The 284,875-nt window shown below is 45.3% G+C and overlaps 14 protein-coding genes, 1 non-coding gene and 4 pseudogenes across 16 annotated transcripts in view; 12 read left to right on the top strand and 7 right to left on the bottom strand.

Moving 5' to 3' along the window:
* Positions 1-884, bottom strand: part of LOC129395020 (PRAME family member 1-like) — a 2,780-nt gene extending 1,896 nt beyond the window's left edge. Inside the window, exons 1-2 of the mRNA XM_055105507.2 lie at positions 598-884; positions 1-186 (exon numbers count right to left, since the gene is read on the bottom strand). The exon at positions 1-186 is cut by the window's left edge and continues 393 nt beyond it. Coding sequence (XP_054961482.2) covers positions 1-186; positions 598-884 — 473 coding nt within the window. The remainder of the gene's footprint in view (positions 187-597) is intronic.
* Positions 885-13,919: 13,035 nt separating this feature from the next.
* LOC134728959 (endogenous retrovirus group K member 104 Rec protein-like) lies at positions 13,920-16,741 on the top strand (annotated as a pseudogene).
* A 7,724-nt stretch (positions 16,742-24,465) lies between these two features.
* LOC134728384 (PRAME family member 18-like) lies at positions 24,466-30,016 on the bottom strand. Its single transcript, XM_063596201.1, has 3 exons — positions 27,093-30,016; positions 26,128-26,706; positions 24,466-25,000 (listed from the first exon to the last, which is right to left on the bottom strand). The coding sequence occupies exons 1-3, from the start codon at positions 27,377-27,379 to the stop codon at positions 24,466-24,468; spliced, it is 1,401 nt and encodes a 466-aa protein (XP_063452271.1). The 5' UTR covers positions 27,380-30,016.
* A 6,838-nt stretch (positions 30,017-36,854) lies between these two features.
* LOC134728957 (PRAME family member 17-like) lies at positions 36,855-40,488 on the top strand. The gene is given in 3 exon segments (XM_063596200.1): positions 36,855-37,141; positions 37,538-38,113; positions 39,137-40,488. Coding segments are annotated over 3 exon segments (1,422 nt in total). The 3' UTR covers positions 39,696-40,488.
* Positions 40,489-50,325: 9,837 nt separating this feature from the next.
* LOC117976417 (PRAME family member 15-like) lies at positions 50,326-54,339 on the top strand. The gene is made up of 3 exons (XM_034941385.3): positions 50,326-50,633; positions 51,298-51,879; positions 53,627-54,339. The coding sequence occupies exons 1-3, from the start codon at positions 50,341-50,343 to the stop codon at positions 54,186-54,188; spliced, it is 1,437 nt and encodes a 478-aa protein (XP_034797276.3). The 5' UTR covers positions 50,326-50,340; the 3' UTR covers positions 54,189-54,339.
* A 6,016-nt stretch (positions 54,340-60,355) lies between these two features.
* Positions 60,356-60,462, bottom strand: LOC134730058 (U6 spliceosomal RNA). Its single transcript, XR_010111686.1, has one exon. It is a non-coding gene; the product is annotated as a U6 spliceosomal RNA (small nuclear RNA).
* Positions 60,463-85,459: 24,997 nt separating this feature from the next.
* On the top strand, positions 85,460-93,561 carry LOC134729809 (PRAME family member 10-like). Its single transcript, XM_063601810.1, has 3 exons — positions 85,460-85,746; positions 86,143-86,721; positions 87,833-93,561. Exons 1-3 carry the CDS (start codon positions 85,460-85,462, stop codon positions 88,416-88,418), a joined length of 1,452 nt encoding a protein of 483 aa, XP_063457880.1. The 3' UTR covers positions 88,419-93,561.
* A 2,747-nt stretch (positions 93,562-96,308) lies between these two features.
* On the top strand, positions 96,309-98,371 carry LOC134728383 (heterogeneous nuclear ribonucleoprotein C-like 1). Its single transcript, XM_063601820.1, has one exon. It carries the CDS (start codon positions 96,824-96,826, stop codon positions 97,703-97,705), a length of 882 nt encoding a protein of 293 aa, XP_063457890.1. The 5' UTR covers positions 96,309-96,823; the 3' UTR covers positions 97,706-98,371.
* A 5,801-nt stretch (positions 98,372-104,172) lies between these two features.
* Positions 104,173-135,907, top strand: LOC129395010 (heterogeneous nuclear ribonucleoprotein C-like 2). The gene is made up of 2 exons (XM_055105470.2): positions 104,173-104,234; positions 134,814-135,907. Exon 2 carries the CDS (start codon positions 134,995-134,997, stop codon positions 135,874-135,876), a length of 882 nt encoding a protein of 293 aa, XP_054961445.2. The 5' UTR covers positions 104,173-104,234; positions 134,814-134,994; the 3' UTR covers positions 135,877-135,907.
* On the top strand, positions 109,153-113,019 carry LOC134729810 (PRAME family member 15-like). Its single transcript, XM_063601815.1, has 3 exons — positions 109,153-109,460; positions 110,128-110,709; positions 112,458-113,019. Exons 1-3 carry the CDS (start codon positions 109,168-109,170, stop codon positions 113,017-113,019), a joined length of 1,437 nt encoding a protein of 478 aa, XP_063457885.1. The 5' UTR covers positions 109,153-109,167.
* On the bottom strand, positions 130,320-133,378 carry LOC129393892 (PRAME family member 2-like; annotated as a pseudogene).
* A 9,223-nt stretch (positions 135,908-145,130) lies between the features above and the next one.
* LOC129395002 (PRAME family member 10-like) lies at positions 145,131-149,534 on the top strand (annotated as a pseudogene).
* A 12,603-nt stretch (positions 149,535-162,137) lies between these two features.
* On the top strand, positions 162,138-166,047 carry LOC134729822 (PRAME family member 15-like). The gene is made up of 3 exons (XM_063601884.1): positions 162,138-162,489; positions 163,154-163,735; positions 165,486-166,047. Exons 1-3 carry the CDS (start codon positions 162,197-162,199, stop codon positions 166,045-166,047), a joined length of 1,437 nt encoding a protein of 478 aa, XP_063457954.1. The 5' UTR covers positions 162,138-162,196.
* A 9,072-nt stretch (positions 166,048-175,119) lies between these two features.
* On the bottom strand, positions 175,120-177,897 carry LOC134729821 (NADH-ubiquinone oxidoreductase chain 5-like; annotated as a pseudogene).
* Positions 177,898-186,645: 8,748 nt separating this feature from the next.
* Positions 186,646-189,367, bottom strand: LOC100983450 (PRAME family member 8). Its single transcript, XM_034951310.3, has 3 exons — positions 189,081-189,367; positions 188,123-188,698; positions 186,646-187,207 (listed from the first exon to the last, which is right to left on the bottom strand). The coding sequence occupies exons 1-3, from the start codon at positions 189,365-189,367 to the stop codon at positions 186,646-186,648; spliced, it is 1,425 nt and encodes a 474-aa protein (XP_034807201.3).
* A 22,219-nt stretch (positions 189,368-211,586) lies between these two features.
* On the top strand, positions 211,587-215,672 carry LOC134728953 (PRAME family member 10-like). The gene is made up of 3 exons (XM_063596194.1): positions 211,587-211,873; positions 212,270-212,848; positions 213,960-215,672. The coding sequence occupies exons 1-3, from the start codon at positions 211,587-211,589 to the stop codon at positions 214,516-214,518; spliced, it is 1,425 nt and encodes a 474-aa protein (XP_063452264.1). The 3' UTR covers positions 214,519-215,672.
* A 7,234-nt stretch (positions 215,673-222,906) lies between these two features.
* LOC129393902 (heterogeneous nuclear ribonucleoprotein C-like 3) lies at positions 222,907-223,864 on the top strand. Its single transcript, XM_063596190.1, has one exon. The coding sequence runs from the start codon at positions 222,922-222,924 to the stop codon at positions 223,801-223,803; it is 882 nt and encodes a 293-aa protein (XP_063452260.1). The 5' UTR covers positions 222,907-222,921; the 3' UTR covers positions 223,804-223,864.
* A 15,942-nt stretch (positions 223,865-239,806) lies between these two features.
* On the top strand, positions 239,807-243,807 carry LOC129398150 (PRAME family member 11-like). Its single transcript, XM_063596193.1, has 3 exons — positions 239,807-240,114; positions 240,893-241,474; positions 243,222-243,807. Exons 1-3 carry the CDS (start codon positions 239,822-239,824, stop codon positions 243,781-243,783), a joined length of 1,437 nt encoding a protein of 478 aa, XP_063452263.1. The 5' UTR covers positions 239,807-239,821; the 3' UTR covers positions 243,784-243,807.
* Positions 243,808-272,130: 28,323 nt separating this feature from the next.
* Positions 272,131-275,144, bottom strand: LOC100972854 (PRAME family member 1). Of its 2 annotated transcripts, XM_034950935.4 has the most exons (3): positions 274,858-275,144; positions 273,868-274,446; positions 272,131-272,923 (listed from the first exon to the last, which is right to left on the bottom strand). In XM_034950935.4, the coding sequence occupies exons 1-3, from the start codon at positions 275,142-275,144 to the stop codon at positions 272,365-272,367; spliced, it is 1,425 nt and encodes a 474-aa protein (XP_034806826.3). In that variant the 3' UTR covers positions 272,131-272,364. The 2 variants fall into 2 exon arrangements, with proteins under 2 accessions (XP_034806826.3, XP_034806827.2); XM_034950936.4 differs by lacking the exons at positions 273,868-274,446; positions 274,858-275,144 and adding an exon at positions 273,392-273,522.
* Between the last annotated feature and the right edge of the window lie 9,731 nt (positions 275,145-284,875).

The raw sequence follows: 284,875 nt of genomic DNA, 5'->3' as shown, positions 1-284,875 counted from the left end.
ATTTCCTTGAGGCAGATGTCTATGAACACCTTTAAGGGCTGGTGCTCTCCCATCCTTGGACAGTCCTCTGCTGTCTGCCTCTTACTCATGGTCTCTGGGGAGGAGGACAGGGCCCAGGCTCCAGGCCATATGGCCCAGAAATTCTCATCAACATCCCGCAAATCCAGCACTTGAAGTTTCCACCTCCTGTGGGTAAAATAAGGGAGAGGCTCAGAATTTAGAAGGACTCATCCCTGACCTTTGCTTTCATTCTCATCCCATAAATCAGCTGCTCCTGTCCTCAGTGCTCCCTGTTCTCTTTGTCTTTTCTCAATCCCTGTTCCCTTTTGATTCCCTTTTGATTCTGACTTTTGATTCCCCACTTCTATTCCCTTTACCTTCCACTGAGTAAAGGCAGGTTTCTGTTCCCACAGTGGACCCTGTATGGTGAGCAGTCCTTTTTCTGAGGATCTGGACAATGGCCAAAGCCTCCCTGAGCTTCCTCGCCAACACCATCAGAAGACTCTGGGCCACACTTGGGCTACTTCTCTGCCTGACCCTGCTGTTCTTTCCCTGGACACCTGAGCCCTATCTACCAGCCCTCCTGGGTCACCTCACCTGGGGCGATCCTTCTGTGTAAGCAGCATATGAAGCCCTTCCAGCAATGCTTTGAAGGTCTCCAAATGAAGCGTCTTCATCAGTGATCCCAGAGGGAGGCAGGTGAAGGGCCAGGCCTGCACCATCACCGTCAGAGTCTGGAAGTGTCTCCTGCTGAAGGCCTCCATGAAGAGTGGGAGATAGAGCACCCTGGGCAGCTCCTCCATGGCAGAGATGGACAAGGCCTGGTCTCTCAGCAGGCTCTGCCCTGCCAGCTCCAGGAGTCTGGGTGGGGCCTGGATGCTCATCCTGATAGATCTGCAAGGAAAATCTCTTGAAGACAAATCCAGGGAAAATGTATCACTCTCGTGGCAAACACAATCATCTGCTTCTACTGGTACCAGGAAGAATGTCTTCCAAACACCAAGGAGGGAGGGGTCATGGAGACCACTGACTTATTAATTTTCATCCATTGCTCCACTGAATCCCAGAACCACCGGACAGTGCCACTGAGGATCCTGAAAGCCAAGCTCTACCTCTTTGAGGAAAAATTTCTTGTCACTTACCACCCTAAAGCAATGAGAATGAGAGTGTCCTGTGGGCCCAGACAGCCTTCATTCTCAGTTCACACCATGAACATGCTGGGGGAACACTAAAGGGACTCCCTAAAATCGATGCCATTACTTTTTATTTTGAAAATTTTCTACCAGAAATGGACCAGTTGCTGTGGCTCATGTCTGTAATCCCAACACTGCTGGACACCAAGGCAGGCAGATCACTTGAGGTCCGGAATTCGAGAATAGCCTGGGCCTACATAATGAAACCATGTCTCTACTAAATACAAAAAAATTAAGAATCATTTGACTCCAGAAGGCAGAGGTTGCAGTGAGCCGAGATCACACCACTGCTCTCCAGCCTGGGTGACAGAGTTGGACTCTGACTCAAACAAAAACAAATTGATAAATTAATTAATTTAAATATTAGCCAGGTGTGGTCATGCATGACTGTAATCCTAGCTACTCTGGAGGCAGAGAAAGGAGAATCACTTAAAGCCCAGAGGCAGAGTTTCCAGGGAGCCCAGCTCAGGGCCCTGCACTCCAGTCTGGGTGACACACTCAGAGTACATCGCAGAAAAAAACAAAATTCACTGGAACTGTAAAAGTGGTGTGATGGTATTCCACAGCATTTGGAAGGTATGTATAGAAATGCTAACTGTAGCTGGGCATGCTGGCTCACTCCTGTAATCCCAGCACTTTGGGAGTCTGAGGTGGGCAGATCTCCTGAGGTCAGGAGTTTGAGGCCAGCATGGCCAACATGGCAAAACCCCGTGTCTACTAAAAATACAAAAATTAGCTGGGCATGGTGGTGAGTGCCTGAATCCAAGCTACTCAGGAGGCTGAAGCAGGAGAATCGCATGTAACTAGGAGGCAGAAATTTCAGTGAGCCAAATCACACCATGGCACTGCAGCCTGGGCAACAATAGGGAAACTCCATCTCTAAAAAAAAAAAAAATTAACCAGAAACTGTGAAAGTGCTACCATGCTATTCTAGAGCACTGTAACTCTAAGATGAAGGTTCCTATACACATCACTTCCACATACTCACAATTACTCACTTTTGGACAGATCCTAGGGGCAAAGATAAATCCCACGATCTGAGCAAAACTGCACTCTTGAGATTGCTCTGTGGGATACCTTTAAGGATTTTATGAAAATGAAAGCATACTTGGAGAATCACAATAACACCAAGTCTATGAACTGTAATTGAAGGGCACAAAAAACAAATAACTTCAAATGTCAAGAAATAAAACTTCATCTCACTGTAAATTTTTAATATACTTTTTAAAAACCTGCTTCGATAAGAATTTTAAAATGACAAAAACCAAGCACAAATCACAATTTGATGGATGAAGACAAAACTACATTTAGAGGAAAAATGAAAGCCTAAATCTGTTCATCTCACGAAACAGACAGAAAAATATTGTGTGCCACTTTGGGATGTGTGTCACCGTCCCTGACTGGCTGGCTGCTGATCAGATGGGCATGACCCTAAGCAGGTGGTGACTTACCAGCGCTGGACTCACTTTGCAGAGTTCTGGGACCTCTCAGGGAACCAACCAGTAGCTTCAGGTATGAGTGCTGTGGGTCTCTTCTGGGTATCCTCAGGAGATTTTATAGACCTTTCTAACCCCACCCTTCCCTTCTCAATCACCAGTTTCCAATCAGAATGTGATACCTGATTAGATCCTGTAGTCACACCCAGTTAATCCTGATTGAGTTTTCAGCTTTCTTCTGACTAATTGATTGAATTAGATACACATTTATGGAAGTAAAAGAATAAATAATAGGGTGAAAGTCCAAAACTCATTCATTCATTTATTCCCCAAATACTGATGAAGTTTGGCTAATACACGACTTTCATAGTGATACAGGGAAGGGATTAATCTGTTCCTGATATTAGACCAAAAAAAAAAAAAACCTTAAGGTGTCCTTATTGGAGGATGTTTGGCCACATCAAAATTGTCAAAATGTTTCAGAGCTACAACAGCCTGAAGAAGATAGTGATGTCATTCCCAAGAAAACAGAATAAAAAGCTGTGTATATCGAATGGTCACCTCGGTTTTATGCTATCTAACATAGCAGATCATATGCACATTCAGGTAGAAGAAAGGAACCCCTGAGGGTGTGATCTATCTCAAGACTAAGTCAAGGCTTCACTGAAGGAAATCAGGACAAAGTGACCAAGTGAGGTGGGGACTGAGCGGAGTGAGACTAGTTGTTCTAATGGGAACCTGCAAAGGAAACAAGACAATGTAAAACATGGTGGTTATCTTGTGGGCATCTAGATGTCAGGACTCAAAGTTTTTTGTCAAGATTGAGTTTATTTATTGATTGTTTGATTTTCAGACTGGGCCTACATCTGTCACTCAGGCTGGAGTACAGTGGCACGATTTCAGCTCACTGCAGCCTCAACCTTCTGGGTTCAAGCAATTCTCTCACTTCTGCCTCCCAAGTAGCTGGGAATTACGGGTGCACTCCAACAAGCCCTACTAATTTTTGTATTTTAGTCGAGATGGGGTTTCACCATGTTGGCCCGGCTGGTCTCAAACTCCTGACCTCAAGTGATGTCCTCACCTCGGCCTCCCAAAATGCTGGGATAACATGCATCAGCCATCTCACCCACCCTAGATTGAGTTCAGAAATTAAAAGGAGAATCATCAAAAGAGATAGGGCAGACTTAAACCATAACATTCACTTTGAAAACACAGGGGGCAGGTATAGTCTTGGCCCTACTAGAAGGTAAAGGGTGTTTACCCACAAAAATGATGGGCTCCTCTCAGAAAACCAGTTTGCAAAGATGGAATCTGAGAATGTGAGCTGGAGCAGAGGCCAGAGAGAAGATTGTGGCTAGATCTGGGAAGGGTGGCTCTCCCAAGCTGGAAGCCACCCAGGTAGAAACTGTGGGCTCTACAGGATGTGAGAGAGAAATGAACGAGGGTCCATATGTCCGTCATTGTTCTATCATCTGGATACCTTTCCTTTAGACTCTGGGATCTTCCCACAGTGGAACATTTCCCAGCAACCATTGGCCCCAGTCATTTTCCAGGACCCTTCATCCAAATCTTAATCTCACCCACTCCCTTCCTATTCTAATTTGATAATTCATGTTTCCTCCTTCTTAGAGTCCTTTCCTGTCACTAATATTGAACATAGAGATTCTTATCAGAGCATCACCATTAGGCCTACAAAGAAAGCTCAGACCCAGGCACAGTGGCTCATGCCTGTAACATCAGCACTTTGAGAGGCCAAGGTGGGCTTATCACGAGGTCAGTATATCAATACCATTCTGGCTAATATGGTGAAACTCCGTCTCTACTAAAAATACAAAAAATTAGCCGAGCATAGTGGCAGATGTCTGCACTCCCAGCTACTCAGAAGGCTGAGGCAGGAGAATTGCTTAAACCCAGGATGCGAAGTTGCAGTGAGCTGAGATGGCGCCACTGCCTTCCATCCTGGGTGACGGCATGACACTGTCAAAAAGGAACAAAAGAAAAAGCAAGCAAGCAAGAAGGAAGGAAGGAAGGAAGGAAGGAAGGAAGGAAGGAAGGAAGGAAGGAAGGAAGGAAAGAAAGAAAGAAAGAGAGAAGAAAAGAAAAGAAAAGAAAAGAAAAGAAAAGAAAAGAAAAGAAAAGAAAAGAAAAGAAGGAAGGAAAAGAAAGAAAGACCTCAGGCCTCTAATCCCAGCCCTTTGGGAAGCCAAGAAAGCCAGAGTGCTAGAGCTCAGGAGTTTGTGAGGAATATGGGCAATGTGATGAAACCCTGTCTCTAATACAAATACAAGATATTAGCTGGGGGGAGGCAGTGTGCACCTGTAGGCCAAGCTGCCCAAGAAGTTGAGGTGGGAGGATCACCTGAGCCCAGTGAGGCTTCTACTTCCCATGCCCCACTTTGTAAACCTGAGGCTGAGGGTGAGCTCAGCATCAATAATGGTTGTGAGAATCTGTGTTCACTGAGCATCCACGAGGCACAACAGACGGCTGGTACCGATCATCTCGGACCTCAGCTCTTCTTCATGGAGAATCTAAGGCACGTTGCTATTTTCCCCATTTGTAACCTGATAAACCTGAGATTTGGCCAGAGAAAAACCTGCCCATGTTCTGGCAGCAAATGATTGGCAAACCCCTCAGGTGAGGGGCTCAGTGGAACCCCCAAGGTGTTCAATAAGCTAAATATTGGAAAGAACTGGCTGACTGACTCCCTCTTCCTGCCCATTTCAAGGGGTGCAGTAGCACCCCCAGGACCCCAGTGAGAATCCTGCACTTGGGGTCTTTTCTACCATGTTCTGTCGCCAGTTCTTCTCGAGGTGCTCATCTGCTGCCAAGCTCAGAGCAACCTTCGAAACACATCTCAGGAAATGACCTGACCTATTCTCCACTCCCAGAATCCACACTGGGATTCCAAAGCTCCTGTGAGGCTCTTGCTTAGGCTCTCTAGAATATTCCTGAGCCTCTGTTTTCTCCCCCAGCCTGAGCTGATGGGGCCGGCATCACTTTATGCATCCCAAGGCCATCAGCCCATCTCTCCTGGACTTCGGAACATGGCCACAATGCAGAGAGACCCAGCAGTAATTAAGAAATTTTCCCCAATTTATATTGAGTGATGTTGGTGAACATGGCAAGGCACAAAGCAGGAAACTCCACAGCTGCTGCTCTGGACCTAAAGAGGCACCCTGGACTTCTGGGTGGTGACACTGCCTGGCTTGCAGAGGAAGACCTGACCCCTCTGGTCTTCCAAGGCTGCCAGGATGATGACAGAGCCTTCGACAGGTCCCAGCACAGGGGCCATCCCTTCCCAGGTTCCCCTGGTCCAGCCTTAGAGCTGAAAAGGATGCACCTGGAATGCAGTAAGTATTTTTTTGTCCAAGCCAGGTCTCTTCTTAGCCTTAGGTGAGGCTTTTTTCAGCTGGGTGCTATGGAAGAACCCCAAGCCCAGTGGGCATCACTGCAATGGCCACATGGTAAGTGTGTGTGTGTGTGTGTGTGTGTGTGTGTGTGTGTGCGCGGCCACCGAGAAAGGCACAACTCTACCTGACAGAGATGGTTCCATGGAAGAGAAAAGTATAACATCCCATGTCCCTGGTAGGACAACTTCCTCTGGGAGTCCAGCAAGAAGACGTGGGATCTGCGGACAAGAGATCCCTGGGTAAAAGCCCTCATTTGAGGATAAGAGTAAAGTTGAACCTTAGACCCTGAAGGATCTATGCCCTTCCCACAGGGCTGCAGCAGAGCCAGCCCTGACTCCCAGGCACAATAGCCCAGAGAGATCTTCGGAGGGAAGTAAACCTGCTGGGGCCTCAGGGCTCAGAAAAAGCCCTGGACCTATCTCCCAGTCATGCCTCTCCCACTCCCAAGTGCCTCTGGCCCTGGAACTGTCAGAGACCCCTGTGTCTTTTCCATGTGCTCTTCTTCTCCTTTCACTCAGCCCTGCCTTTGCCAATGCTCCCCGCATTTGCCTCCATGTAGGGCCCCCAACCCCAGGCTCTGGCAGTGGCTGGGGAGCTAGGGGTTTTTGTGCCCACCTGGAGAAAGCCTCACTCAGCATGGGCCCGTGTGGGTTCTGCAATCTTTTCCTACACAGGGTCACCTACAGGTGTTATAGATGCATCTCCCCTAGAAGAGCCAATGGGGATGGGTGAGGAATCTGAAATCACTCAGGCACCCCACATACAAATGAGAGCCAGGGTCCCTGCAGGCACAGGCCCCGGGGTAGGTCCTGGCCCTTGTTGTTGCCTTCTGATCCCAGAGGCCTTGGGTTTGTGGTCACAGGAGCCCTACCTACTTCCCATGCACCCCCAGCCCAAGATAAACAAACTCCTGCAGACTCCCCGGTCCATGTACTTGAGATCTCCAGATAGTGCCACTTCACTCCAACCTGGACGACAGGGCGAGACTCGGGGCCAAAAAAAAAATTAGCTGAGCATGGTGGGAGGCACTTGTAGTCCGAGCTATTTGGGAGGCTGAGGTAGGAGAATCGCTTGAAGCCAGCAGGCTGAGGTTTCAGTGAGCTGAGATAGAGCCAGTACACTGCAGCCTGGGAAATAGAGCAAGACTCCGTCTCAGGAAAAAGAGACAAGAAAAAGAGAAAATCAGAAGCACTGAGCTGTTTTTTTAATGAGGTCCTGCCCCAGGAAATCAGGCATCCAAATGAAATTTCCTCATTTTTATCAATTCCCTCCTGTTCTTTACTTCTCTTTACAAATCTATCACCTCCTTGCTTTGTTCTGTGGCTGATCAGTGGGTTAATACCCACAAGATGCACACACAGGGCCGGGAACATTCTATGTGGGCAAAGAGTGTGAGTCACTCAAGTAAAGCCCTTTCTCAGGGTCCCTCCCTGCTAACCAGATGCTGAGACCCTGTTCAGTCCTAATGGACAGATTGAGAAGAATCCATTTCTGACCATTAGCTGTGCTGGGACAGAGATTCACTGCACAAGGCATGGCCCCTGCTTTGGAAGGGGACATTCACATCATTGATTACCTGGAGCTTCAGGGCATCACCAACCCATACCTGTCGTCATGGTGGGCAGTGCTCCTTCCTTAATTAAACTAGTTGTGTCTTATAAAGATATCAAAATTCCCTTTTAGCAAAATACTACCTATAATATATAAATATGGCCAGGCGTGTTGGCTTATACCTATAATAGTAGCACTTTGAGAGGCTGAGGCAGGAGAATCACAAGATCAAGAGATCGAGACCATCCTAGCCAACATGGTGAAACCCTGTCTCTACTAAAAATACAAAAATTAGCTGGACATGTTGGCACATGCCTGTACTCCCAGCTACTAGAGAGGCTGAGGCAGGAGAATTGCTTGAACCCAGGAGGCGTAGGTTGCTGTGAGCTGAGATTGTGCCACCACACTTCAGCCTCATGACAGAGTGAGACTCCATCTCAAAAACAAAACAAAACGAAACAATATATAAATACTAATAATCATATAGACATAAAACATGGTTTAAATATTTCTTTACCACATTCAAAAACCAAGCATGCTTTTTGGGGGCCAGGTCATATTGATGAGAGATCCTTTCTTAACACCCTTCCCATATCTAGCAGACTAAAGAAGAAGACTAGTGTATGCAGGGAAAAGAAAGAGAGATCAGACGGTTACTGTGTCTATGTAGAAAAGGAAGACATAAGAAACATCATTTTGATCTGTACCCTGACTTTGCCCTGAGATGCTGTTAATCTGTAACTTTAGCCCCAACTTTGAGCTCACAGCAGCATGTGTTGTATAGAATCAAGGTTTAAGGGATCCAGGGCTGTGCAGGATGTGCTTTGCTGGCAAAATGTTTACAGGCAGTATGCTTGATAAAAGTCATCACCATTCTCCATTCTCAAGTAACCAGGGGTGCAATACACTGTGAAAAACCTCAGGGACCCCTGCCCTGGAAAGCCAGGTATTGTCCAAGGTTTCTCCTCATGTGATAGTCTGAAATATGACCTCATTGAATGGGAAAGACCTGACCTTCCACCCAGCTTGACACCCATTAAGGGTCTGTGCTGAGGAGGATTAGTAAAAGAGGAAGGCCTCTTGCAGTTGAGATAAGAGGAAGGCTTCTGTCTCCTGCCTGCCCCTGGGAACTGAATGCCTCAGTATAAAACCTGATTATACATTTGTTCTATTCTGAGATAGGAGAAAAACTGCCTGTGGTGGGAGGCGAGACATGTTGGCAGCAATGCTGCTTTGTTACACTTTACTCCACTGAGATGTTTGGGTGGAGAAAAGCATAAATCTGGCCTATGTGCACATCCAGGCATAGTACCATCCCTTAAACTTATTTGTGACACAGATTCCTCTGCTCACATGTTTTCTTGCTGATTTTCTCCCCACTATCACCCTGCTCTCCTGCCGCTTTCCCCTTACTGAGTTAGTGAAAATAGTAATCAATAAATACTGAGGGAACTCAGAGACCGGTGCCAGTGTGGGTCCTCCGTAAGCTGAGCACCAGTCCCCTGGGCCCATTTTTCTTTCTCTATACTTTGTCTCTGTGTCTTATTTCTTTTCTCAGTCTCTTGTCCTGCCTGATGAGAAATACCCACAGGTGTGGAGTGGCTGACCCCCTTCATCTGGCGCCCAACATGGGCCTTTCTCTAGGGTGAAGGTACGCTAAAAACGTGAGCATTGAAGACAGTCAACGAGAGATTCCCAAGTACTTCCATGGTCAGCCATGCGGTAAGCTTGTGCGCTCAGAGGAACTCAGGGTAACAATGGGACAAACTGAAAGTAAATATGCCTCTTATCTCAGCTTCATTAAAATTCTTCTAAGAAGATGGGGAGTTAGAGCTTCTACAGAAAATCTAATTATGTTATTTCAAACAATAGAACAATTCTGCCCATGGTTTCCAAAACAGGGAACTTTAGATCTAAAAGATTGGGGGAAAATTGGCAAAGAATTAAAACAAGCAAGTAGGGAAGGTAAAATCATCCCACTTACAGTATGGAATGATTGGCCCATTATTAAAGCAACTTTAGAACCGTTTCAGATAGAAAAGGACAGCCTTTCAATTTCTGATGCCCCTGAAAGCTGTGTAGTAGATTGTGAAGAAGAGGCAGAGACAAAATCCCGGAAATTAATGGAAAGTTCACATTGTAAAAATGTAGCAGAGTCTGTAATGGCTCAGTCAATGCAAAATGTTGACTACAATCAGTTACAGGAGGTAGTATATCCTGAATCATCAAAACTGGTGGAAGGAGGTCCAGAATTATTGGGGCTACTAGAGCCTAAACCACCATGGCCATCAACTCCTCCTCCAGTGGTTCAGATGCCTGTAACATTACAACCTCAAATGCAGGTTAGACAAGTGCAAACCCCAAGAGAATATCAAGTAGAAAAGGATAGAGTCTCTATCCCAGCAATGCCAATTCAGATACAGTATCCACAATATCAGCTGGTAGAAAATAAGACCCAACCACCGGTAGTTTATCAATACTGGCCGCCAGCTGAGCTTCAAATTCAGTATGGGCCGTCTCCGGAGGTTCAACACAGACCTCAAGCGGTGTGTCCCATGCCACATAGCACGGCACCTCACCAGCAACCCAGTGGTGTTTAATCCTACATCACCACCTAGTGGACAAGGTAGTACACTGCATGAAATCATTGATAAAGCCAGAAAACAGGGAGATCTTGAGGCATGGCAGTTCCTTGTAATTTTACAACCAATACCAGCTGGGAAAGGGGGCAAGCTGGAGCGTCTGTCCAAACTGAGGCTAGATATGAATCTTTCACCATGAAAATGTTAAAAGATATGAAGGAAGGAGTTAAACAATATGGACCCAACTCCCCTTATATGAGAACTTTATTAGATTCCATTGCTCATGGAAATAGGCTTATTCCCTATGATTGGGAAATGTTGGCTAAATCTTCCCTTTCACCCTCTCAGTTCCTACAATTTAAAACCTGGTGGATTGATGGAGTACAAGAACAGGCATGAAAAAATCAGGCTATTTATCCCGCTGTTAATATAGATGCAGATCAATTGCTAGGAACAGGTCCAAATTGGAGCACAATTGGCCAACAATCAGTAATGCAGAATGAGGGTATTGAACATCTAAGGGCTCTTTGCCTCAGGGACTGGGAAAAAATTCAGGACCCAGGCACCTGGGTGCCCCACGCACCGCTTGCCCAGGCATCGCTTGCCCAGGCACTGCTTGCCCTTCTTCTAGTTCAATTAGACAAGGCTGCAAAGAGCCATATCCAGACTTCGTGGCAAGGTTGCAAGATGCGTCTGAAAAATCTGTTTCGGATGATAATGCCCAAAAAGTTATTGTAGAAATAATGGCTTATCAAAAGTCAAATCCAGAATTTCAACCAGCCATAAAGCCATTAAAAGGAAAAGGTCCAGCAGGAGTTGATGTAATTACAGAATATGTGAAAGCTTGTGATGGGATTGGAGGAGCTATGCGTAAGGCAATGCTAATGGCTCAAGCAATGACCGGAGTCACTTTAGGAGGATAGTTAGAGCATTTGGGGGGAAATGTTATAATTGTGGTCAAATCGGTCATCTAAAAAAGAACTGCCCAGTCTTAAATAAACAGAGTAAAAATAAAGAGCCACCTGGCCTGTGTCCAAGACATGGAAAAGGAAAACATTGGGCTAATCAATGTCGTTCTAAATATGATAAAAATGGGCAACTATTGTCAGAAAAAGGGGTGAGGGGCCAGCCTCAGTCCCAACAACAAACTGGGGCATTCCCGATTCAGCCGTTTGTTCTTCAGGGTTTTCAGGGACAGCAACCCCCACAGCAAATACCACCACTTCAGGGAATCAGCCAATTACAACAATACAACAGCTGTCCCCCGCCACAGCAGGCAGCACAGCAGTAGATTTATGTTCCACTCAAAAGGTTTCTTTACTCCCTGGAGAGACCCCGCAAAAGATTCCTACAGGGGTATATGGCCCACTGCCAGGAGGGACAGTAGGCCTCATTTTAGGGAGATGAAGTCTAAATTTGAAGGGAGTCCAAATTCATACTGGGGTAATTGATTCAGATTATAAAGGGGAAATTCAGTTAGTGATCAGCTCCACTGTTCCCTGGAGTGCCAATCCAGGTAATAGAATTGCTCAATTATTGCTTTTGCCTTATATTAAAATTGGGAAAACAAAACGGAAAGGACAGGAGGGTTTGGAAGTACCAACTCTGCCAGAAAAGCCACTCAATGGGCTCGTCAGGTCTCAGAGAATAAAACTGTGTGTACAGTCACTATTCAGGGAAAGCAGTTTATAGGATTATTGGATACCGATGCTGATGTTTCCCTTATCGCCTTAAATCAATGGCCAAAAAATTGGCCTAAACAAAAGCCTGTTACAGGACTTGTCGGTGTGGGCAGCGCCTCAAAAGTGTATCAAAGCACCATGATTTTACGTTGTCTAGGACCTGATAATCAAGAAAGTACAGTTCAACCTATGATTACTTCTATTCCAATTAATTTTTTGGGCCGAGACTTGTTACAACAATGGCATGCAGAGATTACTATCCCAGCCTCCTTATACAGCCCCACCAGTCAAAAAATCATGACTAAAATGGGATGTCTCCCTGGCAAAGGACTAGGGAAAAATGGAGATGGCATTAAAATCCCAACTGAGGCTGAGGGAAATCAAGAAAGAAAAGGAATAGGATATCCTTTTTAGGAGTGGCCACTGTAGAGCCTCCAAAACCCATTCCATTAACTTGGAAAACAGAAAAACCTGTACGGGTAAATCAGTGGCTGCTACCAAAACAAAAGCTGGAGGCTTTACACTTATGGGCAAAAGAGCAATTAGCAAAGGGACATATTGAGCCTTCATTTTTGCCTTGAATTCTCCTGTGTTTATAACTCAGAAAAAATCCGGCAGATGGCGCATGTTAACCAACTTAAGAGCCGTCAATGCTGTAATTCAACCTATGGGGGCTCTCCAACCTGGGTTGCCCTCTCTGGCCATGATCCCCAAAGACTGGCCTTTAATTATAATTGAGCTGAAGGATTGCTTTTTTACCATTCCTCTAGCAAAACAGGATTTTGAAAAATTTGCTTTTACTATACCAGCCATAAATAATAAAGAACCAGCCACCAGGTTTCAGTGGAAAGTGTTGCCTCAGGGAATGCTTAATAGTCCAACTATTTGTCAGATTTTTGTAGCTGAAGCTCTTCAACCAGTTAGAGACAAGTTTTCACACTGTTATGTCTTTCATTATGTTGATGATCTTTTGTGTGCTGCAGAAACGAGAGACAGATTAATTGACTGTTACACATTTCTGCAGACAGAGGTTGCAAACGCAGGACTGACAATAGCATCTGATAAGATTCAAACCTCTATTCCTGTCCATTACTTGGGAATGCAGGTAGAGGAAAGAAAAATTAAACCACAAAAAATAGAAATAAGAAAAGACACATTAAAAACATTAAATGACTTTCAAAAATTGCTAGGAGATATTAATTGGATTCGGCCAACTCTAGGCATCCTTACTTATGCCATGTCAAATTTGTTCTCTATCTCGAGTGGGGATCCAGAATTGAATAGTAAAAGAACATTAATTCCAGAGACAACTAAAGAAATTGAATTAATTGAAGAAAAAATTTGGTGAGCACAAGTAAATAGAATAGATCACTTCGCCCCACTCCAACTTTTGATTTTTGCTACTGCACATTCTCAACAGGTGTTATTGTTCAAAATACAGATCTTGTGGAGTGATCTTTCCTTCCTCACAGTACGATTAAGACTTTTACATTGTACTTGGATCAAATGGCTACATTAATTGGTCAGGCAAGATTACAAATAATAAAATTGTGTGGAAGTGACCCAGATAAAATCATTGTTCCTTTAAACAAGGAAGAGTTTAGACAATCCTTTATCAATTGTGCTGCATGGCAGATTGGTCTTGCTGATTTTGTGGGAATTACTGATAACCATTACCCAAAAACAAAAATCTCTTCCAGTTTTTAAAATTGACTACTTGAATTTTACCTAAAATTACCAGACATAAACCTTTAGAAAATGCTCTGATGGTGTTTACTGATGGTTCCAGCAATGGAAAAGTGGTTTACACCAGGCCAAAAGAACGAGTCATTGAAAATCAGATTCTGCATATGTAGTACAGGCTACAAAGGATGTTGAGACAGCCCTAACCAAATATAGTATGGATGATCAGTTAAACAAGCCCTTTAATTTGTTACAACAAATTGCAAGAAAAAGAAATTTCCCATTTTATATTACTCATATCTGAGCACGTACTAATTTACCAAGGCCTTTAACTAAAGCAAATGAATAAGCTGACTTGCTAGCATCATCTGCATTCATAGAAGCACAAGAACTTCATGCTTTGACTCATGTAAATGCAACAGGACTAAAAAATAAATTTGATATCACATGGAAAGAGGCAAAAAATATTGTATAACATTGCACCCAGTGTCAAGTCCTACACCTGCCCACTCAGGAGGCAGGAGTTAATCCCAGAGGCCTATGTCCTAATGCAATATGGCAAATGGATGTCACACATGTACCTTCATTTATAAAATTGTCATTTGTCCATGTGACAGTTGATACTTATTTGCATGTTGTATGGGCAACCTGCCAGACAGGAGAAAGTACTTCCCATGTTAAAAGACATTTATTATCTTGTTTTGCTGTCATGGGAGTTCCAAAAAAAAATTAAAACACATAATGGGCCAGGATACTGTAGTAAAACATTTTAAAAATTGTGAAATCAGTGAAAAATTACACATACAACAGGAATCCCCTATAATTCCCAAGGACAGGCCATAATTGAAAGAACTAATAGAACACTCAAAGCTCAATTGGTGAAACAAAAAAAGGAAAAAGACATTAAGGAGTAGAACACTCCCCAGATGCAACTTAATTTAGCACTCTATACTTTAAATTTTTTAAACATTTATAGAAATCAGACCACTACTTCTGCAGAGCAACATTTTACTGGTAAAAAGAACAGCCCACATGAAGGAAAACTGATTTGGTGGAAAGACAACAAAAATAAGACAAGGGAAATAGGAAAAATGATAACATGGGGGAGAGGTTTTGCTTGTGTTTCACCAGGAGAAAATCAGCTTCCTGTTTGGATACCCACTAGACATTTAAAGTTCTACAATGAAACCATCGGAGATGCAAAGAGAAACGCCACCACGGAGATGGAAAACCCGCAATCGAGCATCATCGACTCACCGGGTGAACAAAATGGTGACATCAGAAGAACAGATGAAGTTGCCATCCACCAAGAAAGCAGAGCCGCTGACCTGGGTCCAATTAAAGAAGCTGACACAGTTAGCTGAAAAAAGCCTGAAGAACAAAAAGGGTAACACAAACTCCAGAGAACATGCTGCCTGCAGCTTTGATGATTGTATCAACGGTGGTAAGTCTCCCTGTGACTGCAGTAGCAGCCTCAACTAATCATACTTACCGGGCCTGTGTGCCTTTCCCGCCCTTAATTCAGGCAGTCACATGGATGGATAATCCTATTGAAGTATGTGTTAATAATAGTGCATGGGTACCAGGCCTCACAGATGATCGTTGCCCTGCCCAACCTAAAAAAGAATTGATGATAAATATTTCCACTGGGTATCGTTATCCTCCTATTTGCCTAGGGAAGGTACCAGGATATTTAATGCCTACAACCCCAAATTGGTTGGTAGAAGTACCTACTGTCAGTGCCACCAGTAGATTTACTTATCACTTGGTAAGTGGGATGTCACTCGGGCCACAGATAAATAATTCACAGGACTCTTCTTATCAAAGATCATTAAAATTTAGGCCTAAGGGGAAGCCTTGCCCCAAGAAAATTCCCAAAGAATCAAAAGGCCCAAAAGTTTCAGTTTGGGAAGAATGTGTGCCTGATACTGCGGTGGTATTACAAAACAATGAATTTGGAACTATTATAGACCGGGCCCCTCGAGGCCAATTTTATTATAATTGTATGGGCCAGACTTACTCATGTTCACAGCCCCATCCACCTGGCCCATTAATCTGGCCTATGAGAGTGATTTAACTGAAAGGCTGGATCAGGTTTATAGAAAGTTACAATCACCCTATCCATGGAAATGGGGTGAAAAGCGAATTTCATCACCTCAACCAAAGTTAGTTAGTCCTGTTACTGGTCCTGAACATCCAGCATTATGAAAGCTTACTGTGGCCTCACACCACATTAGAATTTGGTCTGAAAATCAAGCTATAGGAACAAGAGATCATAAGCCATATTATACTATTAACCTAAATTCCAATCCTACAATTCCTTTGCAAAGTTGTGTAAAACCCCCTTATATGCTAGTTGTAGGAAACATAGTTATTAAACCAGATTCCCAAACTATAACCTGTGAAAACTGTAGATTGTTTACTTGCATTGATTCGACTTTTGATTGGCAGCACCGTATTCTGCTGGTGAGGGCAAGAGAGGGCATGTGGATTCCTGTGTCCATGGACTGACAGTGGGAGGCTTCCCCATCTGTCCATATTTTAACAGAAGTATTAAAAGGAGTTCTAACTAGATCCAAAAGATTCATTTTTACTTTGATTGCAGTGATTTTGGGTCTTATTGCAGTCACAGCTACTGCTGTGGCTGCTGGAATTGCTTTACACTTCTCTGTTCAAACTGCAGAATATGTAAATAATTGGCAAAAGAATTCCTCAAAATTGTGGAATTCTCTGACCCAAATAGATCAAAAATTGGCAAACCAAATTAATGATCTTAGACAAACTGTCATTTGGATGGGAGATAGGCTCATGAGCTTGGAATATCTTTTTCAGTTACAGTGTGACTGGAATATGTCAGATTTTTGTATTAAACCCCAAGGCTATAATGAGTCTGAGCATCACTGGGACATGGTTAGATGTCATCTATAAGAAAGAGAAGATAATCTTACTTTAGATATTTCAAAATTAAAAGAACAAATTTTTGAGGCATCAAAAGCCCATTTAAATTTGGTGCCAGAAACTGAGGCAATCGTGAAAGTTGCTGATGGCCTCACAAATCTTAACCCTGTCACTTGGGTTAAAACCATCAGAAGTTCAACTATTGTAATTTCATATTAATCCTGGTATATCTGTTTTGTCTGTTGTTAGTCTACAGGTGTATCCAGCAGCTCCAAAGAGAGAGCGACCAGTGAGAACGGGCCATGATGATGATGGCGGATTTCTCATAAAGAAAAGGGGGATATGTAGGGAAAAGAAAGAGAGATCAGACGGTTGCTGTGTCTATGTAGAAAAGGAAGACATAAGAAATTTCATTTTTATCTGTACCCTGAACAACTCCTTTGCCCTGAGATGCTGTTAATTTGTAACTTTAGCCCCAACCTTGAGCTCACAGAAACATGTGTTGTATGGAATCGAGGTTTAAGGGATCTAGGGCTGTGCAGGATGTGCCTTGTTTACAAAATATTTACAGGCAGTGTGCTTGATAAAAGTCATCGCCATTCTTCATTCTCAAGTAACCAGGGGCACAATGCACTGTGGAAAGCTGCAGGGACCTCTGCCCTGGAAAGCCAGGTATTGTCCAAGGTTTCTCCCCATGTGATAGTCTGAAATATGACCTCATGGGATGGGAAAGACCTGACCGTCCCCAAGCCCGACACCCGTGAAGGGTCTGTGCTGAGGAGGATTAGTAAAAGAGGAAGGCTTCTTGCAGCTGAGATAAGAGGAAGGCCTCTGTCTCCTGCCTGCCCCTGGGAATGGAATGTCTTGGTATAAAACCCGACTGTACATTTGTTCCATTCTGAGATAGGAGAAAAACCGCCTTGTGGCAGGAGGTGGGACATGTTGGGAGCAATGCTGCTTTGTTACTCTTTACTCCATTGAGATGTTTGGGTGGAGAAAAGCATAAATCTGGCCTATGTGCACATCCAGGCATAGAACCTTCCCTTGAACTTATTTGTGACACAGATTCCTTTGCTCACATGTTTTCTTGCTGACCTTCTCCCCACTATCACCCTGTTCTCCTGCCACATTCCCCTTGATGAGATAGTGAAAACAGTAATCAATAAAAGCTGAGAGAACTCAGAGACCAGTGCCAGTGCAGGTCCTCCGTATGCTGAGCGCCGGTCCCCTGGGCCCAATTTCTTTCTCTATACTTTGTCTCTGTGTCTTCTTTCTTTCCTCAGTCTCTCATCCCACCTGATGAGAAGAAACCACAGGTGTGGAGAGGCTGGCCCCACTTCAAGTGTATAGAATTCTGGTGTGACAGGTCCCATCAGGTTACTTAAGGGTGCATGTCCCCTGCCTGAACCCTGAAGGCCAGGTGGGAAGCCAAGTCTCTTGTGCCCAGCCAAGAAGCAGGTGTCCCCGAGAACCCAAACATCCCAGACAGTATCTGAGAACCTACCAAGCAGAAGAGGCTGATTGCTCAAAATCAGTGGACAAAGAGCCAGAAAATTCACTTAAAAGCAGTTTAGAGACAGGAGGTGGCACAGATCTTTGGGGCTGTGCTGCTGCTGCCCTGGAGTGCCCTGCATGTGAATCCTAATCAACTCATTATTTGCCAAGCTGGGCTCATCTGAGTCATCCTTTGATCTCTTGGCTCCTTTCCGGTTTGGCGGGGAAAATGATACGGCCCTGGTTTTTCTCAGAGCAAGTGTGTTTTGGAATCGCACATCCTTAGAGGGCAGATAATAGTCAAGTGCCTGTGGGTGATGAGTGACTTTCCCTATGGTGAGAAACCCTACAAAAAGGGCATCCGAGTGAGGACCCTGCTCAGGACTCAGATGAGAAACCCTACACAAAGGACATCCAAGTGAGGACCCTGCTCAGGACTCAGGTGAGAAACCCTACACAAAGGACATCCGAGTGAGGACCCTGCTGGGGACTCAGGTGAGAAATCCTACACAAAGGGCATCCGAGTGAGGACCCTGCTCAGGACTCAGATGAGAAACCCTACACAAAGGACATCCGAGTGAGGACCCTGCTGAGGACTCAGGTGAGAAACCCTACACAAACGGCATCCAGGTGAGAAGCCTGCTGAGGACTCAGGTAAGAAACCCTACACAAAGAGTATCTGAGTGAGGACCATGCTGAGAACTCAGGGCCTGGTGTTGTTGGGCAGGGACCTTGGGCGAGAGCCTCGGTTTTCCTGAAAAATGAGGATGATGATGTCCACCACTTGTGTGACCCTGGTAGAATCGAATGAGTTGGGGCAACTTAAGGGCTTGGCATAAGGCCTGGCATACAGGAAGAGTGAAATTAATGCATTTTTTCTACTTTTTCCCTCCCAGCAGAAGCCTCCATGATTATTCATCCCTCGTTCTGAAAACTAAAAATAAAATCCTAAGCTCCCCCTATGAACTGAACAGATTCCCTCTCGGCCAAGTGTACCCAGAGAAATCTTTAAAACTGAGTTCCTGGCCATGGCGGGATGGGAGGTTAGACACATCTCATTTTACTTCCTTCCTTTCATGGTTGAGACACAAAAACTGACCAGCATTCATGTTAAAATAGAGATTATAAGGCTGACTGAATTGACTATTTAGGGTAATAAGATACCAAGTTATATACAGGACCTAAGGTCTTACCAGGCAAGGGTTAAGTCAAGGGCCCCTACCCTTAAAGAATGAACTATATACTTTTTTTTTTTTTTTGAGGCAGCGTCTCGCTTTGTAGTCCAGGCTGAAGTGCAGTGGCATGATCTTGGCTCACTGCAACCTCTGCCTCCCAGGCTCAAGCAATTCTCCTGCCTCAGCCTCCCGAGTAGCTGGGATTACAGGTGCATGCCACCACACCCAGCTAATTTTTTGTATTTTTAGTACAGACAGGGTTTCACCATGTTGGCCAGGCTGGTCTTGACCTGCTGACCTTGTTATCCACCCACCTCAGCCTCCCAAAGTGCTGGGATTACAGGCAAGAGCCACCGTGCCCAGCTGAATGAACTATATTCTAACTGCCACAGGGTTTTTCTCTCTCTAGCAGCTGAACAAGCACTGGCCCTAAGATAAGCAATATTGAAATGACTGCAGCTCATCCATCCCAGATTCTGACTAACTGACCCCCTGTTCCACAAGCCATGACTCCAGCTTTGATTGGACAAGAGATTGATTCCAGTAACTTTCTGCTGATGAGAGGCCTCTGAGCATTGACTGCTTCTGGCCACTTGAAAGAGACTTAGCACGCGAGCGTCTTCATGTCCCTGATGCACCATTTGATATGGGGGGTCTAGCTGCAATGCATTGAAACATGAAGTCTCGGCGCAGCACGGTGGCTCACGCCTGTAATCCCAGCACTTTGGAACACTCTGGGAGACCGAGGCAGCAGATCACCTGAGGTCAGGCGTTCCAGACCAGCCTGGCCAACATAGTGAAACCCTATCGCTACTAAAAATAGAAAAAGTGGGCCAGGTGCAGTGGCTCACGCCTGTAATCCCAGCACTTTGGGAGGCCGAGGCGGGCGGATCACAAGGTCAGGAGATCGAGACAATCCTGGTTAACACAGAGAAACCCCGTCTCTACTAAAAATACAAAAATTAGCTGGGCGTGGCAGCGTGTGCCTGTAGTCCCACCTGCTGGGGAGGCTGAGGCAGGAGAATGGCGTGAACCCAGGAAGTGGAGCTTGCAGTGAGCGGAGATTGCACCACTGCACTCCAGCCTGGGCGACAGAGCGAGACTCCATCTCAAAAAAAAAAAAAAAAAGTAGCCGGGTGTGGTGGCATGTACCTGTAGTCTCAGCTACTTGGCTGACACAGGAGAATCGCTTGAACCTGGGAGGTGGAGGATGCAGTGAGCTGATACGGTGCCATTGCAGTCCAGCCTGGGTGACAGAGCAAGACTCTGTCTCAAAAAGAAAAAGAAATGTGAAGTCTCCACCCCAAAGTGAACATGGGACATAAGCCACATGTATGTTTATTCAGTATGCATGTGTTAGGCCCCCTTCAAGAATACTCATAGCCCATTTCATGACCTGTTGAGTGTGTATACTTGGCCAACCCACTCAGCATAAATTCCTGCCTCATCACTTCCTCCCTGGAAATACCAGTGAAGGATCTTTTCTGAAAGCTGCGCTTTCAAGCCTAAGGCATGGCGAGCCTACAGGCCATAAGCTACAGAAATATATCTTTTTTTTCCTTTTTAAGTAGAGACAGGATTTTGCTTTGTTACCCAGGCTAGAACTCCTTGGCTCAAGCAATCCACCCACATTGGCCTCCCAAAGTGCTGGAATTACAGACGTGAGCCACCTTGCTTGGCCTATAGAATTATAGCTTTTTTTTTTTTTTGAGAGGGAGTCTCACTCTTTGCCCAGCCTGCAGTGCAGCAGCACGATCTCGGCTCACTGCAATCTCTGCCTCCCGGGTTCAAGCAATTCTCCTTGACTCAGCCTCCTGACTAGCTGGGATTACAGGCACGTGCCACCATGCCTAGCTAATTTTTGTATTTTTAGTAGAGACGGGGTTTCACCATGTTGGCCAGGATGGTCTCCATCTCTTGAGCTCGTGATCCACCCGCCTTGGCCTCCCAAAGTGCTGGGATTACAGGCGTGAGCCACCACACCCGGCCTAGAAATATATGTTATAATAAAATAGAGCCATGTGTGGTGGCTCATGCCTGTAATCCCAATACTTTGTAAGGCTAAGATTGGAGCCCTGCCTGAGCCTGGCCGTTCTGAACCAGCCCGGGTAATATAGACACTCCAGTAACGTGAGACTCTAGCACATGTTGAGTGGGGGTGGTCACATGTGGATGCTCATCGCAGCACTATTCACAACAGCAAAGACGTGGAATCCACTGGAATGCCCATCAGTGGTGGACTGGATTAACAAAATATGGTACAGATACACCATGGAAACCTGCACAGCCTGAAACAAGAACAAGATAATGCCCTTTCATTAAGTCCTCATCCTCCTTTTGCTGCAACACGGATGGAGCTAGAAGCCGTTATGCTAAGCAAACTAAAGCAGGCACAGAAAACCAAACACCACATGTTCTCACTTATAAATGGGAGCCAAATATTAAGTATACGTGACATAATAATGGGAACAATAGACGCCCGGGACTGCTGGAGAGTGGAGGGTGGAAGGGGAGTGGGTATCAAAAAACTACCGAAACTGGCTGGACATGGTGGCTCACACCTCTAATCCCAGCACTGAGGCAGGTGCATCATTTGAGGTCAGGAGTTCTCCATGTCCAACATGGTGAAACCCTGTCTCTACTAAAAATGCAAAAACTTAGCCTGGCGTGGTAATGCAAGTCTGTAGTCTCAGCTACTTGGGAGGCCGAGGCAGGAGAATTGCTTGACTCTGGGAGGCAGAGGTTGCAGTGAGCTGAGAGCATGCCACTACACTCCAGCCTGGGTGACAGAGTGAGACGCCGCCTCAAAAAACAAACAAACAAAAACTACCAAAATTATTATCTGATAGTTTGTCTATTATCTATAGAACAAACCTGCATCTGTATTTCTGGAACTAAAATACAAGTTTGAAAACCTGCGATTTTCAGTGATTGGTTAGAGACCTGACAAATAGCCATCACATTAGAGTCACCCACTAGATTTCTGCTTTGTCATTTTGGGGAGGTCATGGTTTCCTGTTTGCTCTAGTTTGTTGTAGATATAGATCTGTATTTTTGCACTGAAGGAAGAATGATTTACTCCAGTTTTCTCTGTCTGGCTTGCTTTGGTTTGGACTGAATACATTCCCTTAGTGAATCTTCACCACTAGGTTGCTGCTTCCTTCTTGGCTCCAGGTGGTGGCTTAAGCCCAGGTTTACCTAAGTTTTAGTAAACCACGAGAGTGCTGCCAGTCCCAAATGGGGAAAGTCCCAAAGGGATTCTCATGGCAGTGTAGGAGCGCTAGCTAGGTCAAGCCCAGGTTTTCCTGCTTTTTGATAAGGAGAGAAGGGAGGTGTGATAGGAAGATCTCTCATTGAAATGAGTTAGTTTCCAAAAGGATGTATATTTCCATTAATATGGGCTGGAAATATTTAGAATGTATTATCCACCTAAATGATTTTAGCATTATTCTAAGAGAAATTGGATATCTTTACTGGACACAATCACTTTAATTCAGTAAACCCCACTAGTCACCATGAGGACAGGTCAGTGCCCTGGTTTTCCCGTTTTCTGATAAGGAGAGAAGGGAGGTGTTACAGGAAGATGTCTCATTGAAATGAGTTAGTTTCCAAAAGGATGCATATTGTTGTGGGCTAGAAATATTTAGAAAGTGTTATCTACCTAAATGATTTTAGCATTTTTCTAAGACAAATTGGACATCTTTACTACACACAATTATGTTAATTCAGTAAAACCCACTAGCCACCATGAGGACAGGCAAGGGTTGGTGATGCCATGAGGCTCCTGCTAGTACACACTATGGCCATTCCCTCCCAAGGCAGGGGGCCGCACCTTGTGCAGTGAAGCCCTTTCCTGACATGGCCAATGATGAGGAACAGATTCTCCCAGATCTGCCCATTAGGAGTGAGCAGGGTCTCAGTATCTGGGGAGCAGTGAGGGCCCCTGACAAGAAGAGGGTTGACTCAATGGTTCATCATCACTGCCCACATAGAATGTTCCAGGTCCCCGGCATGCATCTTTTGTGGATGAACCCAGTAAATAACCACAGGAGAAAGTAAGGAAGAGATGACTGGAGAGGTAAAGAATGGGCATAAATTAATCAAAGTTTAGGCTGGGCACGGTGGTTCACGCCTGTAATCCTAGCACTTTGGGAGGCTTCCTTGAGGTCACTTGAGGTTAGGAGTTTGAGACCAGTCAGGCCAACATCGTGAAACCCCGTCTCTACTAAAAACACAAATTCCCTTGAACCTGGGAGTTGGAGGTTGCAGTGAGCCAAGATCACACCACTGCACTCCAGCCTAGGTGACCAAGCAAGACTCCGTCAAATAAACAAAACAAACAAACAAACAAACAAAACAGGTCAGGCTCAGTGGCTCATGCCTGTAATCCTAGCACTTTGTGAGGCCAAGGTGGGCAGATTACCTGAGGTCAGGAGTTCGAGACCAGCGTGATCAACATGGAGAAATGCCGTTTCTAATAAAAATAGAAAATTAGCTGGGCATGGTGGTGCATGCCTGTGATCCCAGCTACTTGGGAGGCTGAGGCAGGAAAATCGCTTGAACCCAGGAGGCGGAGGGTGTGGTGAGCCAAGATCGCGCCATTTCACTCCAGCCTGGGCAACAAGAGCGAATCTCCGTCTAAAACAAAACAAAAAAAGAAAAAAAGAAAAAAAAACCACAACAACAAAATGAAGTTTATTTTGATTCCTTTATTTCCTGCAGATGAACCTAAATCACAGATGAACTAGTACCTCTTTTTTTAATTCATCAGGAACTAAAGCTTTCTGATGTATAAATTGCTGAAACAGGCTAATCAATCATGAAGGACAGCAGAGAGTTTCCATTTAGGTTCCCTCTACTTCCGACGTTTCTTTGTATCCATCCTTGCTGAGATAACTCCCTCACTCTAGAACTTCAGCTTTCTATTTCTGACTGTCTAGGACACAGATCCCTGAGTCTCATTGACTCCATTCAACTTTTTCCCCCAGTGCTGCCCCCTGCTGGGATTTTTTGTTTTTTGTTTTCCACTCACAGAAAGCACATGCCTGAAACAGAGGTTTCTCTGCTCCCTTTATAATGCACCTATAGACCCGGCACAGCTGCTTATGCCTGTAATCCCAGAATCTTGGGAGGCCAAGCAGGGGGCTCCCTTAAGCGTAAGACTTTGAGACCAGCCTGGACAACATAGGGAAACCCTGTCTCAAATTTTTAAATAAAAACTGTAAAATTGTAAAATAAGGAAAAAGAAAAATAAAAGACATCCATGTCCCAGATTTTAGTTTCCAAGTGCCTGGAGAAAAAGCTTTTTATACCTCCACCCCACTAGGCAGGCCTTCCCCACAAGCAAAATTTGAACTCCAGTTACTCAATGGGCGACGTGCCACAGCAAGGGCAGGAGACGGGACCAAAGAAGATCCTTTTGGGCTCCCTTACTTCCCTCAGTATACGCATCAGCTCAGCCTGAAGTGGGGTGAGGAGCTCCGAAATGACACGACCCCTGTTGTCAAGACTCTCCCGAGGGGCAGGATATGTTTCCAGGCTCAAATTGCTCAGCCTGCCTGTATGGCGCAGCAGGTCCTTCAGAGCATCCATGGACGTGTCATTGCCGTGAAAGCAGAAAGTGGTGAGGTTGGAGCAGCGGCTCAGGGCAGGCAGGATGACCCTGAGTTTGGAGTACCCAATCCCACAGTCCACTAAGAAGAGGGTCTGAAGAGTGGCAGCAACTTTCTCTAGCAGAGCTCGGAGGGGCTCAAGACGGATGAAGCGCAGTGCACCATGACTCAGATTCAGCTGCTTCAGTTGACTGAGACTTGGGTACCAGGGCAGCCATTTCAAGTCCTCTTCTTCTAGGAAGCCATAAGTTAATGCCAATGTCTCCAACGGGCTCCTGAGGCACCTGGGGAGAGCAAGAAGTTAGTACTGGGCAATGGCACCAGTTAGAGGACGATGGTAGAAAATAACATCAAGGGAAGAGCCTGTTTTGCCCAAACACAAGTTTGTTCTCATCATCTAATCATGGTCCTCCTGCAAGGTGCTGCCTGATGAGGACTTGGATCATTCAGAGGCAGTCCCATTTTAGGCTCAGTCCTTTCACCGTCACTGGTGTGATTGGTTCAAGGCCATAAAATCTCTAAAGCCTCTTTTCTTCATCTTCCAGCAGAAAGCTTCATCTCGGGGCCACAGGAGCCCAGTGGAAGAGATGCCCGAAGAACTGACCTGAGCAAGGTCTAGGGACATCAGCTAGGGCTACCTGCTTTCAGAGGCTCCCTGACATGGCCACATCTGCAAACTACCTGTCACTTTGTACCACTCTTGTGCCTACTCACTAGAACTGACCTGAGCAAGGTCTAGGGACATCAGCTAGGGCTACCTGCTTTCAGAGGCTCCCTGACATGGCCACATCTGCAAATCACCTGTCACTTTGTACCACTCTCGTGACTACTCCCTCACCTCCATCCCAGAAGCACGCATTTCCCATGTCAATTACCTTTCCTGGAGTTCAAAACAACCTTTTACAGACAGGGAATCAGAGAGAGGATCATTCATGTTCACTAAGCTGTGAGGACAGAGCTTCCTCTGTGAAACGCACAGGTTTGGTGCACTTTCTCTTCTTTTACACCCTCCCCTCTGTTGCCTCTTTTTTATCATATTCACTTTAAACACACTTCCTAACAAGGAATTCACAAAAGCTATTCATATTTATCATATTAACTTTAAACACACTTCCTAACAAGGAATTCCTAAAAGGAATTCACCCTCACTAGAGCTGAACCCTCCACTAACCAGCTCCCTACACGATGTCCCTCTCTGTAGCTTCTATCCCAGGTCATCCCTCTGCCCTTACTGGAGCGATCCTGTGATACCCACTTCAGGATATAGAGCACCAAACAGGACAATGCATTCTAGTGTCCCCTTCCCTAGACATCTCCAGTGGCTGGCACACAGTAGATGCTGATTGGTGTTTATTGTAACAAAAAAAGGCTGTGCTATGGCCCCCAGAGAAAGCTCACCATCCTTCCTCACCTGATCAGCTGGTCCAGGTAGCCTCTGAAGAAGCGGATCCTTCTTATATAAAGCATCTGGAGGTACTCCAGCCTGAGGAGCACAGAGCTGAATTCAGCAACTAACCGTTCTTGGCTGTCAGAGCTTAGCAGGTAACGACAGCCATCGGAGATGAAGAGTTTGCGAAGATTCCTCATCTGGCTCAGGTAACGGCTAAACTCTACTATCATACACGGCCAGCACACGTTCCAAATTTCCAACACTTGGATACTGTCTGGGTATACTGTTTCCAATATGTTTCTGAAATTTAGAATGTTCATTGAATAATTCACCACCTTAGTACAGCACAGGTGTACTGAACCTCTTCTGTGCTGGACCCACCCAGAGAAGAAGCTCAGATCTTCATCCATGAATTTTTCCTTGAGGCAAACATCCATGAACACCTTCAAGGGCTGCTTCTCTCCTGTCCTTGGACAGTCCTCCACTGTCTGCCTCTTACTCATGGCCTCTGGGGAGCAGGACAGGGGCCTGGCTCCAGACCATATGGTCCAAAAATTCTCATCAACATCCCGCAATTCCAGCACTTGAAGTTTCCACCTCCTGTGAGTAACATAGGGGAAAAGCTCAGAACGTAGGCAAGGACCCACCCCTGACCCGGGCTTTCACTCCATATCAAGGACTTCAGCTGCTTTTATACTCAGTGTCCCTCCTTCTGTCTCTTCTCCATCCCTTTCCCCCTTGGATTCTGCCTGGTACCCACTTCTAGTGCCTTTACCTTCCACTGGGAGCAGGCAGGTTCCTGTTTCCCCAGTGGACCCTGTATGGTGAGCAGTCCTTTCCCAGAGGAGCTGGGCAATAGCCAAGAACTTTCCCAGCTTTCTCATTGGCACCATCAGAAGCCCCTGGGCCACCCCGGGTTCCCAATTTGTCTGACCCAGCTGTTTAGTCCCTGGACACCTGGGCCCTCCCCACCTGGGTCACCTCACCTGGGGCGAACCTTTTGGGCAAGCAGGCAATCAATCCCATCCACTACATAATGTAAGATCTCCAGATCAGGCGTCTTCATCAGGGACCCCAGAGGGAGGCAGGGGAAGGGCCAGGCCTGCACCATCACCCTCAGAACATCGCAGCGTCTGCTAGTGAAGGCCTCCACGAACAGTGGGGGGAAGAGCTCCCTGGGCAGCTCATCCAGGACGGAGATGGCCAAGGCCTGGTCCCTCAGCAGGCTCTGCCCTGCCAGCTCCAGGAGTCTGCGTGGGGCCTGTAGGCTCATCCTGATAAATCTGCAAGAAAACAAATCCAGAGAAAAGACAAACTTATCAGGCCAGTCCTCTCACACCCTGACTTCTCCTGGGCCAAAAGTCACTACTCTGGCAGGTGTGAAAGAGTCCTTAGTTTACCCCAATTCGACTCTGCAATAATTGGCCACAGAGACATAGTTCTGCCCTTCTGGTACCAAGAAGAGTGTCTCCCAACCTCCAAGGAATGGGCAAGATCACTCCTACTCCATGAATTTTCATTAATTGCTCCACCCAACTCTATTAGCTCTGGGAAGTGTTACCAAGAATCTTCAAAGCTCAGCTCCTTTTTTGAGAAAAAATGTCTTCTCAATTTAAGGATCTAAAACAATGGTCATGTGGCTGGGCTTGGTGGCTCACAACTGTAGTCCCAGCACTTTGGAGGCCAAGGCGGGCGGCTCACTTGAGGTCAGGAGTTAGAGACCAGCCTGGCCAACAAGGTGAAACCCAGTCTTTACTAAAAATACAAAAAGTAGCCTGGCATGGTGGCAGGTGCCTGTAACTCCAGCTACTCGGGAGGCTGAGGCACAAGAATCACTTGAACCCAGGAGGCGGAGGTTGCAGTGAGCTGAGACAGTGCCACTGCACTCCAGCCTGGGCAATAGAGTGAGACTCAGTCTCAAAAAAAAAAAAAAAAAACAAAATAAAACAATAAAACAATGGTAATGGGAGTCTCCTGTGGCCCCAAACAGCCTACAGTCTCAGTTCCCACAGTGAACTTGGCTGGGAGAGACTAAAGGGGTATTTTTAATTAGACACCATTATGTTCACTTTCAAAAGAGTAATGAGGGGCCACACATGGAGGCTCAGAGCTGTAATTCCAACACTTTGGCAAGCCAAGGCAGAACAATCACTTAAGCCCTGGAGTTGCTGACCAGCCTGGGCTACATAGTGAGATCCTGTCTCTCCAAAAAATTACAAAAAATAGATGGATGTGATGACGCACACCTGTAGTCCCAGCTGCTCTGCAGGCTGAGGTGGAAGGATGGCTTGTGTCTGGGAAGCAGAAGTTACAGTGATCTGAGACTCTGCCACTGTACCCCCAGCCTGGGCAGAACAGCAAGACTCTGTCTTAATAAAATAAATAAATAAATAAAATATTACCCACTTTGGAATGGAGTCTAGAGAAACAAATGGATCCCACATTCAGAACAAAGACTCCATTCTTGAAAGTGTTGTATGAGACCAGTCATGTTGGCTCATGCCTGTAATCCCAAGACTTTAGAAGGCAAAGTGGGAGGTTTGCTTGAATCTAGGTGTCCCAGACCAGCCTAGGTAACAAACCAAGACCCCATCACTATAAAAAATAATAATAATAGGCCTGGCACGGTGGCTCACACCTGTAATCTCAGCACTTTGTGAGACTGAGGCGGGCAGATCGCCTGAGTTTGGGAGTTTAAGACCAGCCTGGCCAACATAGTGAAACCCTATCTCTATTAAAAATACAAAAATTAGCCAGGTGTGGTGGCACACACCCACATTCCCAGCTACTTGGGAGGCTGAAGCAGGAGAATCACTTGAACCCGGGAAGCAGAAGTTGCAGTGAGCCAAGATCATGCCTCTGCACTTGAACCTGGGCAACAGAGTGAGACTCTCTCTCAAAAAAAAAAAAAAAAGAAAAAAACAAAAACAAAAAAATTAGCCGGTTATACTGGTGCATGCCTGAATTCCAGCTATTCAGAAGGCTAGAACTTCTGAGTAGGGAGGATGGCTTGAGCCCAGAAGGCAGAGGTTGCAGTGAGTTGAGATCACAATACTGCATTCCACCAAGAATGACGCAGGAAGACAATGTCTCAAAGAAAAAAAAAAAGACTTCAGTCAATTGCATTATTTTTCAACTGCTTGATTCGGAACTCTGAAGCTGGGCATGGTGGCTCACACCTATAATCCCAGCACTTTGAGAGGCCTAGGTGGGCAGATCACGAGGTCAGGTGTTCGAGACCAGCCTGGCCAACATGGTGAAACCGTCTCTACTAAAAATAGAAAAATTAGCCGGGCATGGTGGTGGGCACCTGTAATCCCAGCTACTCAGGAGGCTGAGGCAGGAGAATTGCTTGAACCTAGGAGGCGGAGGTTGCAGTGAGCCAAGACCTCATCATTGCACTCCAGCCTGGTTGACAGAGCAAGACTCCATCTCAGAAAAAAAAAAAAACATTTGAAATGACATAAACTAAACACAAATAAAATATTCGGAGTGAAGAGATAAAACTGCATTAGAGAAAAAAATCAAAGCCTACATCTGTTCATCTGAAAAACATGCAGGAAAATTCTCTGTGCCACCTTGGCCTTCATGTCGCCATCTCTACTGGCTGACTGTGGGTCATAGGAGTGCCCTTGTGAAGGTCCCTGACTTACCAGATCTGGACTCACTTTGCAGTCTGCTCGGACCTCTTGGAGAATCAAGCAATAACTCCAGGTACCACAGCTTGGGGTCTCTTCTGTGGATGTTCACAAGCTTTCTTGGACCTTTCTGTTTTTTTGAGATGGAGTTTCGCTCTTGTTGCCCAGTTTGGAGTAAAATGGCGTGATCTCGGCTCACCGCAACCTCCACCTCCTGGATTTAAGTGATTCTCCTGTCTCAGCCTCCAAAGTAGCCGGAATTACAGGCATGCGCCACCACACCTAGCTAATTTTGTATTTTTAACAGAGATGGTGTTTCACCATATTGGCCAGGCTGGTCTTGGGAACTCCTGACCTCATGACCCACCCTCCTCCTCAGCCTCCCAAAGCGCTGGGATTACAAGCGTGAGCCACGGCTCCCAGCAACTTTCTTGGACTTTCCTAATCCCACCTCCTTTATCAACTTCCAGATTCCTATCAGAAAGTGATGCCTGATTGGATTTCCGAATTCCACCCAGTTAAGCCTGATTGAAGTTTTGGCTTTCTGCAGAATAATGGATTGAATCAGATATCCAATCATGAAACTGAAAGCACTGTAATTAGGGTGGAAGTCAAGAACTCATTTTGATGATTTTGATGTCACCAAAGAACTCCCAACCATAATATTTTCCGGTTTTGCTTTTCTGTCTAATCTCAGGAATAGGTTGAACCCTTCCCTGTCTTCCACTCAGGACTAGGAAGGTCACATATTACTACCACTCCATCTCTGCTTGTGGAGGGCATTAATGATTGAATTCTTGAATTCCACCCTCACAAACACTGATGGAATTTACCAGTATGTGACCTTCTTTGTCCTGAGTGTGAGACAGGGAACTCTCACTCTGTTCCTGACATTAGAGAGAAAAACAAAACCTAAAAAGATTAATGTTGGGGAAATCTTTGGCCCCATCAAAATTATCAAAATGGGCCAGGTGCGGTAGCTCATGCCTGTAATCCCAGCACTTTGGGAGGCCCAGGCGGGTGGATCACGAAGTCAGGAGATCGAGACCAGCCTGGCCAACATGGTGAAACCCCATCTCTACTAAAAAATATATACATATATATAAATTAGCCAGGTGTGTTGGGGCATGCCTGTAATCCCAGCTGCTAGGGAGGCTGAGGCAGGAGAATTGCTTGAACAAGGGAGGCGGACATTGCAGTGAGCCAAGACTGCACCATTGCACTCCACCCTGGGTGACAGAGTGAGATTCCATCTCAAAAAAAACAAAAACAAAAGCAAAAACCTGCAAATCACAGTTGGCGGGCTTCCAAACCAACCATCTGGGGAAGGACTTAGGATTCATGGCTTACATCCTGTCCCTGAGTAAATCATCTGATCATGAGCTTCTCAAACTCTTCAAGTACTGACAAAGCCTTCACCTTCTGACATTGAGAAGGACGCTGATTTGATTTTGATCATGAAGTTTGACTGTCTTGCACTTCAAGCATTTTGGCCTGTTCATTGTCAACCTTGGTCAATGATTGTAACCTCTGTGTTGTACCCATCATTGAAGAAGGACAACTCAGCTATGAGGAGTCCCACTGCTTTCTACACTCTCTCATGAAAGCATTCCAACTTATAATAGACTTTGGAACACACCCACTTTGTTGCTGTATGTTCCTGGGTCAATTCTCACATTCAGCTTCCAATAAACTTGTATCAAATTATTTCTCCCTCAACAGCCTTAATTTCCATTGACACCAGATTGTGTGATTGTGGTTTAAATTGGGATAGAGGAGCAAGCATGGTGGTTAACACCAGTAATCCCAGCATTTGGAAAGCCAAAGTGGGCAGATTGTTGAGTCCAGGAGTTCAAGACCAGCCTGGGCAATGTGGCAAAACCTCATCTCTACAAAAAATACAAAAATTAGCTGGGCATGGTGGCATGCACCTGTACTCTCAGTGACTTGGGGGGCTGAGGTGGAAGGATCACTTGAGCCCAGGAGGCAGAGGTTGCAGTGAGCTGAGATCTGCCACTGCACTCCAGCCTGGGTGACAGAGTGAGAACCTGTCTTATAAATAAATGAATAAATAAATAAATAAATAAATAAATAAATAAGGCTGGGCACAGTGGCTCACACCTGTAATCCCAGCACTTTGGGAGGTCGAGGTGGGTGGATCACCTGAGGTTGGGAGTTCAAGACCAGCCTGACCAACATGGAGAAACCCCGTCTCTACTAAAAATACAAAATTAGCCGGGCGTGGTGGCACATGCCTGTAATCCCTGCTACTAGGGAGGCTGAGGCAGGAGAATCGCTTGAACCAGGGAGGCAGAGGTCGTGGTGAGCTGAGATCACACCAATGCACTCCAGCCTGGGCAACAAGAGTGAAACTCCATCTCAAAAAAAATAAAATAAAATAAATACATAAATAAATAAATGTAGGAAGAAAAAGTATTTTAATGAATTAGATGAAGTAGCCATTGCATGCTATCTCCATTAAAGGATAAGTAGGTTCCTCTACAAAATGCCCTGATTATTGATGCATCTAATAAACCAAACTATTGGCCGGGTGCAGTGGCTCACGCCTGCAATCCCAACACTTTGGGAGGCCAAGGTGAATGGATCACTAGGGCTCAGGAGTTTCAGACCAGCCTGGCCAACATGGCAAAACCTCGTCTCTACTAAAAATACAAAAAATTAGCCAGGTGTAGTGGAGAGCACCTGTAATCCTAGCTACTTGGAGGCTGAGGCAGGAGGACTGCTTGAACCCCGGAGGCAGAGGTTCCAGTGAGCCAAGATCATGCCATTGCTCTCCAGCCTGGGCAACAGTGTGAGACTCTGTCTCAAAAAAACAAAAACAACACAAACAAGCAAAAGAAGCTATTATTTATTTCATATAGTAGAACTGTAGGGACAATCCCTTTGCCTCTCATGTTTCCATTAAACCAATGTCTAGTTTTTTAGTTTTTTGTTTTTTGGATTTTTTATTGAGACGGAGTCTTGTTATGTTACCCTGGCTGGAGTGCAATGGCACGATCTCAGCTCACTGCAACTTCTGTCTCCCAGGTTCCAGCGATTCTCCTGCCTCAGCCTCCCAAGTAGCTGGAATAACAGGCACTCGCCATAATGCCCAGCTGATTTTTTTGTATTTTTTGTAGAGACGGGGTTTCACCACGTTGGCCAGGCTGGTCTTGAACTCCTGACCTCAGGTGATCTGCCTGCTTTGGCCTCCCAAAATGCTGGGATAACAGATGTGAGCCACTGCGCCCGGCCACCAATGTCTGGTTTTAGTAAGATGTTGATTACGTAGTAGAGGGTAACATGATCATGCTCATGTATTGTTTTGTTTTGTTTTGTTGTTTTGTTTTGTTTTGTTTTGCTTTGATTTAGACAGAGTCTCACTCTGTTGCCCAGGCTGGAGTGTAGTGTTGCCATCTCGGCTCACTGCAACCTCTACCTCCTGGGTTCAAGCGATTTTCCTGGCTCAGCCTCCCAAGTAGCTGGGATTACAGGGGCCTGCCACTACACCCAGCTAATTTTTCTTATACTTTTAGTAGAGATGGGGTTTCACCATGTTGACCAGGCTGGTCTTGAACTCCTGATCTCAAGTGATCTGCCCTCTTCAGCCTCCCGAAGTGCTGGGATTACAGGCATGAACTACAACCTCTGACTGTTGTTTTGTTTGTTGGTTTTTGTTTTGCTTTGTTTTGTTTTGTTTTTTGAGATAAGGCCTTCTTCACTCTGTTGCCCAGGCTAGAGTTCAGTGGCATAATCATAGCTCATAGCAGCCTTGAACTCCTGGACTCAAGTGATCCTTCTGCTGCAGCCTCCTAAGTAGTGGTCATGTTCTAATTTTATATCTATTTCCCTTACACATTGGCTTCCAATCTCCATAATGTGTGTCAAACCAAAGAGTCTGATTACAGAGGGAGTCTGGAACACTGCCTAGATCAACCCAGTTGCACTAAGGTTTTCTATGCACAGAAATAAATTTCCAGGCCCTGCTTGGTGGCTCACACGTGTTATCCCAGAACTTTTGGAGGCCGAGTCAGGCAGATTGCTTAAGCCCAGAGGCCAGGAGTTAGTGACCAGCCAGGGCAGCATGGCGAAACCCTGTCTCTACAAAAAAATAAAAAAACACAAAACCTAGCCAGGTGTGGTGGCACACGCCTGTAATCCTAGCTATTTAGGAGACTGATTTGGAGGATTGGTTGAGACTGGCAGGTCAAGGCTGCAATAAGCCGTGATCGTGCCACTTCACTCCAGCCTGGGTTGCAAAACAAGACCCTGTCTCGAAAAAGAAAAACAAAAACAAAGATCAAAAAAAAATGTTTACATAGCCAGCAATTGATTTGCTTAGTGAAAGCAGCTAAACTTTGAACAGTAGAACTTTGAGAATGTTCAGTTTGAGGCCAGGCACGGTGGCTTACACCTGTAATCCCAGCACTTTGGAAGGCCAAGGTGGGAGGATCACTTGAGGTAAGGAGTTCGAGGCCAGCCTGGCCAACATGGTGAAACCCCGTCTCTACTAAAAATACAAAAATTAGCCCGGCATGGTGGCGTAAACCAGTAGTTACAGCTACTTGGACGGCTGAGGCAGGAGAATCGCTTGAACCCGGGAGGCAGAGGTTGCAGTGAGCAGAGATGGTGCCACTGCACTCCAGCCTGGTGACAGAGGGAGACTTTATCTCTTTTTTTTTTTTTTTTTTTTTTTTTGAGACGGAGTCTCGCTCTGCCGCCCAGGCTGGAGTGCAGTGGCGCGATCTCGGCTCACTGCAAGCTCCGCCTCCCAGGTTCACGCCATTCTCCTGCCTCAGACTCCCGAGTAGCTGGGACTACAGGCGCCCGCCACCACGCCCGGCTAATTTTTTGTATTTTTAGTAGAGGCGGGGTTTCACTGTGTTAGCCAGGATGGTCTCAATCTCCTGACCTCATGATCCACCCGCCTCTGCCTCCCAAAGTGCTGGGATTACAGGCGTGAGCCACCGCGCCCGGCCGGGGGACTCTATCTCAAAAAAAAAAAAAAAAAAAAAATTCAGTAGTAAAACTTTTGGTTAGCCGGGCACACCTGGGTGACCCAGCAAGATTCTGCCTTAAAAAGGAAAAAAAATTTTATTTGTGCTTTGTTTTATGTGATTCCAAAATTCTTAACCAAAGAATTAAAAAAGAATCCAACTGGGCCAGGGACAGTGGCTCATGCCTGTAATCCCAGCACTTTGGGAGACCAAGGTGGGTGCATCACCTGAGGTCAGGAATTTGAGACCAGGCTGACCAACACAGTGAAACGCCTTCTCTACTAAAAATACAAAAATTAACTGGGCATGGTGGCACATGCCTGTAATCCAAGCTACTGAGGAGGCTGAGGCAGGTGAATTGCTTCAGCCCAGGAGGTGGAGGTTGCAGTGAGCCGAGATCACGCCATTGCACTCCAGCCTGGGCAATAGACTCCGTCTCAATTAAAAAAAAAAAAAAGAATCCAATTAATTAATGTCTCATTCCTTGACATTTAAAATTTGTAGATTGTGTGCCCTTAATTTGCAGTTTATAGAGTATGTTATTATGATTTTAATTTCTTGAGACAAAGTCTCATTCTGTCACCCAGCTGTACTGCAGTGGTGTGATAATTGCCTCAGTGCAACCTCTGTCTCCTGTATTCAAGGGATCTTCTCACCTCAGCCTTCCCAGTAGCTGGGACTACAGACCCACACCATGAGGCCTGGCTAATTGTATTTTTAGTAGAGATGGGGTTGTACCATATTGCCCAGGCTGGTCTGGAACCCCTGGACTCCATGTGATCTGCCAGCCCTTAGCCTCCCAAAGTGCTGGGATTACAGGCAAGAGTCACCCCACCCAAGAATGCTATTGTGATTTTGAAAGATAGGCTTTGTTTTTTACTAAAATTATAAAGATATTCCTTCCACCATGCTCTATTAAATTTTTTTATAATGATGGCGTCTGGCTTTGTTAGCCAGGCTGGTCTGGAACACCTGGACTCAAGCAAACCCCCCACCTTGTCTCCTAAAGTCTTGGGATTACAGGCATGAGCCACCATGTCTGGCCCCATACACTATTTTCAAGAGTAGAGTCTTTGTTTTGAATGCAGGATCCATTTCTTCCCCTAGACTCAATCCCAATGTGTGTTGTTATTATTATTATTATTATTATTACTTGAGACAGGGTCTTTCTCTGTTGGCCAGGCTGGAGTGTGGTGGCACAATCTCAGATAACTGAAACCTCTGCTTCCCAGGCTCAAGCCATCCTCCCACCTCTGTCTGCAGAGTAGCTGAGACTATAGGCATGTGCCACAATGCTCAGATAATTATTTAATATTCTAGTAGAGTCTAGTAGACATGGGCTATCACTATGTTGCCCTAGCTGGTCTGGAACTCCTGGGCTCAAGTGATTGTTCTGCCTTGGCTTCCCAAAGTGTTGGGATTACAGCTGTAAGCCGCCATGCTTGGCTTCCCTTTACATTTTTTTTTTTTTTTTTTTTTTGAGACAGAGTCTCACTCTGCCACCCAGGCTGGAGTGCAGTGGCTAGATTTTGGCTCACTGCAAACTCTGGCCCTCGGGTTGAGAGATTCTCCTGCCTCAGCTTCCCAAGTAGCTGGGATTACAGGCAGGGACCACCACACCCGGCTAATATTTTGTATCAGTAGAGATGGTATTTCACCATGTTGGCGGGGCTGGTCTCGAACTCCCGACCTCATGATCCGCCCACTTTGGGCTCCCAAAGTGCTGGGATTACAGGCATGAGCCACCGTGCCTGGCCAAGAAGACATTTTGTTTTCTCAAAAAAGTGGAGATCTGAGCTTCAAAGATCCTTGCTAACACTTCCCAGTGCTATCAGTGTAGTGGTGCAGTGGCTAATAATTCATGGACCCTATAGGAGGGATCTTGCCTGCTCTTTGGAGGTTGGGACACACTCTTCTTGGTACCAGAAGGGCAGAACTATGCCTCTGTGGCCACTTATTGCAGAATGGAATTGGAGTAAACTGAGGGCTCTTTCACACATGCTAGAGAAATGACTTTGGCCCTAGGAGAAGCGGGGGTTGCAGGGGATAGGCCTGAGAAACTTGCCTTTTCACTGGATTGTCCTCTAGAGTTTTTCCTTGCAGATTTGTCAGAATGAGTCTCCAGTCCCCATCCAGACTCCTGGAGCTGGCAGGGCAGAGCCTGCTGAGGAACCAGTTCTTGACCATCTTCACCGTGGACGAGCTGCCCAGGGAGGTCTTCCCTCTGATGTTCATGGAGGCCGTCAGCAGGAGACACTGTGAGGCCCTGAAGCTGATGGTGCAGGCCTGGTCCTTCCTCCACCTCCCTCTGGGATCCCTGATGAAGACACCTGATCTGGAGACCTTGCAAGCTGTGCTGAAGGGACTTGATACACTGCTGGCCCAGAAGGTTTGCCTCAGGTGAAGTGATTCAGGTGGCCTGGTGGGAAGGGTCCAGGCATCCAGGGAAGGGACAACTGGCTCAGGAGGAGTGGTGGGGTTGGGGAGCTAGGGTGGCTCAGAGGCTTCTGATGGTGCCCATGAGAGGCCTTGACCATTGCCCAGATCCTCTGGGAAAGGACTGCTCACCATACAGGGTCCACTGAGGAAACAGGAACCTGCTTTCTCCCAGTGGAATGTAAAGGTTCTAGAAGTGAGAACCAGGCAGAACCCAAGGGGGAGCGGGATGGAGAAGAGACAGAAGGAGGAGCACTGAGGACAGGAGCAGCTGATTGATGTCCTGGATGTGGAGTGAAAGTTCAGGTCAGGGGTGGATCCTTGCCTACATTCCGAGCTTTTCCCCTATGTTACTCACAGGAGGTGGAAACTTCAAGTGCTGGATTTGCGGGATGTTAATGGGAATTTCTGGACCATATGGTCTGGAGCCAGGGCCCTCTCCTGCTCCCCAGAGGCCATGAGTAAAAGGCAGACAGTGGAGGACTGTCCAAGGATGGGAGAGCGCCAGCCCTTGAAGGTGTTCATAGACCTCTGCCTAAAGAAAAGTACACTGGATGAATGCCTGAGCTACCTCTGTGGGTGGATCCACTACAGAAGAGGCCTAGTGCACCTGTGCTGTAATAAGGTGCAGAATTACTCAATGCCCACTTCAAGTTTCAGAAATTTATTGGAAAGGATATACCCAGACAGTATCCAGGAGTTGGAAGTTAGGAGAAAGTGCTCTCTGAATAAAACAGGAAAGTTTGCCCCTTACCTCGGCCAGATGAGCAATCTTCGCAAACTCTTTTTAGCCTTCGGTTATGACGATGAATTATATGTAAGCGGCCAACAACAGTTCGTTCCTGACTTGGACTATCCATTCCTCTGCCTGTCCTACCCTCAGATGCTTTATATAAGAAAGGTCAATAATATCAAAGACCTGGAGCACCTGCTCAGGTAAGAAAGGATGGTGAGCTTTCTCTGCAGACCATACCACAGACTTTTGTTCTTTTTCACAGTAAACGCTAGTGGGCATCTACTGTGTGCCAGCCACTGGTGATGTCACAGGGAATGGGACGCTAGAATGTCAACTCATTATGCTGTTCAGTGCTCTATATCCTGAAGTGGGTATCACAAGCCCGCTCAAATAAGGGCAGAGGGATGGCCCGGGGCAGATGCTACAGAGAGAGACAGGCAGGGAGCTAGTTAGTCAGGGGTTCAGATCTAGGGAGGGTGCATTTGTGAATTCCTTTTTAGGAAGTGCGTTTGAAGTTAATATGATGAAACTTACTCTTCATATAGAGGAGAGTATGAAAGAAGGGAAAGTGCATCAAACCTACGTGTTTCACGGTAGAAGCTCCGTCCTCACAGCTTAGTAAACACCAATGATCCTGTCTCTAATTCTTTGTCTGTAAAAGGTTCTTTTGAACCCCAGGAAAAGTAGTTGACATGAGAAAAGCGTGCTTCTTGGACAGAGGTGAGGGAGTAGGCCGGAGAGTGGTATAAAGTGATAGGTGGTTTGCAGACGCGGGCACATCAGGGAACCTTTGCAGACAGGTGGCCCTAGCTGATGTCCCTAGACCTTGCTCAGTTGAGTTCTTTGTGCACATCTCCCACTGGGCTCCTCTGGCCCAGAGATGAGGTTGTCTGCTGAAAGATGCAGTAAAGAGGCTTTAAAGATTTTGTGGCCTTGAACCAATCACACAAGCAAGGCTGAAAGGACTGAGCCTAAAATGGAGCTGCCCCTGAATGATCTGAATCTTCATCAGGCAGCACCTTGCACACAGACCATCATCTGATGATGGGAACAAACTTGTGTTTGGGTGAAACAGGCTTCCCCATTGCAGTTACTATAACAGCTGTGTGGTAGTAAGGTGCAGAATTACTCAATGCCCACTTCAAGTTTACCATTGAGATGATTTCCCACTCCCCTCCTCTAACTGGCACCATTGCCCATAACTAATTTCTTGCTCTCCCCAGGTGCCTCAAGAACCTCTTGGGGGCCTTTATATTCTGTCATGCTTACCTAGCTGATCGGGACATGGAGTGTCTGTCTTAGTAACCAAGCCTCAGTCAGCTAAAGGAGCTGCATCTGATTCATATCCTAATGGGGACCACCAATCTTGAGCCCCTTGGAGCTCTGCTAGAGAAAGTTGCTGCTACTCTCGAGACCCTCACGTTAAAGGACTGTCAGATCCAGGACTCCCAACTCGGGCTCCTCCTGCCTGCCCTGACGCACTGCTCCCAGCTCACCACCTTCTACTTTCATGGAAATGAGACCTCCATGAATGCTCCGAAAGACCTGCTGCATCACACAGGCGGGCTGAGCAAGTTAGGCCTGGAGTTGTATCCTTCCCGTCTGGAGAGTCTTGACAACAGGGGTCATGCCAAGTGGGAGATCCTTGCCCCAATTCGGGCTGAGCTGATGTGTACACTCAGGGAAGTCAGGCAGCCCAAGAGGATCTTTTTTGGTCCCGTCCCCTGCCCTTCCTGTGGCTCATGGCCATCTGAGAAAGTGGACCTCCATCTTTGCTCTTAGGGAAGGCCTGGTTAGTGGGATGGATACGCTTTCTTCTGGACCCTTGGGCACTAAAATCTAGGACACAGGTGCTTTATTTTTTTTGATGGAGTCTCGCTCTGTCCCGCAGGCTGAAGTGCAGTGGCACAATCTCAGCTCACTGCAACTTCCACCTCCCAGGTTCAAGTGATTCTCCTGCCTCAGCCTCCCTAGTAGCTGGTGTTACTGGCATGCACCACCACACCCAGCTAATTTTGTATTTTTTTTTCTTTTCTTTTTGAGACAGAATCTCGCTCTGTCACCCAGGCTAGAGTGCACTGGCACGATTTCGGCTCACTGCAACCTCCGCCTCCAGGGTTCACGCCATTCTCCTGCGCCAGCCTCCAGAGTAGCTGGGACTACAGGTGCCCACCACCACACCCAGCTAATTTTTGGTATTTTTAGTAGAGTCAGGGTTTCACCAAGTTAGCCAGGATGGTCTCGATCTCCTGACCTCGTGATCCACCCGCCTCGGCCTCCCAAAGTGTAATTTTTGTATTTTTAGTAGAGACAGGGTTTCACCAAGTTAGCCAGGATGGTCTCGATCTCCTGACCTCGTGATCCACCCGCCTCGGCCTCCCAAAGTGTAATTTTTGTATTTTTAGTAGAGACAGGGTTTCACGATGTTGGAGGAGGCTGGCCTCAAACTCCTGACCTCAAGTGATCTGACTACCTTGGCCTTCCACAGTGCTGGGTTTACAGGCATGAGCAGCTGGGCCCGGTCAGGTGCATCTTAAAGGAAGCACACAGCCATGTGTTTCAGGCACATGCTGACTGTGAGTGGAAAAACAAAGGTGACTCAGCTGGGGGCAGGACTGGGTGAAAATGCTGACTTGGCATCAATAAAGCCTTCAGGGACCTGTTTCCTAGACTCAGAAATGGAACCTGAAGTTCTAGAATGATGCAGGAGTTACCCTCGCAAGGATGGTTATTTAAAAATGTCAAAAATAAATGGAACCTGAATGGAAACTTTCTGGTGTCTTCCATGATTGATCAACCAGTTTTAGCCATTTATATATCAGAAATCTCTAGTTACTGATGAGAGGTACTACGTCATCTGTGATTGAGGTTCAGCTGCAGCAAATCAAGGCATCAAAACTGAAATGTGATCATTTTGATTAATTCTCACTCATTTTTTGCTTTCTTTCAGTCATCTGTTTCTTCCTTAATTTCTCCCATGCCTGTTCACTGGGTTCATTCACAAAGGATGCACACTTGGGGCCTGGAACATTCTGTGTGGGCAGTGATGATGAGCCACTGAAACCTACCCTCTTCTCAGGGGCCCTCACTGCTCCCCAGATACTGAGACCCTGCTCATTCCTAATGGACAGATCCAGAGGAATCCGTTCCTGATCTTTGGCCATGCCAGGAAATGGCTTCATTGGACCAGGAGTGAATTCACATGAAATTCACTGAAAGCTTCACATGAAGCTCAGAAAATTCCTGTGTTAGAAGCAGTCCAAATGACATTTGGACCATTTTTAGGAAAGTATGGCTTTTTATTAAGTGACAACATGGGGATGAGATTTGCTTTCTCTGTTAAGGTGATGCGTAAAGCTTTCTTTGGAGGGAGAGAAAACCCTAGAGTTTCCTGACCTTCCTTAACCTGAACTGCTTGGTTCCCTAGAAGCAGAAATTGATCATATTAGAACCCAAACTCATACCAACCTTGACCTTCATGAAGTACTCAAGTGTTTCTGCTCTTCTTCCTCATGTGATGTAGAAAGTATTAAAAGTGATGAGTGTAGGCCGGGCACGGTGGTTCACACCTGTAATCTCAGCACTTTCAGAGGCGGAGGTGGGTACATCACCTGTGGTCAGGAGTTCCAGACCAGCCTGGGCAACATGGTGAAACTCTCTCTCTACTAAAAATACAAAAACTAGCTGTGTGTGGTGGCCTGTGCCTGTAATTCCAGCTAACTGGGAGACTGAGGCAGGAGAATCACTTGAACTGGGAGGCAGAGGTTGCAGTGAGCTGAGATCGCACCATTGCACTCCAGCCTGGAAAACAAGAATGAAACTCCATCTCAAAAAAAAAATTAATAAATAAATACATTATAAATAAATAAATTAATGCTTTAAAGAAAAAAGAAATAAACTTTGCCTACAAGTTTCATATGCAATTGAATACCTCTTAAATTTTCTTGTGAACCGACCGGGCATGGTGGCTGAGGCCTGTAATCCCAGCACTTTGGGAGGCCAAGGCAGGCAGACCACGAAGTCAGGAGATTGAGACCATCCTAGTTAACATGGTGAAACCCCGTCTTTACTAAAAATACAAAAAATTAGCCAGGTGTAGTGGCATGCACCTGTAGTCCCGGCTATTTAGGAGGCTAAGGCAGGAAAATTGCTTGAACCGGGGAGGCAGAGGTTGAAATGAGCTGAGATTGTGACACTGCATTCCAGCCTGGTGACACAGCGAGACTCCATCTCAAAAAATAAATGAATAAAATAAATAAATAAATAAATAAAAATACTGTGACAGGAACCAACATTGCTCAACTTGTACACTAATGTCTTACAAAATCCTTTCCTTGTCACCTTCAAATCTCCATTTCAAATGCTACACTCTGCATAACTCTACCACTTTGTTGCCATTTTCTGATGCTGGAGAAGACCATACATGTGTGTGTGGCATCAGAACTATTGACTCCTCCTATTGATGTTTAAGATATTCCATTACACAAACCTGGGTTCATACTTTTTTGTTGCTAGATCTTATGCCAAAAATGCGGCGAAAAATGCCAAGCAGGAAATGCTATCACTTCTGAAGATGAATTCATAGAGATGGAAATTCTTTCAGAATTTATTTTTCCAGCTTTTTCCTTTGTTTGTTTGCTCATTTGTGTTTGTTTCCTTGTTTGTTTGTTTGTTTTGAGACGGAGTCTCGCTCTGTCACCAAGTTGGAGTGCAGTGGTGAAATCTTGGCTGACTGCAACCTCCTCCTCCTGAGTTCAAGCGACTCTCCTGCCTCAGCCTCTCGAGTAGCTAGGACTATGGGTGGGCGCCACCATGCTCAGCTAATTTTGTATTTTTAGCAGAGACAGGGTTTCACCATGTTGGCTAGGATGGTCTCAATTTTTTGGCATCGTGATCTACCTGCCTTGGCATGAAGTGCTGGGATAACAGGTGTGAGCCACCACCGTGCCCGGCCTTTTTTTTTTTTTTTTTTCTTTTGAGATGGAGTCTCATTCTATTGCCCAGGCTGGGAATGGGACTCCTCCTATCAATTATTTTTTTAAATTTTCTTTTGTTTTATTGACCTGACAAGGCTCAAATAGAGTTGAGTTTTTGTTTTTGTTTTTTCCATTGGAAGGGACAATACAGAGGTTACAATCATTGGCTTTAGATGACAAGATAAAAGAATAAAACATATTACTTGCAAGACAACCAGCAAAACTTCATGATCAGCATCAAATCAGTGCCTTCTCACTGTCAGTGGGTGGAAGCCTTCATCAATACTTGAAGAGTTTGAGGCACTCATGAACTCACGATCAGACTCTTTACTCAGGGACAGGATGTAAGCCAAGCAAAAGACCTTCCACAGGTGGTGAATTTGGAAGCCTGCCCAATGTGACCTGCAAGTTTTCACTGGCAATATGCAGGTGCAGATATGACAAAGAATAACCATGACCTTTACATCACCCCCAGCTGTTGAGGAATGGGATCCTTTTGACCGTTTGTGTCCATAGAGCCAGGTTACTCATCTTCTGTGGCAACAACATATGTGGTCTACTTAACAGAGAAGAAGACTCTGTAAAAAAAAAAGTTTATTATGAAGTAAGCAAAGAAATGGGAATAGATGTGAGATTATTTGGGGAGATAAAGGAAGTTGAAGGTTTTGAAAGGAAAAATAAGGAGGATTATACAAATTGTTTTGAAAGACTCATACTTGGTCATAAGGATTAAAACCAAAAGGGCATCAGTGCAATGTTAGATAGATTCCTCTTACACCAATTCAATAACCCCCAACATGTTCAGCAAGTCTTGGTTCACTCCCAGGTTCCCAATAAAAACCCAGCTCAACCCTGACCAGCTCCACCCTCACTTCCATTTGTAATTTTCACATGACTTTATTACAGGACCATCAGGTTCCTATGCCTGCTGCACAGTAGCTTAGCAATATTCTGAGACAGCAGGGTTTGCAGCAGAGAGTTTACTGATCACAAGGTGGCTGAATGAGAAGCTAGGAGGAGATCCTCAAATTCATCTCCCCAAGGAGTACTGAGGGTTTCCAGTGGATGCTGGATAGCAAGGGGCTGGAAAGTTGGGGTAGCGGTAAGAGGGAAGAAGTCAACAGGATGTAGAAACTGCATTCTTTGGTGAGTTGGTGCATTGCAGGGCCCTTCAGATCAGCTGGCATCAGTAGTTTCACTGACATGCAGAACCTGAAAGAATATCTCAGATGAAAAAGTTAATGTTTTGCAATGCTTAAATCGTTGTCTGCAGGGAAGTTAAGGGGAACTGTAATCTAAGGTCTATATGATTTTGGAACAGTAGGTTGCCAGCAACCATGAGGAACCAGGTCAGAGAGCAAGAAGACCTCCTGATGAATGCTGAATGTGTTGCAAGCTTGGTTTATTTTTGTTTCTCTCCCTCCCTTCTTCACTGATTAAATTTATAAAGTTTATCGATGTGGTTTCAATTTCTTCCAAAGAAGCCTTAACCTAAGCCCTGAGACCACTCACGCCCTCAGTGGCACCTCTCCTCCACCAGAACGAGCATGTAATCTGCTACCTTAGGTTATAAAAAATCCCAAAGACCATTCAATACATTGAGATTTTTATTCTGATTTCCCAGGGACGACTCCTCTGTTTTTATAAAGCTTTTTAAAGTATAAAGCATTTTTATATTTTGATGTGGCCAAGGATCTCCTAACAACACTACTTTCAGATTTTATTTTTCTGTCTAATGTCGTAAACAGATCAAACCCTTCCCTGCCTCACACTCAAGACTATGAAGTTCACATATTAGTAAAATACCATCAGTGTTTGTGGAGTTCATGAATGAATGATTTTTTTATTTTTTGACAGAATGTCCCTCTGTCACCCAGACTGGAGTGCAGTGGCACAATTCTGGCTCACTGCAACCATTGCCGCCTGGGTTCAAGCAATTCTCCTGCCTCAGCCTCCCAAGTAGCTGGGTTTCAGGCACCTGCCATCATGCCCAGCTAATTTTTGTATTTTTGTAGAGACGGGGTTTCACCTTTTTGACCTGGCTGGTCTTGAACCCCTGACATCAGGTGATCTACTCACCTTGTCCTTCCGAAGTGCTGGAATTACAGCTATGAGCCACCTCACCCACCCTTGAATGAATGTATTCTGGACTTCTACCCTATCCCTAACACTGTCAATTTCTTGCTTCACAGACTGAATATAGATATGTGATATGAATGGATATCTGACTCAATCCATTAATCTGGGGAGAGCCAAAAACCCAATCAGGATTAACTGGGTGGAGCTTCACAAATGCAATCAGATATCACTTTTTGATTGGAAGGTAGCAGCAGATACGTGGAGGTGCGTGGGTGGGAGTTGTGATTAGAAAGGTCAATAAAAGCTTCTAAAGACCCACAGGAGAGACCCAAAGTCTTCAAGCCTGGAGTTCCTGCTTGGTTCTTCTTGAGGTCTGAGCACCTTCTAGACTACATCCAGATCTGGTAAGTCACTAATTTCTGTAAGGACACTCCCATCTGACCTACAGTCAGCTGGTCTGGGATGTTGACACTGCAGCCTACGATGACAGAGAAGTGTATCCTGTCTTTCTCTTTTTTTTTATATGAACAGTTTAAAGCTTGAATTTTTTCCTCTAAATGCAGTTCTGTCTTTATTTCAAAAAAGTTGATTGTGCTTTGGTTGATGTCATTTCAAAATTCTTGAAGGGAGCAGTGACTCATGCCTTTAACCCCAACACTTTGGGATGCCAAAGTGGGAAGATCATTTCAGCCCAGGGGTTTGAGACCAACCTGGGCAACATGACAAAAACCCTCCTCTACACAACTTTCTTTTTTTTGAGGGTGGGGATGGAGTCTCACTGTGTTGCCCAGACTGGAGTGCAGTGGCACGATCCCAACTCACTGCAACCTTTAACTCCGGGGTTCAAGCAATTCTCATGCCTCAGTCTCCATCCTCAGAAGCTGGTGTCACAGACATCTGAAACCATGCCTGGCTAATTTTTGTATTTTTAGTAGAGGTGGGGTTTCACCACGCTGGCCAGGTTGGTCTCGAACACCTGACCTCAAGTGATCCACCTGCCTGGCCTCCCAAAGTGCTGGGATTACAGCTGTGAGTCACTGGTGCTTGGCCTCTACTTTTTTTTTTTTTTAATTAGCCAAGCATGGTGACATGCATCTGTAGTCCCAGCTATTTGGGTGGCTGGTGTGGGAGAATCACTTGAGCCCAGAAGATTGAGGCCGCAGTGAGCCATGCTCACACCACTGCTGTACTCTAGCCTGGGCAAAAGAGAGAGACCCTGTCCAAAAAACAAAAACAATATCTTAACCAAAAAGGATCTATGACCTTAATTTTAAACCAATCACGTCCTCACTGTAATTTCTCCACTCGAATGGAGACATGGGTGTGGGGGTGCATGCCTGTAATCCCAGCTACGTGGAAGCCTGAAGCATGAGAATTGCTTGAATCTCAGAGGTGGAGGTTACAGGGAGCTGAGATGGCACCGCTGCACTCCAGCCTGGGCGGCAAAGTGAGACTCACCTTCACCCACTCCAAAAAAAATTAGATTATACCACCCAGGTGATCATTGGATACATGAAGATTTCTATTGTGTGTTCTGGGGGCTGTCAACTCCGTCTTTGAAAACTGTTTTAACTCTGAAATATTTTGATAAATTTGATGTGGCCGAGGATCCCTCAACAAAGATACTTTCAAGTTTTTCTTTCTGTCTAATATCAGGAAGAGATTCAACCCTTCCCTATCTCTCATTCAGGACTATGAAGGACACATATTAGTAAAACTCCATGTTTATGAAGGGAATCAGTGAATGAGTCCAGGTCTTTCACCCTATCCCTAAATCTTTCACTTTGATGGATGAATATCTAATTCCATCAGTAAATCTGGAAGAAAGCCAAAAATCCAATCAGGATTAACTGGGTAGAAGTCGAATCAAATCTAGCTCTCTCTCCCTCCTTTTTCTTTTTCTTTCTTTCTTTTTTTTTTTAATCAAGCCTATTTCCCAGGCTGGAGTTCAGTGGTGTATTGTCAGCTCACTGCAACCTCTACCTCCTGGGTTCAAGTGATCCTCCTGCCTCAGTCTCCCTAGTAGCTTGAACTATAGGCGCAGACAACCGCAACTGGCTAATTTTTGTAATTTTAGTAGAGGTAGGGTTTTACCATGTTGGCCAGGCTTGTCTCAACCTCCTGACCTCAGATAATCCACCTGCCTCTGCGTCCCAGAGTGCTGGGATTACAGGTGTGAGCCACTTCGTCTGGCCTTGAAAGAATGTATTCTTGACTTCTACCCTATCCCTAACACTGTCAATTTCTTGCTTCATGAAGTGAATATAGATATTTCATATGAATGGACATCTGATTCAATCCGGTAATCTGGGGAGAGCCAAAAACGCAATCAGGATTAACTGGGTGGAGCTTCACAAATGCAATCAGATGTCATTTTTTGATTGGAAGGTAGCAGTGGATACGTGGAGGGGCGTGGGTGGGAGTTGTGATTAGAAAGGTCAATAAAAGCTTCTAAAGACCCACAGGAGAGACCCAAAGTCTTCAAGCCTGGAGTTCCTGCTTGGTTCTTCCTGAGGTCTGAGCACCTTCTAGACTACATCCAGATCTGGTAAGTCACTAATTTCTGTAAGGACACTCCCTTCTGACCTACAGTCAGTCGGTCTGGGATGGTGACAGTGCAGCTTACGATGGCACAGAGCTATATGCTGTCCCTTTTTTTTTCATATGAACAATTTGAAGCTTTGAATTTTTTCCTCTAAATGCAGTTCTGTCTTTATTTCAAAAAAGTTGATTGTGCTTTGGTTGATGCCATTTTAAAATTCTTGAAGGGAGCAGTGACTCATGCCTTTAACCCCAACAATTTGGGAGGCCAAAGTGGGAGGATCATTTCAGCCCAGGGGTTTGAGACCAACCTGGGCAACATGACAAAAACCCTCCTCTACACAATGTTTTTTTTTTGAGGGTGGGGATGGAGTCTCACTGTGTTGCTCAGACTGGAGTGCAGTGGCACGATCTCAACTCACTGCAACCTTTACCTCCCGGGTTCAAGCAATTCTCATGCCTCAGTCTCCATCCTCAGAAGCTGGTGTCACAGACATCTGAAACCATGCCTGGCTAATTTTTGTATTTGTAGTAGAGGTGGGGTTTCACCATGCTGGCCAGTTTGGTCTCAACACCTGACCTCAAGTGATCCACCTGCCTGGCATCCCAAACTGCTGGGATTACAGCTGTGAATCACTGGTGCTTGGCCTCTACTTTTTTTTTTTAATTAGCCGAGCATGGTGACATGCATCTGTAGTCCCAGCTATTTGGGTGGCTGGTGTGGGAGAATCACTTGAGCCCAGAAGATTGAGGCTGCAGTGAGCCATGCTCATACCACTGCTGTACTCCAGCTTGGGCAAAAGAGAGAGACCCTGTCCAAAAAACAAAAACAAAATCAATCAAAAAGGATCTTTGACCTTAATTTTAAACCAATCACATCCTCTTCCACCGGAATGGAGACATGGCTGTGGGGGGTGCATGCCTGTAGTCCCAGCTACGTGGAAGGCTGAAGCATGAGAATTGCTTGAAACTTGGAGGCCGAGGTAACAGTGAGCCAAGATGGTGCCACTGCACTCCAGCCTGGGCAACGAAGTGAGACTCAGCTCCCTCAACACCAAAAAAAATTATATGTCCCAGGTGATCATCGGATACATGAAGATTTCTATTGTGTTTTCTTAGGGACTGTCATCTCTGTCTTTGAAAACTGTTTTAACTCTGAAATATTTTGATAAATTTGATGTGGCCCAGGATCCCTCAACAAAGATACTTTCAAGTTTTCTTTCTTTCTGTCTAATATCAGGAAGAGATTCAACCCTTCCCTGTCTCACACTCAGGACTTTGAAGCACACATATTAGTAAAACTCTATGTTTGTGAAGGGAATCAGTGAATGAGTCCTGGACTTTCACCCTATCCCTAAATCTTTCATTTTGATGGATCAATATCTAATTCGATCAGTTAATATTTAAGGAAGGCAAAAATTCAATCAGGATTAACTGGGTAGAGATTAAGAATTCTAATCAAATGTAGCTCTCTCTGTCTCTCTGTTCAATCTAGCCTATTTCCCAGGCTGGAGTGGAGTGGTATAATGTCAGCTCACTGCAACTTCTGCCTCCTGGGTTCAAGCGATCCTCCTCCCTCAGCCTCCCTAGTAGCTTGGACTACAGGCACAGACGACTGCACCTGGCTAATTTTTGCTGTCTTATTAGAGGCAGGGTTTTACCATGTTGGCCAGGCTCGTCTTGAACTCCTGATCTCAGATGATCCACCTGCCTCGGCCTCACAAAATGCTCAGATTACAGGTGTGAGTCACTGCACCCAGCCAAAGTGGTTCAGTTTGAATATGTGTAAGAGGTGTGCATTGGAAACATCTGTCTTGTGAGTGATGCATAACAGTGTCACATAGCTTTCAGAGCTTCTCACTGAAATTTTCAATAATGAGGCTGGGACGGAGGCTCACACCTATAATCCCAGTATGTTGGAAGGCCAAGACGGATAGATTGCTTGAGACTAGGAGTTCAAGACCAGCTTGGACAACATAGCGAAATCCACTGTCTTCACAAAAATTCAAAAAATAAAAGATGAGCTGGGTGTGGTGATGCATAACTGTGGTCCCAGCTACTTGGGAGGCTGAGGAGCAAGAATCCTTTGAGCTGGGATGTCAAGGCTGCACTGAGCTGAGATCCCACCACTACACTCCAGGCTTGGTGACAGAGCAAGACCCTGTCAGGAAGAGAGTGAGAGAGGGAGAGAGAGAAAGAGAGAGAGAATGAGAGAAGGGAGGCAGGGAAAGAAGACAAGAAAGAAATAAGGGAGAGAGAGGGGGAAAGAAAGAAAGAAGGGAGAGAGAGGAGGAAAGAAAGAAAGAAGGGAGGGACAGAGGGAAAGAAGGAAAGAAGAAAGAGAGAGAAAGAGAAAGCAAGCTTAAATAATGAAAAGAAAACAAATAGAACCTGTTCTAGGGATGCCCCATGAATGTTCCCAACAAGCTTATTTGTAGGAACTGAAAATGTGGGCATGTAGGCTTGTGACACTCCCATTCCCATTGTTTTAGAACCTTGAGTAATTAGTAATTTCCCCCAATGATAGGAGGGGTTCGCTTTCAGGTTCCTCCACACTCACTAGTCACTGGATGGAACACTGGATAGAAATGAAGGGCTAGTGGTGGCCCTGCTTCCTCACTGCTTCGGAGACGCTCATGCTGATGCAGCAGAGGCAGAATGCTGGCTTAATGGCCACTGAGTGCAGAGCAGAATTGGAGTAAACTGAGGGCTCTTTCACCATTGCCAGAGCAGTGACTTTGGCCCTGGGAGAAGATGAGATTGCATGGGCTTGGCCTGAGAGTGATGCCTTTTCTCTGGGTTTGTCCTCTTGAAGTTTTCCCTGCAGATTCATGAAGATGAGCATCCGGACTCCACCCAGACTCCTGGAGCTTGCGGGGCGGAGCCTGCTGAGGGACCAAGCCTTGGCCATGTCCACCCTGGAGGAGCTGCCCACGGAACTTTTCCCCCCACTGTTCATGGAGGCCTTCAGTAGGAGACGCTGTGAGGCCCTGAAGCTGATGGTGCAGGCCTGGCCCTTCCGCCGCCTCCCTCTGAGGCCTCTGATAAAGATGCCTTGTCTGGAGGCCTTGCAAGCTGTGCTCGATGGGCTTGATGCACTGCTTATCCAAGGGGTTCGTCCCAGGTGAGGTGGGCCAGGTGGGCTGGTGGGGAGGGCCCAGGTGTCCAACCGAAGGAACAGCTGGGTCATGACAAGTGAGGAGGCCCAAGGGGGATGGTGGTGGTGAGGAAGCTGAGAGGACTTGGCCATTCACCAGCTCCTCAGGGAAAGCACTGCTCACCACGCAAGGTCCATGGAGGTAACAGGAACCTCTCCTCTAATGGCACTGAAAGGCACCATGAAAAGTGAGAACTGGGCCAGGCACGGTGGCTCACAATGTAATCCCAGCACATTGGGAGGCTGAGGCCAAGAGTTGGAGGCCACACTGTCCAACATGGTAAACCCCAACTCTACTAAAAATACTAAAATTAGCTGGGCATGGTGGTGGGTTCCTGTAATCCCAGCTACTTGCGAGGTTGAGGCAGGAGTATCATTTGAACCCGGGAAGCAGAGGTTGCAGTGAGGTGACATCACACCACTGCACTCCAGCCTGGGTGACAGAGGGAGACTTGGTCTCAAAAAAAAAAAAAAAATGTGGAAGTGGGCAGGATCCAAGGGGAAAACAGGGTGAAGAAAATTCAGAGAGAGGGACTAGAAGCAGGGAGGGGAGGAGCTGCTATCCAGGATGTGGAGTTTAAGTTCAGAAATGAGTTCTGAAATTCTCAGTCTCACCTCTATTTTCCCACAGGAGGTGTAAACTTCAAGTGCTGGATTTACAGGATGTCTGTGAGAACTTCTGGATGGTTTGGTCTGAAGCTATGGCCCGTGGGTGCTTCCTCAATGCCAAGAGGAACAAAAAACCAGTGCAGGACTGTCCAAGGATAAGAGGAGAGCAGCCCTTGACTGTGTTCGTAGAACTTTGGCTCAAGAACAGGACTCTGGATGAATACCTCACCTACCTCCTTCTATGGGTCAAGCAGAGGAAAGATTTACTACACCTGTGCTGTAAGAAGCTGAAAATTTTGGGAATGCCCTTCCGCAATATCAGAAGCATCCTGAAAATGGTGAACCTAGACTGTATCCAGGAGGTGGAAGTGAATTGCAGGTGGGTACTGCCCATCCTGACACAGTTTACCCCATACCTGGGCCACATGAGGAATCTTCAGAAGCTCGTTCTCTCCCACATGGATGTCTCTCGCTATGTTTCCCCAGAGCAGAAGAAGGAGATTGTTACCCAGTTCACCACTCAGTTCCTCAAGCTGCGCTGCCTCCAAAAGCTTTATATGAACTCTGTTTCTTTCCTCGAAGGCCACCTGGACCAGCTGCTCAGGTGAGGGAGGGTGGTGAGCTTTCTCTGCAGACCACAGCAGAGCCTGTTACAGTAAACACTAGTGGGCATCTACTGTGAGCCAGCGTAAGAGGATGTAACAGTGAAGGCGACACTAGAATGTCCATGCATTGTCCTGTTGGCGGCCCTGTCCTGAAATGCGTATCACGCAACCCTCCCAATAGAGGCAGAGGGATCAGCTAGGGGAGATGCTATGGAGAGGCTGCCATGCTAGGAAGCTAGCTACTGGGGGGTTCAGATCTAGTGAGGGTGCCTTTCTGAATTCTTCCTGAGGACGTGTGTCTAAGTTAAGATGATGAAAAATAGGCCAGGGGCGGTGGCTCATGCCTGTAATCCTAGCACTTTGGGAGTCTGAGGCAAGAGGATAGCTTGAGCCTAGGAGTTTAAGACCAGTCTGGGTAACATCCCAAGACCTCTGTCAGAAATGAATAAATAAAAGTAAAAACAAACAAGATAACTTTTTTTTTCTGAGATGGATTTTCACTTTGATGTTCCAGGCTGGAGTGCAGTTGTGACATCTCAGCTCGCAGCAACTTCTGCCTCCCAGGTTCAAGCGATTCTCCTGCCTCAGCCTCCTGAGTGCCTGGGATTACAGGCATAAGCCACCACACATGGCTAATTTTTATATTTTAAGTAGAGACAGGGTTTCACCATGTTGGCCAGGTTATTCTCCAACTCCTGACTTCAGGTGATCCACCTACCATGGACTCCCAAAGTGCTGGGATTATACGCGAGAGCTAACACGCCCAGCCAACAAGATAATTTTTAAGAAGATGATGTGAAGTAGGGAAGTGAAGTGGGCACTGAAGAGGGGAATGCTCAGCAAACCTGCACATGTCAGAAAATCAGCTCTGTGCCCCACAGTTTCGTGAACATGAATGATCCCATCTCTAATTCCCTGTTGTAAAAGTTTCTTTTGAGCTTCAGGTAAATTAATTACCTAGGAAATGCATGATTCTGAAATAGAGGGTCAGGGAGCAGGCACAAAGAATGGTGAAAGTGATAGATGGTTTGCTGATGATACAGGCTTGTCAGGGACGCCTGCAGCCTGCCCACCCCAGCTGATGTTGCAGGATCCTGCCTGTGTTTGTCCTTTATGCCTGCATCTCCACTGGGCTCCTGTGGCCCAGGGATGTGGTTTTCTGCCTGACAGATGAGGAAAGGGAGCTTTAGGGATTCTGTGAACTTGATCCATTCCTATAAATGATAGTGAAATGACTCAGCCTCAGATGGAATTATTTTTTCTCCTTTTTTTTTTTAATACAGAGTCTCTCTCTGTCACCCAGGCTGGAGTGTAGTGGCATGATCTCTGCTCACTGCAACCTACACCTCCTGGGTTCAAGCGATTCTCCTCCCTCAGCTTCCCAAGTAGCTGGAATTGCAGGCTCCCGCCACCACACCTGGCTAATTTTTGGATTTTTAGTAGAGAGGAGGTTTTGCCATGTTCACCAGGCTGGTCTCAAACTCCTGATCTCAAGGAATCCACCAGTCTCAGCCTCCCAAAGTTCTGGGATTACAGGTGTGAGTTACTGGGCCGTGTCTAAAGTGGAATTGACCTCAGTGGCAAAGCTCTTCATCACGCATCATCCTAAGTGTTGACCATCAGGCCATCACAATGACCCTGGACTTGGGCAAAAAGGTCTCCATCCATTACCTTGAAGCCATTCCCCACTACCCTCCACTCACCCCTAGGATTCCCCAGAATTAACTTCTTGCTCTCTCTCCCCAGCTGTCTGAAGACCTCGTTAAAGGTCCTCACAATAACTAACTGTGTGCTTTTGGAATCAGACTTGAAGCATCTATCCCAGTGCCCGAGTATCAGTCAACTAAAGACCCTGGACCTGAGTGGCATCAGACTGACCAATTTCAGTCTTGTGCCTCTCCAAATTCTCCTAGAAAAAGTTGCAGCCACCCTTGAGTACCTGGATTTAGATGACTGTGGCATCATAGACTCCCAAGTCAACGCCATCCTGCCTGCCCTGAGCCGCTGCTTTGAGCTCAACACCTTCAACTTCTGTGGAAATCCCATCTCCATGGCCACCCTGGAGAACCTGCTGAGCCACACAATCATACTCAAAAACTTATGCGTGGGGGTGTATCCTGCCCCGCGGGAGAGTTATGATGCTGATGGTACTCTCTGCTGGAGCAGATTTGCTCAAATTAGGGCTGAGCTGATGAAGAGAGTGAGGGACTTAAGGCACCCCAAGAGGATCTCGTTCTGTACTGACTACTGCCCTGACTGTGGCAACAGGTCATTTTATGACCTGGAGGCAGATCAATGCTGCTGTTGAATACCTGCCTATTTGGGTGGATATGTCAAACGTTTTCTTCTGGACACTTGGAAACTAAAACCTAGGTCTTAGGTACATCCTATAGGGAGCACAGAACCCATCGTTTCACACATGGGCTCTGAAAGTGGGAAAGGAAAGGTGATCAAGCAGGGGCCGGACTTGGGGAAGTGTTGCCATGGATTCGATGGGACTTTGGGGACCTGTGTCCTGCAGAGTCGAAAATGGGAATCTGAATGTCTAGAGTGGAGGCTTGAGAATAGTTGAGGGAGTTACTGTTGCATGCATGGTTGTAAAGAAACAATCAGAAATAAAGGAAAACTGAGTGGTAACTGTCTGGTGCCCTCTATTATTAAGTAACCTGTTTTCCAGTTTAAGCCTCAGGAATCTTCAGTTATTGATGGAAAAAACAAAAGGCACTGAGTTGTCCAATCAATAAGATGCAGCCCAAGAAAATCAAGGCATTTAAATGAAATGTGGTTATTGTAATCAGTTTCCTCCCATTCTTTTATTTGAGACAGAGTTTCACTCTTGTTGCCCAGGTTGGAGTTTAGAGTGCAATGGTGCCATCTCAGCTGACTGCAACCTCCACCTGGGGTTTAAATGATTCTCCTGCCTCAGCCTCCCAAGTAGCTGGGATTACAGGCATGCACCACCATGCCCAGCTAATTTGTGTATGTTTAGTAGCGACAGGGTTTCCTCACTATGTTGGTCAGACTGGTCTCAAACTCCTGACTTTGGGTGATCCACGCAAGTAGGCCTACCAAAGTGCTGGATTACAGGTGTGAGCCACTGTGTCAGGCTTGTTTTGTTTTTGTTTTTTAAAGGTCTCCTGTCACTCAGGCTAGAGTGCGGTGGCACAATCATAGCTCACTGCAGCCTCAATTTCCTGGGTTCAAGTGATCCTCCCACCTCAGCCTCCTGAGGAGCTAGGACTACAGGCGTGTGAACAACCACGCCTGTTTGCTTGTTTTTTTAAGTGGTGACAAGGTCTCGCTGTCTTGCCCAGGCTGATCTGGAACTCCTGAGCTTGTGATTCTCCTGCCTTGGCCTCCCAAAATGCAGGGAGTATAGGCGTGGACCACCACGATTGGCTTGGCCTCCTCCAGTTCTTCACTTCTTTAGATGTCTGTTAACTCCTTGTTAGTTTCTGTGGCTGTTCAGTGGGTTAATACACACTAGGTGGACACCAAGGGCCTGGAACATTACTGGGCAAGAACAGTGAGCCAATCCACTTGGAAAGCACCTTCTTCTCAGGGTCTTTCACTGCTAGCCAGATGCTGAGACCCTGCCCACTCCCTGTGAGTCTCCACATGGTTCCAGAAGCCTTAGTTGGTGGACGTCAGCTTCACTGCACAAGGAGCCACTCTCTTCCCGCTGCCCTGGAAGGGGATGTCCATATTGTGTATTAGCTGGAGACTCTGGGCAGCACCAACCCTTGCTTGTTCCCCTGATGACCAGCAGCCCTTCTTGAATTAAACTGGTTGTAGCCAGTAAAGACAGCCACATTCCCTTTAAGTAAAATACTAAAACTATACAAGTATGTAACACTTTTTAAATATTTCCATCTGACATTTAAAAAGTTACTTCTTATTAGGGAGCTAGGTCAGATCGATGAGAGATTTTCTCATAACACCTCCCCTCTCTCCCTATCAAGGAAGAGACCAGTGCAGGGTGTTCTGGAATCTCATATCATCAAAGGGTGGATAACGATCAAGTGCCTGTGGGTGATGAGTGACCTTCCCTGTGCTGAGGAAGCCTGCATAGCGGGCACCCAAGTGAAGGATCCTGCTGAGGATTCAGGGGCTGGTATTGCTGTCAGGGATCTTAGCCAAGAGCCTCAGGTCCCTGTAAAATGAGGATGATGATGTCCAACAGCTTATAGGACCCTGGAAGGATGCAATAAGATGGTTCATGTTTAGGGCTTGGCATGGGGACTGGCACACAGTTAGATGAATATATCTTGTTCTTTTTTCTCTTCTCAGCAGAAGTCCCAGCAATTTTCATCTTTCAATCTCACCTCCTTTTCCTGATAACAGGGAGGCAACAAGAACCCAGGGCATGCAATGGGGCTCATCTTCTACCCTCTGCCACAACTTCATCATGACTCCCCCAAACAGCAGAGCCCTAGGAGCCAGCAGGGGGCAGGGTGGGCATTTCTGGACTGGATTCATTCCTAAGAAGAGTAAAATGTCCAATCCATAGGTCTCGGGTGCCATCTGCTGGTAGATCAGACCAGATGGTGTAATTTAATGTTGCAAGGATTATATTATACGGTATTTTTAAAAATTTACTATTATGAGCCAGGAGCGGTGGCTCATGTCTGTAATCCCAGCACTTTGGGAGGCTGAGGCTATTGTCATGGCCAGGCTTGGTGTCTCACACCTGTAATCCCAGCATTTTGGGAGGCTGAGGCGGGCAGATCGCTTCAGGTCAGGATTTTGAGACCAGGCTGGCCAACATGGTGAAACCCTGTCTCTACTCAAAATACAAAAAAATTGCTGGGCGTGGTGGCATTCGCCTGTAATCCCAGGTATTCAGGAGACTGAGGCAGGACAATCGCTTGAACCCGGGAGGCAAAGGTTGCAGTGAGCTGTGATCGCACCACTGCACTCCAGCCTGGGCGACAGAGCAAGAAAAGAAAATTTACTATAATGTAAATACTAGTTGAGTATAAATATTTGCGTTGTAATTTACGTATATGAAAGATATAAAACTTTTAAAGAATGCAATGTGATATTTTAAGAATGGTTAATGGCCAGGCGTGGTGGCTCATGCCTGTAATCCCAGTACTTTGGCAGGCCGAGGCAGGCAGATCACGAGGTCAGGAATTTGAGACCAGCCTGGCCAATGTGGTAAAAACCCGTCTCTACTAAAAATACAAAAAATTAGCCTGGGGTGGTGACGGGCCCCTGTAATCCCAGATAGTCAGGAGGCTGAGGCAAGAGAATCTCTTGAACCCAGGAGCAAATGCTGTTGACCACGTGATGCATGGAAACGTTTGTCATGGGTATAGCCACTGAATTGCTAACTTGGGGACGTCAACATTAGCTCACTACCAATAATATAAATAAATTGGATTATGGAAAAAATTGCCTTTGTGATACCATATCCATGTGTGTCATGAGAGTCCAGCAATTGGCCCGGTGTGGTGGCTCACGTCTGTAATCCCAGCACTTTGGGAGACTGAGGCACATGGATCATTTCAGGTCAGGAGTTCGAGACCAGTCTGGGCAGCATGGTGAAACTCTGTATCTATTAAAAACACAAAAATTCCCACCTATACGCTGGGATTACAGGCGTGAACCACTGCGCTCAGCCTCAAGGCACTTTATATAGGGTTAAATAAACCCCCTCTGAGGGGACTTTGTGATTTGTAGAAGGTGACTCCCCAGGCCCTTTAGTTAGGAATTGGGGACCTTCATGTCCCAACTTCACCTCTGGATGCAAAGAACCTAATTATAATGCATTTAAATGTAAAGCCTCAACCACCAGGTGAACCTGGGACGTATGTGACATGTATATTTGCTCACCATACATGCATGCATCCCCCGCCCTGTGAATTTTCATAGCTGCTCCAATAACCTGCTGAATATGCACACTTGGCGGCCTACAGGTTCAGCATAGATTCCTGCGTCACCTTCCCTCCCTCCAAACGCTTGCCTCAGGTCCTGCCTGGAGGCCCATTTCCCAGCGAGCAGGTTGTAAACCTTTAGAAGAAATTACGCTCCTTTTTTCTAAATCTATAGACCCCATAATTTTTAGTGGACCTCATTGGTGTTAGAAGTGGGATTCAAAGGGGACCTCCGATCTCTTCCTGATGCCTCCAGAACCAATGCATCCTGCACTGGCAAGAGCCCCGTGAGCTCTTCTCGATTGCGCCATGGGAAGGCCTCAGGTAAGTCTTCCTGAATTCAGATGTCCAGCTCTTAGGTGGAAGATCTCAGAGACTTTGATTCTTCCCAGCTGGTTCTCTCCAAACAGTTTCTGGAGGGGACCTTCTCCATCAGTTCCAGGTTTTGGGACCTATGGTGCCTTCCCTTCCCTGTTCCCTCTCAGTCCCTGTCCTGGCCCCCTAATTGGGATCTTGGAGGGAATCTCTTTGTTGGTCCTGGGTTTGAGGAGACTCTTCCAGTTCCCTCCATCTGGACTGGATAGAAGATGTCTCTGAGGACCCCTGCCTAGCAGGGAGACATTCAGGTCAGACTTCTTGGGTCCATCAGGTTTGGTGAAGATGCTCGCCCTCTAGTGGTGCTTACAGGGACGCCTGTGGTAGGTAAGTGCAGTTATGAGGGCCCTTAGTTCCAAGGGGACAGACTCAGGCCAGTGGCCATCAGGAACCCTGGTGACTCTTTGTTTAAAGACTGTGTCCTGTATTACATGGGGGGAAATCTATAAAAAACACATGAAGTTCATCCATGTGATGATGGCACTGCCGTGATACACAGGTAGTGACCCCGGCAAAAGGAGGGTGACTTCATCCATATTCAACGTGTTTATATTATTGGTGGCAGCTCATGTTGACTGCCCGACATTTGCATTGTAGTGGCTATAAAGTGATTTCTAAGCACTATGTGATCAATAAGCATTTACAGCCACCTGCCAGGCTCCATGCTCTGCTGTGGGACCACAGGGTGACAGAGACACAGTCCCTCCCCTTGAAGAAGCAATCTCTGTCTACCACATGAGATTGTCCAGGAAAAAAATCATTATCAAACACAACCTAGGCACATGGCCGAGCAGCCACGCTCCTTGGCATTTACCCAAATGAGAAAACCTAAAACCTGGATGTTTTTAACCACTACATTCACAATAGACAAAACTTAATAGGGACCAACATGTTCTTCAGCAGATAAATGGATGAATATACTGTAGCACATCCTGACAGTGTAGATTATTAAGTCCTAAAAGACATAAAAAAAAGTAAATGCACATAACCAAGTGAAAGAAACCAACATGAAAAGCCACATGACATTCTGGAAAAGGCAAATCTATGGACACAGTAGAAAGCCTGGGGGGGCCAGGAGTCAGGGTACAGTGGGATGGATAGAAAGAGAACAGGTGATTTTTAGGGCACTGAAGCTACTCTGCATGATGCTATACTTGTCATCATCAATTCATCAGAGCTCATAGAATATACAGCACCAGATGTGAACCCTTAATGTTAATTATGAACTTTGGGTGATAAGGATGGTTCGTGTGGTTCATGCATTGGAACAAATGGACCACACTGGGGCAGGACGTTGATCCTTTAGGAGTCCGTGCTAGAGTGGGATCATGAAGTATGTGGGAATGCTCTACTTTCTGCTCAACTTCACTGCAACCTTATAACTGCTCTAAGAAAATAAATCATATTTCCCTAAAAATAATTGCACTTCCTTCCAGCTCCAAAATTGTATAAATTTAAATATTTTTAAATAAGAGCATTTCTTATTCATTGATCTTCAAAATCAGTTTTGAAGGTGTCATTTTATTTGAGAGTCAAAACCACATTAAGCATTTTTTAAATATACTTTAAGTTCTGGGATACATGTGCAGAATGTGCATAGCGATACATAGCGATACATATGCCATGGTGGTTTGCTGTACCTATCAAGCCGTCATCTACGCTAGGTATTTATCCTAATGCTATCCCTCCCCAAAACCCCCACTGCCTGACAGGCGCTGGTGTATGATGTTCCCCTCCCTGTATCCATGTGTTCTCATTGTTCAACTCCCACTTATGACTGAAAACATGTGGTATTTGGTTTTCTGTTCTTGTGTTAGTTTGCTGAGAATGATGATTTCCAGCTTCATCCATGCCATGTCCCTGAAAATGACCTGAACTCATCATTTTTTATGGCTGCATAGTATTGAATGGTGTATATGTGCCATATTTTCTTTATCTAGTGTATCACTGAAGAGCTTTTGGTTTGGCTCCAAGTCTTTGCTATTATGAACAGTGCCACAGTAAACATATGTGTACATGTGTGTTTATAGTAGAATGATTTATAATCCTTTGGGTATATACCCAGTAATGGGATTGCTGGGTCAAATGATATTTCTAGTTCTAGATCCTTGAGGAATTGCCACACTGTCTTCCACAAAGGTTGAACTAATTTACACTCCCACCAACAGTGTCAAAGCATGCCTAATTTCTGAACATTCTCTCCAGCATCTGTTGTTTCCTGAAAAATATGGAACGTGTCACGAATTTACATGTCATCCTTGTGCAAGGGCCATGCTAATCTTCTCTGTATCATTCCAGTTTTAGTATATGTGCTGCCCAGACCAACACAAACATTTTCTTTTTTTTTCTTTCTTTCTTTTTTTTTTTTTTTTTGAGACGGAGTCTCACTCTGTCCCGCAAGCTGGAGTGCAGTGGCACACTCTCGGCTCACTGCAAACTCTGCCTCCTGGGTTCACGCCATTCTCCTACCTCAGCCTCCTGAGTAGCTGGGACTACAGGTGCCCACCAACACACCCGGCCAATTTATTGCATTTTTAGTAGCTACGGGGTTTCGTTGTGTTAGCCAGTATGGTCTCGATCTCCTGACCTCGTGATCCACCCATCTTGGCCTCCCAAAGTGCTGGGATTGCAGGCGTGAGCCACTGTGCCTGGCCCACAGACATTTTTAAAATATTGCACTACATATTTTAAAATACCAAATTGCCATTATAAGTTAAAATTTCAATATATATATTCAATATGTATAAATGTGTTATATATAAATCACAATATTTATTCTCTATAAACATTTACATAACAGCAGATTTTTGGAGATGTCACTCAATATCACCCTGTTTGCATCAATAAATTACACCAGATGGTCTGAGCAACCAGCAGATGGCACATGAGTCTCATGGGTTGGAAATTTTTATCTCATGATCACTAGAGATGAACTCAGTCCTGCCTCACCCATCGCACCCTCTGCTGGCTGCTGAGGCTCTGCTGTTTGGGGGAATCATGATTAAGTGGTGGTGGCATGTAGAAGTTGAGTCCCATTGCCTGCCCTGGGTTTCTGCTGCCTCCCTGTTATCAGGAATAGAAGGTGAGATTGAAGGGTGAAGAATGCTGGGACTTCTATTAGGATGGGAAAAAAAAGAACAAGATGCATGTATTGAGCTCTTACTGTATGCCAGGCCCCATTCCAAGTCCTGGCCGTGCACCGTCTCATTGGGTCCTACGACAGTCTCATAGGGTGGTGGCATCATCATCTTCATTTTACAGGGAAACTGAGCCTCTTGGCTGTTTCGTGCCCAACAGCACCAGCCCCTGAGTCCTCGGCAGGGTTCTACACTTAGGTGCCCTTTGTGTAGGGTCCCTCAGCACAGGTGCGGTCATTAATTACCCACAGGCACTTGATCATTATCCACCCTCTAAGGATGTGTGATTCCTACTACCATGCACTAGTCTTCCTTCACAGGGAGAAGAAGGAGGAGTTAAGAAAAGGTCTTTCATTGATGTTATAGGTATTATATGCCTACGTAATGTCAGTATTTTGCTAAAAGGGAATTTGGATGTCTTTATTGGCCACAACTACTTTAATTCAGCAAGGGCCGCTACCCACCATGACAGGCATGGGTTAATGATGCCCTGAGGCTCCTGCTCATACAGTGTGGAGCTCCCCTTCCAGGGCAGGGCCACGCCTTGGGCAGTGAAGTCCTTTCCCAGCACAGGTAACAGTCAGGAACTGAGAGCTCTGAATCCACCCATTGAGAGTGAACAGGGTCTTGGCATTGGGACAGAATGAGGGCACCTGAAGGGGCTTAACTTCAGGGGCTGACACTCACTTTACACTTAGAATGCTTCAGGCCCTGTGTGCGTCTCTCATGTGTATTAACCCATTAAATAGGCACAGAGAATAGCAAGAAGGTAATAGATGCACAGAGAGAAGAAAAGAAAAGGAGGGAATTGATCCAAATGATCAAATTCCATTTTGATGGCTTGATTTCCAGGAGCTGAACCTCATCAGTCACAGAAAAATCAGTGCCTTATTAGCTCGATCAGTAACTGGACTTTTTTAGGTTTAAATTGTTTAATTGTTAAGCCATGTTAAGCAATTATGGAGGACACCAGACAGTTTCCACTCAGTTTCCCTTTATTTCTGACTGTTACTTTACAACCATCTGTGCAGGGGTAACCCTCTCATGTGTCTCTCCTCCCCGATTCTCACTCTAGCAATTCAGATTCCCATTTCTGATTCTCTGGGACACAGGTCTCTAAAGAGCCCATCCACTCCAAGTCAACTTTTCCCCCAGTCCTGCCCCTCCTGCATCCTCATTCCTTTCCCATTCACACTGAGGAGGCATTTGAAACGATGGGTCTGTGCTCCCTTTAACATGCACTCATGGCCTAGGTTTCAGCTGCGAAATGACCAGAAGAAAGCTTGAAATATATCCACCCTGATGGCAGGCATTCAACAGAGGCAGTGACTGGGCTCCAGGTCATAGGAGGCCCTGATGCCACAGCGAGGGCAGGGGACGGTGCAGAACACAATGATCTTGGGCTGCCTTAAGTCCCTCAGTGTCTTCATCAGCTCAGCCCCAAGTTCAGCAAATCTCCCCCAGCAGAGAGCACCCTGGGTGTCATAACTCTCCAGAGGGGCAGGATACAGCTCCAGGCTTAGCTTGCTCAGCCCGACGGTGTGGTGCAGCAGGTTCTCAAGGGCAGCCATGGAGATGAGGTTCCCACAGAAGCTGAAGGTGCTGAGCTGGGAGCAGCGGCTCAGGACAGGCAGGATGGCGCTGAGTTGGGAATCCATGATACCACAGTCCTCTAAGTCCAGGGTCTGCAGGGTGGCCACAACTTGCTCCAGCAGAGCTGTGAGGGGCTCAGGGCTGAAATGGGTCAGTGTGACGCCCCTCAGGTCCAGCTCCTTTAATTGACGGATGCTCGGGCACCAAGAGAGATGCTTCAAGTCCGACTCTGACAGCAGGCAGTCGGTCATAACGACCATCTCCAAGGGGGCCTGGAGACACCTGGGAGAGAACAAGAAGGAGTTAGAGGAGAGAGGTGGGGATGACTTCAGGGTGAGAGATGACGCTCTCCATAACCCAGGGCTGCTCCGCTCATCTGAGGATAGTCAGCACCTGGGGTTTGGGAATGGAGACTCTGTTCCTTCAGTGCAGTCCCAATCGAGGCTCAGTCCTTCACCATCACCGAGGTGACTGGATCAAGTCCATGAACTCTAAGGCTCCCTTTCCTCATCTTTCAGGTAGAAAACCACATCTCTGGGCCACAGGAGCCCGATGGAGACACAGGCCTAAATGACAAACCCAGGCAGGATCCTGCAACATCAGCTGGGGTGGCCAGGTTGCAGGGGACCCTGACATGCCTGTACCATCAGCAAACCATCTATCACTTTTACCATTCTTCACTCCTGCTCTTTTCAGATCCAGAGAAAAGGCATCACTCTAAGGCCAAATACGATCACCTCATCTTCTCCTATTGCTAATCTCATTGCTCTGGTGGAGGTGGAAAAGCCCTCAATTCCCCCCAATTCCATTCTGCACTTGGTGGCCACAAATCTGTACCTGTGCCCCTGCGACTACCACAAAGAATGTCTTCCAAACACCAAGGAGGGGACGAGGTGGCCAGTGGCCCATTAATTTCTATGCATTGCTCCACTGAAACTCAGGATTACTGGGATCTGTCACTCAGGATCCTGAAAGCTAAGCTCCACCTTTTTGAGGGAAATTTTTTTGCTACTTACCACCCAAAAACAATGAGAATGACTGTCCTGTGGCCCCACACAGCCTGCATTCTCAGTTTACACAATTAGCATGCTTGGGGAAGACTAAAGTGACTCCCTAAAATCAATGCCATTTGTTTTTATTTTGAAAAATTATAAGAGAAACTATAAAAGCAGTGTGGCAGTATTCTAGAGCACTTGGAAGGTGCGGATGGAAACACTAAGTCTCAGATGAAGGATCCAATACACATCCCTTCCACATACTCACAATCACCCACTTAGGGACAGAGTCTAAGGGCAGAGATAAATCCCATGTTCAGAACAAGACTCGAGAAAATCACAATATCACCAAGTGTGTGAACTCTAGCTGAAGGGCACAGAAACCAGTAACTTCACATGTCAAGACATAAAAATTCATCCAACTGTAAATTTTTAATATCTTTTTTAAAAAACTGCTTCAATAAGAATTTTGAAATGAGAAAAATGAAGCAGAAATCAAAATTTGAGGGATGAAGTCAAAACTATATTTAGAGGAAAAATCAAAACCTACATCTGTTTAATTGAAAAAACAGACAGGAAATTCTCTGTGCCACTTTGGGCTGCGTGTCACCATCCCTGACTGGCTGGCTGCAGATCAGATGGGCATGTTCCTAAGGAGGTGGCGACTTACCAGATCTGGACTCAGTTTGCAGGGTGCTGGGATCTCTCAGAGAATCAAGCAGTAGTTCCAGGCACCAGGGCTTTGGGTCTCTCCTGTGCAAACTCAGGAGCTTTTATTGATGTTTCTAACCACACCCTCCCCTTCTCAATCACCAGCTTCCAATCAGAAAGTGATACGTGATTAGATTCTGAAGTTCCACCTAGTTAATCCTGATTGAGTTTCACACTTTCTTCTGATTCATTGATTAAATTAGATGTGCATTTATGAAAGTGAAAGAATAAATAACAGGGTGAAAGTCCAAAACTCATTAATTCATTTATTCCCCAAACACTGATGAAGTTTGACTAATATGTGACCTTCATAGTGACATGGAAGGTTTAATCTGTTCCTGGCATTAGAAAGAAAAAACAAAACCTGATGATATCTTTATGGAAAAATCTGTGGCCACATCGAAATTATCAACACGTTTCGTTAAGACAGTTAAAACAGCTTTAAAAAGACAGTGATGTCCACCCTAAGAAAATGGATTAAAAAGCTCCTTTATCCAATGGTCACCTGGGTTTTATGTTTTATAACAGGGCAGGTCATATGTGGGTTCAGGTTGAAAAGGGAACCACGGAGGGTGTGATTGATCACAAGACTAAGGTCAAGGCTTCACTGCAGGAAATCAGGACAGAATGACAAAGTGAGGTGGGGGCTGGGCAGGATGGGACCGGGTGTTCTAATAGAATCCTGGAAAGGAACCAAGACAGCATAAAACATGGTGGGTATTTTGTGGGCATCTCCACAGAAGGATTGAAAGACTCTGTCTAGATTGAGTTTAAAAATTAAAAAGGGAATAATTACAAAAGAGACAGTGCAGACTCTTCAAACACGACATTGTCTTTAAGGGCAGAGGAGGCAGATACAGTCTTGGCCTCTACTACAAGGGAAAGCGTGTTTACTCCCAAAAATGATGGGCTCGCCTCAGAAAATCAGCCTGGGAAGATGGAATCTGAGAATGTGAGCTGGGGCAGATGCCACAGGAAGGAAGGAAGGAAGGAAGGAAGGAAGTGAGGGAGGGAGGAAGGGAGGGAGGGAGGGAGGGAGGGAGGGAGGGAAGGAAATGAAAGAAAGAAAGAAAGAAAGAAAGAAAGAAAGAAAGAAAGAAAGGAAGGAAGAAAGAAAGAAAGAAAGAACGGAAGGAAGGAAGAGAGAGAAACTCAGCCTTCCTGTCTTTAAGAACGGTGCACACATCTGGTTGTATTGTGTGCAAATGTACAATACATTTCCCCAACAAAACCTGGAAGCTCTATTTCATGTTAAAAGATCTGCTAAGTTCAGGGATGGCTCCCATCCTAAGCAGGATCACACAGTCATTCTTCTGCTATTTTAGGGCACAAAGTAGCAAGAACGTCCCCCGCCTCCAGAAAGTCCTCCAGGCCTTTCTCTCCCATTCCATATGAAACCCAAACAGCTCGGAGATGCCACTGGCTTCCAAAACTGCAGTACTTTGAAGGATGTTCTCCATCATGGAATATTTCTGTAAATGTTCTTTCTCCACATTTCTGACCTCACTATCAATGCCCTGCTATGTGTGCAATCGAGTTAAACTGAAACGTGCTCAGTGCGGCTTCTACTTCACCTGCCCTCACTTTGTGAGCCTGAGGCTGAGGGTGAGCTCAGCACCAAAGGTCATCCTGAGTGTCTCTGTTGATTGAGCATGCACAAGGCACAGCAGGGACTGGTACCATTCATCCGAGATCTCAGCTCTCCCTCACGAGGAATCTAAGGCATGTTGCTATATTCCCCATTTTTAAAGTGGTGACCCTGAGACTTGGCTAGGGAGAGGAACCTGCCCGTGTTCAGGCAGCAAATGATGGACAGACCCCTCAGGTGAGGGGCTTAGAGGATCCCCTAAGGATTTCAATAATCTAAATGTTGAAAAGAACTGATTGACAAACTTTCCCTTCCTGCCCAATTCAGAAGGTCCAGCACCATCCCCAGGACCCCATTGAGAATCCCGCACATGGGGGCATTTCTACCATGTCCTGTCACCTGTTCTTCTCAAGGTGCTCATCTGCTGTCAAACTCAGAGCAGCCTTCAGAGCCCCTCTGAGAAGATGACCTGACCCCTTCTCCACTCACAGAATCTCCACCAGAATACCAAAGCTCCCCCAGGCCCTTGCTGAGGGTCACTAGAATATTTCTGAGCTTCTGTTTCCATCCTCCAGCCTGAGCTGTCAAGGCAGGTATCTCTTTATGCATCCTGGATACCTCAGCCCAAATCTCCTGAACAACAGAACATGGCCACAATGCTGGGAGACCCTCACCCCAGAGCAGTCATTGAGGAATTCTCCCAAAATTCTATTGAGCTATTTTGGTGAACATGAGAAGCCATAAAGCAGGGAGTTCCTCAGCTGCTGCTCTGGCCCTAAAGAGGCCCCCTGGGACCGGACTGCTGGAGGGTGACCCTGCCTGGCACGCAGAAGGAGACCTGAGTCCTCTGGTCTTCCTATGGGTGCCAGGCTGAGAAGAGGTCCTGGGAAATGTCCCGGTGCAGGGGCCATCCCTTCCCAGGCTCCCCTGGCTCAGCCTTAGAGCTGACAAGGCTGCACCTGGAATGCAGTCAGTCTGTTTCTGTCCAAGTCAGGTCTCTTCTTAGCCTGAGCTGTTCACCCTCTCTGCATTTCTAAGAGTCAAACTCCCTGTTCTGGCCCTGTTGCCCTTCTCTGGTCCTCAACCAGGTCTGATTCCAGGTCAGATTCATGAATATCATGAGCTAAAATAGGGGCTTCCTCTCTTCCTTCCTCCAATCAAGTCTGAGGACAAGGTCACCCTGAAAGCAGACACTTGATGCTGAGGGAGGTGCTCAGAGCCTGGGGTGGGAGGAGGTCTGCACCCTCACTCCAGGCTGGACAGAGCCAGAGGGACTGAAAGTAGGAACGGGGCCAAGAAGGGGAGTGACCAGAGGAGCTGATGGGGCTGAAATAAAGGGGAAGGAGGGAGGTGGCAGCAGAGCAGGCAGCCAGGTTCTCTGGCTCTCATAGAGCTGTGTCTCTGAAAGGCAGGGACTTGTGTCTGAGACCCTGGGGCACTGGGGCTTGGACTTGGGTCTGTGAGTTCCCAAGACACTTTATGTGCCCTGGTCTGCATGAGATTTTAGTGGCTGCCCCATCCTGCCCCAGGGGCACAGAGTCAGGAGAGTGGGGATTCCCAGGAGAGGAAGAGCGGGTGGCGAGTGTCCATCCTGGATCCAAAGACAAGCAGCAGGTCAGAGGGAAGCAGCTGTGGCTTGAGGCCAAGGAAAGGATTCTGTTTGGAAGTCGTGCAGCTCCATCTTTTCACTGGTCAGAGCCTTATGGGACAGTGAGGACTGGGCTTTTCAAGAGGGAATGAAAGAGAATGGGGTCTGGCTCAGAGTCCCTGACATCCAAGTTATTCCAAACCTCCTCTGACAAGCAAAGGGAAAATCATGGAGGATGGAAGTCAAACCAAGGCTCATCTGGCTGCCCAGAGCTTTCCAGTGGATCCAGAGAGGGCACAATGATCCTCAGTCAGAAAAATCCTCCAATGTCCAGCACTGAGACCCAACAAGAGTGCCTGGAGGGGACTCCCTGTGACACGTCTGAAGAGAAGATTCTGGCACATGTGACTCCTCCCACACCCTCTGCCTCCCCCTGACTCCTCTCCCCTTGATTCATTCAAAGACCTTCACTGAGCACCTGGGATTGCTTCCTGCAATTCCAGGTGCTACCAGGGAAGATGAATAAAATGCAAGGAAGCTGGAAAATGAACTCAGCAGAGGACACCAGGCTCAGCACTGCAGTCCCGGTCAGAAAAATGTCTGTGCAGGCTGCGCGGTGCAGAGCGATCATAATAACCCATGGGGATAATCACAGGTGTCCCAAATCCTTTAATCACTTTTTGTTGGAATATGAAGAGGTCTCTCACTGCTGAATATAAATATACAGGGAAGTGAAAAACATTAGTAAAACGAACATTTACTAAGTGCAATGTGACTCAAAACACTGAGAAGCCAAGGGTTTTATTTCTTTGAAACAACTTGCCAAGGCAGTTTGAACAGTGATCATCTTGCTCCTGGGCTCAGCACCGCAGAGGCAGCTGGTGTCTTCTCCACCTGGGAGAGTTGTCCTGCTTTTTTTTAAGTTGGGATAGGCCAGTGAGTCGGGAAGTTTGTTCATCTTGGGCTTGGGGTACAGGAGGATTTGGTGGGGTGCCTGTGGCCACTCCACTGCCCTCTGGGATTAGGAGGAGACAGTGGGGTCAGGACTCACCCCCTGGCCTGTGCTTCAGGTGATCCCTCTCCGTCCTGTGGATGTGGGGTTGGGAGCAGGTTTGGGGTCCTCGCCTAACCCCATTGGCTCTTCTTGGGAAGATGAATTTATGGGGCACCTGCAGGTGGCCACGTGTGGGAAGGAATCTCAGAACTTACATGGATCCATGCAAATGAGGCTTCCTTCAGGCAGACACAGGAACTCTGAGCCTCCCTGATGCTGCAGGCACCTGGGTTTGGGGACCGTCTTGGAGACAAATGCATGGAGCGTCCCAGCAAGTTTCCCTGTCTCCCAGCTCCTCCCTGGGCTTCTGCATCTGGGAGTCAGGGCCGGATCAAGAGAAGCCCTGCGGGGAGTGGGAAGGACATAGGATTCTCAGGGTCTCAAGTTCAGCTTTTAACATTATCCTCAAAGGTGGGGTTTTTCCCAGAGGCCTCCTTTCCACAGATCCCATGCCTTCTTGCTGGACTCACGGGAAACTTGCCCTGCTAGAGACATGGGATATTTTACTTGTCTCTGCCATGGAGCCATGCTGGAGAGCTGTGACTTCCTAGCTGACCACACACACACATAAACATGTAAACACCATGAGGTCATTGTAGGGATGCCCACTGGGCCTGCGGTTCTCGATAGCACCCAGTTCATAAAAGCCTCCCTTCCACTCACCTGGGGCCTGGAGTCATTGGCCTCCTCCTGTCTCATTGATCCAGCATTTGGCCTTGACTGGCCAGTGACTCAGACCCCAGCAAGAAGGACAAAATGACTAGTTCACGTGCTTTAGGGGAAACACAGAGAGAATGAGAAGACCAGTGTCTGAAGTGGCAGGTTGTGAATTGGCTCAGGGAGATGAGACTGGAGAGGTGCAGCCAGGGGCAAGGGTGACTCAGGGGTCATTGGCAGTTTGGGGTTAGGGTTGTGAGGCCACTTGAAGCCTATTTTCCACATCCCCGAGGTGGCTGAGAGGACCGTGTTCCCTGGGGGGATAACCAGAGGGCAGGGACATGCATCAGAAGATTCTTGCACTGTCCAGACAGGAGGTCCTGGTGTCCACTTGAGTGGCCATGGACAGCATGGGGACGTCCTGGAGGCAGAGTCAGCAGGACTTGCTCTTAATTCTTCCTGGGGTGGATGTGAAGCTTGTGTCCTGGCAGAGGGAGTGGCTGGCACAGGAGAGGACTCTGCCTTAGGGCTGAGTTATCCCCTGTGGCCTCAACTGTTTTCCTGATTATGCCTGTTGTCTTTGAATGTCAACAAAAGTAGCCAACATTTATGGAGGGTTTATTATGCCCCATGCTTTGGGCTCAGCATTTTTACCTGAAGATTGAGATTATCCTTCTACACATTTGATGGAGAAAGAGACAGATTCAAAGAGAGAGGGAGAAATTTTCAAGGCCAGACAGCCTGTAAGTGGTGGGACTGGAATGACAGAATGCCTGTTTGTCAACATCTTTGGCGGTGACATGATACTGTCCCAGTCCCTGAAATCTGCTGCTCATTTTCATCCTTTCAAATAAAACTCCACAGTCAGAGGCTTGTGCAAGAGTTGGGGTCCAGAGCATCAGGTTTAATGTTTGCTATGTTTATATTCACTGCCAAATCTGTTATTCCAAAGAAATTTTACTAGTGAAATAGAAATACGTTGTCTGACAGCATTACCCCCTGTGATATGGTTTGGATCGAACCATTGCTCTCCAGCCTGGCAACAGAGTGAGACTCCATCTCCAAAAAAAAAGCAATTAATTATAACAACACGTCCATTCACTCTCCAAAGTGTCTGGGACTGGACAATTAATTGTCAGGCCCTCTTCTGTAGCACCATACACTAGAGCATATACGTGGATTAAAATAAATACTCACACAAAATGCAAGTATATATTCTTTTTTCATTATTATTATACTTTAAGTTTTAGGGTACATGTGCACAACGTGCAGGTTTGTTACATATGTATACATGTGCCATGTTGGTGTGTGGCACCCATTAACTCATCATTTAGCATTAGGTATATCTCCTATTGCTATCCCTCCCCCCTCCCCCCACCCCACAACAGTCCCCGGCGTGTGATGTTCCCCTTCGTGTGTCCATGTGTTCTTATTGTTCAATTCTCACCTACGAGTGAGAACACCTATGAGTTTTCTTCTAGGGTTTTTATGGTTTGAGGTCTAACATGTAAGTCTTTAATCCACCTTGAATTAATTTTTCTATAAGGTGTAAGGAAGGGATCCAGTTTCAGCTTTCTACTTATGGCTAGCCAGTTTTCCCAGCACCATTTATTAAATAGGGAATTGTTTCCCCATTTCTTGTTTTTGTCAAGTTTGTCAAAGATCAGATAGTTGTAGATATGCGGCATTATTTCTGAGGGCTCTGTTCTGTTCCGTTGGTCTATATCTCTGTTTTGGTACCAGTACCATGCTGTTTTTGTTACTGTAGCCTTGTAGTATAGTTTGAAGTCAGGTAGCATGATGCCTCCAGCTTTATTCTTTTGGCTTAGGATTGACTTGGCAATGCGGGCTCTTTTTTGGTTCTATATGAACTTTAAAGTAGTTTTTTCCAATTCTGTGAAGAAAGTCATTGGTAGCTTGATGGGGATGCCATTGAATCTATAAATTACCTTGGGCAGCATGGCCATTTTCACCATATTGGTTCTTCCTACCCATGAGCATGGAATATTCTTCCATTTGTTTGTATCCTCTTTTATTTCATTGAGCAGTGGTTTGTAGTTCTCCTTGAAGAGGTCCTTCACATCCCTTGTAAGTTGAATTCCTAGCTATTTTATTCTCTTTGAAGCAATTGTGAATGGGAGTTCACTCATGATTTGACTCTCCGTTTGTCTGTTAGTGGTGTATAAGAATGCTTGTGATTTTTGCACATTGATTTTGTATCCTGAGGCTTTGCTGAAGTTGCTTATCAGCTTAAGGAGATTTTGGGCTGAGACGATGGGGTTTTCTAGATATACAATCATGTCATCTGCAAACAGGGACAATTTGACTTCCTCTTTTCCTAATTGAATTCCCTTTATTTCCTTCTCCTGCCTGATTGCCCTGGCCAGAACTTCCAACACTATGTTAAATAGGAGTGGTGAGAGAGGGCATCCCTGTCTTGTGCCAGTTTTCAAAGGGAATGCTTCCAGTTTTTGTCCATTCAGTATGATATTGGCTGTGGGTTTGTCATAGATAGCTCTTATTATTTTGAGATACGCCCCATCAATACTTAATTGATTGAGAGTTTTTAGCATGAAGGGTTGTTGAATATTGTCAAAGGCCTTTTCTGCATCTATTGAGATAATCATGTGGTTTTTGTCTTTGGTTCTGCTTATATGCTGGATTATGTTTATTGATTTTCATATGTTGAACCAGCCTTGCATCCCAGGGATGAAGCCCACTTGATCATGGTGGATAAGCTTTTTGATGTGTTGCTGGATTCAGTTTGCCAGTATTTTATTGAGGATTTTTGCATCAATGTTCATCAAGGATATTGGTCTAAAATTCTATTTTTTGTTGTGTCTCTGCCAGGCTTTGGTATCAGGATGATGCTGGCCTCATAAAATGAGTTATGGAGGATTCCCTCTTTTTCTATTAAGTGGAATAGTTTCAGAAGGAATGGTACCAGCTCCTCCTTGTACCTCTGGTAGAATTCGGCTGTGAATCCATCTGGTCCTGGACTTTTTTTGGTTGGTAAGCTATTAATTATTGCCTCAATTTCAGAGCCTGTTATTGGTCTGTTCAGAGATTCAACTTCTTCCTGGTTTAGTCTTGGGAGGGTGTGTATGTCGAGGAGTTTATCCATTTCTTCTAGATTTTCTTGTTTATTTGCGTAGAGGTGTTTATAGTATTCTCTGATGGTAGCTTGTATTTCTGTGGGATCAATGGTGATATCCCCTTTGTCATTTTTTATTGCATCTATTTGATTCCTCTCTCTTTTCTTCTTTATTAGTCTTACTAGCAGTCTATTAATTTTGTTGATCTTTTCAAAAAGCCAGTTCCTGGATTCATTGATTTTTTGAAGGGTTTTTTGTGTCTCTATTTCCTTCAGTTCTGCTCTGATCTTAGTTATTTCTTGCCTTCTGCTAGCTTTTGAATGTGTTTGCTCTTGCTTCTCTAGTTCTTTTAATTGTGATGTTAGGTTGTCAATTTTAGATCTTTCCTGCTTTCTCTTGTGGGCATTTAGTGCTATAAATTGCCCTCTACACACTGCTTTGAATGTGTCCCAGAGATTCTGGTATGTTGTGTCTTTGTTCTCATTGGTTTCAAAGAACATCTTTATTTCTGCCTTCATTTCGTTATGTACCCAGTAGTCACTCAGGAGCAGATTGTTCAGTTTCCATGTAGTTGAGCAGTTTTGAGTGAGTTTCTTAATCCTGAGTTCTAGTTTGATTGCACTGTGTTCTGAGAGACAGTTTGTTATAATTTCTGTTCCTTTACATTTGCTGAGGAGTGCTTTACTCCCAACTATGTGGTCAATTTTGGAATAGGTGTGGCGTGGTGCTGAAAAGAATGTACATTCTGTTGATTTGGGGTGGAGAGTTCTGTAGATGGCTATTAGGTCTGCTTGGTGCTGAACTGAGTTCAATTCCTGGATATCCTTGTTAACTTTCTGTCTCATTGATCTGTCTAATGTTGACAGTGGGGTGTTAAAGTCTCCCGTTATTATTGTGTGGGAGTCTAAGTCTCTTTGTAGGTCACTAAGTACTTGCTTTATGAATCTGGGTGGGGCAACCCGCTCGGGTCCCCTTCCACAGTGTGGAGGCTCTGTTCTTTCGCTCTTTGCAATAAATCTTGCTACTGCTCAAAAAAAAAAAAAAAAAGTATGAATCTGGGTGCTTCTGTATTGGGTGCATATATATTTAGGATAGTTAGCTCTTCTTGTTGAATGGATCCCTTTACCATTATGTAATGGCCTTCTTTGTCTCTTTTGATCTTTGTTGGTTTAAAGTCTGTTTTATCAGAGACTAGGATTGCAACCCCTGCCTTTTTTTGTTTTCCATTTGCTTGGTAGATCTTCCTCCATCCCTTTATTTTGAGCCTATGTGTGTCTCTGCACGTGAGATGGGTTTCCTGAATACAGCACACTGATGGGTCTTGACTCTTTATCCAATTTGCCAGTCTGTGTCTTTTAATTGCAGCATTTAGCCCATTTATATTTAAGGTTAGTATTGTTATGTGTGAATTTGTTCCTGTCATTATGATGTTAGCTGGTTATTTTGCTCGTTGGTTGATGCAGTTTCTTCCTAGCCTTGATGGTCTTTACAATGTGGCATGTTTTTGCAGTGGCTGGTACTGGTTGTTCCTTTCCACGTTTAGTGCTTCCTTCAGGAGCTCTTTTAGGGCAGGCCTGGTGGTGACAAAAATCTCTCAGCATTTGCTTGTCTGTAAAGTATTTTATTTCTCCTTCACTTATGAAGCTTAGTTTGGCTGGATATGAAATTCGGGGTTGAAAATACTTTTCTTTAAGAATGTTGAATATTGGCCTCCACTCTCTTCTGGCTTGTAGAGTTTCTGCCAAGAGATCAGCTGATAGTCTGATGGGCTTCCCTTTGTGGGTAACCCAACCTTTCTCTCTGGCTGCCCTTAACATTTTTTCCTTCATTTCAACTTTGGTGAATCTGACAATTATGTGTCTTGGAGTTGCTCTTCTCGAGGAGTATCTTTGTGGCATTCTGTGGATTTCCTGAATTTGAATGTTGGCCTGCCTTGCTAGATTGGGGAAGTTCTCCTGGATAATATCCTGCAGAGTGTTTTCCAGCTTGGTTCCAGTCTCGCCACCACTTTCTGGTACACCAGTCAGACATAGATTTGGTCTTTCCACATAGTCCCATATTTCTTGGAGGCTTTGTTTTTTTCTTTTTATTCTTTTTTCTTTAAACTTCTCTTCACACTTCATTTCATTCATTTCATCTTCCATCGCTGATACCCTTTCTTCCAGTTGATTGCATAGGTTAATGAGGCTTGTGCATTCATCATATAATTCTCATGCTATGGTTTTCAGCTCCATCAGGTCCTTTAAGAACTTCTCTTCATTGGTTATTCTAGTTATCCATTTGTCTAATTTTTTCCCAAAGTTTCTAACTTCTTTGCCATTGGTTCGAACTTCCTCCTTTAGCTCGGAGTAGTTCGATCTTCTGAAGCCTTCTTCTCTCAAATCATCAAAGTCATTCTCCATCCAGCTTTGTTCTATTGCTGGTGAGGAGCTGCGTTCCTTTGGAGGAGGAGAGGCACTCTGAATTTTAGAGTTTCCAGTTTTTCTGCTCTGTTTTTTGCCCATCTCTGTGGTTTTATCTACCGTCGGTCTTTGATGATGGTGATGTACAGATGGGTTTTTGGTGTGGATGTCGTTTCTGTTTGTTAGTTTTCCTTCTAACAGTCAGGACTCTTATCTGCAGTTCTGTTGGAGTTTGCTGGAGGTCCACTCCAGACCCTGTTTGCCTGGGTATCAGCAGCAGAGGCTGCAGAACAGTGGATATTGGTGAACCACAAATGCTGCTGTCTGATCGTTCGTCTGGAAGTTTTGTCTCAGAGGAGTACCCAGGTGTGTGAGGTGTCAGTCTGCCCCTACTTGGTGGTGCCTCCCAGTTAGGGTACTCGGGGGTCAGGGACCCACTTGAGGAGGGAGTCTGCCCGTTCTCAGATCTCAAGCTGCATGCTGGGAGAACCACTACTCTCTTCAAAGCTGTCAGACAGGGACATTTAAGTCTGCAGAGGTTATTGCTTTCTTTTGTTTGTCTGTGCCCTGCCCCCAGAGGTGGAGTCTACAGAGGCAAACAGGCCTCCTTGAGCTGTGGTGGGCTCCACCCAGTTCCAGCTTCTGGGCTGCTTTGTTTACCTACTCAAGCCTCGGCAATGGTGGGGGCCCCTCCCCCAGCCTCGCTGCCACCTTGCAGTTTGATCTCAGGCTGCTGTGCTAGCAATGAGCAAGGCTCCGTGGGCATAGGACCCTCCAAGCCATGTGTGGGATATAATCTCCTGGTGTGCAGTTGTTACGCCCATTAGAAAAGCGCAGTATTAGGGTGGGAGTGACCTGATTTTCCAGGTGCCATCTGTAACCCCTTTCTTTGACTAGGAAAGGGAATTTCCTGACCCCTTGTGCTTCCCAGGTGAGGCGATGCCTCGCCCTGCTTCAGCTCACGCACGGTGCACTGCACCCACTGTCCTGCACCCACTGTCTGGCACTCTCCAGTGAGTTGAACCTGGTACCTCAGTTGGAAATGTAGAAATCACCCGTCTTCTGCATCACTTATGCTGGGAGCTGTAGACTGGAGTTGTTCCTCTTCGGCCATCTTAAGTATATATTCTAAATCCTTGCTATATACTTATATTCTAAGAGGTCACATGCAAATTCAAGGCTAGGTCAAAGAGTAGAGTGGCTATCTATGGAAAGGGGAGTGGAAGTGAATCATGGTAATAAAAATTAAGTATAGATATAGATAGGAATAGATAGACATACACACATATAGCTGCAAGAAAGGGGAATGTCATGGACCAATGATGACAGCGAGCCATATAAAGAGGCTACAATTCTTGTGATTATGTGTCTGTTTTCAGGATGGGTTGTAGCTTACCTTTTTAGAAAGGCTGATGCCACAGCCATAGTGAATAAATGATTATAAAATGTGTTTCCTTTCTGGGGCGTCTCTGGAGAAATCTCCAGTGGTAGGAGAACTCCGTTTACTGGGCGGGTGATCACACAGATAAGATTTTTCAGATCCAACGGCACTACCATTAACTTCATTATCCTTGGTATCCTACAAAGGTCGAGTGAAGAAATGGTATCTTGAAACTAAAATTAGCTAAACTAACAAAGGAGACTGGGTTAATTTTTTTTTTTTTTTTTTTGAGACAGAGTCTCTGTTACCCAGGCTGGAGTTCAGTGGTGCTATCTCAGCTCACTGCAACCTCTGCCTCCTGGGCTCAAGTGATTCTCATGCATTAGCCTCCCAAGTAGCTGGGATTAGAGGTATACCACCACACCCAGCTAATTTTTGTATTTTTAGTAAATAATGGGGTTTCACCATGTTGCCCAGGCTGGTCAACTCCTGGCTTCAAGTGTTCCGCCAGCCTCAGCTTCCCAAAGTGCTGAGATTACAGGTGTGAGCCATCATGTCCAGCAAGACTGGATTACTTTAATGAAATTTTTACCACCCCCTATGGGAAAACACAGCCAGATCCCCCATAAGGTATTTTATTTTTACCAACTGCAATCAGAAACACTGATAATTAAGTATTTACTGGAGAACCTATGCCTTTGATAATAGAACCTCATGTATCCCCTGCACTTTTTAGCTCTGATCATGTAACCAGAGGATCAACTCCAACAGATTAGTCATTGCTTAAGTTGTTACAGGTGATGACGCAAAGCCCAAATTGCTCAGGCATGTCCGATGGGAAAAAGGTTTAACCTCTTAACTATTAACACAGCCAGGCAGACTGTTTGAATTGGCATCATCTGAAACCAGTTGGAAAGATGATGCAAGCTTGCTGCACCATCCCCAGATTGGGGAGACAGGTTTAGAACTTGTCTCCTATCTGCTTGTCAGTTAACTCTTTTTTATTTTTATTTTTATTTTTTTCTTTGAGACAGAGTCTTGCTCTGTTGCCCAGGCTGGAGTGCAGTGGCATGATCTCAGCTCACTGCAACATTGGCCTTCTGGGTTCAAGTGATTCTCCTGCCTCAGCCTCCCCAATAGCTGGGATTACAGGCATGCACCACCATGCCCAGCTAATTTTTGTATTTTTAATAGAGAGGGAGTTTCACCATATTGGTCAGGCTGATCTGGAGCTCCTGACCTTGTGATCCGCCCACCTTGGCCTCCTAAAGTGCTGGGATTACAGGTATAAGCCACTATGCCCAGCCCAGTTAACTCTTAATAAATTTTTTTTCCCAAAATGGAGGCTTGCTCTGTCACCCAGGCTGGAGTGCAGAGGTGCAATCTCGGTTTACTGCAACCTCTGCCTCACAGGAACAAGCGATTCTTCTGCCTCAGCCTCCTAAGTAGCTGGGATTACAGGCATGGGTCATCACACCCAGCTAATTTGTGTATTTTTCATAGAGACAGGGTTTCATCATATTGGCCAGGCTGGACTCGAACCCCTGACCTTGTGATCCGCCTGCCTTGGCCTCCTAAAGTGCTGCAAATATAGGTGTCAGCCACCATGCCCAGCCTTTTTTGCTTTTCTATGCGCTTAGGAGAGTGAGCCCATCGTTCAGTAACAATATGACTCAGTACCGCAAGACCTTTCAAAGCCTATTTCCAGTTGGTGAAGGAGGGTTTTGATGATCACTGGACCTTCATGCCCTACCATTTGGAGACTTCATCTTTTATTTTTTTATTATTTTTTTTAATTGATCATTCTTGGGTGTTTCTCGCAGAGGGGGATTTGGCAGGGTCATAGGACAATAGTGGAGGGAAGGTCAGCAGATAAACAAGTGAACAAAGGTCTCTGGTTTTCCTAGGCAGAGGACCCTGCAGCCTTCCGCAGTGTTTGTGTCCCTGGGTACTTGAGATTAGGGAGTGGTGATGACTCTTAACGAGCATGCTGCCTTCAAGCATCTGTTTAACAAAGCACATCTTGCACTGCCCTTAATCCATTTAACCCTGAGTGGACACCGCACATGCCCCAGAGAGCACAGGGCTGGGGGCAAGGTCACAGTTCAACAGCATCCCAAGGCAGAAGAACCCCTCCCAGTACAGAACAAAATGAAGTCTCCTATGTCTACTTCTTTCTACACAGACACAGCAACAATCTGATTTCTCTATCTTTTCCCCACCTTTCCCCCTTTTCTATTCCACAAAACCGCCATCGTCATCATGGCCCGTTCTCCATGAGCTGTTGGGTACACCTCCCAGACAGGGTGGTGGCCGGGCAGAGGGGCTCCTCACTTCCCAGAAGGGGCGGCCGGGCAGAGGTGCCCCCCACCTCCCTCTCGGACAGGGCGGCTGGCCGGGCAGGGGCTGAACCCCCGCCTCCCTCCCGGACGGGGTGGCTGCCGGGTGGAGACGCTCCTCAATTCCCAGATGGGGTGGCTGCCGGGCGGAGGGGCTTCTCACTTCTCAGACAGGGCGGCTGCCAGGCGGAGGGGCTCCTCACTTCTCAGATGGGGCGGCTGCCGGGCAGAGGGGCTCCTCACTTCCCAGATGGGGGCGGCTGGGCAGAGACAATCCTCACCTCCCAGACGGGGTGGCGGTGGGGCAGAGGCGCTCCCCACATCTCAGACGATGGGCGGCTGAGCAGAGACACTCCTCACTTCCTAGACGGGATGGTGGCTGGGCAGAGGGGCTCCTCACATCCCAGACGATGGGCAGCCAGGCAGAGACGCTCCTCACTTCCCGGACGGGGTGGCGGCCGGGCTGAGGCTACAATCTCGGCACTTTGGGAGGCCAAGGCAGGCGGCTGGGAGGTGGAGGTTGTAGGTAGCCGAGATCACGCCACTGCACTCCAGCCTGGGCAACATTGAGCACTGAGTGAACGAGACTCCGTCTGCAATCCTGGCACCTCAGGAGGCCAAGGCTGCCAGATCACTCACGGTTAGGAGCTGGAGACCAGCCCGGCCAACACAGCGAAACCCCGTCTCCACCAAAAAAGTATGAAAACCAGTCAGGCTTGGCGGCACGCGCCTGCAATCGCAGGCACTCGGCAGGCTGAGGCAGGAGAATCAGGCAGGGAGGTTGCAGTGAGACGAGATGGCAGCAGTACAGTCCAGCTTCAGCTCGGCATCAGAGGGAGACCGTGGAAAGAGAGGGAGACCGTGGGGAGAGGGAGAGGGAGAGGGACTGCATCTTTTAAAATGACACCAAGGGAAATCTGCCCATGAGTAGCATTGGATGGGACCATACCAGGTGACTTAAAATTAAGGATAACCAAGGAACAAAGCCTTTCTTACAAGCAGACATCATCACATGGTAGACAGCTTTTTTAAGAAAATGGGACAAAACTCCATTTGATCTCCTTCCATTGACTGAGACTTGGTTTTGTTTTGTATTAACACAAAATGATCAAGCCTACATTTTATTTTGTTACGTACTTTCACCAGTCAAAGCAAACAATTTCTAAGGTCTCCTATTCAAAATTTAGCCACTCTCACTAACCAAAGCAATTACTGGTTATGGAGTCATTTAGATGAATGGGAAGGATCACAACTAATAGTAGAATCTGCTCTCACACGTGGTTGGTTAATATTTATAATTAAATGACTTGGCACTGAGCAGAAGCTATAGATGGAAATGAGTGGCCTATGACTCTTGTTAATTTCATTACTTGTAACTTATCTCCATGCATAGGAAACATTAGTGTAACCGGGTCTAATCTAGGTAGTGTCCCAGACTCCCCCTAGAATCAAACTCTTTCATTTGACACACATTATGAAGACTGAAATGCTAAAAGTATTGACATAGACACAGAATCAGAACATGACCATGTTACCCTCTGCCATATAATCAGAGAACTTACTGAAACTAGACATTTGTTCATTGGAAACTCCAGGCAAATAGAATGCATCTATAGCTCTACTATATGAAATAAACAATAGTTTCATTTATTGGATGCATCCATACTCAGCACATATTTGGAGAAGACCCTATTCATTCTTCAATGGAGATGACATGCAAGGATTATTTAATAAAATTCATAAAAATATTTTTTCATCCCACCCCAGTTCAAACTGTCACCATGCAACCTGGTGTCAGTGGAAGGTAAGGCTCTTAAGGCAGAAATAATTAAATAAATCTTCATTGGAAGCTAAATGTGAGAATCAATGTGGAAGACACAGACCAACAAAGTGGGTGTGTTCCAAAGTCTGTTACAAGTTGGAATGCTTTTGTGAGAAAAGTTAAAAGAAGGGAATGAGACTCCTCCTATCAGTTTTTTTTTTTAATTTTCTTTTGTTTTACTGACCTGGCAAGGTTCAAATAGAGTTGAGTTTTTGTTTTGTTTTTGTTTTCTCCATTGGAAGGTACAATACAGAGGTTACAATCATTGACTTTAGCTGACAACATAACAAGTTAAACATTTTCCTTGCAAGACAACCAGTGAAACTTCATGATCAGAATCAAATCAGTGTCCTTCTCACTGTCAGTGGGTGAAGCTTCATCAATACATGTAGAGTTTGAGGCACTCATGAACTCAAGATCAGATTCTTTACTCAGGGACAGAATGTAAGCCAATCATAAGACCTTCCACAGGTGGTTAATTTGGACTCCTGAAAAATGTGACCTGTAAGTTTTCACTGGCAATATGCAGGTGCACATATGACAAATAATAACCAGGACCTTTATATCACCCCCAGCTGGTGGGGAATGGGATCCTTTTGACACTTTCTCTCCATAATACCAGGCTACTCATCTTGTGTGGCAATAAAATATATGGTCTACTTCACAGAGAAAGAGATTCTTTTTAAAAAAAGGATTTTTATTATGAAATGAGCAAAGCAATGGGAATAGATGTGAGATTATTCAGGGAGGTAAAGGAAGACAAAGGTTTTGAAAGGAAAAATCAGGAGAATTACATACACTGTTTTGGAAGACTCATTCTTGGTCACAAGTATCAACACCAAGGGGGCCTCAGTGCAATGTTGGAAAGATTCCTCCTCCACACCCTCAATAACCCCCAACATGTTTACCAAGTCTTGGTTCACTCCCCAGATCCCATTAAAACACACAGCTCAACCCTGACCAGCCTCCACCTTCACTTCCCTTTGTAATTTTGACATGACTTTTTTACAGGACCATCAGGTTCCTATGCCTGCAGCACAGTAGCATACTAATATTCTTAGACGGCAGGGTTTGCAGCAGAGAGTTTAACGATCACAGGGTGGCAAAATGAAAAGCTGGGAGGAGACCCTCAAATTCATCTCCCCAAGAAGTACTGAGAGTTTTCAGAGGATCATGGATAGCAAGGGGCTGGAAAGTTGGTGCAGTTTGGTGGCAGTAAGAGGTATGAAGTCATCAGGATGTCAAAACTGCATTCCTTGGTGAGTTGGTGCCTTGCAGGGCCCTTCAGATCACCTGCCATCAGTAGCTTCACTGACATGCAGAACCTGAAAGAATATGTCAAATGAAAAAGTTAATGTTTTACAAGGCCTAAATTGTTGTCTGCAGGGCAGTTAAGGGGAACTGTAATCTAAGGTCTACATGATTTTGGGACAGTAGGCTGCCAGCAACCATGAGGAAGCAGGTCAGAGAGCAAGCTGACCTTATGATGAATGCTGAATGCGCTGCAAGCTTGGTTTATGTTTGTTTCTCCCCCTCCCTTCTTCACTGATTAAGTTTATAAAGTTTATAAGTATGGTTGCAATTTCTTCCAGAGTAGCCTTAACCTAAGCCCTGAGACCACTCAAGCCCTCAGTGGCACCTCTCTTCCACCAGCAGGAGTGAAAAAATTGCTACCTTAGGTGATATAAAACCCACAAGACCATTCAATACATGGAGATTTTTATTCTGATTTTGTAGGGACGACTCCTCTGTTTTTATAAAGCTATTTTAACTATAAAACATTTTTGTGACTTTGATGTGGCCAAAGATCTCCCAACAATACTACTTTCAGATTTTAGTTTTCTGTCTAATATCTGGGAAAGATTAGACCCTTCCCTGCCTCAAACTCAGGACTATGCAGGTCACATATTAGTGAAATTCCATCAGTGTTTGTGAAGTTCATGAATGAATGAATTTTTTTTTTTCTGACAAAGTCTTCCTCTGTCACCCAGAGTGGAGTGCAATGGTGCAATCTTGGTTCACTGCAACCATTGCCTCTTGGGTTCAAGCGATTCTCCCACCTCAGCCTCCTGAGTAGCTGGATTACAGGCATGCGCCATCGTCCCTGGCTAATTTTTGTATTTTTGTAGAGACGGGGTTTCACCTTGTTGGCCTGGCTCGTCTTGAATGTCTGAACTCAGGTGACGCACCCAACTTGTCCTCCCAAAGTGCTGGGATTACGGGAGTGAGCCACCTTGCACGGTCTTGAATGAATGCATTCTTGATTCCCACCCTATCCCTAACACTGTCAATTTCTTGATTCATGAACTTCATATGGATATCTGATATGAATGGATATCTGATTCAATCCATTAATCTGGGGAGAGCCAAAAACCCAATCAGGATTAACTGGGTGGAGCTTCAGAAATGCAATCAGATATCACTTGTTGATTGGAAGCTAGCAGTGGATACGTGGAGGGGTGTGGGTGGGAGTTGTGATTAGAAAGGTCAATAAAAGCTTCTAAAGACCCACAGGAGAGACACAAAGTCTTCAAGTCTGGAGTTCCTGCTTGGTTCTTCCTGAGGTCTGAGCACCCTGCAAACTGAGTCCAGATCTGGTAAGTCACTAATCTCTCTGTAAGGACACTCCCATCTGACCTACAGTCAGCTGGTCTGGGATGGTGACAGTGCAGCCTAAGATGGCATAGAGTTATATCCTGTTTTGTTTTTTTTCTCATATGAACAATTTGAAGCTTTGCATTTTTTCCTCTAAATGCAGTTTTGTCTTTATTTCAAAAAATTGGATTGTGCTTTGGTTTATGTCATTTCAAAATTCTTGAAGGGAGCAGTGACTCATGCCTTTAACCCCAACACTTTGGGAGACCAAGGCGGGAGGATCATTTCAGCCCAGGGGTTTGAGACCAACCTGGACAACACAGCAAAAACCCATCTCTATAAAATATTCTTTATTGAACGGGGGATGGAGTCTTGCTCTGTTTCCAAGGCTGGAGTGCAGTGGCATGATCTCAAATCATTGCAACCTCTGCCTCCCCGGCTCAAGCAATTCTCATGCCTCAGCCTCCTGAGTATCTGGTATTACATCCAACTGCCAACTTGCCTGGCTAAATTTTGTATTTTTAGTAGAGGTGGGGTTTCTCCATGCTGGCCAGGTTGGTCTCAAACTCCTGACCTCAAGTGATCCACCTGCCTTGGCCTCCCAAAGTGCTGGGATTACAGCCATGAGCCACTGGTGCTTGGCCTCTACAAAATATACATATTTTTTAATTAGCCGGGCATGGTAGCATGCATCTGTCTTCCCAATTGTATGGGTTGCTGACATGGGAGAAACAATTGAGCCCAGAAGATTTTGGCTGCAGTGAGCCATGCTCACACCACTGCTGTACTCCAGCCTGGGCAACATTGTGAGACCCTATTAAAGAAAAAAAATCTTAACCAAAGAGGATCTTTGACCTTAATTTTAAACCAATCACATCCTCATTGTAACTCTTCCACCCAAACGGAGACATGGGTGTGGAGGTGCATGCCTGTAATCCCAGCTACATGGAAGGCTGAAGCATAAGGATCACTTGAACCTGGGAGGCAGAGGTTACAGTGAGCCGAGATGGCACCACTGCACTCCAGCCTGGGTGATGAAGTGAGACTCAGCTCCCCCGACATGAAAAAAATTAAATTATACCACCCAGGTGATCATTGGATTCATGAAGATTTCTACTGTGTTTTCTTAGGGACTGTCATGTCTATCTTTGTAAAACTGTTTTAACTCTGAAATATTTTGATAAATTTGATGTGGCCAAGGATCTCTCAACAAAGATACTTTCACGTTTTTTTCTTTCTGTCTAATGTCAGGAAGAGATTCAACTCTTCCCTATCTCACACTCAGAACTACAAAGGACACATATTAGTAAAATTCCATGTTTGTGGAGTAAATCAGTGAATGAGTCCTGGACTTTCACCATATCCCTAAATATTTCACTTTCATGGATGAATAACTAATTTGATAGTTAATCTGGAAGAAAGACAAAAATCCAACCATGATTAACTGGATGGAGCTTAAGAAGTCTAATCCAATGTAGTTCTCCCTCTCTCTCTCTTTTTTGAATCTAGCCAATTTCCCAGGCTGGATTGTAGTGGTATAATCTCAGCTAACTGCAACCTGTGCCTCCTGGGTTCAAGCGATCCTCCTGCCTCAGCCTCCCTAGTAGCTTGGACTATAGGCGCAGACCACTGCACCTGGCTAATTTTTGTAATTTTAGTAGAGGTAGTGTTTTACCATGTTGGCCAGGATGGTCTCAAACTCCTGAACTCAGATGATCCAATGCCTCTGCCTCCCAAAGTGCTGGGATTACAGGTGTGAGTCACTGTGCACAGCCAAAGTGGTTCATTTTGAACATGTGTAAGAGGTGTGTACTGGAAACATCTGTGTCTTGCGAATGATGCATAACACTGTCACATAGCTTTCAAAGCTTCTTGCTGAAATTTTCAATAATGAGGCCGGGAAGAGGATTACGCCTGTAATCCCAGTAGTTTGGGAGGCCAAAGTGGGTGGATTGTTTGAGTCTAGGAGTTCAAGACCAGCCTGGACAACATAGTGAAACCCACTGTCTTTACAAAAAGTCAAAAAATAAAAGATTAGCTGGGCATGAGATCCGAGCTTCAGAGATCCTCGGTAACATTTCCCAGTGCTATGAGTTTATTGCAACAGTGGCTAATAATTCATGGACTAGGAGGGATCTTGCCTGCTCTTTAGAGGTTGGGACACACTCTTCTTGGTACCAGAAGGGCAGAACTATGCCTCTGTGGCCACTTATTGCAGAATGGAATTGGAGTAAACTGAGGGCTCTTTCACACATGCTAGAGAAATGACTTTGGCCCTAGGAGAAGCGGGGATTGCAGGGGATTGGCCCGAGAAACTTGCCTTTTCACTTGATTGTCCTCTAGAGTTTTTCCTCGGAGATTTCTCAGAATGAGCCTCCAGTCCCCATCCAGACTGCTGGAGCTGGCAGGGCAGAGCCTGCTGAGGAACCAGTTCTTGACCATCTTCACCCTGGATGAGCTGCCCAGGGAGGTCTTCCCTCTGATGTTCATGGAGGCCTTCAGCATGAGACGTTTTGAGTCCCTGAAGCTGATGGTGCAGGCCTGGCCCTTCCTCTGCCTCCCTCTGGGATCCCTGATGAAGACACCTCATCTGGAGACCTTGCAAGCTGTCCTGAGGGGACTTGATACACTGGTGGCCCAGAAGGTTCGCCCCAGGTGAGGTGACTCAGGTGGCTTGCGGGGAAGGGTCCAGGCATCCAGGGAAGGGACAGCTGGCTCAGGAGGAGTGGTGGGGTTGGGGAGCTAGGGTGGCTCAGAGCCTTCTGACAGTGCCCATGAGAGGCCTTGGCCTTTGCCCAGATCCTCTGGGAAAGGTCTGCTCACCATACAGGGTCCACTGAGGAAACAGGAGCCTGCTTCCTCCCAGCAGAAAGTAAAGGTATTAGAAGTGGGTACAAGGCAGAATCCAAGGGGGAACAGGATGGAGAAGAGACAGAAGGAGGAGCACTGAGGACAGGAGCAGCTGACTGATGTCCTGGATGTGGAGTGAAAGCTCAGGTCAGGGGTGGGTCCTTGCCTACATTCTGAGCTTTTCCCCTATGTTACTCACAGGAGGTGGAAACTTCAAGTGCTGGATTTGCGGGATGTTGATGAGAATTTCTGGACCATATGGTCTGGAGCCAGGGTCCTCTCCTGCTCCCCAGAGGCCATGAGTAAGAGGCAGACAGTGGAGGACTGTCCAAGGATGGGAGAGCGCCAGCCCTTGAAGGTGTTCATAGACCTCTGCCTAAAGGAAAGTACACTGGATGAATGCCTGAGCTACCTTTGTGGGTGGATCCACTACAGAAGAGGCCTAGTGCACCTGTGCTGTAATAAGGTGCAGAATTACTCAATGTCCACTTCAAGTTTCTGCAATTTATTGGAAAGGATATACCCAGACAGTATCCAGGAGTTGGAAGTCTGGAAAGAGTCCTCTCTGAATAAAACAGGAAAGTTTGCCCCTTACCTGAGCCAGATGAGCAATCTTCGTGAACTCTTTTTAGCCTTCGGTTATGAGCGTGAGTTATACGTGAGCATCCAGTGGCCGTGCATTCCTGACTTGGACTCTCCATTCCTCTGCCTGTACTACCCCCAGATGCTTTATATAAAAAAGATCAGTAATATCAAAGAGCACCTGGAGCACCTGCTCAGGTAAGAAATGATGGTGAGCTTTCTCTGCAGACCATACCACAGACTTATGTTCTTTTTCACAGTAAATGTTAATGGGCATCTACTGTGTGCCAGCCACCGGTGATGTCACAGGGAATGGGACGCTAGAATGTCAACTCATTATGCTCTTCAGTGCTCTATATCCTGAAGTGGGTATCACAAGACCAGTCAAATAAGGGCAGAGGGATGGCCTGGGGTAGATGCCACAGAGAGAGGTGTGTAGGGAGCTGGTTAGTTGAGGGTTCAGATCTAGTGAGGGTGCATTTGTGAACTCCTTGTGAGGAACAGTGTATAAAGTTAATATGATGAAAACACATTCTTCATACAGAGGATGGTATGAAAGAAGGGAAGGTGTGGCCGGTTGTGGTGTCTCATGCCTGTAATCCCAGCACTTCGGGAGGCCAAGGCAGGGAGATCATGAGGTCAGGAATTTGAGACCAGTCTGGCCAACACAGTGAATCCCCGTCTCTACTAAAAATACAAAAAAAAATGTCACCGGGCATGCAGACAGGCATCTGTAATCCCAGCTGCTTGGGAGACTGAGGCAAGGGAAGTGGAGGCTGCAGTAAGCTGGGTTGGTGCCACTACACTCCAGCCTAGGTTACAATGTGAGACTGTCTCAAAAAAAAAAAAAAAGAAAGTACATCAAACCTGTGCATTTCACAGTAGCAGCTCTGTCTTCAGCAGCTTAGCAAACTGCTCTAATTCCCTGTCTGTAAAATGTTGTTTTGAACTCCAGGAAAGATAATTGATATCAGAAGTGCATGCTTCTGGGATGGAGGGTGAGGGAGTAGGTGTGAGAGTGGTACCAATCACACAGGCAAGGGTGAAAGGACTGAGCCTAAAATGGAGTGGCCCCTGAATGATCTGGGTCTTCATCAGGCAGCACCTTGCACGCAGACCATCATCTGATGATGGGAACAAACTTGTGTTTGGGTGAAACAGGCTTCCACATTGCAGTTACTATAACACCTGTGTGGTAGTAAGGTGCAGAATTAATCAATGCCCACTTCAAGTTTACCGTTGAGATGATTTCCCACCCCCCTCCTCTAACTGGCACCATTGCCCATAACTAACTTCTTGCTCTCCCCAGGTACCTCAAGAACCCCTTGGGGGCCTTTATATTCAGTGATGCTTACCTAACTGATCGGGACATGGAGTGTCTGTCTCAGTACCCAAGCCTCAGTCAGCTAAAGGAGCTGCGTCTGATTCATATCCTAATGTGGACCACCAATCTTGAGCCCCTTGGCGTTCTGCTGGAGAAAGTTGCTGTTACTCTCAAGACCCTCGTCTTAAAGGACTGTCGGATCCAGGACCCCCAACTCAGGGTCCTCCTGCCTGCCCTGAGCCACTGTTCCCAGCTCACCACCTTCAACTTTCATGGAAATGAGACCTCCATGAATGCTCTGAAAGACCTGCTGCGTCACACAGGTGGGCTGAGCAAGTTAGGCCTGGAGTTGTATCCTGCCCCTCTGGAGAGTCTTGACTACAAGGGTCATGTCAATTGGGAGATCCTCACCCCAATTCGGGCTGAGCTGATGCGTACACTCAGGGAATTCAGGCAGCCCAAGAGGATCTTCTTTGGTCCCGTCCCTTGCCCTACGTGTGGCTCATGGCCATCTGAGAAAGTAGACTTCCATCTTTGCTCCCAGGGAAGGCCTGGTTCGTGGGATGGATAAGCTTTCTTCTGGACACTTGGGAACTAAAATATTGTACATGGGTGCATTTTTTAAATTTTTATTTCATTTTTTATATTTTTTATTTTATTTTGTTTTATTTTATTTTTATTTTATTTTATTTTTTGGGACAGAGTCTCACTGTGTCCCTCAGGATGAAGTGCAGTGGCACAATCTCAGCTCACTGCAAGCACCACCTCCTGGGTTCAAGTGATTCTCCTGCCTCAGCCTCCCAAGTAGCTGGTGTTGTGGGTGTATGTCCCCACGCCCGGCTAATTTTTGTATTTTTAGTAGAGACAGGGCTTCACGATGTTGGCGAAGGCTGACCTCAAACTCCTGACCTCAAGTGGTCTGACCACCTTGGCCTTCCACAGTGCCAGGTTTACAGGTGTGAGCAGCAGGGCCCAGTCAGCCGCTTCTTCAAGGAAGCACACAGCCGCGTATTTGAGGCACGTGCTCACTGTGAGTGGAAAAACAAAGGTGACTCAGCCAGGGGCAGGACTGGGTAAAAATGCTGACTTGGCATCAATGAGGCCTTCAGGGACCTGTGTCCTAGACTTAGAAATAGAACCTGAAGTTCTAGAGTGATGCAGGAGTTACCACCACAAGGATGGTTATTTAAAAATGTCAAAAATAAATGGAACCTGAATGGAAACTTTCTGGTGTCTTCCATGATTGATCAACCTGTTTTAGACATTTATACATCAGAAGTCTCTAGAAATCTGCCTCCTGGGTTCAAGCAATTCTCCTGCCTCAGCCTCCTGAGTAGCTGGAACTACAGGGACCCGCCACCATGCCTGGCTAATTTTTGTATTTTTTATAGAAAGGGGGGTTTCACCATGTTGACCAGGCTGGTCTTGAACTCCTGACTTCAGGCAAACCATCTGCCTCAGCCTCCCAAAGTGCTCAGATTGTAGACATGAGCCACTGCACCTGGCCTGAAATTCTGATATAAGCATAAGATGTGTAATGTTCAAATCATGGTAACAGGGATAGCCACCATCTCAAGAATTTATCATTTCTTTGTGTTAGCAACATTCCAATTCCATTGTTTTAATTATGTAGAACTAATTACTATGTTTACTATGAACTATTGTCAACATGATTTGCCCTATTGTGCTACTGAACCCTGGATCTTATTCCTATCTGTGTTTTTATTCCCATTAACCATCCCCTTCTTATTATCTGTTTCCCAGTACCCTTCCTAGCTTCTGATAACAGTCATTTTACTATTTTTAAGTTTCGTGTTTTTAATTCCCAATTATGAGTGAGAAGATGCCATGTTTGTCTTCTATAGCTGGCTTACTTCACTTAACATAATGCCCTCCAGTTCCATCCATGTTGTTGCAGATGACAGGATTTCATTCATGTTTATGGCTGAATGATATTCTATTGTGTGTATTTACCACATTTTCTTGATCCATTCATCTGTTGATGGACACTTTGTTTGATTCCACATTTTGGCTATTGTGGATAGTGCTGCAATAAATAGGGGAGTGCAGGCTGGGTGCAGTGGTGTATGCCTGTAATCCCAGAATTTTGGGCGTCTGAGGCAGGTGGATTACTTGAGGTCACGAGTTCGAGACCAGCCTGACCAACATGGTAGTGTAGATATCTCCTGGATGTATTTATTTAATTTTGGATATATATCCAGCAGTGGGATTTATGGTTCATATGCTAATCCTATTCTTATTTTTTGGAGGAAACTCCATACTGTTTTCCATAGTAGCTGTACTAATTTACATAACTACCAATGTTGTACCAGGGTTCTCATTGCTCCATATTCTCTGTAGTATTCATTATTTTCTGTTGGATTTTTATTTTTATTTGTTCAGAGACAGAGTTTTGCAATGTTCCCCAGGTGGGTTTTGAACTTCTGGCCTCAAGTGATCCTCCCACCTCAGCCTCTCAAAGTGCTGGGATTACAGATGTGAGTCACTGCACCGATCTACTGAGTAAATTAGAATCCTCGCAGGAGGCTGTGACTGTGGGTTACCTGGTTTATATCAGTTGACACAAATGTATTAGGACCTGGGAAAGCCTAAAAGTGAATGACTACAGCAGGGTGGAAAAAGCCTGAGGAAAGTATGAATATTGTGTAACATTCTATTACACAAACCTGGGTTTATACTTTTTGTTGATAGATTTTATGCCAAAAATGTAGGAGAAAAATGCCAAGCAGGAAATGCTATCACTTCTGAAGATGAACTCATAGAGATGGAAATTCTTTCAGAATTTATTTTTCCAGCTTTTTTGGGGTTTTTTGTTGTTGTTTTGTTTTTGTTTGTGTGTTTTGAGATGGAGTCTCGCTCTGTCACCAGCTTGGAGTGCAGTGGCGCGATCTTGGCTCACTGCAACCTCCTCCTCCTGGGTTCAAGCGATTCTGCTGTCTCAGCCTCTTGAGTAGCTAGGACTACGGGCGGACACCACCATGCCCAGCTAATTTTTGTATTTTTTAGTAGCGATGGGGTTTCACCATGTTGGCTAGGATGGTCTCAATCTTTTGACCTCGTGATCTGCCTGCCTTGGCCTCAGAAAGTGCTGGGATTACAGGCGTGAGCCACAACCGCGACCGGCCTTCTTTTTTTTTTTGAGACGGAGTCTCACTCTGCTGCCCCGGTTGGAGTGCAGTGGCGAGATCTCAGCTCACTCTAAACTCCGACTCCGTAGTTGAAATGATTCTCCTGTCTCAGCCTCCTAAGTAGCTGGGATTACAGGCCTGTGCCACCATGCCTGGCTAATTTTTATATTTTTTAGTAGAGATGGGGTTTCACTATGTTGGCCAAGATGGTCTCCATCTTCTGACTTTGTGATCTGCCTGACTTGGCCTCCCAGAGTGCTGGATTACAGACATGAGCCACCGCTCCCAGCCTATTTTTCCTGTTTTAAAAGTTGGTTAATTCTGTTGCGTTTATTTTAGAGTTTATATCAGAACAATTTACAGTAAGATACACCCCTACTAGAGCTTGTCATACAGTCAAAGACAAAGTAGTTAGTACTTTTACAAATAGTAGATATGCCTTTGGAGTGATTCATAATTTTAAAATGTTATGTAAACTATGAGAATTTCTCACTTCTAGTGGAAGCACATTAAATATACACCACGAGTGAACAAGGTTTTGTCCTGAAAGGACGTGTGTGTGTGTGTGAGAGAGAGAGAGAGAGACAGAGCCTCACTCATTCACCTAGGCTGGAGTGCAGTGGTGCAATCTCAGCTCACTGCAACCTCCACCTCCCAGGTCCAAGTGATTCTCCTGCCTCAGCCTCCTGAGTAGCTGGGACTAGAGGCACACACCACCATGCCTAGCTAATTTTCTTTTTGTATGTTTTGTAGAGAAGGCGTTTCACTGTTTCACCAGTGAGCCACTGCAACTGGCCAACATCTCTTTATGATAAAACTCTCTACAAAAACCTCAGAATAATAAAGAGTATTTTTCACACACCCACAGCCAACATCATACTGAATGGAGAAATTGAAAGCCTTTTTTTCTATGATCTGGAGCAAGACAGCAAAAGTTCTTAATAAAATGTCAGCTAATAAATGCAACAGTGCATTAAAAAGTATTATATAGGCCAGGCATTCTGAATCTCGCCTGTAATCCCAGCACTTTGGGAGGCCAAGGTGGGTGGATCACCTGAAGTCGGGAGTTTGAGACCAGCCTGACCAAAATGGAGAAAACCCATCTCTACTAAAAATACAAAATTAGCCAGGTGTGGTGGTGGGTGCCTGTAATCCAAGCTACTCAGGAGGCTGAGGGAGGAGAATCCCTTGAACCCAGGAGACAGATGTTGCAGTCAGCAGAGATCACGCCATTGCACTCCAGCCTGGGCAGCAAGAGTGAAACTGCGTCTTAAAAAAAAAAAAAAAGGAAAAGAAAGTAATATATAATGGCCATTCCAGGAATGCCAGACAATCTCAGAAAAATCTATGCATAATTCACCACACTAACAAATTAAAGGAGGAAAAGCAAGGTTCCTAAAAAATGCAGAAAAATCAAAGTAAATGTATAATAACATATTTTGGAAAATGAAATGTTATATATTAAAAATTTGCATTAAACATCAGATGTAATGGATAAACATTAGCTCCCTTCCTACTGAGATATGAAACAAGGTAAGACCCTCAGCAGCTTAGGATTTAGAGGCATATAGGTATTTTGGTCAGTAGGAAAGATTCCAGATCCAGATTGATTAATTTAGGTTCAAATCTGGCTCGGTGGCCAATGGCTGTATGATCTTATCCAACTTACTTAACCTCTGTGCCCCAGCTAACTCACCCATAAAAAGGAATAATCACAAGATTGACTTCACAGAGTGTTATGAGTTAATCTATTTAAGTACTTCAAGCTGGATTTGACATAGGGCAAGCAATACTTTTATTCTTATTATATTTGAAAGATATATTAGTTAAAAATTTGGTAAGAGACCAAGGTCTATAGTTAAGTTGATTATAAGCCTTCATTCACCCTGTTGTTCTGAAAATCTGAATTACAACAAGGACGGACAAGATGGCTCATGCCCGTAGTACCAGCACTTTGGGAGGCTGAGGTGGGTGGATCACCTGAGGTCAAGAGTTCGAGACCAGCCTGGCCAATATGGTGAAACCCCATCCTAAAAAAAATACAAAAAATAGCCAGGCATGGTGGCGGGCGCCTGTAATCCCAGGTAGAGTGGAGGCTGAGGCAAGAGAATCACTCAAACACAGGAGGTGGAGGTTGCAGTGAATCGAGATCATGTCATTCCATTCCAGCAGCCTGGCAACAGAGTGAGGCTGCATCTCCGAAAAAAAAAAGAAAAGAAAGAAAATTAACTATAGCAGCATGTTCATTCACTCTCCAGTGTCCAGGACTGGACAATTGTCAGGCCGTCTTCTGTAGCACCATACACTATAGCATACATGTGGATTAAAATAAATACACATATGAAATGCCAGTATATATTCTATATACTTTCCATATAATTATATCCTATAAGGTCACATCCAAATTCAAGGTTGGTCAAAGAGTAGAGTGGCTATCTATGGAAAGGGGAGTGGAAATGAATCATGGTAATAAAAGGAAATAGATATAGATATCGATATGAATAGATGGACATACACACATCTAGCTGTAAGAAAGAGGAATGTCATGGACCAATCATAACAGTGAGCCAGGTAAAAAGGCTACAATTCTTGTGATTGTCTGTCTGTTTTCAGGATGCGTTGTAGCTTACCATTTTAGAAATGCTGATGCCACAGTCATAGCAAATAAATGATTATAAAATGTGTTTCCTTTCTGGGGCATCTCTGGAGAAATCTCCAATGGTAGGAAACCTCAGTTTACTAGGCAGGTGATCACACAAGTAAAATTTTACAGATTCAATGGCACTACCATTAATTTCAGTATCCTTGGTATTCTGCAAAGGTATTCAAGAACAAATGGTATCTTGAAACTAAAATTAGCTAAACTAACAAAGAAAACTGGATTATTATTATTAATATTCTTTTGAGACTGAGCCTCTGTTGCTCAGGCTGGAGTACAGTGGTGTTATGTCAGCTCACTGCAAAATCCACCTCCCAGGTTCAAGAGATCTTCCTGCCTCAGCCCCCTGAGTAGCTGGAATTATGGGCGCACCCCATCACACCCAGCTAATTTTTGTATTTTTAGCAGAAACAGGAATTCACCATGTTGGCCAGGTTGGTCTCGAACCCCTGACCTCGTGATCTGCCTGCCTCAGCCTCCTAAAGTGCTGGGATTATAGATGTGAGCCACCACATCCAGCTGAATCTTTTTTCTTTTCTCAAAAGATAGTGTCATAGTATTGGCTTCTATGCACTTAGGACAGTGAGCCCATCATTCAGTAACAATGTGACTCAATACTGCAAGACCTTGATGCAGTATTTGAAAGACTATTTCCAGTAAGTGAAGGAGGCTTTCAGTGATGCTTAGACCTTGATGCCCTAGCGTTTGGAGATTGCATCCTTTAGAAATGACGCCAAGGGAAATCTGCGCATGAGCGGCAATGGATGGGACCGTACCAGATGACTTAAACTTAAAGATATCCGAGGAAAAGCCTTCCCTAGAAGCAGACATCATCACCTGGTAGACAGCTTTTCCAAGACAATGGAACAAGACTCCATTTGATCTTCTTCCATTGACTGAGACTTGGTTTTGTATTAACACAAAATTATCAAACCTATATTCTATGTTGCTAGGTAGTTCCACCACTCAAACCAAACACTTTCTAAGATCTTCTGTTCAAAATGTAGCCACTCGCACTAACCAAAGCAATTGCTGGCTATGGAGTCATTTAGATGAAAGGGAAGGATCATAGCTAATACTACAACCTGCTTTCATCACAGTTGGCTAGCAATTGAGGATGCTACATTCATGATAAGATTTGTAATTTTGGCATGATTTTATTACAGGACCATCAGGTTCCTATGCCTGCTGCACAGTAGCTGACCAATATTCTGAGACAGCAGGCTTTGCAGCAGAGTTTAATGATCACAAGGTGGCTGAATGATAAGCTAGGAGGAGATCCTCAAATTCATCTCCCCAAGGAGTACTGAGGGTTTCCAGTGGATCCCAGATAGCAAGCGGCTGGAAAGTTGGTGTAGCAGTAAGAGGTATGAAGTCATCAGGATGTTGAAACTGCATTCTTTGGTGAGTTGGTGCCTTGCAGGGCCCTTCAGATCACCTGGCATCAGTAGTTTCACTGACATGCAGAACCTGAAAGAATATGTCAAATGAAAAAGTTAATGCTTCACAATGCTTAAATTGTTGTCTGCAGGGCAGTTAAGGGGAACTGTAATTTAAGATCTACATGATTTTGGGACAGTAGGCTGCCAGCAACCATGAGGAAGCAGTTCAAGCTGACCTCATGATGAATGCTGAATGAGCTGCAAGCTTGCTTTATTTTTGTTTCTCCCCCTCCCTTCTTCACTGCTTAAATTCATAAAGTTTATATGTATGGTTTCAATTTCTTTCAGAGAAGCCTTAACCTAAGCCCTGAGACCACTGACACCCTCAGTAGCACCTCTCTTCCACCAGAATGAGCATATAACCTGCTACCTTAGGTGATATAAAACCCACAAGACCATTCCATACATGGAGCTTTTTATTCTTATTTTGTAGGGATGACTTCTCTGTTTTTATAAAGCTATTTTAACTATAAAGCATTTTTAAAATATTGATGTGGCCAAAGATCTCCCAACAACACTACTCTCAGGTTTTATTTTTCTGTCTAATGTCCGGAACAGAGCAACCCCTTCCCTGCCTCACACTCAGGGCTATGAAGGTGACATATCAGTAAAATTCCATCAGTGCTTGTGGAGTTCGTGAATGAAGGCATTCTTTTTGTTGTTGTTGTTGTTGTTGTTGTTGTTGTTGTTGTTGTTGTTGTTGACAGAGTCTCCCTCTGTCACCCAGTCTGGAGGGCTGTGTGCAATCTCGGCTCACTGCAACCTCAGCCTCCTGGGTTCAAGCAATTCTCCCACCTCAGCCTCCCAAGTATCTGGATTACAGGCAGCCGCCATCATGCCCGGCTAATTTTGTATTTTTGTAGAGACAGGGTTTCACCATATTGGCCAAGCTGGTCTTGAACTCCTAACCTCAGGTGATCCGCCTGTCTTGGCCTCCCAAAGTGCTGGGATTACAGGCATGAGCCAACTCAGCTGGCCTTAAATGAATCAATTCTTGACTTCCACTCTATCCCTAATGCTGTCAATTTCTTGATTCATGAAATGAATATGGATATGTGATATGAATGGATATTTGGTTCAATCCATTAATATGCGGAAAGCCAAAAACCCAATCAGGATTAGCTGGGTGGAACTTCAGAAATGCAATCAGATATTGCTTTTTGATTGGAAGCTAGCAGTGCATACGTGGAAGGGCGTGGGTGGGAGTTGTGATTAGAAAGGTCAATAAAAGCTTCTAAAGACCCACAGGAGAGACCCAAAGTCTTCAAGCCTGGAGTTCCTGCTTGGTTCTTCCTGAGGTCTGAACACCCTGCAAACTGAGTCCAGATCTGGTAAGTCACCAATTTCTGTAAAGACACTCCCATCTGACCTACAGTCAGCCGATGTAGAATGGTGACAGTGCAGCCTACGATGGCACAGAACTCTATCCTGTCTTTTTTTCTTTTTTTCATAAGAACGGTTTCAAGCTTTGATCTTTTTTTTTCTAAATGCAGTTTTGTCTTTATTTCAAAAATGTTGATTGTGCTTTTCTTTACGTCATTTCAGAATTCTTGTTGGGAGCCATTTTGTGAAGAGAGGAAGACTGAGCTGTTTTGGCTGCATTTCTGGCCTCGAGCTGCAGTCAGCTTCTCCACGTAGAACCCGGCAGTAAGAGACTTAGAATCGAATCTCTTCTCCCTCCCGCCTCCTGTTTTTGGCTTTTGGAGAAACCTTATCATCCAACACAATGGCCAGCAACGTTACCAACAAGATGGATCCTCACTCCATGAACTCCCGTGTGTTCACTGGGAATCTCAACACTCTTGTTGTCAAGAAATCGGATGTGGAGGCGATCTTTTCCAAGTATGGCAAAATTGCGGGCTGCTCTGTTCATAAGGGCTTTGCCTTCGTTCAATATGATAAGGAGAAAAATGCCCGGGCTGCTGTAGCAGGAGAGGATGGCAGAATGATTGCTAGCCAAGTTGTAGATATTAACCTGGCTGCAGAGCCAAAAGTGAATCGAGGAAACGCAGGTGTGAAACGATCAGCAGCAGAGATGTACGGCTCCTCTTTTGACTTGGACTATGGCTTTCAACGGCATTATTATGATGGGATGTACAGTTTCCCAGCATGTGTACCTCCTCCTCCTCCCATTGCTCTGACTGTAGTGCCCTCGAAACGTCAGCGCGTATCAGGAAACACCTCACGAAGGGGCAAAAGTGGCTTCAATTCTCAGAGTGGAAAGCGGGGATCTTCCAAGTCTGGAAAGCTGAAAGGAGATGACCTTCAGGCCATTAAGCAGGAGTTGACCCAGATAAAACAGAAAGTGGATTCTCTCCTGGAAAACCTGGAAAAAATTGAAAAGGAACAGAGCAAACAAGAGGTAGAGGTGAAAAATGCTAAGTCAGAAGAGGAGCAGAGCAGTAGCTCCATGAAGAACGATGAGACTCATGTGAAGATGGAGTCTGAGGGGGGTGCAGATGACTCTGTTGAGGAGGGGGACCTACTGTATGATGATGATAATGAAGAACAGGGGGACAACCAGCTGGAGTTGATCAAGGATGATGAAAAAGGGGCTGAGGAAGGAGAGGATAACAGAGACAGCACCAATGGCCAGGATGACTCTTAAGCACATAGTGGGGTTGAGAAATCTTATCCCATTGTTTCTTTACCTAGGTGCTTGTCTAACATCAAATTTTTCACCAGATCCTCTCCCTTAGTATCTTCAGCACATGCTTACTGTTCTCCCCATCCTTGTCCTTCCCACATTCATTAATTCATATTGCCCTGCACCTGGTTCCATTTTCACTTCCCTTGATGCTCCTAGAAGTTTTCTTAAGTCTTACCCTGCAATTTTTGCTTTTAATTTAGATACCTCTTTATGACTTAACAGTAAAAAGGATGTATGGTTTTTATCAACTGTCTCCAAAATAATCTCTTGTTATGCAGGGAATACAGTTCTTTTCTTTCATACATAAGTTCAATGGTTGCTTCCCTAACTGCAAAGGCAATCTCATTGAGTTGAGTAGCTCCTGATAGCAGCTTGGAGTTAGAAGTATGTGTGTTACACCCCATATTAGTGTGCTGTGTGGGGCAGTTCAACAAAAATCTAACAATGTATTTTTGTGAATGAGAGTTGGCATGTCAAATGCATCCTCAGAAAAATAATTAGTGTTATACTCTTAAAATGTGTTTTCTAAAGTTGATACTGTGGGTTATTTTTGTGAACAGCTCCATGTTTGGGACCTTTTTTCCTCAAAATAAACAAGTCCTTATTAAACCAGGAATTTAAAGAAAAAAATTATTGGTGGGAGCAGTGACTCATGCGTATAATTCCAACACTTTGGGAGGCCAAGGTGGGAGGATCATTTGAGCCCAGGGGTTCGAGACCAACCTGGGCAACATGGCAAAACCCTATCTCTACAAAACATTTGTTTTGAGGGGTGGGGATGGTATCTGGCTCTGTTACCCAGGCTGGAGTGCAGTGGCATGATCTCAACTCACTCCAACCTCTGCCTCCCAGGCTCAAGCGATTCTCATGCCTCAGCCTCCTGAGTAGCTGCGATTATAGCCACCCGCCACCATGCCCGGCTAATTTTTATATTTTTGGTAGAAACAGGGTTTCACCATGTTGGCCAGGCTGGTCTTGAACTCCTAACCTCAAGTGATCCACCTGCCTTGGCCTCCCAATGTGCTGGGATTACACCAGTGAGCCACCAATGCCCTGCTTCTTTTTTAAAAAATTAGCCGGGCTTGGTGGCATGGATCTCTAGTCCCAGCTACTTGGGTGGCTGAGGTGGGAGAATCCCTTGAGTTCAGAAGATTGAGGCAGCAGTGAGCCATGTTCACACCACTGCTGTACTCCAGCCTGGGCAACAGAGTGAGACCTTGTCAAAAAAAAATCTTAGCCAAAGAGTTTTTTAAGACAACCAATTAATTGTAATCAGTAGGCAGATCCCAAATTCCCCAAAAAAAGAAGAGAGAGTTTAGAAGGCTCTACGTGCTAGCATCCCATTCAGACTGTTTAATCCTACAATTGTGGTTTTGTAAGAAAAACAGTCTTAAAGATTTCCAATAATTCCCACAATGGCCATAAATTATCCTGGGTGTCATTTTCCCATCAATTTAAAAAGGCACATGAGAGGCCGAGTGCAGTGGCTCAGGCCTGTATTCCCAGCACTTTCGGAGGCTGAGGCAGGTGGATCAGCTGAGGTCAGGAGTTCAAGACAAGCCTGGCCAACATGGAGAAACTCCATTCCTACTAAAAATACAAAAAAGAGCCAGGCGTGGTGGCGGGCACCTGTAATCCCAGGTACTCAGGAGGCCGAGGCAGGAGAGGCACTTGAACCCAAGAGTTAGAGGTTGCAGTGAGCCGAGATCATGCCATTGCACTCCAGCCTGGCCACAGAGCCAGACACTATCTCCAAAAATAATAATAATTATTATAACAGCATGTCTATTCACTCTCCAAAGTGTCTGGGACTGGACAATTAATTGTGAGGTCCTTTTCTGTAGCACCATACGCTATAACATATATGTGGATTTAAATAAATACACATACAAAATGCAAGTATATAGTCTATATGCTTTCCATATACTTATGTTCCATGAGGTCACAAGCAAATTCAAGGCTAGGTCAAAGAGTAGAGTGGCTGTCTATGGAAAGGAGAGTGGAAGTGAATCATAGTAATAAAAGGAAATAGATACAGATATGAATAGGTAGACATACACACATATAGCTGCAAGAAACGGGGTTGTCGTGGACCAATGATGTCAGTGAGCCATGTAAAAAGGCTACAGTTCTTGTGATTGTGTGTCCGTTTTCAGGATGGGTTGTAGATTACCTTTTTAGAAAGACTGATGCCACAGTCATAGTCAAAAAAATGATTATAAAATTTGCTTCCTTTCTGGGGCATCTCTGGAGAAATCTCCAATGGGAGGAGAACTCAGTTACTGGGCAGGTTATCACACAGGTAAGATTTTACTGATCCAATGGCACTAATATTAACTTCATTATCCTTCGTATTCTACAAAGGTTGAGTGAACAGACTGTATCTTGAAACTAAAATTAGCTGAACCAATAAAGGAGACTGCATTCTTTTTATTTTTTGTTTAGAGACAGAGTCTCTGTTGCCCAGGCTGGAGTACAATGGTGCTACCTTGGCTCACTGCAACTTCTGCATCCTGGGTTCAAGTGGTTCTCCTGCCTCAGCCTCCTGAGTAGCTGGGATTATAGGCACATGTCACCACACTGAGCTAACTTTTGTATTTTTAGCAGAAAGGGGGTTTCTCCATGTTGGCCAGGTTGGTCTCAAACCTCTGACCTTGGGATCTGCCTGCCTCAGCCTCCTAAAGTGCTGGGATTATAGGCGTGAGCCACCATGCCTGGCTGAATCTTTTTTACTTTTCTCAAACATGGTGTCATAGTATTGGGTTCTATGCACTTAGAAGAGTGAGCCCATCGTTCAGTAACAATATGAATCAATACTGCAAGACCTTGATGCAGTATTTGAAAGACTATTTCCACTAGGTGAAGGAGGCTTTCAGTGATGCTTAGACCCTCATGCCCTAGCATTTGGAGATTGCATCCTTTAGAAATGACACCAAGGGAAATCTGCCCATGAACAGCATTGGATCAGACCGTACCAGATGACTTAAACTTAAGGATATCTGAGGAAAAGCCTTCCCTAGAAGCACACATCATCACCTGGTAGACAGCTTTTCCAAGACAATGGAGCAAGACTCCATTTGATCTTCTTCCATTGACTGAGATGTGGTTTTGTTTTGTATTAACACAAAATTATCAAACCTATATTTTATGTTGTTAGGTACTTTCACCACTCAAACCAAACACTTTCTAAGATCTTCTGTTCAAAATGTGGCCACTCTCACTAACCAAAGCAATTGCTGGCTATGGAGTCATTTAGATGAAAGGGAAGGATCACACCTAATACTAAAACCTGCTTTCGTACACATTTGGGTAGCAATTGAGGATGCTAAATTCATGATAAGATTTGTTATCCTTCCTTTGGTAGGTTGGTTAATATTTATAATTAAATGACTTGGCATTGAGAAGAAGCTATAGGTGCAAATGGGTGACCTATGACTATTATTGATTTCATTACTGGTAACTTATCTCTATGCATAGAAAACATTAGTGTAACTGGGTCTAATCTAGATGGTGTGCCAGACTCCGACTAGAATAAACTCTGGTTTGACGCATATTATGAAGACTGGAACGCTATAGTTATCGACATAGACACAGAATCAGAACATGACCATGTTACCCTCTGCCATATAATCAGAGAAACTTACTGAAACTAGACATTGGTTCATTGGAGATTCTAGAGGGAAATAGAATGCATCTATAGCTCTAGTATATGAAATAAATATTAGTTTTGTTTATTGGATGCATCAATACTCAGGACATATTTGGAGAGGAACCTACTCATTCTTCTATGGAGATGACATGCAAGGATTACTTTATAAAAGACATAGAAATATTTTTTCTTCCCACCCCAATTCAAACCATTACCATGCAACCTTGTGTCAATAGAAGATAAGGCTGTTGAGGTAGAAATAATTAACGAAAGCTTCACTGGAAGCTAAATGTGAGGATTGACCTGGAAGACACACACTGACAAAGTGGGTGTTTTCCAAAGTCTGTTACAAGTTGGAATGCTTTTGTAAGAAAGGTTAAAAGAAGGGAATGGGACTCCTCCTATCAGTTTGTTTTTAAATTTTCTTTTGTCTTATTGACCTGGCAAGGCTCAAATAGAATTGAGTTTTTGTTTTTGTTTTTTTCCATTGGACAGGACAAGACAGAGGTTACAATCATTGGCTTTAGATAACAACATAACAGGATAAAACATATTCCTTGCAAGACAACCAGCAAAACTTCATGATCAGAATCAAATCAGCGTCCTTCTCACTGTCAGTGGGTGAAGCCTTCGTCAATACTTGTGGGGTTTGAGGCACTCATGAACTCATGATCAGACACTTTACTCAGGGACAGGATGTAAGCCAATCGAAAGACCTTCCACAGGTGGTGAATTTGGAAGCCTGCCCAATGTGCCCTGCAAGTTTTCACTGGCAATATGCAGGTGCAGATATGACAAAGAATAATCATGACCTTTACATCACCCCCAGCTGTTGAGGAATGGGATCCTTTTGACCGTTTCTGTCCAGAGAACCAGGTTACTCATCTTGTGTGGCAACAACATATATGGTCTACTTAACAGAGAAGAAGACTCTGTAAAAAAAAATGTTTATTATGAAGTAAGCAAAGAAATGGGAATAGATGTGAGATTATTTGGGGAGATAAAGGAAGTTGAAGGTTTTGAAAGGAAAAATAAGGAGGATTATACAAATTGTTTTGAAAGACTCATACTTGGTCATAAGGATTAAAACCAAAAGGGCATCAGTGCAATGTTAGATAGATTCCTCTTACACCCACTCAATAACCCCCAACATGTTCAGCAAGTCTTGGTTCACTCCCAGGTTCCCATTAAAAACCCAGCTCAACCCTGACCAGCTCCACCCTCACTTCCCATTTGTAATTTTCACATGACTTTATTACAGGACCATCAGGTTCCTATGCCTGCTGCACAGTAGCTTAGCAATATTCTGAGACAGCAGGGTTTGCAGCAGAGAGTTTAATGATCACAAGGTGGCTGAATGAGAAGCTAGGAGGAGATCCTCAAATTCATCTCCCCAAGGAGTATTGAGGGTTTCCAGTGGATGCTGGATAGCAAGGGGCTGGAAAGTTGGGGTAGCAGTAAGAGGGAAGAAGTCAACAGGATGTAGAAACTGCATTCTTTGGTGAGTTGGTGCATTTCAGGGCCCTTCAGATCAGCTGGCATCAGTAGTTTCACTGACATGCAGAACCTGAAAGAATATCTCAGATGAAAAAGTTAATGTTTTGCAATGCTTGAATCGTTGTCTGCAGGGAAGTTAAGGGGAACTGTAATCTAAGGTCTATATGATTTTGGAACAGTAGGCTGCCAGCAACCATGAGGAACCAGGTCAGAGAGCAAGAAGACCTCCTGATGAATGCTGAATGTGTTGCAAGCTTGGTTTATTTTTGTTTCTCTCCCTCCCTTCTTCACTGATTAAATTTATAAAGTTTAGGGAAGTGGTTTCAATTTCTTCCAAAGAAGCCTTAACCTAAGCCCTGAGACCAATCACGCCCTCAGTGGCACCTCTCCTCCACCAGAACGAGCATGTAATCTGCTACCTTAGGTTATACAAAATCCCAAAAACCATTCAATACCTTGAGATTTTTATTCTGATTTCATAGGGATGACTCCTCTGTTTTTATAAAGCTTTTTAAAGTATAAAGCATTTTTATCTTCTGATGTGGCCAAGGATCTCCTAACAACACTACTTTCAGATTTTATTTTTCTGTCTAATGTCGTAAACAGATCAAATCCTTCCCTGCCTCACACTCAAGACTATGAAGTTCACATATTAGTAAAATACAATCAGTGTTTGTGGAGTTCATGAATGAATGATTTTTTTATTTTTTGACAGAATGTCCCTCTGTCACCCAGACTGAAGTGCAGTGGCACAATTCTGGCTCACTGCAACCATTGCCTCCTGGGTTCAAGCAATTCTCCTGCCTCAGCCTCCCAAGTAGCTGGGTTTCAGGCGCCTGCCATCATGCCCAGCTAATTTTTGTGTTTTTGTAGAGACGGGGTTTCACCTTTTTGACCTGGCTGGTCTTGAACCCCTGACATCAGGTGATCTACTCACCTTGTCCTTCCAAAGTGCTGGAATTACAGGTATGAGCCACCTCGCCCACCCTTGAATGAATGTATTCTGGACTTCTACCCTATCCCTAACACTGTCAATTTTTTGCTTCACGAACTGAATATAGATATGTGATATGAATGGATATCTGACTCAATCCATTAATCTGGGGAGAGCCAAAAACCCAATCAGGATTAACTGGGTGGAGCTTCAGAAATGCAATCAGATATTGCTTTTTGATTGGAAGCTAGCAGTGCATACGTGGAAGGGCGTGCGTGGGAGTTGTGATTAGAAAGGTCAATAAAAGCTTCTGAAGACCCACAGGAGAGACCCAAAGTCTTCAAGCCTGGAGTTCCTGCTTGGTTCTTCCTGAGGTCTGAGCACCTTCTAGACTACATCCAGATCTGGTAAGTCACTCATTTCTGTAAGGACACTTCCATCTGACCTACAATCAGTCGGTCTGGGATGGTGACAGTGCAGCCTAAGATGGCACAGCGCTATATCCTGTCCTTCTTTTTTTTCATATGAACAATTTGAAGCTTTGAATTTTTTCCTCTAAATGCAGTTCTGTCTTTATTTCAAAAAAGTTGATTGTGCTTTAGCTGATGCCTTTTTAAAATTCTTGAAGGGAGCAGTGACTCATGCCTTTAACCCCAACACTTTGGGAGGCCAAAGTGGGAGGATCATTTCAGCCCGTGGGTTTGAGACCAACCTGGACAACACCACAGAAATCCTCCTCTACACAACGTTTTTTTTGGGGGTGGGGTTGGAGTCTCACTGTGTTGCCCAGACTGGAGTGCAGTGGCACGATCTCAACTCACTGCAAACTTTACCTCCGGGGTTCCAGCAATTCTCATGCCTCAGTCTCCATCCTCAGAAGCTGGTGTCACAGACATCTGAAACCATGCCTGGCTAAGTTTTGTATTTTTAGTAGAGGTGGGGTTTCACCCTGCTGGCCAGGTTGGTCTCAAACACCTGACCTCAAGTGATCCACCTGCCTTGGCCTCCCAAAGTGCTGGGATTACAGCTGTGAGTCACTGGTGCTTGGCCTCTACTTTTTTTTTTTTAATTAGCCGAGCATGGTGGCATGCATCTGTAGTCCCAGCTATTTGGGTGGCTGGTGTGGGAGAATCACTTGAGCCCAGAAGATTGAGGCTGCAGTGAGCCATGCTCACACCACTGCTGTACTCCAGCCTGGGCAAAAGAGAGAGACCCTGTCCAAAAAATAAAAACAATATCTTAACCAAAAAGGGTCTATGACCTTAATTTTAAACCAATCACGTCCTCACTGTAATTCTTCCACCGGAATGGAGACATGGGTGTGGGGGTGCATGCCTGTAATCCCAGCTACGTGGAAGGCTGAAGCATGAGAATTGCTTGAATCTCAGAGGTGGAGGTTACAGGGAGCTGAGATGGCGCCCCTGCACTCCAGCCTGGGCGACAAAGTGAGACTCAGCTTCACACACACCAAAAAAAATTAGATTATACCACCCAGGTGATCATTGGATACATGAAGATTTCTATTGTGTTTTCTTGGGGACTGTCAACTCTGTCTTTGAAAACTGTTTTAACTCTGAAATATTTTGAGAAATTTGATGTAGCCAAGGATCCCTCAACAAAGACACTTTCAAGTCTTTTCTTTCTGTCTAATATCAGGAAGAGATTCAACCCTTCCCTATCTCACACTCAGGACTGTGAAGGACACATATTAGTAAAACTCCATTTTTGTGAAGGGAATCAGTGGATGAGTCCTGGACTTCCACCCTATCCCTAAATCTTTCACTTTGATGGATGAATATCTACTTCCATCAGTAAATCTGGAAGAAAGCCAAAAGTCCAATCAGGATTAACTGGGTAGAATTCGAATCAAATGTCGTTCTGTCTCTCTCTTTTTTCTTTTTCTTTCTTTTTTTTTTTTGAATCTAGCCTATTTCCCAGGCTGGACTTCAGTGGTGTATTGTCAGCTCACTGCAACCTCTGCCTCCTGGGTTCAAGGGATCCTCCTGTCTCAGCCTCCCTAGTAGCCTGGACTATAGGCGCAGACCACCGCAACTGGCTAATTTTTTAATTTTAGTAGAGGTAGGGTTTTACCATGTTGGCCAGGCTGGTCTCAAACTCCTGACCTCAGATAATCCACCTGCCTCTGCCTCCCAGAGTGCTGGGATTACAGGTGTGAGCCACTTCGTCTGGCCTTGAATGAATGTATTCTTGACTTCAACCCTATCCCTAACACTGTCAATTTCTTGCTTCATGAAGTGAATATAGATATGTGATATGAATGGACATCTGATTCAATCCATTAATCTGGGGAGAGCCAAAAACCCAATCAGGATTACCTGGGTGGAGCTTCACAAATGCAATCAGATATCATTTTCTGATTGGAAGCTAGCAGCGGATACGTGGAGGGGCGTGGGTGGGAGTTGTGATTAGAAAGGTCAATAAAAGCTTCTAAAGACCCACAGGAGAGACCCAAAGTCTTCAAGCCTGGAGTTCCTGCCTGGTTCTTCCTGAGGTCTGAGCACCTTCTAGACTACATCCAGATCTGGTAAGTCACTAATTTCTGTAAGGACACTTCCATCTGACCTAGAGTCAGTCGGTCTGGGATGGTGACAGTGCAGCCTACGATGGCACAGAGCTATATCCTGTCCTTTTTTTATATATATATGAACAATTTGAAGCTTTGAAGGTTTTCCTCTAAATGCAGTTCTGTCTTTATTTCAAAAAAGTTGATTGTGCTTTAGCTGATGCCTTTTTAAAATTCTTGAAGGGAGCAGTGACTCATGCCTTTAACCCCAACACTTTGGGAGGCCAAAGTGGGAGGATCATTTCAGCCCGTGGGTTTGAGACCAACCTGGACAACACCACAAAAACCCTACTCTACACAACGTTTTTTTTGGGGGTGGGGATGGAGTCTCACTGTGTTGCCCAGACTGGAGTGCAGTGGCACGATCTCAACTCACTGCAACCTTTACCTCCCGGGTTCCAGCAATTCTCATGCCTCAGTCTCCATCCTCAGAAGCTGGTGTCACAGACATCTGAAATCATGCCTGGCTAAGTTTTGTATTTTTAGTAGATGTGGGGTTTCACCACGCTGGCCAGGTTGGTCTCAAACACCTGACCTCAAGTGATCCACCTGCCTTGGCCTCCCAAAGTGCTGGGATTACAGCTGTGAGTCACTGGTGCTTGGCCTCTACTTTTTTTTTTATTTTAATTAGCCGAGCATGGCGGCATGCATCTGTAGTCCCAGCTATTTGGGTGGCTGGTGTGGGAGAATCACTTGAGCCCAGAAGATTGAGGCTGCAGTGAGCCATGCTCACACCACTGCTGTACTCCAGCCTGGGCAAAAGAGAGAGACCCTGTCCAAAAAACAAAAACAATATCTTAACCAAAAAGGATCTATGACCTTAATTTTAAACCAATCAAATCCTCTTCCACCCAAATGGAGACATGGCTGTGGGGGGTGCATGCCTGTAGTCCCAGCTACGTGGAAGGCTGAAGCATGAGAATTGCTTGAATCTTGGAGGCCGAGGTGACAGTGAGCCAAGATGGTGCCACTACACTCCAGCCTGGGCAACGAAGTGAGACTCAGCTCCCTCAACACCAAAAAAAATTATATGACCCAGGTGATCATCGGATACATGAAGATTTCTATTGTGTTTTCTTAGGGACTGTCATCTCTGTCTTTGAAAACTGTTTTAACTCTGAAATATTTTGATAAATTTGATGTAGCCAAGGATCCCTCAACAAAGATACTTTCAAGTTTTCTTTCTTTCTGTCTAATATCAGGAAGAGATTCAACCTTTCCCTGTCTCACACTCAGGACTTTGAAGGACACATATTAGTAAAACTCCATGTTTGTGAAGGGAATCAGTGAATGAGTCCTGGACTTTCACCCTATCCCTAAATCTTTCATTTTGATGGATCAATATCTAAATCGATCAGTTAATCATTAAGAAAGACAAAAATCCAATCAGGATTAACTGGGTAGAGATTAAGAAGTCTAGTGAAATGTAGCTCTCTCTGTCTCTCTGTTCAATCTAGCCTATTTCCCAGGCTGGAGTGGAGTGGTATAATGTCAGCTCACTGCAACTTCTGCCTCCTGGGTTCAAGCGATCCTCCTCCCTCAGCCTCCCTAGTAGCTTGGACTACAGGCGCAGACCACTGCACCTGGCTAATTTTTGCTGTCTTAGTAGAGGCAGGGTTTTACCATGTTGGCCAGGCTCGTCTTGAACTCCTGATCTCAGATGATCCACCTGCCTTGGCCTCACAAAATGCTCAGATTACAGGTGTGAGTCACTGCACCCAGCCAAAGTGGTTCAGTTTGAATATGTGTAAGAGGTGTGCATTGGAAACATCTATCTTGTGAGTGATGCATAACAGTGTCACATAGCTTTCAGAGCTTCTCACTGAAATTTTCAATAATGAGGCTGGGACGGAGGCTCACACCTATAATCCCAGTATGTTGGAAGGCCAAGAGGGATAGATTGCTTGAGACTAGGAGTTCAAGACCAGCTTGGACAACATAGCGAAATCCACTGTCTTTACAAAAATTCAAAAAATAAAAGATGAGCTGGGTGTGGTGATGCATAACTGTGGTCCCAGCTACTTGGGAGGCTGAGGAGGAAGAATCCTTTGAGCTGGGAGGTCAAGGCTGCACTGAGCTGAGATCCCACCACTACACTCCAGGCTGGGTGACAGAGCAAGACCCTGTCAGAAAGAGAGTGAGAGAGGGAGAGAGAGAAAGAGAGAGAGAATGAAAGAAGGGATACAGGGAAAGAAGACAAAGAAAGAAGGGAGAGGGGGAAAGAAAGAAAGAAGGGAGGGAGAGAGGGAAAGAAGGAAAGAAGAAAGAGAGAGAAAGAGAAAGCAAGCTTAAATAATGAAAAGAAAACAAATAAAACCTGTTCTAGGGATGCCCCATGAATGTTCCAACAAGCTTATTTGTAGGAACTGAAAATGTGGACATGCAGGGTTGTGACACTCCCATTACCATTGTTTTAGAACCTTGAGTAATTAGTAATTTCCCCCAATGGTAGGAGGCGTTCGCTTTCAGGTTCCTCCACACTCACTAGTCACTGGATGGAGCACTGGATAGAAAGGAAGGGCTACTTGTGGCCCTGCTTCCTCACTGCTTCGGAGACGCTCATGCTGATGCAGCAGAAGCAGAATGCTGGCTTAATGGCCACTGAGTACAGAGTAGAATTGGAGTAAACTGAGGGCTCTTTCACCATTGCCAGAGCAGTGACTTTTGCCATAGGAGAAGATGAGATTGCATGGGCTTGGCCTGAGAGTGATGCCTTTTCTCTGGGTTTGTCCTCTGGAAGTTTTCCCTGCAGATTCATGAAGATGAGCATCCGGACTCCACCCAGACTCCTGGAGCTTGCGGGGCGGAGCCTGCTGAGGGACCAAGCCTTAGCCATGTCCACCCTGGAGGAGCTGCCCACGGAACTTTTCCCCCCACTGTTCATGGAGGCCTTCAGCAGGAGACGCTGTGAGGCCCTGAAGCTGATGGTGCAGGCCTGGCCCTTCCGCCGCCTCCCTCTGAGGCCTCTGATAAAGATGCCTTGTCTGGAGGCTTTCCAAGCTGTGCTCGATGGGCTTGATGCACTGCTTACCCAAGGGGTTCGTCCCAGGTGAGGTGGGCCAGGTGGGCTGGTGGGGTGGGCCCAGGTGTCCAACAGAAGGAACAGCGGGGTCATGAGAAGTGAGGAGGCCCAAGGGGGCATGGTGGTGGTGAGGAAGCTGAGAGGACTTGGCCATTCACCAGCTCCTCAGGGAAAGCACTGCTGACCACACAAGGTCCATGGAGGTACCAGGAACCTCTCCTCTAATGGCACTGAAAGGCACCATGAAAAGTGAGAACTGGGCCAGGCACGGTGGCTCACAATGTAATCCCAGGAGATTGGGAGGCTGAGGTCAAGAGTTGGAGGCCAGCCTGTCCAACATGGCAAACCCCAACTCTACTAAAAATACTAAAATTAGCTGGGCATGGTGGTGGGTTCCTGTAATCCCAGCTACTTGTGAGGTTGAGGCAGGAGAATCATTTGAACCCGGGAAGCAGAGGTTGCAGTGAGGTGACATCACACCACTGCACTCCAGCCTAGGCGACAGAGGGAGACTTGGTCTCAAAAAAAAAACAAAAAAATGTGGAAGTGGGCAGGATCCAAGGGGAAAACAGGGTGAAGAAAAGTCAGAGAGAGGGACAACAAGCAGGGAGGGGAGGAGCTGCTATCCAGCATGTGGAGTTTAAGTTCAGAAATGAGTTCTGAAGTTCTCAGTCTCACCTCTATTTTCCCACAGGAGGTGTAAACTTCAAGTGCTGGATTTACAGGATGTCTGTGAGAACTTCTGGATGGTTTGGTCTGAAGCTATGGCCCATGGGTGCTTCCTCAATGCCAAGAGGAACAAAAAACCAGTGCAGGACTGTCCAAGGATGAGAGGACAGCAACCCTTGACTGTGTTCGTAGAACTTTGGCTCAAGAACAGGACTCTGGATGAATACCTCACCTACCCCCTTCTATGGGTCAAGCAGAGGAGAGATTTACTACACCTGTGCTGTAAGAAGCTGAAAATTTTGGGAATGCCCTTCCGCAATATCAGAAGCATCCTGAAAATGGTGAACCTAGACTGTATCCAGGAGGTGGAAGTGAATTGCAGGTGGAAACTGCAATTCCTGACACAGTTTACCCCATACCTGGGCCACATGAGGAATCTTCAGAAGCTCGTTCTCTCCCAGATGGATGTCTCTCGCTACGTTTCCCCAGAGCAGAAGAAGGAGATTGTTACCCAGTTCACCACTCAGTTCCTCAAGCTGCGCTGCCTCCAAAAGCTTTATATGAACTCTGTTCCTTTCCTCGAAGGCCACCTGGACCAGCTGCTCAGGTGAGGGAGGGTGGTGAGCTTTCTCTGCAGACCACAGCAGAGCCTGTTACAATAAACACTAGTGGGCATCTACTGTGAGCCAGCCTATGAGGATGTAACAGTGAAGGGGACACTAGAATGTCCATGCATTGTCCTGTTGGCGGCCCTGTCCTGAAATGGGTATCACGCAACCATCGCAATAGAGGCAGAGGGATCAGCTAGGGGAGATGCTATAGAGAGGTTGCCATAATAGGAAGCTAGCTACTGGGGGGCTCAGATCTAGTGAGGGTGCCTTTCTGAATTCTTCCTGAGGACGTGTGTCTAAGTTAAGATGATGAAAAATAGGCCAGGGGCGGTGGCTCATGCCTGTAATCCTAGCATTCTGGGAGTCTGAGGCAAGAGCATAGCTTGAGCCTAGGAGTTTAAGACCAGTCTGGGTAACATCCCAAGACCCCTGTCAGAAATGAATAAATAAAAGTAAAAACAAACAAGATTACTTTTTTTTTCTGAGATGGATTTTCACTTTGATGGTCCAGGCTAGAGTGCAGTTGTGACATCTCAGCTCGCAGCAACTTCTGCCTCACAGGTTCAAGCGATTCTCCTGCCTCAGCCTCCTGAGTGCCTGGGATTACAGGCGTGGGCCACCACACCTGGTTAATTTTTATATTTTAAGTAGAGACAGGGTTTCACCATGTTGGCTAGGCTATTCTCCAACTCCTGACTTCAGGTGATCCATCCACCGTGAACTCCCAAAGTGCTGGGATTATAGGCGAGAGCTACCACGCCCAGCCAACAAGATACTTTTTAAGAAGATGATGTGAAGTAGGGAAGTGAAGTGGGCACTGAAGAGGGGAATGCTCAGCAAACCTGCACATGTCAGAAAATCAGCTTTGTGCCCCACAGTTTGGTGAACATGAATGATCCCATCTCTAATTCCCTGTTGTAAAAGTTTCTTTTGAGCTCCAGGTAAATTAATTACCTAGGCAATGCATGATTCTGAAACAGAGGGTCAGGGAGCAGGCACAAAGAATGGTGAAAGTGATAGATGGTTTGCTGATGATACAGGCGTGTCAGGGACGCCTGCAGCCCGTCCACCCCAGCTGATGTTGCAGGATCCTGTCTGAGTTTGTCCTTTATGCCTGCATCTCCACTGGGCTCCTGTGGCCCAGGGATGTGGTTTTCTGCCTGACAGATGAGGAAAGGGAGCTTGAGGGATTCTGTGAACTTGATCCATTCCTGTAAATGATGGTGAAATGAGTCAGCCTCAAATGGAATTATTTTTTCTCCTTTTTTTTTTTTAATACAGAGTCTCGCTCTGTCACCCAGGCTGGAGTGTAGTGGCATGATCTCTGCTCACTGCAACCTACACCTCCTGGGTTCAAGTGGTTCTTCTGCCTCAGCTTCCCAAGTAGCTGGAACTGCAGGCTCCCGCCAGCACACCTGGCTAATTTTTGGATTTTTAGTAGAGAGGAGGTTTTGCCATGTTCACCAGGCTGGTCTCAAACTCCTGATCTCAAGGAATCCACCAGTCTCAGCCTCCCAAAGTTCTGGGATTACAGGTGTGAGTTACCTGGCTGGGTCTAAAATGGAATTGACCTCGGTGGCAAAGCTCTTCATCACGCATCATCCTAAGTGTTGACCATCAGGCCATGAGAATGACCCTGGACTTGGGCAAAAAGGTCTCCATCCATTACCTTGAAGCCATTCCCCACCACCGTCCACTCACCCCTATGATTCCCCAGAATTAACTTCTTGCTCTCTCTCCCCAGCTGTCTGAAGACCTCGTTAAAGGTCCTCACAATAACTAACTGTGTGCTTTTGGAATCAGACTTGAAGCATCTATCCCAGTGCCCGAGTATCAGTCAACTAAAGACCCTGGACCTGAGTGGCATCAGACTGACCAATTTCAGTCTTGTGCCTCTCCAAATTCTCCTAGAAAAAGTTGCAGCCACCCTTGAGTACCTGGATTTAGATGACTGTGGCATCATGGACTCCCAAGTCAATGCCATCCTGCCTGCCCTGAGCCGCTGCTTTGAGCTCAACACCTTCAGCTTCTGTGGAAATCCCATCTCCATGGCCACCCTGGAGAACCTGCTGAGCCACACAATCATACTCAAAAACTTATGCGTGGGGGTGTATCCTGCCCCGCGGGAGAGTTATGGTGCTGATGGTACTCTCTGCTGGAGCAGATTTGCTCAAATTAGGGCTGAGCTGATGAACAGAGTGAGGGACTTAAGGCACCCCGAGAGGATCTTTTTCTGCACTGACAACTGCCCTGACTGTGGCAACAGGTCATTTTATGACCTGGAGGCAGATCAAGACTGCTGTTGAATGCCTGCCTATTTGGATGGGTATGTCAAACGCTTTCTTCTGGACACTTGGAAACTAAAACCTAGGTCTTAGGTACATCCTAAAGGGATCACAGAACCCATCATTTCACACATAGGCTCTGAAAGTGGGAAAGGAAAGCTGATCAAGCAGGGGCTGGACTTGGGGGAAATGTTGCCATGGATTCGATGGCACTTTGGGGACCTGTGTCCTGTAGAGTCGAAAATGGGAATCTGAATGTCTAGAGTGGAATTCAGGCTTGAGAATACATGAGGGAGTTACTCTTGCATGGATGGTTGTAAAGAAACAATCAGAAATAAAGGAAAACTGAGCAGAATCTGTCTGGTGCCGTCTATTATTAAGTAACCTGTTTTCCAGTTTAAGCCTCAGGAATCTTCAGTTATTGATGGAAAAAACAAAAGGCACTGACTGAGTTGTCCAATCAATAAGATGCAGCCCAAGAAAATCAAGGCATTTAAATGAAATTTGGTTATTGTAATCAGTTTCCTCCCATTCTTTTATTTGAGACAGAGTTTCACTCTTGTTGCCCAGGCTGGAGTTTAGAGTGCAATGGTGCCATCTCAGCTGACTGCAACCTCCACCTGGGGTTTAAATGATTCTCCTGCCTCAGCCTCCCAAGTAGCTGGGATTACAAGCATGCACCACCATGCCCAGCTAATTTGTGTATGTTTAGTAGAGACAGGGTTTCCTCACTATGTTGGTCAGGCTGGTCTCAAACTCCTGACTTTGGGTGATTCACGCAAGTAGGCCTACCAAGGTGCTGGGATTACAGGTGTGAGCCACTGTGTCAGGCTTTTTTTTGTTTTTGTTTTTTAGAGGTCTCCTGTCACTCAGGCTACAGTGCAGTGGCACAATCATACCTCACTGCAACCTCAATTTCCTGGGTTCAAGCGATCCTCCCACCTCAGCCTCCTGAGTAGCTAGGACTACAGCTGTGTGAGCCACCACACCTGGATACTTCTTTTTAGTAGAGACAAGGCCTCGCTGTCTTCCCCAGGCTGATCTGGAACTCCTGAGCTTGTGATTCTCCTGCCTTGGCCTCCCAAAATGCAGGGAGTATAGGCGTGGACCACCACGCTTGGCTTGGCCTCCTCCAAATCTTCACTTCTTTAGATGTCTGTTAACTCCTTGTTAGTTGCTGTGGCTGTTCAGTGGGTTAATACACACTAGGTGGACACCAAAGGCCTGGAACATTACTGGGCAAGAACAGTGAGCCAATCCACACGGAAAGCACCTTCTTCTCAGCGTCTTTCACCACTAGCCAGATGCTGAGACCCCGCCCACTCCCTGTGAGTCTCCACATGCTTCCAGAAGCCTTAGTTGGTGGACGTCAGCTTCACTGCACAAGGAGCCACTCTCTTCCCGCTGCCGTGGAAGGGGATGTCCATATTGTGTATTAGCTGGAGACTCTGGGCAGCATCAACCCTTGCTTGTTCTCCTGATGACCAGCAGCCCTTCTTGAATTAAACTCGTTGTAGCCAGTAAAGACAGCCACATTCCCTTTAAGTAAAATACTACAACTATACAGGCATGTAACACTTTTTAAATATTTCCATCTGACATTTTAAAAGTTACATCTTTTTGGGGAGCTAGGTCAGATTGATGAGAGATTTTCTCATAACACCTTCCCTCTCTCCCTATGAAGGAAGAGACTAGTGCAGCGTGTTCTGGAATCTGACAGCATCAAAGGGTGGATAACGATCAAGGGCCTGTGGGTGATGAGTGACCTTCCCTGTGCTGAGGAAGCCTGCATAATGGGCACCCAAGTGAAGGATCCTGCTGAGTACTCAGGGGCTGGTGTTGCTGTCAGGGATGTTAGCCAAGAGCCTCAGCTTCCTGTAAAATGAGGATGATGATGTCCAACAGCTTATGGGACCTTGGTAGGATCCAATGAGATGGTTCATGTTTAGGGCTTGGCATGGGGTCTGGCATACAGTAAGATCAATACATCTTGTTCTTTTTTCTCTTCTCAGCAGAAGTCCCAGCACTTTTCATCTTTCAATCTCACCTCCTTTTCCTGATAATAGAGAGGCAACAAGAACTCAGGGCATGCAATGGGGCTCAACTTCTACTCTCTGCCACAATTTCATCATGATTCCCCCAAAGAGCAGAGCCCCAGGAGCCAGCAGGGGGCAGGGTGGGCATTTCTGGACTGGATTCATTCATAATAAGATCAAAATTTCCAATCCGTAAGTCTCGGGAGCCATCTGCTGATAGATCCGACCAGATGGTATAATTGAGTGTTGCAAGGATTGTATTTTATGGTGTTTTTAAAAATTTACTATTATGAGCCAGGTGCAGTGGGTCATACCTGTAATTCCAGCACTTTGGGAGGCTGAGGCAGGTGGATTACCTGAGGTTGGGAGTTTGAGACCAGCCTGAGCAACATGAAGAAACCCCTTCTCTACTTAAAATACAAAAAATTAGCCAGGCGTGGTGGCGCACATCTGTAATTGCAGCTACTTGATAGGCTGAGGTGGGAGAATCGTTTGTACCTGGGAGGTGGAGGTTGTGGTGAGCTCAGACTGAGCCATTGCACTCCAGCCTGGGCAACAGTAGCAAAACTCCGTCTCAAAAAAAAAAGATAAAATAAAATTTATTATTATGGCCGGGCATGGTGTCTCACACTTCTAATCCCACCACTTTGGGAGGCCAAGGCAGCCTCGGGATTTTGAGACCAGCCTTGCCAACATGGTGAAACCCCGTCTCTACTAAAAATACACAAAATTTGCTGGGAGTGGTGGCATTCGCCTGTAATCCCAGGTATTCAGGAGGCTGAGGCAGGACAATCACTTGAACCCGGGAGGTGAGGGTTGCAATGAGACGAGATCGCACCACTGCACTCCAGCCTGGGCGACAGAGCATGAAAAAAAAGTTACTATAATGTGAATACTATTAGAGTATAAATATTTGTGTTGTAACTTATGTATATGAAAGATTAGAAGTTTTAAAGAATGCAACGTGATATTTCAAGAATGGTTAATGGCCAGGTGTGGTGGCTCATGCCTGTATTCCTGGCACTTTGGGAGGCCGAGGTGGGCAGATCACGAGGTCAGGAGTTCCAGACCAGCCTGGCCAACATGATGAAACCCCGTCTCTACTAAAAATACAAAAAATTAGCCTGGCGTGGTGACAGGTGCCTGTAATCCCACATAGTCAGGAGGCTGAGGCAAGAGAATTGCTTGAACCTGCGAGGCAAAGGTTGCAGTGAGCCAAGAATGCACCACTGCACTCCAGCCTGGGTGAAAGAGGAAGACTCCGTCTCAAGGAGGGTGAGAAAAAGAATACTTAACTTGGTTTGAAATGTCAAAACAAATGAGATTTTAAAAACTAATTTTAAATACACTGAACAATAATCATTTCTGCTTTAAAATATATTTAGAATAATACAATTTTAGCTTTGAAAGGAAACATTACAGTTTTTAAAAATATTGAGTTTATTTTATTTTATTTTATTTGGAGACAAAGTCTCACTCTGTCGTCCAGATTGGAGTGCAGTGGCATGATCACGGCTCACTGCAGCCTTGACCTCCTAGGCTCAGGTGATCTCCCTGCCTCAGTCCCCCGAGTAGCTGGAACAACAGGCATGCACCATCATGCCTGGCTTATTTTCGTATTCTTAGTGAAGACCAGGTTTCACCATGTTGCCCAGACTGGTCTTGAAATTCTGGGCTCAAGCGAACCACCTGCCTCGGCCTCCTAAATTGCTGGGAGTGAGCCCTTATAGGCATGAGCCACCGCACCCAGCCTTGCGTTTATTTATTTATTTTGGAGATGGAGTCTTACTCTTTCACCCAGGCTGGAGTGCAGTGGTACGATCTCAGCTCACTGCAACCTCTGCCTCGAGAGTTCAAGCAATTCTCCTGTCTCAGCCTCCAGAGTAGCTGGGATTACAGGCATGCACCACCACACCTGATTAATTTTTGTATTATTATTATTATTTTTTTTTTAGTAGAGACAGGGTTTTGTCATTTTAGCCAGGCTGGTCTGGAACCACTGACCTCAGGTGATCCACCCGCCTCGGCTTCCCAAAATGCTACGACTATAGACGTGAGCCACCACGCCCAGCCTATTTTTTTCTTTACAGCAGTTTTAGATTCACAGAAAAACTAAGCAGAAACTGCAGAGTTCTCATCTACCTTCTTCCCCCTTCAATACACAGCACCCCCACAGGATCAGCACCCACACCAGCACAGAGCATTCATCACAACCAATGAGCCACAGGGACACATCATTATCACCCAATGTCCATAGTTCACATGAGGGATCATTGCTGGTTTTGTAAATTCTGTGTATTTTAACAAAGGGATAATGACATGTATCCACCATTAGAGCATCATGGAGAGTAGTTTTCTTTCCCTAAAAGTCCTCTGTCCTCTTCCCATTCATCCCATTGTACTCCCAACCCCTTGCATCCACTGGGCTTTCTACTGTCTCCTTAGAAAAATGCAAAAGCTTTTTCTGGTATGTCTAACAGGATGAGTCTTTTCAGATTGCCTTCTTTCACTTGTACAATAACGTGCATTTAGGAATTTTTCATGTCTTTTTACAGCTTTATAATAGTTCACTGACTGGATGGATCAGTTTGCTTATCCAGTCACTGACCGAAGGGCAACTTGCTAGCTTCCAAGTTTTGGCGATTATGAATAAGTTGCTGTAAACATCCAGGTGTGGGTTTACTCACTTCATTAAATATCCAGGAGCATGATTACGGAATTGTAGGGGTATGGTATGTTTTACAATGATTTCTTCTTTCTTGACAATCTCACTTGTTCGATATTGTTGCTAAAGGTCAGGAACTTTGTCTCCATCATCCTGTGTTCCCACTGCTGAGCATGGAATGTGGCACTTGGTAGCAAATGCTGTTGACCACGTGATGCATGGAAACGTTTATCATTGGTATAGTCACTAAATTGCTACCTTGGGGACATCAACATTAGCTCACTACCAATAATATAAATAAATTGGATTATGGAAAAAAATGGCCCTTGTGATACTGTGGATACTCCAGGTGTATCATGAATGTCCAGCAATTGACCAGGCACAGTGGCTCACATCTGTAATCTCAGCACTTTCAGAGACTAAGGTGGGTGGATCACTTCAGTCAGGAGTTCAAGATGACTCTGGCCAACATGATGAAACCCTGTCTCTATTAAAGATAAAAAATTAACTAGGGGGTTGAGCCAAGATGGCCGAATAGGAACAGCTCCAGTCTACAGCTCCCAGCATGAGCGGTGCAGAAGACGGGTGATTTCTGCATTTCCAACTGAGGTACCAGTTTCTTCTCACTGGGGAGTGTCAGAAAGTGGGTGCAGGACAGTGGGTGCAGTGCACCGAGCGTGAGCCAAAGCAGCGTGAGGCATTGCCTCTCCTGGGAAGTGCAAGGAGTCAGGGAATTCCCTTTCCTAGTCAAAGAAAGGGGTGACAGATGGCACCTGTAAAATCCGGTCACTCCCACCCTAATACTGTGCTTTTCCAACAGTCTTAGCAAATGGCACACCAGGAGATTATATCCCGTGACTGGCTCAAAAGGTCCTATGCCCACGGAGCCTCACTCATTGCTAGCACAGCAGTCTGAGATCAAACTGCAAGGTGGCAGCAAGGCTGGGGGAGGGGCGCCTGCCATTGCCGAGGCTTGAGTAGGTAAACAAAGCAGCCAGGAAGCTGGAACTGGGTGGAGCCCACTGCAGCTCAAGGAGGCCTGCCTGCCTCCGCAGACTCCATTTCTGGGGGCAGGGCATTGCCAAACAAAAGGCAGCAGAATCCTCTGTAGACTTAAATGTCCCTGTCTGACAGCTTTGAAGAGAATAGTGGTTCTCCCAGCACGCAGCTGGAGATCTGAGAATGGACAGACTGCCTCCTCAAGTGGGTCTGTGACCCCTAAGTAGCCTAACTGGGAGGCACCCACCAGCAGGGGCAGACTGACACCTCACATGGCCAGGTACTCCTCTGAGACAAAACTTCCACAGGAACGATCAGGCAGCAACATTTGCTGTTCACCAATATCCACTGTTCTGCAGCCTCTGCTGCTGATACCCAGGCAAACAGGTTCTGCAGTGGACCTCCAGCAAACTCCAACAGACCCGCAGCTGAGGGTCCTGACTTTTAGAAGGAAAACTAACAAACAGAAAGGACATCCACACCAAAACCCAGTCTGTACATCAGCATCATCAAAGACCAAAGGTAGATAAAACCACAAAGATGGGGAAAAAACAGAGCAGAAAAACGGGAAACTCTAAAAATCAGAGTTCCTCTCCTCCTCCAAAGGAACGCAGCTCCTCACCAGCAATGGAACAAAGCTAGAGGGAGAAGGATTTTGATGAGTTCAGAGATGAAGGCTTCAGATGACCAAACTACTCTGAGCTAAAAGAGGAAGTTCGAACCCATGGCAAAGAAGTCAAAAACATTGAAAAAAAAAATTAGAAGAATGGCTAACTAAAATAACCAATGCAGAGAAGTCCTTGAAGGACGTGAGGGAGCTGAAAACCATGGCACGAGAACTACGTGACAAATGTACAAGCCTCAGTAGCTGATTCAATCAACTGGAAGAAAGGGTATCAGTGAGGGAAGATCAAATGAATGAAATGAAGCGAGAAGAGAAGTTCAGAGATAAAAGAATAAGAGGAAATGAACAAAGCCTCCAAGAAATATGGGACTATGTGAAAAGACCAAATCTATGTCTGACTGCTGTACCTGAAAGTGATGGGGAGAATGGAACCAAGCTGGAAAACACTCTTCAGGATATTATCCAGCAGAACTTTCCCAATCTAGCAAGGCAGGCCAACATTCAAATTCAGGAAATACACAGAATGCCACAAAGATACTCCTTGAGAAGAGCAACTCCAAGACACATAATTGTCAGATTCACCAAAGTTGAAATGAAGGAAAAAATGTTAAGGGCAACCAGAGAGAAAGGTCAGGTTACCCACAAAGGGAAGCCCATCAGACTAACAGCGGATCTCTCAGCAGAAAATCTACAAGCTAGAAGAGAGTGGGGGCCTATATTCAACATTCTTAAGAAAAGAATTTTCGACCCAGAATTTCATATGCAACCAAACTAAGCTTCATAAGTGAAGGAGAAATAAATTCCTTTACAGACAAGCAAATGCTGAGAGATTTTGTCACCACCAGGCCTGCCCTATAAGAGCTCCTGAAGGAAGCACTAAACACGGAAAGGAACAACTGGTACCAGCCACTTCAAAAACATGCCAAATTGGAAAGACCATCGATACTAGGAAGAAACTGCATCAACTAAAGAGCAAAATAACCAGCTAACATCATAATGACAGGATCAAATTCACACATAACAATATTAACCTAAAATGTAAATGGGCTAAATGCTCCAATTAAAAAACACAGACTGGCAAATTGGATAAAGAGTCAAGACCCATCAGTGTGCTCTATTCAGGAAACCCACCTCACATGCAGAGACACACATAGGCTCAAAATAAAGGGATGGAGGAAGATCTTCCAAGCAAATGGAAAACACAAAAAGGCAGGAGTTGCCATCCTAGTCTCGGATAAAACAGAATTTAAACCAACAAAGATCAAAAGAGACAAAGAAGGCCATTACATCATGGTAAAGGGATCAATTCAACAAGAAGAGCTAACTATCCTAAATATAGATGCACCCAATACAGGAGCACCCAGATTCATAAAGCAAGTCCTTAGAGACCTACAAAGAGACTGAGACGCCCACACAATAATAATGGGAGACTTCAACACCCCACTGTCAACATTAAACACATCAATGAGACAGAAAGTTAACAAGGATATACAGGAATTGAACTCAGCTCTGCGCCAAGCGGACCTAATAGACATCTACAGAACTCACCATCCAAAATCAACAGAATATACATTCTTCTCAGCACCACACTGCACTTATTCCAAAAATTGACCACATAGTTGGAAGTAAAGCACATCTCAGTAAATGTAAGAGAACAGAAATTAAAACAAACTGTCTCTCAGACCACAGTGCAATCAAACTAGAACTCAGGATTAAGAAACTCACTCAGTGTGTGATGTTCCCTTTCCTGTGTCCATGTGTTCTCATTGTTCAATTCCCAGCTATGAGTGAGAACATGCAGTGTTTGTTTTTTTGTGCTTGTGATAGTTTGCTGAGAATGATGGTTTCCAGCTTCATCCATGTCCCTACAAAGGACGTGAACTCATCATTTTTTATGGCTGCATAGGTTACCATTAGGAGGTATACCTAAGGCTAAATGACGAGTTAATGTGTGCAGCACACCAACATGGCACACGTATACATATGTAACAAACCTGCACGTCATTCACATGTACCCTAAAACTTAAATCATAATAATAATAATAAAAGAAACTCACTCAAAACCGCTCAACTACATGCAAATTGAACAACCTGCTCCTGAATGACTACTGGGTACATAACGAAATGAAGACAGAAATAAAGACACTCTTTGAAACCAATGAGAAAAAAGACATGACATACCAGAATCTCTGGGACACATTCAAAGCAGTGTGTAGAGGGAAATTTATAGCACTAAATGCCCACAAGAGAAAGCAGGAAAGATCTAAAATTGACAACCTAACATCACAATTAAAAGAACTAGAGAAGCAAGAGCAAACATATTCAAAAGCTAGCAGAAAGCAAGAAATAGCTAAGATCAGAGCAGACCCGAAGGAAATAGAGACACAAAAACCCCTTCAAAAAATCAATGAATCCAGGAGCTGGTTTTTTGAAAAGATCAACAGAATTGATAGACTGCTAGCAAGACTAATAAAGAAGAAAAGATAGAAGAATCAAATAGACGCAATAAAAAATGATAAAGGGCATATCACTACGGATCCCACAGAAATACAAACTACCATCAGAGAATACTATAAACACCTCTATGCAAATAAACTAGAAAATCTAGAAGAAATGGATAAATTCCTCAACACATACACCCTCCCCAGAATAAACCAGGAAGAAGGTGAATCTCTGAATAGACCAATAACAGGCTCTGAAATTGAGGAAATAATTAATAGCTTACCAACCAAAAAAAGTCCAGGACCAGATGGATTCACAGTCGAATTCTACCAGAGGTACAAGGAGGAGCTGGTACCATTCCTTCTGAAACTATTCCACTTAATAGAAAAAGAGGGAAACCTCCCTAACTCATTTTATGAGGCCAGCATCATCCTGACACCAAAGCCTCACAGAGACACAACAAAAAAACAGAATTTTAGACCAATATCACTGATGAACATCGATGCAAAAATCCTCAATAAAATACTGGCAAACCGAATCCAGCAGCACATCAAAAAGCTTATCCACCAATATCAAGTCGGCTTCATCCCTGATACGCAAGGCTGGTTCCACTTACGCAAATCAATAAACGTAATCCATCACATAAACAGAACCAATGACAAAAACCACATGATTATTTCAATATGTGCAGAAAAGGCCTTCGATAAAATTCAACACCCTTTCAGGCTAAAAACTCTGGATAAACTAGGTATTGATGGAACATATGTAAAAATAATAAGAGCCATTTATGACCAAACCACAGCCAATATCATACAGAATGGGCAAAAGCTAGAAGCATTCCCTTTGAAAACCAGCACAATGCATGGATGCCCTCTCTCACCACTCCTATTCAACATAGTATTGGAAGTTCTGGCCAGGGCAATCAGGCAAGAGAAAGAAATAAAAAGTATTCAAATAGGAAGAGAGGAAGTCAAATTGTCTCTGTTTGCAGATGACATGATTGTATATTTAGAAAACCCCATCGTCTCAGCCCAAAATCTCCTAAAGCTGATAAGCAACTTCAACAAAGTCTCAGGATACAAAATCAATATGCAAAAATCAAAATCATTCCTATACATCAACAATAGACAAACGGGGAGCCAAGCATGAGTGAACTCCCATTCACAATTGCTAAAAGAAAATAAAATACATAGGAATACAACTTAAAAGGGATGTGAAGGACCTCTTCAAGGAGAACTACAAACCACTGCTTAAGGAAATAAGAGAGGACACTAACACATGGAAAAGCATTCCATGCTCATGGGTCTGAAGAATCAATATCATGAAAATGGCCATACTGCCCAAAGTAATTTATAGATTCAATGCTATCCCCATCAAGCTCTAATGGAGTTTCTTCACAGAATTAGAAAAAACTACTTAAAACTTCATATGGAAGCAAAAAAGAACCTGTATACACAACACAATCCTAAGCAAAAAGAACAAAGCTGGAGGCATCACGCTACCTGACTTCAAACTATACGACAAGGCTACAGTAACCAAAACAACATGGTACAGTTATCAAAACAGATATGTAGACCAATGGAACAGAACAGAGGACTCAGAAATAATGCCACACATCTACAACCATCTGATCTTTGACAAACCTGACAAAAACAGCCAATGGGGAAAGGATTCCCTATTTAATAAATGGTGTTGGGAAAACTGGCTAGCCATATGCAGAAAACTGAAACTGAACCCCTTCCTTTCACCGTATACGAAAATTAACTCAAGATGGATTAAAGATTTAAATGTAAGACCTAAAGCCATAAAAACCCTAGAAGAAAACCTAGGTGATACCATTCAGGACATAGGCATGGGCAAAGACTTCATGGCTAAAACGCTAAAACCAATGGCAACAAAAGCCAAAATTGACAAATGGGATCTAATTATAATAAAGGCTTTTGCACAGCAAAAGAAACTATCATCAGAGTCAACAGGCAACCTATAGAATGGGAAAATTCTTTGCAATCTATCCATCAGACAAATGACTAATATCCAGAATCTACAAGGAACTTAAGCAAATTTACAAGAAAAAAACAAACAACCCTGTCAAAAAGTGGGTGAAGGATACTAACAGACAACTCTCCAAGAAAACCATTTATCCAGCCAACAAACATATGAAAAAATGTTCATCACTACTGGTCATTTGATTTGCATTTCTCTAATGCAAATCAAAACCACAGTGAGATACCATCTCAGGCCAGTTAGAATGGTGATCATTAAAAAGTCAGGAAACAACAGATGCTGGAAAGGATGTGGAGAAATAGGAATGCTTTGACACTGTTGGTGGGAGTGTAAATTAGTTCAACCATTGTGGAAGACAGTGTGGCAATTCCTCAAGGATCTAGAACCAGAAATACCATTTGATCCAGCAATCCCTTTACTGGATATATATCCAAAGGATTATAAATCCTTCTACTATAAAGACACATGCACAAGTATGTTTATTGCAGCACTATTCACAACAGCAAAGACTTGGAACCAACCCAAATGCCCATCAATGATAGACTGGATAAAGCAAATGTGGCACATATACATCATGGAATACTATGCAACCATAAAAAATAAGTTCATTTCCTTTGCAGGGACATGGATGAAGCTAGTAACCATCATTCTCAGCAAACTAACACAGGAACAGTAAACCAAAACACCACATAAGTGGGAGTTGAACAATGAGAACTCATGGTCACAGATAGGGGAACATTACACATCAGGGCCTCTCGGGGTGTGGAGGGCTAGGAGAGGGGTAGCATTAGGAGAAATACCTAATGTAGATGACGGGTTGATGGGTGCAGCAAACCACCATGGCATGTGTATACGTATGTAACAAAACTGCACATTCTGCACATGTACCACAGAACTTAAAGTGGAAAGAAGAAAGAAAGATAGAAAGAGAGAGAGAGAGAGAAAGAAAGAAAGAAAGAAAGAAAGAAAGAAAGAAAGAAAGAAAGAAAGAAAGAAAGAAAGAAAGAAAGACAGAGAAAAGAAAAGACAAGACAGTGGAGGGGAGGGGAGAGGAGAGGAGGTGAAGCGAAGGGAAGGGAAGGGAAGGGAGAAGAAAGGAAATACCCATAAAATAGGAAAGCTGGCTGGTCACAGGAGAAGCATGAAAATATCAAGCAGTGATTTCATATAGCAGCAAGAAAAGAGCTTGTAAAATTAGCTGCAAGAATAAGGATAAGCCTTGACCAATAAGATCCGAACAAGCATGAAGGGGCTATGCTGGCTGACACTGAATTGGTCAGACATGGCACTGGGTTTGACCCTTGCCCTACCCCAGGCCTAATTATACACCTATTATGACAGTAAGTCACACACCAGCGCCAGGACGGTTCTGAGAATGCCCATATTTAGTATAAAAATAGTTAACACCTAGCCAGGTGCAGTGGCTCATGCCTGTAATCCCAACATTTTGGGAACCTGAGGCAGGCGGATCACCTGGTGTCGGGAGTTTGAGACCACCCTGACCAACATGGAGAAATCTCGTCTCTACTAAAAATACAAAATTAGCCGAGTGTGGTGGTGCATGTCTGTAACCCCAGCTACTCCAGAAGCTGAGGCAGGAGTATTGCTTGAACCCGGGAGGCAGAGGTTGCAGTCAGCCAAGATCGCGCCATTGCACTCCAGCCTGGGCAACAAGAGCGAAACTCCATCTCAAAACATAAATAAATAAATAAATAAATAAATAAATAAATAAATAAATAAATAAGTGACACCTCAGTTCTAAGGAAACTTCACCATTTTTTCTTAAAATCCTAATGATTATTTCCACCTCTCCTTAGAAATCCTATAAAATTAGAAACCCAAACTCTCTTGTACCTGACTCGCTCTCCTGAATAAGCCCTCTCTTGAGTGTGTTCCTTTGCTTTGCAATAGACACTTCTTGCCTTTTGCTTCATTCTGCCTACTTCCTAAACTCTTTCTTGCAGCGGTGACAAGAATGTGGACACTGGTTGGTGATTGAGTCCCTGGGCACCTGGAGACGACCTAAGAACTATGGCAATAGTCAGTCTAAAAATCACACAGGATATCCCAATTCACTCTCTGGTTTTCTTGGGGGAAAAATCCAGTAACTTTGGCCCCATATCCCCAAGGGGCATCACTCAGCACAAACTGAGAAGCAGCAGTCCTACCGCTGGGTTGTAAGTATGTGGCTTTATTCCGGGGTTCTCTATTCCATTCCATTGGTCTATGTCTCCACCTTCATACTGGCACCACGCAGTTTTGCTTACTATTGCCTTACTGTATAAATTGAAGTCAGGTAATGTGATGCCTCCATATTTGTTCATTTTGCTTAGGATTGCTTTGGCTCTTCAGCCTCTTTTTCATCTCCATATGAATCTTAGGATTCTTTTTTTAATCTTGTGAAAATGGTGTTTGTATTTTGGTGTATGAAATTTTTAGACTGACGTTTTTAGATTGATGTTTGATGTTTGCAGTTTTTAGATTGCTTTGGGCAGTGTGGTCATTTTCACAATATTGTGTCTGTCAATCCATGAGCATGGGATGTTTTTCTACTTTTTTGTTGTCTATGATTTTTTTCAGCAGTGTCTTGTAGTTCATCTGATAGAGATCCTTTACCTAATGGTTAAGTGTATTCCTAGGTTGTTTTTGTTATTGTCACTGTTTTTGTTGTTGTTTTGCAACTATTGTGAAGGGATGGAGTTCTTGAATTGATTCTCAGCTTGCTTGTTGTTGGTATCAAACAGTGGTACTGATTTGTACATATTCATTTTGTACCTGAGATTTAAGTGAATTCACTTATCGCATCTACGAGTCTTGGTGGAATCTTTCCAGTTTTCTAAGCACATATGATCACATCATTGGCAAACACAGGTAGTTTCACTTCCTTCTTTCCAATTTAATTATACTTTATTCCTTTTGCTTACCAGATTGCTCTGACAAAAATTTTCAGTCCTATGTTGATTACAAGTGGATAAAGTGAGCATTTTTGTCTGCTTATAGTTCCTAGCAGGAATACTTTCAACGTTTCTTCATTCAATATGATGTTGCATGTGGATTTGTCATTTTTGGCTTCTATTATTTTGATGTATGTTCTTTCTAGGCATAGTTTGTGTAAGCGTAGTCTATTATTTTACAAGCTCAGATTTGTATTCTGTTTTACCTGAGTGCATTGTGAGATTTGGCATCTATTTTACCTGATATAAGTACAGCTACTCTTGCTGTTTTTGGTTTCCAGTTGCATGGAATATCTTATTCTACCCCTTCACTTTCCATCTACATGTATGCTTATAGGTGAATTGAGTTTCTGGAAAACAGCCTATAGTAGGGTCGTATTTTTTTACTCATTCAAAGACCCTATGCCTTTCACTTGCAGAATTGAGATAAATTATATTCATTGTTTTTATTGATAAAGGCTTAGTGCTCCCATTTCATTTCTTGTTTTTTGGTTGTTTAGAGACTTCTCTCTTCCATCCTTTTCTTATTGTCTTTCTTTGTGTTTAAGTAATTTTCTCTTCTGGAATCCTTGGAATGTGACTCTTCTGGCCAGAAACCTCTGTGGCTGGGGGCACCTTTGCCAGAGTTTTGATGGGGTTCACTGGGTTCGTTCTGCCCATGCAGCCTGGTAGACTATGCTTGGCTCATGTTTCAGGCCTGGAGCACATGCCTATTAAGGGCGGGTCAGGGCTGGAGTGGTGAGGGGTGTGTGAGTGAGCAGGGGGTCTGGCCACTTTGGACGGTCACCGGCTGCTGCTGCTGCAGCAGTGGGATGGGCAGCTCCAGGTGCCAGCATGGGTGCCAGATTTCTGCAAGGCTGCAAATGAATCAGGCACAGCACAAACAGCTTCCATGGTTGTCACTGGAATACACAGTGACACCAACACTGAAAGCTTGGAAATGCCAGGAACTGCAGAACCCCCAAAAGGGAGTCACAGCCCTGGCTCAGGAAGCTCCCACATCTGGGCTCCTGGAAGAGTAGTCGCTCTTCTCTTTTTCTCTTCACCTACAATTTGGTGAGCAAGGGGCATGTTTCAGCTTTATTTGTGTTATTGCTCTTTTACCCCACCATTAGGCGGGTCTCAAGTTTTTGTCCTGTGACCAGGAAGAGTGAAATATGCAGGCAAGTGGAGGGTGAGTGAGATAAAGAGGAGCTTTACTGAGCAATAGAATAGCTCAGAGACCCACAGTGGGTAACTTCTTTCTACAGCCAGGGCGTCCTGATGAGTGTTTAGCTCTGAGCAGAGAGGAGGCCCTGGGGTGCGTGACCCCTCCCTCCTGGCAGGTTATTCCATCATCACCACAGCTCTCAGTAGAGAGGAGGCCCTGGAGTGGGTTGCTGCTCTCTGCAGGAAAGTCATCTCATCATCTCTACAGCTCTCAGCAGAGAAAAGGACCCGGAGTGGGTTGCTTGTCTCTACAGGAAAATCATCCCAACAGTGGGTAGTTCCTCTCTGCCACTGGTCTTCCTAATGTTCTCCCTGAGTCTGGGGTTTTTTTGACATCAGACAGGAGAAAGTATGCACTCATTGGGTCATAGGTGGCCATGAGCAGGCACAGAAAAGGCAACACATGTTCCCACTCTGGTCCATAGGACTGGTGGCCCAGCCCACGGGCTTCATGCCCTCCTTGATCAGAAGGTGGAGCTTCACCAGTGACCCTCACCTTCCTGTCCAGGATTCTGTCTGCCTCCCACCACCAACCATGGAGTCCAGGTCACTTGTACCAAGGAGCATCCAAAGACCAGTGCTGATCAGTCCGCAACACCCCTCAGCCTCCCTCCTACACTCATCAAGGCCCAAAGTCCAGAGGGTTCAAGACAGCAGTGGGATGGTGCATCAGCACTGACCCGAGTGTGCACAGACCCGCCTGGGCTGTGACAGCATCTGGGCTTGACCACAACCACACTCCAAAATTAGAGCAGGTGCCATGAGAGATGAGGCAGTGAGAGCGGACACCCCCAAGCTGCAGGAGAAGGGGGGATCTCCTGGACCCTCGAGAGTACTGGGGGACCTCATTTGGTAACTGTGACCTGGACAGCTTCAGTTGCATCTTTGGAGCTACTGCCCTGCCAACTCAGGAGGACCAGGACTCCCTCTTGTCCCAGGCTCCCATCAGCTCTGAAGTGTACGCAGCCTTGGCTGTGCCCTTTCTCTGTGTTTCCCTGCAGAAGTGACAGTTGAGAAGCAGGTACACAGCAGCTCTGGCCAACCCCGCACAAACAAACCCAATGCTCCTGGGTGTGGTTTAACCAGCCCCAACTGCACTATCATCCAGGAGCTTGCAGGCTAACAGCAGGCAGTGAGCAGTGAAGTAGAGGCTGTGGTGGAGACTCCAGACCTGGGACAAGGTTCCATTTTGCCATGAGAGGGTGTGGGTGGCACAGCTGGCTGCCTCAGGGAAATGGAGCACAGGCCTGCCTCATGACCCAGTCAACGGGGGTGCTTCCAGGAGTGGTTCATGGTTCCCAGGCCCAGCAATCGGGCTGGTCACCCCTATGGGGGGCGGATCTCAGAAACACAGCATGGGGTGGATCTGCATAGAACCTCCCTTCAAGACCTGGGAGCTTGACACTGTTAGCAGGATGGGCACAGTGGCCAGATAGCTGGCCAGGTCCTTGAAACAGGTGCCATTTCTGCTTCTCACCCTGGCCCCCTAATGGATGGCCCCAGGTATGCCTTCTGGGCCTGGCATCCGCACATCTTGTGCGAGCGTGGCACCACCCCATTCCTATCTTCTCCTTGGGGCCCCTCTCTGCCCGTCCCTTCGCGCCTGACCGAGCTGCTCCCCTTGGGCAAAAAAGTAAGAAAAAAACTGATGACTGAAGAGAAGTAAAGAATGGGTGGAGATCATCTGTATGCCTGTTTTCCCAGCGCTTTGGGAGGCCAAGGTCAGTGGATCACTCAAAGCCAGGATCTTGAGACCAGGCTGATCAACATGGAAAAACCCCATCTCTATTAAAAATACAAAAATCAGCCAGTCTTGGTGGAACGTGCCTGCAGTCCCAGCTATTTGAGTGGTTGAGGCACAAGAATCACTTGAGCCCTGAAGGAAAGGATTGCAATGAGCCCAGATTGCACCACTGCACTCCAGCCTAAATGACAAACTGAGATATTGTCTCCAAAACAAAACAAAGAACAAGAATGGGTGGGAAATACTTAAAATGATCAAATTTTATTTGGTTGCTTTGATGTTCTACAGCTGAAACTCAATCACAGACAAAGTAGTATTTCATTATTTTTCCATCAGTAACTCAATAACTAGATATTTCTGGTGGATAAATTGCTACAACAGGTTAAAAGTTTTCATTCAGGGGCTCTTTATTTCTGATATTCCTTGGTAACCATCCTTGCAGGGATAACATTCTCATCACTGTAGAACTTTAGCTTCTCTTTCCGACTCTGTAGGACACGGGTCCCTGAAGTTCTCATTGATGTCACCTCAATATTTTCCTTCAGCCTTGCCCCCTGCTGTTATGTTTTTTTCCCTCACACTGAGCACTTCCCTGTGCTTCCTTTAAGTTGCATGTGGCCTGGACACAGTCACTCATGCCAGTAATCCCAGCACTTTAGGAAGCTGAGGCAGGAGGATCCCATAAGCCCAGCGGAGGCAGGAGGATCCCAGAGCAACACAGAGAAACCCTGTCTCAAATTGTCTTTAATAAAAATTTTGGAATTATTAAAAAATGAAATAAATAAGAAAAGAGAAAAATAGTTTGCACCTACATAGTAGATTTTAGTGTCCAAGTGCCTGGAAGAGAACTTTGGATTTCTCTACCCCACTGGGCACGCCTTCCCTAGCAGCAAAGATGGAGCTCCAGTTCCTCAGACGGTGATGAGCCACAGGAAGGGCAGGGGGTGGGGCCAATGAAGATCCTCTTGGGCTGCCTGACTTCCCTCAGTGTACACATCAGCTCAGCCCGAAGTGGGGTGAAGATCTCCCAAATGACACGAACCAAGGAATTCAAACTCTCCTCAGGGGCAGGATATGTCTCCAGGCTTAACTTGCTCAGCCCACGGGTGTGGCGCAACAGGTCCTTCAGGGCGTCAATAGACATGCAATTTCTGCCAAAGTAGAAGGTGGTGAGCTGGGAGCAGTGGCTCAGGCCAGGCAGGATGGCACTGAGTTGGGAGTAGTGGATCTGACAGCCCTCCAACACGAGGGTCTCAAGAGAGGCAGCAATTTTCTCTAGCAGAGCTCCTAGGGGTTCAAGACTGATGCGGAACAGCAGCACGTAGCTGAGATTCAGATGCTTTAGGTAACCGAGGCTTGGGAACTGGGAGAGACACTTCACATCCTCTTCCAATAGGTTGCCACAAGTTAATTCCAAGTTCTCCAAGGGGTTCTGGAGGCACCTGTGGAGATCAAGAAGTTAGTTCTGGGCAATGGTACCAGTTAGATGAAGGTAGTGGGGAATAACCTCAAGGAAAATACCTGCTTCAACCAAACACAAGTTTGTTGCCACCATCTGATGATGGTCCTCATGCAAGTTGCTGCATCATGAGGACCCTGATCGTTCAGGGGCCGTCCCATTTTAGCCTCAGCCCTTTCACCATTGCTTGTGTGATTGGCTCAAGGCCATGAAATCTCTAAAGCCTTTTTTTTTCATCTTTTAGCAGAAAACTTCATCTCTGGGCCACAGGTACCCGGTGGGAGATGTGCACAAAGAACTCAACTGAGCAAGGTCTAGGGACATCAGCTAGGACTACATGTCAGCAGGGGCTCCCTGACATGCCTGCATCTGCAAACCAACTGTCACTTTTTACCACTCCCATGCCTACTCCCTCACCTCCATCCCCGAAGCACACATTTCCCATGTCAATTACCTTTCCTGGAGTTCAAAACAACCTTTTACAAACAGGGAATTAGAGACAGGATCCTTCGTGATCACTAAGCTGGTGAGGACAGACCTTCTATTGTGAAATGGACAGGTTTGATGTGCTTTCCCTCCTTTCATACCCTCCTCTATTATCTCTTTGACATCATATCAACTTGAAACACACTTTGTAACAGGAAATTCACACGTGCACCCCCAATAGAGCTGAAACCCCCACTAACTAGCTTGTACATGATGTCCCTCTCTAGCTTCTACCCCAGGTGACCCCTCTGCCCTTATTGCAGTGATCCTGTGATAGCCACTCCAGGACATGGAACACTGAATGGGACAATGTGTTGACATTCTGGTGTCCCCTTCACTGTGACGTTGCCACTGGCTGGCACACAGTACATGCCTTCTAGTGTTTGCTGTAACAGAACAAGTCTGTGCTGTGGTCTGCATACAAAGTGCACAATCCTTTCTCACCTGATCAGCTGTTCCAGGTGCCCACTGAAGAAGGTGATCAATTTTATTTTAAGCAACTGGAGGTGTTCCAGCCTGAGGAACACAGAGCTGAATTTGGCGACTAACCATCCCTGGAGTTCATTATCTGACGTGTAATGATGGCACCTGGAGAAAACGAGTTTGCCAAGAGTCTTCATCCCCTTCAGGTAACAACGAAGCTTTCTTATCAGATGTGGCCAGCACGTGTTGTGAATTTCCAGCTCCTCAATACTATTCAGGTATATTATTTTCTTTTTTTTTCATTATACTTCAAGTTTTAGGGTACATGTGCACATTATTTTCAATGACTTTCTGAGATATTTAATTGACATTAGATAATTGACCAGCTTACTACAGCACAGGTGTACTAAACCTCTCCTTTGGTAAACCCACTGAAAGAGGTATCTCAGGCATTCATCCTGGGGTATTTCCTTGAGGCAGATGTCTATGAACACCTTTAAGGGCTGGTGCTCTCCCATCCTTGGACAGTCCTCTGCTGTCTGCCTCTTACTCATGGCCTCTGGGAAGCAGGACAGGGCCCAGGCTCCAGGCCATATGGCCCAGAAATTCTCATCAACATCCCGCAAATCCAGCACTTGAAGTTTCCACCTCCTATGGATAAAGTAAGGGAGAGGCTCAGAATTTAGAAGGACTCATCCCTGACCTTTGCTTTCATTCTCATCCCATAAATCAGTTGCTCCTGTCCTCAGTGCTCCCTGTTCTCTTTGTCTTTTCTCAATCCCTTTTCCCTTTGGATTCTGACTGGTCCCCACTTCTATTCCCTTTACCTTCCCCTGAGTAAAAGCCGGTTTCTGTTCCCACAGTGGACCCTGTATGGTGAGCAGTCCTTTCTCTGAGGATCTGGACAATGGCCAAAGCCTCCCTGAGCTTCCTCGCCAACACCATCATAAGACTCTGGGCCACACTTGGGTTACTTCTCTGCCTGACCCTGCTGTTCTTTCCCTGGACACCTAAGCCCTATCTATCAGCCCTCCTGGGTCACCTCACCTGGGGCGATCCTTCTGTGTAAGCAGCATATGAAGCCCTTCCAGCAATGCTTTCAACGGCTCCAGATGAAGCGTCTTCATCAGCGATCCCAGAGGGAGGCAGGTGAAGGGCCAGGCCTGCACCATCACCGTCAGAGTCTGGAGGTGTCTCCTGCTGAAGGCCTCCATGAAGAGTGGGAGATAGAGCACCCTGGGCAGCTCCTCCACAGCAGAGATGGCCAAGGCCTGGTCTCTTAGCAGGCTCTGCCCTGCCAGCTCCAGGAGTCTCGGTGGGGCCTGGATGCTCATCCTGATGAATCTTCAAGAAAAATCTCTAGAAGACAAATCCAGGGAAAATGTATCACTCTCAGGGCAAACACAATCACCTCATCTTCCCCTAGGACCAATATCATTGCTCTGGTAGAGGTAGAAAAATTACCACTTTACCCCAATTCCACTGTGCTTGGTGGCCTCACATCTATACTTCTTCTCCTGCTTCCAAGGAAACCAGGAAGAATATCTTCCAAACACCAAGGAAGGAGGGGTCAAAGAGACCATTGACCCATTAATTTTCATCCTTCGCTCCACTGAATCCCAGAACCACTGGACAGTGCCACTGAGGATCCTGAAATCCAAGCTCTACCTCTTTGAGGAAAAATTTCTTGTCACTTACCACCCTAAAGCATTCAGAATGAGTGTCCCGTGGGCCCAGACAGCCTCCATTCTCAGTTTACACCATGAACATGCTGGGGGAACACTAAAGGGACTCCCTAAAATCGATGCCATTATTTTTTATTTTGAAAATTTTCTACCAGAAATGGACCAGGTGCTGTGGCTCATGTCTGTAATCCCAACACTGCTGGACACCAAGGCAGGCAGATCACTTGAGGTCAGGAGTTCGAGAACAGCCTGGCCTACATAATGAAACCATGTCTCTACTAAATATACAAAAATTAAGAATCATTTGACTCCAGAAGGCAGAGGTTGCAGTGAGCCGACATCGTACCACTGCACTCCAGCCTGGGTGACAGAGTTGGACTCTGACTCAAAAATAAACAAATTGATAAATTAATTAATTTAAATATTAGCCAGATGTGGTCATGCATGACTGTAATCCTAGCTACTCTGGAGGCAGAGGAAGGAGAATCACTTGAAGCCCAGAGGCAGAGTTTCCAGGGAGCCCAGCTCAGGGCCCTGCACTCCAGTCTGGGTGACACACTCAGAGTACATCGCAGAAAAAAACAAACTAATTCACTGGAACTGTAAAAGTGGTGTGATGGTATTCCACAGCATTTGGAAGGTATGTATAGAAATGCTAACTGTAGCTGGGCGTGCTGGCTCACTCCTGTAATCCCAGCACTTTGGGAGTCTGAGGTGGGCAGATCTCCTGAGGTCAGGAGTTTGAGTCCAGCATGGCCAACATGACAAAACCCCGTGTCTACTAAAAATACAAAAATTAGCTGGGCATGGTGGTGAGTGCCTGTAATCCAAGCTACTCAGGAGGCTGAAGCAGGAGAATCACATGTAACTAGGAGGCAGAAATTTCAGTGAGCCAAACCACACCATGGCACTCCAGCCTGGGCAACAATAGGGAAACTCCATCTCAAAAAGAAAATTAACCAGAAACTGTAAAAGTGCTACCACGCTATTCTAGAGCACTGTTTCAAGCTTTGATTTTTTTTCTAAATGCGATTTTGTCTTTATTTCAAAAATGTTGATTGTGCTTTTCTTTACGTCATTTCAGAATTCTTGTTGGGAGCCATTTTGTGAAGAGAGGAAGACTGAGCTGTTGTGGCCACATTTCTGGCCTCGAGCCGCAGTCAGCTTCTCCACGTAGAACCCGGCAGTAGGAGACTTAGAATCGAATCTCTTCTCCCTCCCGCCTCCTGTTTTTGGCTTTTGGAGAAACCTTATCATCCAACACAATGGCCAGCAACGTTACCAACAAGATGGATCCTCACTCCATGAACTCCCGTGTGTTCATTGGGAATCTCAACACTCTTGTTGTCAAGAAATCGGATGTGGAGGTGATCTTTTCCAAGTATGGCAAAATTGCGGGCTGCTCTGTTCATAAGGGCTTTGCCTTCGTTCAATATGATAAGGAGAAAAATGCCCGGGCTGCTGTAGCAGGAGAGGATGGCAGAATGATTGCTAGCCAAGTTGTAGATATTAACCTGGCTGAAGAGCCAAAAGTGAACCGAGGAAACGCAGGTGTGAAACGATCAGCAGCGGAGATGTACGGCTCCTCTTTTGACTTGGACTATGGCTTTCAACGGCATTATTATGATGGGATGTACAGTTTCCCAGCACGTGTACCTCCTCCTCCTCCCATTGCTCTGGCTGTAGTGCCCTCGAAACGTCAGCGCGTATCAGGAAACACCTCACGAAGGGGCAAAAGTGGCTTCAATTCTAAGAGTGGAAAGCGGGGATCTTCCAAGTCTGGAAAGCTGAAAGGAGATGACCTTCAGGCCATTAAGCAGGAGTTGACCCAGATAAAACAGAAAGTGGATTCTCTCCTGGAAAACCTGGAAAAAATTGAAAAGGAACAGAGCAAACAAGAGGTAGAGGTGAAAAATGCTAAGTCAGAAGAGGAGCAGAGCAGTAGCTCCATGAAGAACGATGAGACTCATGTGAAGATGGAGTCTGAGGGGGGTGCAGAAGACTCTGCTGAGGAGGGGGACCCACTGGATGATGATGATAATGAAGATCAGGGGGACAACCAGCTAGAGTTGATCAAGAATAATGAAAAAGAGGCTGAGGAAGGAGAGGATAACAGAGACAGCACCAATGGCCAGGATGACTCTTAAGCACATAGTGGGGTTGAGAAATCTTATCCCATTGTTTCTTTACCTAGGAGCTTGTCTAACAACAAATTTTTCACCAGAACCTCTCCCTTAGTATCTTCAGCACATGCTTACTGTTCTCCCCATCCTTGTCCTTCCCACATTCATTAATTCATATTGCCCTGCGCCTAGTCCCATTTTCACTTCCCTTGACACCCCTAGTAGTTTTCCTAAGTCTTACCCTGTAATTTTTGCTTTTAATTTTGACACCTCTTTATGACTTAACAGTAAAAAGGTTGTATGGTTTTTATCAACTGTCTCCAAAATAATTTCTTTTTATGCAGGGAATACGGTTCTTTTCTTTCATACATAAGTTCAGTAGTTGCTTCCCTAACTGCAAAGGCAATCTCATTCGGTTGAGTAGCTCCTGAAAGCAGCTTGGAGTTACAAGTATGTGTGTTACACCCCATATTAGTGTGCTGTGTGGGGCAGTTCAACAAAAATCTAACAATGTATTTTTGTGAATGAGAGTTGGCATGTCAAATGCATCCTCAGAAACAAAATTGGTGTTTTAGTCTTCAAATGTGTTTTCTAAAGTTGATACTGTGGGTTGTTTTTGTGAACAGCTTGATGTTTGGGACCTTTTTCCTCAAAATAAACAAGTCCTTATTAAACCAGCAATTTAAAGAAAAAAAATTCTTGGTGGGAGCAGTGACCCATGCCTGTAACTACAACACTTTGGGAGGCCAAGGCGGGAGGATCATTTGAGCCCAGGGGTTCGAGACCAACCTGGGCAACATGGCAAAACCCTGTCTCTACGAAACATTTGTTTTGAGGGGCGGGATGGAGGCTCACTCTGTTACCCAGGCTGGAATGGAGTGGCACAATCTCAGCTCACTCCAACCTCTGCCTTCCAGGCTCAAGCGATTCTCATGCCTCAGCCTCCTGAGTAGCTGGGATTATAGCCACCCACCACCATGAGCAGCTCATTTTCATATTTTTGATAGAGATGGCAGTTCACCATGTTGGCCAGGCTGGTCTCAAACTCCTAACCTCAAGTGATCCACCTGCTTTGGCCTCCCAAAGGGCTGGGATTACACCAGTGAGCCACCAATGCCCTGCCTCTTTTTTAAAAAATGAGATGGGCATGGTTGAAGGGGAGCAGCCTCTCCATACCTGTGGGTATATCGCATCAGGTGGGACGACAGACTGTGAAAAGAAATAAGACACAGAGACAAAGTATGGAGAAAGAACAGGGGGCCCAGGGGACCGGCGCTCAGCATAAAACGTGAGCAAAGGAATCTGTGTCACAAATGAGTTCAAGGGAAGGTACTCTGCTTGGATGTGCATGTAGGCCAGATGTACGCTTCTCTCCACCCAAACATCTCAGTGGAGTAAAGAATAAAAGAGCAGCATTGCTGCCAACATGTCTCACCTCCCAATACAGGACAGTTTGTCTCCTATCTCAGAATAGAACAAATCTACAATTGGGTTTTATACCGAGACATTCCATTCCCAGGGACAGGCAGGAGACAGAGGCCTTCCTCTTTTCTCAACTGCCAGAGGCCTTCCTCTTTTACTAATATTCCTCAGCACAGACCCTTCACGGGAGTTGGGCTGGGGGATGGTCAGGTCTCTCCCATCCCAAGAGGCCATATCTCAGGCTATCACATGGGGAGAAACCTTAGACAATACCCGGCTTTCCAGGGCAGAGGTCCCTGTGGCTTTCCACAGTGCATTGTGCCCCTGGTTTATCAAGAATGGAGAATGGCGATGATTTTACCAAGCATATTGCCTGTATACATATTGTTAACAAGGCACATCCTGCACTGCCCTAGATCCCTTAAACCTTGATTCCATGCAACACGTGTTTTTGTGAGCTCAAGGTTGGGGCAAAGTTACAGATTAGCAGCATCTCAGGGCAAAGCAATTCTTCAGGGTACAGGTCAAAATGGAGTTTCTTATGTCTTCCTTTTCTACATAGACACAGTAACAGTCTGATCTCTCTTTCTTTTCCCTACACATGGTGGCATGCATCTGTAGTCCCAGCTACTTGGGTGGCTGAGGTGGGAGAATCCCTTGAACCCAGAAGATTGATGCTGCAGTGAGCCATGCTCACACCAGTGCTGTACTCCAGCCTGGGCAGCAGAGTCAGACTGTCGAAAAAAAAAAGATCTTAATCAAACAGTTAAAAAAGTGCAATTAATTGTAATCAGTAGGCAGATCCCAAATTCCCCAAAAAAGGAGAGAAAGAGAGTTTAGAAGGCTCTACATGCTAGCGTCCCATTCAGACTGTTTAATCCTACCATTGTGGTTTTGTAAGAAAAACAGCCTTAAAGATTTCCAATAATTCTCACTATGGTCATAAATTATCCTGGCTGTCATTTTCCCATCAACTTAAAAAGGCACGCGAGAGGCCGGGCATGGTGGCTCATACCTGTAATCCCAGCAATTTGGGAAGCCGAGGCAGGTGGATCACCTGAGATCAGGAGTTTGAGACCAGCCTGGCCAACATGGAGAAACTCCATTTCTACTAAAAATACAAAAAATAGCCGGGCATGGTGGTAGGCACCTGTATTCTCAAGTACTTGGGAGGCTGAGGCAGGAAAAACAGTTGAACCCGAGAGGTGGAGGTTGCATTGAGCCAAGATAGCACCTTTGCACTCCAGCCTGGCCACACAGCAAGATTCCATCTCCAAAAAATACTACTAATAATAATTATAACAGCATGTCCATTCACTCTCCAAAGTGTCCGGGACTGGACAATTAATTGTGAGGCCCTCTTCTCTAGCACCCTACGCTATAGCATATATGTGGATTAAAATAAATACACATAAAAATGCAAGTATATATTCTATATACTTTCCATATACTTATATTATATAAGGTCACATGCAAATTCAAGGCTAGGTCAAAGAGTAGAGTGGCAATATATGGAAAGGGGAGTGGAAGTGAATAATGGTAATAAAAGGAAACAGATAGATATAGATATAGATATGAATAGGTAGACATACACATATATAGCTGCAAGAAGGGGGGTTGTCATGGACAAATGATGACAGTGAGCCGTGTAAAAAGGCTAAAATTCTTGTGATTGGGTTTCCATTTTCAGGATGAGTTGTAGCTTACCTTTTTAGAAAGGCTGATGATGCAGTCATAGCAAATAAGTGATTATAAAATGTGCTTCCTTTCTGGGGCAATTCTGGAGAAATCTCTAATGGTATGAGAATTCAGTTTACTGGGCAGGTTATCACACAGATAAAATTTTACAGATCCAATGACACTAGCATTAACTTCATTATCCTTGGTATTCTATAAAGGTTGAGTGAACAAATGGTATCTTTAAACTAAAATTAGCTAAACTGACAAAGAAATCTGGATTATTATTATTTATTTTTGAGACAGAGTCTCTGTTGCCCAGGCTGGAGTACAGTGGTGCTACCTTGGCTCACTGCAACCTCTGCCTCCCGGGTTCAAGGGGTTCTCCTGCCTCAGCCACCTAAGTAGCTGGGATTACAGGCACACACCACCACACCCAGCTAATTTTATTATTTTTGGCAGAAGTGGGGTTTCACCATGTTGGCCAGGTTGGTCTTGAACCCCTGACATCGGGATCTGCCTGTCTCAGCCTCCTAAAGTGCTGGGATTATAGGCATGAGCCACCACACCTGGCCGAATCTTTTTTTCTTTTCTCAAAGATGGTGTCATAGTATTGGGTTCTATGCACTTAGGAGAGTGAGCCCATCATTCAGTAACAATATGAATTAATACTGCAAGACCTTGATGCAGAATTTCAAAGACTATTTCCAGTAGGTGAAGGAGGCTTTCAGTGATGCTTAGATCTTCCTGCCCTAGCATTTGGAGATTGCATCCTTTAGAAATGACACCAAGGGAAATCTGCGCATGAGCAGCAATGGACGGGACCGTACCAGATGACTGAAACTTAAAGATACCCTAGGAAAAGTCTTCCCTAGAAGCAGACATCATCACATGTTAGACAGCTTTTCCAAGACAATGGAGCAAGACTCCATTTGATCTTCTTCCATTGACTGAGACTTGGTTTTGTTTTGTATTAACACAAAATTCTCAAACCTGTATTTTATATTGTTAGGTACTTTCACCACTCAAACCAAACACTTTCTAAGGTCTCCTGTTCAAAATGTAGCCACTCTCACTAACCAAAGCAATTACTGGCTATGGAGTCATTTAGATGAAAGGGAAGGATCCCAAATAATAGTACAACCTGCTCTCATACACAGTTGGGAAGCAATTGAGGATGCTAACTTCATGATAAGGTTTGTTATCCTTCCTTTGGAAGGTTGGTTAATATTGATAATTAAATGACTTGGTACTGGAAGAAGCTATAGGTGCAAATGGGTGGCCTATGACTATTATTGATTTCATTACTGGTAATTTATCTCTATGCATAGAAAACATTAGTGTAACTGGGTCTAATCTAGGTGGTGTCCCAGACTCTTGTTGCCCAGGCTGTTGAGGCAGAAATAATTAAACAAAGCTTCATTGGAAGCTAAATGTCAGGATCGACCTGGAAGACACACACTGACAAAATGAGTGTTTTCCAAAGTCTGTTACAAGTTGGAATGCTTTTATAAGAAAGGTTGAAAGAAGGGAATGGGACTCCTCCTATCAGTTGTTTTTTTTTAATTTTCTTTTGTTTTATCCTGGCAAGGCTCTAACAGAGTTGAGCTTTTTTGTTTTTGTTTTTTCCATTGGAAGGGACAATACAGAGGTTACAATCATTGACTTTAGATGACAACATGACAGGCAAAAATATTTTCCTTGCAAGACAACCAGCAAAACTTCACGATCAGAATCAAATCAGTGTCCTTCTCACTGTCACTGGGTGAAGCCTTCATCAGTCTACTTGAAGAGTCTCAGGCACTCATGAAGTCAAGATCAGATTCTTTACTCAGGGACAGGATGTAAGCCAATCATAAGACCTTCCACAGATGATTAATTTGGAAGTCTACCTAATGTGACCTGCAGGTTTTCACTGGCAATATGCAGGTGCAGATATGACAAAGAATAATCCTGACCTTCATATCACTAGCTGTTGAGGATTGGGATTCTTTTGTCCCTTTCTCTCCATAAAACCAGGTTACTCATCTTGTGTGGCAACAAAATATATGGTCTACTTAACAGAGAAAGACACTCCACAAAAAAAAAAAAAAAGGATTTTTATTATGAAATGAGCAAAGCCATGGGAATGGATGTGAGATTATTCGGGGAGGTAAAGGAAGACAAAGGTTTTGAAAGGAAAAATGAGGAGAATTGCATAAATTTTTTTGAAAGACTCATTCTTGGTCACAAGTATGAAAACCAAGGGAGCCTCAGTGCAATGTTGGAAAGATTCCTCCTCCACCCTCTCAATAACCCCCAACACATTTACCAAGTCTTCATTCACTCCCAGGATTCCATTAAAATACCCAGCTCCACTCTGACCAGCCTCCACCTTCACTTCCCTTTATAATTTTGACATAAATTTGTTACAGGACCATCAGGTTCCTATGCCTGCTGCACAGTAGTTTACCAATATTCTGAGACAGCAGGGTTTGCAGCACAAAGTTTAATGATCACAAGGTGGCTGAATGAGAAGCTGGGAGGAGATCCTCAAATTCATCTCCCCAAGGAGTACTGAGGGTTTCCAGTGGATCCTGGATAGCAAGGGGCTGGAAAGTTGGTGTAGTTTGATGGCAATAAGAGGTATGAAGTTATCACGATGTCAGAACGGCATTCTTTGGTGAGTGGATGCCTTGCAGGGCCCTTCAGATCAGCTCGCATCAGTAGTTTCACTGACATGCAGAACCTGAAAGAATATCTCAAATGAAAAAGTGAATGTTTCACAATGCTTAAATTGTTGTCTGCAGCGTAGTTAAGGGGAAGTGTAGTCTAAGTTCTACACGATTTGGGGACAGTAGGCTGCCAGCAACCATGATGAAGCAGGTCAGAGGGCAAGCTGACCTCCTGGTGAATGCTGAATGTGCTGCAAGCTTGGTTTGTTTTTGTTTCTCCCCTTCTCCTTTTCACTGATTAAAGTTATAAAGTTTAGAGATACGGTTTCAATTTCTTCCAGACAAGCCTTAACCTAAGCCCTGAGACCACTCAAGCCCTCAGTGGCACCTCTCTTCCACCAGCATGAGCAAATAAATTGCTACCTTTGGTGATATAAAACCCACAAGACCATTCGATACATGGAGATTTTTTTTCTGATTTTGTAGGGATGACTCCTCTGTTTTATAAAGCTGTTTTAACTATAAAACAATTTTATAATTTTGATGTGGCCAAAGATCTCCCAACACTACTTTCAGGTTTTATTTTTCTGTCTACTATCCGGAACCGATCAAACCCTTCCCTGCCTCAACCTCGGGACTATGTAGGTCATATATCAGTAAAATTCCATCAGTGTTTGCGGAGTTCATGAATGAATGAATTCTTTTTTTTTTTTTTTTTTTTGACAAAGTCTAACTCTGTCACCCAGAACGGTGTGAAATGGTGCAATCTTGGCTCACTGCAACCATTGCCTCCTGGATTCAAGCGATTCTCCCACCTCAGCCTCCTGAGTAGCTGGATTACAGGCACCTGCCATCATGCCAGGATAATTTTTGTGTTCTTGTAGAGATGGGGTTTCACCATGTTGGCGTTGCAGGTCTTGATCGCCTGACCTCAGGTGATCCAGCCAACTTGGACTCTCAAAGTGCAGGGATTACAGGTGTGAGCCACCTCACCCGGCCTTTAATGAGTGAATTCTTGATTTCCACCCTATTCCTAACACTGTCAATTTCTTGATTCATGAACTTAATATGGATAGCTGATATGAATGGATATCTGATTCAATCCAGTAATCTGGGGACAGCCAAAAACCCAATCAAGATTAACTGGGTGGAGCTTCAGAAATGCAATCAGATAGCACTTGTTGATTGGAAGCAAGCACTGAATACATGGAGGGGTGTGGGTGGGAATTGTGATTAGAAAGATCAATAAAAGTTTCTGAAGACCCACAGGAGAGACCCAAAGTCTTCAAGTCTGGAGTTCCTGCTTGGTTCTTCCAGAGGTCTAAGCACTCTGCAAACTCAGTCCAGATCTAGTAAGTCACTCATTTCTGGAAGGACACTCCCATCTGATCTATAGTCAGCTGGTCTGGGACTGGGACAATGCAGCCTTTGATGGCACCGAGCTATATCTGTCTTTTATATATATATATGAACAATTTGAAGATTTGAATTTTTTCCTCTATATGCAGTTTTGTCTTTATTTCAAAAAATTGGATTGTGCTTTGGTTTATGTCATTTCAAAATTCTTGATGGGAGCAATGACTCATGCCCATAACCTCAACACCTTGGGAGGCCAAAGCGAGAGGTTCATTTGAGCCCAGGTGTTTGAGACCAACCTGGGCGACATGGCAAAAATGCATCTCTACAAAACATTCTTTTTTTGAAGCGGGGATGGAGTCTCACTCTGTTGCCAAGGTTGGAGTGCAGTGGCAAGAGCTCAACTCACTGCAACCTCTTCCTCCCAGGCTTTTCAAGCCTCAGCTTCCTGAGTAGCTGGTATTACATCCCTCTGCCACCATGCCTGCTTAAGTTTTGTATTTTTAGTAGCGGTGGGGTTTCACCATGCTGGCCAGGTTGGTCTCAAACTCCTGACATCAAGTGATCCTCCTGCCTCAGCCCCTCAAAGTGCTGGAACGACAGCCGTGAGCCAATGGTGGTCAGCCTCTACAAAATATATATATCTTTTAATTTGCCAGGCATGGTAGCATGCATCTGTATTCCCAGCTATTTGGTTTGCTGACATGGGAGAATCACTTGAGTCCAGAAGATTGAGACTGCAGTGAGCCATGCTCACACCACTGCTGTACTCCAGCCTGGGCAACAGAGTAAGACCCTGCTAAAAACAAAAACAAAAACAAAACAAACAAAAAAAAACCTTAACCAAAGAGAATCTTTGACCTTAATTTTAAACCAATCACATCCTCACTGTAATTCTTCCTCCCGAATGGAGACATGGGTGTTGGGGTGCATGCCTGTAATCCCAGCTACGTGGAAGGCTGAAGCATGAGAATTGCTTGAATCTCAGAGGCGGAAGTTACAGTGAGCTGAGATGGAGCTGCTGCACTCCAGCCTGGGCGACAAAGTGACACTCAGCTTCACCCACACCAAAAAAAATTAGATTATACCACCCAGGTGATCACTGGATACATGAAGATTTCTATTGTGTTTTCTTGGGGACTGTCAACTCCGTCTTTGAAAACTGTTTTAACTCTGAAATATTTTGATAAATTTGATGTGGCCAAGGATCCCTCAACAAAGATACTTTCAAGTTTGCTTTCTTTCTCTCTAATATCAGGAAGAGATTCAACTCTTCCCTATCTCACACTCAGGACTATGAAGGACACATATTAGTAAACCTCCATGTTTGTGGAGGGAATCAGTGAATGACTCCTGGACTTTCACCCTATCCCTAAATCTTTCACTTTCATGGATGAATATCTAATTCAATCAGTTAATCTGGAAGAAAGCCAAAAATCCAATCAGGATTAACTGTGTAGAGTTTAAGAAGTCGAATCAAATGTAGTTCTCCCTCTCTGTTTTCTTTTCTTTTCTTTTCTTTTCTTTTTTTTTTTGAATCTAGCCTATTTCACAGGCTGGAGTGCAGCGGTGTATTGTCAGCTCACTGCAACCTCTGCCTCCTGAGTTCAAGCGATCCTCCCACCTCAGCCTCCCTAGTAGCTTCGACTATAGGCACAGACCACCGCACCTGGCTAATTTTTCTAATTTTGGTAGAGGTAGGGTTTTACCATGTTGGCCAGGCTGGTCTCAAACTCCTGACCTCAGATAATCCACCTGCCTCTGCCTCCCAGAGTGCTGGGATTACAGGTGTGAGTCACTGCACACTGCCAAAGTGGTTCATTTTGAATATGTGTGAGAGGTGTGTATTGGAAACATCTGTGTCTTGCCAATGATGCATAACACTGTCACATAGCTTTCAAAGCTTCTCACTGAAATTTTCAATAATGAGACCAGGCAGAGGCTCATGCCTGCAATCCCAGCACTGTGGGAGGCCAAAGTGGGTGGATTGTTTGAGTCTAGGAGTTCAAGACCAGCCTGGACAACATAGTGAAACCCACTGTCTTTACAAAAAGTCAAAAAATAAAAGAGTAGCTGGGTATGAGATCTGAGCTTCAGAGATCCTCGGTAACATTTGCAGTGCTATGAGTTTAGTGGATCAGTGGCTAATAATTCATAGACTAGGAGGGATCTTGCCTGCTCTTTAGAAGTTGGGACACATTCTTCATGGTACCAGAAGGGTAGAACTATGTCTCTGTGGCCACTTATTGCAGAAAGGAACTGGAGTAAACTGAGGGCTCTTTCACACATGCTAGAGAAATGACTTGGGCCCTGGGAGAATTGGGGGTTGCAGGGGATCGGCCTGAGGAACTTGCCTTTTTGCTGGATTGTGCTGTAGAGTTTTTCCTTTCAGATTTGTCAGAATGAGCCTCCAGGCCCCATCCAGACTCCTGGAGCTGGCAGGGCAGAGCCTGCTGAGGAACCAGTTCTTGACCATCTTCACCCTGGACTAGCTGCCCAGGGAGGTCTCCCCTCTGATGTTCATGGAGGCCATCAGCATGAGATGTTGTGAGGCCCTGAAGCTGATGGTGCAGGCCTGGCCCTCCCTTCACCTCCCTCTGGGATCCCTGATGAAGACACCTCATCTGGAGACCTTGCGAGCTGTGCTGAAGGGACTTGATACACTAGTGTTCCAGAAGGTTTGCCCCAGTTGAGGTGACTCAGGTGGCCTGGTGGGAAGGGTCCAGGCATCCAGGGAAGGGACAGCTGGCTCAGGAGGAGTGGCAGTGTGTGGGAGCTAGGGTGGCTCAGAGGCTTCTGATGGTGCCCATGAGAGGCCTTGGCCATTGCCCAGATCCTCCGGAAAAGGAATGCTCACCATACAGGGTCCACTGAGGAAACAGGAACCTGCTTCCTCCCAGTGGAAGGTAAAGGTACTAGAAGTGGGTACCACGCAGAATCCAAGGGGGAACGGGATGGAGAAAAGACAGAAGGAGGAGCACTGGGACAGGAGCAGCTGACTCATGTCCTGGATGTGGAGTGAAAGTTCAGGTCAAGGGTCGGTCCTTGCCTACATTCTGAGCTTTTCCCTTATGTTACGCACAGGAGGTGGAAACTTCAAGTGCTGGATTTGAGGGATGTTGATGAGAATTTCTGGACCATATGGTCTGGAGTCAGGGTCCTCCCCTGCTCCCCAGAAGCCATGAGTAAGAGGAAGACAGTGGAGGACTGTCCAAGGATGGGAGAGTGCCAGCCCTTGAAGGTGTTCATAGACCTCTGCCTAGAGGAAAGTACACAGGATGAATGCCTGAGCTACCTCTGAAGGTGGATCCACTACAGAAGAGGCCTAGTGCACCTGTGTTGTAGTAAGGTGCAGAATTACTCAATGCCAACTTCAAGTTTCAGAAATCTATTGGAAAAGACATACCCAGATAGTATCCAGCAGTTGGAAGTCTGGAAAAAGTGCTCTCTCAATAAAACAGGAAAGTTTGCCCCTTACCTGAGCCAGATGAGCAATCTTCGCAAACTTTTTAGCCTTCGGTTATGAGCCTGAGTTATACGTGAGCGGCCAATGGCAGTTCATTCCTGACTTGGATTGTCCATTCCTCTGCCTGTACTACCCCCAGATGCATTATATAAGAAAGGTCAGTAATATCAAAGAGCACCTGGAGCACCTGCTCAGGTAGGAAACAATGCTGGGCTTTCTCTGCAGACCATAACACATAGTTTTGTTCTTTTTCACAGTAAGCGTTAGTGGGCATCTACTGTGTGCCATCCACTGGGGATGTCACAGGGAATGGGATGCTAGAATGTCAACTCATTAAGCTGTTCAGTGTTCTATATCCTGAAGTTGGTATCACAAGACCACTCAAATAAGGGCAGAGGGATGGCCTGGGGTAGATGCTACAGAGAGAGATGTATAGGGAGCTAGTTAGTTGGGGGTTCAGATCTAGTGAAGGTGCATTTGTGAATTCCTCCTTAGGAAGTGTGTATAAAGTTAATATGATGAAAACGTATTCTTCATAAAGAGGAGGGTATGAAAGAAGGGAAAGTGCAGTCTGGTGCGATGTCTCACGCCTGTAATCTCAGGACTTTGGAAGGCTGAGGCAGGCAGATCACGAGGTCAGCAGTTTCAGACCACCCTGGCCAACACAGTGAATCCCTATCTCTATTAAAAATACAAAATTTAGCTGAGCATGGTGACAGGCACCTGTAATCCCAGCTACTTGGGAGGCTGAGGCAAGGGAAGTGAAGGCTGCAGTGAGCTGAGATTGTGCCACTGCACTCCAGCCTAAGTTACAGTGTGAGACTCTGTGTCAAAAAAAAAAAGAAAAAAAAAAGAAAAGAAAAAGAAGAAGGGAAAGTGCATGAAACCTGTGCATTTCACAGTAGAAGCTCCGTCCTCAGCAGCTTAATAAACACCAATGATCCTGTCTGTAATTCCCTGTGTGTGAAAGGTTGTTTCGAACTCCAGGAAAGGTAATTGATATGGGAAGTGCATGCTTCTGGGATGGAGGGTGAGGGAGTAGGTGTGAGAGTGGTACCAATCACACAAGCGAGGCTGAAAGGACGGAGCCTAAAATAGAGCTGCCCCTGAATGATCTGAGTCTTCATCAGGCAGCACCTTGCATGCAGACCATCATCTGGTGATGGGAACAAACTTGTGTTTGGGTGAAACAGGCTTCCCCGTTGCAGTTACTATAACACCTGTGTGGTAGTAAGGTGCAGAATTACTCAATGCCCACTTCAAGTTTACCATTGAGATGATTTCCCACCCCCCTCCTCTAACTGGCACCATTGCCCATAACTAACTTCTTGCTCTCCCCAGGTACCTCAAGAACCCCTTGGGGGCCTTTATATTCAGTGATGCTTACCTAACTGATCGGGACATGGAGTGTCTGTCTCAGTGCCCAAGCCTCAGTCAGCTAAAGGAGCTGTGTCTGATTCATATCCTGATGGGGACCACCAATCTTGAGCCCCTTGGAGTTCTGCTGGAGAAAGTTGATGCTACTCTGAAGACCCTCGTCTCAGAGAACTGTCGGATCCAGGCCCCCCAACTCAGGGTCTCCCTGCCTGCCCTGAGCCACTGTTCCCAGCTCACCACCTTCTACTTTCATGGAAATCAGACATCCATGAATGCTCTGAAAGATCTGCTGCGTCACACAGGCAGGCTGAGCAAGTTAGGCCTGGACATGTATCCTGCGCCTCTGGAGTGTCTTGACAACAGGGATCATGCCAATTGGGAGATCCTCACCCCAATTCGGGCTGAGCTGATGCGTACACTCAGGGAAGTCAGGCAGAACAGGAGGATCTTCTTTGGTCCCACCCCCTGCCCTTCCTGTGGCTCATGGCCATCTGAGAAACTGGAGTTCCATCTTTGCTCCTAGGGAAGGCCTGGTTAGTGGGATGGATAAGCTTTCTTCCGGACACTTGGGAACTAAAATCTAGTACATGGGTGCATTTTTTATTTGAATTTAATTTAATTGTTTATATTTTTATTTTATTTTATTTTATTTTTGAGACAGAGTCTCACTCTGTCCCTCAGGATGAAGTGTAGTGGCACAATCTCAGCTCATGGCAAGCTTTATCTCCTGGGTTCAAGTCATTCTCCTGCCTCAGCCTGCCAAGTAACTGGTGTCATGGGTGTGGGCCCCAAGCCCGGCTAATTTTTGTATTTTTAGTAGAGACAGGGTTTCACAATGTTGGCGGAGGCTGGCCTCTAACTCCTGACCTCAAGTGATCTGACCGCCTTGGGCTTCCACAGTTCCAGGTTTACAAGTGTGTGCAGCCGGGCCCGGTCAGCCGTTTCTTAAAGGAAGCACACAGCTGTGTGTTTCAGGCACCTGCTCACCGTGAGTGGAAAAACAAAGGTGACTCAGCCGGGGGCAGGACTGGGTTAAAAATGCTGACTTGGAATCAATGAGGCCTTCAGGGACCTGTGTTCTAGACTCAGAAATGGAGCCTGAAGTTGTAGACTGATGCAGGAGTTACCACCGCAAGGATGGTTATTTAAAAATGTCAAAAATAAATGGAACCTGAATGGAAACTTTCTGGTGTCTTCCACGATTGATCAACCTGTTTTAGACATTTATGTATCAGAAGTCTCTAGAAATCAGCCTCCTGGGTTCAAGCAACTCTCCTGCCTCAGCCTCCCGAGTAGCTGGGACTACAAGGAACCGCCACCACACCTGGCTAATTTTTGTATTTTCAGTAGAAAGGTGGTTTCACCATGTTGGCCAGTCTGGTCTCCAACCCCTGACCTCAGGAAAAGCACTTGCCTCAGCCTCCCAAAGTGCTTGGATTGTAGACATGAGCCACTGCACCTGGCCTGATATTCTGATACAAGCATAAAATGCGTAATATTCAAATCATGGTAACTGGGATATCCACCATCTCAAGAATTTATCATTTCTTTCTGCTAGCAACATTCCAATTCCATTGTTTTAATTATGTAGAAATTTACTACGAACTATTGTCAACATGACTTGCCCTATTGTGCTACTAAACCCCAGATCTTATTCCTGTCTCTGTTTTTGTTCCCATTAACCATCCCCTTCTTATTCTCTATTTCCCAGTACCCTTCCTAGCTTCTGATAACCGTCATTTTACTATTTTTAAGTTTCGTGTTTTTTAATTCCCAAATATGAGTGCGAACATGCCATGTTTGTCTTTCTGTATCTGGCTTACTTCACTCAACATAACGCCCTCCAGTTCCATCCATGTTGTCGCAGAGGACAGGATTTCCTTCATGTTTATGGCTCAATGATATTCTGTTGTGTATGTTTACCACATTTTCTTGATCCATTCATCTGTTGATGGACACTTATGTTGATTCCAAATTTTGGCTATTGTAGATAGTGCTGCAATAAATAGGAGAGTGCAGGCTGAGTGCAGTGGCTCATGCCTGTAATCCCAGAATTTTGGGAGGCTGAGGCAGGTGGATTACTTGAGGTCAGGAGTTCGAGACCAGCCTGACCAACATGGTAGTGTAGATATCTCCTGGATATATTTCTTTTTTTTTTCTGGATATATATCCAGCAGTGGGATTTATGGTTTATATGGTAATCCTATTTTTATTTTTTGGAGGAAACTCCATACTGCTTTCCATAGTAGCTGTACTAATTTACATAACTACCAATGTTGTACCAGGGTTCTCATTTCTCCATATTCTTCATAGCATCCATTATTTTCTGTTGGTTTTTTATGGGGGAGCTCCCCTTACTATTAAAACTCAAATCCAGTTTGGTGTAAACACAGAAACCCTGCTAGAGTTGCCTGCCACCTTTGAAACAGGCCATTGGAATGAAAATTGTCCACCTATGCACCAGGTGTCTATTGGACAGAAGGCTTTGTCCCAGAGGTTGTTCACATTAGAGGACATTTCTTTTTTGTTTTCTTTACTTTTCTGCCTTTTTTTTTTTTTTTTTGAGGTAGAGTTTCACTATTGTTGCCCAGGCTGGAGTGCAATGGTGGGATCTCAGCTCACTGCAGCCTCCACCTCCCGAGTTCAAGTGATTCTCCTGCCTCAGCCTCCCAAGTAGCTGGGATTACATTCATGCACCACCACAGCTGGCTAATTTTGTATTTTTAGTAGAGACAGGGTTTCTCCATGTTGGTTAGGCTGGTCTCCAACTCCCAACCTCAGGTTATTCCCCCACCTCAGACTCCCAAAGTGCTGGGATTACAGGCATGAGCCACCACATCTGGCTAGAGGACATTTCTGATGCCTCCATATTGATGGAATTTAAAATAACTCTCTGGTAAATTGTTTTCTATAATAGCTTTAAATAAAAATGGAGAAGCTGAGATTAAGATCATTGCAGACTTAGGTACAGTATTGGTGGAAACCAGGGCTGCCATATCCAGTTTACAGCCAATATATCAGCAAATCCCTTGGAGAAAGGAAAATATTTCTGAGGAGGGGTTTCACATGAAGTTCGGAAAATTCCTGTGTTTGAAGCAGTCCAAATGACATTTGGACCATTTTTAGGAAAGTGTGGCTTTTTATTAAGTGACAACATGGGGATGAGATTTGCTTTCTCTGTTAAGGTGATGCGTAAAGCTTTCTTTGGAGGGAGAGAAAACCCTAGAGTTTCCTGACCTTCCTTAACCTGAACTGCTTGTTTCCCTAAAAGCAGAAATTGATCATATTGGAATCCAAACTCATACCAACCTTGACCTTCATGAAGTACTCAAGTGTTTCTGCTCTTCTTCTTCATGTGATGTAGAAAGTATTAAAAGTGATGAGTGTAGGCCGGGCACGGTGGTTCATGCCTGTAATCTCAGCACTTTCAGAGGCCGAGGTGGGTGCATCACCTGTAGTCAGGAGTTCCAGACCAGCCTGGGCAATATGGTGAAACTCTCTCTCTACTAAAAATACAAAAACTAGCTGTGTGTGGTGGCCTGTGCCTGTAATTCCAGCTAACTGGGAGACTGAGGCAGGAGAATCACTTGAACAGGGAGGCAGAGGTTGCAGTGAGTCGAGATCGCACCATTGCACTCCAGCCTGGAAAACAAGAGTGAAACTCCATCTCAAAAAAAAATTAATAAATAAATACATTATAAATAAATTAATTAATTAATGCTTTAAAGAAAAAAGAAATAAACTTTGCCTACAAGTTTCATATGCAATTGAATACCTCTTAAATTTTGATGTGAACCGACCGGGCATGGTGGCTGAGGCCTGTAATCCCAGCACTTTGGGAGGCCGAGGCGGGCAGACCACGAAGTCAGGAGATTGAGTCCATCCTAGTTAACATGGTGAAACCCCGTCTTTACTAAAAATACAAAAAATTAGCCAGATGTAGTGGCATGCACCTGTAGTCCCGGCTATTTAGGAGGCTGAGGCAGGAAAATTGCTTGAACCGGGGAGGCAGAGGTCAAAGTGAGCTGAGATCGTGCCACTGCATTCCAGCCTGGTGATGGAGCGAGACTCCATCTCAAAAAATAAATGAATAAAATAAATCAATCAATAAAAATATTGTGACAGGAACCAACATTGCTCAACTTGTACACTAATGTCTTACAAAATCCTTTCCTTGTCACCTTCAAATCTCCATTTCAAATGCTACACTCTGGAAAACTCTACCACTTGGTTACCATTTCCTGATGATGGAGAAGACCATACCTGTGTGTGTGGCATCAGAACTATTGACTCCTCCTATTGATGTTTAAGATATTCCATTACACAAACCTGGGTTCATACTTTTTGTTGATAGATCTTATGCCAAAAATGTAGGCAAAAAATGCCAAGCAGGAAATGCTATCAGTTCTGAAGATGAATTCATAGAGATGGAAATTCTTTCAGAATTTATTTTTCCAGATTTTTTCGTTGTTTGTTTGTTCGTTTGTGTTTGTTCGTTTTCAGACGGAGTCTTGCTCTGTCACCAAGTTGGAGTGCAGTGGTGAAATCTTGGCTGACTGCAACCTCCTCCTCCTGAGTTCAAGCGACTCTCCTGCCTCAGTCTCTTGAGTAGCTAGGATTATGGGTGGGTGCCAACATGCTCAGCTAATTTTTGTATTTTTAGCAGAGACAGGGTTTCACCATGTTGGCTAGGATGGTCTCAATTTTTTGGCATCGTGATCTACCTGCCTTGGCCTCCTGAAGTGCTGGGATTACAGGTGTGAGCCACCACCGTGCCCGGCCTTTTTTTTTTTCCTTTTGAGATGGAGTCTCACTCTATTGCCCGGGCTGGGAATGGGACTCCTCCTATCAATTATTTTTTTAAATTTTCTTTTGTTTTATTGACCTGACAAGGCTCAAATAGAGTTGAGTTTTTGTTTTTGTTTTTTCCATTGGAAGGGACAATACAGAGGTTACAATCATTGGCTTTAGATGACAAGATAAAAGAATAAAACATATTCCTTGCAAGACAACCAGCAAAACTTCATGATCAGCATCAAATCAGTGCCTTCTCACTGTCAGTGGGTGGAAGCCTTCATCAATACTTGTAGAGTTTGAAGCACTCATGAAGTCACGATCAGACTCTTTACTCAGGGACAGGATGTAAGCCAAGCAAAAGACCTTCCACAGGTGGTGAATTTGGAAGCCTGGCCAATGTGACCTGCAAGTTTTCACTGGCAATATGCAGGTGCAGATATGACAAAGAATAACCATGACCTTTACATCACCCCCAGCTGTTGAGGAATGGGATCCTTTTGACCCTTTCTGTCCAGAGAACCAGGTTGCGAATCTTGTGTGGCAACAAAATATATGGTCTACTTAACAGAGAAGAAGACTCTGTAAAAAAAAAAATGTTTATTATTAAGTAAGCAAAGAAATGGGAATAGATGTGAGATTATTTGGGGAGATAAAGGAAGTTGAAGGTTTTGAAAGGAAAAATAAGGAGGATTATACAAATTGTTTTGAAAGACTCATACTTGGTCATAAGGATTAAAACCAAAAGGGCATCAGTGCAATGTTAGATAGATTCCTCTTACACCCACTCAATAACCCCCAACATGTTCAGCAAGTCTTAGTTCACTCCCAGGTTCCCATTAAAAACCCAGCTCAACCCTGACCAGCTCCACCCTCACTTCCCATTTGTAATTTTCGCATGACTTTATTACAGGACCATCAGGTTCCTATGCCTGCTGCACAGTAGCTTAGCAATATTCTGAGACAGCAGGGTTTGCAGCAGAGAGTTTAATGATCACAAGGTGGCTGAATGAGAAGCTAGGAGGAGATCCTCAAATTCATCTCCCCAAGGAGTACTGAGGGTTTCCAGTGGATGCTGGATAGCAAGGGGCCGGAAAGTTGGGGTAGCGGTAAGAGGGAAGAAGTCAACAGGATGTAGAAACTGCATTCTTTGGTGAGTTGGTGCCTTGCAGGGCCCTTCAGATCAGCTGGCATCAGTAGTTTCACTGACATGCAGAACCTGAAAGAATATCTCAAATGAAAAAGTTAATGTTTTGCAATGCTTGAATCGTTGTCTGCAGGGAAGTTAAGGGGAACTGTAATCTAAGGTCTATATGATTTTGGAACAGTAGGCTGCCAGCAACCATGAAGAACCAGGTCAGAGAGCAAGAAGACCTCCTGATGAATGCTGAATGTGTTGCAAGCTTGGTTTATTTTTGTTTCTCTCCCTCCCTTCTTCACTGATTAAATTTATAAAGTTTATCGATGTGGTTTCAATTTCTTCCAAAGAAGCCTTAACCTAAGCCCTGAGACCACTCACGCCCTCAGTGGCACCTCTCCTCCACCAGAACGAGCATGTAATCTGCTACCTTAGGTTATACAAAATCCCGAAGACCATTCAATACATTGAGATTTTCATTCTGATTTCGTAGGGATGACTCCTCTGTTTTTAGAAAGCTTTTTAAAGTATAAAGCATTTTTATCTTTTGATGTGGCCAAGGATCTCCTAACAACACTACTTTCAGATTTTATTTTTCTGTCTAATGTCGTAAACAGATCAAATCCTTCCCTGCCTCACACTCAAGACTATGAAGTGCACATATTAGTAAAATACCATCAGTGTCTGTGGAGTTCATGAATGAATGATTTTTTTATTTTTTGACAGAATGTCCCTCTGTCACCCAGACTGGAGTGCAGTGGCACAATTCTGGCTCACTGCAACCATTGCCTCCTGGGTTCAAGCAATTCTCCTGCCTCAGCCTCCCAAGTAGCTGGGTTTCAGGCGCCTGCCATCATGCCCAGCTAACTTTTGTATTTTTGTATTTTTGTAGAGACGGGGTTTCACCTTTTTGACCTGGCTCCTCTTGAACCCCTGACATCAGGTGATTTACTCACCTTGTCCTTCCAAAGTGCTGGAATTACAGGTATGAGCAACCTCGCACACCCTTGAATGAAAGTATTCTTGACTTCTACCCTATCCCTAACACTGTCAATTTCTTGCTTCACGAACTGAATATAGATATGTGATATGAATGGATATCTGACTCAATCCATTAATCTGGGGAAAGCCAAAAACCCAATTAGGATTAACTGGGTGGAGCTTCACAAATGTAATCATATATTGCTTTTTGACTGGAAGCTAGCAGCGGATACGTGGAGGGGCGTGGGGGGGAGTTGTGATAAGAAAGGTCAGTAAAAGCTTCTAAAGACCCACAGGAGAGACCCAAAGTCTTCAAGCCTGGAGTTCCTGCCTGGTTCTTCCTGAGGTCTGAGCACCTTCTAAACTACATCCAGATCTGGTAAGTCACTAATTTCTGTAAGGACACTCCCATCTGACCTACAGTCAGTCGGTCTGTGATGGTGACAGTACAGCCTACGATAGCACAGAGCTATATCCAGTCCTTTTTTTTTTTCATATGAACAATTTGAAGCATTCAATGTTTTCCTCTAAATGCAGTTCTGTCTTTATTTCAAAAAAGTTGATTGTGCTTTGGTTTAGGTCATTTCAAAATTCTTGAAGGGAGCAGTGACTTATGCCTTTAACCCCAACACTTTTGGAGGCCAAAATGGGAGGATCATTTCAGCCCAGGGGTTTGAGACCAACCTGGGCAACATGACAAAAACCCTCCTCTACACAGTGTTTTTTTTTTTTTGAGGGTGGGGATGGAGTCTCACTGTGTTGCCCAGACTGCAGTGCAGTGGCACGATCTCAACTCACTGCAACCTTCACTTCCCGGGTTCAAGCAATTCTCATGCCTCAGTCTCCAGTCTCAGAAGCTGGTGTCACAGACATCTGAAACCATGCCTGGCTAAGTTTTGTATTTTTAGTAGAGGTGGGGTTTCACCAAGCTGGCCAGGTTGGTCTCAAACACCTGACCTCAAGTGATCCACCTGCCTTGGCCTCCCAAAGTGCTGGGATTACAGCTGTGAGTCACTGGTGCTTGGCCTCTACTTTTTTTTTTAATTAGCCGAGCATGGTGACATGCATCTGTAGTCCCAGCTATTTGGGTGGCTGGTGTGGGAGAATCACTTGAGCCCAGAAGATTGAGGCCGCAGTGAGCCATGCTCACACCACTGATGTACTCCAGCCTGGGCATAAGAGAGAGACCCTGTCCAAAAAACAAAAACAAAATCAATCAAAAAGGATCTTTGACCTTAATTTTAAACCAATCACATCCTCTTTCACCCAAATGGAGACATGGCAGTGGGGGTGCATGCCTGTAATCCCAGCTACGTGGAAGGCTGAAGCATGAGAATTGCTTGAATCTCAGAGGTGGAGGTTACAGTGAGCTGAGATGGCACCGCTGTACTCCAGCCTGGGCGACAAAGTGAGACTTAGCTTCACCCACACCAAAAAATATTAGATGATACCACCCAGGTGATCATTAGATACATGAAGATTTCTACTGTGTTTTCTTAGGGACTGTCATCTCTGTCTTTGAAAACTGTTTTAACTCTGAAATATTTTGATAAATTTGACGTGGCCAAGGATCCCTCAACAAAGATACTTTCAAGTTTTTTCTTTCTGTCTAATATCAGGAAGAGATTCAACCCTTCCCTATCTCACACTCAGGACTGTGAAGGACACATATTAGTAAAACTCCATGTTTGTGGAGGGAATCAGTGAAGGAGTCCTGGACTTTCACCCTAACCCTAAATCTTTCACTTTGATGGATGAATATCTAATTCCATCAGTAAATCTGGAAGAAACCCAAAAATCCAATCAGGATTAACTGGGAAGAAGTCGAATCAAATGTAGTTCTCTTTCTCTCTTTTTTCTTTTTCTTTTTCTTTTTTTCTTTTTTTTTTTTTTTTTTGAATCTAGCGTATTTTCCAGGCTGGAGTTCAGTGGTGTATTGTCAGCTCACTGCAACCTCTGCCTCCTGGGTTCAAGCGATCCTCCTGCCTCAGCCTCCCTAGTAGCTTGGACTATAGGCGCAGACCACCGCACCTGGCTAATTTTTGTAATTTTAGTAGAGGTAAGGTTTTACCATGTTGGCCAGGCTGGTCTCAAACTCCTGACCTCAGATAATCCACCTGCCTCTGCCTCCCAGAGTGCTGGGATTACAGGTGTGAGCCACTTCGTCTGGCCTTGAATGAATATATTCTTGACTTCTACCCTATCCCTAACACTGTCAATTTCTTGCTTCATGAAGTGAATATAGATATGTCATATGAATGGACATCTGATTCAATCCGGTAATCTGGGGAGAGCCAAAAACCCAATCAGGATTAACTGGGTGGAGCTTCACAAATGCAATCAGATATCACTTTCTGATTGGAAGCTAGCAGCGGATACATGGAGGGGCGTGGGTGGGAGTTGTGATTAGAAAGGTCAATAAAAGCTTCTAAAGACCCACAGCAGAGACCCAAAGTCTTCAAGCCTGGAGTTCCTGCCTGGTTCTTCCTGAGGTCTGAGCACCTTCTAAACTACATCCAGATCTGGTAAGTCACTAATTTCTGTAAGGACACTCCCATCTGACCTAGAGTCAGTCGGTCTGGGATGGTGACAGTGCAGCCTACGATGGCACAGAGCTATACCCTGTCCTTTTTTTTATATATATATGAACAATTTGAAGCTTTGAATTTTTTCCTCTAAATGCAGTTCTGTCTTTATTTCAAAAAAGTTGATTGTGCTTTGGTTTAGGTCATTTCAAAATTCTTGAAGGGAGCAGTGACTCACGCCTTTAACCCCAACACTTTTGGAGGTCAAAGTGGGAGGATCATTTCAGCCCAGGGGTTTGAGACCAACCTGGGCAACATGACAAAAACCCTCCTCTACACAACGTTTTTTTTTTTTTTTTTTGAGGGTGGGGATGGAGTCTCACTGTGTTGCCCAGACTGGAGTACAGTGGCACGATCTCAACTCACTGCAACGTTTACTTCCCGGGTTCAAGCAATTCTCATGCATCAGTCTCCATTCTCAGAAGCTGGTGTCACAGACATCTGAAACCATGCCTGGCTAAGTTTTGTATTTTTAGTAGAGGTGGGGTTTCACCAAGCTGGCCAGGTTGGTCTCAAACACCTGACCTCAAGTGATCCACCTGCCTTGGCCTCCCAAAGTGCTGGGATTACAGCTGTGAGTCACTGGTGCTTGGCCTCTACTTTTTTTTTTAATTAGCCGAGCATGGTGACATGCATCTGTAGTCCCAGCTATTTGGGTGGCTGGTGTGGGAGAATCACTTGAGCCCAGAAGATTGAGGCCGCAGTGAGCCATGCTCACACCACTGATGTACTCCAGCCTGGGCATAAGAGAGAGACCCTGTCCAAAAAACAAAAACAAAATCAATCAAAAAGGATCTTTGACCTTAATTTTAAACCAATCACATCCTCTTTCACCCAAATGGAGACATGGCAGTGGGGGTGCATGCCTGTAATCCCAGCTACGTGGAAGGCTGAAGCATGAGAATTGCTTGAATCTCAGAGGTGGAGGTTACAGTGAGCTGAGATGGCACCGCTGTACTCCAGCCTGGGCGACAAAGTGAGACTTAGCTTCACCCACACCAAAAAATATTAGATGATACCACCCAGGTGATCATTAGATACATGAAGATTTCTACTGTGTTTTCTTAGGGACTGTCATCTCTGTCTTTGAAAACTGTTTTAACTCTGAAATATTTTGATAAATTTGACGTGGCCAAGGATCCCTCAACAAAGATACTTTCAAGTTTTTTCTTTCTGTCTAATATCAGGAAGAGATTCAACCCTTCCCTATCTCACACTCAGGACTGTGAAGGACACATATTAGTAAAACTCCATGTTTGTGGAGGGAATCAGTGAAGGAGTCCTGGACTTTCACCCTAACCCTAAATCTTTCACTTTGATGGATGAATATCTAATTCCATCAGTAAATCTGGAAGAAACCCAAAAATCCAATCAGGATTAACTGGGAAGAAGTCGAATCAAATGTAGTTCTCTTTCTCTCTTTTTTCTTTTTCTTTTTCTTTTTTTCTTTTTTTTTTTTTTTTGAATCTAGCGTATTTTCCAGGCTGGAGTTCAGTGGTGTATTGTCAGCTCACTGCAACCTCTGCCTCCTGGGTTCAAGCGATCCTCCTGCCTCAGCCTCCCTAGTAGCTTGGACTATAGGCGCAGACCACCGCACCTGGCTAATTTTTGTAATTTTAGTAGAGGTAAGGTTTTACCATGTTGGCCAGGCTGGTCTCAAACTCCTGACCTCAGATAATCCACCTGCCTCTGCCTCCCAGAGTGCTGGGATTACAGGTGTGAGCCACTTCGTCTGGCCTTGAATGAATATATTCTTGACTTCTACCCTATCCCTAACACTGTCAATTTCTTGCTTCATGAAGTGAATATAGATATGTCATATGAATGGACATCTGATTCAATCCGGTAATCTGGGGAGAGCCAAAAACCCAATCAGGATTAACTGGGTGGAGCTTCACAAATGCAATCAGATATCACTTTCTGATTGGAAGCTAGCAGCGGATACATGGAGGGGCGTGGGTGGGAGTTGTGATTAGAAAGGTCAATAAAAGCTTCTAAAGACCCACAGGAGAGACCCAAAGTCTTCAAGCCTGGAGTTCCTGCCTGGTTCTTCCTGAGGTCTGAGCACCTTCTAAACTACATCCAGATCTGGTAAGTCACTAATTTCTGTAAGGACACTCCCATCTGACCTAGAGTCAGTCGGTCTGGGATGGTGACAGTGCAGCCTACGATGGCACAGAGCTATACCCTGTCCTTTTTTTTATATATATATGAACAATTTGAAGCTTTGAATTTTTTCCTCTAAATGCAGTTCTGTCTTTATTTCAAAAAAGTTGATTGTGCTTTGGTTTAGGTCATTTCAAAATTCTTGAAGGGAGCAGTGACTCACGCCTTTAACCCCAACACTTTTGGAGGTCAAAGTGGGAGGATCATTTCAGCCCAGGGGTTTGAGACCAACCTGGGCAACATGACAAAAACCCTCCTCTACACAACGTTTTTTTTTTTTTTTGAGGGTGGGGATGGAGTCTCACTGTGTTGCCCAGACTGGAGTACAGTGGCACGATCTCAACTCACTGCAACGTTTACTTCCCGGGTTCAAGCAATTCTCATGCATCAGTCTCCATTCTCAGAAGCTGGTGTCACAGACATCTGAAACCATGCCTGGCTAAGTTTTGTATTTTTAGTAGAGGTGGGGTTTCACCAAGCTGGCCAGGTTGGTCTCAAACACCTGACCTCAAGTGATCCACCTGCCTTGGCCTCCCAAAGTGCTGGGATTACAGCTGTGAGTCACTGGTGCTTGGCCTCTACTTTTTTTTTTAATTAGCCGAGCATGGTGACATGCATCTGTAGTCCCAGCTATTTGGGTGGCTGGTGTGGGAGAATCACTTGAGCCCAGAAGATTGAGGCCGCAGTGAGCCATGCTCACACCACTGCTGTACTCCAGCCTGGGCAAAAGAGAGAGACCCTGTCCAAACAACAAAAACAAAATCAATCAAAAAGGATCTTTGACCTTAATTTTAAACCAATCACATCCTCTTTCACCCAAATGGAGACATGGCTGTGGGGGTGCATGCCTGTAATCCCAGCTACGTGGAAGGCTGAAGCATGAGAATTGCTTGAATCTCAGAGGTGGAGGTTACAGTGAGCTGAGATGGCACCGCTGTACTCCAGCCTGGGCGACAAAGTGAGACTTAGCTTCACCCACACCAAAAAATATTAGATGATACCACCCAGGTGATCATTAGATACATGAAGATTTCTACTGTGTTTTCTTAGGGACTGTCATCTCTGTCTTTGAAAACTGTTTTAACTCTGAAATATTTTGATAAATTTGACGTGGTCAAGGATCCCTCAACAAAGATACTTTCAAGTTTTTTCTTTCTGTCTAATATCAGGAAGAGATTCAACCCTTCCCTATCTCACACTCAGGACTGTGAAGGACACATATTAGTAAAACTCCACGTTTGTGGAGGGAATCAGTGAATGAGTCCTGGACTTTCACCCTATCCCTAAATCTTTCATTTTGATGTATCAATATCTTATTGGGTCAGTTAATCTTTAAGAAAGCCAAAAATCCAATCAGGATTAACTGGGTAGAGATTAAGAAGTCTAGTCAAATGTAGCTCTCTCTGTCTCTCTGTTCAATCTAGCCTATTTCCCAGGCTGGAGTGGAGTGGTATAATGTCAGCTCACTGCAACTTCTGCCTCTTGGGTTCAAGCGATCCTCCAACCTCAGCCTCCCTAGTAGCTTGGACTACAGGTGCAAACCACTGCACCTGGCTAATTTTTGCTGTCTTAGTAGAGGCAGGGTTTTACCATGTTGGCCAGGCTCATCTTGAACTCCTGATCTCAGATGATCCACCTGCCTTGGCCTCACAAAATGCTCAGATTACAGGTGTGAGTCACTGCACCCTGCCAAAGTGGTTCAGTTTCAATATGTGTAAGAGGTGTGCACTGGAAACGTCTATCTTGCAAGTGATGCATAACAGTGTCACATAGCTTTCAAAGCTTCTCACTGAAATTTTCAATAATAAGGCTGGGGAGGAGGCTCACACCTATAATCCCAGTATGTTGGGAGGCCAAGGGGGGTGGATTGCTTGAGACTAGGAGTTCAAGAGCAGCTTGGACAACATAGCGAAATCCACTGTCTTTACAAAAAGTCAAAAAATAAAAGATGAGCTGGGTGTGGTGATGCATAACTGTGGTCCCAGCTACTTAGGAGGCTTTCGGGGAAGAATCCTTTGAGCTTGGAGGTCAAGGCTGCACTGAGCTATGATCCCACCACTACACTCCAGGCTGGGTGACAGAGCAAGACCCTGTCAGAAAGAGAGTGAGAGAGGGAGAGAGAGAAAGAGAGAGAATGAGAGAAGGGAGGCAGGGAAAGAAGACAAGAAAGAAAGAAGGGAGAGAGAGTGGGAAAGAAAGAAGAAGGAAGGGAGAGAGGGAAAGAAGGAAAGAAGAAAGAGAGAGAAAGAGAAAGCAAGCTTAAATAATGAAAAGAAAACAAATAGAACCAATTCTAGGGATGCTCCATGAATGTCCCCAACAAGCTTATTTGTAGGAACTGAAAATGTGGGCATGTAGGCTTGTGACACTCCCATTCCCATTGTTTTAGAACCTTGAGTAATTAGTAATTTCCCCCAATGGTAGGAGGGGTTCGCTTTCATGTTCCTCCACACTCACTAGTCACTGGATGGAACACTGGATAGAAAGGAAGGGCTAGTGGTGGCCCTGCTTCCTCACTGCTTCGGAGACGCTCATGCTGATGCAGCAGAAACAGAATGCTGGCTTAATGGCCACTGAGTACAGAGTAGAATTGGAGTAAACTGAGGGCTCTTTCACCATTGCCAGAGCAGTGACTTTTGCCATAGGAGAAGATGAGATTGCATGGGCTTGTCCTGAGAGTGATGCCTTTTCTCTGGGTTTGTCCTCTGGAAGTTTTCCCTGCAGATTCATGAAGATGAGCATCCGGACTCCACCCAGACTCCTGGAGCTTGCGGGGCGGAGCCTGCTGAAGGACCAAGCCTTGGCCATCTCCACCCTGGAGGAGCTGCCCATGGAACTTTTCCCCCCACTGTTCATGGAGGCCTTCAGCAGGAGACGCTGTGAGGCCCTGAAGCTGATGGTGCTGGCCTGGCCTTTCCGCCGCCTCCCTCTGAGGCCTCTGATAAAGATGCCTTGTCTGGAGGCATTCCAAGCTGTGCTGGATGGGTTTGATGCACTGCTTACCCAAGGGGTTCATCCCAGGTGAGGTGGCCCAGGTGGGCTGGTGGGGAGGTCCCAGGTGTCCAACAGAAGGAACAGCTGGGTCATGAGAAGTGAGGAGGCCCAAGGGGGGATGGTGGTGGTGAGGAAGCTGAGAGGACTTGGTCATTCACCAACTCCTCAGGGAAAGCACTGCTCACCATGCAAGGTCCATGGAGGTAACAGGAACCTCTCCTCTAATGGCACTGAAAGGCACCATGAAAAGTGAGAACTGGGCCAGGCACGGTGGCTCACAATGTAATCCCATCACATTGGGAGGCTGAGGTCAAGAGTTGGAGGCCAGCCTGTCCAACATGGCAAACCCCAACTCTACTAAAAATACTAAAATTAGCTGGGCATGGTGGTGGGTTCCTGTAATCCCAGCTACTTGTGAGGTTGAGGCAGGAGAATCATTTGAACCCGGGAAGCAGAGGTTGCAGTGAGGTGACCTCACACCACTGCACTCCAGCCTGGGCGACAGAGGGAGACTTGGTCTCAAAAAAAAAAAAAAATGTGGAAGTGGGCAGGATCCAAGGGGAAAACAGGGTGAAGAAAAGTCAGAGAGAGGGACAACAAGCAGGGAGGGGAGGAGCTGCTATCCAGGATGTGGAGTTTAAGTTCAGAAATGAGTTCTGAAGTTCTCAGTCTCACCTCTATTTTCCCACAGGAGATGGAAACTTCAAGTGCTGGATTTACAGGATGTCTGTGAGAACTTCTGGATGGTTTGGTCTGAAGCTATGGCCCATGGGTGCTTCCTCAATGCCAAGAGGAACAAAAAAACAGTGCAGGACTGTCCAAGGATGAGAGGACAGCAGCCCTTGACTGTGTTCGTAGAACTTTGGCTCAAGAACAGGACTCTGGATGAATACCTCACCTACCTCCTTCTATGGGTCAAGCAGAGGAAAGATTTACTACACCTGTGCTGTAAGAAGCTGAAAATTTTGGGAATGCCCTTCCACAATATCAGAAGCATCCTGAAAATGGTGAACCTAGACTGTATCCAGGAGGTGGAAGTGAATTGCAAGTGGATACTGCCCATCCTGACACAGTTTACCCCATACCTGGGCCACATGAGGAATCTTCAGAAGCTCGTTCTCTCCCACATGGATGTCTCTCGCTACGTTTCCCCAGAGCAGAAGAAGGAGATTGTTACCCAGTTCACCACTCAGTTCCTCAAGCTGCGCTGCCTCCAAAAGCTTTATATGAACTCTGTTTCTTTCCTCGAAGGCCACCTGGACCAGCTGCTCAGGTGAGGGAGGGTGATGAGCTTTCTCTGCAGACCACAGCAGAGCCTGTTACACTAAACACTAGTGGGCCTCTACTGTGAGCCAGCCTATGAGGATGAAACAGTGAAGGGGACACTAGAATGTCTATGCATTGTCCTTTTGGCGGCCCTGTCCTGAAATGGGTATCACGCAACCCTCCCAATAGAGGCAGAGGGATCAGCTAGGGGAGATGCTATAGAGAGGCTGCCATGCTAGGAAGCTAGCTACTGGGGGTTTCAGATCTAGTGAGGGTGCCTTTCTGAATTCTTCCTGAGGACGTGTGTCTAAGTTAAGATGATGAAAAATAGGCCAGGGGCGGTGGCTCATGCCTGTAATCCTAGCACTTTGGGAGTCTGAGGCAAGAGGATAGCTTGAGCCTAGGAGTTTAAGACCAGTCTGGGTAACATCCCAAGACCCCTGTCAGAAATGAATAAATAAAAGTAAAAACAAACAAGATAACTTTTTTTTTCTGAGATGGATTTTCACTTTGATTGTCCAGGCTAGAGTGCAGTTGTGACATCTCAGCTCACAGCAACTTCTGCCTCCCAGGTTCAGGCGATTCTCCTGCCTCAGCTTCCTGAGTACCTGGGATTACAGGCATGGGCCACCACACCTGGCTAATTTTTATATTTTAAGTAGAGACAGGGTTTCACCATGTTGGCCAGGTTATTCTCCAACTCCTGACTTCAGGTGATTCACCCACCTTGGACTCCCAAAGTGCTGGGATTATAGGCGAGAGCTACCATGCCCAGCCAACAAGATAATTTTTAAGAAGATGATGTGAAGTAGGGAAGTGAAGTGGGCACTGAAGAGGGGAATGCTCAGCAAACCTGCACATGTCAGAAAATCAGCTTTGTGCCCCACAGTTTGGTGAACATGAATGATCCCATCTCTAATTCCCTGTTGTAAAAGTTTCTTTTGAGCTCCAGGTAAATTAATTACCTAGGAAATGTATGATTCTGAAACAGAGGGTCAGGGAGCAGGCACAAAGAATGGTGAAAGTGATAGATGGTTTGCTGATGATACAGGCGTGTCAGGGACGCCTGCAGCCCGCCCACCCCAGCTGATGTTGCAGGATCCTGTCTGGGTTTGTCCTTTATGCCTGAATCTCCACTGGGCTCCTGTAGCCCAGAGATGTGGTTTTCTGCCTGACAGATGAGGAAAGGGAGCTTTAGGGATTCTGAGAACTTGATCCATTCCTATAAATGACGGTGAAATGACTCAGCCTCAAATGGAATTACTTTTTCTCTCTTTTTTTTTTTTAAATACAGAGTCTCGCTCTGTCACCCAGGCTGGAGTGTAGTGGCATGATCTCTGCTCACCGCAACCTACACCTCCTGGGTTCAAGCAATTATCCTGCCTCAGCTTCACAAGTAGCTGGAATTGCAGGCGCCTGCCACAACACCTGGCTAATTTTTGGATTTTTGGCGGAGAGGAGGTTTTGCCATGATCAGCAGGCTGGTCTCAAACTCCTGATCTCAAGGAATCCACCTGTCTCAGCCTCCCAAAGTTCTGGGATTACAGGTGTGAGTTACTGCGCCAGGCCTAAAGTGGAATTGACCTCAGTGGCAAAGGTCCTCATCACGCTGCTTCCTAAGTGTTGACCATCAGACAATCAGAATGACCCTGGGCTTGGGTAAAATGGTCTCCATCCATTACCTTGAAGTCATTCCCCACCACCCTCCACTCACCCCTATGATTCCCCAGAATTAACTTCTTGCTCTCTCTCCGCAGCTGTCTGAAGACCTCGTTAAAGATCCTCGCAATAACTAACTGTGCGCTTTTGGAATCAGACTTGAAGCATCTATCCCAGTGCCCGAGCATCAGTCAACTAAAGACCCTGGACCTGAATGGCATCAGACTGACCAATTACAGTCTTGTGCCTCTCCAAATTCTCCTAGAAAATGTTGCAGCCACCCTTGAGTACCTGGATTTAGATGACTGTGGCATCGTAGACTCCCAAGTCAACACCATCCTGCCTGCCTTGAGCCACTGCTTTGAGCTCAACACCTTCAGCTTCTGTGGAAATCCCATCTGCATGGCAACCCTGGAGAACCTGCTGAGCCACACAATCATACTCAGAAAGTTATGCCTGGAGCTGTATCCTGCCCCGCGGGAGAGTTATGATGCTGATGGTACTCTCTGCTGGAGCAGATTTGCCCAACTTAGGGCTGAGCTGATGAAGAGAGTGAGGGACTTAAGGCACCCCAAGAGGATCTTGTTCTGTACTGACTACTGCCCTGACTGTGGCGACAGGTCATTTTATGACCTGGAGGCAGATCAATGCTGCTGTTGAATGCCTGCCTATTTTGGTGGATATGTCAAACGCTTTCTTCTGGACACTTGGAAACTAAAACCTAGGTCTTAGGTACATCCTATAGGGAGCACAGAACCCATCGTTTCACACATGGGCTCTGAAAGTGGGAAAGGAAAGCTGATCAAGCAGGGGCCGGACTTGCGGGAAATGTTGCCATGGATTCGATGGGACTTTGGGGACCTGTGTCCTGTAGAGTCGAAAATGGGAATCTGAATGTCTAGAGTGGAGGCTTGAGAATACTTGAGGGAGTTACTCTTGCATGCATGGTTGTAAAGAAACAATCAGAAATAAAGGAAAACTGAGCAGAATCTGTCTGGTGCCCTGTATTATTAAGTAAACTGTTTTCCAGTTTAAGCCTCAGGAATCTTCAGTTATTGATGGAAAAAACAAAAGGCACTGACTGAGTTGTCCAATCAATAAGATGCAGCCCAAGAAAATCAAGGCATTGAAATGAAATTTGGTTATTGTAATCAGTTTCCTCCCATTCTTTTATTTGAGACAGAGTTTCACTCTTGTTGCCCAGCCTGGAGTTTAGAGTGCAATGGTGCCATCTCAGCTGACTGCAACCTCCACCTGGGGTTTAAATGATTCTCCTGCCTCAGCCTCCCAAGTAGCTGGGATTACAGGCATGCACCACCATGCCCAGCTAATTTGTGTATGTTTAGTAGCGACAGGGTTTCCTCACTATGTTGGTCAGGCTGGTCTCAAACTCCTGACTTTGGGTGATTCACGCAAGTAGGCCTACCAAAGTGCTGGGATTACAGGTGTGAGCCACTGTGTCAGGCTTTTTTGTTTTGTTTTGTTTTTTAGAGGTCTCCTGTCACTCAGGCTAGAGTGCGGTGGCACAATCATAGCTCACTGCAGCCTCAATTTCCTGGGTTCAAGTGATCCTCCCACCTCAGCCTCCTGAGGAGCTAGGACTACAGGCGTGTGAGCCACCACGCCTGTATGCTTGTTTTTTTAAGTGTTGACAAGGTCTCGCTGTCTTGCCCAGGCTGATCTGGAACTCCTGAGCTTGTGATTCTCCTGCCTTGGCCTCCCAAAATGCAGGGAGTATAGGCGTGGACCACCACGCTTGGCTTGGCCTCCTCCAGTTCTTCACTTCTTTAGATGTCTGTTAATTCCTTGTTAGTTTCTGTGGCTGTTCAGTAGGTTAATACACACTAGGTGGACACCAAGGGCCTGGAACGTTACTGGGCAAGAACAGTGAGCCAATCCACACGGAAAGCACCTTCTTCTCAGGGTCTTTCACCGCTAGCCAGATGCTGAGACCCTGCCCACTCCCTGTGAGTCTCCACATGCTTCCAGAAGCCTTAGTTGGTGGACGTCAGCTTCACTGCACAAGGAGCCACTCTCTTCTCGCTGCCCTGGAAGGGGATGTCCATATTGTGTATTAGCTGGAGCCTCTGGGCAGCACCAACCCTTGCTTGTTCCCCTGATGACTAGCAGCCCTTCTTGAATTAAACTGGTTGTAGCCAGTAAAGACAGCCACATTCCCTTTAAGTAAAATACTAAAACTATACAGGTATGTAACACTTTTTAAATATTTCCATCTGACATTTTAAAAAGTTACTTCTTATTAGGGAGCTAGGTCAGATCGATGAGAGATTTTCTCATAACAACTCCCCTCTCTCCCTATCAAGGAAGAGACTAGTGCAGGGTGTTCTGGAATCTCACATCATGAAAGGGTGGATAACAATCAAGTGCCTGTGGGTGATGAGTGACCTTCCCTGTGCTGAGGAAGCCTGCATAATGGGCACCCAAGTGAAGGATCCTGCTGAGGATTCAGGGGCTGGTATTGCTGTCAGGGATCTTAGCCAAGAGCCTCAGGTCCCTGTAAAATGAGGATGATGATGTCCAACAGCTTATAGGACCCTGGAAGGATCCAATGAGATGGTTCATGTTTAGGGCTTGGCATGGGGACTGGCATACAGTTAGATGAATACATCTTGTTCTTTTTTCTCTTCTCAGCAGAAGTCCCAGCAATTTTCATCTTTCAATCTCACCTCCTTTTCCTGATAACAGGGAGGCAACAAGAACCCAGGGCATGCAATGGGGCTCATCTTCTACCCTCTGCCACAACTTCATCATGACTCCCCCAAACAGCAGAGCCCCAGGAGCCAGCAGGGGGCAGGGTGGGCATTTCTGGACTGGATTCATTCCTAAGAAGAGTAAAATGTCCAATCCATAGGTCTCGGGTGCCATCTGCTGGTAGATCAGACCAGATGGTGTAATTTAATGTTGCAAGGATTATATTATACGGTATTTTTTAAAATTTACTATTATGAGCCAGGAGCGGTGGCTCATGTCTGTAATCCCAGCACTTTGGGAGGCTGAGGCTATTGTCATGGCCAGGCTTGGTGTCTCACACCTGTAATCCCAGCATTTTGGGAGGCTGAGGTGGGCAGATCGCTTCAGGTCAGGATTTTGAGACCAGGCTGGCCAACATGGTGAAACCCCGTCTCTACTCAAAATACAAAAAAATTGCTGGGCGTGGTGGCATTCGCCTGTAATCCCAGGTATTCAGGAGACTGAGGCAGGACAATCGCTTGAACCCGGGAGGCGAAGGTTGCAGTGAGCTGTGATCGCACCAGTGCACTCCAGCCTGGGCGACAGAGCAAGAAAAGAAAATTTACTATAATGTAAATACTAGTTGAGTATAAATATTTGTGTTGTAATTTACATATATGAAAGATATAAAACTTTTAAAGAATGCAATGTGATATTTTAAGAATGGTTAATGGCCAGGCGTGGTGACTCATGCCTGTAATCCCAGCACTTTGGCAGGCCGAGGCAGGCAGATCACGAGGTCAGGAATTTGAGACCAGCCTGGCCAATGTGGTAAAAACCCGTCTCTACTAAAAATACAAAAAATTAGCCTGGGGTGGTGACAGGCCCCTGTAATCCCAGATAGTCAGGAGGCTGAGGCAAGAGAATCTCTTGAACCCAGGAGCAAATGCTGTTGACCGTGTGTTGCATGGAAATGTTTGTCATGCGTATAGCCACTAAATTGCTAACTTGGGGACGTCAACATTAGCTCACTACCAATAATATAAATAAATTGGATTATGGAAAAAATTGCCTTTGTGATACCATATCCATGTGTGTCATGAGAGTCCAGCAATTGGGCCGGTGTGGTGGCTCACGTCTGTAATTCCAGCACTTTGGGAGACTGAGGTGCATGGATCACTTCAGGTCAGGAGTTCGAGACCAGTCTGGGCAGCATGGTGAAACTCTGTATCTATTAAAAACACAAAAATTCCCACCTATGAGTGAGAACATGTGGTGTTTGTTTTTTTGTCCTTGTGATAGGGTGGGAATTGAACAATGAGAACACATGGACACAGGAAGAGGAACATCACACACTGGGGCCTGTTGTGTGGGGAGTGGGGAGGGATAGCATTTGGAGAGATACCTAATGTTGAATGACAAGTTACTGGGTGCAGCACACCAACATGGCACATGTATACATGTGTAACTAACCTGCACGTTGTGCACATGTACCCTAAAACTTAAAGTATAATAAAAACAAATACAAAAATTAACTGGGCATGGTGGCAGGTATCATCCCAACTACTGGGGAGGCCGAGGGAGGAGAATTGCTTGAACCCAGGAGGTGGAGGTTACAGTGATCAAAGATCATGCCACTGCACTCCAGCCTGGGCAACAGAGCGAGATGCCATATCAAAAAAAAAAAAAAAAAAAAAAAAGAGAGACAGAAAAGAAAACAAAACAAAAGAAAGTCCAGCATGGTAAAAGGTACATAGAGGTACATGTGGGTGAGCTTCCTCGTTTTTCATTCTTTTTCCCTTCTCTGGACAGAATTCTCAATGAAAAACATTCCAAAAACACAGAGCAAGTGTCTTCTATAATCTTCCCTTTTTTTGAGACTTCTCTTCACAGTGTATGTGCTAGTGTCTTCCAGACTTTTGTGTGACACGCTATACAGAACATCAGATCAAATGGGCACATCCCTAATACGTGGTTACTCGCCAGATCTGGACTCACTTTGCAGGGTGCTGGGACCTCTCCGAGAATCAAGCAGTAGCTCCAGGAGCCAGGGCTTTGGGTCTCTTCTGTGCATCTTAAGGAGTTTTATTGACTTTTCTCACCACGACCCCCTTCTCAATTACCAACTTCCAATCCAAAAATGACATCCAACTGGATCCTGAACTTCCACCCAGTTAACGGTGATTGAGTTTTCAACTTTCTTCTTATTAAGTGATTAAATTAGATATGGACTTATGAAAGTGAAAGAATTAATAACAGGGTGAAGGACTAAAACTCATTTATTCACTTATTCCATAAATATTGGTAAAGTTTTACTAATATGTGACCTTCATAGTGATACAGGGAAGGGTTTAATCTGTTTCAGACATTAGAAATACATATATATATATATGGTATCTTTATTGGAGAACCTTTGGCCACATCAAAAGTATCAAAACTTTTCAGAGTTAAAACAGCTTTAAGAAGACAGTGATGTCATCCCTAAAAACACAATAAAAATCTCAGTGTATCCACTGGTCACCTGGGTTTTGTGCTACCTAACATGGTAGATCATATGCCCATTCAGGTGGAAGACAGGAACTACTGAGGGTGTAATTTATCTCAAGGTTAAGGTCAAGGCATCACTGAAAGAAATCAGGCCTAAATTACAAAGTGAGGTTGGGGCTGGGCTGGACAGGACTGAGTGTTTTCATGGGACCCTAGGAGGGAACCAAGACAACATAAAACATGGCAGGTATTTTGTGGGCATCTAGACAAAAGGATTGAAAGACTTCCTTCTAGATTGAGTTTAAAAATTAAAAAAACCTAATTACAAAAGACATAATGCAGACTCGTAAAACATCACAGTGTCTTTGAGGGCAGAGAGGGCAGACACAGTCTTGACTCCTACTGGAAGGTGAAGCATCATTACTCACAAACAGGATGGGCTTCCCTCAGAATACCAGCTTGGGAAGAGTGAATCTGAGTGTGTGAGCTGGGGCAGAGCCCAGAGAGGAGCAGTGTGGTCAGACATAAGGAGGGAGACTTTTCAATCTGGAAGCATGAATGGTGCAAGCTGTGTATCTGAAGAATTTGGGAGAAAAATGAACCCCCTGGGGGAATCCTGCACCATCCTCAGGACCCCAGTGAGAATCCTGCAGTCTGGGGGGCCTTTCTACCATGTTCTGGTTGCCTGTGTTTCTGAAGGTGCTCCTCTGCTGTCCAGGTCAGAGTAGCTTTCAGAGCCCATCTGAAGGGACGGCCTGACTTCAATTCCACTCACAGAATTTCTACTGGGATTCCAAAGCTTCTCCAGGCTTTTGATGGGGGTCTCTAAAATATTTCTGAACTTCTGTTTTCCTCCCCCAGCCTGAGCTGTGAGAGAAGCTGAATCCTCTGCTTCCTGGAAATGTCAGCCGATCTCTCCTGCACCTGAGGAGTATGGCCACAAACAATGCTAAGAGACACTCTCCCTGGAATCAGCAGTGACTCATACATTCTCTCCAAATTCTACTGAGCTTTTTGGGTGCACATAGTAAGGCACAAAACAGGGAGCTCCTCAGCTGCTCTTCTGGACCTAAAGAGGCACCCAGGACCAATGGAGGGGAAGTTTGTCTGCCTTCCACAGGAAGAGCTGACTCCTCTGGTTTTCCTAGAAGTGCCAGGCTGTTGGCAGAGCCTGGAACAGGTCCCAGTGCAGGGGCCCATCCCTTCTAGGATCCCCTTGCCCAGCCTTATTGCTGACGAGGCTGCACCTGGAATGCAGTAAGTCTGTTTCTGAGTCAGGGCTTTCTTTGCCTGTGGTGTTTGCCCTCTCCATGTTTCTAACAGTAGAAATCACTGTTCAGGCCCTGCTGGACTTCTTTAGTCCTCAACAGGATCTCATTCCAGGTCGCATTTGTGACCGTCTTTTCCAAGATCAGGGGCTGCCCTCCTTTTTTCCCCAATAAAGATCTGAGGAGAAGCTCACTCTGAGAGCAGAGTGGATGCCTAAGAAGGTGCTTGTGGCAGCCTGGGGTGGGGGAGGTCTGGGAACAGAACAGGCTCCTCTAGAGGGATATGAAGCACTGCCAGGTCCTTTGAGTTTTAAGCTGTGGCTCGTAGTGTTCTGGCGAGCAGTTTTGTTAATTTAACTGTTGAAGTTTAGGGCTAAGCATAGTGGGGTATCTAATCCCAGTTTGGGTCTTAGCTATTGTGTGTTCAGATGCGTTAAAGCCACTTTCGTAGTTTATTTTGTATCAGCTGGAGTTTTTTACAACTCAGGTGAATTTTAGCTTTATTGAGGGGAATTGATCTAAAACACTCTTTACGCCGGTTTCTATTGACTTGGGTTAATCGTGTGACCGCGGTGGCTGGCACGAAATTGACCAACCCTGGAGTTAGTATAGCTTAGTTAAACTTTCGTTTATTGCTAAAGGTTTATCACTGCTGTCTCCCGTGGGGGTGTGGCTAGGCTAAGCGTTTTGAGCTGCATTGCTGCGTGCTTGATACTTGTTCCTTTTGATCGTGGTGATTTAGAGGGTGACTCACTGGGACGGGGATGCTTGCATGTGTAATCTTACTAAGAGCTAATAGAAAGGCTAGGACCAAACCTATTTGTTTATGGGGTGACATAAGCCCGTCGAAACATTTTCAGTGTATTGCTTTAAGGAGGTAAGCTACATAAACCGTGTGGGGTGTCTTTGGGGTTTGGTTGGTTCAGGGTATGGGGTTAGCAGCGGTGTATGTGCTGGGTGGGGTGGGTAGGGGGTTGCATTGATGGGGCTAGTAGAATGGGAGTTGAGGGGGAGGGCATGTTAGTTGAGGGGTGACTGTTAAAAATGCATACCGCCAAAAGATGAAATTTGAAGTCTGGTTAGGCTGATGTCAGGGTTCTTTGTTTTTGGGGTTTGGCAGAGATGTGTTTCAGTGCTGTAGCCAGAAGTGGGGGGGGGGGGGTTGCGGGAATTTTTTGTTATGATGTCGGTGTGGAAAGCAGTTATGTGGACATTTGCTGCTGTTATTATGTCTTACAAGCATTAATTAATTAACACGCTTTAATAGGTATGCTAAGCTGTAATATTGAACGTAGGTGCGATAAATAATGGGATGAGGCAGGAATCAAAGACAGATACTGCGACATAGGGTGCTCCGGGGCCAGCGTTTTGCAATGCTATCGCGTGCACACCCCCCAGACGAAAATACCAAATGCATGGAGAGCTCCCGTGACTGGTTAATAGGGTGATAGACCTGTGATCCATCGTGATGTCTTATTTAAGGGGAACGTGTGGGAGACTTTGAATGTTATGGCCCTGAAGTAGGAACCAGATGTCGGATACAGTTCACTTTAGCTACCCCCAGGTGTTATGGGCCCGGAGCGAGGAGAGTAGCACTCTTGTGCGGGATATTGATTTCACGGAGGATGGTGGTCAAGGGACCCCTATCTGAGGGGGGGCATCCGTGGGGGCGAGAAGGGATTTGATTGTGATGTGCTATGTACGGTGTACGGCTGTATGTACTATGCACTGTTAAGGGGGGATGGGTTTGTTGGTATCCGGGGGGGGAAGGGTTGTCTTTGGAGGTGTGTTTTATGTTTGATAGTTGAGGGTTAATTATTGTGCATGCTTGTAAGCATAGGGTGGAGGTTTTAATGTGGAAGTAGGTTTTTATGTATTGTAGGTAGTTAAGTGTTTATAGTGCTGTATAATATTCATGGTGGCTGGCAGTAATGTACGAAATACATAGCGGTTGTTAATGAATGAGCCAATACTTGGGTGGTACTTAAATTTGCTTCCCCATGAAAGAACAGAGAATAGTTTAAATTAGAATCTTAGCTTTGGGTGCTGATGGTGGAGTTAAAGACTTTTTCTCTGATTTGCCCTTGGAAGAAAGTTTTCGTTTCCGGTTTACAAGACCGGTGTATTAGCTTATACTACAAGGGCAGGTTCATTCGAGTATTTTGTTTTCGATTAGGGAGGTAATTGGTATTAGGATTAGAATTGTTGTGAAGTATAATACGGATGCTACTTGTCCGATGGTGATGAAGGGGTAGTTCACTGGTTGCCCTCCGATTCAGGTTAGGATGAGGAGGTCTACGGCTAGGAGTCAGTAAAGCAATTGGCTTAGTGGGCGGAATATTATGCTTTGTTGTTTGGATGTATGGAGGATGGGGATTGCTGCTAGGATGAGGATAGATAGTAGTAGGGCGAGGACACCTCCTAGTTTGTTGGGGATGGATCGGAGAATTGTGTAGGCAAATAGAAAGTACCATTCGGGTTTAATGTGGGGTGGGGTGTTTAGGGGGTTAGCCGGGGTGTAGTTGTCTGGGTCACCTAGGAGGTCTGGCGAGAATAGTGTTAATGTCATTAGGGTGAGGAGAAAAAGGAATAAGCCGAGGATGTCTTTGATTGTATAGTAGGGGTGGAAGGTAATTTTGTCGGAGTGGGAGGTGATTCCTAGGGGGTTATTTGATCCTGTTTCGTGTAAGAATAGGAGATGAAGTGCTGTTAGAGCTGTGATAATGAAGGGCAAGATAAAGTGAAAGGTAAAGAATCGTGTGAGGGTAGGGCTGTCTACTGAGTAGCCTCCTCAGACTCATTGGACCAGGTCTGTTCCGATGTATGGGATGGCGGATAGTAGGTTTGTAATTACTGTGGCTCCTCAGAAAGATATTTGGCCTCATGGGAGGACATAGCCCATAAAGGCTGTTGCTATGGTTGTGAGCAGGAGGATGATGCCAATGTTTCAGGTTTCTAGGTAGAGAAATGAGCCGTAACATAGGCCTCGGCCGATGTGCAGGAAGAGGCAGATGAAAAATATTGAGGCGCCGTTGGCGTGAAGGTAGCGGATGATTCAGCCATAGTTTACGTCTCGGGTGATGTGGGCGATCGATGAGAAGGCGGTTGAGGCGTCTGGTGAGTAGTGTATGGCTAGGAATAATCCTGTGGTGATTTGAAGGATTAGGCAGGTGCCAAGAAGTGAGCCGAAGTTCCATCATGCGGAAATATTGGATGGGGTGGGGAGGTCGATGAATGAGTGGTTAATTAATTTTATTAGTGGGTTAATTTTGCGTGTTGGGGTCACTGGTGTTCTTGTAGTTGAAATACAACGATGGTTTTTCATATCATTGGTCGTGGTTGTAGTCCGTGCGAGAATAATGACATATGCTTTATTTTTATTGAGTGTGGGTTTAGTAATGGGGTTTGTGGGGTTTTCTTCTAAGCCTTCTCCTATTTATGGGGGTTTAGTATTGATTGTTAGTGGTGTGATTGGGTGTATTATTATTTTGAATTATGGGGGAGGTTACATAGGTTTAATGGTTTTTAAAATTTATTTGGGGGGAATAATGGTTGTTTTTGGGTATACTACAGCGATGGCTATTGAGGAGTATCCTGAGGCATGGGGGTCAGGGGTTGAGGTTTTGGTGAGTGTTTTAGTGGGGCTGGCGATGGAGGTAGGATTAGTGTTGTGGGTAAAAGAGTATGATGGGGTGGTGGTTGTGGTAAATTTTAATAGTGTGGGAAGTTGAATAATTTATGAAGGGGAGGGGCCAGGGCTGATTCGGGAGGATCCTATTGGCGCGGGGGCTTTGTATGATTATGGGCGTTGATTAGTAGTAGTTACTGGTTGAACATTGTTTGTTGGTGTATATATTGTAATTGAGATTGCTCGGGGGAATAGGTTATGTGATTAGGAGTAAGGTTAAGATGAGTGGGAAGAAGAAAGAGAGAAAATAAAGTTTGATTATACCTTTTTGGGTTGAGGTGGTAATGGAGGCGGAGACTTGGTATTGTGAGATTGTTTTAGGTAGTAGCTTTTCTAGTCAGGTCAGGTCTAGGAGGAGTAGGGGCAGGTTTTGGCTTGTAAGAAGGCCTAGATAGGGGATTGAGCGGTGTATAATGTTAGGGTAGAATCCGAGTATGTTAGAGAAGTAAAATGTATATAGTGGGGATTTTATTTTGAGCTTGTTGGTTAGGTAATTGAGGTCTAGGGCTGTCAGAAGTCCTAGGGAAGTAACGCCTAGGGCTGTGAGTTTTAAGTAAAGTGGGATTGTCACTTGGGAGGTGGATGTGGGGAGAATGTTGTTGGTAATGAGAAATCCTGCAAATAGGCTTCCAATTGTTAGGCGTTTAATGGGATTTAACAGGGTGGGGTTGTTTTCGTTAATGTTAGTGAGGGTTGGGAAGCGAGGTTGGCCCGTTAGGGTGAAGAGAATTATTCGGGTGCTATAGGCGCTTGTCAGGGAGGTGGCGATGAGAGTAATAGACAGGGCTCAGGCGTTTATGTATGATATGTTTGCGGTTTCGATGATGAGGTCTTTGGAGTAGAAACCTGTGAGGAAGGGTATTCCTGCTAATGCTAGGCTGCCAATGGTGAGGGAGGTTAAGGTGAGGGGTATGGTTTTGAGTAGCTCTCCTATTTTTTGAATATCTTGTTCATTGTTGAGGTTATGGATAATGGATCCGGAGCATATAAATAGTATGGCTTTGAAGAAGGCGTGGGTGCAGATGTGTAGGAATGCTAGGTGTGGTTGGTTGATACCGATTGTGACTACCATGAGTCCTAGTTGGCTTGAAGTGGAGAAGGCTACGATTTTTTTGATGTCATTTTGTGTGAGGGCGCAGACTGCTGCGAACAGGGTAGTGATAGCGCCTAGGCATAGTGTGAGAGTTTGGATTAGTGGGTTATTCTCTGCTAGGGGGTGGAAGCGAATGAGTAGGAAGACTCCTGCTACGACTATGGTGCTTGAGTGGAGTAGGGCTGATACGGGGGTGGGGCCTTCTATGGCTGAGGGGAGTCAGGGGTGAAGGCCTAATTGAGCTGATTTGCCTGCTGCTGCTAGGAGGAAGCCTAGTAGTGGAGTAAGGCTTGGATTAGCACTTAGGAGGGTTATTTGTTGTGGGTCTCATGAGTTGGAGTGTAGGAGAAATCATGCTAGGGCTAGGATGAAACCAGTGTCACCGATACGGTTATATAGGATTGCTTGAATAGCTGCTGTGTTGGCATCTGTTCAGGCGTATCATCAGCTAATGAGTAGAAAGGATATGATTCCTACACCTTCTCAGCTGATGAAGAGCTGGAATAGGTTGTTAGCGGTGACTAGGATTAGTATGGTAATTAGGAAGATAAGTAAGTATTTGAAGAATTGGTTGATGTTTGGGTCTGAGTCTATATATCATAGTGAGAATTCTATGATGGACCATGTAACGAACAGTGCTACGGGTATAAATATTATGGAGAAATAGTCTAGTTTAAAGCTCAGGGAGAGTTGGGTTGTTTGGGTTGTTGCTCAGTGTCAGTTCGAGATAATAACTTCTTGGTCTAGGCATATGAATATTGTTGTGGGGAAAAGGCTAATGATAAAGGTGGACGCGATAATGGATTTTACATAATGGGGATATGAGTCTTTTTTGTTAGGGTTAATGAAGGTGGTGAGGATGGGGGGAATTAAGGAAGTTAGGGCCAAGGTGGTTATAGTAGCATACATGGTTATTACTTTTATTTGGAGTTGCACCAAAATTTTTGGGGCCTAAGACCAACGGATGGCTGTTATCCTTTAAAAGTTGAGAAAGCCATGTTGTTAGACATGGGTGTACGAGTTAGCAGTTCTTATGAGCTTTCTCGGTAAATAAGGGGTCGTGAGCCTCTGTTGTCAGATTCACAATCTGATGTTTTGGTTAAACTATATTTACAGGAGGTGAATCCAGTAATAATATCAGGATTGAGGGATAGAAGGAGGATGGGGGATAGGTGTATAAATATGAGAGTGTTTTCTCGTGTGAATGAGGGTTTTATGCTATTAATGTGATGGGTGAGTGAGCCTCACTGCATTGTGGTAAGCATGTAGAGGGAGTATAGGGCTGTAATCAGTATGTTGAACCCTGTAAGTAGGAGAGTGATATTTGATCAGGAGAATGAGGTTACTAGCACGGAGAGTTCTCCTAGAAGGTTAATGGTGGGGGGTAGGGCGAGGTTGGCGAGGCTTGCTAGAAGTCATCAAAAGGCTATTAGTGGGAGTAGAGTTTGAAGCCCTTGGGAGAGAATTATGATGCGACTGTGGGTACGTTCATAGTTTGAGTTTGCTAGGCAGAATAGTAATGAGGATGTAAGTCCGTGGGCGATTATGAGAATGACTGCGCCGGTGAAGCTTCAGGGGGTTTGGATGAGAATGGCTGTTACTACGAGGGCTATGTGGCTGATTGAAGAGTATGCAATGAGCGATTTTAGGTCTGTTTGTCGTAGGCAGATGGAGCTTGTTATGATTATACCTCATAGGGATAGTATGAGGAAAGGGTAAGCTATATGTTTTGTTAGGGGGTTGAGAATGAGTGTGAGGCGTATTATACCATAGCCACCTAATTTTAAGAGTACTGCAGCAAGTACCATTGATCCGGCAATAGGGGCTTCGACATGGGCTTTAGGGAGTCATAGGTGGAGTCCGTAAAGAGGTATCTTTACCATAAAAGCTATTGTGTACGCTAGTCATATTAAGTTGTTGGCTCAGGTGTTTGATAGTTCTTGGGCGGTAAGAGTGAGTAATAGGATATTTAGCGAGCCTAGGGTGTTGTGGGTGTAGATTAATGCGATGAGTAGGGGGAGGGAGCCTACTAGGGTATAGAATAGGAAGTATGTACCTGCGTTCAGACGTTCTGGTTGGTTACCCCATCGAGTGATGATAGCTAGGGTGGGGATAAGTGTGGTTTCGAAGAAGATATAAAATATAATTAGCTCTGTGGCTGAGAATGTTATACTTAAGGAGATTTGGAGGGAGATTAATATAGAGAGGTAGAGTTTTTTTCGTGATAGTGGTTCGTTGGATAGGTGGCGCTGGCTTGCTATGATTGTGAGGGGTAGAAGTCAGGCAGTTAGTATTAGGAGGGGGGTCGTTAGGGGGTCGGAGGAGAAGGACAGGGAGCAGCTGAATAGGTTGTTGTTGATTTGGTTAAAAAATAGTAGGGGGATGGTGCTAATAATCAGGCTGTGAGTGGTTGTGTTGATTCAAATTATACGTTTTTTAGAGAATCATGTTAGTGGTAGTAATATGATTGTTGGGATGATTAGTTTTAGCATTGGAGTAGGTTTAGGTTATGTACGTAGTCTAGGCCGTATGTGTTAGAGATTGAGACTAGTAGGGCTAGGCCTACTGCTGCTTCGCAGGCGGCAAAGACTAGTATGGTGATAGGTACAATATTGGCTAAGAGGGAGTGGGTATGGAGGGTTATGAGGGTGGCTATGATGAATAGTGATAGTATTATTCCTTCTAGGCATAGTAGGGAAGATATCAGATGTGAGCGGTATACTAGTATTCCTAGAAGTGAGATGGTAAATGCTAGCATAATATTTATATAAATAAGAGGCATTTGGTAAATATGATTATCATAATTTAATGAGTCGAAATCATTCGTTTTATTTAAACTATGTACCAATTCGGCTCAGTCTAACCCCTTTTGTAATCATTCGTAGGCCAGGCTTAGGGCTAGGATAATGATTAATAAGAGGGACGATATGACTATTAGTGGTAGGTTGGTTGTTTGTAGGGCTCATGGCAAGGGCAATAGGAGGGCAATCTCTAGGTCAAATAATAGGAAAGTGATGGCTACTAGGAAAAATTTTATGGAGAAAGGAATGCGGGCGGGGGATATAGGGTCGAAACCACATTCGTAAGGGTTAGATTTTTCTATGTAGCCATTGAGTTGTGGTAGTCAGAACGTAATAATTATTAGTAGTAGGGCTAGAAGGGTATTGACTATTAAAATTAGGACGAAGTTTATTACTCTTTTTTGAAGGTTGTCAAAACTAGTTAATTGGAAGTTAACGGTACTACTTATACTAAAAGAGTAAGACCCTCATCAGAAGATGGAGACGTATAGAAATAGTCAGACTACACCTACGAAGTGCCAGTACCAGGCGGCGGCTTCAAAGCCGAAGTGATGTTTGGATGTAAAGTGAAATATTAGTTGGCAGATGAGGCAGATAGTGAGGAAAGTTGATCCAATGACGACGTGGAGTCCGTGGAAGCCTGTGGCTACAAAAAATGTTGAGCCGTAGATGCCATCGGAAATGGTAAAAGGGGATTCGAAGTACTCTGAGGCTTGTAGGAGGGTGAAGTAGAGACCCAGTAAAATCGTAATAAGCAGTGCTTGAATTATTTGGTTTCGGTTATTTTCTATTAAGCTGTGATGGGCTCAAGTAATTGATACTCCTGATGCGAGTAATACAGATGTGTTTAGGAGTGGGACTTCTAGGGGATTTAGTGGGGTGATGCCTGTTGGGGGTCAGTGCCCTCCTAGTTGGGGGGTGGGGGCCAGGCTGGAGTGGTAGAAAGCTCAGAAAAATCCTGCGAAGAAAAAAATTTCTGAGGTAACGAATAGAATTATCCCGTATCGGAGGCCTTTTTGGACGGGTGGTGTGTGATGGCCTTGGTATGTGCTTTCTCGTATTACATCACGTCATCATTGGTATATGGTTAACGTGTTAGTTAGTAGGCCTAGTGCGAGCAGGGTTGTGGAGTAGAAGTGGAATCATATGGCTAGGCCGGAGGTTATTAGAAGGGCTGAGAGGGCCCCTGTTAGGGGCCATGGGCTGGGTTTTACTATATGATAGGCATGTGATTGGTGGGGGAGGTCTGGGAACTCCATCCAGCTGCAGGCTGGATGGAGCCAGGGGGACTAAGGAAAAGAACAGGGCCCAGAAAGGGAGTGGCCCAGAGGAGCTGATGTGGGCCAGAGTAAGTACAGAGGAGAGAGATGGCAGCAGGGTAGGGGGCCGGGTTATTTGGCTTTCACAGAGCCGCGTCCCTGATAAGCTGTGCACTTGTGTCTGAGATCCTCAAAGGACCTGTGCCTGGATGTGGAGCTGTGAGTTTCTAAGGCCCTTTGATTTCACCCTGGTCTACATGAGGTTCCAGTGGCTGCCCCATCTCACCCCAGGGGCAAAGAATCAGTCTAGCAGGGAGACATGGGGAGAGAGAGTCAATGGCAAACATCCACCCTGGATGCAAAGACAAGGGACATGTCAGAGGGAGGGAGACTTGGTGTGAGGCCAGGGGAAGGGAGGCACATTGGATATGGTGCAGTTCCGTCTCTGCACTTGCCACAGCCTCATAGGACTGTGAGGATTGATCTTTGCAGGAGGGAATGGGGTAGAATGGGGTCTGGACTGGAGTCCCTGTCATCCAAGTGACCCCATATCTACTCCTGCCAACCAGGTGAAGGTCTTGCTGGATGTAAGTCAAACCAGGACCTATCAGACTGCCTGGCACTTTCTGGTGGATCTAGAAGGAGCACAGTGATCCTCAGTCAAAAAAAATCTTGCATTGTCCCGGGCTGAGGATTTTCAGGTGGTCCTGGAGGGGGAGACTCTGGGGAAAAACCACAGAGAAGATTTTGGCACATTTGACACTATTAACATCCAGTGCCTCCCCTTCCTATTGGCCGGGTGTGGTGGCAGGAGAATTGCTTGAACCCGGGAAGCAGAGGTTGCAGTGAGCTGAGATCACGCCATTGCACTCCAGCCTGGGTGGGCAACAAGAGTGAAACTCTGTCTCAAAAACAAACAAACAAACAAAACAAACAGACAAAAAAATGTGAAACAAAAAAAAAAAAAACCTTTGACTGAGTGCCTGCAATGTGCCACCTACTATTCTGGGTGCTACTTAGGATAAACAAGAAGCAAGGCAGCTGCAAAGTGAGCTCAACAGAATACACCTGGCTTGGCAGTGCAGTGCAGATCAGTAAAAAAATGCCTGTGCAGCATAAAATGTGAAGAGACATCTTCTTTGCTTTTCTTTTCTTTCTTCTTCTTTTGAAAGACAGAGCCTTACTCTGTTTCTAAGGCTGGCGTGCAGTGGTGCAATCTCGGCTCAGTGCAGCCTTGGCCTCTCAGGCTGAAATGATCCTGCCATGTCGGTCTTCCAGTTAGCTGGAAATACAGGTGTGTTGCATGGAATATCTTTTTCTACCCCTTCACTTTCAGACTACATGTGTCCTTATAGGTGAAGTGAGTTTCTGGAAAACAGCATATAGTATGGTCTTATTCTTTTACTCATTCAACGACCCTAAGACTTTCACTTGCAGAACTGAGATAAATTGTCTTCATTGTTGTTATTGATAAAGGCTTAGTACTCCCATTTAATTTCTTGTTTTCTGGTTGGTTAGAGACTTCTCTCTTCCATCCTTCCTTTCTTATTGTCTTTCTTTGTGTTTAAGTAATTTTCTCTTATGAAATCCTTGGGATGTGACTTTTCTGGCCAGAAGCCTCTATGGCTGGGGGCACCTTTGCCAGAGTTTTGATGGGGTTCACTGGGTTTGTTCTGCCCACTCAGACTGGTAGACTATGCTTGGCTCATGCTTCAGGCCTGGATCACATGCCTATTAAGGGAGGGTCAGGACTGGAGCAGTGAGGGTTGTGTGAGTGAGCAGGGGGTCTGGCCACTTTGGACAGTCACTGGCTCCCGCAGCAGTGGGGCAGGCAGCTCCAGGTGCCAGCACAGGTGCCAGATTTTTGCAAGGCTGCAAATGAACCAGGCACAGCAAAAGCAGCTTCCATGTTTGTCCCTGGAGTACACAGTGGTGTCTGCTGCTCTTTCCAGGAAAGTCATCTCATCATCTCCACAGCTCTCAGTAGAGAAAAGGCCCCGGAGTGGATTGCTTGTCTCTGCAGGAAAATCATCCAAGAGTGGGTAGTTTCACTCTGCCACTGTTCATCCTGATGTTTTCCCTGAGTCTGGGGCTTTTGGGGCATCATGGGGAAGGAAGTATGTGCTGCTTGGGTCATAGGTAGCCATTGGCAGGCACAGAAAAGGCACCACATATTCCCACTCTGGTCCATAGCACTAGTGGACCAGCCCACGGGCTTCAGGCCCCGCTTGGTCACAAGGTAGAGCCTCACCAGGTACCCTCGTCTTCCCATCCAGGAGTCTGTCTGCCTGCCACCACCACCCATGGCGCCCAGGTCACTTGCATCAAGGAGCATCCAAAGGCCAGCACTGATCTGTCCTCAGCCCCCTCTCAGCCTCCCTCCCATGCTCATCAGGGCCCAAAGCCCAGAGTGTTCAAGACAGCAGGCGGACGGTGCATCAGCACTAACCTGAGCATGCGCACACTCATCTGGGCTGCCACAGCATACATGCTTGACCCCAACCCCGCTCCAAAATTACAGCAGGTGCCAGGAGGGACCACACAGTGGGAGCAGACACCCCCATGCTGCAGGAGAAGGGGAGACCTCCTGAGCCCCCAAGAGTACTGGGGGACCTTGGTTGGAACTGCGACCTGGGCAGCTTCAGTTGTGCCTTTGGAGCTACTGTCCTGCCAACTCGGGAGAGCCAGGACTCCCTCTTGTCCCAGGATCCCATCAGGTTCAAAGTGTATGTAGCCTCAGTTATGCCCTCTCTCTGTGTTTCTCCACAGAGGTGACAGGTGAGATGCAGGTTCACAGCAGCTCTGGCCAACCCTGCAAAAACAAACCCAATGCTTCTGGGTCTGGTTTAATGAGCCCCAACTGCACTCTAGTTAAGAATATTGCAGGCTAACAGCAGGCAGTGAGGAGTGAGTTTGAGGCTTTGTAGAGGCTCCAGACCTGGGAGCGGGTCTCATTAAGCCATGAGAGGGTGTGGGTGGCACAGCTGTCTGCCTCAGGAACATGGGGCACAGGCCTGGCTCACAACCCTGCCAAGGTGGGGTGCCTCCAGGAGTGGACCGTGGTCCCCAGACCCAGCAATTAGGAACGTCAGTCTCCGTGGTCACCCCTGTGGGGGGCAGATCTTGGAAATGCAGCCCCAGGAGGATTAGCACAGAACCTCCCTTTGACACCCAGGAACTTGGCACTGTTAGCAGGGTGGGCACAGTGGCCCCATAGCTGGCCAGGTCATTGAACTAGGTGCCATTTCTGCTTCCCAACAAAGGCCCCTGTAGCTTGATCCCAGCTCTGCCTACCACCTCAAGCCCATCTTCTCCTCGGGGCCCCTCTCTGCCCGTCCCTTTGTGCCTGACTGAGCTGCTCCTTGCAGGTGAAAATGTAAGGAAAAAACAGATGACTGAAGAGAAGTAAAGAATGGGTGGAGATCATTGGCACACCCGTAATCCCAGCACATTGGGAGGCCAAGGTCAGCAGATCACTGAAGCCAGGAGCTCAAGACCAGCCTGGTCAACATGGAAAAACCACCTCTCTACTAAAAATACAAAAAGTAGCATGCTTGGTGGCACTTGCATGCAATTCCAGCTACTAGAGTGGCTGAGGCATGAGAATCACTGGAGCCCCAAAGGATAGGATTGCAGTGAGCCCAGATGGGACCACTGCACTGCAGCCTGGGTGACAAAGCAAGATGTTGTCTTTTATTTATTTATTTTTTTAAAAAAAAGCAAAGAAAAAGAATGGGTGGGAATTAGATGTTTTGCAGCTGAATCTCAATCACAGACAACAGAGTACTTTGATACTTTTCCATCAGTAACTCAATAACTAGAGATTTCTGATGTATAAATCGCTAAAACAAGTCAATCAAATACAGAGGACACCAGAAAGTTTTCATTGACGTTATTTCTGATATTCCTGGGTAACCGTCCCTGCAGGGATAACATTCTCATCACTGTAGAACTTTAGCTTCTCTTTCTGACTCTGTAGGACATGGGTCCCGTAAGGTCTCATTGACTCCACCTCAACATTTTCCTCTAGTCTTGCCCCCTGCTCTTATCTCTTTTCCCTCATACTGAGCACCTGCCTGAAGCAAAGAATTCTCTGCTTCCTGTAAGTTGCATGTGGCCTGGTCACAATCATTCATGCCAGTAATCCTAGCACTCTAGGAGGCCAAGGCAGGAGAATCCCATGTGCCCAGCAGTTTCAGACCAGCTGGGGCAACAGAGCGAAACCCTGTCTCAAATGTTCTTTAATAAAATTTTAGAATTATTAAAAAAGTAAATAAGAAAAAACAAACATAACTTGCACCTACATACTAGATTTTAGTGTCCAAGGGCCTAGAAGAGAACTTTGGATTTCTCTACCCTGCTAGGCACGCCTTCCCTAGCAGCAAAGATGGAGCTCCAGTTCCTCAGACGGTGATGAGCCACAGGAAGGGCAGGGGGTGGGACCAGTGAAGATCCTCTTGGGCTGCCTGACTTCCCTCAGTGTACACACCAGCTCAGCCCGAAGTGGGGTGAAGATCTCCCAATCGACACGAACCAAGGAATTCAAACTCTCCTCAGGGGCAGGATACGTCTCCAGGCTTAACTTGCTCAGCCCACTGGTGTGGTGAGATTGAAGTGTGAAGAATGCTGGGACTTCTATTAGGACGGGAAAAAAAAGAACAAGATGCATGTATTGAGCTCTTACTTTATGCCAGGCCCCATTCCAAGTCCTGGCCGTGCACCGTCTCATTGGGTCCTACGATAGTCTCATAGGGTGGTGGCATCATCATCTTCATTTTACAGGGAAACTGAGCCTCTTGGCTGTTTCGTGCCCAACAGCACCAGCCCCTGAGTCCTCGGCAGGGTTCTACACTTAGGTGCCCTTTGTGTAGGGTCCCTCAGCACAGGTGCGGTCATTAATTACCCACAGGAACTTGATCATCATCCACCCTCTAAGGATGTGTGATTCCTACTACCATGCACTAGTCTTCCTTCACAGGGAGAAAAAGGAGGAGTTAAGAAAAGGTCTTTCATTGATGTTATAGGTATTATATGCCTCCGTAATGTCAGCATTTTGCTAAAAGGGAATTTGGATGTCTTTATTGGCCACAACTACTTTAATTCAGCAAGGGCCGCTACCCACCATGACAGGCATGGGTTAGTGATGCCCTGAGGCTCCTGCTCATACAGTGTGGAGCTCTCCTTCCAGGGCAGGGCCACGCCTTGGGCAGTGAAGTCCTTTCCCAGCACAGGTAACGGTCAGGAACTGAGAGCTCTGAATCCACCCATTGAGAGTGAACAGGGTCTTGGCATTGGGACAGAATGAGGGCACCTGAAGGGGCTTAACTTCAGGGGCTGACACTCACTTTACACTTAGAATGCTTCAGGCCCTGTGTGCGTCTCTCATGTGTATTAACCCATTAAATAGGCACAGAGAATAGCAAGAAGGTAACAGATGCACAGAGAGAAGAAAAGAAAAGGAGGGAATTGTTCCAAATGATCAAATTCCATTTTGATGGCTTGATTTCCAGGAGCTGAACCTCATCAGTCACAGACAAATCAGTGCCTTATTAGCTCGATCAGTAACTGGACTTTTTTAGGTTTAAATTGTTTAATTGTTAAGCCATGTTAAGCAATTATGGAGGACACCAGAGAGTTTCCACTCAGTTTCCCTTTATTTCTGACTGTTACTTTACAACCATCTGTGCAGGGGTAACCCTCTCATGTGTCTCTCCTCCCCGATTCTCACTCTAGCAATTCAGATTCCCATTTCTGATTCTCTGGGACACAGGTCTCTAAAGAGCCCATCCACTCCAAGTCAACTTTTCCCCCAGTCCTGCCCCTCCTGCATCCTCATTCCTTTCCCATTCACACTGAGGAGGCATTTGAAACGATGGGTCTGTGCTCCCTTTAACATGCACTCATGGCCTAGGTTTCAGCTGCGAAATGACCAGAAGAAAGCTTGAAATATATCCACCCTGATGGCAGGCATTCAACAGAGGCAGTGACTGGGCTCCAGGTCATAGGAGGCCCTGATGCCACAGTGAGGGCAGGGGACGGTGCAGAACACAATGATCTTGGGCTGCCTTAAGTCCCTCAGTGTCTTCATCAGCTCAGCCCCAAGTTCAGCAAATCTCCCCCAGCAGAGAGCACCCTGGGTGTCATAACTCTCCAGAGGGGCAGGATACAGCTCCAGGCTTAGCTTGCTCAGCCCGACGGTGTGGCGCAGCAGGTTCTCAAGGGCAGCCATGGAGATGAGGTTCCCACAGAAGCTGAAGGTGCTGAGCTGGGAGCAGCGGCTCAGGACAGGCAGGATGGCGCTGAGTTGGGAATCCATGATACCACAGTCCTCTAAGTCCAGGGTCTGCAGGGTGGCCACAACTTGCTCCAGCAGACCTGTGAGGGGCTCAGGGCTGAAATGGGTCAGTGTGACGCCCCTCAGGTCCAGCTCCTTTAATTGACGGATGCTCGGGCACCAAGAGAGATGCTTCAAGTCTGACTCTGACAGCAGGCAGTCGGTCATAACGACCATCTCCAAGGGGGCCTGGAGACACCTGGGAGAGAACAAGAAGGAGTTAGAGGAGAGAGGTGGGGATGACTTCAGGGTGAGAGATGACGCTCTCCATAACCCAGGGCTGCTCTGCTCATCTGAGGATAGTCAGCACCTGGGGTTTGGGAATGGAGACTCTGTTCCTTCAGTGCAGTCCCAATCGAGGCTCAGTCCTTCACCATCACCGAGGTGACTGGATCAAGTCCATGAACTCTAAGGCTCCCTTTCCTCATCTGTCAGGTAGAAAACCACATCTCTGGGCCACAGGAGCCCGATGGAGACACAGGCCTAAATGACAAACCCAGGCAGGATCCTGCAACATCAGCTGGGGTGGCCAGGTTGCGGGGGACCCTGACATGCCTGTACCATCAGCAAACCATCTATCACTTTTACCATTCTTCACTCCTGCTCCCTCGCCCTCTATTCTATCATCATGTATTTCAATACATTAATTACCGACCTGGAGCTCAAAACAGGGTGCTGACAGGGAAACACAGGATTTTGCCTGTTCACTAGGCAGGTGAGGATAGACCTCATATTTTAAAATATAGGAGTGTGATGGGCATTCTCTTCTTTAGTGCCCTCTTCACCTCCCTATTTCCCATCATCTTAACTTAGACACACATCCTCAGGAGGAATTCACAAATGCACTCTCATCAGATCTAAACCCTGCAGTAGCTAGCTTCCTAGCTTGGCGCCTTCTCTATAGCATCTAGCCCAGGAGATCCCTCTGACTTTATTGGGATGGTTGTGTGATACCCATATCAGGACAGAGCCACCAACAGGATAATGCATGGATATTCTAGTGTCCCCTCACTCTTACTTCCTCACAGGCTCACAGTGCATACCCACTGGTGTTTACTGTAACAAAGAAAGGCTCTGCTGTGGTCTGAAGAGAAAGCTCACCATCCTTCCTCACCTGAGCAGCTGGTCCAGGTGGCCTTCGAGGAAAGAGACAGAGTGCATAAACAGATTCTGGAAATAGTCCAGCTTGTGGAACTGAGAGGTGAATCGGGCAATGAACTGCCCCTTGTTGTCTGGGGGAATGCGGGCAGATGCATGGATGTTGAAGAGAACAAGTTTGCGGAGATTCCTCATCTGGCCCAGGTAAGGGGCAAACTTGACAAGAATGGACAGCTCCCAGGGGCAGCACACTTCCACCTCCTGGATACAGTCAAGCTCCACCATGTTCAGGACCTCTATGATACTGTGGATGGGCATTCCAAAAACCTGCAGCTCCTTGCAACACACATGCAGTAAGCCTTTTCTCTGCTTGCCCCACTCTAAGAGGTGGGTGAGGCATTCATCCAGTGTCCTGTTCTTGAGACAAAGGTCTATGAACACCATGAATGGCTGCTGCCCGCCTGTCCCTGGACAGTTATCTGCTGTTTGCTTCTGACTCGGAGCCTCCGGGAAGGATGCAGCAGCTCCAGACAATATGTCGCAGAAGTTCTCATCCACATTCCTCAAGTCCAGCACTTGAAGTTTTGACTGCCTGTGGGTAAAGGAGAAGAGAGGCTCCAAACTAAGGCAAGGACCTGAGCTTTTATTTACATCCCAGACATCAGCTGTTCTCCTCTCTGCCACTTTTCCTTCTCTGATTTTGTCCAACCCCTTTGCCCTCCGGATTTTGCCTCATCCCCATTGCCTGTAGCTTTCAGAGCCACTAGAAGAGAAGTTTCTGTTTCCTCAGTGGACCCTGCATGGTGAGCAGTCCTTTCCCAGAGGGGCTGGGCAATGGCCAAGGCCTTCCTGAGCTTCCTCACTGGCACCATCAGAAGCCTCTGGGCCTCCATTGTGCCCCTCCTCCTCCTGAAACAGCTGTCCCTACCCTGGACAAAAGGGCCCTCCCCACCTGGACACCTGGGTCACCTCACCTGGGGCAAACCTCTTGGGTCAGCAGCACATCAACCCCTTCCAGCACAGATTTTAACGACTCCAGATGAGGCGACTTCATCAGGGACCCTAGAGGGAGGCAGGTGAAAGGCCAGGCCTGCACCATCGTTTTCAGGGTTTCACAGCGTCTCCTGCTGAAGGCTTCCATGAACAGTGTGGGGAAGAGCTCCCTGGGCAGCTCCTCCACGGTGGAGATGGCCAAGGCCTGGTCCCTCAGCAGCCTCTGCCTTGCCAGCTCCAGGAGTCTGGGTGGGGCCCTGATGCTCATCTTGAGGAATCTGCAAGGGAAAACTCTAGAGGACAAATCCAGAGAAAAGGCATCACTCTAAGGCCAAATACGATCACCTCATCTTCTCCTATTGCTAATCTCATTGCTCTGGTGGAGGTGGAAAAGCCCTCAATTCCCCCCAATTCCATTCTGCACTTGGTGGCCACAAATCTGTACCTGTGCCCCTGCGACTACCACAAAGAATGTCTTCCAAACACCAAGGAGGGGACGAGGTGGCCAGTGGCCCATTAATTTCTATGCATTGCTCCACTGAAACTCAGGATTACTGGGATCTGTCACTCAGGATCCTGAAAGCTAAGCTCCACCTTTTTGAGGGAAATTTTTTTGCTACTTACCACCCAAAAACAATGAGAATGACTGTCCTGTGGCCCCACACAGCCTGCATTCTCAGTTTACACAATTAGCATGCTTGGGGAAGACTAAAGTGACTCCCTAAAATCAATGCCATTTGTTTTTATTTTGAAAAATTATAAGAGAAACTATAAAAGCAGTGTGGCAGTATTCTAGAGCACTTGGAAGGTGCGGATGGAAACACTAAGTCTCAGATGAAGGATCCAATACACATCCCTTCCACATACTCACAATCACCCACTTAGGGACAGAGTCTAAGGGCAGAGATAAATCCCATGTTCAGAACAAGACTCGAGAAAATCACAATATCACCAAGTGTGTGAACTCTAGCTGAAGGGCACAGAAACCAGTAACTTCACATGTCAAGACATAAAAATTCATCCAACTGTAAATTTTTAATATCTTTTTTAAAAAACTGCTTCAATAAGAATTTTGAAATGAGAAAAATGAAGCAGAAATCAAAATTTGAGGGATGAAGTCAAAACTATATTTAGAGGAAAAATCAAAACCTACATCTGTTTAATTGAAAAAACAGACAGGAAATTCTCTGTGCCACTTTGGGCTGCGTGTCACCATCCCTGACTGGCTGGCTGCAGATCAGATGGGCATGTTCCTAAGGAGGTGGCGACTTACCAGATCTGGACTCAGTTTGCAGGGTGCTGGGATCTCTCAGAGAATCAAGCAGTAGTTCCAGGCACCAGGGCTTTGGGTCTCTCCTGTGCAAACTCAGGAGCTTTTATTGATGTTTCTAACCACACCCTCCCCTTCTCAATCACCAGCTTCCAATCAGAAAGTGATACGTGATTAGATTCTGAAGTTCCACCTAGTTAATCCTGATTGAGTTTCACACTTTCTTCTGATTCATTGATTAAATTAGATGTGCATTTATGAAAGTGAAAGAATAAATAACAGGGTGAAAGTCCAAAACTCATTAATTCATTTATTCCCCAAACACTGATGAAGTTTGACTAATATGTGACCTTCATAGTGACATGGAAGGTTTAATCTGTTCCTGGCATTAGAAAGAAAAAACAAAACCTGATGATATCTTTATGGAAAAATCTGTGGCCACATCGAAATTATCAACACGTTTCGTTAAGACAGTTAAAACAGCTTTAAAAAGACAGTGATGTCCACCCTAAGAAAATGGATTAAAAAGCTCCTTTATCCAATGGTCACCTGGGTTTTATGTTTTATAACAGGGCAGGTCATATGTGGGTTCAGGTTGAAAAGGGAACCACGGAGGGTGTGATTGATCACAAGACTAAGGTCAAGGCTTCACTGCAGGAAATCAGGACAGAATGACAAAGTGAGGTGGGGGCTGGGCAGGATGGGACCGGGTGTTCTAATAGAATCCTGGAAAGGAACCAAGACAGCATAAAACATGGTGGGTATTTTGTGGGCATCTCCACAGAAGGATTGAAAGACTCTGTCTAGATTGAGTTTAAAAATTAAAAAGGGAATAATTACAAAAGAGACAGTGCAGACTCTTCAAACACGACATTGTCTTTAAGGGCAGAGGAGGCAGATACAGTCTTGGCCTCTACTACAAGGGAAAGCGTGTTTACTCCAAAAAATGATGGGCTCGCCTCAGAAAATCAGCCTGGGAAGATGGAATCTGAGAATGTGAGCTGGGGCAGATGCCACAGGAAGGAAGGAAGGAAGGAAGGAAGGAAGTGAGGGAGGGAGGGAGGGAGGGAGGGAGGGAGGGAAGGAAATGAAAGAAAGAAAGAAAGAAAGAAAGAAAGAAAGAAAGAAAGAAAGAAAGGAAGGAAGGAAGAAAGAAAGAAAGAAAGAACGGAAGGAAGGAAGAGAGAGAAACTCAGCCTTCCTGTCTTTAAGAACGGTGCACACATCTGGTTGTATTGTGTGCAAATGTACAATACATTTCCCCAACAAAACCTGGAAGCTCTATTTCATGTTAAAGATCTGCTAAGTTCAGGGATGGCTCCCATCCTAAGCAGGATCACACAGTCATTCTTCTGCTATTTTAGGGCACAAAGTAGCAAGAACGTCCCCCGCCTCCAGAAAGTCCTCCAGGCCTTTCTCTCCCATTCCATATGAAACCCAAACAGCTCGGAGATGCCACTGGCTTCCAAAACTGCAGTACTTTGAAGGATGTTCTCCATCATGGAATATTTCTGTAAATGTTCTTTCTCCACATTTCTGACCTCACTATCAATGCCCTGCTATGTGTGCAATCGAGTTAAACTGAAACGTGCTCAGTGCGGCTTCTACTTCACCTGCCCTCACTTTGTGAGCCTGAGGCTGAGGGTGAGCTCAGCACCAAAGGTCATCCTGAGTGTCTCTGTTGATTGAGCATGCACAAGGCACAGCAGGGACTGGTACCATTCATCCGAGATCTCAGCTCTCCCTCACGAGGAATCTAAGGCATGTTGCTATATTCCCCATTTTTAAAGTGGTGACCCTGAGACTTGGCTAGGGAGAGGAACCTGCCCGTGTTCAGGCAGCAAATGATGGACAGACCCCTCAGGTGAGGGGCTTAGAGGATCCCCTAAGGATTTCAATAATCTAAATGTTGAAAAGAACTGATTGACAAACTTTCCCTTCCTGCCCAATTCAGAAGGTCCAGCACCATCCCCAGGACCCCATTGAGAATCCCGCACATGGGGGCATTTCTACCATGTCCTGTCACCTGTTCTTCTCAAGGTGCTCATCTGCTGTCAAACTCAGAGCAGCCTTCAGAGCCCCTCTGAGAAGATGACCTGACCCCTTCTCCACTCACAGAATCTCCACCAGAATACCAAAGCTCCCCCAGGCCCTTGCTGAGGGTCACTAGAATATTTCTGAGCTTCTGTTTCCATCCTCCAGCCTGAGCTGTCAAGGCAGGTATCTCTTTATGCATCCTGGATACCTCAGCCCAAATCTCCTGAACAACAGAACATGGCCACAATGCTGGGAGACCCTCACCCCAGAGCAGTCATTGAGGAATTCTCCCAAAATTCTATTGAGCTATTTTGGTGAACATGAGAAGCCATAAAGCAGGGAGTTCCTCAGCTGCTGCTCTGGCCCTAAAGAGGCCCCCTGGGACCGGACTGCTGGAGGGTGACCCTGCCTGGCACGCAGAAGGAGACCTGAGTCCTCTGGTCTTCCTATGGGTGCCAGGCTGAGAAGAGGTCCTGGGAAATGTCCCGGTGCAGGGGCCATCCCTTCCCAGGCTCCCCTGGCTCAGCCTTAGAGCTGACAAGGCTGCACCTGGAATGCAGTCAGTCTGTTTCTGTCCAAGTCAGGTCTCTTCTTAGCCTGAGCTGTTCACCCTCTCTGCATTTCTAAGAGTCAAACTCCCTGTTCTGGCCCTGTTGCCCTTCTCTGGTCCTCAACCAGGTCTGATTCCAGGTCAGATTCATGAATATCATGAGCTAAAATAGGGGCTTCCTCTCTTTCTTCCTCCAATCAAGTCTGAGGACAAGGTCACCCTGAAAGCAGACACTTGATGCTGAGGGAGGTGCTCAGAGCCTGGGGTGGGAGGAGGTCTGCACCCTCACTCCAGGCTGGACGGAGCCAGAGGGACTGAAAGTAGGAACTGGGCCAAGAAGGGGAGTGACCAGAGGAGCTGATGGGGCTGAAATAAAGGGGAAGGAGGGAGGTGGCAGCAGAGCAGGCAGCCAGGTTCTCTGGCTCTCATAGAGCTGTGTCTCTGAAAGGCAGGGACTTGTGTCTGAGACCCTGGGGCACTGGGGCTTGGACTTGGGTCTGTGAGTTCCCAAGACACTTTATGTGCCCTGGTCTGCATGAGATTTTAGTGGCTGCCCCATCCTGCCCCAGGGGCACAGAGTCAGGAGAGTGGGGATTCCCAGGAGAGGAAGAGCGGGTGGCGAGTGTCCATCCTGGATCCAAAGACAAGCAGCAGGTCAGAGGGAAGCAGCTGTGGCTTGAGGCCAAGGAAAGGATTCTGTTTGGAAATCGTGCAGCTCCATCTTTTCACTGGTCAGAGCCTTATGGGACAGTGAGGACTGGGCTTTTCAGGAGGGAATGAAAGAGAATGGGGTCTGGCTCAGAGTCCCTGACATCCAAGTTATTCCAAACCTCCTCTGACAAGCAAAGGGAAAATCATGGAGGATGGAAGTCAAACCAAGGCTCATCTGGCTGCCCAGAGCTTTCCAGTGGATCCAGAGAGGGCACAATGATCCTCAGTCAGAAAAATCCTCCAATGTCCAGCACTGAGACCCAACAAGAGTGCCTGGAGGGGACTCCCTGTGACACGTCTGAAGAGAAGATTCTGGCACATGTGACTCCTCCCACACCCTCTGCCTCCCCCTGACTCCTCTCCCCTTGATTCATTCAAAGACCTTCACTGAGCACCTGGGATTGCTTCCTGCAATTCCAGGTGCTACCAGGGAAGATGAATAAAATGCAAGGAAGCTGGAAAATGAACTCAGCAGAGGACACCAGGCTCAGCACTGCAGTCCCGGTCAGAAAAATGTCTGTGCAGGCTGCGCGGTGCAGAGCGATCATAATAACCCATGGGGATAATCACAGGTGTCCCAAATCCTTTAATCACTTTTTGTTGGAATATGAAGAGGTCTCTCACTGCTGAATATAAATATACAGGGAAGTGAAAAACATTAGTAAAACGAACATTTACTAAGTGCAATGTGACTCAAAACACTGAGAAGCCAAGGGTTTTATTTCTTTGAAACAACTTGCCAAGGCAGTTTGAACAGTGATCATCTTGCTCCTGGGCTCAGCACCGCAGAGGCAGCTGGTGTCTTCTCCACCTGGGAGAGTTGTCCTGCTTTTTTTTAAGTTGGGATAGGCCAGTGAGTCGGGAAGTTTGTTCATCTTGGGCTTGGGGTACAGGAGGATTTGGTGGGGTGCCTGTGGCCACTCCACTGCCCTCTGGGATTAGGAGGAGACAGTGGGGTCAGGACTCACCCCCTGGCCTGTGCTTCAGGTGATCCCTCTCGGTCCTGTGGATGTGGGGTTGGGAGCAGGTTTGGGGTCCTCGCCTAACCCCATTGGCTCTTCTTGGGAAGATGAATTTATGGGGCACCTGCAGGTGGCCACGTGTGGGAAGGAATCTCAGAACTTACATGGATCCATGCAAATGAGGCTTCCTTCAGGCAGACACAGGAACTCTGAGCCTCCCTGATGCTGCAGGCACCTGGGTTTGGGGACCGTCTTGGAGACAAATGCATGGAGCGTCCCAGCAAGTTTCCCTGTCTCCCAGCTCCTCCCTGGGCTTCTGCATCTGGGAGTCAGGGCCGGATCAAGAGAAGCCCTGCGGGGAGTGGGAAGGACATAGGATTCTCAGGGTCTCAAGTTCAGCTTTTAACATTATCCTCAAAGGTGGGGTTTTTCCCAGAGGCCTCCTTTCCACAGATCCCATGCCTTCTTGCTGGACTCACGGGAAACTTGCCCTGCTAGAGACATGGGATATTTTACTTGTCTCTGCCATGGAGCCATGCTGGAGAGCTGTGACTTCCTAGCTGACCACACACACACATAAACATGTAAACACCATGAGGTCATTGTAGGGATGCCCACTGGGCCTGCGGTTCTCGATAGCACCCAGTTCATAAAAGCCTCCCTTCCACTCACCTGGGGCCTGGAGTCATTGGCCTCCTCCTGTCTCATTGATCCAGCATTTGGCCTTGACTGGCCAGTGACTCAGACCCCAGCAAGAAGGACAAAATGACTAGTTCACGTGCTTTAGGGGAAACACAGAGAGAATGAGAAGACCAGTGTCTGAAGTGGCAGGTTGTGAATTGGCTCAGGGAGATGAGACTGGAGAGGTGCAGCCAGGGGCAAGGGTGACTCAGGGGTCATTGGCAGTTTGGGATTAGGGTTGTGAGGCCACTTGAAGCCTATTTTCCACATCCCCGAGGTGGCTGAGAGGACCGTGCTCCCTGGGGGGATAACCAGAGGGCAGGGACACGCATCAGAAGATTCTTGCACTGTCCAGACAGGAGGTCCTGGTGTCCACTTGAGTGGCCATGGACAGCATGGGGATGTCCTGGAGGCAGAGTCAGCAGGACTTGCTCTTAATTCTTCCTGGGGTGGATGTGAAGCTTGTGTCCTGGCAGAGGGAGTGGCTGGCACAGGAGAGGACTCTGCCTTAGGGCTGAGTTATCCCCTGTGGCCTCAACTGTTTTCCTGATTATGCCTGTTGTCTTTGAATGTCAACAAAAGTAGCCAACATTTATGGAGGGTTTATTATGCCCCATGCTTTGGGCTCAGCATTTTTACCTGAAGATTGAGATTATCCTTCTACACATTTGATGGAGAAAGAGACAGATTCAAAGAGAGAGGGAGAAATTTTCAAGGCCAGACAGCCTGTAAGTGGTGGGACTGGAATGACGGAATGCCTGTTTGTCAACATCTTTGGCGGTGACATGATACTGTCCCAGTCCCTGCAATCTGCTGCTCATTTTCATCCTTTCAAATAAAACTCCACAGTCAGAGGCTTGTGCAAGAGTTGGGGTCCAGAGCATCAGGTCTAATGTTTGCTATGTTTATATTCACTGCCAAATCTGTTATTCCAAAGAAATTTTACTAGTGAAATAGAAATACGTTGTCTGACAGCATTACCCCCTGTGATATGGTTTGGATCGAACCATTGCTCTCCAGCCTGGCAACAGAGTGAGACTCCATCTCCAAAAAAATGCAATTAATTATAACAACACGTCCATTCACTCTCCAAAGTGTCTGGGACTGGACAATTAATTGTCAGGCCCTCTTCTGTAGCACCATACACCAGAGCATATACGTGGATTAAAATAAATACAAACACAAAATGCAAGTATATATTCTTTTTTCATTATTATTATACTTTAAGTTTTAGGGTACATGTACACAACGTGCAGGTTTGTTACATATGTATACATGTGCCATGTTGGTGTGCTGCACCCATTAACTCATCATTTAGCATTAGGTATATCTCCTATTGCTATCCCTCCCCCCTCCCCCCACCCCACAACAGTCCCCGGCGTGTGATGTTCCCCTTCGTGTGTCCATGTGTTCTTATTGTTCAATTCTCACCTACGAGTGAGAACACCTATGAGTTTTCTTCTAGGGTTTTTATGGGTTGAGGTCTAACATGTAAGTCTTTAATCCAGCTTGAATTAATTTTTCTATAAGGTGTAAGGAAGGGATCCAGTTTCAGCTTTCTACTTATGGCTAGCCAGTTTTCCCAGCACCATTTATTAAATAGGGAATCGTTTCCCCATTTCTTGTTTTTGTCAGGTTTGTCAAAGATCAGATAGTTGTAGATATGTGGCATTATTTCTGAGGGCTCTGTTCTGTTCCGTTGGTCTATATCTCTGTTTTGGTACCAGTACCATGCTGTTTTTGTTACTGTAGCCTTGTATTATAGTTTGAAGTCAGGTAGCATGATGCCTCCAGCTTTATTCTTTTGGCTTAGGATTGACTTGGCAATGCGGGCTCTTTTTTGGTTCTATATGAACTTTAAAGTAGTTTTTTCCAATTCTGTGAAGAAAGTCATTGGTAGCTTGATGGGGATGCCATTGAATCTATAAATTACCTTGGGCAGCATGGCTATTTTCACCATATTGGTTCTTCCTACCCATGAGCATGGAATATTCTTCCATTTGTTTGTATCCTCTTTTATTTCATTGAGCAGTGGTTTGTAGTTCTCCTTGAAGAGGTCCTTCACATCCCTTGTAAGTTGGATTCCTAGGTATTCTATTCTCTTTGAAGCAATTGTGAATGGGAGTTCACTCATGATTTGACTCTCTGTTTGTCTGTTAGTGGTGTATAAGAATGCTTGTGATTTTTGCACATTGATTTTGTATCCTGAGACTTTGCTGAAGTTGCTTATCAGCTTAAGGAGATTTTGGGCTGAGACGATGGGGTTTTCTAGATATACAATCATGTCATCTGCAAACAGGGACAATTTGACTTCCTCTTTTCCTAATTGAATTCCCTTTATTTCCTTCTCCTGCCTGATTGCCCTGGCCAGAACTTCCAACACTATGTTAAATAGGAGTGGTGAGAGAGGGCATCCCTGTCTTGTGCCAGTTTTCAAAGGGAATGCTTCCAGTTTTTGTCCATTCAGTATGATATTGGCTGTGGGTTTGTCATAGATAGCTCTTATTATTTTGAGATACGTCCCATCAATACTTAATTGATTGAGAGTTTTTAGCATGAAGGGCTGTTGAATTTTGTCAAAGGCCTTTTCTGCATCTATTGAGATAATCATGTGGTTTTTGTCTTTGGTTCTGTTTATATGCTGGATTATGTTTATTGATTTTCGTATGTTGAACCAGCCTTGCATCCCAGGGATGAAGCCCACTTGATCATGGTGGATAAGCTTTTTGATGTGCTACTGGATTCAGTGTGCCAGTATTTTATTGAGGATTTTTGCATGAATGTTCATCAAGGATATTGGTCTGAAATTCTCTTTTTTTATTGTGTCTCTGCCAGGCTTTGGTATCAGGATGATGCTGGCCTCATAAAATGAGTTACAGAGGATTCCCTCTTTTTCTATTAAGTGGAATATTTTCAGAAGGAATGGTACCAGCTCCTCCTTGTACCTCTGGTAGAATTCGGCTGTGAATCCATCTGGTCCTGGACTTTTTTTGGTTGGTAAGCTATTAATTATTTCCTCAATTTCAGAGCCTGTTATTGGCCTGTTCAGAGATTCAACTTCTTCCTGGTTTAGTCTTGGAAGGGTGTGTATGTCGAGGAGTTGATCCATTTCTTCTAGATTTTCTTGTTTATTTGCATAGAGGTGTTTATAGTATTCTCTGATGGTAGCTTGTATTTCTGTGGGATCAGTGGTGATATCCCCTTTGTCATTTTTTATTGCATCTATTTGATTCCTCTCTCTTTTCTTCTTTATTAGTCTTACTAGCAGTCTATTAATTTTGTTGATCTTTTCAAAAAGCCAGTTCCTGGATTCATTGATTTTTTGAAGGGTTTTTTGTGTCTCTATTTCCTTCAGTTCTGCTCTGATCTTAGTTATTTCTTGCCTTCTGCTAGCTTTTGAATGTGTTTGCTCTTGCTTCTCTAGTTCTTTTAATTGTGATGTTAGGTTGTCAATTTTAGATCTTTCCTGCTTTCTCTTGTGGGCATTTAGTGCTATAAATTTCCCTCTACACACTGCTTTGAATGTGTTCCAGAGATTCTGGTATGTTGTGTCTTTGTTCTCATTGGTTTCAAAGAACATCTTTATTTCTGCCTTCATTTCGTTATGTACCCAGTAGTCACTCAGGAGCAGATTGTTCAGTTTCCATGTAGTTGAGCAGTTTTGAGTGAGTTTCTTAATCCTGAGTTCTAGTTTGATTGCACTGTGTTCTGAGAGACAGTTTGTTATAATTTCTGTTCCTTTACATTTGCTGAGGAGTGCTTTACTCCCAACTATGTGGTCAATTTTGGAATAGGTGTGGCGTGGTGCTGAAAAGAATGTACATTCTGTTGATTTGGGGTGGAGAGTTCTGTAGATGTCTATTAGGTCTGCTTGGTGCTGAACTGAGTTCAATTCCTGGATATCCTTGTTAACTTTCTGTCTCATTGATCTGTCTAATGTTGACAGTGGGGTGTTAAAGTCTCCCATTATTATTGTGTGGGAGTCTAAGTCTCTTTGTAGGTCACTAAGTACCTGCTTTATGAATCTGGGTGGGGCAACCCTCTCGGGTCCCCTTCCACAGTGTGGAGGCTTTGTTCTTTCGCTCTTTGCAATAAATCTTGCTACTGCTCAAAAAAAAAAAAAAAAAAAAAAAAGTATGAATCTGGGTGCTCCTGTATTGGGTGCATATATATTTAGGATAGTTAGCTCTTCTTGTTGAATGGATCCCTTTACCATTATGTAATGGCCTTCTTTGTCTCTTTTGATCTTTGTTGGTTTACAGTCTGTTTTATCAGAGACTAGGATTGCAACCCCTGCCTTTTTTTGTTTTCCATTTGCTTGGTAGATCTTCCTCCATCCCTTTATTTTGAGCCTATGTGTGTCTCTGCACATGAGATGGGTTTCCTGAATACAGCACACTGATGAGTCTTGACTCTTTATCCAATTTGCCAGTCTGTGTCTTTTAATTGGAGCATTTAGCCCATTTATATTTAAAGTTAGTATTGTTATGTGTGAATTTGTTCCTGTCATTATGATGTTAGCTGGTTATTTTGCTCGTTGGTTGATGCAGTTTCTTCCTAGCCTTGATGGTCTTTACAATGTGGCATGTTTTTGCAGTGGCTGGTACTGGTTGTTCCTTTCCACGTTTAGTGCTTCCTTCAGGAGCTCTTTTAGGGCAGGCCTGGTGGTGACAAAAATCTCTCAGCATTTGCTTGTCTGTAAAGTATTTTATTTCTCCTTCACTTATGAAGCTTAGTTTGGCTGGATATGAAATTCGGGGTTGAAAATTCTTTTCTTTAAGAATGTTGAATATTGGCCCCCACTCTCTTCTGGCTTGTAGAGTTTCTGCCAAGAGATCAGCTGATAGTCTGATGGGCTTCCCTTTGTGGGTAACCCGACCTTTCTCTCTGGCTGCCCTTAACATTTTTTCCTTCATTTCAACTTTGGTGAATCTGACAATTATGTGTCTTGGAGTTGCTCTTCTCGAGGAGTATCTTTGTGGCATTCTCTGTATTTCCTGAATTTGAATGTTGGCCTGCCTTGCTAGATTGGGGAAGTTCTCCTGGATAATATCCTGCAGAGTGTTTTCCAGCTTGGTTCCAGTCTCCCCATCACTTTCTGGTACACCAGTCAGACATAGATTTGGTCTTTCCACATAGTCCCATATTTCTTGGAGGCTTTGTTTTTTTCTTTTTATTCTTTTTTCTTTAAACTTCTCTTCACACTTCATTTCATTCATTTCATCTTCCATCGCTGATACCCTTTCTTCCAGTTGATTGTATAGATTAATGAGGCTTGTGCATTCGTCATATAATTCTCATGCTATGGTTTTCAGCTCCATCAGGTCCTTTAAGAACTTCTCTTCATTGGTTATTCTAGTTATCCATTTGTCTAATTTTTTCCCAAAGTTTCTAACTTCTTTGCCATTGGTTCGAACTTCCTCCTTTAGCTCGGAGTAGTTCGATCTTCTGAAGCCTTCTTCTCTCAAATCATCAAAGTCATTCTCCATCCAGCTTTGTTCTATTGCTGGTGAGGAGCTGCGTTCCTTTGGAGGAGGAGAGGCACTCTGAATTTTAGAGTTTCCAGTTTTTCTGCTCTGTTTTTTGCCCATCTTTGTGGTTTTATCTACCTTCGGTCTTTGATGATGGTGATGTACAGATGGGTTTTTGGTGTGGATGTCGTTTCTGTGTGTTAGTTTTCCTTCTAACAGTCAGGACTCTCAGCTGCAGGTCTGTTGGAGTTTGCTGGAGGTCCACTCCAGACCCTGTTTGCCTAGGTATCGGCAGCAGAGGCTGCAGAACAGTGGATATTGGTGAACCGCAAATGCTGCTGTCTGATCGTTCATCTGGAAGTTTTGTCTCAGAGGAGTACAGCTGGGTAGCTGTGTGAGGTGTCAGTCTGCCCCTACTCGGTGGTGCCTCCCAGTTAGGCTACTCGGGGGTCAGGGACCCACTTGAGGAGGGAGTCTGCCCATTCTCAGATCTCAAGCTGCATGCTGGGAGAACCACTACTCTCTTCAAAGCTGTCAGACAGGGACATTTAAGTCTGCAGAGGTTATTACTTTCTTTTGTTTGTCTGTGCCCTGCCCCCAGAGGTGGAGTCTACAGAGGCAAACAGGCCTCCTTGAGCTGTGGTGGGCTCAACCCAGTTCCAGCTTCTGGGCTGCTTTGTTTACCTACTCAAGCCTCGGCAATGGTGAGGGCCCCTCCCCCAGCCTCGCTGCCGCCTTGCAGTTTGATCTCAGGCTGCTGTGCTAGCAATGAGCAAGGCTCCGTGGGCACAGGACCCTCCAAGCCAGGTGTGGGATATAATCTCCTGGTGTCTAGTTGTTACGCCCATTAGAAAAGCGCAGTATTAGGGTGGGAGTGACCTGATTTTCCAGGTGCCATCTGTCACCCCTCTCTTTGACTAGGAAAGGGAATTCCCTGACCCCTTGTGCTTCCCAGGTGAGGCGATGCCTCGCCCTGCTTCAGCTCATGCACGGTGCACTGCACCCACTGTCCTGCACCCACTGTCTGGCACTCTCCAGTGAGTTGAACCTGGTATCTCAGTTGGAAATGTAGAAATCACCCATCTTCTGCATCACTTATGCTGGGAGCTGTAGACTGGAGTTGTTCTTATTCGGCCATCTTAAGTATATATTCTAAATCCTTGCTATATACTTATATTCTAAGAGGTCACATGCAAATTCAAGGCTAGGTCAAAGAGTAGAGTGGCTATCTATGGAAAGGGGAGTGGAAGTGAATCATGGTAATAAAAATTAAGTATAGATAGAGATAGGAATAGATAGACATACACACATATAGCTGCAAGAAAGGGGAATGTCATGGACCAATGATGACAGCGAGCCATGTAAAAAGGCTACAATTCTTGTGATTATGTGTCTGTTTTCAGGATGGGTTGTAGCTTACCTTTTTAGAAAGGCTGATGCCACAGCCATAGTGAATAAATGATTATAAAATGTGTTTCCTTTCTGGGGCGTCTCTGGAGAAATCTCCAGTGGTAGGAGAACTCCGTTTACTGGGCGGGTGATCACACAGATAAGATTTTTCAGATCCAACGGCACTACCATTAACTTCATTATCCTTGGTATCCTACAAAGGTCGAGTGAAGAAATGGTATCTTGAAACTAAAATTAGCTAAACTAACAAAGGAGACTGGGTTAATTTTTTTTTTTTTTTTTTTTTTTTTTTTTTTTGAGACAGAGTCTCTGTTACCCAGGCTGGAGTTCAGTGGTGCTATCTCAGCTCACTGCAACCTCTGCCTCCCGGGTTCTAGTGATTCTCATGCCTTAGACTCCCAAGTAGCTGGGATTACAGGTATACCACCACACCCAGCTAATTTTTGTATTTTTAGTAAATAATGGGGTTTCACCATGTTGCCCAGGCTGCTCAACTCCTGGCCTCAAGTGATCCACCAGCCTCGGCCTCCCAAAGTGCTGAGATTACAGGTGTGAGCCATCATGTCCAGCAAGACTGGATTACTTTAATGAAATTTTTACCACCCCCATGGGAAAACACAGCCAGATCCCCCATAAGGTATTTTATTTTCACCAACTGCAATCAGAAACACTGATAATTAAGTATTTACTGGAGAACCTATGCCTTTGATAATAGAACCTCATGTATCCCCTGCACTTTTTAGCTCTGATCATGTAACCAGAGGATCAACTCCAACAGATTAGTCATTGCTTAAGTTGTTACAGGTGATGACGCAAAGCCCAAATTGCTCAGGCATGTCCGATGGGAAAAAGGTTTAACCTCTTCACTATTAACACAGCCAGGCGGACTGTTTGAATTGGCATCATCTGAAACCAGTTGGAAAGATGATGCAAGCTTGCTGCACCATCCCCAGATTGGGGATACAGGTTTAGAACTTGTCTCCTATCTGCTTGTCAGTTAACTCTTTTTTATTTTTATTTTTATTTTTTTCTTTGAGACAGAGTCTCGCTCTGTTACCCAGGCTGGAGTGCAGTGGCATGATCTCAGCTCACTGCAACATTGGCCTTCCGGGTTCAAGTGATTCTCCTGCCTCAGCCTCCCCAGTAGCTGAGATTACAGGCATGCACCACCATGCCCAGCTAATTTTTGTATTTTTAATAGAGAGGGAGTTTCACCATATTGGTCAGGCTGATCTGGAGTTCCTGACCTTGTGATCCGCCCACCTTGGCCTCCTAAAGTGCTGGGATTACAGATATAAGCCACTATGACCAGCCCAGTTAAGTCTTAATAATTTTTTTTTCCCAAAATGGAGTCTTGCTCTGTCACCCAGGCTGGAGTGCAGAGGTGCAATCTCGGTTCACTGCAACCTCTGCCTCACAGGAACAAGCGATTCTTCTGCCTCAGCCTCCTAAGTAGCTGGGATTACAGGCATGGGTCATCACACCCAACTAATTTGTGTATTTTTCATAGAGACAGGGTTTCACCATATTGTCCAGGCTGGACTCGAACCCCTGACCTTGTGATCCGCCTGCCTTGGCCTCCTAAAGTGCTGCAAATATAGGTGTCAGCCACCATGCCCAGCCTTTTTTGCTTTTCTATGCACTTAGGAGAGTGAGCCCATCGTTCAATAACAATATGACTCAGTACCACAAGACTTTTCAAATCCTATTTCCAGTTGGTGAAGGAGGGTTTTGATGATCACTGGACCTTCATGCCCTACCATTTGGAGACTGCATCTTTTATTTTTTTATTATTTTTTTTAATTGATCATTCTTGGGTGTTTCTCGCAGAGGGGGATTTGGCAGGGTCATAGGACAATAGTGGAGGGAAGGTCAGCAGATAAACAAGTGAACAAAGGTCTCTGGTTTTCCTAGGCAGAGGACCCTGCAGCCTTCCGCAGTGTTTGTGTCCCTGGGTACTTGAGATTAGGGAGTGGTGATGACTCTTAAGGCATGCTGCCTTCAAGCATCTGTTTAACAAAGCACATCTTGCACCTTAATCCATTTAATCCTGAGTGGACACCGCACATGCCCCAGAGAGCACAGGGCTGGGGGCAAGGTCACAGTTCAACAGCATCCCAAGGCAGAAGAACCCCTCCCAGTACACAACAAAATGAAGTCTCCCATGTCTACTTCTTTCTACACAGAAACAGAAACAATCTGATTTCTCTATCGTTTCCCCACCTTTCCCCCTTTTCTATTCCACAAAACCGTCATCGTCATCATGGCCCGTTCTCAATGAGCTGTTGGGTACACCTCCCAGACGGGGTGGTGGCCGGGCAGAGGGGCTCCTCACTTCCCAGAAGGGGCGGCTGGGCAGAGGTGCCCCCAACCTCCCTCTCAGACGGAGCGGCTGGCCGGGGGGGGCTGAACCCCCGCCTCCCTCCCGGACGGGGTGGCTGCCGGGCGGAGATGCTCTTCACTTTCCAGACGGGGAGGGTGCCCGGCGGAGGGGCTTCTCACTTCCCAGACGGGGCAGCTGCCGGGCGGAGACGCTCCTCACTTCCCAGATGGGGAGGCTGCCGGGCGGAGGGGCTTCTCACTTCTCAGACAGGGCGGCTGCCGGGCGGAGACGCTCCTCACTTCCCAGACGGGGAGGCTGCCGGGCGGAGACGCTCCTCACTTCCCAGACGGGGAGGCTGCCGGGCGGAGGGGCTTCTCACTTCCCAGACGGGGTGGCTGCCGGGCAGAGGGGCTTCTCACTTCCCAGACGGGGTGGCTGCTGGGCGGAGACGCTCCTCACTTCTCAGACAGGGCGGCTGCCGGGTGGAGGGGCTCCTCAATTCTCAGATGGGGCGGCTGCCGGGCGGAGGGGCTCCTCACTTCCCAGACGGGGTGGCCGGGCAGAGACGCTCCTCACCTCCCAGATGGGGTCGCGGCGGGGCAGAGGCGCTCCCCACATCTCAGAGGATGGGCGGCTGAACAGAGACACTCCTCACTTCCTAGACGGGATGGCGGCTGGGCAGAGGGGCTCCTCACATCCCAGATGATGGGCAGCCAGGAAGAGATGCTCCTCACTTCCCAGACGGGGTGGCGGCCGGGCTGAGGCTACAATCTCGGCACTTTGGGAGGCCAAGGCAGGCGGCTGGGAGGTGGAGGTTGTAGCTAGCGGAGATCACGCCACTGCACTCCAGCCTGGGCAACATTGAGCACTGAGTGAACGAGACTCCGTCTGCAATCCTGGCACCTCAGGAGGCCAAGACTGTTGGATCACTCACGGTTAGGAGCTGGAGACCAGCCCAGCCAACACAGAGAAACCCCATCTCCACCAAAAAAATACAAAAACCAGTCAGGCTTGGCGGCACGCGCCTGCAATAGCAGGCACTTGGCAGGCTGAGGCAGGAGAATCAGGCAGGGAGGTTGCAGTGAGACGAGATGGCAGCAGTACAGTCCAGCTTCAGCTCGGCATCAGAGGGAGACCGTGGAAAGAGAGGGAGACCTTGGGGAGAGGGCGAGGGAGAGGGAGAGGGACTGCATCTTTTAAAATGACACCAAGGGAAATCTGCCCGTGAGTAGCATTGGATGGGACCATACCAGGTGACTTAAAATTAAGGATAACCAAGGAACAAAGCCTTTCTTACAAGCAGACATCATCACATGGTAGACAGCTTTTTTAAGAAAATGGGACAAAACTCCATTTGATCTCCTTCCATTGACTGAGACTTGGTTTTGTTTTGTATTAACACAAAATGATCAAGCCTACATTTTATTTTGTTACGTACTTTCACCAGTCAAAGCAAACACTTTCTAAGGTCTCCTATTCAAAATTTAGCCACTCTCACTAACCAAAGCAATTACTGGCTATGGAGTCATTTAGGTGAATGGGAAGGATCACAACTAATAGTAGAATCTGCTCTCACACGTGGTTGGTTAATATTTATAATTAAATGACTTGGCACTGAGCAGAAGCTATAGATGCAAATGAGTGGCCTATGACTCTTGTTGATTTCATTACTTGTAACTTATCTCCATGCATAGGAAACATTAGTGTAACCGGGTCTAATCTAGGTAGTGTCCCAGACTCCCCCTAGAATCAAAGTCTTCCATTTGACACACATTATGAAGACTGAAATGCTATAAGTATTGACATAGACACAGAATCAGAACATGACCATGTTACCCTCTGCCATATAATCAGAGAACTTACTGAAACTAGACATTTGTTCATTGGAAACTCGAGGCAAATAGAATGCATCTATAGCTCTACTATATGAAATAAACAATAGTTTCATTTATTGGATGCATCCATACTCAGCACATATTTGGAGAAGACCCTATTCATTCTTCAATGGAGATGACATGCAAGGATTATTTAATAAAATTCATAAAAATATTTTTTCATCCCACCCCAGTTCAAACTGTCACCATGCAACCTGGTGTCAGTGGAAGGTAAGGCTCTTAAGGCAGAAATAATTAAATAAATCTTCATTGGAAGCTAAATGTGAGAATCAATGTGGAAGACACAGACCAACAAAGTGGGTGTGTTCCAAAGTCTGTTACAAGTTGGAATGCTTTTGTGAGAAAAGTTAAAAGAAGGGAATGAGACTCCTCCTATCAGTTTTTTTTTTTAATTTTCTTCTGTTTTACTGACCTGGCAAGGCTCAAATGGAGTTGAGTTTTTGTTTTGTTTTTGTTTCTTCCATTGGAAGGTACAATACAGAGGTTACAATCATTGACTTTAGCTGACAACATAACAAGTTAAACATTTTCCTTGCAAGACAACCAGTGAAACTTCATGATCAGAATCAAATCAGTGTCCTTCTCACTGTCAATGGGTGAAGCTTCATCAATACATGTAGAGTTTGAGGCACTCATGAACTCAAGATCAGATTCTTTACTCAGGGACAGAATGTAAGCCAATCATAAGACCTTCCACAGGTGGTTAATTTGGACTCCTGAAAAATGTGACCTGTAAGTTTTCACTGGCAATATGCAGGTGCACATATGACAAATAATAACCAGGACCTTTATATCACCCCCAGCTGGTGGGCAATGGGATCCTTTTGACCCTTTCTCTCCATAATACCAGGCTACTCATGTTGTGTGGCAATAAAATATATGGTCTACTTCACAGAGAAAGAGATTCTTTTAAAAAAAAGGATTTTTATTATGAAATGAGCAAAGCAATGGGAATAGATGTGAGATTATTCAGGGAGGTAAAGGAAGACAAATGTTTTGAAAGGAAAAATCAGGAGAATTACATACACTGTTTTGGAAGACTCATTCTTGGTCACAAGTATCAACACCAAGGGGGCCTCAGTGCAATGTTGGAAAGATTCCTCCTCCACGCCCTCAATAACCCCCAACATGTTTACCAAGTCTTGGTTCACTCCCCGGATCCCATTAAAACACACAGCTCAACCCTGACCAGCCTCCACCTTCACTTCCCTTTGTAATTTTGACATGACTTTTTTACAGGACCATCAGGTTCCTATGCCTGCAGCACAGTAGCATACTAATATTCTTAGACAGCAGGGTTTGCAGCAGAGAGTTTAACGATCACAGGGTGGCAAAATGAAAAGCTGGGAGGAGACCCTCAAATTCATCTCCCCAAGAAGTACTGAGAGTTTTCAGAGGATCATGGATAGCAAGGGGCTGGAAAGTTGGTGCAGTTTGGTGGCAGTAAGAGGTATGAAGTCATCAGGATGTCAAAACTGCATTCCTTGGTGAGTTGGTGCCTTGCAGGGCCCTTCAGATCACCTGCCATCAGTAGCTTCACTGACATGCAGAACCTGAAAGAATATGTCAAATGAAAAAGTTAATGTTTTACAAGGCCTAAATTGTCTGCAGGGCAGTTAAGGGGAACTGTAATCTAAGGTCTACATGATTTTGGGACAGTAGGCTGCCAGCAACCATGAGGAAGCAGGTCAGAGAGCAAGCTGACCTCATGATGAATGCTGAATGCGCTGCAAGCTTGGTTTATGTTTGTTTCTCCCCCTCCCTTCTTCACTGATTAAATTTATAAAGTTTATAAGTATGGTTGCAATTTCTTCCAGAGTAGCCTTAACCTAAGCCCTGAGACCACTCAAGCCCTCAGTGGCACCTCTCTTCCACCAGCAGGAGTGAAAAAATTGCTACCTTAGGTGATATAAAACCCTCAAGACCATTCAATACATGGAGATTTTTATTCTGATTTTGTAGGGACGACTCCTCTGTTTTTATAAAGCTATTTTAACTATAAAACATTTTTGTGATTTTGATGTGGCCAAAGATCTCCCAACAATACTACTTTCAGATTTTAATTTTCTGTCTAATATCTGGGAAAGATTAGACCCTTCCCTGCCTCAAACTCAGGACTATGCAGGTCACATATTAGTGAAATTCCATCAGTGTTTGTGAAGTTCATGAATGAATGAATTTTTTTTTTCCGACAAAGTCTTCCTCTGTTACCCAGAGTGGAGTGCAATGGTGCAATCTTGGTTCACTGCAACCATTGCCTCTTGGGTTCAAGCGATTCTCCCACCTCAGTCTCCTGAGTAGCTGGATTACAGGCATGCGCCATCGTCCCTGGCTAATTTTTGTATTTTTGTAGAGATGGGGTTTCACCTTGTTGGCCTGGCTCATCTTGAATGTCTGAACTCAGGTGACCCACCCAACTTGTCCTCCCAAAGTGCTGGGATTACAGGAGTGAGCCACCTTCCACGGTCTTGAATGAATGCATTCTTGATTCCCACCCTATCCCTAACACTGTCAATTTCTTGATTCATGAACTTAATATGGATATCTGATATGAATGGATATCTGATTCAATCCATTAATCTGGGGAGAGCCAAAAACTCAATCAGGATTAACTGGGTGGAGCTTCAGAAATGCAATCAGATATCATTTGTTGATTGGAAGCTAGCAGTGGATACGTGGAGCGGTGTGGGTGGGAGTTGTGATTAGAAAGGTCAATAAAAGCTTCTAAAGACCCACAGAAGAGACACAAAGTCTTCAAGTCTGGAGTTCCTGCTTGGTTCTTCCTGAGGTCTGAGCACCCTGCAAACTGAGTCCAGATCTGGTAAGTCACTAATCTCTCTATAAGGACACTCCCATCTGACCTACAGTCAGCTGGTCTGGGATGGTGACAGTGCAGCCTAAGATGGCATAGAGTTATATCCTGTTTTGTTTTCTTTCTCATATGAACAAATTGAAGCTTTGCATTTTTTCCTCTAAATGCAGTTTTGTCTTTATTTCAAATTGTGCTTTGGTTTATGTCATTTCAAAATTCTTGAAGGGAGCAGTGACTCATGCCTTTAACCCCAACACTTTGGGCGACCAAGGCGGGAGGATCATTTCAGCCCAGGGGTTTGAGACCAACCTGGACAACACGGCAAAAACCCATCTCTATAAAATATTCTTTATTGAACGGGGGATGGAGTCTCGCTCTGTTTCCAAGGCTGGAGTGCAGTGGCACGATCTCAAATCATTGCAACCTCTGCCTCCCAGGCTCAAGCAATTCTCATGCCTCAGCCTCCTGAGTATCTGGTATTACATCCAACTGCCAACTTGCCTGGCTAATTTTTGTATTTTTAGTAGAGGTGGGGTTTCACCACGCTGGCCAGGTTGGTCTCAAACTCCTGACCTCAAGTGATCCACCTGCCTTGGCCTCCCAAAGTGCTGGGATTACAGCCATGAGCCACTGGTGCTTGGCCTCTACAAAATATACATATTTTTTAATTAGCCGGGCATGGTAGCATGCATCTGTCTTCGCAAGTGTATGGGTTGCTGACATGGGAGAAACAATTCAGCCCAGAAGATTTTGGCTGCAGTGAGCCATGCTCACACCACTGCTGTACTCCAGCCTGGGCAACATTGTGAGACCCTATTAAAGAAAAAAAATCTTAACCAAAGAGGATCTTTGACCTTAATTTTAAACCAATCACATCCTCATTGTAACTCTTCCACCCAAACGGAGACATGGGTGTGGAGGTGCATGCCTGTAATCCCAGCTACATGGAAGGCTGGAGCATAAGGATCACTTGAACCTGGGAGGCAGAGGTTACAGTGAGCCGAGATGGCACCACTGCACTCCAGCCTGGGTGATGAAGTGAGACTCAGCTCCCCCGACACGAAAAAAATTAAATTATACCACCCAGGTGATCATTGGATTCATGAAGATTTCTACTGTGTTTTCTTAGGGACTGTCATGTCTATCTTTGTAAAACTGTTTTAACTCTGAAATATTTTGATAAATTTGATGTGGCCAAGGATCTCTCAACAAAGATACTTTCACATATTTTTCTTTCTGTCTAATGTCAGGAAGAGATTCAACTCTTCCCTATCTCACACTCAGAACTACAAAGGACACATATTATTAAAATTCCATGTTTGTGGAGTAAATCAGTGAATGAATCCTGGAATTTCACCATATCCCTAAATATTTCACTTTCATGGATGAATATCTAATTTGATAGTTAATCTGGAAGAAAGACAAAAATCCAATCATGATTAACTGGATGGAGCTTAAGAAGTCTAATCCAATGTAGTTCTCTCTCTCTCTCTTTTTTGAATCTAGCCAATTTCCCAGGCTGGATTGTAGTGGTATAATCTCAGCTAACTGCAACCTGTACCTCCTGGGTTCAAGCGATCCTCCTGCCTCAGCCTCCCTAGTAGCTTGGACTACAGGTGAGGACCACTGCACCTGGCTAATTTTTGTAATTTTAGTAGAGGTAGTGTTTTACCATGTTGGCCAGGATGGTCTCAAACTCCTGAACTCAGATGATCCAATGCCTCTGCTTCCCAAAGTGCTGGGATTACAGGTGTGAGTCACTGCGCACAGCCAAAGTGGTTCATTTTGAACATTTGTAAGAGGTGTGTACTGGAAACATCTGTGTCTTGCGAATGATGCATAACACTGTCACATAGCTTTCAAAGCTTCTTGCTGAAATTTTCAATAATGAGGCCGGGAAGAGGATTACGCCTGTAATCCCAGTACTTTGGGAGGCCAAGGCGGGTGGAATGTTTGAGTCTAGGAGTTCAAGACCAGCCTGGACAACATAGTGAAACCCACTGTCTTTACAAAAAGTCAAAAAATAAAAGATTAGCTGGGCATGAGATCCGAGCTTCAGAGATCCTCGGTAACATTTCCCAGTGCTATGAGTTTATTGCAACAGTGGCTAATAATTCATGGACTAGGAGGGATCTTGCCTGCTCTTTAGAGGTTGGGACACACTCTTCTTGGTACCAGAAGGGCAGAACTATGCCTCTGTGGCCACTTATTGCAGAATGGAATTGGAGTAAACTGAGGGCTCTTTCACACATGCTAGAGAAATGACTTTGGCCCTAGGAGAAGTGGGGGTTGCTGGGGATTGGCCCGAGAAACTTGCCTTTTCACTAGATTGTCCTCTAGAGTTTTTCCTCGGAGATTTGTCAGAATGAGCCTCCAGTCCCCATCCAGACTCCTGGAGCTGGCAGGGCAGAGCCTGCTGAGGAACCAGTTCTTGACCATCTTCACCCTGGATGAGCTGCCCAGGGAGGTCTTCCCTCTGATGTTCATGGAGGCCTTCAGCATGAGACGTTTTGAGGCCCTGAAGTTGATGGTGCAGGCCTGGCCCTTCCTCTGCCTCCCTCTGGGATCCCTGATGAAGACACCTCATCTGGAGACCTTGCAAGCTGTCCTGAGGGGACTTGATACACTGGTGGCCCAGAAGGTTCGCCCCAGGTGAGGTGACTCAGGTGGCTTGCGAGGAAGGGTCCAGGCATCCAGGGAAGGGACAGCTGGCTCAGGAGGAGTGGTGGGGTTGGGGAGCTAGGGTGGCTCAGAGGCTTCTGACAGTGCCCATGAGAGGCGTTGGCCTTTGCCCAGATCCTCTGGGAAAGGTCTGCTCACCATACAGGGTCCACTGAGGAAACAGGAGCCTGCTTCCTCCCAGCAGAAAGTAAAGGTACTAGAAGTGGGTACCAGGCAGAATCCAAGGGGGAACAGGATGGAGAAGAGACAGAAGGAGGAGCACTGAGGACAGGAGCAGCTGACTGATGTCCTGGATGTGGAGTGAAAGTTCAGGTCAAGGGTCGGTCCTTTCCTACATTCTGAGCTTTTCCCCTATGTTACTCACAGGAGGTGGAAACTTCAAGTGCTGGATTTGCGGGATGTTGATGAGAATTTCTGGACCATATGGTCTGGAGCCAAGGTCCTCTCCTGCTCCCCAGAGGTCATGAGTAAGAGGCAGACAGTGGAGGACTGTCCAAGGATGGGAGAGCGCCAGCCCTTGAAGGTGTTCATAGACCTCTGCCTAAAGGAAAGTACACTGGATGAATGCCTGAGCTACCTTTGTGGGTGGATCCACTACAGAAGAGGCCTAGTGCACCTGTGTTGTAATAAGGTGCAGAATTACTCAATGCCCACTTCAAGTTTCTGCAATTTATTGGAAAGGATATACCCAGACAGTATCCAGGAGTTGGAAGTCTGGAAAAAGTCCTTTCTGAATAAAACAGGAAAGTTTGCCCCTTACCTGAGCCAGATGAGCAATCTTCGTGAACTCTTTTTAGCCTTCAGTTATGAGCGTGAGTTATACGTGAGCGTCCAGTGGCCGTGCATTCCTGACTTGGACTCTCCATTCCTCTGCCTGTACTACCCCCAGATGCTTTATATAAAAAAGATCAGTAATATCAAAGAGCACCTGGAGCACCTGCTCAGGTAAGAAAGGATGGTGAGCTTTCTCTGCAGACCATACCACAGACTTATGTTCTTTTTCACAGTAAATGTTAATGGGCATCTACTCTGTGCCAGCCACCGGTGATGTCACAGGGAATGGGACGCTAGAATGTCAACTCATTATGCTCTTCAGTGCTCTATATCCTGAAGTGGGTATCACAAGACCACTCAAGGGCAGAGGGATGGCCTGGGGTAGATGCCACAGAGAGAGGTGTGTACGGAGCCGGTTAGTTGAGGGTTCAGATCTAGTGAGGGTGCATTTGTGAACTCCTTGTGAGGAACAGTGTATAAAGTTAATATGATGAAAACATATTCTTCATACAGAGGATGGTATGAAAGAAGGGAAGGTGTGGCCGGTTGTGGTGTCTCATGCCTGTAATCCCAGCACTTCGGGAGGCCAAGGCAGGGAGATCATGAGGTGGGGAATTTGAGACCAGTCTGGCCAACACAGTGAATCCCCGTCTCTACTAAAAATACAAAAAAAAGTCACCGGGCATGCAGACAGGCACCTGTAATCCCAGCTGCTTGGGAGACTGAGGCAAGGGAAGTGGAGGCTGCAGTGAGCTGAGTTGGTGCCACTACACTCCAGCCTAGGTTACAATGTGAGACTGTCTCAAAAAAAAAAAAAAAAAAAGAGAAAGTACATCAAACCTGTGCATTTCACAGTGGCAGCTCTGTCTTCAGCAGCTTAGCAAACTGCTCTAATTCCCTGTCTGTAAAACATTGTTTTGAACTCCAGGAAAGATAATTGATATCAGAAGTGCATGCTTCTGGGATGGAGGCTGAGGGAGTAGGTGTGAGAGTGGTACCAATCACACAGGCAAGGGTGAAAGGACTGAGCCTAAAATGGAGTGGCCCCTGAATGATCTGGGTCTTCATCAGGCAGCACCTTGCACGCAGACCATCATCTGATGATGGGAACAAACTTGTGTTTGGGTGAAACAGGCTTCCCCATTGCAGTTACTATAACACCTGTGTGGTAGTAAGGTGCAGAATTACTCAATGCCCACTTCAAGTTTACCATTGAGATGATTTCCCACCCCCCTCCTCTAAATGGCACCATTGCCCATAACTAACTTCTTGCTCTCCCCAGGTACCTCAAGAACCCCTTGGGTGCTTTTATATTCAGTGATGCTTACCTAATTGATCGGGACATGGAGTGTCTGTCTCAGTACCCAAGCCTCAGTCAGCTAAAGGAGCTGCGTCTGATTCATATCCTAATGTGGACCACCAATCTTGAGCCCCTTGGTGTTCTGCTGGAGAAAGTTGCTGTTACTCTCAAGACCCTCGTCTTAAAGGACTGTCGGATCCAGGACCCCCAACTCAGGGTCCTCCTGCCTGCCCTGAGCCACTGTTCCCAGCTCACCACCTTCAACTTTCATGGAAATGAGACCTCCATGAATGCTCTGAAAGACCTGCTGCGTCACACAGGTGGGCTGAGCAAGTTAGGCCTGGAGTTGTATCCTGCCCCTCTGGAGAGTCTTGACTACAAGGGTCATGTCAATTGGGAGATCCTCACCCCAATTCGGGCTGAGCTGATGCATACACTCAGGGAAGTCAGGCAGCCCAAGAGGATCTTCTTTGGTCCCGTCCCTTGCCCTACGTGTGGCTCATGGCCATCTGAGAAAGTGGACTTCCATCTTTGCTCCTAGGGAAGGCCTGGTTCATGGGATGGATAAGCTTTCTTCTGGACACTTGGGAACTAAAATATTGTACGTGGGTGCATTTTTTAAAATTTTATTTCATTTTTTATATTTTTTATTTTATTTTATTTTATTTTATTTTATTTTATTTTATTTTTTGAGACAGAGTCTCACTGTGTCCCTCAGGATGAAGTGCAGTGGCACAATCTCAGCTCACTGCAAGCACCACCTCCTGGGTTCAAGTGATTCTCCTGCCTCAGCCTCCCAAGTAGCTGGTGTTGTGGGTGTATGTCCCCACGCCCGGCTAATTTTTGTATTTTTAGTAGAGACAGGGCTTCACGATGTTGGCGAAGGCTGACCTCAAACTCCTGACCTCAAGTGATCTGACCACCTTGGCCTTCCACAGTGCCAGGTTTACAGGTGTGAGCAGCAGGGCCCGGTCAGCCGCTTCTTCAAGGAAGCACACAGCCGCGTATTTGAGGCACGTGCTCACTGTGAGTGGAAAAACAAAGGTGACTCAGCCAGGGGCAGGACTGGGTAAAAATGCTGACTTGGCATCAATGAGGCCTTCAGGGACCTGTGTCTTAGACTTAGAAATAGAACCTGAAGTTCTAGAGTGATGCAGGAGTTACCCCTGCAAGGATGGTTATTTAAAAATGTCAAAAACAAATGGAACCTGAATGGAAACTTTCTGGTGTCTTCCATGATTGATCAACCTGTTTTAGACATTTATACATCAGAAGTCTCTAGAAATCTGCCTCCTGGGTTCAAGCAATTCTCCTGCCTCAGCCTCCTGAGTAGCTGGAACTACAGGGACCCGCCACCATGCCTGGCTAATTTTTGTATTTTTTGTAGAAAGGGGGATTTCACCATGTTGACCAGGCTGGTCTTGAACTCCTGACTTCAGGCAAACCATCCGCCTCAGCCTCCCAAAGTGCTCAGATTGTAGACATGAGCCACTGCACCTGGCCTGAAATTCTGATATAAGCATAAGATGTGTAATGTTCAAATCATGGTAACAGGGATAGCCACCATCTCAAGAATTTATCATTTCTTTGTGTTAGCAACATTCCAATTCCATTGTTTTAATTATGTAGAAATTTACTATGAACTATTGTCAACATGATTTGCCTTATTGTGCTACTGAACCCTGGATCTTATTCCTATCTGTGTTTTTATTCCCATTAATCATCCCCTTCTTATTATCCGTTTCCCAGTACCCTTCCTAGCTTCTGATAACAGTCATTTTACTATTTTTAAGTTTCGTGTTTTTAATTCCCAAATATGAGTGAGAAGATGCCATGTTTGTCTTCTGTAGCTGGCTTACTTCACTTAACATAATGCCCTCCAGTTCCATCCATGTTGTTGCAGATGACAGGATTTCATTCATGTTTATGGCTGAATGATATTCTATTGTGTGTATTTACCACATTTTCTTGATCCATTCATCTGTTGATGGACACTTTGTTTGATTCCATATTTTGGCTATTGTGGATAGTGCTGCAATAAATAGGGGAGTGCAGGCTGGGTGCAGTGGTGTACGCCTGTAATCCCAGAATTTTGGGAGGCTGAGGCAGGTGGATTACTTGAGGTCACGAGTTCGAGACCAGCCTGACCAACATGGTAGTGTAGATATCTCCTGGATGTATTTATTTAATTTTGGATATATATCCAGCAGTGGGATTTATGGTTCATATGCTAATCCTATTCTTATTTTTTGGAGGAAACTCCATACTGTTTTCCATAGTAGCTGTACTGATTTACATAACTACCAATGTTGTACCAGGGTTCTCATTTCTCCATATTCTCCGTAGTATCCATTATTTTCTGTTGGATTTTTATTTTTATTTGTTCAGAGACAGAGTTTTGCAATGTTCCCCAGGTGGGTTTTGAACTTCTGGCCTCAAGTGATCCTCCCACCTCAGCCTCTCAAAGTGCTGGGATTACAGATGTGAGTCACTGCACCGATCTACTGAGTAAATTAGAATCCTCGCAGGAGGCTGTGACTGTGGGTTACCTGGTTTATATCAGTTGACACAAATGTATTAGGACCTGGGAAAGCCTAAAAGTGAATGACTACAGCAGGGTGGAAAAAGCCTGAGGAAAGTATGAATATTGTGTAACATTCTATTACACAAACCTGGGTTTATACTTTTTGTTGATAGATTTTATGCCAAAAATGTAGGAGAAAAATGCCAAGCAGGAAATGCTATCACTTCTGAAGATGAACTCATAGAGATGGAAATTCTTTCAGAATTTATTTTTCCAGCTTTTTTGGGGTTTTTTGTTGTTGTTTTGTTTTTGTCTGTTTGTTTTGAGATGGAGCCTCGCTCTGTCACCAGCTTGGAGTGCAGTGGCGCGATCTTGGCTCACTGCAACCTCCTCCTCCTGGGTTCAAGTGATTCTGCTGTCTCAGCCTCTTGAGTAGCTAGGACTACGGGCGGACACCACCATGCCCAGCTAATTTTTGTATTTTTTAGTAGTGATGGGGTTTCACCATGTTGGCTAGGATGGTCTCAATCTTTTGACCTCGTAATCTGCCTGCCTTGGCCTCAGAAAGTGCTGGGATTACAGGCGTGAGCCACAACCGCGACCGGCCTTCTTTTTTTTTTTTTGAGATGGAGTCTCAAACTGCTGTCCCGGTTGGAGTGCAGTGGCGAGATATCAGCTCACTCTAACCTCCGACTCCGTAGTTGAAATGATTCTCCTGTCTCAGCCTCCTAAGTAGCTGGGATTACAGGCCTGTGCCACCATGCCTGGCTAATTTTTATATTTTTTTAATTAGAGATGGGGTGTCACTATGTTGGCCAAGATGGTCTCCATCTTCTGACTTTGTGATCTGCCTGACTTGGCCTCCCAGAGTGCTGGATTACAGACATGAGCCTCCGCTCCCAGCTTATTTTTCCTGTTTTAAAAGTTGGTTAATTCTGTTGCGTTTATTTTAGAGTTTATATCAGAGCAATTTACAGTAAGATACACCCTTACTAGAGTTTGTCATATAGTCAAAGACAAAGTAGTTAATACTTTTACAAATAGTAGGTATGCCTTTGGAGTGATTCATAAATTTAAAATGTTATGTAAACTATGAGAATTTCTCACTTCTAGTGGAAGCACATTAAATATACACCACGAGTGAACAAGGTTTTGTCCTGAAAGGACTTTTGTGTGTGTGTGTGTGTGCGCGTGTGTGTGTGTGTGTGTGACAGAGCCTCACTCTTTCACCTAGGCTGGAGTGCAGTGGTGCAATCTCAGCTCACTGCAACCTCCACCTCCCAGGTCCAAGTGATTCTCCTGCCTCAGCCTCCTGAGTAGCTGGGACTAGAGGCACACACCACCATGCCTAGCTAATTTTCTTTTTGTATGTTTAGTAGAGAAGGCGTTTCACTGTTTCACCAGTGAGCCACTGCAACTGGCCAACATCTCTTTATGATAAAACTCTCTACAAAAACCTCAGAATAATAAAGAGTATTTTTCACACACCCACAGCCAACATCATACTGAATGGAGAAATTGAAAGCCTTTTTTTCTATGATCTGGAGCAAGACAGCAAAAGTTCTTAATAAAATGTCAGCTAATAAATGCAACAGTGCATTAGAAAGTATTATATAGGCCAGGCATTCTGAATCTCGCCTGTAATCCCAGCACTTTGGGAGGCCAAGGCGGGTGGATCACCGGAAGTCGGGAGTTTGAGACCAGCCTGACCAAAATGGAGTATACCCATCTCTACTAAAAATACAAAATTAGCCAGGTGTGGTGGTGGGTGCCTGTAATCCAAGCTACTCAGGAGGCTGAGGCAGGAGAATCCCTTGAACCCAGGAGGCAGATGTTGCAGTCAGCCGAGATCACGCCATTGCACTCCAGCCTGGGCAGCAAGAGTGAAACTGTGTCTTAAAAAAAAAAAAAAAAAAGGAAAAGAAAGTAATATATAATGGCCATTCCAGGAATGCCAGACAATCTCAGAAAAATCTATGCATAATTCACCACACTAACAAATTAAAGGAGGAAAAGCAAGGTTCCTAAAAAATGCAGAAAAATCAAAGTAAATGTATAATAACATATTTTGGAAAATGAAATGTTATGTATTAAAAATTTGCATTAAACATAAGATGTAATGGATAAACATTAGCTCCCTTCCTACTGAGATATGAAACAAGGTAAGACCCTCAGCAGCTTAGGATTTAGAGGCACATAGGTATTTTGGTCAGTAGGAAAGATTCCAGATCCAGATTGATTAATTTAGGTTCAAATCTGGCTCGGTGGCCAATGGCTGTATGATCTTATCCAACTTACTTAACCTCTGTGCCCCAGCTAACTCACCCATAAAAAGGAATAATCACAAGATTGACTTCACAGAGTGCTATGAGTTAATCTATTTAAGTACTTCAAGCTGGATTTGACATAGGGCAAGCAATACTTTTATTCTTATTATATTTGAAAGATATATTAGTTAAAAATTTGGTAAGAGACCAAGGTCTATAGTTAAATTGATTATAAGCCTTCATTCACCCTGTTGTTCTGAAAATCTGAATTACAACAAGGACAGACAAGATGGCTCATGCCCGTAGTACCAGCACTTTGGGAGGCTGAGGTGGGTGGATCACCTGAGGTCAAGAGTTCGAGACCAGCCTGGCCAATATGGTGAAACCCCATCCTAATAAAAATACAAAAAATAGCCAGGCATGGTGGCGGGCGCCTGTAATCCCAGGTAGAGTGGAGGCTGAGGCAAGAGAATCACTCAAACCCAGGAGGTGGAGGTTGCAGTGAATCGAGATCATGTCATTCCATTCCAGCAGCCTGGCAACAGAGTGAGGCTGCATCTCCGAAAAAAAAAAGAAAAGAAAGAAAATTAACTATAGCAGCATGTTCATTCACTCTCCAGTGTCCAGGACTGGACAATTGTCAGGCCGTCTTCTGTAGCACCATACACTATAGCATACATGTGGATTAAAATAAATACACATATGAAATGCCAGTATATATTCTATATACTTTCCATATACTTATATCCTATAAGGTCACATCCAAATTCAAGGTTGGTCAAAGAGTAGAGTGGCTATCTATGGAAAGGGGAGTGGAAATGAATCATGGTAATAAAAGGAAATAGATATAGATATCGATATGAATAGATGGACATACACACATCTAGCTGTAAGAAAGAGGAATGTCATGGACCAATCATAACAGTGAGCCAGGTAAAAAGGCTACAATTCTTGTGATTGTCTGTCTGTTTTCAGGATGGGTTGTAGCTTAGAAAGGCTGATGCCACAGTCATAGCAAATAAATGATTATAAAATGTGTTTCCTTTCTGGGGCACCTCTGGAGAAATCTCCAATGGTAGGAAACCTCAGTTTACTAGGCAGGTGATCACACAGGTAAAATTTTACAGATTCAATGGCACTACCATTAATTTCACTATCCTTGGTATTCTGCAAAGGTATTCAAGAACAAATGGTATCTTTAAACTAAAATTAGCTAAACTAACAAAGAAAACTGGATTATTATTATTAATATTCTTTTGAGACTGAGCCTCTGTTGCTCAGGCTGGAGTACAGTGGTGTTATGTCAGCTCACTGCAAAATCCACCTCCCAGGTTCAAGAGATCTTCCTGCCTCAGCCCCCTGAGTAGCTGGAATTATGGGCGCACCCCATCACACCCAGCTAATTTTTGTATTTTTAGCAGAAACAGGATTTCACCATGTTGGCCAGGTTGGTCTCGAACCCCTGACCTCGTGATCTGCCTGCCTCAGCCTCCTAAAGGGCTGGGATTATAGATGTGAGCCACCACATCCAGCTGAATCTTTTTTCTTTTCTCAAAAGATAGTGTCATAGTATTGGCTTCTATGCACTTAGGACAGTGAGCCCATCATTCAGTAACAATGTGACTCAATACTGCAAGACCTTGATGCAGTATTTGAAAGACTATTTCCAGTAGGTGAAGGAGGCTTTCAGTGATGCTTAGACCTTGATGCCCTAGCGTTTGGAGATTGCATCCTTTAGAAATGACGCCAAGGGAAATCTGCGCATGAGCAGCAATGGATGGGACCGTACCAGATGACTTAAACTTAAAGATATCCGAGGAAAAGCCTTCCCTAGAAGCAGACATCATCACCTGGTAGACAGCTTTTCCAAGACAATGGAACAAGACTCCATTTGATCTTCTTCCATTGACTGAGACTTGGTTTTGTATTAACACAAAATTATCAAACCTATATTCTATGTTGCTAGGTAGTTCCACCACTCAAACCAAACACTTTCTAAGATCTTCTGTTCAAAATGTAGCCACTCGCACTAACCAAAGCAATTGCTGGCTATGGAGTCATTTAGATGAAAGGGAAGGATCATAGCTAATCCTAAAACCTGCTTTCATCACAGTTGGGTAGCAATTGAGGATGCTACATTCATGAAAAGATTTGTAATTTTGGCATGATTTTATTACAGGACCATCAGGTTCCTATGCCTGCTGCACAGTAGCTGACCAATATTCTGAGACAGCAGGCTTTGCAGCAGAGTTTAATGATCACAAGGTGGCTGAATGATAAGCTAGGAGGAGATCCTCAAATTCATCTCCCCAAGGAGTACTGAGGGTTTCCAGTGGATCCCAGATAGCAAGCGGCTGGAAAGTTGGTGTAGCAGTAAGAGGTATGAAGTCATCAGGATGTTGAAACTGCATTCTTTGGTGAGTTGGTGCCTTGCAGGGCCCTTCAGATCACCTGGCATCAGTAGTTTCACTGACATGCAGAACCTGAAAGAATATGTCAAATGAAAAAGTTAATGCTTCACAATGCTTAAATTGTTGTCTGCAGGGCAGTTAAGGGGAACTGTAATTTAAGGTCTACATGATTTTGGGACAGTAGGCTGCCAGCAACCATGAGGAAGCAGTTCAAGCTGACCTCATGCTGAATGCTGAATGAGCTGCAAGCTTGCTTTATTTTTGTTTCTCCCCCTCCCTTCTTCACTGATTAAATTCATAAAGTTTATATGTATGGTTTCAATTTCTTTCAGAGAAGCCTTAACCTAAGCCCTGAGACCATTGACACCCTCAGTAGCACCTCTCTTCCACCAGAATGAGCATATAACCTGCTACCTTAGGTGATATAAAACCCACAAGACCATTCCATACATGGAGCTTTTTATTCTTATTTTGTAGGGATGACTTCTCTGTTTTTATAAAGCTATTTTAACTATAAAGCATTTTTAAAATATTGATGTGGCCAAAGATCTCCCAACAACACTACTCTCAGGTTTTATTTTTCTGTCTAATGTCCGGAACAGATCAACCCCTTCCCTGCCTCACACTCAGGGCTATGAAGGTGACATATCAGTAAAATTCCATCAGTTCTTGTGGAGTTCGTGAATGAAGGCATTCTTTTTTTGTTGTTGTTGTTGTTGACAGAGTCTCCCTCTGTCACCCAGTCTGGAGGGCTGTGTGCAATCTCGGCTCACTGCAACCTCAGCCTCCTGGGTTCAAGCAATTCTCCCACCTCAGCCTCCCAAGTATCTGGATTACAGGCAGCCACCATCATGCCCGGCTAATTTTGTATTTTTGTAGAGACAGGGTTTCACCATATTGGTCAAGCTGGTCTTGAACTCCTGACCTCAGGTGATCCCCCTGTCTTGGCCTCCCAAAGTGCTGGGATTACAGGCATGAGCCAACTCAGCTGGCCTTAAATGAATGAATTCTTGACTTCCACTCTATCCCTAATGCTGTCAATTTCTTGATTCATGAAATGAATATGGATATGTGATATGAATGGATATTTGGTTCAATCCATTAATCTGCGGAAAGCCAAAAACCCAATCAGGATTAGCTGGGTGGAACTTCAGAAATGCAATCAGATATTGCTTTTTGATTGGAAGCTAGCAGTGCATACGTGGAAGGGCGTGGGTGGGAGTTGTGATTAGAAAGGTCAATAAAAGCTTCTAAAGACCCAGAGGAGAGACCCAAAGTCTTCAAGCCTGGAGTTCCTGCTTGGTTCTTCCTGAGGTCTGAACACCCTGCAAACTGAGTCCAGATCTGGTAAGTCACTAGTTTCTGTAAGGACACTCCCATCTGACCTACAGTTAGCCGATGTAGAATGATGACAGTGCAGCCTACGACGGCACTGAACTCTATCCTGTCTTTTTTTCTTTTTTTCATAAGAACGGTTTCAAGCTTTGATCTTTTTTTTTCTAAATGCAGTTTTGTCTTTATTTCAAAAATGTTGATTGTGCTTTTCTTTACGTCATTTCAGAATTCTTGTTGGGAGCCATTTTGTGAAGAGAGGAAGACTGAGCTGTTTTGGCTGCATTTCTGGCCTCGAGCCGCAGTCAGCTTCTCCACGTAGAACCCGGCAGTAGGAGACTTAGAATCGAATCTCTTCTCCCTCCCGCCTCCTGTTTTTGGCTTTTTGAGAAACCTTATCATCCAACACAATGGCCAGCAACGTTACCAACAAGATGGATCCTCACTCCATGAACTCCCGTGTGTTCATTGGGAATCTCAACACTCTTGTTGTCAAGAAATCGGATGTGGAGGCGATCTTTTCCAAGTATGGCAAAATTGCAGGCTGCTCTGTTCATAAGGGCTTTGCCTTCGTTCAATATGATAAGGAGAAAAATGCCCGGGCTGCTGTAGCAGGAGAGGATGGCAGAATGATTGCTGACCAGGTTGTAGATATTAACCTGGCTGCAGAGCCAAAAGTGAACCGAGGAAACGCAGGTGTGAAACGATCAGCAGCAGAGATGTACGGCTCCTCTTTTGACTTGGACTATGGCTTTCAACGGCATTATTATGATGGGATGTACAGTTTCCCAGCACGTGTACCTCCTCCTCCTCCCATTGCTCTGGCTGTAGTGCCCTCGAAACGTCAGCGCGTATCAGGAAACACCTCACGAAGGGGCAAAAGTGGCTTCAATTCTAAGAGTGGAAAGCGGAGATCTTCCAAGTCTGGAAAGCTGAAAGGAGATGACCTTCAGGCCATTAAGCAGGAGTTGACCCAGATAAAACAGAAAGTGGATTCTCTCCTGGAAAACCTGGAAAAAATTGAAAAGGAACATTGCAAGCAAGGAATAGAGGTAAAGAATGCTAAGTCTGAAGAGGAGCAGACCAGCAGCTCCTTGAAGAAGGATAAGACTCATGTGAAGATGGAGTCTGAGGGGGGTGCAGATGACTCTGTTGAGGAGGGGGACCTACTGTATGATGATGATAATGAAGATCAGGGGGACAACCAGCTGGAGTTGATCAAGGATGATGAAAAAGAGGCTGAGGAAGGAGAGGATAACAGAGACAGCACCAATGGCCAGGATGACTCTTAAGCACATCGTGGGGTTGAGAAATCTTATCCCATTGTTTCTTTACCTAGGAGCTTGTCTAACAACAAATTTTTCACCAGATCCTCTCCCTTAGTATCTTCAGCACATGCTTACTGTTCTCCCCATCCTTGTCCTTCCCACATTCATTAATTCATATTGCCCTGCACCTAGTCCCATTTTCACTTCCCTTGACACCCCTAGTAGTTTTCCTAAGTCTTACCCTGTAATTTTTGCTTTTAATTTTGACACCTCTTTATGACTTAACAGTAAAAAGGACGTATGGTTTTTATCAACTGTCTCCAAAATAATTTCTTTTTATGCAGGGAATACGGTTCTTTTCTTTCATACATAAGTTCAGTAGTTGCTTCCCTAACTGCAAAGGCAATCTCATTGAGTTGAGTAGTTCCTGATAGCAGCTTGGAGTTACAAGTATGTGTGTTACACCCCATATTACTGTGCTGTGTGGGGCAGTTCAACAAAAATCTATCAATGTATTTTTGTGAATGAGAGTTGGCAGGCATGTCAAATGCATCCTCAGAAACATAATTGGTGTTATAGTCTTCAAACGTGTTTTCTAAAGTTGATACTGTGGGTTATTTTTGTGAACAGCTTCATGTTTGGGACCTTTTTCCTCAAAATAAACAAGTCCTTATTAAACCAGCAATTTAAAGAAAAAAAATTCTTGGTGGGAGCAGTGACCCATGCCTGTAACTACAACACTTTGGGAGGCCAAGGAGGGAGGATCATTTGAGCCCAGGGCTTCGAGACCAACCTGGGCAACATGGCAAAACCCTATCTTTACAAAACATTTGTTTTGAGGGGTGGGATGGAGTTTCACTCTGTTACCCAGGCTGCAATGGAGTGGCACAATCTCAGCTCACTCCAACATCCACCTCCCAGGCTCAAGCAATTCTCATGCCTCAGCCTCCTGAGTAGCTGGGATTATAGCCACCCGCCACCATGCACAGCTCATTTTTATATTTTTGGTAGAGACGGCGGTTCACCATGTTGGCCAGGCTGGTCTCGAACTCCTAACCTCAAGTGATCCACGTGCCTTGGCCTCCCAAAGGGCTGAGATTACACCAGTGAGCCACCAATGCCCTGCCTCTTTTTTAAAAAATTAGACGGGCATGGTTGAAGAGGAGCAGCCCCTCCACACCTGTGGGTATATCGCATCAGGTGGGACGAGAGACTGAGAAAAGAAATAAGACACAAAGTATGGAGAAAGAACAGTGGGCCCAGGGGACTGGTGCTCAGCATAAAACATGTGAGAAAAGGAATGTGTGTCACAAATAAGTTCAAGGGAAGGTACTCTGCCTGGATGTGCATGTAGGCCAGATGTACGCTTCTCTCCACCCAAGCATCTCAGTGGAGTAGAGAATAACAGAGCAGCATTGCTGCCAACATGTCTCACCTCACACCACAGGGCAGTTTTCCTCCTATCTCAGAATAGAACAAATCTGCAATTGGGTTTTATCCTGAGACATTCCATTCCCAGGGGGAGGCAGGAGACAGAGGCCTTCCTCTTATCTCAGCTGCAAGAGGCCTTACTCTTTTACTAATCCTCCTCAGCACAGACCCTTCACGGGTGTGGGGCTGGGGGATGGTCAGGTCTTTTCCATCCCAAGAGGCCATATCTCAGGCTATCACATGGGGAGAAACCTTGGACAATATCCGGCTTTCCAGGACAGAAGTCCCTGTGGCTTTCCACAGTGCATTGTGCCCCTGGTTTATCGAGAATGGAGAATGGCAATGATTTTACCAAGCATATTGCCTGTAAACATATTGTTAACAAGGCACATCCTGCACTGCCCTAGATCCCTTATACCTTGATTCCATACAACACGTGTTTTTGTGAGCTCAAGGTTGGGGCAAAGTTACAGATTAGCAGCATCTCAGGGCAAAGCAATTCTTCAGGGTACAGGTCAAAATGGAGTTTCTTATGTCTTCCTTTTCTACATAGACACAGTAACAGTCTGATCTCTCTTTTCCCTACACATAGTGGCATGCATCTGTAGTCCCAGCTATTTGGGTGGCTGAGGTGGGAGGATCCCTTGAACCCAGAAGATTGATGCTGCAGTGAGCCATGCTCACACCAGTGCTGTACTCCAGCCTGGGCAGCAGAGTCAGACTCTGTCGGGAAAAAAAAAAAATCTTAACCAAGCAGTTAAAAAAAATCCAATTAATTGTAATCAGTAGGCAGATCCCAAATGCCTCAAAGAGGGAGAGAAAGAGTTTAGAAGGCTCTACATGCTAGCATCCCATTCAGACTGTTTAATCCTACCATTGTGGTTTTGTAAGAAAAACAGTCTTAAAGATTTCCAATAATTCCCACAATGGCCATAAATTAACCTGGGTGTCATTTTCCCACCAACTTAAAAAGGCACGTGAGAGGCCGGGCACGGTGGCTCACACCTGTAATCCCAGCACTTTGGGAAGCCGAGGCAGGTGGAACACCTGAGATCAGGAGTTCGAGACCAGCCTGGCCAACATGGAGAAACTCCATTTCTACTAAAAGTACAAAAAATAGCCGGGCGTGGTGGTAGGCACCTGTAATCTCAGGTACTTGGGAGACTGAGGCAGGAGAAACAGTTGAACCCGAGAGTTGGAGGTTGCATTGAGCCAAGATAGCACCTTTGCACTCCAGCCTGGCCACAGAGCAAGACTCCATCTCCAAAAAATACTACTAATAATAATTATAACAGCATGTCCACTCACTCTCCAAAGTGTCCAGGACTGGACAATTAATTGTGAGGCCCTCTTCTCTAGCACCCTACGCTATAGCATATATGTGGATTAAAATAAATACACATAAAAATGCAAGTATATATTCTATATACTTCCCATATACTTATATTATATAAGGTCACATGCAAATTCAAGGCTAGGTCAAAGAGTAGAGTGGCTATATATGGAAAGGGGAGTGGAAGTGAATAATGGTAATAAAAGGAAACAGATAGATATAGATATAGATATGAATAAGTAGACATACACATATATAGCTCCAAGAAAGGGGGTTGTCATGGACCAATGATGACAGTGAGCCGTGTAAAAAGGCTAAAATTTTTGTGATTGTGTTTCCATTTTCAGGATGAGTTGTAGCTTACCTTTTTAAAAAGGCTGATGATGCAGTCATAGCAAATAAGTGATTATAAAATGTGTTTCCTTTCTGGGGCAATTCTGGAGAAATCTCTAATGGTATGAGAATTCAGTTTACTGGGCAGGTTATCACACAGATAAAATTTTACAGATCCAATGACACTAGCATTAACTTCATTATCCTTGGTATTCTATAAAGGTTGAGTGAACAAATGGTATCTTTAAACGAAAATTAGCTAAACTGACAAAGAAAATTGGATTATTATTATTTATTTTTGAGACAGAGTCTCTGTTGCCCAGGCTGGAGTACAGTGGTGCTACATTGGCTCACTGCAACCTCTGCCTCCCGGGTTCAAGGGGTTCTCCTGCCTCAGCCACCTAAGTAGCTGGGATTACAGGCACACACCACCACACCCAGCTAATTTTTGAATTTTTGGCAGAAGCGGGATTTCACCATGTTGGCCAGGTTGTTCTCGAACCCCTGACATCGGGATCTGTCTGCCTCGGCCTCCTAAAGTGCTGGGATTATAGGCGTCAGCCACCACACCAGGCCGAATCTTTTTTGCTTTTCTCAAAGATGGTTTCATAGTATTGGGTTCTATGCACTTAAGAGAGTGATCCCATCATTCAGTAACAATATGAATCAATACTGCAAGACCTTGATGCAGAATTTCAAAGACTATTTCCAGTACGTGAAGGAGGCTTTCAGTGATGCTTAGATCTACCTGCCGTAGCATTTGGAGACTGCATCCTTTAGAAATGACACCAAGGGAAATCTGCCCATGAACAGCATTGGATGGGACTGTACCAGATGACTTAAACTTAAGGATATCCGAGGAAAAGCCTTCCCTAGAAGCAGACATCATCACATGTTAGACAGCTTTTCCAACACAATGGAGCAAGACTCCATTTGATCTTCTTCCATTGACTGAGACTTGGTTTTGTTTTGTATTAACACAAAATTCTCAAACCTGTATTTTATATTGTTAGGTACTTTCACCACTCAAAGCAAACACTTTCTAAGGTCTCCTGTTCAAAATGTAGCCACTCTCACTAACCAAAGCAGTTGCTGGCTATGGAGTCATTTACATGAAAGGGAAGGATCACAAATAATAGTAGAACCTGCTCTCATACACAGTTGTGTAGGAATTAAGGATGCTAACTTCATGATAAGGTTTGTTATCCTTCCTTTGGAAGGTTGGTTAATATTGATAATTAAATGACTTGGTACTGAGAAGAAGCTCTAGGTGCAAATGGGTGGCCTATGACTATTACTGATTTCATTACTGGTAATTTATCTCTATGTCTAGAAAACATTAGTGTAACTGGGTCTAACCTAGATAGTGTTCCAGACTCCCACTGGAATCAAACTCTTTGGTTTGACACGCATTATGTAGATGGGAATGCTATAGATATCGACATAGACATAGAGTCAGAACATGACCATGTTACCCTCTGCCAAATAATCAGAGAACTTACTGAAACTAGGCACTGGTTCACTGGAAACTCTACAGGCAAATAGAATGCATCTATAGCTCTACTGTATGAAATAATAGTTTTATTTATTGGATGCATCAATACTCAGGACATATTTGGAGAGGAAACTATTCTTTCTTCAATGGAGATGGCATGCAAGGATTACTTTATAAAACACACAAATATTTTTTCTTCCCACACCAATTCCAACCATTACCGTGCAACCTGTTGTCAATAGACGTTAAGGCAGTTGAGGCAGAAATAATTAAATAAAGCTTCATTGGAAGCTAAATGTCAGGATCGACCTGGAAGACACACACTGACAAAATGAGTGTTTTCCAAAGTCTGTTACAAGTTTGAATGCTTTTATAAGAAAGGTTGAAAGAAGGGAATGGGACTCCTCTTATCAGTTGTTTTTTTTTTTTAATTTTCTTTTGTTTTATCCTGGCAAGGCTCTAATAGAGTTGAGCTTTTTTGTTTTTGTTTTTTCCATTGGAAGGGACAATACAGAGGTTACAATCATTGACTTTAGATGACAACATGACAGGCAAAAATATTTTCCTTGCAAGACAGCCAGCAAAACTTCACGATCAGAATCAAATCAGTGTCCTTCTCAGTGTCACTGGGTGAAGCCTTCATCAGTACTTGAAGAGTCTCAGGCACTCATGAAGTCAAGATCAGATTCTTTACTCAGGGACAGGATGTAAGCCAATCATAAGACCTTCCACAGATGATTAATTTGGAAGTCTACCTAATGTGACCTGCAGGTTTTCACTGGCAATATGCAGGTGCAGATATGACAAAGAATAATCCTGACCTTCATATCACCCCTAGCTGATGAGGATTGGGATTCTTTTGTCCCTTTCTCTCCATAAAACCAGGTTACTCATCTTGTGTGGCAACAAAATATATGGTCTACTTAACAGAGAAAGAGACTCCACAGAAAAAAAAAAAGGATTTTTATTATGAAATGAGCAAAGCCATGGGAATAGATGTGAGATTACTCGGGGAGGTAAAGGAAGACAAAGGTTTTGAAAGGAAAAATGAGGAGAATTACATAAATTTTTTTGAAAGACTCATTCTTGGTCACAAGTATGAAAACCAAGGGAGCCTCAGTGCAATGTTGGAAAGATTCCTCCTCCACCCTCTCAATAACCCCCAACACATTTACCAAGTCTTCATTCACTCCCTGGATTCCATTAAAACACCCAGCTCAACACTGAGCAGCCTCCACCTTGACTTCCCTTTATAATTTTAACATAAATTTGTTACAGGACCATCAGGTTCCTATGCCTGCTGCACAGTAGCTTACCAATATTCTGAGACAGCAGGGTTTGCAGCAGAAAGTTTAATGATCACAAGGTGGCTGAATGAGAAGCTGGGAGGAGATCCTCAAATTCATCGCCCCAAGGAGTACTGAGGGTTTCCAGTGGATCCTGGATAGCAAGGGGCTGGAAAGTTGGTGTAGTTTGATGGCAATAAGAGGTATGAAGTTATCACGATGTCAGAACGGCATTCTTTGGTGAGTTGATGCCTTGCAGGGCCCTTCAGATCAGCTCGCATCAGTAGTTTCACTGACATGCAGAACCTGAAAGAATATCTCAAATGAAAAAGTGAATGTTTCACAATGCTTAAATTGTTGTCTGCAGCGTAGTTAAGGGGAAGTGTAGTCTAAGTTCTACACGATTTGGGGACAGTAGGCTGCCAGCAACCATGAGGAAGCAAGTCAGAGGGCAAGCTGACCTCCTGGTGAATGCTGAATGCGCTGCAAGCTTGGTTTGTTTTTGTTCCTCCCCCTCTCTTTTTCACTGATTAAATTTATAAAGTTTAGAGATACGGTTTCAATTTCTTCCAGACAAGCCTTAACCTAAGCCCTGAGACCACTCAAGCCCTCAGTGGCACCTCTCTTCCACCAGCATGAGCAAATAAATTGCTACCTTAGGTGATATAAAACCCACAAGACCATTCGATACATGGAGATTTTTTTTCTGATTTTGTAGGGATGACTTCTCTGTTTTTATAAAGCTGTTTTAACTATAAAACAATTTTATAATTTTAATGTGGCCAAAGATCTCCCAACACTACTTTCAGGTTTTATTTTTCTGTCTAATATCCGGAACAGATCAAACCCTTCCCTGCCTCAAACTCAGGACTATATAGGTCATATATCAGTAAAATTCCATCAGTGTTTGTGGAGTTCATGAATGAATGAATTCTTTTTTTTTTTTTTTTTTTTTTTGGACAAAGTCTACCTCTGTCACCCAGAACTGTGTGAAATGGTGCAATCTTGGCTCACTGCAACCATTGCCTCCTGGATTCAAGCGATTCTCCCACCTCAGCCTCCTGAGTAGCTGGATTACAGGCACCTGCCATCATGCCAGGCTAATTTTTGTGTTTTTGTAGACATGGGGTTTCACCATGTTGGCCTTGCAGGTCTTGATCGCCTGACCTCAGGTGATCCAGCCAACTTGGACTCTCAAAGTGCAAGGATTACAGGTGTGAGCCACCTCACCCGGCCTTTAATGAGTGAATTCTTGATTTCCACCCTATTCCTAACACTGTCAATTTCTTGATTCATTAACTTAATATGGATAGCTGATATGAATGGATATCTGATTCAATCCAGTAATCTGGGGAGAGCCAAAAACCCAATCAAGATTAACTAGGTGGAGCTTCAGAAATGCAATCAGATAGCACTTTTTGACTGGAAGCAAGCACTGAATACATGGAGGGGTGTGGGTGGGAGTTGTGATTAGAAAGATCAATAAAAGTTTCTGAAGACCCACAGGAGAGACCCAAAGTCTTCAAGTCTGGAGTTCCTGCTTGGTTCTTCCTGAGTTCTAAGCATGCTGCAAACTCAGTCCAGATCTAGTAAGTCACTCATTTCTGGAAGGACACTCCCATCTGACCTATAGTCAGCCGGTCTGGGACGGGGACAGTGCAGCCTATGATGGCACCGAGCTATATCTGTCTTTTTTATATATTCCAGCTAACTGGGAGACTGAGGCAGGAGAATCACTTGAACAGGGAGGCAGAGGTTGCAGTGAGCCGAGATCGCACCATTGCACTCCAGCCTGGAAAACAAGAGTGAAACTCCATCTCAAAAAAAAATTAATAAATAAATACATTATAAATAAATAAATTAATTAATGCTTTAAAGAAAAAAGAAATAAACTTTGCCTACAATTTTCATATGCAATTGAATACCTCTTAAATTTTGATGTGAACCGACCAGGCATGGTGGCTGAGGCCTGTAATCCCAGCACTTTGGGAGGCCGAGGCGGGCAGACCACGAAGTCAGGAGATTGAGTCCATCCTAGTTAACATGGTGAAACCCCGTCTTTACTAAAAATACAAAAAATTAGCCAGGTGTAGTGGCATACACCTGTAGTCCCGGCTATTTAGGAGGCTGAGGCAGGAAAATTGCTTGAACCGGGGAGGCAGAGGTCGAAGTGAGCTGAGATCGTGCCACTGCATTCCAGCCTGGTGACGGAGCGAGACTCCATCTCAAAAAATAAATGAATAAAATAAATAAATCAATCAATAAATAAAAATACTGTGACAGGAACCAACATTGCTCAACTTGTACACTAATGTCTTACAAAATCCTTTCCTTGTCACCTTCAAATCTCCATTTCAAATGCTACACTCTGCAAAACGTTACCACTTTGTTGCCATTTCCTGATGATGGAGAAGACCATACATGTGTGTGTGGCATCAGAACTATTGACTCCTCCTATTGATGTTTAAGATATTCCATTACACAAACCTGGGTTCATACTTTTTGTTGATAGATCTTATGCCAAAAATGTAGGCAAAAAATGCCAAGCAGGAAATGCTATCAGTTCTGAAGATGAATTCATAGAGATGGAAATTCTTTCAGAATTTATTTTTCCAGCTTTTTTCTTTGTTTGTTTGTTCCTTTGCGTTTGTTCGTTTTCAGACGGAGTCTCGCTCTGTCACCAAGTTGGAGTGCAGTGGTGAAATCTTGGCTGACTGCAACCTCCTCCTCCTGAGTTCAAGCGACTCTCCTGCCTCAGTCTCTTGAGTAGCTAGGATTATGGGTGGGTGCCAACATGCTCAGCTAATTTTTGTATTTTTAGCAGAGACAGGGTTTCACCATGTTGGCTACGATGGTCTCAATTTTTTGGCATCATGATCTACCTGCCTTGGCCTCCTGAAGTGCTGGGATTACAGGTGTGAGCCACCACCGTGCCCGGCCTTTTTTTTTTTTTTCTTTTGAGATGGAGTCTCACTCTATTGCCCGGGCTGGGAATGGGACTCCTCCTATCAATTATTTTTTTAAATTTTCTTTTGTTTTCTTGACCTGACAAGGCTCAAATAGAGTTGAGTTTTTGTTTTTGTTTTTTCCATTGGAAGGGACAATACAGAGGTTACAATCATTGGCTTTAGATGACAAGATAAAAGAATAAAACATATTCCTTGCAAGACAACCAGCAAACTTCATGATCAGCATCAAATCAGTGCCTTCTCACTGTCAGTGGGTGGAAGCCTTCATCAATACTTGTAGAGTTTGAAGCACTCATGAAGTCACGATCAGACTCTTTACTCAGGGACAGGATGTAAGCCAAGCAAAAGACCTTCCACAGGTGGTGAATTTGGAAGCCTGCCCAATGTGACCTGCAAGTTTTCACTGGCAATATGCAGGTGCAGATATGACAAAGAATAACCATGACCTTTACATCACCCCCAGCTGTTGAGGAATGGGATCCTTTTGACCCTTTCTGTCCAGAGAACCAGGTTGCGAATCTTGTGTGGCAACAACATATATGGTCTACTTAACAGAGAAGAAGACTCTGTAAAAAAAAAATGTTTATTATTAAGTAAGCAAAGAAATGGGAATAGATGTGAGATTATTTGGGGAGATAAAGGAAGTTGAAGGTTTTGAAAGGAAAAATAAGGAGGATTATACAAATTGTTTTGAAAGACTCATACTTGGTCATAAGGATTAAAACCAAAAGGGCATCAGTGCAATGTTAGATAGATTCCTCTTACACCCACTCAATAACCCCCAACATGTTCAGCAAGTCTTAGTTCACTCCCAGGTTCCCATTAAAAACCCAGCTCAACCCTGACCAGCTCCACCCTCACTTCCCATTTGTAATTTTCACATGACTTTATTACAGGACCATCAGGTTCCTATGCCTGCTGCACAGTAGCTTAGCAATATTCTGAGACAGCAGGGTTTGCAGCAGAGAGTTTAATGATCACAAGATGGCTGAATGAGAAGCTAGGAGGAGATCCTCAAATTCATCTCCCCAAGGAGTACTGAGGGTATCCAGTGGATCCTGGATAGCAAGGGGCTGGAAAGTTGGGGTAGCGGTAAGAGGGAAGAAGTCAACAGGATGTAGAAACTGCATTCTTTGGTGAGTTGGAGCATTGCAGGGCCCTTCAGATCAGCTGGCATCAGTAGTTTCACTGACATGCAGAACCTGAAAGAATATCTCAGATGAAAAGTTAATGTTTTGCAATGCTTGAATCGTTGTCTGCAGGGAAGTTAAGGGGAACTGTAATCTAAGGTCTATATGATTTTGGAAAAGTAGGCTGCCAGCAACCATGAGGAACCAGGTCAGAGAGCAAGAAGACCTCCTGATGAATGCTGAATGTGTTGCAAGCTTGGTTTATTTTTGTTTCTCTCCCTCCCTTCTTCACTGATTAAATTTATAAAGTTTATCGATGTGGTTTCAATTTCTTCCAAAGAAGCCTTAACCTAAGCCCTGAGACCACTCGCGCCCTCAGTGGCACCTCTCCTCCACCAGAACGAGCATGTAATCTGCTACCTTAGGTTATACAAAATCCCGAAGACCATTCAATACATTGAGATTTTCACTCTGATTTCGTAGGGATGACTCCTCTCTTTTTATAAAGCTTTTTAAAGTATAAAGCATTTTTATATTTTGATGTGGCCAAGAATCACCTAACAACACTACTTTCAGATTTTATTTTTCTGTCTAATGTCGTAAACAGATCAAATCCTTCCCTGCCTCACACTCAAGACTATGAAGTGCACATATTAGTAAAATACCATCAGTGTTTGTGGAGTTCATGAATGAAGGATTTTTTTATTTTTTGACAGAATGTCCCTCTGTCACCCAGACTGGAGTGCAGTGGCACAATTCTGGCTCACTGCAACCATTGCCTCCTGGGTTCAAGCAATTCTCCTGCCTCAGCCTCCCAAGTAGCTGGGTTTCAGGCGCCTGCCATCATGCCCAGCTAATTTTTGTATTTTTGTATTTTTGTAGAGACGGGGTTTCACCTTTTTGACCTGGCTCCTCTTGAACCCCTGACATCAGGTGATTTACTCACCTTGTCCTTCCAAAGTGCTGGAATTACAGGTATGAGCCACCTCGCCCACCCTTGAATGAAAGTATTCTTGACTTCTACCCTATCCCTAACACTGTCAATTTCTTGCTTCACGAACTGAATATAGATATGTGATATGAATGGATATCTGACTCAATCCATTAATCTGGGGAAAGCCAAAAACCCAATCAGGATTAACTGGGTGGAGCTTCACAAATGTAATCATATATTGCTTTTTGACTGGAAGCTAGCAGCAGATACGTGGAGGGGCGTGGGTGGGAGTTGTGCTTAGAAAGGTCAATAAAAGCTTCTGAAGACCCACAGGAGAGACCCAAAGTCTTCAAGCCTGGAGTTCCTGCCTGCTTCTTCCTGAGGTCTGAGCACCTTCTAAACTACATCCAGATCTGGTAAGTCACTAATTTCTGTAAGGACACTCCCATCTGACCTACAATCAGTCGGTGTGGGATGGTGACAGTGCAGCCTACGATGGCACAGAGCTATATACTGTCCTTTTTTTTTTTCATATGAACAATTTGAAGCTTTGAATGTTTTCCTCTAAATTCAGTTCTGTCTTTATTTCAGAAAAGTTGATTGTGCTTTGGTTTAGGTCATTTCAAAATTCTTGAAGGGAGCAGTGACTCATGCCTTTAACCCCAACACTTTTGGAGGCCAAAGTGGGAGGATCATTTCAGCCCAGGGGTTTGAGACCAACCTGGGCAACATGAGAAAAACCCTCCTCTACACAACGTTTTTTTTTTTTTGAGGGTGGGGATGGAGTCTCACTGTGTTGCCCAGACTGGAGTGCAGTGGCACGATCTCAACTCACTGCAACCTTCACCTCCCGGGTTCAAGCAATTCTCATGCCTCAGTCTCCATCCTCAGAAGCTGGTGTCACAGACATCTGAAACCATGCCTGGCTAAGTTTTCTATTTTTAGTAGAGGTGGGTTTCACCACGCTGGCCAGGTAGGTCTCAAACACCTGACCTCAAGTGATCCACCTGCCTTGGCCTCCCAAAGTGCTGGGATTACAGCTGTGAGTCACTGGTGCTTGGCCTCTACTTTTTTTTTTAATTAGCCGAGCATGGTGACATGCATCTGTAGTCCCAGCTATTTGGGTGGCTGGTGTGGGAGAATCACTTGAGCCCAGATGGGTGAGGCTGTAGTGAGCCATGCTCACACCACTGCTGTACTCCAGCCTGGGCAAAAGAGAGAGACCCTGTCCAAAAACACAAAAACAAAATCAATCAAAAAGGATCTTTGACCTTAATTTTAAACCAATCACATCCTCTTCCACCCAAATGGAGACATGGCTGTGGGGGTGCATGCCTGTAATCCCAGCTACGTGGAAGGCTGAAGCATGAGAATTGCTTGAATCTCAGAGGTGGAGGTTACAGTGAGCTGAGATGGCACCGTTGTACTCCAGCCTGGGCAACAAAGTCAGACTTAGCTTCATCCACACCAAAAAAAATTAGATTATACCACCCAGGTGATCATTAGATACATGAAGATTTCTACTGTGTTTTCTTAGGGACTGTCATCTCTGTCTTTGAAAACTGTTTTAACTCTGAAATATTTTGATAAATTTGACGTGGCCAAGGATCCCTCAACAAAGATACTTTCAAGTTTTTTCTTTCTGTCTAATATCAGGAAGAGATTCAACCCTTCCCTATCTCACACTCAGGACTGTGAAGGACACATATTAATAAAACTCCATGTTTGTGGAGGGAATCAGTGAATGAGTCCTGGACTTTCACCCTAACCCTAAATCTTTCACTTTGATGGATGAATATCTAATTCCATCAGTAAATCTGGAAGAAACCCAAAAATCCAATCAGGATTAACTGGGTAGAAGTTGAATCAAATGTAGTTCTCTTTCTCTCTTTTTTCTTTTTTCTTTTCTTTTTTTTTTTTTTTTTTTTTTGAATCTAGCGTATTTTCCAGGTTGGAGTTCAGTGGTGTATTGTCAGCACACTGCAACCTCTGCCTCCTGGGTTCAGGCGATCCTCCTGCCTCAGCCTCCCTAGTAGATTGGACCATAGGTGCAGACCACCGCACCTGGCTAATTTTTGTAATTTTAGTAGAGGTAGAGTTTTACCATGTTGGCCAGGCTGGTCTCAAACTCCTGACCTCAGATAATCCACCTGCCTCTGCCTCCCAGAGTGCTGGGATTACAGGTGTGAGCCACTTCGTCTGGCCTTGAATGAATGTATTCTTGACTTCTACCCTATCCCTAACACTGTCAATTTCTTGCTTCATGAAGTGAATATAGATATGTGATATGAATGGACATCTGATTCAATCCGGTAATCTGGGGAGAGCCAAAAACCCAATCAGGATTACCTGGGTGGAGCTTCACAAATGCAATCAGATATCATTTTCTGATTGGAAGCTAGCAGCGGATATGTGGAGGGGTGTGGGTGGGAGTTGTGATTAGAAAGGTCAATAAAAGCTTCTAAAGACCCACAGGAGAGACCCAAAGTCTTCAAGCCTGGAGTTCCTGCCTGGTTCTTCCTGAGGTCTGAGCACCTTCTAAACTACATCCAGATCTGGTAAGTCACTAATTTCTGTAAGGACACTCCCATCTGACCTAGAGTCAGTCAGTCTGGGATGGTGACAGTGCAGCCAACGATGGCACAGAGCTATATCCTGTCCTTTTTTTTTTTTTATATGAACAATTTGAGGCTTTGAATATTTTCCTCTAAATGCAGTTCTGTCTTTATTTCAAAAAAGTTGATTGTGCTTTGGTTTAGGTCATTTCAAAATTCTTGAAGGGAGCAGTGACTCACGCCTTTAACCCCAACACTTTTGGAGGCCAAAGTGGGAGGATCATTTCAGCCCAGGGGTTTGAGACCAACCTGGGCAACATGACAAAAACCCTCCTCTACACAACGTTTTTTTTTTTTTGAGGGTGGGGATGGAGTCTCACTGTGTTGCCCAGACTGGAGTGCAGTGGCACGATCTCAACTCACTGCAACCTTTACCTCCCGGGTTCAAGCAATTCTCATGACTCAGTCTCCATCCTCAGAAGCTGGTGTCACAGACATCTGAAACCATGCCTGGCTAAGTTTTGTATTTTTAGTAGAGGTGGGGTTTCACCATGCTGGCCAGTTTGGTCTTGAACACCTGACGTCAAGTGATCCACCTGCCTTGGCCTCCCAAAGTGCTGGGATTACAGCTGTGAGTCACTGGTGCTTGGCCTCTACTTTTTTTTTTTTTAATTAGCCGAGCATGGTGACATGCATCTGTAGTCCCAGCTATTTGGGTGGCTGGTGTGGGAGAATCACTTGAGCCCAGAAGGGTGAGGCTGTAGTGAGCCATGCTCACACCACTGCTGTACTCCAGCCTGTGCAAAAGAGAGAGACCCTGTCCAAAAACACAAAAACAAAATCAATCAAAAAGGATCTTTGACCTTAATTTTAAACCAATCACATCCTCTTCCACCCAAATGGAGACATGGCTGTGGGGGTGCATGCCTGTAATCCCAGCTACGTGGAAGGCTGAAGCATGAGAATTGCTTGAATCTCAGAGGTGGAGGTTACAGTGAGCTGAGATGGCACCGTTGTACTCCAGCCTGGGCGACAAAGTCAGACTTAGCTTCATCCACACCAAAAAAAATTAGATTATACCACCCAGGTGATCATTAGATACATGAAGATTTCTACTGTGTTTTCTTAGGGACTGTCATCTCTGTCTTTGAAAACTGTTTTAACTCTGAAATATTTTGATAAATTTGACGTGGCCAAGGATCCCTCAACAAAGATACTTTCAAGTTTTCTTTCTTTCTGTCTAATATCAGGAAGAGGTTCAACACTTCCCTATCTCACACTCAGGACTTTGAAGGACACATATTAGTAAAACTCCATGTTTGTGAAGGGAATCAGTGAATGAGTCCTGGACTTTCACCCTATCCCTAAATCTTTCATTTTGATGGATGAATATCTAATTCGATCAGTTAATATTTAAGAAAGTCAAAAATCCAAACAGGATTAACTGGGTAGACATTAAGAATTCTAATCAAATGTAGCTCTCTCTGTCTCTCTGTTCAATCTAGCCTATTTCCCAGGCTGGAGTGGAGTGGTATAATGTCAGCTCACTGCAACTTCTGCCTCCTGGGTTCAAGCGATCCTCCTACCTCAGCCTCCCTATTAGCTTGGACTACAGGCGGAGACCACTGCATCTCACTGAAATTTTCAATAATGAGGCTGGGGCGGAGGCTCACACCTATAATCCCAGTATGATGGGAGGCCAAGAGGGGTAGATTGCTTGAGACTAGGAGTTGAAGACCAGCTTGGAAAACATAGCGAAATCCACTGTCTTTACAAAAAGTCAAAAAAAAAAGATGAGCTGGGTTTGGTGATGCATAACTGTGGTCCCAGCTACTTGAGAGGCTGAGGAGGAAGAATCCTTTGAGCTGGGAGGTCAAGGCTGCACTGAGCTGAGATCCCACCACTACACTCCAGGCTGGGTGACAGAGCAAGACCCTGTCAGAAAGAGAGTGAGAGAGGGAGAGAGAGAAAGAGAGAGAGAATGAGAGAAGGGAGGCAGGGAAAGAAGACAAGAAAGAAAGAAGGGAGAGAGAGGGGGAAAGAAAGAAAGAAGGGAGTGAGAGAGGGAAAGAAGGAAAGAAGAAAGAGAGAGAAAGAGAAAGCAAGCTTAAATAATGAAAAGAAAACAAATAGAACCTGTTCTAGGGATGCCCCATGAATGTTCCCAACAAGCTTATTTGTAGGAACTGAAAATGTGGGCATGTAGGCTTGTGACACTCCCATTCCCATTGTTTTAGAAACTTAAGGAATTAGTAATTTCCCCCAATGGTAGGAGGGGTTCGCTTTCAGGTTCCTCCACACTCACTAGTCACTGGATGGAACACTGGATAGAAAGGAAGGGCTAGTGGTGGCCCTGCTTCCTCACTGCTTGGGAGACGCTCATGCTGATGCAGCAGAGGCAGAATGCTGGCTTAATGGCCACTGAGTACAGAGCAGAATTGGAGTAAACTGAGGGCTCTTTCACCATTGCCAGAGCAGTGACTTTGGCCCTGGGAGAAGATGAGATTGCATGGGCTTGGCCTGAGAGTGATGCCTTTTCTCTGGGTTTGTCCTCTGGAAGTTTTCCCTGCAGATTCATGAAGATGAGCATCCGGACTGCCCCCAGACTCCTGGAGCTTGCGGGGCGGAACCTGCTGAGGGATCAAGCCTTGGCCGTCTCCACCCTGGAGGAGCTGCCCACAGAACTTTTCCCCCCACTGTTCATGGAGGCCTTCAGCAGGAGACGCTGTCAGGCCCTGAAGCTGATGGTGCAGGCCTGGCCCTTCCGCCGCCTCCCTCTGAGGCCTCTGATAAAGATGCCTTGTCTGGAGGCCTTCAAAGCTGTGCTCGATGGGCTTGATGCACTGCTTACCCAAGGGGTTCGTCCCAGGTGAGGTGGCCCAGGTGGGCTGGTGGGGAGGGCCCAGGTGTCCAACAGAAGGAACAGCTGGGTCATGAGAAGTGAGGAGGCCCAAGTGGGGGATGGTGGTGGTGAGGAAGCTGAGAGGACTTGGCCATTCACCAGCTCCTCAGGGAAAGCACTGCTCACCACACAAGGTCCATGGAGGTAAGAGGAACCTCTCCTCTAATGGCACTGAAAGGCACCATGAAAAGTGAGAACTGGGCCGGGCACGGTGGCTCACAATGTAATCCCAGCACATTGCGAGGCTGAGGTCAAGAGTTGGAGGCCAGCCTGTCCAACATGGTAAACCCCAACTCTACTAAAAATACTAAAATTAGCTGGGCATTGTGGTGGGTTCCTGTAATCCCAGCACATTGGGGGGCTGAGGTCAAGAGTTGGAGGCCAGCCTGTCCAACATGGTAAACCCCAACTCTACTAAAAATACTAAAATTAGCTGGGCATGGTGGTGGGTTCCTGTAATCCCAGTTACTTGTGAGGTTGAGGCAGGAGAATCATTTGAACCCGGGAAGCAGAGGTTGCAGTGTGGTGACCTCACAGCACTGCACTCCAGCCTGGGTGACAGAGGGAGACTTGGTCTCAAAAAAAAAAAATGTGGAAGTGGGCAGGATCCAAGGGGAAAACAGGGTGAAGAAAAGTCAGAGAGAGGGACAAGAAGCAGGGAGGGGAGGAGCTGCTATCCAGGATGTGGAGTTTAAGTTCAGAAATGAGTTCTGAAATTCTCAGTCTCACCTCTATTTTCCCACAGGAGGTGGAAACTTCAAGTGCTGGATTTACAGGATGTCTGTGAGAACTTCTGGATGGTTTGGTCTGAAGCTATGGCCCATGGGTGCTTCCTCAATGCCAAGAGGAACAAAAAACCAGTGCAGGACTGTCCAAGGATGAGAGGACGGCAGCCCTTGACTGTGTTCGTAGAACTTTGGCTCAAGAACAGGACTCTGGATGAATACCTCACCTGCCTCCTTCTATGGGTCAAGCAGAGGAGAGATTTACTACACCTGTGCTGTAAGAAGCTGAAAATTTTGGGAATGCCCTTCTGCAATATCAGAAGCATCCTGAAAATGGTGAACCTAGACTGTATCCAGGAGGTGGAAGTGAATTGCAAGTGGATACTGCCCATCCTGACACAGTTTACCCCATACCTGGGCCACATGAGGAATCTTCAGAAGCTCGTTCTCTCCCACATGGATGTCTCTCGCTACGTTTCCCCAGAGCAGAAGAAGGAGATTGTTACCCAGTTCACCACTCAGTTCCTCAAGCTGTGCTGCCTCCAAAAGCTTTATATGAACTCTGTTTCTTTCCTCGAAGGCCACCTGGACCAGCTGCTCAGGTGAGGGAGAGTGGTGAGCTTTCTCTGCAGACCACAGCAGAGCCTGTTACAGTAAACACTAGTGGGCATCTACTGTGAGCCAGCCTATGAGGATGAAACAGTGAAGGGGATACTAGAATGTCCATGCATTGTCCTGTTGGCGGCCCTGTCCTGAAATGGGTATCATGCAACCCTCCCAATAGAGGCAGAGGGATCAGCTAGGGGAGATGCTATAGAGAGGCTGCCATGCTAGGAAGCTAGCTACTGGGGGGTTCAGATCTAGTGAGGGTGCCTTTCTGGATTCTTCCTGAGGACGTGTGTCTAAGTTAAGATGAGGAAAATTGGCCAGGGGCGGTGGCTCATGCCTGTAATCCTATCACTTTGGGAGTCTGAGGCAAGAGGATAGCTTGAGCCTAGGAGTTTAAGACCAGTCTGGGTAACATACCAAGACCCCTGTCAGAAATGAATAAATAAAAGTAAAAACAAACAAGATAACTTTTTTTTTCTGAGATGGATTTTAACTTTGATGGTCCAGGCTGGAGTGCAGTTGTGACATCTCAGCTCGCAGCAACTTCTGCCTCACAGGTTCAAGCGATTCTCCTGCCTCAGCCTCCCGAGTACCTGGGATTACACGCGTGGGCCACCACACCTGGCTAATTTTTATATTTTAAGTAGAGACAGGGTTTCACCATGTTGGCCAGGTTATTCTCCAACTCCTGATTTCAAGTGATCCACCCACCTTGGACTCCCAAAGTGCTGGGATTATAGGCGAGAGCTACCACGCCCAGCCAACAAGATACTTTTTAAGAAGATGATGTGAAGTAGGGAAGTGAAGTGGGCACTGAAGAGGGGAATGCTCAGCAAACCTGCACATGTCAGAAAATCAGCTTTGTGCCCCACAGTTTGGTGAACATGAATGATCCCATCTCTAATTCCCTGTTGTCAAAGTTTCTTTCGAGCTCCAGGTAAATTAATTACCTAGGAAATGTATGATTCTGAAACAGAGGGTCAGGGAGCAGGCACAAAGAATGGTGAAAGTGATAGGTGGTTTGCTGATGATACAGGCGTGTCAGGGACGCCTGCAGCCCGCCCACCCCAGCTGATGTTGCAGGATCCTGTCTGGGTTTGTCCTTTATGCCTGCATCTCCACTGGGCTCCTGTGGCCCAGGGATGTGGTTTTCTGCCTGACAGATGAGGAAAGGGAGCTTTAGGGATTCTGTGAACTTGATCCATTCCTATAAATGATGGTGAAATGAGTCAGCCTCAAATGGAATTATTTTTTCTCCTTTTTTTTTTTTAATACAGAGTCTCGCTCTGTCACCCAGGCTGGAGTGTAGTGGCATGATCTCTGCTCACTGCCACCTACACCTCCTGGGTTCAAGCGATTCTCCTCCCTCAGCTTCCCAAGTAGCTGGAATTGCAGGCTCCCGCCACCACACATGGCTAATTTTTGGATTTTTAGTAGAGAGGAGGTTTTGCCATGTTCACCAGGCTGGTCTCAAACTCCTGATCTCAAGGAATCCACCAGTCTCAGCCTCCCAAAGTTCTGGGATTACAGGTGTGAGTTACTGGGCCGGGTCTAAAGTGGAATTGACCTCGGTGGCAAAGCTCTTCATCACGCATCATCCTAAGTGTTGACCATCAGGCCATGAGAATGATCCTGGACTTGGGCAAAATGGTCTCCATCCATTACCTTGAAGCCGTTCCCCACTACCCTCCACTCACCCCTATGATTCCCAAGAATTGACTTCTTGCTCTCTCTCCCCAGCTGTCTGAAGACCTCGTTAAAGGTCCTAGCAATAACTAACTGTGTGCTTTTGGAATCAGAATTGAAGCATCTATCCCAGTGCCCGAGTATCAGTCAACTAAAGACCCTGGACCTGAGTGGCATCAGACTGACCAATTACAGTCTTGTGCCTCTCCAAATTCTCCTAGAAAAAGTTGCAGCCACCCTTGAGTACCTGAATTTAGATGACTGTGGCATCATAGACTCCCAAGTCAACGCCATCCTGCCTGCCCTGAGCCGCTGCTTTGAGCTCAACACCTTCAACTTCTGTGGAAATCCCATCTCCATGGCCACCCTGGAGAACCTGCTGAGCCACACAATCATACTCAAAAACTTATGCCTGGAGCTGTATCCTGCCCCGCGGGAAAGTTATGGTGCTGATGGTACTCTCTGCTGGAGCAGATTTGCTCAAATTAGGGCTGAGCTGTTGAAGAGAGTGAGGGACTTCAGGCACCCCAAGAGGATCTTGTTCTGTACTGACTACTGCCCTGACCGTGGCGACAGGTCATTTTATGACCTGGAGGCAGATCAAGACTGCTGTTGAATGCCTGCCTATTTGGATGGATATGTCAAACGCTTTCTTCTGGACACTTGGAAACTAAAACCTAGGTCTTAGGTACATCCTAAAGGGAGCACAGAACCCATCGTTTCACACATGGGCTCTGAAAGTGGGAAAGGAAAGGTGATCAAGCAGGGTCAGGACTTGGGGGAAATGTTGCCATGGATTCGATGGGACTTTGGGGACCTGTATCCTGTAGAGTTGAAAATGGGAATCTGAATGTCTAGAGTGGAATTCAGGCTTGAGAATACATGAGGGAGTTACTCTTGCATGGATGGTTGTAAAGAAACAATCAGAAATAAAGGAAAACTGAGCAGAATCTGTTTGGTGCCGTCTATTATTAAGTAACCTGTTTTTCAGTTTAAGCCTCAGGAATCTTCAGTTGTTGATGGAAAAAACAAAAGGCACTGACTGAGTTGTCCAATCAATAAGATGCAGCCCAAGAAAATCAAGGCATTTAAATGAAATTTGGTTATTGTAACCAGTTTCCTCCCATTCTTTTATTTGAGACAGAGTTTCACTCTTGTTGCCCAGGCTGGAGTTTAGAGTGCAATGGTGCCATCTCAGCTGACTGCAACCTCCACCTGGGGTTTCAATGATTCTCCTGCCTCAGCCTCCCAAGTAGCTGGGATTACAGGCATGCACCACCATGCCCAGCTAATTTTTGTATGTTTAGTAGCGACAGGCTTTCCTCACTATGTTGGCCAGGCTGGTCTCAAACTCCTGACTTTGGGTGATTCATGCAAGTAGGCCTACCAAAATGCTGGGATTACAGGTGTGAGCCACTGTGTCAGGCTTTTGTTTTTGTTTTTGTTTTTTAAAGGTCTCCTGTCACTCAGGCTACAGTGCAGTGGCACAATCATACCTCATTGCAGCCTCAATTTCCTGGGTTCAAGCGATCTTCCCACCTCAGCCTCCTGAGTAGCTAGGACTACAGCTGTGTGAGCCACCACACCTGGATACATTTTTTTAGTAGAGACAAGGCCTCGCTGTCTTCCCCAGGCTGATCTGGAACTCCTGAGCTTGTGATTCTCCTGCCTTGGCCTCCCAAAATGCAGGGAGTATAGGCGTGGACCACCACGCTTGGCTTGGCCTCCTCCAGTTCTTCACTTCTTTAGATGTCTGTTAACTCCTTGTTAGTTGCTGTGGCTGTTCAGTGGGTTAATACACACTAGGTGGACACCAAAGGCCTGGAACATTACTGGGCAAGAACAGTGAGCCAATCCACACGGAAAGCACCTTCTTCTCAGGGTCTTTCACCGCTAGCCAGATGCTGAGACCCTGCCCACTCCTTGTGAGTCTCCACATGCTTCCAGAAGCCTTAGTTGGTGGACGTCAGCTTCACTGCACAAGGAGCCACTCTCTTCCCGCTGCCCTGGAAGGGGATGCCCATATTGTATATTGGCTGGAGACTCTGGGCAGCATCAACCCTTGCTTGTTCCCCTGATGACCAGCAGCCCTTCTTAAACTGGTTGTAGCCAGTAAAGACAGCCACATTCCCTTTAAGTAAAATACTACAACTATACAGGCATGTAACACTTTTTAAATATTTCCATCTGACATTTTAAAAGTTACATCTTTTTGGGGAGCTAGGTCAGATTGATGAGAGATTTTCTCATAACACCTCCCCTCTCTCCCTATCAAGGAAGAGACTAGTGCAGCGTGTCCTGGAATCTGACATCATCAAAGGGTGGATAACGATCAAGTGCCTGAGGGTGATGAGTGACCTTCCCTGTGCTGAGGAAGCCTGCATAATGGGCACCCAAGTGAAGGATCCTGCTGAGTACTCAGGGGCTGGTGTTGCTGTCAGGGATGTTAGCCAAGAGCCTCAGGTTCCTGTAAAATGAGGATGATGATGTCCAACAGCTTATAGGACCTTGGTAGGATCAAATGAGATGGTTCATGTTTAGGGCTTGGCATGGGGTCTGGCATACAGTAAGATCAATACATCTTGTTCTTTTTTCTCTTCTCAGCAGAAGTCCCAGCATTTTTCATCTTTCAATCTCACCTCCTTTTCCCGATAATAGAGAGGCAACAAGAACTCAGGGCATGCAATGGGGCTCAACTTCTACTCTCTGCCACAATTTCATCATGATTCCCCCAAAGAGCAGAGCCCCAGGAGCCAGCAGGGGGCAGGGTGGGCATTTCTGGACTGGATGCATTCATAATAAGATCAAAATTTCCAATCCGTAAGTCTCGGGAGCCATCTGCTGATAGATCAGACCAGATGGTATAATTGAGTGTTGCAAGGATTATATTTTATGGTGTTTTTAAAAATTTACTATTATGAGCCAGGTGCAGTGGCTCATGCCTGTAATTCCAGCACTTTGGGAGGCTGAGGCAGGTGGATCACCTGAGGTTGGGAGTTTGAGACCAGCCTGACCAACATGAAGAAACCCCTTCTCTACTTAAAATTCAAAAAATAGCCAGGTGTGGTGGCACACGTCTGTAATTGCAGCTACTTGATAGGCTGAGGCGGGAGAATTGTTTGAACCTGGGAGGTGGAGGTTGCGGTGAGCTCAGACTGAGCCATTGCACTCCAGCCTGGGCAACAGTAGCAAAACTCCGTCTCAAAAAAAAGATAAAATAAAATTTATTATTATGGCCGGGCATGGTGTCTCACACCTCTAATCCCAGCACTTTGGGAGGCCAAGGCAGCCTCGGGATTTTGAGACCAGCCTTGCCAACATGGTGAAACCCCGTCTCTACTAAAAATACACAAAATTGGCTGGGAGTGGTGGCATTCGCCTGTAATCCCAGGTATTCAGGAGGCTGAGGCAGGACAATCACTTGAACCCGGGAGGAGAAGGTTGCAATGAGACGAGATCGTGCCACTGCTCTCCAGCCTGGGCGACAGAGCATGAAAAAAAAATTTACTATAGTGTGAATACTATTAGAGTATAAATATTTGTGTTGTAATTTACGTATATGAAAGATTAGAACTTTTAAAGAATGCAACGTGATATTTTAAGAATGGTTAATGGCCAGGTGTGGTGGTTCATGCCTGTATTCCTGGCACTTTGGGAGGCCGAGGTGGGTAGATCACCTCGAGGTCAGGAGTTCCAGACCAGCCTGTCCAACATGATGAAAACCTGTCTCTACGAAAAATACAAAAAATTAGCCTGGCGTGGTGACAGGTGCCTGTAATCCCAGATAGTCAGGAGGCTGAGGCAGGAGAATTGCTTGAACCTGGGAGGCAAAGGTTGCAGTGAGCCGAGAATGCACCACTGCACTCCAGCCTGGGTGAAAGAGGAAGACTCCGTCCCAAGGAGGGTGAGAAAAAGAATACTTAACTTGGTTTGAAATGTCAAAACAAATGAGATTTTGAAAACTAATTTTAAAGACACTGAACAATAATCATTTCTTCTTTAAAATGTATTTAGAACAATACAATTTTAGCTTTGAAAGGAAACATTACAGTTTTTAAAAATCTTGAGTTTATTTCATCTTATTTTATTTTGAGACAAGGTCTCACTCTGTCGTCCAGATAGGAGTGCAGTGGCATGATCACGGCTCACTGCAGCCTTGACCTCCTAGGCTCAGGTGATCTCCCTGCCTCAGTCCCCCTGGTAGCTGGAACGACAGGCATGCACCATCATGCCTGGCTTATTTTTGTATTCTTAGTGAAGAGCAGGTTTCACCATGTTGCCCAAACTGGTCTTGAAATTCTGAGCTCAAGCAATCCACCTGCCTCGGCATCCTAAATTGCTGGGAGTGAGCCCTTATAGGCATGAGCCACCGCACCCAGCCTTGAATTTATTTATTTATTTATTTTGGAGATGGAGTCTCACTCTTTCACCCAGGCTGGAGTGCAGTGGTACGATCTCAGTTCACTGCAACCTCTGCCTCCAGGGTTCAAGCAATTCTCCTGTGTCAGCCTCCAGAGTAGCTGGGATTACAGGCATGCACCACCACACCTGGATAATTTTTGTATTATAATTATTATTATTTTTTAGTAGAGACAGGGTTTGTCATTTTAGTCAGGCTGATCTCGAACCCCTGACCTCAGGTGATCCACCCGCCTCGGCTTCCCAAAATGCTACGACTATAGACGTGAGCCACCACGCCCAGCCTTTTTTCTTCTTTATAGCAGCTTTAGATTCACAGAAAAACTAAGCAGAAACTGCAGAGTTCTCATCTACCTTCTTCCCCCTTCAATACACAGCACCCCCACAGGATCAGCACCCACACCAGCACAGAGCATTCGTCACAACCAATGAGCCACAGGGACACATCATTATCACCCAATGTCCATAGTTCACATGAGGGATCATTGCTGGTTTTGTACATTCTATGGATTTTAACAAAGGGATAATGACATGTATCCACCATTAGAGCATCATGGAGAGTAGTTTTCTTTCCCTAAAAGTCCTCTGTCCTCTTCCCATTCATCCCATTGTACTCCCAACCCCTCACAACCACTGGGCTTTCTACTATCTCCATAGAAAAAGGCAAATGTCTGACAGGATGAGTCTTTTCAGGTTGCCTTCTTTCACTTGTACAATAACATGCATTTAGGAATCTTTCATGTCTTTTTAAGGCTTCATAATAATTCACTGACTGGATGGATCAGTTTGCTTATCCAGTCACCGACTGAAGGCCAACTTGCTAGCTTCCAGGTTTTGGCGATTATGAATAAGCTGCTGTAAACATCCAGGTGTGCGTTTACTCATTTCATTAAATATCCAGGAGCATGATTACGGAATTGTAGGGGTATGGTATGTTTTACAATGATTTCTTCCTTCTTGACAATCTCACTTGTTCGATATTGCTGCTAAAGGTCAGGAACTTTGTCTCCATCATCCTGTGTTCCCACTGCTGAGCATGGAACGTGGCACTTGGTAGCAAATGCTGTTGACCACGTGATGCATGGAAACGTTTATCATTGGTATAGTCACTAAATTGCTACCTTGGCGACATCAACATTAGCTCACTACCAATAATATGAATAAATTGGATTATGGAAAAAATGGCCCTTGTGATACTGTGGATACTCCATGTGTATCATGAAAGTCCAGCAATTGACCAGGCACAGTGGCTCACATCTGTAATCCCAGCACTTTCAGAGACTAAGGTGGGTGGATCACTTCAGTCAGGAGTTCGAGACCAGTCTGGCCAACATGATGAAACCCTTTCTCTATTAAAGACACAAAAATTAACTAGGGGGTTGAGCCAAGATGGCCGAATAGGAACAGCTCCAGTCTACAGCTCCCAGCATGAACAGTGCAGAAGACGGGTGATTTCTGCATTTCCAACTGAGGTACCAGGTTCATCTCAATGGAGAGTGTCAGAAAGTGGGTGCAGGACAGTGGGTGCAGTGCACCGAGCGTGAGCCAAAGCAGGGCAAGGCATTGCCTCTCCTGGGAAGGGCAAGGGGTCAGGGAATTCCCTTTCTTAGTCAAAGAAAGTGGTGACAGACGGCACCTGGAAATTCGGGTCACTCCCACCCTAATACTGCACTTTTCCAATGGTCTTAGCAAATGGCACACCAGGAGATTTTATCCCATGCCTGGCTCAGAGGGTCCTATGCCCATGGAGCCTCACTTATTGCTAGCACAGCAATCTGAGATCAAACTGCAAGGCAGCAGCAAGGCTGCGTGAGGGGCGCCTGCCATTGCCGAGGCTTGAGTAGGTAGACAAAGCAGCCAGGAGGCTGGAACTGGGTGGAGCCCACTGCAGCTCAAGGAGGCCTGCCTGCCTCTGTAGACTCCACTTCTGAGGGCCGGGCACTGCCAAACAAAAGGCAGCAGAATCCTCTGCAGACTTAAATGTCCCTGTCTGACAGCTTTGAAGAGAGTAGTGGTTCTCCCAGCATGCAGCTGGAGATCTGAGAATGGACAGACTGCCTCCTCAAGTGGGTCCCTGACCCCCGAGTAGCCTAACTGGGAGGCACACCCCAGTAGGGGCAGACTGACACTTCACATGGCCAGGTACTCCTCTGAGACAAAATTTCCAGAGGAACGATCAGGCAGCAATATTTGCTGTTCACCAATATATGCTGTTCTGCAGCCTCTTCTGCTGATACCCAGGCAAACAGGTTCTGGAGTGGACCTCCAGCAAACTCCAACAGACCTGCAGCTGAGGGTCCTGACTGTTAGAAGGAAAACTAACAAGCAGAAAGGACATCCACACCAAAACCCCATCTGTACGTCAGCATCATCAAAGACCAAAGGTAGATAAAACCACAAAGATGGGGAAAAAACAGAGCAGAAAAATGGGAAACTCTAAAAATCAGAGTGCCTCTCCTCCTCCAAAGGAATGCAGCTCCTCACCAGAAATGGAACAAAGCTGGATGGAGAAGGACTTTGATGAGTTGAGAGAAGAAGGCTTCAGATGATCAAACTACTCTGAGCTAAAGGAGGAAGTTCGAACCCATGGCAAAGAAGTCAAAAACCTTGAAAAAAAAATTAGAAGAATGGCTAACTAAAATAACCAATGCAGAGAATTCCTTGAAGGACCTGATGGAGTTGAAAACCATGGCACGAGAACTATGTGACAAATGTACAAGCCTCAGTAGCTGATTCAATCAACTGGAAGAAAGGGTATTAGTGATGGAAGATCAAATGAATGAAATGAAGTGAGAAGAGAAGTTCAGAGAAAAAAGAATAAAAGGAAGTGAACAAAGCCTCCAAGAAATATGGGACTATGTGAAAAGACCAAATCTATATCTGACTGGTGTACCTGAAAGTGATGGGGAGAATGGAACCAAGCTGGAAAACACTCTTCAGGATATTATCCAGCAGAACTTTCCCAATCTAGCAAGGCAGGCCAACATTCAAATTCAGGAAATACACAGAATGCCACAAAGATACTCCTTGAGAAGAGCAACTCCAAGACACATAATTGTCAGATTCACCAAATTTGAAATGAAGGAAAAAAGGTTAAGGGCAACCAGAGAGAAAGGTCGGGTTACCCACAAAGGGAAGCCCATCAGACTAACAGCGGATCTCTCGGCAGAAACTTTACAAGCCAGAAGAGAGTGGAGGCCAATATTCAACATTCTTAAAGAAAATAATTTTCAACCCAGAATTTCATATGCAACCAAACTAAGCTTCATAAGTGAAGGAGAAATAAATTCCTTTACAGACAAGCAAATGCTGAGATATTTTGTCACCACCAGGCCTGCCCTACAAGAGCTCCTGAAGGAAGTGCTGAACATGGAAAGGAACAACTGGTACCAGCCACTTCAAAAACATGCCAAATTGTAAAGACCATCGAGGCTAGGAAGAAACTGCATCAACTAACGAGCAAAATAACCAGCTAACATCATAATGACAGGATCAAATTCACACATAACAATATTAACCTAAAATGTAAATGGGCTAAATGCTCCAATTAAAAGACACAGACTGGCAAATTGGATAAAGAGTCAAGACCCATCAGTGTGCTGTATTCAGGAAACCCATCTGATTTGCAGAGACACACATAGGCTCAAAATAAAGGGATGGAGGAAGATCTTCCAAGCAAATGGAAAACACAAAAAGGCAGGAGTTGCAATCCTAGTCTTGGATAAAACAGACTTTAAAACAACAAAGATCAAAAGAGACAAACAAGGCCATTACATCATGGTAAAGGGATCAATTCAACAAGAAGAGCTAACTATCCTAAATATAGATGCACCCAATACAGGAGCACCCAGATTCATAAAGCAAGTCCTTAGAGACCTACAAAGAGACTTAGACTCCCACACAATAATAATGGGAGACTTCAACACCCCACTGTCAACATTAGACACATCAATGAGACAGAAAGTTAACAAGGATATACAAGAATTGAACTCACCTCTGCACCAAGTGGACCTAATAGACATCTACAGAACTCACCATCCAAAATCATCAGAATATACATTCTTCTCAGCACCACACTGCACTTATTCCAAAAATTGACCACATAGTTGGAAGCAAAGCACTCCTCAGCAAATGTAAGAGAACAGAAATTATAACAAACTGTCTCTCAGGCCACAGTGCAATCAAACTAGAACTCAGGATTAAGAAACTCACTCAGTGTGTGATGTTCCCTTTCCTGTGTCCATGTGTTCTCATTGTTCAATTCCCAGCTATGAGTGAGAACATGCAGTGTTTGGTTTTTTGCGCTTGTGATAGTTTGCTGAGAATGATGGTTTCCAGCTTCATCCATGTCCCTACAAAGGACATGAACTCATCATTTTTTATGGCTGCATAGGATACCATTAGGAGGTATACCTAAGGCTAAATGACGAGTTAATGGGTGCAGCACATCAACATGGCACATGTATACATATGTAACAAACCTGCACGTTGTTCACATGTACCCTAAAGCTTAAAGCACAATAATAATAATAAAAGAGACTCACTCAAAACTGCTCAACTACTTGGAAATTGAACAACCTGCTCCTGAATGACTACTGGGTACATAACGAAATGAAGACAGAAATAAAGACATTCTTTGAAACCAATGAGAAAAAAGACACAACATACCAGAATCTCTGGGACACATTCAAAGCAGTGTGTAGAGGGAAATTTATAGCACTAAATGCCCACAAGAGAAAGCAGGAAAGATCTAAAATTGACAACCTAACATCACAATTAAAAGAACTAGAGAAGCAAGGGCAAACATATTCAAAAGCTAGTAGAAAGCAAGAAATAGCTAAGATCAGAGCAGACCTGAAGGAAATAGAGACACAAAAAACCCTTCAAAAAATCAATGAATCCAGGAGTTGGTTTTTTGAAAAGATCAACAAAATTGATAGACTGCTAGCAAGACTAATAAAGAAGAAAAGAGAGAAGAATCAAATAGATGCAATAAAAAATGATAAAGGGCATATCACCACGGATCCCACAGAAATACAAACTACCATCAGAGAATACTATAAACACCTCTATGCAAATAAACTAGAAAATCTAGAAGAAATGGATTAATTCCTCGACACATACACCCTCCCATGACTAAACCAGGAAGAAGTTGAATCCCTGAATAGATCCATAACAGGCTCTGAAATTGAGGCAATAATTAATAGCTTACCAACCAAAAAAAGTCCAGGACCAGATGGATTCACAGTCGAATTCTACCAGAGGTACAAGGAGGAGCTGGTACCATTCCTTCTGAAACTATTCCAATCAATAGAAAAAGAGGGAATCCTCCCTAACTCATTTTATGAGGCCAGCATCATCCTGATACCAAAGCCTGGCAGAGACACAACAAAAAAAGAGAATTTTAGACCAATATCCCTGATGAACATCGATGCAAAAATCCTCAATAAAATACTGGCAAACTGAATCCAGCAGCACATCAACAAGCTTATCCACCATGATCAAGTGGGCTTCATCCCTGGGATGCAAGTCTGGTTCAGCCTATGAAAATCAATAAACAGAATCCAGCATATAAATAGAACCAACGACAAAAACCATATGATTATCTCAATAGATGCAGAAAAGACATTCGACAAAATTCAAAAACCTTCATGCTAAAAACTCTCAGTAACTTAGGTATTGATGGGACATATCTCAAGATAATAAGAGCCATCTATGAAAAACCCACAGCCAATATCATACTGAATGGACAAAAATGGGAAGCATTCCCTTTGAAAACTGGCACAAGACAGGGATGCCCTCTCTCACCACTCCTATTCAACAAAGTGTTGAAAGTTCTGGCCAGGGCAATCAGGCAGGAGAAGGAAATAAAGGATATTCAATTAGGAAAAGAAGAAGTCAAATTGTCCCTCTTTGCAGATGACATGATTGTATATCTAGAAAATCCCATCGTCTCAGCCCAAAATCTCCTTAAGCTGATAGGCAACTTCAGCAAAGTCTCAGGATACAAAATCAATGTGCAAAGTCACAAGCATTCTTATACACCAATAATAGACAAACAGAGAGCCAAATCATGAGTGAACTCCCATTCACAATAGCTTCAAAGAGAATAAAATACCTAGGAATCCAACTTACAAGGGATGTGAAGGACCTCTTCAAGGAGAACTACAAACCACTGCTCAATGAAATAAAAGAGGATACAAACAAATGGAAGAACATTCCACGCTCATGGGTAGGAAGAATCAATATCGTGAAAATGGCCATACTGCCCAAGGAAATTTAAAGATTCAATGCCATCCCCATCAAGCTACCAATGACTTTCCTCACAGAATTGGAAAAAACTACTTTAAAGTTCATATGGAACCAAAAAAGAGCCCATATAGCCAAGTCAATCCTAAGCCAAAAGAATAAAGCTGGAGGCATCATGCTACCTGACTTCAAACTATACTACAAGGCTACAGTAACCAAAACAGCATGGTACTGGTACCAAAACAGAGATATAGACCAATGGAACAGAACAGAGCCCTCAGAAATAATGCCACATATCTACAACCATCTGATCTTTGACAAACCTGACAAAAACAAGAAATGGGGAAACGATTCCCTATTTAATAAATGGTGCTGGGAAAACTGGCTAGCCATATGTAGAAAGCTGAAACTGGATCCCTTCCTTACACCTTATGCAAAAATTAATTCAAGATGGATTAAAGACTTAAACATTAGACCTAAAAACATAAAAACCCTAGAAGAAATCCTAGGCAATACCATTCAGGACATAGGCATGGGCACGGACTTTATGTCTAAAACACCAAAAGCCATGGCAATAAAAGCCAAAATTGACAAACGGGATCTAATTAAACTAAAGTGCTTCTGCACAGAAAAAGAAACTACCATCAGAGTGAACAGGCAACCTACAGAATGGGAGAAAATTTTTGCAATCTACTCATCTGACAAAGGGCTAGTATCCAGAATCTATAATGAACTCCAACAAATTTACAAAAAAAAAAAAAAAAAACCCCATCCAAAAGCAGGTGAAGGATATGAACAGACACTTCTCAAAAGAAGACATTTATGCAGCCAAAAGATACATGAAAAAATGCTCATCATCACATGAAAAAATGCTCATCATCACTGGCCATCAGAGAAATTCAAATCAAAATCACAATGAGATACCATCTCACACCAGTTAGAATGGCGATCATTAAAAAGTCAGGAAACAACAAGTGCTGGAGAGGATGTGGAGAAATAGGAACACTTTTACACAGTTGGTGGGACTGTAAACTAGTTCAACCATTGTGGAAGTAAGTGTGGCAATTCCTCAGGGATCTAGAACTAGAAATACCATTTGACCCAGCCATCCCGTTACTGGGTATATACCCAAAGGATTATAAATCATGCTGCTATAAAGACACATGCACAAGTATGTTTATTGTGGCACTATTCACAATAGCAAAGACTTAGAACCAACCCAAATGTCCAACAATGATAGACTGGATTAAGAAAATGTGGCACATATACAACATGGAATACTATGCAACCATAAAAAAGATGAGTTCATGTCCTTTGTAGGGACATGGATGAAGCTGAAAACCATCATTCTCAGCAAACTAACGCAAGGACATAAAACCGAACACTGCATGTTCTCACTCACAGGTGGGAATTGAACAATGAGAACACAGGGACACAGGAAGGGGAACATCACACACAGGGGCCTGTTGTGGGGTGGGGGGAGGGGGTAGGGATATCATTTGGAGATATACCTAATGTTAAATGGCGAGTTACTAGGTGCAGCACACCAACATGGCACATGTATTCATATGTAAGTAACCTGCACATTGTACACATGTACCCTAAAACTTAAAGTATAATAAAAAAAATTAACTAGGCATTTCGGCATGTACCTGTAGTCCCAGCTACTGGAGAGGCTGAGGGAGGAGAATTGCTTGAACCCAGGATGTGGAGGTTGCAGTGATTGAAGATCGTGCCACTGCACTCCAGCCTGGGCAACAGAGCGAGATGCCATATCAGAAAAAAAAAAAAAGAGAAAAGAAAAGAAAACAAAAGAAAGTCCAGCACGGTAAGAGGTACATAGAGGTACATGTGGGTGAGCTTCATTTGTTTTTCATCCTTTTTCCCTTCTCTGGACAGAATTCTCAATGCAAAACATTCCAAAAACACAGAGCAAATGTCTTCTATAATCTTCCCCTTATCTGTGACTTCCCTTCACAGTGTATGTGCTAGCGTCTTCCAGACTTTTTTGTATGACGTGCTATACAGAAGATCAGATCAAATGGGCACATTCCCAGTCCTAGTCAGTGGTGACTTGCCAGATCTGGACTCACATTGCAGGGTGCTGGGACCTCTGCCAGAATCAAGCAGTAGCTCCAGGAGCCAGGGCTTTGGGTCTCTTCTGTGCATCTTCAGGAGCTTTTATTGACCTTTCTCACCACGACCCCCTTCTCAATTACCAACTTCCAATCCGAAAATGACATCCAACTAGATCCTGAACTTCCATCCAGTTAACCCTGATTGAGTTTTCAACTTTCTTCTTATTAAGTGATTAAATTAGATATAGATACATAAAAGTGAAAGAATTAATAATAGGGTGAAGGTCTAAAACTCATTTATTCACTTATTCCATAAACACTGGTAAAGTTTGACTAATATGTGACTTTCATAGTGATACAGGAAAGGGTTTAATCTGTTTCTGACATTAGAAAAAAATATATATATATATATATGCGGTATCTTTATTAGAGAACCTTTGGCCACATCAAAAGCATCAAAATGTTTTAGAGTTAAAACAACTTTAAGAAGACAGTGATGTCATCCCTGAAAAACACAATAAAAATCTCGGTGTATCCACTTGTCACCTGGGTTTTGTGCTACCTAACATGGTAGATCATATGCCCATTCAGGTGGAAGACAGGAACTACTGAGGGTGTAATTTATCTCAAGGTTAAGGTCAAGGATTCACTGAAAGAAATCAGGCCTAAATTACAAAGTGAGGTGGGGGCTGGGCTGGACAGGACTGAGTGTTTTCATGGGACCCTGGGAGGGAAGCTAGACAACATAAAACATGGCAGGTATTTTGTGGGCATTTAGACAAAAGGATTGAAAGACTTCCTTCTAGATTGAGTTTAAAAATTTTTAAAAAACATAATTACAAAAGAGATAATGCAGATTCTTAAAGCATCACAGTGTCTTTGAGGGCAGAGAGAGCAGACACAGTCTTGGCTCCTACTTGAAGGTGAGGCATCATTACTCACAAACGTGTTGGGCTTCCCTCAGAATACCAGCTTGGGAAGAGTGAATGTGAGTGTGTGAGCTGGGGCAGAGCCCAGAGAGGAGCAGTGTGGTCAGACATAAAGAGGCAGACTTTTCAATCTGGAAGCATGAATGGTGGAAGCTGTGTATCTGCAGAATTTGTGAGAGAAATGAACCCCTTGGGGAAATCCTGCACCATCCTCAGGACCCCAGTGAGAATCCTGAAGTTTGGGGGGTCTTTCTACCATGTCCTGGTTGCCTGTGCTTCTGAAGGTGCTCCTCTGCTGTCCAGGTCAGTGCAGCCTTTTGAGTCCACCTGAAGGGATGGCTTAACCTCAGTTCCACTCACTGAATTTCTACTGGGATTCCAAAGCTTCTCCAGGCTTTTCATCGGGGGTTCTAAAGTATTTCTGAACTTCCATTTTCCTCCCCCAGCCTGAGCTGTCAGAGAAGCTGAGTCCTCTGCTTCCTGGAAATGTCAGCCGATCTCTCCTGCACCCAGGAGTATGGCCACAAACAATGCTAAGAAACACTCTCCCTGGAATCAGCAGTGACTCATACATTCTCCCCAAATTGTACTGAGCTATTTCAGCGCCCACAGCAAGGCATAAAGCAGGGAGCTCCTCAGCTGCTGCTCTGGACCTAAAGAGGCAACCGGGACCAATGGAGGGGAATCTTGTCTACCTTGCACAGGAAGAGCTGACTCCTCTGGTTCTCCTAGAAGTGCCACGCTGTTGGCAGAGCCTGGGATGGTCCCAGTGTGGGGGCCATCCCTTCCCAGGCTCCGCTGGCCCAACCTTAGAGCTGAGGAGGCTGCACCTGGAATGCAGTGAGTCTGTTTCTGAGTCAGCGCTTTTCCTGTGGTGTTTGCCCTCTGTGCATTTCTAACAGTCAAAAATCTCTGGTCAGGCCCTGCTGGCCTCCTCTAGTCCTCAAGGGGGTTTTATTCCAGATTGCATTTATAACTATCTTCCCCAAGACCAGGGGCTGCCGCTCTTTTTTCCTCCAATAAAGATATGAGGAGAAGGTCACTCTGAGAGCAGACAGTGGATGTTGAGGGAGGTGCCTGTAGCAGCCTGGGGTCCGGGAGATCTGGGAACTCACTGCCGCCAGATGGAGCCAGGGGGACTCCTGAAAGGGAGTGGCCCAGAGGAGCTGATGGGGGCCAGAGTAAATGAGGAGGAGAGAGATGGCAGCAGCCCTGGGGACCAGGTTCTCTGGCTTTCACAGAGCCACATCCCTGATAAACTGGGAACTTGGATCTGAGACTCTGAAAGGACTGGGGCCTGGATGTGGGGCTGTGAGTTTCCAAGTCCCTTTGATTTTGCCGTGGTCTACATGAGGTTCCATTGGCTGCCCCACCCAACCCCAGGGGCAGAAAGTCAGTCTAGCAGGGAAACCTGGGGAGAGAGGGTCAGTGGCAAGCATCCACCCTAGATGCAAAGACAAGGGACACGTCAGAGGGAGGAAGCCTTGGCATGAGTCCAGGGGAAGGGAGGCACTTTGGATAGGTGCAGTTCTGTTTCTGCACTTGCCACAGCCTCAGAGGACTGTGAGGATTGAACTTTGCAGGAGGGAATGAGGGAGAATGGGGTCTGGACTGGAGTCCCTGTCATCCAAGTGACCCCCTATCTACTCCTGCAAACCAGATGAAGGTCTTGCTAGATGTAAGTCAAACCAGGGCCTATCAGGCTAACCAGCACTTTCTGGTGGATCCAGAAGGAGCACAGTGATCCTCGGTCAAAAAAATCTCACATTGTCCAGGGCTGAGGATTGTCAGGTGGCGCTGAAGGGGGAGACTCTGGGGAAAAAACAGAGAAGATTTTGGTACATTTCACACTCTCAACGCCCAGTGCTTCCCCCTTCCTGTTAGTCAGGCGTGGTTCCAGGATAATCACTTGAACCCAGGAAGCAGAGGTTGCGGCGAGCTGAGCTAGAGCCATTGCACCCCAGGCTGGGTGGGCAACAGGAGCGAAACTCTACCTCAAGAAACAACAACAACAAGAACAACAACAAGAAAACTTCCACTGAGTGCCTGGGTCGTGCCGCCTGCTATTCTGGGTGCTGCTGAGAAAGATAAACAAGACGCAAGGCAGCTGGAAAATGAGCTCAGCAGAATATACCTGGCTCAGAACTGCAGTGCAGATCAGAAAAAGAATGCCTGTGCAGGATAAAACACGAACAGCCATCTTTTCTTTTCTTTTACTTTTTTTTTTTTTTTTTTTTTTGGTTTCTTCTTCTTTTTAAAGTCAGGGCCTCACTCTGTTTCTAAGACTGGTGTGCAGTGGTGCAATCTCAGCTCACTGCAGGCTCGGCCTCTCAGGCTGAAGCGATCCTCCCATGTCAGCCTCCCAATTTGCTGGAAATACAGGTGTGTGCCACCATGCCTGGCTCATTTTGTTTATCTTTTGTAGAGACGAGGTCTCACTGTTGCCCAGGCTGGTCTTGAACGCCTGTACTCAAGTCATCCTCCCAATTTGAGCTCCCAAAGTGCTGAGATTACAGGGGGGAGCCCCATGTCCTGCAAAGCCATCTTCATAATCCATGTGGAAAATGATGGTTATCCCAAATCCTTTCATCACTCTTTGTCAGAACATTCACTACTCTCACTGCCAATTAGAAATGTACAGGAGAATGAAAGAAAAAAGTTAATATTGTCCAGGTGCGGTGGCTCAGCCCATAATCCCAGCACTTGGGAGGCCAAGGAGGGCAGATCACCTGATGTCAGCAATTCATACCAGCCTAGCCAACATAGTGAAACCCCATCTCCACAAAAGTAGAAAAATTAGGTTGGCGTGATGGCAGGTGGCTGTAATCCCAGCTACTCAGGAGGCTGAGGCAGAAGAATCTCTTGAACCAGGGAGCCGGAGGTAGCAGTGAGCCGAGATTTTGCCTTTGCACTCCAGCCTGGGTGACACAGTCAGACTCCATCTTAAAACAAAACAAAAAGAAGTTAATATTTATTAAGTGCACCGTAATTCAAAACACTAAGAATTCAAGTGCTTTATTTCCTTGGAAAAACTCACCAAGAGGCGTTAAAACGGTGATGGCCTTCCCCACAGCACAGCACAGAGGAGGCAGCTGACATCTTCCAGGCCTTGGGGCACTGTCTTGCTTCTTTCTAAGTGGGGATCCGCTCCCAACACACTCTCCTTTGTGCCCCTCAGGCCATGAATATCTCTGAGGTCTGTGAGTGCGAGGTCTCTTGCTGGTGGCGTTCCTTCCTGTTTCTTGGGACTTTCTTTTTTGGTGGGTCTCTTGGCATAAGGAATGTGAGCCTGGTGAGAACAGGCTGGACTCTGCATCAGGACACAGAGGCCCTGGAGGGGCAGACAGTGGAGCAAGCAGGGGCTGAATTTACCTGCTTTTTACTCAAAGGAAGCCCCTCACCACTGTCTTCCCTGCCACAGCAGCTCCAATAAAAAGAAAAAAGGTGTTAACTCAGCACATTCCCTGGAACAGCAAGAAGAAAACATCCCTCTTGGTATTCGTATAAGTATTAGGACTAGTGTTAGCTGGTTTCTCTCTCCTTTTGACATAATAACTCAAGGTACCCTGGGGATCTCGAGTGCATGGACCAGTGAGTCTCAAGGAGTTTGTTCTTTGGATATGAACCCATGGGAAGTGGATGTGTATTCCGTGGCCAAAGTCACTGGCCTCTTTTATTAGAGGAGACAGAAGTGCCCAGGAACCACCCCCAGGCCTGTGCTTCCAGGGACCGCTCTCTCTCTTTCCATGTGCATGCCTGAGACGGTTCTGGGTCTTCACTCATCACCATTTGCTCTTCTAGAGTTGATGCATCTACTGTATACTTGCAGGGGACCCGGTGAAGAAAGAAATCCAAGAACCCACGTGGGTCCACATAGAGTGAGGTTGCCTCCAGACAGGCACAGGAACCCCGAGCCTCTTAGCCACTGCCAGAGCCTGAGACTGGGGCACTCACATGCAGACAAATGCATGGGACTTTAGAAGAAGCAGGGTTGGAGGGAGGAGAGGAGGGCATGGATGGAACGCATGGGTCACTGGAAGCTTCAGGGCCTGAGGCACTTGGGAGGGGGAAGGCATCATCAACAGAAAGGTCAGAGCTCCTTCCATGCCCTGAGGTCACAGCGGGTGTCCTTCTCTCCCAGCTCCTCCCTGGGCTCTTGTGTCTGGAGTCAGGGCTGGCTCAGCTGGGGTTCTTTGGTGAGTGGGAAGGACATAGGGCACTCAGGGTCTCAAGTGCAACTTTTAAAATGATACTCAAATGAGAGGTTTCACACAGTGGCCTCCTGTCCACAGATCCCATGTCTTCTTGCTGGACTCCTGGGGGATTTGCCCAGCCAGGGACATGAGGTATTTTACATTTATCTGCCAAGTGCAAAACATCTTGATCTATATGAGGCCAGCTCCATCCTGGAGGGTTGTGACTTTCTAAGTGCTCACACCACATACACATATATGTACATACCATGAAGTCATTGCAGAGATGCCCTCTGGGCCTGGGGTTCTCTCACAGAACCCAGTAGATAAAAGCCTCCCTTCCACTCACCTGAGACCTAGAGACATCAGCCACCCCCTGCCCCATTCACCCAGCATTTTTCCTAAAGTGGAAACCAACTCAGAACGCACATAAATGAACACAGCCTCTAACTCATGGACTTAGGGGGAACAGACAGAATGAGAAGACCAGGGTTGAAAGTGGCATGTCGTGAAGTGGCACAGGCAGATGAGGCTGGAGAGGTGCAGTCAGAGGCAGGGGTGGCCCAGGAGTCATTGGCAGTTTTGGACTGGGGTGGTGAGGCCACCTGAGGCCTGTTTTCCAGTTCCCCATTATGGCCCGGAGGACTTTGATCCCTGAGAGAGGTAACCAGGAGGCAGGGGCAACAATAAGGTGGCCACTGCAATGCCCAGGCAGGAGGTCTTGGCATCACCTGGTGTGGCTGCAGACAGCCTGGGGACATCCTGGAGGTAGAGTCAATGTGACTTGCTCTTATGGTTTCAGGAGTGGGTGTGAGACCTGAGGAAAAGCGATGGGTTGACGGCACCTCCTAGAGTTTGGTCTTGACTCAGCGAAGTTGGGAAGAGTAAGTGAAGAGCCAACATGAAGACAACGACTCAAGGTCTTTGTAGGACATTTTAAATTCAAGGCATTTATGTTATTGAGAGAAAAAAACCCAAGAACAATATAACACTCATGAAATAACCCTGTTCAATAAAATTGTAAAGGTGTATACAATTTATTCATTCTTAGGACTCACACGATAGATGTTCCCAGATGCTTCCCATGGACTATATATCCTGCTGGTGTAGGTGGGAGTAAGGTGAGAGCCAGGATTCCAATCCCAGCAGTTTTCAAATCCCAGACCTTCAACTAAGGTCAACCTCAGATCTGGAAGAGGAAAGAGGTGCAGTTTCTTTTCTAATTCCATCAGGATCATTCTGGGTCTGGCCACAGGGCACACTGCACTGTTCTCCCATCTCAGAGGAGAGGGTGGGATCCCAAAAGCCAAATGTGTCCAGATATGTGTTGGCATAACGTTTTAAAAAATAGAGTTTCAGTTAGAAAGGAGGAGTGAGTTGAATATCTATAGCATAGTAAGGTGACTATAGTTAGTAATAATATATTATATAATTGAAAATACTGAGACAGTAAATTTTAAATGTCTCCCCATAAAAAGAGTAAGAATGTGAAGTGGTAGGAATGCCAAATAGCTTGATTTCACTATTCCACATTGTAGAGTATGAATATATCGAAACATCATACTGTACCCCATGAACAGATACAATTTTTATTAATAAAATTTTTATAAAATAGACGAAAAAAACCTTATGGGCATCACATAGGAATACCAGTGATTGGTCTCAGGAAGAAGGAAAACTGCAAAGATAAAATAAGAACTCAGCAAAGGAACACAAGGTAAAACAAAACTCAATATAAGAGCCAGAAAATGGCAAAAGTCCCGGTCAGAGTGACTTGTCCAAGATTCTTCCAAAGAAACCCAAAGAAGGAAGAAAGGGGTGGTAATTTCAAGTCTCTGAAATCCTCTGCTTTCCTGGAATATCTAATGACTATTCTACCTGCTAATTAAAGAAACACCCCTGTCAATATTAGACAGATCAATGAGACAGAAAATTAACAACGATATTCAGGACTTGAACGCAGCTCTGGACCAAACAGACCTAACAGACATCTACAAAACTCTCCACCCCAAATCAACAGAATATACATTTTTCTCAGCACCACATCACACTTATTCTAAAATTGACCACATAATTGGAAGTAAAACACTCCTCAGCAAATGTGAAAGAATGGAAATCATAACAAACAGTATCTCAGACCAAAGTGCAATCAAATTAGTACTCAGGATTAAGAAACTTACTCAAAACTGCACAACTACATGAAAACTGAACAAGCTGATTCTGAATGACAACTGGGCAAATAACAAATTTAAGGCAGAAATAAATAAGTTCTTTGAAAACAATGAGAACAAAGACACAATGTACCAGAATCTCTGGGACACAGCTAAAGCTGTGTTTAGAGGGAAATTTATAGCACTAAATGCCCACAGGAGAAAGGAGGAAAGGCCTAAAATTGACATTGCAATGAAAAGAACTAGAGAAGCCAGAGCAAACAAATTCAGAAGCTATCAGAAGACAAGAAATAACTAAGATCAGAGCACAACTGAAAGAGATAGAGACATGAAAAACCCTTCAAAAAATCAATGAATCCAGGAGCTGGTTTTTAGGAAAAGATCAACAAAATAGACCACTAGCCAGATAAATTAAGAAGAAAAGAGAGAAGAATCAAACAGACACAATAAAAAATGGTAAAGGGGATATCACCACTGATCCCAGAGAAATACAAACTACCATCTGAGAATCTATAAACACCTCTATGCAAATAAGTTAGAAAATCTAGAAGAAATGGGTAAATTCCTGGACACATAGATGCTCCCAAGACTAAACCAGGAAGAAGTCAAATGCCTAAAGAGACCAATAAAAAATTCTGAAATTGAGGCAATAATTAATAGCCTACCAACAAAACAAAGTCCAGGACCAGAAGAATTCACAGTCAAATTCTACCATTCCTCTGAAACTATTCCAAACAATAGAAAAAGAGGGTCTCCTCCCTAACTCATTTTTATGAGGCCAGCATCATCCTGATACCAAAACCTGGCAGAGATACAACAACAAAAAAGGAAATTTCAGGCCAATATTCCTGATGAACATCGATGCAAAAATCCTCAATGAAATACTGGCAAACCGAATCCAGCAGCACATCAAAAAGCTTATCCACCAAGATCAAGTTGGCTTCATCCCTGGCATGCAAGGCTGGTTCCACTTATGCAAATCAATAAACGTAATCCATCACATAAACAGAACCAATGATAAAAACCACATGATTATTTCAATATGTGCAGAAAAGGCCTTCGATAAAATTCAACACCCTTTCAGGCTAAAAACTCTTCATAAACTAGGTGTTGATGGAATGTATGTAAAAATAATAAGAGCCATTTATGACAAAGCCACAGCCAATATCATACTGAATGGGCAAAAGCTACAAGCATTCCCTTGGAATACTGGCACACTGCATGGATGCCCTCTCTCACCACTCCTATTCAACATAGTATTGGAAGTTCTGGCCAGGGCAATCAGGCAAGAGAAAGAAATAGAGTATTCAAATAGGAAGAGAGGAAGTCAAATTGTCTCTGTTTGCAGATGACATGATTGTATATTTAGAAAACCCCATCGTCTCAGCCCAAAATCTCCTAAAGCTGATAAGCAACTTCGACAAAGTCTCAGGATACAAAATCAATGTGCAAAAATCACGAGCATTCCTATACATCAACAATAGACAAACAGAGAGCCAATCATGAGTGAACTCCCATTCACAATTGCTAAAATAAAATAAAATACTTAGGAATACAACTTACAAGGGATGTGAAGGAGAACTACAAACCACTGCTCAATGAAATAAAAGAGGATACAAACAAATGGAAGAACGTTCCATGCTCATGGGTAGGAAGAATCAATATCGTGAAAATGGCCATAATGCCCAAAGTAATTTATAGATTCAATGCTATCCCCATCAAGGTACCATTGAGTTTCTTCACAGAATTAGAAAAACTACTTAAAACTTCATATGGAAGCAAAAAAGAACCTGTATACACAACACAATCCTAAGCAAAAAGAACAAAGCTGGAGGCATCATGCTACCTGACTTCAAACTATACAACAAGGCTACAGTAACCAAAACAACATGGTACAGTTATCAAAACAGATATGTAGACCAATGGAACAGAACAGAGGCCTCAGAAATAATGCCACACATCTACAACCATCTGATCCTTGACAAACCTGACAAAAACAACCAATGGGGAAAGGATTCCCTATTTAATAAATGGTGTTGGGAAAACTGGCTAGCCATATGCAGAAAACTGAAACTGAACCCCTTCCTTTCACCTTATACAAAAACTAACTCAAGATGGATTAAAGATTTAAATGTAAGACCTAAAACCATAAAAACCATAGAAGAAAACCTAGGCAATACCATTCAGGACATAGGCATGGGCAAAGACTTCATGGCTAAAACACCAAAACCAATGGCAACAAAAGCCAAAATTGACAAATGGGATCTAATTAAAATAAAGAGCTTTTTCACAGCAAAAGAAACTGTCATCAGAGTCAACAGGCAACCTATAGAATGGGAGAAAATTTTTGCAATCTATCCATCAGAGAAATGACTAATATCCAGAATCTACAAGGAATTTAAACAAATTTACAAGAAAAAAACAAACAACCCCGCCAAAAAGTGGGTGAAGGATACTAACAGGCAATTCTCAAAAATAAAACGTTTTTCCAGCCAACAAACATATGAAAAAATGCTCATCATAACTGGTCATTTGATTTGCATTTCTCTAATGCAAATCAAAACCACAGTGAGATACCATCTCAGGCCAGTTAGAATGGTGATCATTAAAAAGTCAGGAAACAACAGATGCTGGAAAGGATGTGGAGAAATAGGAACGCGTTGACACTGTTGGTGGGAGTGTAAATTAGTTCAACCATTGTGGAAGACAGTGTGGCAATTCCTCAAGGATCTAGAACCAGAAATACCATTTGATCCAGCAATCCTTTTACTGGGTATATATCCAAAGGATTATAAATCCTTCTACTATAAAGACACATGCACAAGTATGTTTACTGCAGCACTATTCACAACAGCAAAGACTTGGAACCAACCCAAATGCCCATCAATGATAGACTGGATAAAGCAAATGTGGCACATATACATCATGGAATACTATGCAACCATAAAAAATAAGTTCATTTCCTTTGCAGGGACATGGATGAAGCTAGAAACCATCATTCTCAGCAAACTAACACAGGAACAGTAAACCAAAACACCTCATCTTCTCACTCATAAGTGGGAGTTGAACAATGAGAACTCATGGACACAGATAGGGGAACATCACACATCAGGGCCTCTCAGGGTGTGGAGCACTAGGAGAGGGGTAGCATTAGGAGAAATACCTAATGTAGATGACGGGTTGATGGGTGCAGCAAACCACCATGGCATGTGTATACGTATGTAACAAAACTGCACGTTCTGCACATGTATCCCAGAACTTAAAGTGGAAAGAAGAAAGAAAGATAGAAAGAGAGAGAGAGAGAGAGAGAGAAAGAAGGAAAGAAAGAAAGAAAGAAAGAAAGAAAGAAAGAAAGAAAGAAAGAAAGAAAGAAAGAAAGAAAGAAAGAAAGAAAGACAGACAAGACAAGACAAGACAAGACAAGACAAGACAAGACAAGACAAGACAGGGGAGGGGAGAGGAGGGGAAGCAAAGGGAAGGGAAGGGAAGGGAAAAGAAAAGAAATACCCATAAAATAGGAAAGCTGGCTGGTCACAGGAGAAGCATGAAAATATCAAGCAGTGATTTCATACAGCAGCAAGAAAAGAGCTTGTAAAATTAGCTACAAGAATAAGGATAAGCCTTGACCAATAAGACCCAAACAAGCAGGACGGGGCTAAGCTGGCTGACACTGAATTGGTCAGACATGGCACTGGGTTTGACCCTTGCCCTACCCCAGGCCTAATTATACACCCATTATGACAGTAAATCACACACCAGTGCCAGGACGGTTCTGAGAATGCCCATATTTAGTATAAAAATAGGTGACACTAGCCAGGCCCAGTGGCTCATACCTGTAATCCCAACACTTTGGGAGCCCAAGGTGGGTGGATCACCTGAGGTCGGGAGTTTGAGACCATCCTGACCAACATGGAGAAATCTCGTCTCTACTAAAAATACAAAATTAGCCGAGTGTGGTGGCACATGTCTGTAATCCCAGCTACTCCAGAGGCTGAGGCAGGAGAATTGGTTGAACCCAGGAGGCAGAGGTTGCAGTAAGCCAAGATCATTGCACTCCAGCCTGGGCAACAAGAGCGAAACTCCATCTCAAAACATAAATAAATAAATACATAAATACATACATAAATACATAAATAAATAATAGGTGACACTTCAGTTCTAAGAAAACTTCACCATTTTTTCTTAAAATCCTAACGATTATTTCAACCTCTCCTTAGAGATCCTATAAAATTAGAAACCCAAACTCCCTTCTACACAACTCACTCTCCTGAATTGGCCCTCTCTTGAGTATCTACCTTTGCTTTGCAATAGACACTTCTTGCCTTTTGCTTCATTCTGCCTACTTCCTAAACTCTTTCTTGCAGCGATGACAAGAATGTGGACACTGGTTGGTGATTGAGTCTCTGGGTACCTGGAGATGACCTAATCACTATGGCAATAGTCAGAGTCTAAAAATCACACCGGATATTACAATTCACTCTGGTTTTTCTTGGGGGAAAAATCCAGTAACTTTGGCCCCATTTCTCCAAAGGGCATCACTCAGCACAAACTGATAAGCAGCAGTTCTACCACTGGGTTGTAAGTAAATGGCTTTATTTCTGGGTTCTCTATTCTGTTCCATTGGTCTATGTCTTGACCTTCATACTGGCACCATGCAGTTTTGCTTACTATTACCTTACCATATAAATTGAAGTCAGGTAATGTGATGCCTCCACATTTGTTCATTTTGCTTAGGATTGCTTTGGCTCTTTAGCCTCTTTTTTGGCTCCAAATGAATTTTAGGATTCTTTTTGTAATCCTGTGGAAATGATGTTTGTATTTTGGTGTATGCAATTTTTAGATTGATGTTTGATGTTTGCAATTTTTAGATTGCTTTGGGCAGTGTGGTCATTTTCACGATATTGTGTCTGTCAATCCATCAGCATGGGACGTTTTTCTTCTTTTTTGTCATCTATGATTTTTTTCAGCAGTGTCTTGTAGTTCTCCTTGTAGAGATCCTGTACCTAATGGTTAAGTGTATTCCTAGGTTGTTTTTGTTATTGTCAGTTTTTGTTGTTGTTTTGCAACTATTGTGAAGGGATGGAGTTCTTCATTTGATTCTCGGCTTGCTTGTTGTTGGTATAAAAGGGTGTTACTGATTTGTACATACAGATTTTGGACCTGAGACTTAAGTGAATTCATTTATCTCATCTACGAGTCTTTTGGTGGAATCTTTCAGGTTTTCTAAGCACATACGATCATATCATTGGCAAACACAGGTAGTTTCACTTCCTTCTTTCCAATTTAAATGTCCTTTATTTCTTTTGCTTACCAGATTGCTCTGACAAAAACTTTCAGTCCTATGTTGATTACAAGTGGATAAAGTGAGCATTTTTGTCTTCTTCTGGTTCTTAGTGGGAATACTTTCAACATTTCTTCATTCAATATGATGTTGCATATGGATTTGTCATTTTTGGCTTCTATTATTTTGATGTATGTTCTTTCTAGGCAGAGTTTGTGTAAGTGTAGTCCATTATTTTACAAGCTTAGATTTGTATTCTGTTTTACCTGAGTTCGTTCTGAGATTTGGCATCTATTTTACCTGACATAAGTACAGATGCTCTTGCTGTTTTTTGGTTTCCAGTTGCATGGAATACTTTATTCTACCCCTTCACTTTCCATCTACATGTATCCTTATAGGTGAAGTGAGTTTCTGGAAAACAGCATATAGTAGGGTCTTATTTTTTTACTCATTCAAAGACCCTATGCCTTTCACTTGCAGAAGTGAGATAAATTATATTCATTGTTTTTATTGATAAAGGCTTAGTACTCCCATTTCATTTCTTGTTTTTTTGGTTGTTTAGAGACTTCTCTCTTCCATCCTTTTCTTATTGTCTTTCTTTGTGTTTAAGTAATTTTCTCTTCTGGAATCCTTGGAATGTGACTTTTCTGGCCAGAAACCTGTGTGGCTGGGGGCAGCTTTGCCAGAGTTTTGATGGGGTTCACTGGGTTCGTTCTGCCCGTGCAGCCTGGTAGACTATGCTTGACTCATGTTTTAGGCCTGGAGCACATGCCTATTAAGGGCGGGTCAGGGGTAGAGCAGTGAGGGGTGTGTGAGTGAGCAGGGGGTCTGGCCACTTTGGACAGTCACTGGCTGCTGCTGCAGCAGTGGGGCAGGCAGCTCCAGGTGCCAGCACGGGTGCCAGATTTCTTCAAGGCTGCAAATGAACCAGGAACAGCACAAGCAGCTTCCATGGTTGTCACTGGAATACACAGTGACACCAACACTGAAAGCTTGGAAATGCCAGAAACTGCAGAACCCCCAGAAAGGAGTAACAGCCCTGGCTCAGGAAGCTCCCATATCTGGGCTCCTGGAAGATTAGTAGCTCTTCTCTTTTTCTCTTCACCTACAACTTGGTGAGCAAGGGCTGTGTTTCAGCTTTGTTTGTGTTATTGCTCTTTTAGTCCCACCATTAGGCGGGTCCCAAGTTCTTGTTCGGTGACCAGGAAGAATGAATTATGCAGACAAGTGGAGGGTGAGTGAGATAAAGAGGAGCTTTACTGAGCAATAGAACAGCTCAGAGACCCACAGTGGGTAACTTCTTTCTGCAGCCAGGGTGTCCTGATGAGTGTTCAGCTCTGAGCAGACAGGAGGTGCTGGAGTGGGTGACCCCTCTCTCCTGGCAGGTTATTCCATCATCACCACTGCTCTCAGTAGAGAGGAGGCCCTGGAGTGGGTTGCTGCTCTCTGCAGGAAAGTCATCTCATCATCTCTACAGCTCTCAGCAGAGAAAAAGACCCAGAGTGGGTTGCTTGTCTCTGCAGGAAAATCATCCCAGTAGTGGGTAGTTCCTCTCTGCCACTGGTCTTCCTGATGTTCTCCCTGAGTCTGGGGTTTTTTCAGCATCAGACTGGAGAAAAGTATGTGCTCATTGGGTCATAGGTGGCCATGAGCAGGCACAGAAAAGGCAACATATGTTCCCATTCTGGCCTAGCCTACGGGCTTCAGGCCCTCCTTGGTCAGAAGGTGAAGCCTCACCAGTGACTCTCATCTTCCTGTCCAGGATTCTGCCTCCCTCCCACCACCAACCATGTTGCCCAAGTCACTCGTACCAAGGAGCATCCAAAGACCAGGGCTGATCTGTCCGCAATCCCCCCTCAGCCCCCCTTCTATACTCATCAGGGCCCAAAGTCCAGTGGGTTCAAGGCAGCCATGGGATGCTGTATCTGCACTGACCAAAATGTTCACAGACCCACCTGGGCTGTGACAGCATCTGGGCTCAACCACAACCACACCCCAAAATTAGAGCAGATGCCATGAGAGACCAGGCAGTGGGAACAGACACCCTGAAGCTGAAGGAGAAGGGGGGATCTCCTGGGCCCTCAAGAGCACTGGGGGACCTCAGTTGGTAACTGCGACCTGGGCAGATTCAGTTGCACCTTTGGAGCTACTGCCCTGCCAACTCGGGAGGACCAGGACTCCCTCTTGTCCTAGGCTCCCATCAGCTCCAAAGTGTACGCAGCCTTGGCTGTGCCCTCTCTCTGTGTTTCCCCACAGAGAGGACAGGTGAGATGCAGGTTCACAGCAGCTCTGGCCAACCCCGCACAAACAAACCCAATGCTCCTGGGTGTGGTTTAACAAGCCCCAACTGTACTCTCATCCAGGAGCTTGCAGGCTAACAGCAGGCAGTGGGCAGTGAGGTAGAGGCTGTGGTGGAGACTCCAGACCTGGGTCCAGGTTCCATTTTGCCATGAGAGGGTGTGGGTGGCACAGCTGGCTGCCTCAGGGACATGGAGCACAGGCCTGGCTCATGACCCTGCCAAGGGGGGGGCCTCCAGGAGTGGTTCGTGGTTCCCAGGCCCAGCAATCAGACTCCATGGTCTCCCCTACAGGGGGCAGATCTTGGAAAAACAGCCTGGGGTGGATCCGCATGGAACCTCCCTTCAAGACCCGGGAGCTTGACACTGTTAACAGGATGGGCACAGTGGCCAGATAGCTCGACAGGACCTTGAAGCAGGTGCCACTTGTGCTTCTCACCCTGGCCCCCTGATGGATGGCCCCAGCTCTGTTTTCTGGGCCTGGCATCCACACTTCTTGTGCGAGCGGGGCACCACCCCATTCCTATCTTCTCCTTGGGGCCCCTCTCTGCCCGTCCCTTTGTACCAGACCGAGCTGCTCCCTGCAGGCAAAAAAAGGAAGAAAAAAACTGATGACTGAAGAGAAGTAAAGAATGGGTGGAGATCATCTGCACACCTGTTTTCCCAGCACTTTGGGAGGCCAAGATTGGTGGATCACTCGAAGACAGGATCTTGAGACCAGGCTGATCAACATGGAAAAATCCCATCTTTATTAAAAATACAAAAATCACCCAGGCTTGGTGGAACGTGCCTGCAGTCCCAGCCATTTGAGTGGTTGAGGCACGAGAATCACTTGAGCCCTGAAGGACAGGATTGCGGTGAGCCCAGATTGCACCATCGCACTCCAGCCTAAATGACAAACTGAGATTTTGTCTCCAAAACAAAACAAAGAACAAGAATGGGTGGGAAATACTCAAAATGATCTAATTTTATTTGGTTGTTTTGATGTTCTACAACTGAAACTCAATCACAGACAAATTAGTATTTCGTTATTTTTCCATCCGTAACTCGATAACTAGAGATTTCTGATGGATAAATTGCACAACAGGTTAGAAGTTTTCATTCAGGTGCTCTTTATTGCTGATATTCCTTGGTAACCACCCTTGCAGGGATAACATTCTCATCACTGTAGAACTTTAGCTTCTCTTTCCGACTCTAGGACACGGGTCCCTGAAGTTCTCACTGATGTCACCTCAACATTTTCCTCCAGCCTTGCCCCCTGCTGTTATGTTTTTTCCCTCACACTGAGCACTTGCCTGTGCTTCCTTTAAGTTGCATGTGGCCTGGACACAGCCACTCATGCCAGTAATCCCAGCACTTTAGGAAGCTGAGGCAGGAGGATCCCATAAGCCCAGCAGTTTGAGACCAGCTGGAGCAACACAGCGAAACCCTGTCTCAAATTGTCTTTAATAAAAATTTTGGAACTATTAAAAAAGGAAATAAGAAAAGAGAAAAATAACTTGCACCTACATAGTAGATTTTAGTGTCCAAGTGCCTGGAAGAGAACTTTGGATTTCTCTACCCCGCTAGGCACGCCTTCCCTAGCAGCAAAGATGGAGCTCCAGTTCCTCAGACGGTGATGAGCCACAGGAAGAGCAGGGGGTGGGGCCAATGAAGATCCTCTTGGGCTGCCTGACTTCCCTCAGTGTACACATCAGCTCAGCCCGAAGTGGGGTGAAGATCTCCCAATTGACACGAACCAAGGAATTCAAACTCTCCTCAGGGGCAGGATACGTCTCCAGGCTTAACTTGCTCAGCCCACTGGTGTGGCGCAGCAGGTCCTTCAGGGCGCCCATAGACATACAATTTCTGCCAAAGTAGAAGGTGGTGAGCTGGGAGCAGTGGCTCAGGCCAGGCAGGATGGCACTGAGTTGGGAGTAGTGGATCTGACAGCCCTCCAAGATGAGGGTTTTGAGAGAGGCAGCAATTTTCTCTAGCAGAGCTCCGAGGGGTTCAAGACTGATGCGGAACAGCAGCACGTAGCTGAGATTCAGATGCTTTAGGTAACCGAGGCTTGCGTACTGGGAGAGACACTTCATGTCTTCTTCCAATAGGTAGCCATAAGTTAATTCCAAGTTCTCCAAGGGGTTCTGGAGGCACCTGTGGAGATCAAGAAGTTAGTTCTGGGCAGTGATACCAGTTAGATGAAGGTAGTGCCTTCATCTAGGAAAATGCCTGCATCAAACAAATACAAGTTTGTTGCCACCATCTGATGATGGTCCTCATGCAAGTTGCTGCATGATGAGGACCCTGATCATTCAGGGGCTGTCCCATTTTAGCCTCAGCCCTTTCACCATTGCTTGTGTGATTGGTTCAAGGCCATAAAATCTCTAAAGCCTTTTTTTTTTCATCTTTTAGCAGAAAACTTCATCTCTGGGCCACAGGTACCCGGTGGGAGATGTGCACAAAGAACTCAACTGAGCAAGGTCTAGGGACATCAGCTAGGGCTACATGTCAGCAGGGGCTCCCTGACATGCCTGCATCTGCAAACCAACTGTCACTTTTTACCACTCTCACGCCTACTCCCTCACCTCCATCCCGGAAGCACGCATTTCCCATGTCAATTACCTTTCCTGGAGTTCAAAACAACCTTTTACAGACAGGGAATTAGAGACAGGATCATTCGTGATCACTAAGCTGGTGAGGACAGACCTTCTATTGTGAAATGGACAGGTTTGATGCGCTTTCCCTCCTTTCATCCCCTCCTCTATTATCTCTTTGACATCATATCAACTTGAAACACACTTTGTAACAGGAAATTCACACGTGCACCCCCAATAGAGCTGAAACCCCCACTAACTAGCTTGTACATGATGTCCCTCTCTAGCTTCTACCCCAGGTGACACCTCTCCCCTTATTGGAGCGATCCTGTGATAGCCACTCCAGGACATGGAACACTGAATGGGACAATGTGTTGACATTCTGATGTCCCCTTCACTGTGACGTTGCCACTGGCTGGCACACAGTACACGCCTTCTAATGTTTGCTGTAACAGAACAAGGCTATGCTGTGGTCTGCATACAAAGTGCATGATCCTTTCTCACCTGATCAGCTGTTCCAGGTGCCCACTGAAGAAGGTGATCAATTTTATTTTAAGCAACTGGAGGTGTTCCAGCCTGAGGAACACAGAGCTGAATTTGGCGACTAACCGTCCTTCGAGTTCATTATCTGACGTGTAATGATGGCACCTGGAGAAAACGAGTTTGTGAAGATTCTTCATCTCCTTCAGGTAACAACGAAGCTTTCTTATCAGACGTGGCCAGGACATGTTGCGAATTTCCAGCTCTTGAATACTATTCAGGTATATTATTTTCAATGACTTTCTGAGATATTTAATTGGTGTTAGATAATTGACCAGCTTACTACAGCACAGGTGTACTAAACCTCTCCTTTGGTAAACCCACTGAAAGAGGTATCTCAGGCATTCATCCTGGGGTATTTCCTTGAGGCAGATGTCTATGAACACCTTTAAGGGCTGGTGCTCTCCCATCCTTGGACAGTCCTCTGCTGTCTGCCTCTTACTCATGGTCTCTGGGGAGGAGGACAGGGCCCAGGCTCCAGGCCATATGGCCCAGAAATTCCCATCAACATCCCGCAAATCCAGCACTTGAAGTTTCCACCTCCTGTGGGTAAAATAAGGGAGAGGCTCAGAATTTAGAAGGACTCATCCCTGACCTTTGCTTTCATTCTCATCCCATAAATCAGCTGCTCCTGTCCTCAGTGCTCCCTGTTTTCTTTGTCTTTTCTCAATCCCTGTTCCCTTTTGATTCCCTTTTGATTCTGACTTTTGATTCCCCACTTCTATTCCCTTTACCTTCCACTGAGTAAAGGCAGGTTTCTGTTCCCACAGTGGACCCTGTATGGTGAGCAGTCCTTTTTCTGAGGATCTGGACAATGGCCAAAGCCTCCCTGAGCTTCCTCGCCAACACCATCAGAAGACTCTGGGCCACACTTGGGCTACTTCTCTGCCTGACCCTGCTGTTCTTTCCCTGGACACCTGAGCCCTATCTACCAGCCCTCCTGGGTCACCTCACCTGGGGCGATCCTTCTGTGTAAGCAGCATATGAAGCCCTTCCAGCAATGCTTTGAAGGTCTCCAAATGAAGCGTCTTCATCAGTGATCCCAGAGGGAGGCAGGTGAAGGGCCAGGCCTGCACCATCACCGTCAGAGTCTGGAAGTGTCTCCTGCTGAAGGCCTCCATGAAGAGTGGGAGATAGAGCACCCTGGGCAGCTCCTCCATGGCAGAGATGGACAAGGCCTGGTCTCTCAGCAGGCTCTGCCCTGCCAGCTCCAGGAGTCTGGGTGGGGCCTGGATGCTCATCCTGATAGATCTGCAAGGAAAATCTCTTGAAGACAAATCCAGGGAAAATGTATCACTCTCGTGGCAAACACAATCATCTGCTTCTACTGGTACCAGGAAGAATGTCTTCCAAACACCAAGGAGGGAGGGGTCATGGAGACCACTGACTTATTAATTTTCATCCATTGCTCCACTGAATCCCAGAACCACCGGACAGTGCCACTGAGGATCCTGAAAGCCAAGCTCTACCTCTTTGAGGAAAAATTTCTTGTCACTTACCACCCTAAAGCAATGAGAATGAGAGTGTCCTGTGGGCCCAGACAGCCTTCATTCTCAGTTCACACCATGAACATGCTGGGGGAACACTAAAGGGACTCCCTAAAATCGATGCCATTACTTTTTATTTTGAAAATTTTCTACCAGAAATGGACCAGTTGCTGTGGCTCATGTCTGTAATCCCAACACTGCTGGACACCAAGGCAGGCAGATCACTCGAGGTCCGGAATTCGAGAATAGCCTGGGCCTACATAATGAAACCATGTCTCTACTAAATACAAAAAAATTAAGAATCATTTGACTCCAGAAGGCAGAGGTTGCAGTGAGCCGAGATCACACCACTGCTCTCCAGCCTGGGTGACAGAGTTGGACTCTGACTCAAACAAAAACAAATTGATAAATTAATTAATTTAAATATTAGCCAGGTGTGGTCATGCATGACTGTAATCCTAGCTACTCTGGAGGCAGAGAAAGGAGAATCACTTAAAGCCCAGAGGCAGAGTTTCCAGGGAGCCCAGCTCAGGGCCCTGCACTCCAGTCTGGGTGACACACTCAGAGTACATCGCAGAAAAAAACAAAATTCACTGGAACTGTAAAAGTGGTGTGATGGTATTCCACAGCATTTGGAAGGTATGTATAGAAATGCTAACTGTAGCTGGGCATGCTGGCTCACTCCTGTAATCCCAGCACTTTGGGAGTCTGAGGTGGGCAGATCTCCTGAGGTCAGGAGTTTGAGGCCAGCATGGCCAACATGGCAAAACCCCGTGTCTACTAAAAATACAAAAATTAGCTGGGCATGGTGGTGAGTGCCTGAATCCAAGCTACTCAGGAGGCTGAAGCAGGAGAATCGCATGTAACTAGGAGGCAGAAATTTCAGTGAGCCAAATCACACCATGGCACTGCAGCCTGGGCAACAATAGGGAAACTCCATCTCTAAAAAAAAAAAAAATTAACCAGAAACTGTGAAAGTGCTACCATGCTATTCTAGAGCACTGTAACTCTAAGATGAAGGTTCCTATACACATCACTTCCACATACTCACAATTACTCACTTTTGGACAGATCCTAGGGGCAAAGATAAATCCCACGATCTGAGCAAAACTGCACTCTTGAGATTGCTCTGTGGGATACCTTTAAGGATTTTATGAAAATGAAAGCATACTTGGAGAATCACAATAACACCAAGTCTATGAACTGTAATTGAAGGGCACAAAAAACAAATAACTTCAAATGTCAAGAAATAAAACTTCATCTCACTGTAAATTTTTAATATATTTTTTAAAAACCTGCTTCGATAAGAATTTTAAAATGACAAAAACCAAGCACAAATCACAATTTGATGGATGAAGACAAAACTACATTTAGAGGAAAAATGAAAGCCTAAATCTGTTCATCTCACGAAACAGACAGAAAAATATTGTGTGCCACTTTGGGATGTGTGTCACCGTCCCTGACTGGCTGGCTGCTGATCAGATGGGCATGACCCTAAGCAGGTGGTGACTTACCAGCGCTGGACTCACTTTGCAGAGTTCTGGGACCTCTCAGGGAACCAACCAGTAGCTTCAGGTATGAGTGCTGTGGGTCTCTTCTGGGTATCCTCAGGAGATTTTATAGACCTTTCTAACCCCACCCTTCCCTTCTCAATCACCAGTTTCCAATCAGAATGTGATACCTGATTAGATCCTGTAGTCACACCCAGTTAATCCTGATTGAGTTTTCAGCTTTCTTCTGACTAATTGATTGAATTAGATACACATTTATGGAAGTAAAAGAATAAATAATAGGGTGAAAGTCCAAAACTCATTCATTCATTTATTCCCCAAATACTGATGAAGTTTGGCTAATACACGACTTTCATAGTGATACAGGGAAGGGATTAATCTGTTCCTGATATTAGACCAAAAAAAAAAAAAACCTTAAGGTGTCCTTATTGGAGGATGTTTGGCCACATCAAAATTGTCAAAATGTTTCAGAGCTACAACAGCCTGAAGAAGATAGTGATGTCATTCCCAAGAAAACAGAATAAAAAGCTGTGTATATCGAATGGTCACCTCGGTTTTATGCTATCTAACATAGCAGATCATATGCACATTCAGGTAGAAGAAAGGAACCCCTGAGGGTGTGATCTATCTCAAGACTAAGTCAAGGCTTCACTGAAGGAAATCAGGACAAAGTGACCAAGTGAGGTGGGGACTGAGCGGAGTGAGACTAGTTGTTCTAATGGGAACCTGCAAAGGAAACAAGACAATGTAAAACATGGTGGTTATCTTGTGGGCATCTAGATGTCAGGACTCAAAGTTTTTTGTCAAGATTGAGTTTATTTATTGATTGTTTGATTTTCAGACTGGGCCTACATCTGTCACTCAGGCTGGAGTACAGTGGCACGATTTCAGCTCACTGCAGCCTCAACCTTCTGGGTTCAAGCAATTCTCTCACTTCTGCCTCCCAAGTAGCTGGGAATTACGGGTGCACTCCAACAAGCCCTACTAATTTTTGTATTTTAGTCGAGATGGGGTTTCACCATGTTGGCCCGGCTGGTCTCAAACTCCTGACCTCAAGTGATGTCCTCACCTCGGCCTCCCAAAATGCTGGGATAACATGCATCAGCCATCTCACCCACCCTAGATTGAGTTCAGAAATTAAAAGGAGAATCATCAAAAGAGATAGGGCAGACTTAAACCATAACATTCACTTTGAAAACACAGGGGGCAGGTATAGTCTTGGCCCTACTAGAAGGTAAAGGGTGTTTACCCACAAAAATGATGGGCTCCTCTCAGAAAACCAGTTTGCAAAGATGGAATCTGAGAATGTGAGCTGGAGCAGAGGCCAGAGAGAAGATTGTGGCTAGATCTGGGAAGGGTGGCTCTCCCAAGCTGGAAGCCACCCAGGTAGAAACTGTGGGCTCTACAGGATGTGAGAGAGAAATGAACGAGGGTCCATATGTCCGTCATTGTTCTATCATCTGGATACCTTTCCTTTAGACTCTGGGATCTTCCCACAGTGGAACATTTCCCAGCAACCATTGGCCCCAGTCATTTTCCAGGACCCTTCATCCAAATCTTAATCTCACCCACTCCCTTCCTATTCTAATTTGATAATTCATGTTTCCTCCTTCTTAGAGTCCTTTCCTGTCACTAATATTGAACATAGAGATTCTTATCAGAGCATCACCATTAGGCCTACAAAGAAAGCTCAGACCCAGGCACAGTGGCTCATGCCTGTAACATCAGCACTTTGAGAGGCCAAGGTGGGCTTATCACGAGGTCAGTATATCAATACCATTCTGGCTAATATGGTGAAACTCCGTCTCTACTAAAAATACAAAAAATTAGCCGAGCATAGTGGCAGATGTCTGCACTCCCAGCTACTCAGAAGGCTGAGGCAGGAGAATTGCTTAAACTCAGGATGCGAAGTTGCAGTGAGCTGAGATGGCGCCACTGCCTTCCATCCTGGGTGACGGCATGACACTGTCAAAAAGGAACAAAAGAAAAAGCAAGCAAGCAAGAAGGAAGGAAGGAAGGAAGGAAGGAAGGAAGGAAGGAAGGAAGGAAAGAAAGAAAGAAAGAAAGAGAGAAGAAAAGAAAAGAAAAGAAAAGAAGGAAGGAAAAGAAAGAAAGACCTCAGGCCTCTAATCCCAGCCCTTTGGGAAGCCAAGAAAGGCAGAGTGCTAGAGCTCAGGAGTTTGTGAGGAATATGGGCAATGTGATGAAACCCTGTCTCTAATACAAATACAAGATATTAGCTGGGGGGAGGCAGTGTGCACCTGTAGGCCAAGCTGCCCAAGAAGTTGAGGTGGGAGGATCACCTGAGCCCAGTGAGGCTTCTACTTCCCATGCCCCACTTTGTAAACCTGAGGCTGAGGGTGAGCTCAGCATCAATAATGGTTGTGAGAATCTGTGTTCACTGAGCATCCACGAGGCACAACAGACGGCTGGTAACGATCATCTCGGACCTCAGCTCTTCTTCATGGAGAATCTAAGGCACGTTGCTATTTTCCCAATTGGTAACCTGATAAACCTGAGATTTGGCCAGAGAAAAACCTGCCCATGTTCTGGCAGCAAATGATTGGCAAACCCCTCAGGTGAGGGGCTCAGTGGAACCCCCAAAGTGTTCAATAAGCTAAATATTGGAAAGAACTGGCTGACTGACTCCCTCTTCCTGCCCATTTCAAGGGGTGCAGTAGCACCCCTAGGACCCCAGTGAGAATCCTGCACTTGGGGTCTTTTCTACCATGTTCTGTCGCCAGTTCTTCTCGAGGTGCTCATCTGCTGCCAAGCTCAGAGCAACCTTCGAAACACATCTCAGGAAATGACCTGACCTATTCTCCACTCCCAGAATCCACACTGGGATTCCAAAGCTCCTGTGAGGCTCTTGCTTAGGCTCTCTAGAATATTCCTGAGCCTCTGTTTTCTCCCCCAGCCTGAGCTGATGGGGCCGGCGTCACTTTATGCATCCCAAGGCCATCAGCCCATCTCTCCTGGACTTCGGAACATGGCCACAATGCAGAGAGACCCAGCAGTAATTAACAAATTTTCCCCAATTTATATTGAGTGATGTTGGTGAACATGGCAAGGCACAAAGCAGGAAACTCCACAGCTGCTGCTCTGGACCTAAAGAGGCACCCTGGACTTCTGGGTGGTGACACTGCCTGGCTTGCAGAGGAAGACCTGACCCCTCTGGTCTTCCAAGGCTGCCAGGATGATGACAGAGCCTTCGACAGGTCCCAGCACAGGGGCCATCCCTTCCCAGGTTCCCCTGGTCCAGCCTTAGAGCTGAAAAGGATGCACCTGGAATGCAGTAAGTATTTTTTTGTCCAAGCCAGGTCTCTTCTTAGCCTTAGGTGAGGCTTTTTTCAGCTGGGTGCTATGGAAGAACCCCAAGCCCAGTGGGCATCACTGCAATGGCCACATGGTAAGTATGTGTGTGTGTGTGTGTGTGTGTGTGCGGCCACCGAGAAAGGCACAACTCTACCTGACAGAGATGGTTCCATGGAAGAGAAAAGTATAACATCCCATGTCCCTGGTAGGACAACTTCCTCTGGGAGTCCAGCAAGAAGACGTGGGATCTGCGGACAAGAGATCCCTGGGTAAAAGCCCTCATTTGAGGATAAGAGTAAAGTTGAACCTTAGACCCTGAAGGATCTATGCCCTTCCCACAGGGCTGCAGCAGAGCCAGCCCTGACTCCCAGGCACAATAGCCCAGAGAGATCTTCGGAGGGAAGTAAACCTCCTGGGGCCTCAGGGCTCAGAAAAAGCCCTGGACCTATCTCCCAGTCATGCCTCTCCCACTCCCAAGTGCCTCTGGCCCTGGAACTGTCAGAGACCCCTGTGTCTTTTCCATGTGCTCTTCTTCTCCTTTCACTCAGCCCTGCCTTTGCCAATGCTCCCCGCATTTGCCTCCATGTAGGGCCCCCAACCCCAAGCTCTGGCAGTGGCTGGGGAGCTAGGGGTTTTTGTGCCCACCTGGAGAAAGCCTCACTCAGCATGGGCCCGTGTGGTTCTGCAATCTTTTCCTACACAGGGTCACCTACAGGTGTTATAGATGCATCTCCCCTAGAAGAGCCAATGGGGATGGGTGAGGAATCTGAAATCACTCAGGCACCCCACATACAAATGAGAGCCAGGGTCCCTGCAGGCACAGGCCCCGGGGTAGGTCCTGGCCCTTGTTGTTGCCTTCTGATCCCAGAGGCCTTGGGTTTGTGGTCACAGGAGCCCTACCTACTTCCCATGCACCCCCAGCCCAAGATAAACAAACTCCTGCAGACTCCCCGGTCCATGTACTTGAGATCTCCAGATAGTGCCACTTCACTCCAACCTGGACGACAGGGCGAGACTCGGGGCCAAAAAAAAAATTAGCTGAGCATGGTGGCAGGCACTTGTAGTCCGAGCTATTTGGGAGGCTGAGGTAGGAGAATCGCTTGAAGCCAGCAGGCAGAGGTTTCAGTGAGCTGAGATAGAGCCAGTACACTGCAGCCTGGGAAATAGAGCAAGACTCCGTCTCAGGAAAAAGAGACAAGAAAAAGAGAAAATCAGAAGCACTGAGCTGTTTTTTTAATGAGGTCCTGCCCCAGGAAATCAGGCATCCAAATGAAATTTCCTCATTTTTATCAATTCCCTCCTGTTCTTTACTTCTCTTTACAAATCTATCACCTCCTTGCTTTGTTCTGTGGCTGATCAGTGGGTTAATACCCACAAGATGCACACACAGGGCCGGGAACATTCTATGTGGGCAAAGAGTGTGAGTCACTCAAGTAAAGCCCTTTCTCAGGGTCCCTCCCTGCTAACCAGATGCTGAGACCCTGTTCAGTCCTAATGGACAGATTGAGAAGAATCCATTTCTGACCATTAGCTGTGCTGGGACAGAGATTCACTGCACAAGGCATGGCCCCTGCTTTGGAAGGGGACATTCACATCATTGATTACCTGGAGCTTCAGGGCATCACCAACCCATACCTGTCGTCATGGTGGGCAGTGCTCCTTCCTTAATTAAACTAGTTGTGTCTTATAAAGATATCAAAATTCCCTTTTAGCAAAATACTACCTATAATATATAAATATGGCCAGGCGTGTTGGCTTATACCTATAATAGTAGCACTTTGAGAGGCTGAGGCAGGAGAATCACAAGATCAAGAGATCGAGACCATCCTAGCCAACATGGTGAAACCCTGTCTCTACTAAAAATACAAAAATTAGCTGGACATGTTGGCACATGCCTGTACTCCCAGCTACTAGAGAGGCTGAGGCAGGAGAATTGCTTGAACCCAGGAGGCGTAGGTTGCTGTGAGCTGAGATTGTGCCACCACACTTCAGCCTCATGACAGAGTGAGACTCCATCTCAAAAACAAAACAAAACGAAACAATATATAAATACTAATAATCATATAGACATAAAACATGGTTTAAATATTTCTTTACCACATTCAAAAACCAAGCATGCTTTTTGGGGGCCAGGTCATATTGATGAGAGATCCTTTCTTAACACCCTTCCCATATCTAGCAGACTAAAGAAGAAGACTAGTGTATGCAGGGAAAAGAAAGAGAGATCAGACGGTTACTGTGTCTATGTAGAAAAGGAAGACATAAGAAACATCATTTTGATCTGTACCCTGACTTTGCCCTGAGATGCTGTTAATCTGTAACTTTAGCCCCAACTTTGAGCTCACAGCAGCATGTGTTGTATAGAATCAAGGTTTAAGGGATCCAGGGCTGTGCAGGATGTGCTTTGCTGGCAAAATGTTTACAGGCAGTATGCTTGATAAAAGTCATCACCATTCTCCATTCTCAAGTAACCAGGGGTGCAATACACTGTGAAAAACCTCAGGGACCCCTGCCCTGGAAAGCCAGGTATTGTCCAAGGTTTCTCCTCATGTGATAGTCTGAAATATGACCTCATTGAATGGGAAAGACCTGACCTTCCACCCAGCTTGACACCCATTAAGGGTCTGTGCTGAGGAGGATTAGTAAAAGAGGAAGGCCTCTTGCAGTTGAGATAAGAGGAAGGCTTCTGTCTCCTGCCTGCCCCTGGGAACTGAATGCCTCAGTATAAAACCTGATTATACATTTGTTCTATTCTGAGATAGGAGAAAAACTGCCTGTGGTGGGAGGCGAGACATGTTGGCAGCAATGCTGCTTTGTTACACTTTACTCCACTGAGATGTTTGGGTGGAGAAAAGCATAAATCTGGCCTATGTGCACATCCAGGCATAGTACCATCCCTTAAACTTATTTGTGACACAGATTCCTCTGCTCACATGTTTTCTTGCTGATTTTCTCCCCACTATCACCCTGCTCTCCTGCCGCTTTCCCCTTACTGAGTTAGTGAAAATAGTAATCAATAAATACTGAGGGAACTCAGAGACCGGTGCCAGTGTGGGTCCTCCGTAAGCTGAGCACCAGTCCCCTGGGCCCATTTTTCTTTCTCTATACTTTGTCTCTGTGTCTTATTTCTTTTCTCAGTCTCTTGTCCTGCCTGATGAGAAATACCCACAGGTGTGGAGTGGCTGACCCCCTTCATCTGGCGCCCAACATGGGCCTTTCTCTAGGGTGAAGGTACGCTAAAAACGTGAGCATTGAAGACAGTCAACGAGAGATTCCCAAGTACTTCCATGGTCAGCCATGCGGTAAGCTTGTGCGCTCAGAGGAACTCAGGGTAACAATGGGACAAACTGAAAGTAAATATGCCTCTTATCTCAGCTTCATTAAAATTCTTCTAAGAAGATGGGGAGTTAGAGCTTCTACAGAAAATCTAATTATGTTATTTCAAACAATAGAACAATTCTGCCCATGGTTTCCAAAACAGGGAACTTTAGATCTAAAAGATTGGGGGAAAATTGGCAAAGAATTAAAACAAGCAAGTAGGGAAGGTAAAATCATCCCACTTACAGTATGGAATGATTGGCCCATTATTAAAGCAACTTTAGAACCGTTTCAGATAGAAAAGGACAGCCTTTCAATTTCTGATGCCCCTGAAAGCTGTGTAGTAGATTGTGAAGAAGAGGCAGAGACAAAATCCCGGAAATTAATGGAAAGTTCACATTGTAAAAATGTGGCAGAGTCTGTAATGGCTCAGTCAACGCAAAATGTTGACTACAATCAGTTACAGGAGGTAGTATATCCTGAATCATCAAAACTGGTGGAAGGAGGTCCAGAATTATTGGGGCTACTAGAGCCTAAACCACCATGGCCATCAACTCCTCCTCCAGTGGTTCAGATGCCTGTAACATTACAACCTCAAATGCAGGTTAGACAAGTGCAAACCCCAAGAGAATATCAAGTAGAAAAGGATAGAGTCTCTATCCCAGCAATGCCAATTCAGATACAGTATCCACAATATCAGCTGGTAGAAAATAAGACCCAACCACCGGTAGTTTATCAATACTGGCCGCCAGCTGAGCTTCAGTATGGGCCGTCTCCGGAGGTTCAATACAGACCTCAAGCGGTGTGTCCCGTGCCACATAGCACGGCACCTCACCAGCAACCCAGTGGTGTTTAATCCTACATCACCACCTAGTGGACAAGGTAGTACACTGCATGAAATCATTGATAAAGCCAGAAAACAGGGAGATCTTGAGGCATGGCAGTTCCTTGTAATTTTACAACCAATACCAGCTGGGAAAGGGGGGCAAGCTGGAGCGTCTGTCCAAACTGAGGCTAGATATGAATCTTTCACCATGAAAATGTTAAAAGATATGAAGGAAGGAGTTAAACAATATGGACCCAACTCCCCTTATATGAGAACTTTATTAGATTCCATTGCTCATGGAAATAGACTTATTCCCCGTGATTGGGAAATGTTGGCTAAATCTTCCCTTTCACCCTCTCAGTTCCTACAATTTAAAACCTGGTGGATTGATGGAGTACAAGAACAGGCATGAAAAAATCAGGCTATTTATCCCGCTGTTAATATAGATGCAGATCAACTGCTAGGAACAGGTCCAAATTGGAGCACAATTGGCCAACAATCAGTAATGCAGAATG

Source organism: Pan paniscus, chromosome 1 (assembly GCF_029289425.2).
Source record: "Pan paniscus chromosome 1, NHGRI_mPanPan1-v2.0_pri, whole genome shotgun sequence".
NCBI lineage: Eukaryota > Metazoa > Chordata > Mammalia > Primates > Hominidae > Pan > Pan paniscus.
Note: the sequence above shows the minus strand (reverse complement) of the source record. Positions and strands in the feature narration are given on the sequence as shown.

Bases quoted from the DNA above. Each gene is read 5' to 3' on its own strand.
- LOC134728384 (XM_063596201.1), bottom strand. From the start codon at position 27,379: ATGAGCCTACAGGCCCCACGCAGACTCCTGGAGCTGGCAGGGCAGAGC. The intron at 26,707-27,092 runs GTGAGGTGACCC...TGTTACTCACAG, and splicing joins GCCCAAAAGGTTCGCCCCAG to GAGGTGGAAACTTCAAGTGC. The intron at 25,001-26,127 runs GTGAGGAAGGAT...TGCTCTCCCCAG, and splicing joins TACCTGGACCAGCTGATCAG to GTGCCTCAGGAGCCCGTTGG.
- LOC117976417 (XM_034941385.3), top strand. From the start codon at position 50,341: ATGAAGATGAGCATCCGGACTCCACCCAGACTCCTGGAGCTTGCGGGG. The intron at 50,634-51,297 runs GTGAGGTGGGCC...ATTTTCCCACAG, and splicing joins ATCCAAGGGGTTCGTCCCAG to GAGGTGTAAACTTCAAGTGC. The intron at 51,880-53,626 runs GTGAGGGAGGGT...CTCTCTCCCCAG, and splicing joins CACCTGGACCAGCTGCTCAG to CTGTCTGAAGACCTCGTTAA.
- LOC134729809 (XM_063601810.1), top strand. From the start codon at position 85,460: ATGAGCCTCCAGTCCCCATCCAGACTGCTGGAGCTGGCAGGGCAGAGC. The intron at 85,747-86,142 runs GTGAGGTGACTC...TGTTACTCACAG, and splicing joins GCCCAGAAGGTTCGCCCCAG to GAGGTGGAAACTTCAAGTGC. The intron at 86,722-87,832 runs GTAAGAAATGAT...TGCTCTCCCCAG, and splicing joins CACCTGGAGCACCTGCTCAG to GTACCTCAAGAACCCCTTGG.
- LOC134728383 (XM_063601820.1), top strand. From the start codon at position 96,824: ATGGCCAGCAACGTTACCAACAAGATGGATCCTCACTCCATGAACTCC.
- LOC134729810 (XM_063601815.1), top strand. From the start codon at position 109,168: ATGAAGATGAGCATCCGGACTCCACCCAGACTCCTGGAGCTTGCGGGG. The intron at 109,461-110,127 runs GTGAGGTGGGCC...ATTTTCCCACAG, and splicing joins ACCCAAGGGGTTCGTCCCAG to GAGGTGTAAACTTCAAGTGC. The intron at 110,710-112,457 runs GTGAGGGAGGGT...CTCTCTCCCCAG, and splicing joins CACCTGGACCAGCTGCTCAG to CTGTCTGAAGACCTCGTTAA.
- LOC129395010 (XM_055105470.2), top strand. From the start codon at position 134,995: ATGGCCAGCAACGTTACCAACAAGATGGATCCTCACTCCATGAACTCC.
- LOC134729822 (XM_063601884.1), top strand. From the start codon at position 162,197: ATGAAGATGAGCATCCGGACTCCACCCAGACTCCTGGAGCTTGCGGGG. The intron at 162,490-163,153 runs GTGAGGTGGCCC...ATTTTCCCACAG, and splicing joins ACCCAAGGGGTTCATCCCAG to GAGATGGAAACTTCAAGTGC. The intron at 163,736-165,485 runs GTGAGGGAGGGT...CTCTCTCCGCAG, and splicing joins CACCTGGACCAGCTGCTCAG to CTGTCTGAAGACCTCGTTAA.
- LOC100983450 (XM_034951310.3), bottom strand. From the start codon at position 189,367: ATGAGCATCAGGGCCCCACCCAGACTCCTGGAGCTGGCAAGGCAGAGG. The intron at 188,699-189,080 runs GTGAGGTGACCC...CTTTACCCACAG, and splicing joins ACCCAAGAGGTTTGCCCCAG to GCAGTCAAAACTTCAAGTGC. The intron at 187,208-188,122 runs GTGAGGAAGGAT...GTTCTCTCCCAG, and splicing joins CACCTGGACCAGCTGCTCAG to GTGTCTCCAGGCCCCCTTGG.
- LOC134728953 (XM_063596194.1), top strand. From the start codon at position 211,587: ATGAGCCTCCAGTCCCCATCCAGACTCCTGGAGCTGGCAGGGCAGAGC. The intron at 211,874-212,269 runs GTGAGGTGACTC...TGTTACTCACAG, and splicing joins GCCCAGAAGGTTCGCCCCAG to GAGGTGGAAACTTCAAGTGC. The intron at 212,849-213,959 runs GTAAGAAAGGAT...TGCTCTCCCCAG, and splicing joins CACCTGGAGCACCTGCTCAG to GTACCTCAAGAACCCCTTGG.
- LOC129393902 (XM_063596190.1), top strand. From the start codon at position 222,922: ATGGCCAGCAACGTTACCAACAAGATGGATCCTCACTCCATGAACTCC.
- LOC129398150 (XM_063596193.1), top strand. From the start codon at position 239,822: ATGAAGATGAGCATCCGGACTGCCCCCAGACTCCTGGAGCTTGCGGGG. The intron at 240,115-240,892 runs GTGAGGTGGCCC...ATTTTCCCACAG, and splicing joins ACCCAAGGGGTTCGTCCCAG to GAGGTGGAAACTTCAAGTGC. The intron at 241,475-243,221 runs GTGAGGGAGAGT...CTCTCTCCCCAG, and splicing joins CACCTGGACCAGCTGCTCAG to CTGTCTGAAGACCTCGTTAA.
- LOC100972854 (XM_034950935.4), bottom strand. From the start codon at position 275,144: ATGAGCATCCAGGCCCCACCCAGACTCCTGGAGCTGGCAGGGCAGAGC. The intron at 274,447-274,857 runs GTGAGGTGACCC...TTTTACCCACAG, and splicing joins ACACAGAAGGATCGCCCCAG to GAGGTGGAAACTTCAAGTGC. The intron at 272,924-273,867 runs GTGAGAAAGGAT...TGATCTCCACAG, and splicing joins CACCTGGAACAGCTGATCAG to GTGCCTCCAGAACCCCTTGG.